The following is a 269,349-nucleotide window of genomic DNA, read 5'->3' on the forward strand; positions in this document are numbered from 1 at the left end:
CACCAGTACCCCCAGGATCGCTATCTTGAAACTCCATGTGTTCCATACAACATCATGGGAATTTTTATTTTATAATCTAAATAGCTGTAAGGATAGAATTTTGGGAATGTAAGGATAGATTTAGAGTTGATTTTTGATTGATATGAAACATAAATAAAATAGGAAATGCGAAAATTGAGTGCATCATAAAAGCAGAAAAAACTTGTTGATAATTTTTCTGGGTGTTGTCTGTCTTGAAGCAAGGTTCCAAACGCAAGCTCAGGAATATGGTTACAAAACTGTTGAATGATAAGGTATGTGTGTAAGTATGTGGACAAGACTGGAGAATGGGTAAAGTGTGAATTTTGATATTTCAGACCAAAAGCAAAATATTCCAAGGGAAAATAGCTGCAATGTTCCGGAGCAAGATAAAAGTATTCAGCAGGAAAATCATGACTTCTGGCTTGCAAACAACACAGAAATTAGACATGACGTGATAACAGCAATGCTCCTAAAATTGTCTAAGAATAGCTGACTGGACATGTTCATAACATTCATCGCTGGAGCATTGAGTCATCTTGTTTACAGTTATGAGCCAGTTTGTTACAGTTATGAGTGGCATTTATATTCCCACTTCATAGGAAGTACACAAAAACTAAACTTTGAAATATTGCAGAGAAGCCTTTATAAAATCAAACTCCTCAAGACCTTGAATAACTGTAATTTGACAACTGTCAGAAGTACTTCACTGCAGTCAAACATAATTCAATGCTGTGTAATTTAGCAGGTTTGTTGATACCCCCCACTCCCAGCAATCACACGCACAGTCATGTCACATCACATCTCTTGATACCTGCTACACTGACAAGCACAAAGACCACCTGCACTAGTGCCCTCAGTGGAGGGATCATACAGGCATTCTTCAGAAAATGATGTACAAAGGCTATGGTAGTGTGAAGGCTTAGTAATAGAAGCCCCACAACCTGACCACTTGATTACATGTGAGTTTCACATATCACTCACATCTTCAGATTCCTTAACTGTCATCATTTAGAGATCTGCTGGAAATGTTAGTTGTTTCATGTATAACATAAAACACTTACAATTTATGTGATGAATCACACACACAATTTAATGATAGATTGGACATTAGATCACTTTCTGTTTATAGGAAAGATGATTGGATTTTAACTTTTCATCTACATCAGTATAAAAAATTTCTGTCACAGCAAAGCACACCTTCAGCAGAAATCAATATTAGTTAAAGGATAATACTTCCACCTATCAAAAGAGTGTGTGGTTCTTGTGGTACAGTTAGTTGAGAATGTATTGAATTTGAATTGAATTGAAACATCAATGTTAATAAAATAATAATACTGTCATAAGTTCATAGGCTTTTACAGCCAGTGTCATCCTGAATAAAATAAGTTCAGACATCAAACTCTGACCCCTGGCATTTGTCTATTTCCATCAAGGACCTCACTTTCATTGCATTGGCTAGTGAGATATATACTGATAATAGTAGGCTTTTCGTGTGTCTTTAACAGGTAACAAACTGTAAACGGCTGGTAGTTTACCATAGGCAGTGGTTGAAACAAAAATCATGTTTGAAAACCTTTGTAGTTGAGTGATGTACCATTCTCAAGACTTACAGACATTTGAAAGGCACATCATCAATGAATTTGTGGTTGTGTAAATGAGCTGTTTTCAGTTAACTGCAGGGAATGCTCTGCTATAAAAAGCTGTGTCAGACTCCTAAAAGAATCTTCTTCGTCATGTCTATACTTGTATGCAGTTTATAATAAACTGAATCATTTGGTTTCATAACTGTAGTGATTACTCTGAGTCAGTGACAGGAAGTGATGAGATTCTGTCAGCGCTACGCACAAGTTTCTCTCGTCATCATCAGCAGCATCTAAGTGGTACATTCTCGCATCATCATGTCCAAAGAGAAAGATGAGATTAGGAACCTGTTGAGAGTAGGGTTTCAGTGGACACACAGGAACAGATAATGATTGTATCTCAAGGTCACTGATAAGGACTTCCAGTGTCAGGTTACACACTTGTGTTTGTTATGTTCAAGGTTGCCCCCACTCCCTTCTCCCTCAAGAATCAGTGGCAATTGATCAAGGTCATTCAGGGGAACCCCGTCCTACCCACACACCTTAGGCACTTGTGTGAGTTATATTCAATGTCACCTAGGGGAACCACTGCACAACATATGCACCTTAAGCAGTTGTGTGAGGCAGATTCCAGGTCATGACATTAACTCAATACGGGTCGTGTAATATAAAATTGATGGGAAACCCCTTGGCCAATGGGAGCACATTAAAATTGCAGAAAACCCATCCCTTTCCCCCATGTGCCAACTAGAGTCAAGTTCCACTTCCCCTTTATCAACTTTTATAACTAGTTCAATTGTGTAGGCCTCGTCATTTGAGCTCTGTGTATCACAGGAAGCGGTTCAATTTTGATATACCGGTTGATCAAAAAGTCAGTATAAATTTGAAACTGAATAAATCACGGAATAATGTAGATATAGAGGTACAAATTGACACACATGCTTGGAATGACATGACATGGGGTTTTATTAGAACCAAAAAACTACAAAAGTTCAAAAAATGTCCTACAGATGGCGCTTCATCTGATCAGAATAGCAATAATTAGTATAACAAAGTAAGACAAAGCAAAGATGATGTTCTTTACAGGAAATGCTCAATATGTCCACCATCATTCCTCAACAATAGCTGTAGTCAAGGAATAATGTTGTGAACAGCACTGTAAAGCATGTCCGGAGTTATGGTGAGGCACTGGCGTCGGATGTTGTCTTGCAGCATCCCTAGAGATGTCAGTCGATCATGATACACTTGCGACTTCAGGTAACCCCAAAGCCAATAATCGCACGGACTGAGGTCTGGGGACCTGGGAGGCCAAGCATGACGAAAGTGGCGTCTGAGCACACGATCTTCACCAAACGACGTGCGCAAGAGATCTTTCACACGTCTAGCAATATGGGGTGGTTTTTATAAAACCCCATGTCATTCCAAGCATGTGTATCAATTTTTACCTCTCTATCTACATTATTCCCTGGTTTATTAAGTTTTCAAATTTATACTGACTTTTTGATCACCTGGTAAATAAATTACTATTAACAATAATTTTGTAATGAAAGGATTTGCATACAATAACAGTGTTATAACACATTGACTAATGGATTATTATTAACAATTTCTTTTTCCAATAAAATTCTTACAGTAATTGTTTGTTGTTTATTAATCATTTTTATGATTTTATTTACAAATGCATTGTGATTTTTTTTCAGATGATATATATATATACATTAGTTTATATACAGATCTATTATTTACATTTTTTTCTGATGACTTATGACTATCAGGTACATTTATTTACACTTACATTAGTACAGAGAAGAACAACTTAAATACTACATTTCTAATTTTTGTTTGTATAGACACTTGTTGCACTTTTATGTAATATTTACATTGTCTTTCTGATCTTTCTATAGACAGTCTTTATGTATTTAATCATTTCTTTCTGATCATTTTTCTATAAACATTATATATAATGAAAATGCCTATTGACTTCTGTCTCGGGTTCTTCGGCCAACATTCATCTGATGATTTTACTGACGTTTCGCCAGCACGAATGGCTGGCATTGTTAAAGCTTCACCTTCCATTGCCGGTGGTGAGCCGGCTCGCCAACGCCTGAGGGCTTCTCCGCAGTCATTTCCGGTGCGGTTCTCCTCTTGCTACCTGCAACGGTCGTTCGCTGTAGTACAGGAAGCCAGGATTGGTTTACCTTAAGGCTTTCTTCTTTCTGTTGAAGCTATTCGCTTGTTTTCTTTTTTTATTTCTACAGCTTCTCTGAACAATTGAGTGTGATAGTGCTTCTCTACAGCCAGAATTTCCATGTCGGCTAATTTTATTATGTGCTCGGTCTCAGTCAGTGCGTGCTCTGCCATGGCCAATTTCTCCACCTGCCCCAACATGCAATGTCGCTTATGTGCTTAGACCCTGGTGCAGATTGATCATCCAGTCACTCTGACATAAGCTTTTCCGCGTGTGCACGGTATGTGGTATATTCCCGACATTGCAAGTGGGTACATTTTCTCCTTTGCCGATCTAAGACACTCCTTGATCTTCCTTGTCGGTTTGAAAATCGTCTACGCTGTGTTCGCGTAATATACGGCCGATTCTGTCCATCACTCTGTGAATGTATGCCAGAAAGGCCGTACCCGACATTTCTTTTTCTGATTTCTTACTTCACCGAGTGCTTGGCTCTGTTATTTGTAGAGTACCCATTGCTCCTCATAACATTTTCCAGGTGTTGCATTTCATGCCTGCGGTGCTGTGGCTCACATATTCGTCCTGCTCGCATTACGAGCATATTAATCATTCCTCTTTTCTAGCTTGGGAGGTGGTTTGACAGTTTGTGCAGGTATTGCTCCATGTGTGTCGGTTTTCTATACACGCTGTGTCCCAGGTTTCGCCATCCCTTGTGACCAGCACATCTAGAAATGGCATTTTTTGTGCTTTTCTACTTCCACGGTAAATTTTATGTTGGCATGTAGGCTGTTCAAGTGTATTAAGGAGTCACCGAGCTGTTCTTCACCACGGCCCCACACAACGAAAGTGTCATCAATGTATCTGTACCACACCTTAGGTTTGCAAGTTGCCAAGTCCAGTACCTGTGCTTCGATATGTACCGTGAAGAAGTTGGCCACCACTGGACTAAGAGGACTACCTATGGTGACACCTTCCAGCTGTTTGTAGAAATTGCCATTCCACGTGAAATAGCTCATGGTGAGAGATGCATGGAAGAGCTTTGTGATGTCTTGCAGGAAAATGGAACTGATGTGCTCCAGAGCGTCACAGAGTGGCCCTTTTGTAAACAAAGAAACAACATCAAAGCTGACAAGCTTCAGTTTCTTCAGCTTCTCAATGAAATGTCCTGAGTCCTTTATGTATGTGTCGGTCTTCCCCGTGTGTGGCTGGAGCAGAGAGGCCAAGTGTTTTGCCAGTATATACATCGGTGAGCCATGAGCGCTAATAGTCAGTCTTAGTGGAATGTTGTTCTTATGGATCTTAGGTAATCCATAGAGCTGAGGTGGTAGGGCTTCTGTGTTATGCAAGTTTCTCTGTATGTCCGCCAGCAGAGAAGACACCTTGATTAACCAATTCGTATTCCATGTTATATACTGTGTCGGATCTGCGCTTAGTTCTCAGTATGTCATGGGATCTAATAGGTATTGGATCTTTTGCTCATAATCTTTGGTCTTCATTACGACAGTCGCATTCCCCTTATTGACCGTAGAGGAAGTGTCTGTTATTTCAAAAGGGAGGGAATTTCGCTATCATCCCGAGAACTATACCTATGGAGGACATCATTGCTAACACCGAAGCTGCCATTTGGAACCTTCCTTGTGAAAGGGCAGAGGAAATACACTCTGAAACACCCAGGATACTGTGCCGAGCAAACCCACCAGCTTGCAACCTGAAGAAAGAAGAGGTACAAGCCACTAAGAATCTTAACGCTGACAAGAGTATGTTGGTACTGCCTGCCTGTCATCATGATGTGACAGCCTTTCAGCTTCAGTGCAGTACCTACCTCATGGCCTTGTGATTAAAAGACTACCTCGCACACCATATTTGGAGTTGTGCCAATGCCCTTGTGTAGGCATCCCTTGTAATTCCCTATTGTGAGAGTCTTTAAAGCTGCATGATGCACACCATTAGCCCACATCTGGGTAGTATTTGCATCTATGCAGTATGCCTATATTTTCAATTTGAACCCCACAAAGCCCACAATCTGTGATCCATTACTCATTTTGTGGTGCTATTCCAAAAGGATTATCAGCCTCATAACTAGACATGTCAAATTCTTCATGATTGTACCTATTTATTTACTATGGATCACAGCCTTTCACCCAGCTGTTTGGTGTTTGTATCTACGTACTCCTTCAACAAGTTCCTACTCCAACCTGAAACATTGCCAGATGCTTTTTAGTGCAGAATTTAACAGTGGTTATTCCCTAGCACTGTCGACAGGTTCAAGATGAAACTATTTCACAAGACTAGATGCTCTGGACACAGCAGAAATTCGCTGTGAGTGTTATGTAAATGGCAGGAACAGACCAGTTCTACCCCCAGAACATATCCCTCAAAAGCAACTGCAGCCACATCATTGATCGTGTCCTTCAATCTGACAATTGCCTCCTCAGACAAACACTGGAATCCTCCAAATGGTAGAGTAGTAAAGAATGTTACTAAAATTATCAGGTGGCCTGTTCTCCTCCTCACTCCTCCTCACTCACCTTGGCACACTTGTGCCACTGGCGAAGTGCCCCACAATTCTTGTGTTTGAAGAAGCATCAGTCAACAGTTCGTTGCTGACATGTGTTCTTCTTAACATTGTGTCCCGTGAAATCTCTCTGACAGTAAAATAGAAGGCAGGATCCAGAGTGTATGTGCCCAGGCATACATTCCAAAATTTCTTGAAAATGTCAGTGAACAAGTGTTTGTGTATAATCTAGCATATTGTCCTAAATCAGGGATGCTAAACTCCTGCTAAAAATTCATGGCATACTCATACTCTACATCCATTATAGCAGTGTCTGTTAGTTTACTGGAGAATGTTGTTTCATTGAATCTCTCCATCGAATTCAGGTACTTGTATGGAAATACCCTTTTCTTTGTCACAAGCTGTAGCTTTACATCATTAAGATATGTGGCTCTGATGATAAGAATATCCTCCTGATGCACTGTCTCAGCAAGTTTCTGAAGAGATGTGTGCATGAAACCTAGTGAACCCAGGAAGTGGAATGTTATTCGTAGTGTGATTCTCTTGGAAAATGAAATTTACTTTTCAGTGGTACAAGGGATTTCACTGACCATACCACCCTTCAAACCAGAATCACCCAAGTGCTGAATGAGAAAGTGGACATAATTTATGCTCAAACTGTGAAACAAGACTGGTATGTGCCATGGCAGATGGTACTTCAAGTTGCATGTGCTGTAAGCTGCACCACAGAACTTCCCTGTTCGATGACAGTGGTCTCTACATGAAGTTTCCACTTCTCTATCCAATGGCAGCCCACAAGTATGACAATGAATTCCGTGCTTATGAGTAACTTTTAGGATACTCATTAACGCTAAACGAATTGAGACATCTGTGACAAAAATGCTGATATTTCAACAACTGGGAGGAAAGTTGGCGAGACATGTTTTTGATCCTCATGAGTATTTCTTCTTGCCCTCAAGGATAGAAACTGATCTACTTGTTTGGAGCACTGACACTCTAATTTTGAAAAGTGGAGTAGTCCAACTACCTTATGCTTGACCTTTTTGTACTGCACAGTGTGCTCAGGGTCATCTTCTGGCTTGCAGTCATCAAAATCAAGGCTATAAACATGAACTGAATAGTCTGGATTCTGCCTCTTGAATTGTGGTAGGTCCTAGAGTTTTATGAGGAGTGAAATGTCTTGGAAATTTCAATGCTTGTGTACATCAGATGTTTGGTATATATCCATATGATGTGTATTTTTAAGGCAATTTTTATCGCTAGCCAGACACAACTATTCGAAACAATATGCAACCCTCTCACTAAAATTCTGTAAATTAATGCATGCCTCTTAAGCAGCAAAATATTTCAGAAGAGGATGAGACTGAACCCCCCCCCCCTCCACCCAGTAAGTGGATCAAATGCATATGAGTATATGTTGAGATGGAGTATACATCTGAGTATCTTACCAAATGCTCTTTCTTGCTTCTTGCAAAAATAGTCTTGATAAAAGTTCCTTACCAATTTCCAATTGATTGTCCCACAATAACACACCTTTAGCCCCCCATATTTGGATTATGCTCTTTTTCCTCAACGACATCACTGCCTCTTCTGGGGGTGTGTGGTTTCGTAGTACACAACTGCTTTGCACTTAATTGTGGGATACCATGGATCATTGACGAATCAGGGAAACTCCCTTTCCAGGATGGTTTTGTAAGCATTAAGGAAAGTGGCAGGATCTCAGTAGCCCATATTTGTTATGCAAGATAGTAAGATCCTGTCTCCAAATGTACCAGCAGCCACAGAGTAGTCCTGTGTTGTCCCAGAACTTACTTGGTGATCTGTAGCAGAATGTGTGGGGGTACTGCTACTGCTACACTCAGCACAATGTTGTGGTGATGATCAATGACAACCTTCATGAGATGGTCCAGGGTGTGGGGAGCATGGCAAAGGAGACTTTGTTGTTATGGTCCCAATGACAAACCAACCTGGGGTGAACGCATCTTTATAGAATGGCTGGAATGCTGTAATGCAACACATCTGGCCACAGGTATGTCATCATTGTTGGTGGGTTGGGCTGTGACACATCCACCCATGGTGCATCATCATTATCTTAAATGGAGTGAGCTGCAACATGCCCAGCTGAAGGTGGGTCAGCATTGATTATGAGCCAGGCTGCGACACATTTGGCCATGGATGGACTGTTGTCAGTGGGTCAGTGATTGAGGCAGGTGGAAGCCTACATCCACATGCCTCATCCATATCATCTGCAAAGAGAGAAAAAATGTTGCTAAGTATCATGCATAATTGAGAAAAGATGCATGCAGTCATCTATAGTACTTCTATTTATGCTCAAAATTAGCAGTGTCCAAATCATCCATGGGACATTCATCACATCATTAATGGCCACTATCTCTCATAAGAGCCGATCCAACTCTGTCTACAGTTCGACACTCCCTTGGCTCATGGCAAAATTTTCATCAAGTGCACCTACAAAATTTACGTTAGCAATGCATGCATGCAAGTGTGTAAAAAATCATTATTGCAGATGAAGAATAAAAAGAACTACTACTCATGTACACAGCTGGAAAATAAAGTTAGTACACCTGAAAAGATGACGTCACTTTTGATCTGATTGTGGCAAGTCACCTGGGGGATAGTAAATATACTGATAATGATTTCAATATCATATGCCAACAGATAAAGTAGTACCATGGCTACCAGAGCGCCATCTGTGTCTACCTTTTAATAGATACTGCTCACAGCCTGAAGGCTCTGTGTGGTGCAAACATGTGAAGCAAGCATGCAATGATGCCTCGGAAACACAGTCGTGCTTCCTACAGCCATCTGAGTGAGTCTGAAAGTGATCAACTTGTAGCCTTCCAAGTGGCACGATGATCCTCCCAGAGACTTGCCATGTTGCATTATTTGTGCAAAGATGCTGGTATCAGTTGTCACATGAACATTCACAAACATGTAGAAGAGGTATCGACATCCACGCAGCTCAGATCTCCGCCAGGATCATTGTACTGTAATGGCAGCAGTGGCAGATCATGCAGCGAGCACAGCACAGGTAAGAGAGTTTGTGAGCCCAGACATGTCAACACATAATGTTGTGAACTGGTTATGAGCAGTGGGACTATGGGCACACACACCTCTAGCCTGTCTGCCACTACTGACATGCACAGCTCGACTGGTGCCATCAGAAGATCACTTGGAAGATGGAGTGGCTTACCATAGTCTTCAGCAATGAAAGCAGATTCTGGCTGCATGCAAGTGATGGCCATTTACTCATACTGTGCAGACCTGGTGAGTGCTGTCTCGTACAGTGCATCCACCCAAGACACACTGGCCCCATCCCAGGTCTTATGACCTGGGGTGCTATAAGCTACAACTCTAGTTCACCTTTGGTGATCTGCAGGGGATGTTAACCAGTGCTCGATATGTGCAGAATGTTGTTAGACCTGTTCTTTTGCTGTTCTCGCAACAGGAAGGTGATGTGCTGTCCCAACAGGACAATACTGACACAAACACTGCCCATCAAACTCAACATGCTTTGCAAGAAATGCTACAGCTTCATGGTCAGCACAACATCCAAACCCGTCTCCAACTGAACACTTGTGGGATACGATGGGACAGGAAGTGATGCATGCAACTCATTAATCGACAACTCTTACAGAACTGCATGAACAAATTGAGCAGATGTGGAATAACATATCCCCAGACAGTATTCATTATCTGTACGATTGACTGGATGACAGTCAGTGCCCGCATTGCCAGCCATGGAGGCTACACCACATACTAACTAGAGTGTTTCAGCTTTGGCCGATACCTGATACTTCAGAACTGTTTGTGCTATTGATCCGTAGAAGCAATCATTTCGTGTACTCCATATGCACTGTTGCAACAGTAAATCTTGAGTGAATTGGAAACCTGGCAGTGTATTTGCTTCTCAGTGACTGGAGTCATCCCCCATGAGCTCACAGCAGAGAGAGACATTGGCTCAAATGTGGGGATCTTTATCTTTATTATCTGAACATCATCCTCCGAATCAGTTTCAATAACTGACTGCGGGGTTAATTTCTTGTTGTTGCACTCAGAAGGAGTGGTGTGCAGACATGTGTTATATCACCTTCAAAGTCACACATGGGCTGCAGCACATCCAGTGATGAACATTCTTCCAATGCTTCCTGGGGTTCCCTGTTAATGGTTGAAGATGGACCCACATATGAGAGAGATGGCCACCACTGGCCACCATGAAGTTGCTATCTGCAGAGCACTATCTATGCTGCTGTTGGACAATATCACTGGCCAACTGGGCAGACAAGGTGACTGCTGCTCTGTGCTGGCTTGCAGAGCTGTACACTGGCCATGGCATTTCAGCGCTGTGCACTGACAGTGACATGCTGCCGTGTAGTTACACATGTGTGTATATAAAAGGAATTGTGATGTAGACGTCACAGTCATGACAAAAGTCCACTTTGTGGATGATGTGTGTGCTCTGTTCATGTATTAAATGATACATTATTTACCATGTACAGGCAGCATATAATGAATACTCACCTAAACCCTGTGAGACAGTCATGAATAAATAAAAAATACAGAATTTTAGAAAAAAGACAGTGTAATTTATTGATAACCCAAGTATTTGTACTTTCTGAAGCAAATATACAATTACTAATGTGCCCTCAATACTTTGTCCTGAGTCTCTGAATAACTGGGTAGTTATGATGTCAAGGTTCCTTATTGACACACTTGTGAAAATGTCCCCAAGCCACAATATTTTTTCAGAGCCTGTGATGTAAACTGTTCGGTTGTTATGATCTTCGCAATCTGTTCTCATCCCATCATTTTCTGTGGTGATAGCTTGTAAACCAAGCAGTTGTCCATCAAATCTTGGCGCACTGTACTGAACTATACTAATGGTCTGGGTGAAGCGATGGTAGTGCATAATTTCATCAGTACACATCCAGTAAGGGTAAATGCAAGGAATAGAACGTCTTTAAACACAAACTGTCTACACACATAGTAAAAGCCCTGCACTTTTGTGATGATGTTCACATTTTGAGGCACTATCAAGAAATGCCTCTAGCCTAAGCAGCACTGCCACATTTATATTAATCACTATACAATTCCTATTAGAGGTAAATAATTATTTATGTGATCTCAAAACAATAATGTGTATGCTGCAGCACTTTGTAGTTGTCAAGTTGATGGAATCCTTATTCATATTCCCTCTCCTGCCCATCTGCAGGACCAGAATAAGGATTCAAGGCATTTCTAGTTGAACAGATGTCTTCATTGACCAGCTACATCTGGATGTTATCAGCAGAACTGGATACTCGTAAAGTTCCCACAAACTGAAACTTAATGGCAGAATTTAGCTCATGTAAAAATTTCAGATTGTCTTTGTATGACACAGATATGTGCAATTGTTTCCACTCCAAGTTATCCAAAACAATTTTATTTTCAAGTTTTTGCACTTCATGAATGTACACATTATTATATGTAGCATTTCAAAAGAGAACCAGTTCTTGTTTGGCATTCATAGCAATGTGCTTATTATCCTCAAAGAACCACATAAACATTTTGAGAGGCACACACATACTAAAATGATTACTTATGAGTCTGTCAATGGATCAGCCTGTGTTTTACAGAGCAGTCAGGCCTGAATCTAATGTGTATGTATGTAAGTGTTGAGTGTTGATGTGATTCTAATGTTTCTTGTGCAGTGGACTTCAGTCTCATTAACTATGTATCATATTTCTTGAAACAGGAAAGCAAACACATTACTTTTAACTCACGATTCTGCTAGAGCACTTCCATCATTATTCATAAATATGGCTTCTAAGGATAGGAAAAAGTTGCTCATAATTGTTCAATCATCTTGATCATGAATCAGAACTCTCATTTTGTCATTATTATTGAATGTTGATGAAAGAAAAGTTTTATGGAAGGTATACTGCTGGTGAGTGATTTGTTCATCATCCTGAACTGGAGTTATTACACTTGTGATAAAGCAAGCTGAGATATTTTTACTTCCCCTCTTGTTTTGTCATCTGCCTACTTAAATTCAGGTTTTCATTATTGAACTAATTACCATTAACATACATGAGTATAATCTGTATTTTTATAATAGAGAAAGGTTGGCCCACTGTTATAAAGTAAATAACACTAGATCTAATTTTGTGCCTAGTTTTATGTATGTAATTGATTTACCAATTTATTTGGACTATTCCTGGTTAGTATCTTTCATTATAGGGTGAAATAGGTAATTGTTTCGTAACTTAAATTGGTCTCCTTCTACGATTTTTACCCTCCACGTTGCCCTCCAATACTAAATTGGTGATCCCTTGATGTCTCAGAACATGTCCTACCTAAATATAAATTTTCTATTAATTATAAACATTTGGAAGACAAAATACTAGTAATCTTAAAGTATCTGTTTGGCTCTGTTCGAAAATATGTTAGCAAAACCAGCCCTTCATTAATTCCAAAGTAATTAACAGTTTTGTTAAAAGTATTGTTTACACAACAATATATGTTAATTTCATCATTTAAAAAAAATCATTCGGCCCAAACCTTGCTGTATAAAAAACTGTTAAAAAGGAACGAATTTTTTTATGTATTCAGTTAATGTAATGAGTTAAGTTTTAATGGTAATTTCTTATAATTTAACTTTGAGCAATGTGTAGTTTCAGCACCTATTATTGTGAAGGTATATAAGGGCCTGATTTTTGGTCAGGAGTCAGTCAGCCCACGGCCGAGTTTCAGAGAAGGAACCTGTGTTGGTTGGAACGACAACAATGCATCAACTTACCCGTGAAATAAATGTTACACCAATAGGTCGTGTGTTAAAGCAAAGACAGTGTCTGCTCCACACATACCGATACCTTGTTATTCTTCAAGAACTGTGAACACTGTGGTTAGGTTTTTACTGCTCATAGATATTCAACAGTAAACTATTGTAGCAGTATGTGGATGTTCACCTGCAAACTATTAATGAGGCTTATGGAAAGTTACATACATATAACTGTATAATATTGGGGGTAAACTGCTGTGAAACCCAACTGTGCCCCTGTCAGCTACATAGTTTACAGTAGACAGTAGTTGCACTTGTTGTTGTTGTGGTCTTCAGTCCTGAGACTGGTTTGATGCAACCCTCCATGCCACCCTATCCTGTGCAAGCTTCTTCATCTCCCAGTACCTACTGCAGCCTACATCCTTCTGAATCTGCTTAGTGTATTCATCTCTTGGTCTCCTTCTACGATTTTTACCCTCCACGTGGCCCTCCAATACTAAATTGGTGATGCCTCGATGTCTCAGAACATGTCCTACCAACCGATCCCTTCTTCTAGTCAAGTTGTGCCACAAGCTCCTCTTCTCCCCAATTCTATTCAATACCTCCTAATTAGTTATGTGATCTACCCATCTAATCTTCAGCATTCTCCTGTAGCACCACATTTTGAAAGCTTCTATTCTCTTCTTGTCTAAGCTATTTATCATCCACGTTTCACTTCCATACGTGGCTACACTCCATACAAATACTTTCAGAAACAACTGCCTGACATTTAAATCTATACTCGATGTTAACAAATTTCTCTTCTTCAGAAACTACTTACAGCCCATAATTTTTCAGCCAGTACGTTGACACCGAGGACAATCAACAAAGAAATAAACCAGGGCGATCAATGTCACACACTGTCCAGTCACATTAATGCAACCAAGTGTCAAAACCCTGAATAACCATCTATGGCAGTGCAGAATGCTGGAAGATGTGCCAGAAGAGTGTCAGTGAGCTTCTGGAAGGCAGTAACAGGGCTGTGGAGCCATGTCAACCCCAATGCCCTGACCAGCTGCACTAGGTTCCTCAGTTTAGGAGCCATGGCATGAACAGCCTTATCGAGTTGATCCCACAGATTCTCCATTGGATTTAAATCTAGTGAGTTTGGTAGGCAGGGGTGTATGGAAATTGATCCTGATGCTCTTTGAACCACCCACATACACTGCGAGTCTTGTGACACATTGTATTGTCCTGCTGGTAGATGCCATAAAGTCAAGAAAAAACAAACTGCATGTAGGGGTGGACATGGTCCCCAAGGATTGATACATACTTGTGTTGACCCATTGTGCCTTCGTGAATGACAAAATACCCAAGGAATGCCATGAAAACATTCCCCAGATCATAATGCTCCCTCCACCAGCTTGGACCTTTGACTTCAAACGTTTCACACCATCCACGCCAACGGCCATCTGTCTAATGGAGCATAAAACGTGATTCATCTTGCAAAGGCCATCTGTAACCATTCACTGGATATCCAGTTGTGGCACTGGCATTCAAACTCCAGCGTTTTTCGCCAATGAACACCAGTCAGCAGGGGTGCATGAACCAGCACCTTTTGTGAAGGCCCAAACGCAGCAACGTTCACTGAGCAGCTATTGGGGAGGTAGCCCCTTGGTTCATCTGAGTGGTTAGTTGCTCAACAGTTACACATCTATTTGCCCATACACATCTTCACAGCCATCATACATGCCTGTCGTCTGTGGTCTGTTAGCACCACAGTTGCCTAAACACCAGTTTTGGAGTGCCATTTTGCCATGCACAATATACTTTAACCAGGGTAACAGGCAAATAGTTTACAGACTGAGCCTTTTGGAAATGCTTCCACCCTTGGCCTGAAAGCCAGTGATCATGCCCTTTTGGGCATCAGATAAATTGCTCCATTTCTGCATTACGACAAGGACTTGACCGTCTTCCACATCCCACTACATGCTTTATATACCTTCCACTGCTAATGCCACCACTGCTGTCTGTGACTGGTTGTTGCATGTTGATGTCAAACACAGGCAGTAGTCACATCAGCGTGAGTGGACTGTGTATACTGAGTGCGGTGGCATCATTGTGAGGTTTTAGTCCTTTCAAAATGAGCAGCTCATAATTCTGACTTGCTACTTTTTTTCTTTCCATTGCAGAGTGGAATACTGACTGGTGTTGCAGTAGCCACCAGAAAGATCGCGGGAGGCGCACATCGGCACGGCGCGTCACGGACAGTAGTTGCCGCAAGTAAAGTCCCGTCCACCAGAGGGCAAGTGAAAATTCAGCCACGACCTCTGCCGGCAGAACAACAACAACCCAGGCAGCACGGGCCGTGCCCAGTCAGTTCACATCGGGCATGACTATCAGACGGTTCCCGGTCTACACTATCTGAAGTGCGACGGAAACGTGAATCGTGTTACTACAGGTGTGAGTTTGTTTTACACTTTATGCCCATAGTGCTGCTTCAAATGAAAGTATACCTTGATTTTCTCTCATTGAAAATCAACTAGATTCCTGTCCTGGTCAACAGTGTGAACAGTCCATGCAACGTATACTGGGCTGCTCAGCATCTCATCAAGTTTATATCCTGCTCACATTATAGGGAAGAACCTGCAGATAGTACGTATTAATTGGCTGTTGAGGTGTGAATTCATTGAGATATTACAATTAACACAGATCATGCTAACAGGTAAAATTTCCCTTAGTTGGGCCAACTCATAAATTAATAATTATTAACCAATGATCGACACTAAGAAAAATCAAGTATTGATCCTACTGAGCCTTCTTGGCTGAAGTCTATTATCTGTTTTGTAATTTTTATCTCTCTTTTAACATATCAATGTTGGCACATAAGTCAAATACTTATACAGATCATTTTATAATTGAATCTCAATGACATATGAGCCAGGATGAATCTCCAGAACTTTGCAACCTCTTAGATGAAGCTTATTGTCTGCTTGGTGATGTTTGGAATGCCGATCAGTGCAATAATTGATTCATCTTTGTTTGCATCTATTGTGGGAAGTAATCTGCACTTGATACAGAGGAGCACTCTCTTAAAGTAAGAGTGTATGATATCACATCTGCTCCTCAGCTGACATGATGATGTGCTTGCTGTTTGTTTTTATGCATCCTTCATGAGAAACATTAGACATAAATGACCACAGAGGTACAAATCAAAGCCTTGGTAGTGTCGAAAGTTGTAAAACACATGGTTGTTGACAAAGTAATAGTGCAATTCTATGCAGCCCAGTGCATCCCTGATCCTCCTGCAAAGTCCAAATTTATGATCCCACATTCCTCGCATTTCAAAGCATCTTTGGCAACATGTTCCGCATAAACACAGCCCAAAATCTTGGAGTTTCTTAAGTTAAGCAGATCTGTATTGGTAAGGAGTCTGTCCAGTAGTATAGTTACGGGAATCTTTTTTAATAAACAGTCGTTCTTACCCCCACACAGTCGCCACTCCCATCATACACTGGTGCTGCTCTGCTGCTCGCAGTGTGGTTTCAGTTGCCTGAGACTGCAGTCGTGTGTGTTTGCGCGAACACGAGTGTGTGTGTGTGTGTGTGTGTGTGTGTGTGTGTGTGTGTGTGTGTGTGTGTGGTCATCTATTGTTGACGAAGACCAATGGCTGAAAGCTTTAATTGTGAGAATCTTTTTGTTGTGCCTATCTGCGACTCACCATCTCCGCTATATGTTGAGTAGCAACTTTCCTTTTTGTAATATTGCAACTTCTTTCTTGTATAGTTTTAAATAGAGTCCTTTAGGAATGGCAACACCCTCCATCACCCTACTATGTCTTTTAAATTCCTTCAGTTACTTTGAGGATTTTGTGCAATCTTTACTGTTTGGGCTATGGCAGTGGCTCCTCCTGCTAATGATCCAACTGCTGATAGCCCCACTAATGGTAGAATTAGAAACAGGATAATTCTACCAGATATCTTACATATTGACAGAACCGTAGGCATTTTACCATGGCTTCTCCCTCTTACTGCTTTCTTCTTCTTCTTCTTCATCTTCTTCTTCTTCAAGATGCTTTTTGCCACTACCAACACTGATTGGAGGCAGATTTCAAAACAACCCTTGGGTTTCTTCCTTGGTGTATGATGAGCTGCATTCATAGTTTGTTTTAAATTTATTCCATCACCCAGTATAAGTTTGTTACACATTCCTTCAACAACTGTGAATGTTGCTGTAAATTGTGCTATGCCTACATCCCTTCTTCAACATATTCCCTTGATTGGCCAAAATTCAATATGGAGCATGACATCCTGCCAGTTCTTGATTTGCGGTATATGGTAAATCACGCTCCTTGCAGGCTTTGTCAAGTAGATCAACCCCTTATTGCCACATGCAAGACACTTTTTTAGTTTTGTTCTAGGTTCACAGAGGTTGTGGTCAGGGATATACAGTTTAAATGACAGTTCATCAAGAATACCATCAATACTTCTGACACACCTACTAGCACTCATGTTATGCTACTGCACTGTCTGAGGTTTGCACACCATGTTATACATCATATTGCTAGCATTCACTCAACTGTTTTGAGATGATCGAAATCTGAGCCATTTCACTAAGGCCTTGATCCCACTATGCCTTGTGAAACACTGTATGAGAAACGCGTCCAGTTCTCAACTTTCCTGTACGTCCTTTGTTTATTTCTTCATCTTCAATGTCCTTTGGGATATAAGTTCTCTGTACTTTGCACATTGTAAATATCTCCAATGATCAGTTCAAAAGATACAACTTCTGAAACATAAGTTTTCATTTTGAAATATGCACCAAATCACCTACATTGAATTGCTGCTTGTGTTGGATCCACCATCTTAATACATTTGTATTTAAAAGCTCATTGTCATGTACATCAATTGGTTTCATTTTAATTGTGTGATGTCCAACTCAGTTATACTCACCAATAACTTGTGGGAGAATGTCTAGCCATTTGTATGAACCACAAAGATTAAATTGCATCCTCTTACAAGTTTTTGTGGTTCTGGTCAGATGCTCCATAATACTCGCTTTCATGTGGGAGAATGTTGAGTATTGGTTTATTCCTTATCGTACCCTTACCCACCATACAGCAAGACCTTCAGAGCTGGTTATCCAAATTTATGTACACACCAGTACCTCTAATACCCAGTAGCAAGTCCTCTTGCATTGATGCATGCCTGTATTCGTCATGGCATACTATCCACAAGTTCATCAAGGCATTGTTGGTTCAGATTGCCTCACTCCTCAATGGCGATTCGGTGTAGATCCCTCAGAGTGGTTGGTGGGTCATATCATCCATAAGCAGCCCTTTTCAATCTATCCTAGGTATGTTCGATAGGGTTCATATCTGGAGAACATGCTGGCCACTCTAATCGAGCAATGTTGTTACCCTGAAGGAAGTCATTAACAAGATGTGCAAGACGGGGGCGAGAATAGTCGTCCATGAAGACGAATGCCTCGTCAATATGCTGCTGATATGGTTCTACTGTCGGTCGGAGGATGGCATTCACATATTGTACAGCCGTTACGGCACCTCCCATGACCACCAGCAGCATACGTAAGCCCCACATAATGCCACCCCAAAACAGCAGGGAACCTCCACCTTGCTGCACTCACTGGACACTGTGTCTAAGGCGTTCAGCCTGACCGGGTTGCCTCCAAACATGTCTCTGACAATTGTATGGTTGAAGACATATACGACACTCATTGCTAAAGAGAAAGAGATGCCAATCCTGAGGGATCCATTCGGCATGTTGTTGGGGGCCCATCTGTACGCACTACATGGTGTTGTGGTTGCAAAGATGGTCCCCGCCATGGACTTCGGGAGTGAAGTTGTGCTCCATGCAGCCTGTTGCGCACAGTTTGAGTCATAACACGATGTCCTATGGCTGCACGAAAAGCATTATTCAAATGGTAGTGTTTCCGTCAGGGTTCCTCTGAGCCATAATCTGTAGGTAGCAGTCATCCACTCCAGTAGTAGTCCTGGGGCATGTCATTGACAGTTCATGTCGCTCTGTATCTCCTCCATGTCCGAACAACATCACTTTGGTTCATTCCAAGACGCCTGGACACTTCCCTTGTTGAGAGCCCTTCCTGGCACAAAGTAACAATGCAGATGCAATCAAACCACGATACTGACCATCCAGGCATGGTTGAAATACAGACAACATGAGCTGTGTACCTCCTTCCTGGTGGAATGACTGGATCTGATCAGCTGTCAGACCTCCTCTGTCTAATAGGTGCTGGTGATACATGGTTGTTTACATCTTTGGGCCGGTTTAGTGACATCTCTGAACAGTCAAAGGGACTGTGTCTGTGATACAGTATCCACAGTCAACGTCTATCTTCAGGATTTCGGGAACTGGGGTGATGAAAAACTTTTTTTGATGTGTGTTTCTATGATCACTAATATATATTTGAAATTTTTATCTGATTGTGAGTATTCTCTCATATCCAAGAGGTCGGCCTGCCATAAATCATTGAAACCACTTATTATTACTCACCGCACGGGAATTTTTTGCAAGCAGACCTGTGGAGTTCATTGACTACCACCTCCATAATTGTCATTCAATAATGAGTTTTTCTTGAAGCTCTGAAATGATTGATATTATTTCTTCCATGTGAACTGCATTCGCTTTGGTGGCTCATGTTTTAGTAGTTGTAGTCATTCCATGATTTTGCTGGGATATTGTAATATATATACTCCAGAGTTAATGAGTTCAGCATTTTATGCAGATGGTCAATATCTTCACATTCACTATATACTGGCCTAATAATGTTAATGTATTTTCCACTGTTTGTGCTTTTTAATTGTTGTCTCACCTGTAGGCATTAGTCATACATAATAGTTCAGCATATGATCTCTTCCCTTTCGGCAAATGTTTTTTGTGGTTTGAAGCTTTTGGGGATATTAGTTACACTGAACCAGCTATCTGCTCAAACTTCTTGTTTCCAATGTGTATTGTGTCCTTCATTAAACATTTAGGTAGCTTCCCCAACATACATGGTTGATTTCAACTGACACTTTATGTTGTGTCTCATTCACCAGTACTGTGATGGTTGATGAAATCAGTGTTATATATCCTTCTTCTTCTTCTTCTCCTTTCACTGCCATCCACTGCCATGTGTGAGAACTTTTTAATACTTTCTGTTATAAGTCGAAATGTTTCAGACAGAGATTGTTCACACTCCAGATGTTCCAGTTTTAATAGTCATAGCTTGTGATGAACAGCTATCTGTGTCTCTATGACTTTGTATTTTGTCAACATTCTGTTGCATACTGATAGCACTTCAAAATATTACACACCTTATACAATCTTATAGACAGTTTTATCAACCCTGTCAACATTTCCATTTACCTTGACTAACTTCACAAGGGTTTGATTGCCTTCTTCTTGAGCTTTTCATTCTGTGATATTTACAGGAGGAGATTTTTTTTATCTCTTCTAACGCTTTTTCAATTTCATGGACGCTTACAGTTACCGTAGGAACCTCGTTGATCTTTGCATTTACCGCCTTGATATATGACTGTATTCTGTCATGCACCTGCTGCATCTGAAATAGCTGCTGGTTTGATAATTCTATTCAATTCCATTAACCTTGTGTTGATTGCTTACTCACTTTGTTGGATTCTGCCATTCAGCTGGGATTTGCCTTTTACAGCTGCTGCCTTTACACCACTTTCCAATTTCATTAATCTTGCACTGATTGTCTCAATTTTTTCTATCAACATAGAAACTTGTGTTTTTCCTTTTGTGTCGTCCCACTGGAATGAGTGTGCTGCATGCATGCAAATCTATAGCCTACAATATACTGACTGACAGAGTTACAAATTGGTATCTTACTTTGTATGCAGGATCTCCTCAAAGTTTCATCCATGTTGGCCATATTCAGTTTCCTCATTTTATCAGTAACCAGAAAGGCATGTTTTGAGTTATTCCAGGAATCCCCACATATGGTACCAAATTCATTGAATGACATGTTGGTTTCTACATGTGTTTGGTAAATATGCTTTAACTTCAGATTGTCCTGTTTAAAAGCAATTATAAGGTTTTCATTATCCCTGACCAACTGCTTCAGAATCCTTGAATAAAAACATTGACTTTCATATCACAGCCAAAGAAGAAATATTTCCAGATTGCATCCTGGTTTTCCACTGGGATATACTCAAATATGGATACACTTATTTCAGGGTATATAAACAGACTTAAATAAGATCACAGTTCTGTGCCTACAGGTGCAAAAAAATGGTTCAAATGGCTCTGAGCACTATGGGACTTAACATCTGAGGTCATCAGTCCCCTAGAACTTAGAACTACATAAACCTAACTAACCTAAGGACATCACACACAGATCCATGCCCGAAGCAGGATTCGAACCTGCGACCATAGCAGTCTCATGGTTCCGGAATGAAGTGCCTAGAACCACACGGCCACCGCGGCCGGCCTTACAGGTGCACAATGGCCTATACCTTTCTACTGTCATACAAGCAAAACTTAGTCATACAATTTAGTGATGATTTCTTCCAATGGGCATAGGATTTGGTGAGAATACTCCAACAGTTTACTCATCAGTGTATCGCAGAACTGGTGGATGTATGATTACCACCTTAGCCAACACTCTATAGCAGAAGTGACCAACCTATTAGCTTACCTGAGCCACAGTGCATTTTTGGGTTGCACTTAATAGACTGAACACTGACAATAACTGCTATAAAAAAAGGCATGGACCAATGAAAGAATAGCATCATATGGTGGGAGTTTCAAATTGAAAATATTCAATTTATCATAACTTTATATAAACAGCAATTTATGGTGTGATAGATGCTCACTTCTTGGGCCACACTGACACTTGTTTGGGCCTTATGCGGCCCACAGGCCACAGGTTGGACACCCCTGCTCTACATCTTACTTTATAGCATAACTTGTGTACATTACATAGTTAAATGTCTGTTCCTACAGAGTTATGCACTCTCTGCTGTTAAATATTTTATCTGTTCCAGGGAAGTCTCGTGCTGTGGTCGTATGAGCTCTCAGCATTACTGATGGAGAGTGAACGTTCCCATAGAATAAAGCAGAAATTTGCACTGACGCATCACATAGTCAAACATGTTTATCTGTGGATAATATTACCTCATCATCACTAAATCAAGGATTTTCAAATACAACTACAAGATAGAACTCCCAGTGTGATATACCAGCACAATGTGTTAACAGCTGGTGTTGTTTAAATTACAGCTTACTTTATAGTGTAACTTTTGTACATTATATTGTTAAACACCTGTTCCTGCAGAGTTATGCACTCTCTCCTGTAAAATATTTTAACAGCATGAGGCTGCTTCACCTCATCTACTATGCATCGTGACATTTTCACCCATTGCCGGTTCTCTCACGACTGGGTAGGCTATTTATCTATTGCTGTTAATAAACATTATTTGCAGCAGTGCATGCAACTTTTTTAAAAAGTTATTATCATAGTATAAAAGATGAATACACTGGACCCTCCTGTCTGTCCATCACAGAATAAACATGGTTACTATCCTTTGTAGAGCAGGTGCTTTTTGTTAACTTCTGTGAGGGCAGCGAGTATATATTGCAAGTTATATCTGCTAATTCACCACCCATTGCCTCACTATTAATGGATAACAGCGACTGCACAGCTTTGGTGTGTTCCACGAAGTCAACTTAACCAGACTTTCTGTTATTCCTGAATATTTTACGTGCTTCTGCTGAAGGGCTATGGTTTCAAAGTGGATGATGACCGTGTTACTATTATGTTCATGTGTCTGAAATCAAGAAACATTTCTAAAGTGATTTTGAATATTTACAGAAAATTTACTGAGAATTATCACAGTTTGAAATCTGCAGGCTGTCTTTTGTTTCCTATGTAGCTTATACCTTTGTTATGTGATATTTCACACAGATTTAACTTGCTGCCTCATGTATTTAAAAATGACATGCTTCTTTCTATGTACGAGTCTTGCTTTAAGCATTAATACGTTAATTTATGATGCCAGATTAAACTGGACTATGTTAATTGTGTAAAGGGAAAGAAATGATGTTTTTACTCATTATTTTTTTTTAAATATGTATAGATACAGTGGCTTGGAAAGGGTTAGGAGGAACCCACTAAGTCACAGTGTCTACATCTTTTCACATACTCTTATTTCATACTTTAATGAGGCAGAGGCAACTGAGTGTTGCTCCGCCCCTCCATTACTGAGCTATGTGCTTATGGGCAGTGGCTGTTTATCAAGCCCTCTAATAAGCTGTAAGCCTTTGGCTACCTCTCTCAACAAGCGCTCATATCATACACTCATCCACATGTTCATTGAGATCGGACACATTGGTAGGAGCAGCATCAATGGAGGTGGCAGCATTGGAACTGTCAGGGGTGGCACTGTGGGGGTGACAGCAGTTAAATTCAGCTTGTACTGCATTCAGCCCAATAGGCAGCATTTTATAAGCAGGAATTCCTTCTGTGACCCCAGTCTCTACAGGCTTGTCAGGTTCTACACCTACACACTTTGGTACATGGGGAATACAATCATTGATACACTCTTATAATTGATACATAGTTGCACTGATTTTGCTCAAATAGTCAACAAACTCACAGTATGTCCCAATTACATACAGATTGCAGCAACACATTCTACCTGTGGTGATCGATAATGTGCAATACAGATCACTTGAATGTTTTAAATATATGCTTGTGTCCCTTGAGGTTAATTCTGGCATTTGCTTGCCATACATATGAATTATGGAGACTTTATGGCTTTATGGGGAAGCCAGTGGGCATTCTGGTGAGATCCTCTCCTGGAACTGCAGGTTATGTAGCAAGAGTAAGTTGATAGAAGAGCAGGAGCGTAAGATCTGTGCCCTTCAGGTGCAGTTGAAAAATGCACAGGAGGAGCTAGATAGGATGAGGAGGGAGAAGGGGGTTGGGGAATGGGAGCTGGCTGTTGGCAAGAGATCTGCTAGGAGAAGGAGATTTTCAGATAGTTTTACTATTGGTGTTTGTAATAGATATGACCAACTGTCAGAGTCTAGTGGAGAGGAATCTCTAGTAGCTGTAGATGTAGGAAGTATGCAGCAGACCTCAGCAGTTACGGTGGCTAGGACAGTTGCAAAGTCTAAGAGAAAGAAGAAGGTTCTGCTGTTAGGTAGTTCTCATGGTAGAGGTGTAGGCCAGCAGTTGCAGGAAGTTTTGGGGAGTGAGTACCAGGTCGCCAGCATTGTGAAGCCTAATGCAGGATTGGCTCAGGTGACTTTTAACATAGAGGGGTTACGTAGGGATTTTATTAAAGAGGATCAGGTAGTGATTGTGGGTGGGGCTGGTAGTAGTATTGATAGGGATGGGGAGTATGACATAGATGGTGACCTGGAAAAGATAGCCACTCAGACTGGCAACACGAATGTGCATTTCGTGGGACTGTTTCAGCGTCACGATCGGCCTCATCTTAATACAGCCGTCAGGCGTAATAGCATGAGACTTGGGGGTGCGCTAATGACAGAAGGCATGAGTCAGATTTCAGTGGTGTCGGTGGAGTCTATCAGCAGGACGGGTTTCACTAGACATGGCCTGCACCTCAACAGGTATGGAAAGGGGAGGTTGGCAAAGCTTATAGGTGACAGCATAGGTGGAGGTGGTGGGATCACTCATGGGAAAATTCCGGTAGTTGTGGGTGTTAGAGCTGTACCTTTTTTAGATTGAAGTCAGCTGACAGGTATTCCTGCTTAAGGGAAGTCTCTCTAACAAAGAAACCACTTTCGACAAAGCTTAGGTATCTGATTAATGAGGGAATTAATATATTTCATCAAAACATACAAGACATTAGAGATAAAGTTAGTGAACTGGTTATAGATGTTGACTCTGAAATTATTGGTATATCTGAACACTTCTTAAATAAGGAGATAATTCAGAGGCTTCCTTTACCAGGATACAGGTTGGCTAGCAGCTTTTCTGGGAGCTCTTTGCGGTGTGGGGGAGTAGCCATGTATGTGAAAAACGGTATCCCATTTGAGTCAATTGATGTTTCAAAGTACTGCACTGAAAAGGTGTTTGAATGTTGTGCAGGTGTGGTTAAATTTAGTGGAGCTAAACTTCTTACTGTTGTTATTTATAGATCCCCAGACTCCGATTTCACAACATTTTTGCTAAAGCTAGAGGAGGTTCTTGGTTCACTTTAGAGGAAATACAAAAAGTTAGTTATATGTGGTGACTTCAATATAAATTGTATAAGTGATTGTGCAAGGAAAAGGATGCTGGTAGACCTCCTTAATTCATATAATCTTATGCAAACCGTATTCTTTCCAACGAGAGTGCAAGGGAACAGTAGAACAACCATAGACAATATTTTTGTTCATTCGTCATTACTAGAAGGGCATTCTGTTAGCAAAATGGTGAATGGCCTTTCAGATCATGATGCACAAATTTTAAGTCTAAAAGATTTTTGTGCTGCAACACATGTTAAATATAGTTACCAACTTTTTAGGAAAGCTGATCCAGTTGCTGTAGAGACTTTTGTAAACCTTATCAAGGAACAAGAGTGGCAAGATGTTTATAGTGCTGATACAGTAGACGATAAATATAATGCTTTCCTCAAGACTTTTCTCGTGCTCTTTGAAAGTTGCTTTCCGTTAGAACGTTCAAAACAGGGTACTAGCACAAACAGGCAGCCTGGGTGGCTGACTAAAGGTATAAGAATATCTTGTAGAACAAAGTGGCAATTATATCAAAACATTAGAAACAGTCACAATCTAAATGCAATAGCCGATTACAAACAGTATTGTAAGGTGCTTAAAAAAGTTATTAGGAAGGCAAAAAGTATGTGGTATGCAGATAGAATAGCTAAGTCTCAGGATAAAATTAAAACCATATGGTCAGTCATAAAGGAAGTGGCTGGTCTGCAGAGACAGGTCGAGGATATAGAATCAGTGCGTAGTGGGAATGTCCGTGTTACTGATAAGTCGCATATATGTACAGTATTTAATAATCACTTTCTGAATATAGCAGGTGAACTAAATAGAAACCTAGTCCCAACAGGGAATCATATAGCGCTCGTAGAAAAAAGTGTTCTGAGACTGTTACCTGAAATGCTCCTCCATGATACTGACAAGAGGGAGATTGAGTTAATAATTAAATCACTAAAGACCAAGAACTCTCATGGATATGACGTGGTATCTAGCAGTATACTGAAGTATTGTTCCATGTACGTTAGCACAGTACTTAGCCATATCTGTAACTTTTCCAAAAGGGAGACAGGGATAATGTTGATAATTATAGACCTATTTCTATGCCATCGGTGTTTGCTAAAGTTATCGAGAGGGTTGTATATACAAGGTTACAGCAGCATTTAAATTCACATAATTTGCTGTCAAATGTACAGTTTGGTTTTAGAAATGGCTTAACAACTGAAAATGCTATAGCCTCTTTTCTCTGTGAGGTTTTGGATGGATTAAATAAAAGCTTGTGAACGTTAGGTGTTTTCTTTGATTTAACGAAGGTTTTTGACTGTGTTGACCACAAAATATTACTGCAGAAGTTGGAACATTATGGAGTAAGGGGAGTAGCTTACAATTGGTTCACCTCTTACTTTAAGAACAGATAGCAGAAGGTAATTCTTCGCAATATTGAGAGTGGTAATGATGTTCAGTCCCAGTGGGGCACTGTTAAATGGGGCGTTCCCCAAGGATCGGTGCTGGGGCCACTGCTGTTTCTTATTTATATAAATGATATGCCTTCTAGTATTACAGGTGATTCAAAAATATTTCTGTTTGCTGATGACACCAGCTTGGTAGTGAAGGATCTTGTGTGTAATATTGAAACATTATCAAATAATGTAGTTCATGAAATAAGTTCGTGGCTTGTGGAAAATAATTTGATGCTAAATCACAGTAAGACTCAGTTTTTACAGTTTCTAACTCACAATTCAACAAGAATTGATATTTTAATCAGACAGAATGGGCATGTTATAAGCGAGACGGAACAGTTCAAGTTCCTAGGCGTACGGATAGATAGTAAGCTGTTGTGGAAAGCTCATGTTCAGGATCTTGTTCAGATACTAAATGCCGCTTTATTTACCATTAGAACAGTATCTGAAACAAGTGACATTTCAACACAAAAAGTAGTCTACTTCGCATATTTTCATACGCTTATGTCATATGGTATTATTTTTTGGGGTAATTCTTCTGATTCAAAAAGGGTATTTTTGGCTCAAAAACGGGCTGTTCGAGCTATGTGTGGTGTAAGTTCGAAAACCTCTTGTCGACCCCTATTCAATAGTCTGGGAATTTTGACATTGCCCTCACAGTATATATTTTCTTTAATGTCGTTTGTTGTTAGCAATATTAGTTTATTCCCAAGAGTTAGCAGCTTTCACTCAGTTAATACTAGGCAGAAATCAAATCTGCATGTGGAATGCACTTCCTTGACTTGTGCAGGAAGGAGTGCAGTATTCTGCTGCGTCCATTTTCTATAAGCTACCACAAGAACTCAAAAATCTTAGCAGTAGCCCAAACGCTTTTAAGTCTAAACTGAAGAGTTTCCTCATGGCTCACTCCTTCTACTCTGTCGAGGAGCTCCTGGAAGAGCTAAAAAATTAAGCAAATTCCAGTGTTACATTCTTGATTTTCTTTATTTAAACTAACGACATGTCTCCTGAATATGTTTCTTATATTTCATTTTATCTGTTTCTACAATCTACAACTGAATATGTTTCTTATATTTCATTTTATCTGTTTCTACAATCGTGTTGTAATTTCATGTATTGACTCGTTCCATGACCATGGAGACTTCTCCTTAATGTGGTCCCACAGAACAATAAATAAATAAATAAATAAACACTTATGAATGTCTATAGAAGTATGGGATGGATCATATTCATCCGTCATCTTATTCATTATATATCCCACTATATTACACAGAAATTCCCACTTTGACACTTATTTGCTGTGCATTTTCAACTTCAGCCACCATGTCAAACTCATTATCTAGTGTCAGGCCTACATTAAGGTGTTTAGGTTCACTCACAATCACATTGTAAGTGTTGGCAAACAGTAGTATTCCTGCAGAACTTGCCTGTAGTCGTGGACACTCTGCTGCTGCAGGTACAGTGGTGGCACAGTCTAGTAAAACAACACCAGGTCCAAAAAATCGGAAAGACCACCTGAGGACTGATGCTGTAATGTTGCTGACAATAGTGCAAGTGTGTCCTCAACCGGCAGTTCCATTACTACAGGTGTGAGGATGCATTGCACTTCTGGAATATAATATACTTATTAACAAAAGAATTAAAAGATAATATTATTAGATACTTACTTTCAAATATAATACTCTTCTTCTTCTTATGCCTGGGGATACTGACTGGTTTCTGTGGAAGTTCACCCTTTCACTATGAAGATCAGACCCCAAATGGGGAGGGGGGGAGGGGGGGGGGGGCGCTCGGGTAGCTGGATTCATAATACGAGGGCGAGTCAAATGAAAACCTTAAGTTTGCAATAACAAATCGAAATTTCGCACCATTATCCTGTAAGTTGGTAAGCATGCTACAAACAGTGTGCAGAATGGCCTGTAGGTGGCAGCATAGTGCAGATGCACACATACTGTCGCAGTATCAGTATAAAGATGGCCGCCCCACTTGCGACTTGCACCAAGGAAGAACAGCGTTCTGTTATTCGGGTTTTGCGTAGTGAAGGTGTGAAACCTATTGAAATTCATTGATGAATGAAGGTTCAGTACAGTGATGCATGTTTGTCACAGCAGCAACTCTACAAATGGAGTAGGAAGTTCGCAAATGGTGTGACTTCAGTGGAAGATGCTCCTCGTCCAGATCAGGCACAATGAGTTGACTCCACAGAACACTGCAGCAGTTGAAGCCATAGTGAAGGAAAACTGCCAAGTGACGCTGAATGACATTGCAGCATGTTTACAGATTAGTCATGGGTCAGCACACCACATTGTGCATTATGTGCTCCAGTTTCACAAAGTGTCTGCAAGATGAGTGTCATGGCAGCTGACTGCTGAAATGAGAGAACGACGGGTTCATGCTTTTGACGAACTTCTTCAGCACTTTGAACGAGAAGGTGATGGCTTCCTTGCAAGAATCGTTACTGGGGACAAAACCTGGGTTCACTTCCACCAACCGGAAACGAAGAGAGCGAGCAAGGAATGGCGCTATTCCTCATCACCAAAACCAAAGAAGTTTCGAACAGAACCATCAGCAGGGAAAATGCTGACTCTCTTTTGGGACGAAAAAGACATCATTTTGGAGCATTACATGCCTAGAGGGACCACTGTCACCAGTGCATCATACACTGATCTCCTAAAAAATTGTCTGCGGCCTGCAATCAAATCAAAGTGATGTGGATTTCTGTCAGCAGGTGTCCTTTTGCAACATGACAATGCAAGGCCCCACACTGCCCGTACAACAGTTGCAACAACCACAGACCTGCATTTTGAGTGTCTTCCTCATCCACCATTCTCACCAGACCTTGCCCCAAGTGATTTCCATATGTTTGGACCACTCAAAGATGCAATGGGAGGAAAGATGGTTCTGATGAAGAGGTACGCCACGCGGTGCATGAATGGTTGCGCGGACTACCAAAAGAATTTTTTTCTAAAGGAATTTATGCACTTTGTACCTGCTGGAGGACTTGCATTGAGCATGGGGGAGATTATATTGAAAAGTCATACAGCTTTGTACCACTTCTGCACAATACATAATATTTTAAAAAATATTTAAGGGTTTCATTTGACTCACCCTCGTATAATAATGGAAAGAGGAGGGGAGAAGTATTCATATTGGTACAGCCTCCCACTGATCCAGGTGGGAGAGGAGGGGAGAGGAGCGACAAAGAGAGGAACTGAGGTTTCCCCTAGGTGACTTTGATCATTTGCCGGTGGTTCCCTGCAAGAGGTGAATGGGGTTTGACCTTGAATATAACAAGCAGAAGTGTGGAACCTGATACCAGAAATCCTTATCACTGATCTTGAGAAAAGATCATTACCTGCTTCCATACGACCAGTCGTAACCTACTTGTATGCCTATCAGACAGTCTCGAAAAAAGGGCTTGTGTCGTGCAGAATCACCACAGAACAATTTCACTACAGGTTTGTAGAGACCCAGATGTTGATATATACATGTGTCTATGTCGATAGCATGTTTGACACAGTTCTGTGCTATTGTCATATGGATAAAATACAAAATGTCAAACTAGATTTGTGACTGAGTTGGAGAGCTCCTAGCAAATGGCATGTTGTTCTTAAAATAGATGAAACTTCAGATTTAAAAGTAGTTTCATGTGTTCCTTTATTATTATTATTATTATTATTACAGCCTCTAACATCAGTGCTGTCTAGTGCAGTGTTCATGACAGTGTTGGCTTCTGTCTCAGGGCTCAGTCTGGGCATTCAACGACACAGAAAGCTGCTGTCCAGTTATAAACTGAGGATTGATTAATGCTTTAGCAATACATCTGTGTACGGGCATACTAAGTATGATCCTATGTTGGAGAGACAGCAGATGTCATGTTCCTCAACTTCTGGTCAGTGTTCCACAGTACCATGATGTCAAAAATATGGTTTATCTTGTCAGATTAAATCTTACATGTTTTCAAATTTCAGTATAAACAATAAAGTGGTTCAGCCAATGGCCATCAAGTTACAGTTAACTTAGTGAAAAGAGAACAAGTATATGCTTCTGTACACTAAGTGTTCTCTGTCAAGTAGCTTGGCCTATGTTGAGAGGAAAATGCCTGGTATTATATAGTGCTAATATATGTGCGTCTCTAATAGAGCTGTGCAGAACTGTCTGGGTGATTCTACTTTTAAATATGGATCTAGGGACTGTAAGATTGTGTTATACCATTGTCACAACTACATGTTCAGTGAATAAGTAAGGGGTGAAGGTGTACTTTTGTATTGTTTTGCATGTCCAAAAACACCAGAGAAAGACATCATGACAGTACTATGGTGGGTGAATGTGGGCAGAGACAGGAGCACAATGAACGGGCTGTTCACGGCAGTGGCAGAGGTGGTCAGACATGCATCACAGTATGATGCTTTATATTACTATACATGACAATCAACTGTCCACATTCCTAACTGCTAACACAGTGCTGACTGACCCAGCCCATCAGGCAGAACCAACCTCTCTGTAGCAGTGTGTTGTATCCTCTGTGCAGCAGTCAGGTGCTAGGGTCTGTCGTCAGTTGCCAGTAGCTGTGGACTGCGGCACAGCACAGTGTGGCCTCACCCTGCACAGATGAAGCACCTGGTGGAGCGATGGTGGTGGGACTTGGCAGCAGCGGTGCGGAACCTCTCCTGACACACAGGGACTGTGGACACCTGGCCCGGCACTGTCCAGCAGATAAAAGGCCTCCCCCCTTCACATGGTATTTGTGTAACTCAAGGTGTGAGTGCATCCCTTTCCTATTCCTCTTCTACAACATACAACAGTGACGAGTGTTTCGCAACCACACAGACTGCAACAGTGAACTCTATAGTCACTGGTCTGGTTCTGACAACCAGATGGTTTCACATCATTTTAAACCTAGGGTAAGTGAATTTATCACCATTTTAAATTTTGGAGGAGTGTACCTTTTGAATATTCTTTACCAACACTGGTTGCACTCATTTAAGCATAGTGATAGTGCAAGTAGACTTGATCATAGGAAAAGTCAGATCAAAACTTAAGGTGATAATTGTAAGCTGTGATGTTAGAGAGGTGGCAGAAATTTTTTAAACTTTAAAATCAGTAGATTTGTTTAGACTTTAACATCAGAGAGGGCAATTGTTTAAACTTTGGGCAGTTATGCTAGTAATATTTTTAAAGTTAGTGAAGTGGGCTTTTTTAAAATTGAATTGACTTAAAAAACAATTGAATTGAAACTATGTCTGCAGTAAGTCCACACTGGTTACTACCTGTTAAGCGAATAACATGTTTATGTAGCCAACAGGCTCAGACTGGTATCCTTTGTCTAACAGACAGGGGAGAAATATCTGTTGTCTCATGTGTGACAATACCCTTTGTTCTCAAACTAGTACAGAGAGGAAGGAGGTGACCTTTGAAGACAGTGCCCTTGTCCCACAACCAGAGATTGGCAGGATAAAATCATCTTTTGCCTAACAGGCAGGCTTGGAACTGCAGAGAGAACAAACGTTCTTCATGTGTGAGTGGCATTAGGGGAGAGCCTAGGAAATCTGGCAACAATGCAGGCTGCTCTCGTATTCCAGGTAAGCCAATTTGAATTCTGGTAGGAAAATTCCCATAGTGCAATTCCTGCCAGTTTATACTTAAGGCAACAGCCCCACTTCTAAAGTGACATCATAGGGAAACCCACTAACACAACTGGGCTGTTTTCTAATTTCCCACCAAATTTGGAATTTCCCTCCAGTTTTTTAATTTCCCACCATTTTTTACTTTCCCATCATTATATACATATGGCAATTGGCCTAGATCTGTGGGGCCTGGTGGAAATCTGGCAACAATGCATGACATCATAGGGGGGAGGGAGAAGAAAGGGAGAAATCTGGAAAAAATGCAAAGCCTGTCTGAATTGTCCTAGCCTAATCCTAGTTATGTTAAGCCCACAACTGACATTCATGTTAATGATTAATGAAAACAACCTCATTAATATACTACCCAACCTAATGATATCACATAGCTTTAAATCAGTGTGACTGTAGTGCCAAATGGGGCTGGCCCCACAACACAATGAATTTGAAAGAATAGGAAAAAAACAGCACCTGTCAATCAGTGAGCAGTTATGGTGCACTATTATGGTATTCTTTGTTACAACATGGCCTGGTAACAACAGTTGGATAGTTTCACACAGAGAAGAACCATTGGGAATCTGGAAGAAAGACTAAGTGTGACGAGTGTAGCCTAGAAGTTTGGTATTGCTCACAGCATTATTTCACATGCAAGGGGAGTTTTCCAAACCACAGGCACTCCTTCCCGCAGGACAGAAGGCATTTGACCACAGTCAATTACAGCAGCATATGACCGCTACATTGTGCAGCAGGTGAGGGACTCACATCAAACATTGGGCACAACTGCAACCAGATTTAACAGAACGGCAAGGCACGCTATATCATGCTACACAGTGGCACAGTGATTGCATGGGGTGGTCTCTTTGCTTGACAGCCACTATGTTCTGGTCACTTGTTACCCACACATCAACAGCACCATTTGCATTGGTGCCTAGAGCATAAGTATTGGATCAATGAGGAATGGGGTGGCATTCTCTTCTTGGATGTCAATAGAGCCAGTCTGAATAGTGATACTGGACATACCCTCAAATGTCAAGAGGTGGGTATGCATAATGCACTCAGAAACATTGTTGAACATGATTGTTTTGGTGTTCTGTTGTGGGGGAGGTATAATGCTGCCTGAGCCTGCTGACTTCCAGATCTTTGAACACAGTATACTCACAGGTCAACATTATTGTGACACTGCAGTCCTTCCTCATTTGCATCTCTTCAGTGGCGTATTTGGCCCCGACTTCATTTTTATGGATGACAATGCACGACTGCATCAAACAGTGAAGGTAGTAGAGCCTTTGGAACAAGTTGGTGAATGGATTCACCTGACAGTTACACCGCAACCCTTAAATCATGTGTAGCACATTGTGACATGTTGGGGAAATGTAATGCAACATGTCCACAAGCACCAACGACCATCTGGTGCTTTTCTTCTGCACTGGTGGGGTAATGGAGCACCCAACCACAAAGCTGATCACTTTGGCTACAGTTCTTCTAAACTTTATGGTTTACAATAACATTCGTAAAGAGTGCGCGAGTTTCCAGATGTACAAATAAATGAGGTCCTTGTTTGGGCCTTGAAGGCCCAAGGGATGTCCACCAAACGCCATGTCATCTGCTGCCTTGTGGCACAGTGAATGCAGTATATGGACAGACATTTGGTCAGCACACTGTTGTCACAGCTGTTTTGCAGACTTTCTCGACAGTTCTCATTCAACAGTTCCTGAATTGGCATTGTGAGGCTGAGTTTTGGGGGTCCATGTGTTCAGGTGCGGGGAGATATAATGCTGCATGGACCTGATGACCTCCAAATCTTTGAACACTGTACATTCACAGGTCAACATCATTGTGACACTGTATTCCTTCCTCATTTGTTCTCTTCAGGGGTGCATGCATTTGGACAGGAATCGAACCTGGGTGCTCTGCGTGGCAGCCATCTAAGCTGACCATTTACCTATGGAGACAGAAAAAAGTGCAAATGCCAATGTAAATTCAAATGTCTGTTAAGCGAAATACTGTATTCAGTTTGTACTCCTTCATCCTCTGGTGATTTTGTAAAGCGTTCACAACTTAGAAAAGGTCAGGAATCAACCCAACAAAATGCATCAAGACCCCCTAAGCTGTGGCAGCCTTGCACTCCCCTTTCCCTCTCTTGCTTTCTTATCTGTGAAACAATCACCATGAATTTGTAGCTGAAGAAATCCAGCATGGCCACATAATTAGTATAGCCTGGAGAATCTCTACTCAGCACTCATCTCCAGAATGAATGTGTTACACTGCAGTGGAGTATATTCTTTGAAGAAACATACTGCTAGACTGAAACAAACAAATAAAACTTGTATGCAATGGAAGGCAGACATATTGGTTTGACTCCAAGCCAGACTACACACACACAAAGCTTTGTGCTCGCGTGCACAGATGGGCAAACAGGTGGCGCATTTATAACAGCCGGGCCGTAGCCTACACGACTATACTGCACCGCTGCACCTGAGCACATGCAGGCTGGGGTGGTCACATGCCACATGCACGAGCAGAATGCAGGCAACTGACATGCCTGGCAGGTAGCCTATACTAGCTGCGCCTGACCGAGAGGTGCATAGTAGTGCCCGTGCCCTATGAGCAGTGTTGGAACAGTCTGCATTACACCATACACTCCACTGCAGATTGGCTGAATCATTCAGGCAGTTTCACACTACAGTTTCTGTCATATGGTGAGCTGCTCTGTGCCATGACTACTGTTGACCTTTCTCACATGTTCTGGCTATGTTCCAGATCTAACATTTGGAGACAGACTTGTCAAATTCGGTTGGTGTAAAAACATTTTTATGAAGAGGAAAGTACACCAAATCTGACACTCAAGTTAGTCTTTTAATACGTGTATTTATTACCTTCCATATGAAAAAAAGAAAATGTCTGTTTTTTCATTTTCACGAAGCATTCACTAAAAATATCCAAGTTTTTTTTTAAAATACAAATGATGGGGTAAAGTCTTAGCTCAGTAACAAATGCCTTATTGTATCATTGTTGAGCTTGGTCTTTGTGAATTATTGCATTTGTCAAGCACACACACTTGATTCACAGTGAAAAAGTGTGATGTGTGTACTTCCTGAACTTTACATTACATCAGTAGCATGTCCAATGGCGGGAGGGGCTGTTGGGCTGCAGAACACAACCCGACACCCCCCCCCCCCCCCCCCACCGCCCCCGGGGATATATTTCTGAAAAAAATAGAAAGGATGAGACAATGGATGTTTTAACTGTCAACTGTCAAGCAAGTGTCTTTGTGTGTTAGGTATTTTGATGAGGAGCTGCAACTTAAAATTAGTGACCATCTTTTTGTATTTCATTCTGCTTAATTGTACAACTGCCCAAAATATTTCAAAGACAGTGTTGACAACATTGTAAGATCTGGGCCTTGACATAAAGTGTCTCAAAGACGAGGCCTATGATGGCACTTAGGTTACAAGTGGATGGTTTAAAAGGACACAAGCACACACTGCCGAGCATCTACGTAAAACCATTTATGCACATTGTATGTTGCAGTTTTTAAATCTTGCAATCTCAGAATTTTACAAGGTCCAAGGTATTAGATTTTTTTTTGTCATTGGAAAGACCTAATCAGTTCTTAATGCTGCAAAGAGGCAATACCTTTTATTAAGAAAGATAAAAGAATTTTGGCCCGAGTCACAAAACTTACATTTAAAGAAACAATGCCCCACAAGGTGGATGGAGAGGCATAACTCCATAATGATTTCTGTCAAGCTTCTTGATGCTGTCTGAATATTTGGAGGAAAGCAATCATTGGACTGACCATGATGTGTCAACTGGTGCCAATACATTAATGAGTTCCATTCGGACTGTGAAATTTATGGTTTCTCTCTTTGTGATCAAATTTTTACTTAGTAATGCCATGTTATTAATCAGATACCTGCCAAAAGAAGGTATGAATTTGTATGCTGCAGTAAAACATTTCAAGATTCCTGAAGAACAGTAGCTGTACATAAGAGAAAACTCAATGATCACCTCAAGAAACATTTTTGAAAAGTAAAAATAATATGAGAGAAATGTGAGGTGCCAGTAATTGTTCTGAGTATTAATAAAGGACATGTCATTCATTCCAATATGGATGTTACAAATCCTGAGGCATATTACTGAATTTATATCTCTCTGCTGTTTTTGGAATGCATTATTGGAAAAATTAGAGTGGGTTTTTAGTCCATAAAAATATTCTGGCTTCCTTTGCCTGTTTGCTATCAGTCTCAGGAAACCTCAATGCTTTTGATGTGTTGTCAAAGTTTAATGAGGCTGGTGTTTCCATCAGCACTGAACAATACACCTTGAACATCTGTTGTGGAACATAAGAATGAGTGATTTTACAAACATTGAAGCACCAGTTATGGAAATATTAAATATACGCAAGAATCTGTTCATACATTGGTCTTTAGTAATAGCTGCCGTAACACCTGTCACAACAGGCAACTTAATTAATATACTTGCCGCACCTTCCTTCCACATTCCTAGCCAGCAAGCTGGCTACCTCCCTCCGAGCAACTAGCCAATCACCCCCAGTCCCTCTCCTAGATCCCTGCCTCCCCCTCCTTCATACACCCCACTCGGTACTATCCCCACCACAACCAGTCCATCTGCCAAAAAGTAGCATTGGCACTGTTATTATTTTAGTCCGGTTGGCACCATGTAGGCGCCTAGGCGTGCGTGTGTGTGTGTGTGTGTGTGTGTGTGTGTGTGTGTGTGTCCAGCTTGTCAATGGATAACTCTGAAAGCAGCAAGTTTTATCTTTCATGTGTGCCTATTGACAACTCAACACTTCTGCTTTTTAGGGACTGGTCTCCTTTGATTCATAACTTTTTGTCACTAAACTTTGAAAAAACACACTAAATGCAATTTAAAACGTGTAAGGGGCCTCCTGACAGCATATGCCTAAAAACATGATGACAAACAGATAGAAGAAGTTGATCACGTTGTTAAATTCTCAGGAATACAGTTTGATAATTAATTCAGCTAGAAGGACCATACCAGAGAACTACTTAAGTGCCTAAACAAATCTCTATTGGTAGTGCAGATGTTCCAGGACACAGGTGATAAAAAAATAAAAAAAGCTAGTGTACTATGTTTACTTTCATTCCATAATGTAATATGGTATTATTTTTTGGGATAACTCATCAAGCCAAGCTACAGTTTTCCACACCCAAAAATATGTAATAGGAATTATTGTTGATGTGAACTCAAGAACATCCTGCAGAAGCCTGTTTAGGAAACTTGGGATACTAACTACTGCTTCTCAATTTACTCATACCTTAATGAAATTTGTCATTAAAAGTATATCTATCTATAAGTGGTGCCTGTTCTTTCAGACGTGTCCAAAAGAACAGACACCATATATACAGGGTGTACATAAAGTCTGGGAACACTTTCAATTATTTCTTGCACAAGAACTAAACATTGTACAGATGTCATACATATTGCATTTTGAAGAGAAACACTGAAAGTTTTTTTTTTTACAAACATTTGATATGCAAACCATGAGTGACCCGGCAGACATCAACACGGTAATTGAATTCTTCCCATACCCGTCCCAGCATGGCATCTACTGCGGCAGTCACTTTCCGTATTCTCTACCAGATCTCTGCTACATCACATGGTAGAGGCAGTACATACACTAGATCTTTAATGTGTCCCCACAGAAAAAAGCCACATAGTCGAAGCTGAACAGCTATAACACACTTGTTTTTGTCGAACTCCAACACACAGAAAGCTCGCTCCGCACCTGAACTCGCCATGTTTGCGACTAGCGCTATCGGCAAATTACCAAACCATGCTGTGGCGGTATACATGGGGGGGGGGGGGGGGGGGGGGACCTTTCAGGGTTTCTCTTCTTGAAAGAAAAACCCTTGACTACACCATGTTTTTTCCTTTCCCTGAGAGTTAAGGGACCACCCTCATCCCCCTTACCCTAAGGTATGGGTGCTCTTGGCCTCATTCACACCCTGAAGAGGTTGCTCTGGCAGGCCTTGAAAACTGTGTGACCAGTTGTAGATTGCGGCGAACATTGGAACTAATGATATCTTTCATCTGTGCTACTCAAGTAGCTGACCATGTTTGGAGTGCACACAAGGATTGTTTAGTCCAGATAATGACAACTGTAGGAAACCCGTGACCCAAAGAAACGTCCTCCACGAGTGAGACTATTAAAATGCTAATGATCAACTTCCGAAGAATGCACAACAAAATACCAGAGATTGAAGGACTCCTATAAAGCAGCAGAGCTCACGTAGTACTGGATGCAGAAAGCTGAAACTGACAGTAGTGAGATTTATTGGGTATTTGAAGAACAGACTTATGGGAAATGGAGATGGTGTATTCGCTGCAGAACACAAGAAACTCAAACTCTTAAAGATGAAAACTAAAGTTGTGTACAATATTTGGCATCAATTAGTGCGAATAGTGGGCATAAAAACATAATTTGAGTGTTCCGTTGACTACCAGGCTCACTCTAAAATGTAACTAAAAACTTCAGCTGATTAATACATACTGTATGTTCCCCAATCACACTGTCACTGTTGAAGGAGGCATTAATCATCCAACAGTCAGTTGTGGTAATTAAGAGTTTTCCAAGTATGTCGAGACAGCCTTCAAAACAATAGTTAATGCTTTCTTTGAAAACTGCTTAGAACAAATTACTCAGAAGCCCACTCATGATGGAAATAGGTTTGATGGCAACGAATGGACTTGACCTCTTTGAGGAAGTTCAAACTCATACTGGTATCAATGATCAAGGGGTAGCTGTAACAATATTGATCCATATGTTCAGCAAACAAGATTCAGAGATGGTAGTGGCATATCTCAGTGTGGAAGTTGAAACATTCAGCTCTGGACAGGTGGTTTAAGTTTAAAAGAATAGATAACCATGCATTTGACAGATACTTAGGACCAACTAGGTGGTGGGAGGGACCTCTCTATAGTATACAGACTCTATATGGAAACTTCTACAGAAACAATGACTACTGCATAACAGATATAAAACAAAGCATAAGGCTGGAGAGATGCTGAGTGAAATGGACTTACGGTAGTTGTCAAAAGGGCAAGCGTAAAGCCTTCGATGACTGGCATAGCCGAATCTTATTGAAAAAAATCTCACAAAACTGAAAGATATTTTGGTAATATGTTAGGCTATTAGTTTTTCTATTATTTTATAATTAACATTACCACCATAACACAATAATATTTCATAATATTAAGTCATTTCACTGTAGCAAAATACTGTACACACCTGTGACTACTTCATCTGATGGACCTCTCCCCACACTAGCCCCAGAATACAATAATGTAATGTCACAAATAAATTATATTTATGAAGGTAATGAGGGATTTGCACCTGAACATGCATGCACCCCATGAAACAAATTTGAAATGACAACTGGTTACTGTTTTCTAGTGTTTCACTTCATACTAAATAACAAAAACACCAAACTTGGAAAACAAATTTATTTGTTTAACAGCAGCTTTGGAGATAATAAATTATGAGTTTCACATAAAAGCCACAATAAATCATTTCAGTTGTGATAATTTTTGAAACAACATGCTCAACTTGGTTAAACAGCTTCACGATTACATTATAAATGAAAGAATCCCATATGATAAAAATGAACATGTTCTCACAATTATAAATATGTCTTAAAGGAACTCTGCCCAATGTTGGTATAAAAAAAACATCTGACTTACTCACTACACCTTTTATTTTAATTACTGGTTTCAGTATGGAGTATCAGGTAATCTGTAGTCCTGCAGAGTGCAGTTCATCCAAAACAATGAGGATGCAATAAAAAATTGTAAAACTGAACTTACTGTTTAAAACTCACCCTTTTGGACAAATTATACTTTGAAGCACTATTCTTAGATCTCAGTATCATCTACCACAACATCAAAACTTGTAATCGAAATTAAAAATATACCTAGTGAGTAATCCAGACAGAGCTTTTTTTTTTTTTTTTTTTCATTAAAAACTTTATGTTATGTAAGTATTTTTAGTTGCTACAAGGACTATATCTACTAAAAAATAGATACACAATATATCATATTTTGAACACATTAGCCCAGGAAACATTTCAATAACAACAGATTATTGTTCACAAATACACATACACATGCATGCTATTCGCACGCACACACACACAGTGCATGAGGGGGGGAGGGGGGGGGGGGTTGAGATGGATGGATGGATACATGTGTGTGTGTGTGTTTTTGGAAACAAATATAGGAGCATTATGTATCTATAATTAAAACCTAAGTGTTAAACAGCGTATTAAGAACAGAATCAGAATATAATATTTACATATTATTTCTAAGTAAAAGGGATTTTTGTACAACAATGAAAAATACTGAATGAAACACAAATAATGGAGTGAATAAAAATAAGTATTCATCACACAGAAGCGTTGTTTGTTTCTGTTCAAACCATTGTTCAAGACAATTTTGTATAAATGTCTGCTCAATACTTTCCACTACAGTTAAATCAAAAATACCTGGCATTTTGTAACAGTATTACTTTTGGAGATAATTATCTGATACTCCTGAGACAGTAATTGCATGAGTAAAAACAAATGCATAGGAAATTTGTCTCAACTAATATGACATGTTCAAATATCTTGTGGAGTCCTAAGCATTAAAATTTAACTAAGTTCCCAAGCATCAAAGAGCCAATGTTCAGTAAAACTGCTCCACCATGCTCACAGTAATGATAACAGTAGTAGAAAAACTATCAATTAAAAAACAAGCCATTAAATATTATTTTCCCTAGTAGAAGTAACAAGTTTATTGCCATTTCACAGGATGAAATATTACCCACAAGTAGCGAACTGTTTATATGTCACGCAATTTTAGGAACAACAGAGCACCACCCATCTTAAAGTCACACATTTTGAAGAGCAAATGCACCACATACACTGCTTTTCTCTCTCTCTCTCTCTCTCTCTCATTCATTCTTCATTTCAAATTTTGCTTTCTCAAAGCATTTCAACAGCTGTTACGCATGCAAAACATCTGTAGCATGAATTGACGGATGTAGCTGGCACCAGAATGTACTGATTTTCTGTCAGGGGAGAATGTGCTTATCGGGTAATTAATGCAGTATGTAAGGAGGAAGAATAAGTGAATGAGAGTAGGAGGTTTGTACAGAGAGGTTGCATAAAACTTTGTAGAATTAACTGAAGTGACTCAGAATACTTGCTAGGAGCTCTCTTTAAACTCGTTGTCGGATGAACAAATACAACCCTTATTGGATAATACAATTATTGTACCAAAACACAGCCATTCTGTACAGTGAAGACTGTAATCCTCTCTGACAATTTCAAATCATAGCAAGACGTATGAACAGTCCAAGCAGAAAATGTTTGAGAGATTATTTCATGCACAAAATGTAATGGTTAATTAAAAGCAGTTTGTATAAAGAGCACCAAACAGCATGTACACAACACATTTTGTAGAGCACAAGTGATACTAGAAAGACAAGAACTTTAGGGCATCACTGAATACATTTGTAAATAGGAATGTAATTAAAGGTAGGCAGACATTTTTGTTTAGCAAATGTAACAAGAAACAGATTTCAGATTACCTCCATGGTCAGCAGAAAACATTCATCTCTGAGATTAACAATTTTGAGTATAAATGGACAAAACTGAAGAGTTTACTACATTATGCATAGACATGTATGAGCTGAGTAGAACTGCGAAGGATGAGAAAGACATACTGTGGTTTAATAGCTCTGACAGAGAGCTGTTCCAAAAGCAACAAGAGCTTCATTGCAGATTTAATCATAGCCTAAAGCCACACAGACAAACAAGAGCTGAATGAAGCCAAAAGCAACATTCGGAGAGCCATGTGTGAAGCATTCAGAGAACTTTAAAATAAAATTCTGTCTTCCGATCCAACAGAAAATCCTAAGAAGTTTTGATCTCATGTTCAGTAAATGGATCAAGGCCATCTGTCCAGACACACAGTGGGCGCAACAGCATCATAACAGAGCATGACAGAGAAAAGGCTGAAATACTTAATTACTTTTTTCCAAAATTGGGTCACTTAGGAAGATCAGACTATGATTCCTCCTTTAAATCACTGCATAAATTTCAAAATGTCAGAAACTGAAATAAGTGACTGCATGATAGAAAATCAGCTGAAATCTCTCAACAGAAGAAAGACATCTGGAACTGATGAGATACCTGTGATTGGAAAAATTCCAAATTTTCAAGAAAGGTCGTCAAGCAGATGCACGAAACTGTTGGCAAACATCATTTATGTCGGTAAGTTTTAGAATTTGAAACAAGTTGTATGCCCCTGTATTTATGGAGATCAAAAATCTTCTCTGTAGAAATCAACATGGATTTCCAAACAATGATTGTGTGAAACCCTACTCGTTCACTCTGTTCACAAGATGCAGAAGTCAGTAAATACTGACAACCAGGTTGATGACATGTTCTATGACTTCCAGAAGATGTTTGGTACTGTTCTGCATTGTTGCCTAATAAATAAAATACAAGCATATGGAACATTAGGCCAACTTTCCGATTGGATTGATGAGATCCTAGTAAAGAAAACATTAGCAAACAGAATATGCAGCATATCACTGAAAACAGGGAGAAATCCATGAAAGTAACTTTGGGGGCACCCCAGGAGAGTTACAAGGCCATAATTTTTCACAATATATACAAATGACCAAGTGGATGATGTCAGAAGTTCTGTGGAGCTGTCCATGGGTGATGCTGTTACACTCAGAGAAGTCACAACGATAGAAAATTGTAGTAAAATACAAAAAAACATGCAGACAATTGGCACTTGGTACAGGGATTGTTAGTTGATGGTAAAAACACACAAAAATAATGTATTACAGATAAGCGGACAGAAAGACTCATTTTTGTATGATTGGACAACTTCTGAACATTCAATGGAAGTGAAACAATCCTCAGTAGCTATGAATCATCATCAGTTTATTGTGTACAGAGGAGTAAAGCACATACAGAGGTCCGCATGAAGAAATGCCATTAGAATAGTGGATAATGACGATTAGAGACAAAGTAAACTTTAGGATGCTGTGAGAGAGCAAACATATCTGAACCACACAGCTGTACTATTTGTGCAATTCCTTTCTATCCACTCTTAAAGCTTGGAACAGGGAAAGTCAGCTTGGGGAGTGGTGGAAAAGGGATAACCTCTCACTCATTCAGCCTAACCAATAAGAAGTCGGTACATGGTGACTCAAACATGACATTCACATCCTACATTCTTCCTCCTACTACCCTTCCAAACAAGGCCCCTCCCCCAACACACACACACACACACACACACACACACACACACACACACACACACAGGAGACCAACTGTGAGACATTCTGTATGCTTGTCCTACGACTTGAGTTGAGAAACCTGAATACATATTCAAAAGTTTAGATGTCATCAAGTTTACTAATTGTACTCTCCAGTGTAACTCTTTGCATGAAGTGGTAAGAGATCTAATTTTCCTAAAATTGTTTCTAATATCTTTCTAGATTTTGCACTTTTTTCATCAAAATGTACTCAGTGTTTAGATATGATGTCAGTCTTTAAAATTATGTAATATAAATGTGTGACCATTAAATACTTCAGTTTGCTAAAAAGCAAATTCTATCACTACCAAACACATAAATAACAGTAAAACATCATAATTAATTTTGAATATCCTCTAAATAGTTACTATTACATTCAAGCTGTACACAATCTACATAAAACAAAAACTGCAAAAATCATAATTATGAAAATTACTGGCATGACAAAAAGGTCAACAGAATTATTCTTTTGTAAAATAACTTATTTTTTTAGATCACAATTCTCAGGACCATTATACAAATTCCATTCAGCACATGGTCATATAAAAAGGAAGCATTTTAGTATGAAGAATTATATTCACTCTTTTCTGTTCTGCATTAGCAAAATAAAGCAGAGATTATCTTCTGGCAAGACATGGCTCTCTCTATCACATACACCACACATATAACAAAATTAACAGCTGTATTAGACATCATAATCATACAATCAATAACTTAAATAAATGTTCAAGCACACACAATTACTTGTAAATATCACAGAATGCTGCTGAGATACATGATAAAACATGCTGTCATTCAGTCAATAATTTTCAAAATCTGGCAAGACAGGCAGAAAACCTGTTTTTATTAACAAGATACTATAAATAAAGACTCTGTGTCCAAATACTGGTGTATAACAAGCATTTACAGGAAAAGAATGACCACATATAACTGGTACAATTGCCACAAAATCAGTTTACATCATTTTTAAAAACTTTGCCGTAACGTTTTGTCAGATCCTTCACAAATTCATTTTTCAAGATCTTCAAGCATCTGTAATCAAAAATAAATATTTTAGTTTGAGGAAAATACTTTTTATTTTCAAAAATGATAAAAACTACGATGTAGAGTTCTACATACAAATACATATAGTTAACACAGAGATACAGAAAAATATTCGAGTATAGGAAAAAGATAAGGCTCACCAAAGCAACATATTTAATAATAACAGATGAGATTTAGATAATATGTCATTTAATATAATAACTGACAGAGGAGAATGTATTGGAGTCTTTGACTACTTTGTTACAATAGAGTATGCATTATCTGAATCATATAGGAATCTTTGTGGAAGGTATATCTTCACAGTTGATACTAATTCAACAATTTACTTATCAAAAATTAATTTTCCCCCTAGCTTGTATTTAAAAGTAAATGATGTGTATTGTGTTTCTGCAATTATTTCCAGCACATTATGCCTCAATCTGTAACAGAAGTCCACAATCCCAAACAAATTTTGCATTTGTCTATCGAGGAAAAAAATAAATGTTACTGTACTTTGTCCTGATATCAGAACATTTCAGAACAAAACTGACAATTCAAACTTGTCTCTACTGAGATGGGCAGATACATATTTTTCTTAAAAAATGCTCAGAATGTGAAAACATTTGAGTGAAAGACCCCTGAAATTTTGTAAAAATTTGTAGCAGGAGTCTTTTCTCCATTTCATCAATCTATGGTTCACATATCATATATAACTGTTGTTTCTGAAAGATCTGACATATTTAAAATGTAAACAATTTTCAGACTTCATATTCTTTCACTGAATTGGCTGAAATGTTCATATTATTTTCATTTGTCATCCATGATTCACTTCAAAACAGGTTTTTCTAATTTCCTATTATTATTTTTGCCTGGAAGGAAACTGAGGTGGCCCGATCCCTTAATAATGCACATGAACATTTCATCTCCTCTATCTTGCCTCTATCTATCTTTTTTGTGCATAACTGTTATTTTGAATGTGATTAATTCTTATCAGCAAAGGATTTATATCACTGTCTACATCTACATCTATACTCTGCAAACCACCACGAGGTTCTATACTCTGCAAACCACCATGAGGTGCATGGCAGAGGGTATGTCCTATTGTATCAGTTATTAGAGTATCAGTTATTAGAGTTTCTTCCTGTTCCATTCATGTATGGAAGGCATTCACGTATGACTGTTTGAATGCCTCTGTATGTGCAGTAATTATTCTAATATTATCTTCACAATCCCTATGTGAGCAATATACATGGAGTTGTTGTACATTCCTAGAGTAATCATTTAAAGCTGTTTTTGAGACTTTGTTAACAGACTTTCTCAGGATAGATTATGTCTATCTTCACAAATCCTCCAATTCAGTTCCTTCAGTATCTCTGTGACCCTCTCCCACAAGTTAAACAAACTTGTGACCATTCATGGTGCTCTTCTTCGTACATGTTCAATATCTCGTGTTAGTCCTATCTGGTACGGGTCCCACACACTTGAGCAAGATTCCAGAATCAGTCGCACAAGTGATTTGTAAGCAACCTCCTTTGCAGATTGATTGCACTTCCCAGTATTCTATCAATAAACTGAAGTCTACCACCTGCTTTACACTCGACTGAACCTATGTGATCGATCCATTTCATATCCCAACAAAGTTTTACACCCAGATTTTTGTATGACTTGGCGGATTCCAACAGTGACTCGTAGATTTTATAGTCATAGGATTATATGTTTTTTCATTTTGTGATGTGCATAATTTAACATTTCTGAACATTTAAAGCAATTGCCAATCTTTACACCAAGCTGAAATTTTATCAAGATCTGACTGAATATTTATGCAGCTTCTTTCAGATTTCAGATAGTACTTCACTAAAAATAACTGCATCGTCTGCAAAATGCCTGATTTTACTATTAATCTTGTCTGCAAGATCATTGATATACAAGATGAACAGCAAAGGTCCCGACACAGTTCCCTGGGACACATCCGAAGTTACTTCCACATCTAGTGATGCTTCTCCATCCAAGTTGGGACATCCCCACCAAAAAGTTCTGAACTGCGCCACAAATTTCACTTGACAACCCATATGATCATAATTTTGACAATAAGCATAGGTGTGGTACTGAGTCAAATGCTTTTCAGAAATAAAGGAATACTGCATTTACGTGTTTGCCTTGACGGAAAGCTTTCAGTATTCCATGTGAGAAAGTGTGAGTTGGGTACCACACGATCGATGTTTTCAGAGTCTATGCTGGTTGACATTGAGCAGGTAATTGGGTTCAAGATGCCTCATTAAGTTTGAGCTCAGAGCATGTTGTAAGTTTCTTCAATAAATCAATGTCAAGAATATTGGACGGTAGTTTAGTGGATTACTTCTACTACCCTTCTTGTAGACAGGTGTGACATGTGCCTTTTTCCAAGAATTGGGTATGGTTTTTTGATCGACAGATTTAAGATAGATTATAGTTAGAAGAGGGGCTAACTCAGTCACAAATCAGTGTAGAACCTGACAGGGATTCCACCAGGGCCTGGAGCATTGCTCAGTTGTAATTATTTCAGCTGTTTCTCAACACAGCTGACACTAATACTTAATTTAATTCATCTTCCCAGTGGTACGATGATTAAATTGGGGGGGGGGGGGGGCAATTCTTCTGGGTTTTTCTTTGAAAAGAACATTTGAAAATGGAGTTAGGCATTTCAGCTTTTGCTTTGCTTCCCTCAATTTCAGTTCCTACCTCATTCTCTTGGGACTGGACACTAACTCTGGCGCCATTAACAGCCTTTACATACAACCAGAATTTCTTTGGGTTCTGTGAAAGATCACTTGATAATATTTTGCTACAGTAGTCATTGAAGACATCACACATTGTTCTCTTGATAGCCAAACAGGTTTCATTCAGCATCTCTTAGAACTGTTCTACTGGTTTCATATCTATACAGTGCATTGTCAACTATTCTTTACACTTGAGCCAGAGTTCCTCTGCATGCTTCTGCCAAGTGCTGAAAGTTTCAAGTTCCTCATTGAGATATGACACTACTGATTTTTTATCTGGTTCACTGAACATTTTTTTTTAAATTTTTATTTATTCATACGGCTCACATGCAGTTTAAAATTACAGGTATGTAACATTAGTAATACTATATACAACAGGAATACAAAAATACAAAACTACGTATAAAACTACCTAAATGTAAATATCTAGGTTCATAATCCATACAAGAGCCATATCATCAGCTTTCATGAGGTCACTCCAACTCCCCTTGTAGGAATTCTAGGGGCATTCATCTCTAATGTGCTTATTTGTCTGTTTCAGAGCCCCACAGTCACAAACCGGAGATTCTGTAGCACCCCATTTGTAAAGAGAGTCTGCGCATCATCATCACTGCCCTGTGTGAGCTTTGTTCAATTTTACCTACAGTTTCCCGTCAAGTTCTGTGCCAGCAGTATCACAGTTATACTTTTGGAACCACTCACACTCTTGAGGATTTTCAATAAGTTGACAGCTCTGGTTCCACAGGTCTCTCACCTCAGTATTACTGACATATAGCTTTTCTGCTTGCCGTAAATGTGGGTTTCTTGAACGGAGTCTATCTCATTGTAAACTTGGTATGTCTTCCTGTATGGGTAATTCCACGTTCTCCAGTGCAGCAGCTGTTTAGCAACACCGGGGGCCCAATACTCGGCTACCGAGACCATCGCAATTGATGATGTGCGCAAGGTTTCTGCTGAAGCTCCCCATGTTGTTCCACACAATTTTTGAATAGTATTGTTATGGATTTTTATCTTGGCAGCAGTATTTTCAAGATTTTTTTATATGAATGGGTGCAGTCAAGGGTGACACCAAGGTACTTAGGGTACTTGTTATGGCAAAGAGTGTTTCCATTAAGTTTCACTCTGAGCTCCATGTTAGCTTGCTTGTTTGTCATATGGAATGTACATACTTTAGTTTTACTTGTACTGGGTTTAAGTCACCACTTTCTAAAATAGGCACTCATAACAGCTAGATCTTCTGTGAGAATTGTCTCCGCTCGTCCAAGATCAGTGGTTCTACAAGCAAGGGTGATATTGTCCGCGTAGCAGAATTTTGTTGACCTGGTACTGGAGATGTCGGAGATATATAGGTTGAATAATAGGGGGGTTAAGACGGAGCCCTGTAGTGGACCATTACTTAATTTCCTCTCTTTGCTCACACTTTCTCCCAAGTGAACACGAAAATATCTACTGTTTATCATGGTGTTGATGATAGTTACAGTTTTTTGGTATCAGATTGTTTTTAGTAATTTGTATATCATCCCTTCTCTCCAAACTGTGTCATATGCCGCAGTTAGGTCTACGAACGTGACAGATGTCTTAATATTTTCTTGGAAGTCAGCCTCTATGACAGTTATTAGGGCCAGTACCTGGTTGCAGCAACTTCTCTGTGGCCTGAAACCAACTTGCTCAGCTGGGATGTGTTCCGATTTTCGTAATCATTGTTGCCACAACCACATTATGGTCACTGATACCAGTTTCGATGTGGACGTCCTCAAAGAGATCAGGCCTATTTGTTGCCATTAAGATCCAGTATATTTCCATCATGAGTGGGGTTCCTAAATATCTGTTCTAGATAGTTTTTGGAGAAGGCATTTAGTAAAGTTTCACAGGATGTTGTATCACGCCCACCACTAACAAAACTGTAATTTTCCCACTTAATTGTTGGTTGATTAAAGTCTCCACCAATGGTTACAACATGAATGGGGAATTCACGTACAAATGAACTGAGGTTTTCTCTAAATTTTTCAGTTACATTAGGAGATAAGTCTGATGGGCAATACAAATATCCAATATCGTTTTATTCTTAACCCTGATACTGAGTCTTGCCCACAATCTCACATGCAGCTTCAAATTCTACCTCGGTGGATTTGAGTTTCATGCCTACTGGGGGGTGGGGACACACCTCCGTTTCTCATTTGCCTATCCTTTTAATATACATTTAAAGTTTCCCCAAAAATCTCACTGCTATCATTTTCAGGTTTCTGCACCTACTACCATGTGAGCTTCACTTTTTTTGATGAACGCTTCAAACTATAGCACTTTGTTGCATATGCACCAACAGTTTACCATTAGGACTTAAAGGCAAGGCGTTTCTTTCCCATCTTTCACTGATACTTCTGGGTTTCCTACTGCCATTTATATACACATTCTGTGCTCTGGATTGGGCCTTAATATCAATAGTTCTCCATGCCTCCCAAATCTGCTGAACTCTACCAAGTATCTTTACCTCTTCCTGACAGAGCACATTACTTCCTCAATCAGTTTAAGATTCACCTCAATTTCATTTAATACCATACATAATTAGGAACGCATTTTCAGCTTCTTTTAATATTGCTTTCCCCTAAAGCACTACTTCTACATCCAGTTTTTCATTTCATTTTACAGACTGATTAGATTTAACTAGTGTGCTCTATCCTCTATGGACACATTAATAAGAACCTAGTTTAGACTGTTCAATGACTTGGCACTGAAACAGTGATTGTCTTTTGCTTGCCCCTTGAATTTAAGTAGTCTAGAAGCGTTATGAGCCAGCAGTATGTGCATGACTGGTACAGTGTCATGATCTAACTCACAATTTGAAATGCAAATTGTCAGGGTCCACTTAATTGGTGAATTCATAACAACAGTTGCAGATTTTCTGCAGGTTTCTGGAGTCAGTCTCAAAAAATACCATAAAAACATTTAGAGTTCACGAGAAAACTTCACTTGCTGAACAAAAAGAAAAAGAAAACCACAAGGGAATTTAAGGAGATTGTCACCTTTCAAAAGAACACTGCCCTGAAAATGACTTATGATTTTAATATACATCTACGTCATACGATATCGACGAAAACACAGTGAAAAGAATAGCATAAATAAAATAGTCATAACAGATCTGCTACTGGTACACTTTTTGTTAACCACACGAATTGATATAATAATTTGATTGCTGGAAGGAGCATCCACACTATCAGCCACAGGGAATATGTTATGCGCTCCAATGAATCTGAACTATTCCCTACCATTGGAAATGCCTGTGAATTTGTAACAAAGGGTGGAAAATACAATACACAATACGATTTTCCAGCTTTAAAGCAATATAGAAATTCGGTAGTGATCTTTATGACCACTCTGTGCTTTTCAGTACATCCTATGGTCACAGTGGTAATGTCTACTAAACCATTCTACATTATCACAGCGCACTGCAACGGTGCAGCCACTGATTCGGGTTTCAGATTGAATCTTCCAATATAATGAGAGGTTCCAAGATTAGATTGAACATGAGGATGAAATAACCTCTAGCCCGAACTCATAAATTTCAGATTTGAATGTTATCATTGTAAGTGATTTAAAAAATAAATAAATAAAAAAAAGAAAACGGAAAAGTGCGAGTAGGATTCGCATTCTGAGGGTTCCGTACAAACTTAATTATGTATACAGATAACAATAATATTTGGCTCAATGGTCAGGTGCAAGTCTTTCTATTGGATACCACTTTGACACCTTGTGTGTCCCTAACCTACCCCTACTGGGGAAACTGGACCTACAGTTTAACATGGTACCTGAACCATATGTTGTTTCTGGTATCTCCTCACAGCATTGAGAGATGAAGGCTAGATTAAAATGAAGACTGAAAATTCCATGGTCCAACCAAAATTCAATATTGTGACCTCTCAGTGTTCAGGCACATACTTTACTGCTTTACTGCCAGATCACCTGAGACAACATGGATAGAGATAGTTCATCTATAGGTTTTGATATGTGAGTTTGCGTGTATTAAAATATATGACATGTAAAGCCATATCTTTTGAGTTCACTGACTTTAAAGCTTAAATTATTTACACCACCAAGGGACTGTAGACCTTAGTATTTGATATAAATTTCACCTTGGTAGGTACCTTTATCCATTCATTAGAAAAAGTAGACTTAACTCAGACAAACAGATGGACAACGAAGTGATCCTGTGATGGTTCCCTCTTTATCAATTGTGGTACGGAACCCTAAAAAGGACAATTACAGACCTATTACCTGTCTTCAGAAACTTCAAGGAATTGGCACAATTTCTTTGTGGGAATAGCATTAAATCCCACTGACTACCTCTCATGGCCTGTAAGCTGTGATTCCTATTTTGGATGTCACAGGATCCCTTCTGCTCCCCCATAATTCCATATTTACCTTCTTCTCACAAACATAATAATTTCTGACAAAACAGCATGACTGTCTTCATTGTAACTCATGAGAAGTGTGTGAGAAATTGGAAATGTGCCAGTTTCTGCTCATGCAGCTTTTTGGAATCCAAAGAGCTGACACTATCCAGAATCCTAAGACATTTAGAATGATTGACGGAGCACTTCTGTAACTAATTTTAAGTTTCTGATCGACTTCATGCACTATTAACAGAAAATCACCCTCAACAAATTCACAGATAAACTCAACATTCTGCACTGTATTATTGATGTGGAAAAGACACAAGTAGGCCATTTTTTAAAATGTATTCTCATTCTTTCTTGAGCTCTTTAAGCAATGCTGCATGCAGAGCCATGAATGAATTCCTTTCCTGTGCTGTCTGGAAAAATGCTGATGAATTTCAGCAGCATCAATATTCTCATTCCCATTTATAATGATGTTTGTGGAACAGCTGATTACACCTCAGTCAGTCTTGCTCTTCTCAGCAACTACTGAACTCAGAAAGAATAAAGCATCCAAATGTCAGGTTCTCCTTCTGACTTTATTCCTCTCATAGTTGTAGAAATTGAAACATATAATTTAAAAAGGCTCATTTATATTCACTCCAAACTTATAAATATGACCAATGACTAACTCAAATAACTGACACTCTGGACATGGCACCTGCAGCTAATCTATTGAGGCTCAGTGACAGCAGTACAAGTACTCGGTTCACAATCAATCATACACAGGCCAATATTTGGAATCTATAATCGGTCTCCTCATTTGCTGAAATGATTTTAACAGGTCTCACAATAGTTGCTAAGATACTGGGTGTTAGAATCCACATAGCATCTGTTTTACAGGCCCCTTTACTGTACGCCACCATATCTGTTGTATGTCTGATACATTAATAAGATGCCATAAGGATGCGATAAAGTGGCCTCCAAGTCAATAATCTTCACAATGCAGAATAACAATATTTCCTGGAGCTAAAAGTAGTGAAGGTGTAAGGCAGAGTTTTAGTATCATTAACTGACATACAACTGATGTTCATATAATTTATAGTTAAAGTGTAGGATGCTGCAGACTAACTCCAGAAACTTAGTCTACAATAAGGAATATGGTAGTTCGCACATATGAGGAACAATTGAACACAAACAGGATGTAAACCATAGCAGTTTCCAAAGAAGAAATCCCAAGATCAACGTGTATTGCATGACATACAAGGTGTTTCATTTACAATGCAATGGGATTTCAGCAGTTTGTATGGATTTTCACCACACAGTTCCTTCACCAGCTCTGCATGGATTTTCACCACACAGTTCCTTCACCAGCTGCCACACAACAGCTCTGTCTTCCCTGAGTTAAGCATAAACTACAACACAATGAGATTAAATTAAGCTTACCTTTATTTACAGCAGGTGTTCAAAATGAATTCTGACACCTTCTGAACAGATTGTGGCATCGATGGCATTGTGTATCTTAGGAAATCTTTGTGTGAAGGTGTGGTGTCACCGCCAGACACCACACTTGCTAGGTGGTAGCCTTTAAATCGGCCGCGGTCCGTTAGTATATGTCGGACCCGCGTGTCGCCACTGTCACTGATTGCAGACCGAGCGCCACCACACGGCAGGTCTAGAGAGACGTTCTAGCACTCGCCCCAGTTGTACAGCCGACGTTCATAGCAATGGTTCACTGACAAATTACGCTCTCATTTGCCGAGACGATAGTTAGCATAGCCTTCAGCTACGTCATTTGCTACGACCTAGCAAGGCGCCATTACCAGTGTATATTGAAATCGAAATTATGTACAGTCAAGAGAGATGTACACCGATTGTGGATTAAAGTTAAGTATTCTACCAGTACCTCCTGTTTTGCTAGTCTTATTTCTCTGACCTGTTCCAGACCTCACGCCAGTCTGCGTGTAATTAAACGCGTGCATTTCGGCCTCCTCTAGCAACACGGTGTTGGCTCTTCTGCCAACACATCAGAAGGCAAGCTCGATTTCTATATATAACTCTGAACTCTGTTCTTGCTTACAAAGAGACCACACACCAATCAGGTTTTTTGCTGTTTTTTTTATATTTATGGCACGTGGACACACACACACACACACACACACACACACACACACACACACACACACACACACACAGGTTGGTCCATTGATCGTGACTGGGCCAAATATCTCACGAAAGAAGCATCAAACGAAAAACAAAATTGGTCTAGCTTGAAGGTGGAAACCAGATGGCGCTATGGTTGGCCCACTAGATGGCGCTGCCATAGGTCAAACGGATCTCAACTGCGTTTTTTCAAAATAGGAACTGCCATTTTTTATTACATATTCGTGTAGTACGTAAAGAAATATGAATGTTTTAGTTGGACCACTTTTTTCGCTTTGTGATAGATGGCGCTGTAATAGTCACAAACGTGTAAGTACATGGTACCACGTAACATTCCGCCAGCGTGGACGGTATTTGTTTCGCGGTACAAAACCTGTGTTAAAATGGACCATTTACCAATTGCGGAAAAGGTCGATATTGTGTTGACGTATGGCTATTGTGATTAAAATGCCCAACGGGCATGTGCTATGTATGCTGCTCGGTATCCTGGACGACATCATCCAAGTGTCTGGACCGTTTGCCGGATAGTTACGTTATTTAAGGAAACAGGAAGGGTTCAGCCACATGTGAAACATCAACCACGACCTGCAACAAGTGATGATGCCCAAGTAGGTGTTTTAGCTGCTGTTGCAGCTAATCCGCACATCAGTAGCAGATAAAATGGATGAGAATTGGAAATCTCAAAAACGTCGGTGTTGAGAATACTACATCAACATCAACTGCTCCCGTACCATATTTCTATGCACCAGGAATTGCACGGTGACGACTTTGAACGTCGTGTACAGTTCTGCAACAGGGCACAAGATAAATTATGGGATGATGACAGATTTTTTGCACGCGTTCTATTTAGCGACAAAGCATCATTCACCAACAGCGGTAAGGTAAACCGGCATAATTTGTGAATTTTAAAATTTTCCCAGCGAATTGACTGTTCAAACAAATTTCAGGCTTGCAGCCGGTCATCGTTCAATACTTCGCACGATATTTCAACTCGGCACCTGCCAGTCATCTTCAGGTGAGCCGTCGCAGACTGGCGAAAACGTCGTCCGTTCCGCAATATATAGCTTACTGTAATTATTCTGCGCATGCATTGAAAACTTGATAGTTGAACCACACTGCCCGCCGGCAGCACCCTCGCTGGTGGAATAGCGGTACTCAGTCTCCCTCTGCGTTGCTGCTTGCCACGGTGGTCGACACAATCTGTCGTCTTCGATTTGAGCAAATCGTGGAGATGATGGGATTCCATGCACTGTCCAGCTGGTAGCCGCTGTCATAGTTTAACAGATTTTCCGCCAGTCGTATTTCTACGGATTCTTTAATAATGGAGTCCCAGAAAGACGTTGCTGTGGACAAAATCATTGTTTTCTCATATTCCATTGAATGTCCAGTAGAAATACAATGTTCAGCAATAGCGGACTTGCTTGGCTGCAAAAGGCGGGTGTAACGTTGATGTTCAGTGCAGCGTTCTTTCACGGTGTGTGTGGTTTGACCTATGTAAGCCATACCACATTGGCACGGTATCTTGTAAATTCCGGCCTTTCGTAGTAACAGATTGTCCTTAACTGATCCCACAAGGTCCGCAATCTTCGATGGTGGGTGGAAAACCACTTTTACCTGAAATTTTCAGAGGATTCTTGCTATTTTAAACGAAGTGTTGCCAATGAAAGGAAGAAAAGCTAAAGATTGTTCCGGCATGTTCTCCTCTTTATTCACTTCCTGCTTCTTAGTTTTAACTGTTAGTGCCCTGTTAATCTGCCGGACGAAATACCCATTTTTGCTGAATACTGTCTTTAGATGGGCGGGTTCTTGAGATAAGCTATCTAGATCTGAGACAGTATGAGCTCTATGAACAAGTGTTTTAAGCAAACTCATGGTTTGCGATGGGTGATGGCAACTCGATGCTTGCAGGTACAAATCAGTATGAGTGGGTTTCCGGTAAACTGAATGCCCTAGAGAACCATCATTCTTCCTTCGAACCAGGACATCCTCAACTCCATTCATAGCAACATCCTGTTCACCATGGAAATAGAGAAAGATGGTTGTTTGCCTTCCTTGGATGTCCTGGTTATTAAAGAATCCGTAGAAATACGACTGGCAGAAAATCTGTTAAACCGTGACAGCGGCTACCAGCTGGACAGTGCATGGAATCCCATCATCTCCACAATTTGCTCAAATCGAAGACGACAGATTGCGTCGACCACCATGGCAAACAGCAACGCAGAGGGCGACTGAGTACCGCTATTCCACCAGCGAGGGCGCTGCCAGTGGGCAGTGTGGTTCAACTATCAAGTTTTCGACGCATGCGCAGAATAGTTACAGTACGCTATATATTGCAGAACGGACGACGTTTTCGCCAGTCTGCGACGGCTCACCTGAAGATGACTGGCAGGTGCCGAGTTGAAATATCGTGCGAAGTATTGAACGACGACCGGAAGCCCGAAATTTGTTTGAACCGGCATAATATGCAATATTGGGCAGCGGAAAATCCACGATGACTGCGACAAGTGGAACATCAGCAGCCTTGGTGGGTTAATGTATGCTGCGGCATTATGGAAGGAAGGATAATTGGCCCCCATTATATCGATGGCAATCTAAATGATGCAATTTATGCTGATTTCCTACATAATGTTCTACCGATGTTACTACAAGATGTTTCACCGCGTGACAGAATGGCGATGTACTTCCAACATGATGGATGTCTGGCACATAGCCCGCATATGGTTGAAGCGGTACTGAATAGCATATTTCATGACAGGTGGATTGGTCGTCGAAGCACCATACCATGGCTCGCACGTTCACCATATCTGACATCCCTGGATTTCTTTCTGTGGCGGAAGTTGAAGGATATTTGACATCGTGATCCACCGACAACGCCCGACAACATGCGTTAGTGCATAGTCAATGCATGTGCGAACATTACGGAAGGCGAACTACTCGCTGTAGAGAGGAATGTCGTTACATGTATTGCCAAATGCATTGGGGTTGACGGGCATCATTTTGAGCATTTATTGCATTAATATGGTATTTACAGGTAATCACACTGTGACAGCATGCATTCTCAGAAATGATAAGTTCACAAAGGTACATGTATCACATTGGAACAACCGTAATAAAATGTTCAAACATACCTACGTTCTGTATTTTAATTTAATAAAACTACCTGTTACCAACTGTTCGTCTAAAATTGTGAGCCATATGTTTGCGACTATTACAGCGCCATCTATCACAAAGCAAAAAAAGTGGTCCAACTAAAAAATTCATATTTCTTTACATACTACACGAATATGTAATAAAAAATGGGGGTTCCTATTTTTTAAAAAATGCAGTTGATATCGGTTTGACCTATGGCAGCACCATCTAACCATAGCGCCATCTTGTTTCCCCCTTCAAGCTAGACAAGTTTCATCTTTGTAGTTTTTTCGTTTGACACTTATTTCACGAGATATTTGGCCCGGTCACAATCAACGGACCACCCTTTATATATACGCATGCGAATTTATTAAACAAAGGTGTATATTTATTAGCATTTCCATGATGTTTAAAATACGTAAAGAAGAAAAAAACATTCATAACACTCAAGACTGGTAATTGTTGGTTAAAGTCATGTCTCGGTCATTATTTTTTTGTTTTTCTACATTCAGTTCAACAGCCTACATCACCTAAATATAAAATTTATGAAGTACTTGGAAAGTGTGAAGCATGGTGGCAACAAGCTTTGTTAACAATTCAGCGGCAGAACAAACAAAACTTCAGCTAGAGCCAGTGACAACAGAACCAAGAATATGCTGGATAAGAGGTACAGTGTTCTTTTTTTAACGGACATCATCATCATCAGTTATCTGCTATATTAGCAGGTCCTTTGCCTCTCCATTTTCTGCGATCCATTGCTTCCTTCTTAAGGCTGCTGTATGTTGTACCGTCCATCATGTCATCTAGTATCTGGAATCTCTTCCTTCCTCGCTTCCTTTTCCCTTTTACATAACCTTCTAAAACTGTTTTTATCAGTCCAGCATTCTTTCTTAACATATGGCCAATCCAATTTCTTTTTCTTCTCTTTATTACATCTAGTACGGACAGCTATGACAGAAACCTGGCGAGAACTTTACAAGACAATAACAAAGACTTCCAAGCAATGGGATTAGTAAAACCTGGTGTAAGCACGAAAAACATTACCGATATTAACCTGCAGGGCAAATGAGAGAAGAAAATGAATATGTTGTGTGCATAACCAACGACATCGCAAGAAACGAGGCACAAAATTGTGTATAAAGCCTGAAAAACTTCTTAGAAGTTAATAAATCTTGCAACACAATAATTACAACACTACCTCAAAGGTAGGTGTGTTAATAAGGAGATTCGAAAAATGGACATTAAAATGAAACAATTGTGTGCTTCGTTTGGAAAAAGGAGAGTAGCTGATATAGGTAAATTGGACAGATGCCTTCACACCAAAGATGGGTTGCATCTAAATTTCGATGGCAAAAACTTTTGTGTGACAAAATAAGCAAAACTATCACAGAAAAAGGTGACTTAAACAAAATTCTAAACATGAGAGGTATTAGGAATGCTTTTTTAGAATAATTGGTAGCATATAACAACATCCAAGCAGCCCTGAACAAGTAAATGCAAATTAATTTATGTAATGTCGCTGATACTTCTAGTAGCTTAAACTTAAACAATGCATTAGTGTCTAGTGGTAACTGCAGTGAAGCACTTCACTTAGGTAGCTGTGCTTCTTTAAAAGAATCGACAATACAAACACAATTAAATGCCTAACAGTGTTCCACCAAAACATTCAGTGTATCAAATACAAAGCGCAGCAGCTTGAATTCTAGTTGCGAACCCTAAACAGCTCTGTTATATGCATCACTGAGCACTGGTGCAAGGAAAGTGAAATTCCCTATGTAACTTTACCCTCACATAAACTATATTTTCTTATCGTAGAGTTTCAATTAAAGGGGGAGGGTCATGCATTTATTATTAAGAATGAACTCCAATATAAGGTAAGAAGTGACATTGTCTCCCTTGGTGAAGAAAAACACTTTGAAGTGTCAGCAGTAGAACTATGATCTCAAAATGTTTGTAAAAAACTTCTCATATTATGTGTATATCATTCTCCTAGTGGTGATTTTGACATATTCTGTGCAAAACTCATAAAGGGTCTAGAACAGCTTTGGAATGACATCACTAGTCAGCTGTGCAACAAGGATAACAACACACTCAGCATCTACTATTGATCTTATAGCCACTGAAATTGGCACAGAAAACTGACTTAGTACTCAAAAATCCGGGAGTTTCAGATCATCTTTGTCAAACTGCACAAATAAATGTTTCTATGGGAAAAGCGATTAAGCTACATGCATATAAAAGAATCTACACCAAATCAGCCATTCAAAATTTTACTGCACAGTTAAGTCGCGAAACCTGCCAGCAAAAAGTTCTGTCATTTTATGTCACTGTTTAAGCTCAAATTTGAAGAATTGTTTCCCAAAGTCCTACTTCCGGTTGGAGCACAGAGCAAAATGAAATGGATTACCAGTCGGATTTACAAAAGCTTCCCAAACCTTCAGACAACTCAGCTCTTTAAAGAATACATGTCTGACCCTTGGTTTTTTAAGCTATTACAAAAACTACAAGAAATATACAGAAAGGAACTTCAGGCAGCTAAAAAGTCAGCTAATGACAAACTGATAAAAAATGCAAATAACAAAAGTAAAGCTGCTTGGACTTCAGTTAAATGTGAGACTGGAAATCAAACAAAGGAGGCACTCAAACACTAAAAATCAAGAAATCAGGCAATACAATCAGTGATCAAAAAGAGCTGGCTAACTTCATAAACTCATACTTCACCAGTATTGCAAAAGACCTGCAGAGCAAATTTCCAAAAAGATCGGATATTCCAGTGCAAAATTACATCAAAAAACAATGGTTCTGCTCCCCAATACCGAGAGAGAAGTAAGTAGTACCATAAAACAATTAAAAAACAAATCCTCAACAGGACTGGACGAATTCCTTGTTTGTGTGTTAAAAGAGTGCATAGACAGCATTAAAGTCCCCTTAACTAACATCATTAACCAGTCTTTTAAGACTGGCTGCTTCCTAGACTACCTGAAACTAGCTAAAATCATACCTCTTCACAAAAAAGGTCATGTTGAAAACATAGAAAATTACAGGCCAATTGCTTTACTTCCAGTATTTTCCAAAATAGTGGAGACTTTAATGAAAAACTGACTAATGAGCTACTTAAATAAATATAATCTTCTGTACAAGGAACAGCATGGCTTCAGACCAGGTAGAAGCACTGAAACCGCAATAGCTCAGTTTACAAAAATTGTTCTTGAATCAATAGACAAGGGCAGTTATGTAGCTGGAATTTTCCTAGATCTATCAAAGGCCTTTGATACTGTTAATCAAAGGCCTTTGATACTGTTGATCACGACATTCTTCTACATAAGTTGGAGTCTCTGGGAGTCAGCGGATGGAAAATGAATGGTTCCAATTGTACCTAAATAACAGAGTGCAGAGAGTAGAAATTTCACATAGCACATCCAAATATCACTTATATGACCCACAGTATGTTAATATAGGATTCCCACAGTATTGTTCTTGATTTATATTAATGATTTTCCACAATGAGTGGAGCATGCAGAAAAAGTACTTTTCGCTGATGACGTAATATACTGATTACTAGCAAGACACATGACCTGCTATTGGAGAAAGCCAATGAAGCACTAGTAGATGTTTACAAATGGTCTACAACGAACAGAGTAACTCTCAGTATTAAGAAAACAAACAGCATGCACATTAGAATAAACAAGAAGCACAAGTCCATAAATTTAAAACTACACAACACTTCAGTAACAGATGAAACGAACATTAAACTCTTAGGACTGCACATCAACAGTCAGCTAAAATGGAATGAACACATCATGATTATTTCAAAGAGGGTCTACACAGCATGCTACGCACTTAAATAGTTCTTGCATCAGTATGCAGTGACATCTGTGTAAGGTCAGCTTACTTTGGTTAAGTGAATGCCATTGTTAGCTACGAAATAATCTTTTGGGGAAATAGTAGCCAGAATCTACAAACAGTTTTCAGATTACAAAATAGAGCTGTAAGAATAATGACAAAATGCAATAAATGGGCACATTGCAAAGAAGTATTTAAAAACATGGCCATTCTGACTGTTCGTTGTGAGTTTATTTGTCAGACCATAATGTATATCAGAAAAAAATCTTGACAATTATAGCTTGAATAACACTATTCATGATGATAACAAAAGGTTGAATCATTGCCTCCATTTAGGTAGAAAAAATATGCTAAAAGCTCAGAACAGTCTTGATTATCTAGGTGTGATAATCTGTAATAAGCTGCCATAGAATATAAAAGAAATTAGCAGTATGTATTCTTTAAAAAAAAACCATAAAATTGTTTATGCACTAGCATTGTTTCTACACTTTCGATGAATATCAAATGAAAACCAAAGAATTGTTGGGAACACCAAACATAAGCTATACCTGACATCATATTTTTTTTCAGTCATGTATTATGTATTTATGTCTGCTAGTTCCATATCAACACACCTAGTATATTTATTTAAACAATATAAATTATCTTTTTTCATTTATTTAATATGTATGCATGTCAGTTCTACATCAAAATACCTATGCTTGTTAAACAATGTAAATGGCATTTGTTAAGAAAATATTTAGACTTCATACCATACTTCGTACATTCACTGATGACAACCATACAATGTATATTTTCTAAGAATGGATAAATAAATAAACAATCGAAAATCCAGGATGGAATGTAACAATATTTAGAAAAGGGAAGTTACCAGCCACCATATACCAGAGATGCTGAGTCGCAGATAGGTACAACAAAAAGACTTGTCACAAATAAAGCTTTCGGCTAGGGCATTTGTCAAAAATAGGCAAAACACACACACACACACACACACACACACACACACACACACACACAGGTGCACGCAAACACAACTCACACATACATGACTGTAGTCTCAGGCAACTCACGCCACACTGCGAGCAACAGCACCAGTGCATGATGGGATTGGCAACTGGGTGGGGGTAAGGAGAAGACTGTGGGGAGAGGGGGAGGGATAGTGACGTGCTGCAGGTTAGACGAAAGGAAAACGAGAGGTGGGGAGGGAAAGCTCCCACTTGCACAATTCAGAAATTCTAGTGTTGGTGGGAAGGATCCATAAGGCACAGGATTTGAAGCAGTCATTGAAATGAAGGATGTCATGTTTGGCAGCATGTTCACCAGCAGGGTGGTCCACTTTTTTATTGGCCACAGTGTGTCAGTGACCATTCAAGTGGACAGACAGGTTGTTGGTTGTCATGCCCACATAGAATACAGAACAGTGGTTGCAGCTTAACTTGTGGATCACTGACTGGTTTCAAAGGTAGCCCTGCCTTTTGATGGTATAGTTGAGGTTTGTGGTGGGACTGGAGTAGGTGGTGGTGGTGGTGGTGGTGGTGGTAGGAGGATGTATGGGACAGGTCTTGCATCTAGATCTATTACAGGGGTGTGAGTCATGAGGTAAGGGGTTGGGAGCAGGTGTTGTGTAGGGATGGACTAGTATATTGTGTTGGTTTGGTGGACAGTGAAATACCACTGTTGGAGGGGTGGGAAGGATAGTGGGCAGGCCATTTCTCACTTCAGGGCATGACGAGAGGTAGTCAAAATCCTGGCAGAGAATGTAATTCAGTTGCTCTAGTCTTGTGTAGTACTGAGTTATGAGGAGACTGCTCCTCTGTGGCTGGACAGTGGGAGTTTGGGAGGTGGTGGGAGACTGGAACATTAAGGCATGGAAAATACATTTTTTGTAGAGGGTTGGGAGGATAACTACAGTCTGTGAAGGCTTCAGTGAGATCCCTCAGTATATTTCGAGAGCGACAGATTGTCACTGCAGGGGTGACGACCACTGGCGGCTAGGCTGTGTGGAAGGGACTTCTTGGTATGGAATGGGTGGCAGCTGTTGAAGTCGAGGTATTGCTGGTGGTTAGGTTTGATGTGGATGGAGGTATTGATGTAGCCATCTTTGAGGTGGAGGTCAACATCTAGGACAGTGGATTGTTGGGTTGGTAGTACCAGATGAAGCAAATGGGGGAAAAGAAGTTGAGGTTCTGGAGAAATGTGGACAGGGTGTCCTCACCCTCATCCTGGATTGCAAATATGTCATCAGTGAACCTGAGCCAGGTGAGGCATTTAGGATTCTGGGTGTTTAGGAAGGATACTTCTAGATGGCCCATGAATAGGTTGGCATAGGATGGTTCCATGCGGGTGCCAAAAGCCATACCCCAGATTTGTTTGTAGGTAATGCCTTCAAAGGAGAAGTAATTGTGGGTTAGGATATAGTTGGTCATGGCGACTAGGAAGGAGGTTCTCAGTTTGGAATCTGTTAGGCAATGAGAAAGATAGTGTTCAATAGCAGTAAGGCCATGGGCATTAGGGATGTTAATGTAAAGGGAGGTGGTATCAATAGTGATGAGCAGGGCACAGTGTGGTAAAGAGACAAGAACTGTGCAGAACTGGTGGAGGAAATGGTTGGTACCTTTTATATAGGGGGGTAGGTTCCGGGTAATAGTTTGAAGGTGTTGGTCTAAGAGAGCAGAGATTCTCTCAGTGGGGGCACTGATCACAATGGGGCGTACTGGGTAGTTGGGTTTATGGACTTCAGGAAGCATGTAGAAGGCTGTAGTGCGGAGAGTGGTAGGGGTGAGCAGAGAGATGTACTCCGGAGAGAGCTTCTGGGATGGGCCTAAGGATTTGATGAGTGATTTAAATTATGTAGGTATTTTAATTAAATGAGAAAAAGAATGAAGAAAATAATGACAGAAACAAGAGTATCAACCATTATCAATTTTCTTCATCTTTATGTATTTTATAATTCCTGAAATGCTTTTAGAATGTGCACCTTTGTTCGAAAAGTTGCATTGGCCAGGAATCGAGCCCAGCCCACCCACGTGGCAGGCAATCATTCTATTGCAGAGCCATGTGGCCCATCCAGATATTTTCCTAACTTTCATGAATTAAAAATGCTCAAAAAACTTCAAAGTCAATTTTCTCAAGAATTTTTAGAGTTGCATAGAACTGCTTTGGAAATTGATATTTGAATTCTGAACTTCACGTACCATAGCCATAGATATATAAAAAATTACAAAAATTTGATTACCGTGTAGTCTCCTTGTTCTACACATGCGTGCACAAACACACGCACGCACGCACGCAAACACACACACACACACACACACACACACACACACACACACACACACAGAAAAGAAAAAAAAAAGAATTCTTTCTTTGATCCTTCATGTATATCATAGAGAACGGAAAAAAACTCATAACAACAAAAGGAATAAAATGTATGCTCGATCAGGACACACGACACAACATAAGCAGCCGCTTGAGGCACCGAGCTGAGAGGGGTGCCAGGCTGACAGGGGACCCAGAGGTCCCCCTAGTGCAGAATTTGTACACATGGTGTATCAGAATTAATAATGAAAACAAAAAATCTCCATGGCCATTACATTTTAATTTACCTTTAAAATAATGGCAACTAATGTATGACGGAGGAATGGAAGGGGGCTGTGCCAAATGACACATCACTTGTGTGGAGTAATGGAAGTGAGGGGGGTCAGAGGCACAACAACAAATTATATGTCACTTTTGTGGAAAAATGTTCTCACTGGCCCTGCAACTGCCACTGATACGCCAACTGCCAATCAGCCAGAGTGTCATGTGGAGATGGAGCCTACCTATGGGAGTTAGTGGTTCCTACGGTAAAAGAAACAGTCAATGCAGCTACAAACAATGTTCAAAAAATCATTTATTGAATTATTCTCACTAAGTTTAGTTCTCCAACTACGCAACACAACACCAGGGTTACAAATACAAAAAGAAAACTGCATCATTCATTGTCTTTCTTCAGTACATGAACATACTGTTAAATTCAAAGAATATTAACTTTCTGTCATGTATAGTATTCTCGGTAATGAGAGCAGGTATGACGTATGAAATTAATCACATTGCTTATTCACTTTCTTTCTTATAAAATTTCGCTAATTAAGCACATTATAAATGCCAAATATCTTAACAGAAATACAAAGATGACATAAAAGTGCACCAACAACAGATACGGTTTTATCCAAATACAGCTTATCTCCATCTGCTAAAGAGATACAATGTAGTAGTCAGGCAATAACTTTTTATTTCGTAGAGCTCGAACACCAAAAAATCTAAGTCAATACAAAAATACTAATAAAATTCAAAGAGTAAAGCAAATTGCCCCTGTGCTCATTGCCACAGAATAATGCTGCATTTCACTGTGCATTCATAGATGTTGTTCTTCTGGTGGCTCCCACACAATCCCCCCCACCTCCCCACCAGTAGATTGGAGCTTCAGGAATGTAGTTGTCTCTGGACAGTGGATAGGAAAAGTCTGGTCATATGCTCACACACCATTTGCAGTACATATGGCAATTCAGTCTGTCGATCACCGGTTTGATGGGTGAAGAATTCTGCGGGCAGTCTTAAGGATTCACCATAAACCAATTCTGCTGTGGATGCTCCTAAATCTGCTTTTAATGCTGTATAAACACCCAACAAAATCGGTGAGAAAGCTACAACCAAAACTGCAGGCGGCACATTAAAGCAGTTTTTAACGTTCTATGCCAGTGTTCCACCATTCCGTTGCTTGTTGGTTGGTAAGTCGTGGTATGATGATGGTGGAAACTGCAGAGGTTGCCCAATTCTGAGAACAGCATTGATATGAACTGCCACTCCTAGTCTGTGGTGACATGTAAAGGGCAGGCGAAATATGCGAACCACGATGAAAGAAATGCCCGTGCCACCGTTTCCGCAGAAATGTCCAATAATGAAACCGCCTCTGCCCATCTGGTGAAGCGGTCCACTGCAGTGAGGAGGTAGCAATATCCTTCCGATGGCATAGATGTCCAGGGGCACGTGTGAAATGTCGCATCATAAGTGGCAAGTCTCCTACCACTTTGTGCACAAGTTGTCTAAATTGTCACAGTGAGCAGACATCCTTGTTCCTACTGAAGGCGAAAGTAATCAGCTTGTGGCTGGAAATGTCTGACAGCTTCATAAATTGCCTGCAATTCCCTGTCGTAAGTGCTCCATTTAACTTGTCATGATGTAAGCTTACAGGAGAAGAAGACCAGGGCCTGCCAGTGGCCTTCGACGTGCTGGTGTAGAGCAGCGCCAATGGCTTGCTGGCTATCATCCACAACAATTGCCTGTTGCACCTGAGGAACCGGGCGTGCAAACATGATTGCCTGATGTATACACGCCTCGGTCTTTTCAAAAGCTATCAACATATCTGGTGTCCACTACAAAGATCGCTTGTCTACTGCGTACTTGCTGGCTAGTGCTGACGTCGAAGTTGCCTAGATGGCTGCCACATTATGCAGATGTTGTTCGTGGAAATTAACTGCTCCAAGGAACCAGCGTAGTTGGTGATAAACGATGGGGTGAGCCATCTCTTCAATAATGGCAAGTTTATCTCGCAGTGGGCTGATGATGGTTGCTGCTGTCACTGAGTATTCCAAGAATGGTACCTGATGTCATTGAAATAAACACTTTGATTCATTAACTGAAATGCCGTATGCATCAATGCAATGGTAAACAGTCTTTAGATACAGTTCGAGCAATTTCTTGGACGCCGAAAAGACCAGGTTATCATCGAGGTTTGCGAAGCAGCACGCTAAACCTCTTAGTACTTCGTCAACACACCGCTGCCAAGTTTGTGCCACATTTTTCAAATCAAATGGCATATGGAGGTATTCGAATGAGCCAAATGCTGTCAGGACAGCCGTCTTCGGTATATCAGCAAGTGCTACCGGTATCTGGTGATATGCTTTCTGGGAATCAATGACACTAATATCTGGTATTTGATAGTGATCAGGAATAGTATGGGTATCAAGTGCTCAGCAGTCTCCACATGATCTCCAGGTCCCGCCTTACTTCTCTATTAGAAGAAGTGGTGATGACTGCGAGCTGTCAGATCCATGGACGACTCCCAAGGGCAAGAGTTCTTTGAATTCTGCCTTCGCTGTGGCGAAATGATCAGGAGGTAATAATCAGTGCAGGCACTGAGACACTAGTTGACCAGGTGTAGTCATGATGTGATGGACCATGTTGTGCTTAACTGACTGTGCGCACTGCACAGATTCACTGTTTGCTACATGTGGCGTGACTCCCTGTCTGTCATCAAAGGTAGTCAGAGAACCTCGTCCAAGGATGCCTTCAATGCTCTGCTTATCCCAGCGGATGCTCAATGAACCAATATCTACTTCAACTGCATAATGAAACAAGAAATCCTGACCCCATATTGCCTTTGATACGTCAGCAATCACGAACATCCATGGTAAACAATCTTGAAAACCGATGTCTATGTCTATCTGGCATTTTCCATAAGCCATTATTGAAGTCTGGTTTGCTACTGTGACCTTTGATTGAGATGGAGGAAGCTTCACAGTGCAACTACTAACAGGCAATGCATTGACATTTGAGACTGAGTCGATTAGATAAACGCGGCTGGATTTAGCGTCTGTGACAAAAAAGTCGGTGGGACAGTGAGGGTAAAGAAGAAAGGTTACTCACCAGTAGTTTCCTGTCAATGCTCTCACCTTGCAGTGGTAGGTGCTGTGCTGGTGCTAGAATTTGCAACCGGCGGCACCTATCGCTGATTGCTGTCACCATTTGGGTGACTGCATGGCTAAGTGCACCGCGTCATCTTGTTTCTGAAGCAACAGTGGTACCAGCAGATACTTTCCTTAGACAGGTTGCCATCTTCCTTGCTCTTCTTGTAGGTGGCTGCTTTGCCTCCCAGCAACGTCAATATCTGTCGCCGCAAGTCATCAATGTGATTTCGTAGCTCGTCCAGTTGTTGAGTAACGTCCGTTTGTTGGCATCACTGTATAGCTGTAGCTTCCTGAACATCTGTACTGCTGCATTCGAACATCACAGATGACATATGCCCTGCATCTAATGAGGTTTAGACCCTGACGGCCAATGAGAGCAACAATAAAATATCGCGTGCGTCAGAAAGCATCACAGCTGTTCTAACTGCCTCTGGCATACATGTTGCAGTATCATATCTGGCGACTTGGTGTCGCCAACTATTCGGTGTTGTCAACTAAGCTTCACACGTGCCGCCAAAATTCCAAAGGTGACTTATCTCCTCTCTTTTCACCATGTAGTGCTTGTTGGATACGTTGTTCCACTGGCCGGCATAGCCGCTCAAGGAGTAACTGTTTAAAATGCATATACTTCTGTGTGGTGGGTGGGTTGCTGTTTTATTGCTAATGCACTAACAGTGCTCATAAATTTGGTATCTTCGGTTACAATGCCATGGTGCTAGAAAGTCAGATCGAACATTGCAAGCCATACTTCCAGTTCATCAGGAATGAACTTTGGCGGACGTATCTTCATATTGTTAGTGTTATCCACCAAATCGATGTCCCTTGATGCAGAAGAAAAGTTCAACACAGCATTTTCCCCGTTTTCAATGTCGGTTCAGAAATCTTTCATGTGCTACAAAAAAGAGTCACGGCGATCCGTAGCACTCTGTGTGTCACGCGGATGCGCCGACTCTGTGATAGACAATACTGAACAGTGCTGCGTTTGCTCATCTAAAACAGAAATCAATATACAGGGTCACCACTTTAGCCAAGTACAGCTTATCTCCTTCTGCTAAAGAGATACAATGTAGTAGCCAGGCAATAACTTTTTATTACCGAAAGCTCAAATACAAAAAAACTGAAAAATTTAAGTCAATACTAATAAAAATCTAAGCGTAAAGCAAATTGTCCATGCACTTGTCGCCACAGAGTAATGCTGCGTTTCATTGTACATTCACAGATATTCTTCTGGCCACTTCCACACAGTGATAACTCAGTTGTCTCGTCTTCAGTGTTGGACTTCAGTAACAAATAATGAATTTTTCTGCAGTGAGATCAAAAAGTTTCAATGTGCATCAAACTGACTGGCTTTTGGCATGTTACACTATTTCATCAGTCTTTTCTTTAGCATGCAGGTATTACACCTTTTCCTCTTGACACCAATTAATTTTTTCTTCACACTTTCATCTTCTGTTTCTTCTTCACACATTAATATAAAATTTTTTAGCCCTTGATCAAGATGTATATCAATTTCGGAAGTGTCCAAACTTCTTCAAACCGAATGAAGCAAAACTAACAATGACATAGTTATTTACAGAATGCTTTTCTTCTAACAAAATTTGCTTTGTTGCCAAAATAAATTACTTTTGCAATGACAAAACAGTTCACCAGTAAATGGCTGGATGCCAGTGTCCAATGGGCACTTCTTCAATGATTCCACTCATATTAATCATTGCAATAAAATGTAATCATGGGTCAACAGCACAAATTTCTTGCAACATTTTATGAAGTGGTTATCTTATCCATAAAGTCACCTCCACCTTTGCTGCGAATGTGTAATGTTACAATGGGTGGTTTCTGTCCGCTTCTGTTCATTTACTGTATCAGCATCTATTGAATTATTCTCGTGCAACTTGATGCCACGATCACACACTTCCCTTCTTAAGAACAACAGAAACGAGCACAGCCTTTCATAAAGCCAAAAAGTGGATGGTGGACAGCCCTTCCTTTACAAAAAAAGTTGTCATCAATCTGCAGGCTGGACTGAACACTACAGTGCTTTACTATACATGGTGCTGTTGGAGATGGCATGCCATTGCCTTCCTCCAACATTTTAACTGATTTACCCAATCGGTTATAGAGGGACCTATAGTTTGATGTGATACTGAACTACAGTCTGACTCTGCATTTTACACACCTGAATTCTAGAGGAATGTGAAACTTATTTTTCTTCAATATTGGTGAACCAGTTGTCTGTCATTAAGTTTAAAACTTGCTAACAAACAGTTCATAGAGTCACAAACAACATTCAAAGGTTAACTGGCATGGCAACCAATTCTATATTTCCAAATCACACAGGTGAAACACCTGGGAAGGCATGCGAGCCTATATCTTGATGCCACATTTACTTGGTTTGCTGGCTTTATATTGGCTAAAATGGCAGCTTCAGTGAAATACCATTTTCTCGTCTCCTGTAACATTTTTTCTGAGACCATAGTACTTGTAACAGTTCTGCATAAAGACAGAAAAATTTTACCGAGCTGCTGCTATCTTTGCTAATTGTCTCCTATCATCAGAAGTCACATGATTGCCACATCTAAGGCATTGGATGGCGAATTTGAAATCTTTTAAGCTCACTATGAGCCAAAACTTTTCAATACCATAATACCATCCACATTCAGTTCCCCAAAGATCTTCTCTAAGCTTTGTCCATCACTTTTGTTAATACCAGCTAAAAATTAGAAACTGATCAAGGTTTTCAGTTCAGTAAAATTTGTTGGTCTTATGTGTTCCTTATGCTGAAATGAAGCTCTGACTCTCAATACACTCATTTGTATACAGAACTATAATGGACAAAAGTAGTCATCTTTGAAGCAATTCCAGCATTCCAAAAGCATTCTTGCTGCTCTGCCGAACCTACAGGTCCATGTAATTTTCGAATAATATTTTGAGCCCTGAAACATACTCTTTGCAATGGTGGAACTTTATTTTTTGATTTTACACATTTACTTCAGTGATTTATCCACCACTGAAAAAACTTTGCAAAATATATTTTTCACGATATGTATCTGTATTGTGTGTTATCTCCATGGAATTCCCCAATGGAACTCTCTTAAAGTCACCTCCACCATCAGGACCAACCAGAAATTACAAGCAGTCATGCTGCACATGTATAAATAAATATCTGCCAGAGCTTGCACCAACCATCCAAGACATTATGATGCTCCCACCCTGCCAAAATCAACTCAGTCCCTGCTCTAATGCATGTCACCCTGCTGCTGCTAATCTCTTCGAACACAGAGAAGTCCAAGTGTATCTCAGAGATCACCTTCCCAACCCCAAGAACCTACTCATAGACCAAGCCACTTCTCATATTACGCAGCAAGTCACAAGCAGACAATTTGTTAGTACTTCCTGACGGAATGATTTTGCTTCTCTTTAGAATAACCACATGATAGGGACATGATTATTAGATATACTAAATAGCAGCTTATAATAAGCAATCTTTATTTAAGACTGATTGTTTCGGCTTTACTGCCATTTCCAAGTACCTGCAATTACAGTTTTTGTGAGAACAGGTAAGGGTGCCAATGTCATTCATATTAAAGCAGCTGTCTTGTACTCGCATGTAGATTGACGAGACGTCCATATTACATCATCAGTAGACTGTTTTGTAAATGTCACTGCTTTAATAAGATCGTAAATGATGTCAAGATGTTGAAAATAAAATGTTAATTATGATGTGACAGCAGTTTGACAGTTCCACTCTTACGACGCTATATGTTTACAAAGATTGTGAAGATGAACAGTGATTTTCTTTTATCAACTAAAGTTTGTTAAGATTGTCTTTCGTTATTGCATATGTTACTTTTGATTCATTCATTTTCGTATTCTAAGAGTTCAATCAAATTTTTAAGGTAGTACTTGTGTCTAAAGTCTGTATGTTCGTTAACATTTTTTGTTGTATTTTCTCATGTACATATAGATTTATAATTCCTCAAGAATGTTCATTGTAAAACCTTTTTTGTATTATGTGCAGGATCCATAGTGCATTTTCAATTGTATCAGTAATGTGATTCTGATTTTTGAAGTGTAGAAAGAAGTTTGGCCAATGTAAAAGCTCTATTACAGCTGCCACATGTGATTTTATATATGCCTGGGTTATCAATTTCGATGTTCTGGTGGTGGCAGAACGTAATTTTATTGAAAGGATGTTATTGGTTCAAAAGGCAGTTGAATATTTGTGGTTTTAAAAAGCACATTAATTCTGTGGAGATTCTACCAAGATAGACTGCTGCTATGTATCTTATTTTCTGTGTTTGGTGATGTTTCTCAAGTTAGGCATATCTCACATGTATCGTGTTCTGCTTTGGTGTTTTACATTTGTAATATAATTTTGTGATTATGTTGGGGTAAAAATCATTTGTATAGGCTATATAACCAAGTGTGTTAAGTTCTTTTTGAATTGCTCGCTTTTCTAATGGTAGGGTATTTAATCCATTAATCACTGAATAGAAAAATGCTAGTTTACGAGCCGTTGGATGACAGGAATTGGCATTTGGGTCATTCCATGTCAATTCAACACAATAAAGTAACATTTTCAGCCTGACCATCTCAGGTTTCTTTCAAATTTGGTGCATTCAATGACCCAGATAAGATGTGGAAAAATACCAATTTGCGAGTGTGTGTTACAACTGTGAAGAGAGTTATAGGTCTGTAAAGTTTGGCATTAGTGCGAAATTTACATGCGTCTGTCGCAACATGAATGACTGTAATTCTGATCCTAATTCAGTTACAACAATGAAAATTGTACCATTGGAAAGATAATAAATAGACCTTTATGTTGATATGCTACATGGCAAGTTTCTGAGAATTTTCATACTAAAGGTCATTGACCTTGACATTTGACCTTGAATATCTCTAAACATCCCATCTTCAATTTTTTAAAATACATTTAATTGCTCCAGTATGTTACTATAAATATGGTAAATATCAAGATGGCACACCAAAGGCACCATGTATGAAAAATTATTTTGTCAGCATCAATACATTACCAAAATTAAGATGGTAGCACACATATATGAAATACAAATTATGATAAAGTACAATCCATAAGTAATATTGTACAAAAATATGGTTTACTTTATTATAGTGGTACTATGAATTATTTACATTACATTATTTACATTACAGTTATAATGAAAAGGCAATGAAAAGTTATTAAATCTCTCCTCACAATTCTCCAGCTATACTGTTAATGTTCACCAGATCTGATGCAGGGAGATTCTATGTCCTTCCAGTTTGTGTCACTGGACTAACTCTTGTGATAATGTCACATTTTCTGATGACACAAGTGTCTGGTTTGGCAGGAAACACAAATGATGGAGATGGTCCATGTGGATGCAAGAAGTTAACCTTTACTTCATATATTTCTTCACATATTTGTTAGACGTATGCAACCCACCAATGACTGTCATACATACAGGCAACAAATCCATGTATATTTGTTAACAGTATTTCATTTACCATAACAATTACTGACTCTTCTCTACTCACTAAAGAAGCAGAATATGTCTTTGTCTTTACTAAATCTTTGTTAACAGGTATTACACGGTAGCTGGAATCGTCATTGTATTTTTGAAATGTTGTTTCAGCTTGGCCGTATCTTCATCATGATGGGAAACCAATCTATAATGGAAGATACATGAAGGAATATTTTCCTTGCATCACTCAAACAACTGTCATTATGTCAAAACATTATTTTCGTAAGGTCACTTGAGGCTGACAAGTCTTGCTAATCGCTTTACAGTCCCTGCTACACCATCACAAGGTACTTTACCATGAGCTGTAGCAGAAAAATGCCATTCTGCTGTAACATCAAAATCTTCTTAATGGTAGGACAGATTCATAAAGTTTTTTCTGCTTTGTATTGGGCAGCATATCCTTCCGAAAGGTAATAAATGTGCTTTGGATTTGAAAACTGACATTTTAAGAAAATGATGAAATTTGTCTGGAAAGAATAAACACACACTGTATCATGCTGATGGCAGTCAGATATTGCCGCGTATGATACATGTCGTATTTCATTAGTGCTTGAGTCTCTGTAGTAAGCTATAAATGGGTGAATTGTAGCCTGTGAATTATTCCAGTGGAAGTAATTTTCTGCAAAGTCACAAGGAACAAGAAACTCGTTTACTTTGAGACCTTCTTTAGTAATTCTACAGAAATGTGACTGCTGCTGGGAGATAAATGAATGCAGTACGAGGTATTGTAACCTTGATGCAGGCACCTTAATGAAATCATCTGTTGGCTTTGTTATACCCTCTACAACTTCCCTGCCTCCTCTAGAACTACCCTGCCTGTAGTTAACCAACACTTATATGCAATTTCGTCAATGCAGTTCTTACCAAACAGACCATACAGATAATCAGTTAGTCTTGTCAAGCGTAGACAATAGGGACATGAACCTAAGAAACATGCTGGTAGGATTACACATAACAAATGCTACACAGTGCTTTTATGATGGTAATGTGTACTCTTCACTCTTTGTTCGTGCTTTAAGTTTACAACCTTCAATCATTAACTTGAAAAACACAAGTAAACAGCATGGTTTCCACTGGCATTGGCAAGAACACAGTGCTTTGGCCACAACTCACAAAATTTGGAGAATCCAATATTTATATCTAGGTATTTATCTTTGAAATATGCATACAGCTCCTTAAGGTTGTGCAACACTAGCTCCTTCTGTTTATGTACTGTAATTCTATTTTCTTTCACAAAGTCTTTTCTTCCCGGCATCATATGGCTCACATCATGATCACAGTAAAAATCAAGCACACACTGAACAGTTTTCTCACACAATGTCTTCCCTGGCTTTGGATTTGGTGTCACTAATGTACCATGTTCTGCTACTAACTGTTTTGCTCTCCGTACCGTGTAATCTGAAGCAGAAAATTCTTTCATAGTTTTCCTTATACTCCAACTCTTTGGAATTACAGTTAGAATTTGTGTTTTGTCGCACATACGGCCTGAATTGTGAAACTTATCTTTCAGCTGGCTGATAATTTCACTTTCTTCATTTTCACTGTCTTCTTTTTCCAGTTGTGTCACATAAATATGCTCCAACATGGAGGCTATTTCTTTCAGTTTTTGCTTTGGGTTCCTTTTCTCACCCTGAAGCCTCTTTTTCTTCGCAGGAGATTCACCTAAATACTAAAGGCTACTATTTAAAGCATCGAGTGCCAGATCTGATGCTACTTCATCTTCACTTAAATCTTCTCTGGAAGTGCCTGGCACAACTGAGGGCAAGATCTGCAGTGATTGTTGGGTTTTGCAATATTTTTTTTTCTACATTTACTGAAAAATTTTTCCACCTAACAATACATTAGGATATTTGTTTGTCACCCACTCTTGAACATTCCTTAAATTCTTCTGCACTCTTGCATGACCTTCTTCCCTAAATGGATTGCAACAATATAATTTTGGCTTGAAATACATTTTTTACTATTACTTTATGGCACATTTACACTGCACTTTGTTAAACAAGCCACAGCCACAAAACATGCAAAACAAAATTTGCATAATATATAGAGATCAGTGGATTAATCGTGACTAGTTGAAATAAGAGTCTCTCTGACTGGCTGTTCACTGAAACAGGCTAATGTTGACTGGTTGAAATAAAAATCTCTCTGATTGGCTGTTCACTAATACAGGCTAATGTTGATTGGTTGAAATAAAAGTGTCTCTCATTGGCTGTTCATAGCTAGAAATATTAAAGAACTGGTCTGAATAAAAGAAACTGTTACTGGCTGGTGTTATAGAAAAAACTGGATGCATAGCTGCTTACTGCATGTTGATGGTGTACTTAAGTTGACAAAATAATTTTTTGTGCATGATTCCTTTGGTGGGCCATCTTGATATGTATCATACGTAATTCTGGAGCAATTAAATTTTTTTTTCAAAAAAATTAAAGATGGGGTGTTTTAAGATATTCAAGGTCAAAAGTCAAGATCAATGACCTTTAGTATGAAAAGTCTCAGAAACCTGCCATGTGGCATATCAATGTAAAGGTGTATTTGTTAGCTTTCCAATGGTACCATTTTTATTGCTGTAACTGAATTAGAACCAGAATTACAGTCATTTATGTTGTGACATATGCATGTAAATTTAACACAGATTCCAAACTTTCCATACCTGTAACTTTCTTCACTGTTGTAAAACACATCTGCAAATTAGTATTTTTCCATCTCTTATCTGGGTCATTGAATGCATCAAATTTGAAAGAAATCCGAGAGGGTCAGGTTGTGAGGTGCACTGAGTTGACATGGGATAACCCATTTATTATATTGTCAGAAGTTGTATTCTTCCTATAGCTATCAAATGTGTGGCAATTATTATTTTTGCCAATTGTGAGGTCTCGATGTCTTGTCTTTCTCAGTTTCCATAGTGAATTTAATTTCAGGGTGCAGTTGGTTGAGCTTTTGGTGGATAGTTTCAATATCTGTGTGGCTGGCATCTACCAACATGAGGGTATCATCTACATATCTAACATAGTACACAATTTATATAAAAGACAAAGATGCTGTAACTTACCAAACGAGAAAGTGCTGGTATGTTGATAGACACAATAAAAAATACATAAACACACACACTAACATTCAAGCTTTCGCAACCCAAGGTTACTTCATCGGAAAAGGGGGAAGGAGAGGGAAAGACGAAAGGATGAGGGTTTTAAGGGAGAGGGTAAGGAGTCATTCCAACCCCGGGAGCGGAAAGACTTACCTGAAGGGGAAAAAAGGACACTTACACACTCGCACACACACACATATCCATCCACACATATACAGACACAGGCAGACATACGTAAATGCAAAGAGGTTGGGCAGAGATGTCAGTCGAGGCGGAAGTACAGAGGCAAAGATGTTGTTGAATGACAGGTGAGGTACGAGGGGCGGCAACTTGAAATTAGCGGAGGTTGAGGCCTGATGGGTAATGGTAAGAGAGAATAATTGAAGGGCAAGTTCCCATCTCCAGAGTTCTGATGGGTTGGTGACAGTGGGAAGTATCCAGGTAACCTGGACGGGGTAACACTGTGCCAAGATGTGCTGGCCGTGCACCAAGGCATGTTTAGCCACAGGGTGATCCTCATTACCAACAAACACTGTCTGCCTGTGTCCGTTCATGCGAATGGACAGTTTGTTGCTGGTCATTCCCACATAGAAGGCTTCACAGTGTAGGCAGGTCAGTTGGTAAATCACGTGGGTGCTTTCACACGTGGCTCTGCCTTTGATCGTGTACACCTTCCGGGTTACAGGACTGGAGTAGGTGGTGGTGGGAAGGTGCATGGGACAGGTTTTACACTGGGGGCAGTTACAAGGGTAGGAGCCAGTGGGTAGGGAAGGTGGTTTGGGGATTTCATACGGATGAACCAAGAGGTTACGAAGGTTAGGTGGATGGCGGAAAGACACTCTTGGTGGAGTGGGGAGGATTTCATGAAGGATGGATCTCATTTCAGGGCAGGATTTGAGGAAGTCATATCCCTGCTGGAGAGCCACATTCAGAGTCTGATCCAGTCCCAGAAAGTATCCTGTCACAAGTGGGGCACTTTTGGGTTTCTTCTGAGGGAGGTTCTGGGTTTGAGGGGATGAGGAAGTGGCTCTAGCTATTTGCTTCTGCACCAGGTCGAGTGGGTAGTTGTGGGATGCGAAAGCTGTTTTCAGGTTATTGGTGTTCAGGGGTTCAGGACTGGAGCAGATTCGTTAGCCATGAATACCTAAGCTGTAGGGAAGGGACCGTTTGATATGGAATGGGTGGCAGCTATCATAATAGAGGTACTGTGGCTTGTTAGTGGGTTCGATGTGGACGGATGTGTGAAGCTGGCCATAGGACAGATGGAAGTCAATGTTGAGGAAAGTGGCATGGCATTTGGTGTAGGACCAGGTGAATTTGATGGAACCAAAGGAGTTGAGGTTGGAGAGGAAATTCTGGAGTTCTTCTTCACTGTGAGTCCAGATCATGAAGATTTCATAAATAAATCTGTACCAAACTTTGGGTTGGCAGGCCTGGGTAACCAAGAAGGCTTCCTCTAAGCGACCCATAAACAGATTGGCGTACGCCCAGAACTTCCCACAGAAGAACCCCGAAAGTGCCCCACTTGTGACAGGATACTTTCTGGGACTGTATCAGACTCTGAATGTGGCTCTCCAGCAGGGATACGACTTCCTCAAATCCTGCCCTGAAATGAGATCCATCCTTCATGAAATCCTCCCCTCTCCACCAAAAGTGTCTTTCCGCCGTCCACCTAACCTTCGTAACCTCTTGGTTCATCCGTATGAAATCCCCAAACCACCTTCCCTACCCTCTGGCTCCTATCCTTGTAACCAACCCTGGTGTAAAACCTGTCCAATGCACCCTCCCACCACCACCTACTCCAGTCCTGTAACCCGGAAGGTGTACATGATCAAAGGCAGAGCCACGTGTGAAAGCACCCACGTGATTTACCAACTGATATGCCTACACTGTGAAGCCTTCTATGTGGGAATGACCAGCAACAAACTGTCCATTCGCATGAACGGACACAGGCAGACAGTGTTTGTTGGTAATGAGGATCACCCTGTGGCTAAACATGCCTTGGTGCACGGCCAGCACATCTTGGCACAGTGTTAGACCGTCCGGGTTATCTGGATACTTCCCATTGACACCAACCTATCAGAACTCCGGAGATGGAAACTTGACCTTCAATATATTCTCTCTTCCCGTTACCCATCAGGTCTCAACCTCCGCTAATTTCAAGTTGCCGCCCCTCGTACCTCACCTGTCATTCAACAACATCTTTGCCTCTATACTTCCGCCTCGACTGACATCTCTGCTCAACCTCTTTGCATTTACATATGTCTGCCTGTGTCTGTATATGTGTGTGTGTGTGTGTGTGTGTATGTGTGTGTGTGTGTGTGTGTGTGTGTGTGTGCGTGCGCGCGCGCGCGCGCATGTTTAAGTGTCCCTTTTTCACCCTTCAGGTAAGTCTTTCCGCTCCCGGGATTGGAATGACTCCTTACCCTCTCCCTTAAAACCCTCATCCTTTCGTCTTTCCTTCTCCTTCCCTCTTTCCCAATGAAGCAACCTTGGGTTATGAAAGCTTGAATATTTGTGTGTGTGTTTGTGTGTTTTTTATTGTGTCTATCAACGTACCAGCACTTTCTCGTTTGGTAAGTTACAGCATCTTTGTTTTTTATACATATATTTTTCCAATGTGGTATGTTTCCCTCTATTATATTCATAGTACACAATTTGATTGAGAGTAGGCCAATCGGAGTTAAAGAATTTCTCTTCCAGAGAATTTAGGAAAATATCGGCTAATGTGCCTGCTACACTGTTACCCATGGCTACTCCATCTGATTGGGTATAAATTTTGTTGTTAAATTCAAAATAGTTTTGTGTTAATGCTATCTGCAAAAGATTTATAATTTCAAGTGTTCTAGCCATAGATATTTTTATATTGTTACACGTTATATTTTATTATTTGGATAGTTTCCTGTACTGGCACACTGGTGTATAAATTAGTGAGATCAAATGAAATAAATTTACCAGTAGATGGTATCAGTATGTCTTTTATATCTCTTGCCAGAGTATGCACATTTTTCACTGTGTACTTTTTGTTGAAAGTATGAAATTTTGTTATTAGTGTGTTTAGTTTTTTTGTACTTGAGGACAATATTATGGAAATGGAAGAGGATGTAGATGAAGATGAAATGGGAGATACGATACTGCGTGAAGAGTTTGACAGAGCACTGAAAGACCTGAGTCGAAACAAGGCCCCGGGGGTAGACAACATTCCATTGGAACCACTGACGGCCTTGGGAGAGCCAGTCCTGACAAAACTCTACCATCTGGTGAGCAAGATGTAAGAAACAGGCGAAATACCCTCAGACTTCAAGAAGAATATAATAATTCCAATCCCAAAGAAAGCAGGTGTTGACAGACGTGAAAATTACCGAACAATCAGTTTAATAAGCCACAGCTGCAAAATACTAACACGAATTCTTTACAGACAAATGGAAAAACTGGTAGAAGCCGACCTCGGGGAAGATCAGTTTGGATTCCGTAGAAACACTGGAACACGTGAGGCAATACTGACCTTACGACTTATCTTAGAAGAAAGATTAAGGAAAGGCAAACCTACGTTTCTAGCATTTGTATACTTAGAGAAAGCTTTTGACAATGTTGACTGGAATACTCTCTTTCAAATTCTAAAGGTGGCAAGGGTAAAGCACAGGGAGCGAAAGGCTATTTACAATTTGTTCAGAAACCAGATGGCAGTTATAAGAGTCGAGGGACATGAAAGGGAAGCAGTGGTTGGGAAGGGAGTAAGACAGGGTTGTAGCCTCTCCCCAATGTTATTCAATCTGTATATTGAGCAAGCAGTAAAGGAAACAAAAGAAAAATTCGGAGTAGGTATTAAAATCCATGGAGAAGAAATAAAAACTTTGAGGTTCGCCGATGACATTGTAATTCTGTCAGAGACAGCAAAGGACTTGGAAGAGCAGTTGAATGGAATGGACAGTGTCTTGAAAGGAGGATATAAGATGAACATCAAGAAAAGCAAAACGAGGATAATGGAATGTAGTCGAATTAAGTCGGGTGATGCTGAGGGAATTAGATTAGGAAATGAGACACTTAAAGTAGTAAAGGAGTTTTGCTATTTGGGGAGCAAAATAACTGATGATGGTTGAAGTAGAGAGGATATAAAATGTAGACTGGCAATGGCAAGAAAAGCGTTTCTGAAGAAGAGAAATTTGTTAACATCAAGTATAGATTTAAGTGTCAGGATGTCATTTATGAAAGTATTTGTATGGAGCGTAGCCATGTATGGAAGTGAAACATGGACGATAAATAGTTTGGACAAGAAGAGAATAGAAGCTTTCGAAATGTGGTGCTACAGAAGAACGCTGAAGATTAGATGGGTAGATCACATAACTAATGAGGAAGTATTGAATAGGATTGGGGAGAAGAGAAATTTGTGGCACAACTTGACCAGAAGAAGGGATCGGTTGGTAGGACATGTTCTGAGGCATCAAGGGATCACCAATTTAGTATTGGAGGGCAGCGTGGAGGGTAAAAATCATAGAGGGAGACCAAGAGATGAATACACTAAGCAGATTCAGAAGGATGTAGGTTGCAGTAGGTACTGGGAGATGAAGAGGCTTGCACAGGATCGAGCAGCATGGAGAGCTGCATCAAACCAGTCTCAGGACTGAAGACCACAACAACAACAGTGTTTTTGTTATCAAATATGATGGGCGATTTATGCAATTAATTATGTGCTGAATTGGAACTGTTGGTTTATGTGTCTTTGCTTGGGATCTTAATTTAGACACAAGTATTACCTTAAAAACTCTACTGAACTTTTAGAACATGAAAATGGATACATCGAAAGTAATATATGCAATAACCAAATACATTCATAACAAATTTTAGTTCATAAAATAATATTGCTGTTCATCTGCACAATCTTTGTAAACATACAGCATCGTAAGAGTGGAACTGTCAAACTGCTGTCACGTCGTAATTAACATTTTATTTTCAACATCTTGACAGCATTTACAATCTTATTAAAGCAGTGACATTTACAAAACAGTCCAATAATGACATAATATGAACATCTTATCAATCTAGACATGAGTACAAGACAGCTACTTTAATATGAATGACACTGGCCAAAACTGTAGTTGCAGGTACTTGGAAATGATGATACAGTCAAAACAGTCAGTCTTAAATAAAGATTACTTATTATACGCAGCTATTTAGTATATCTACTCTAATAATCATGTCATTATGACACACGTATTATGCTGCTGGCCCTAAAGAAGGCATAAAAAAATAAATAACCACATGCCTTGTCCCTAGTAGTCTCCACCGAAGACAGAGCAGCTATTTGATGTTGCCAGTTTGTTTCAACTATTTGACGTCGCCAGTTTGTTTCAGCTATTTGACGTTGTCAGTTTGTTTGATATTTGTGTCTGCTGTGTATGGCTGTTCTCTGAGAAATAATACACACATCAAAAAAAGTTTTGCATCACCCCAGTTCCCAGAACTCCTGCAGACAGACATTGACTGTCGATATTGTATAGCAGACACAGTCCCTTTGACTGTTCAGAGATGTCACTAAACCCACCCAAAGATGTAAACAACCATGCACGAGCAGTGCCTATTAGATGGACGGGGTCTGACAGCCAATCAGTTCCAGTTATTCCACCAGGAAGGAGGTACACGGCTTGTGTTGTCTGTAGTTCAATCATGCCTAGACAGTCAATACTGTGGTTCGATCGTGTCTGGATTGTTACTCTGTGCCAGGAAGGGCTCTTAACAATGGGTGTCCAGGTGTTTCCAAGTGAATCAAAGCGATGTTGTTCGGACATGGAGGAGATACAGAGAGACAGGAAATGTCGATGACATGCCTTGCTCAGGCCGTCCAAGAGCTACTACTGCAGTTGATGACCGCTACCTACGGATTATGGCTTAGAGGAACCCTGACAGCACACCACCATGTTGAATAATGCTTTTCGTGCAGCCACAGGATGTCGTGTTATGACTCAAACCGTGCGCATTAGGCTACATGATGTGCAACTTCACTCCCAACGTATATGACGAGATACATCTTTGCGACCACGCCACCATGCAGCGCGGTACAGATGGGCCTGACAACATGCCGAATTGACCGCTCAGAGTTGGCATCACACTCTCTTCACTGGTGAGTGTCGCATATGCCTTCAACCAGATAATCATCCGAGACGTGTTTGGAGGCAACCCGGTCAAGCTGAACGTCTTAGACACACTGTCCAGCAAGTGCAGCATACATTACTTTTTAATATAGCTATGTAATGCTTAGTGTATTTTCTGTTGCGGGTTGAGTGCAACATTTGTGTACCGGTTACTGAAGGAAATGCCATTCAATAATAGTAGCAATTTTGAGCATACCAGAATCCTGCACACTACACAGTTATGATGAAAGTTCACACTTTTAACAATGTATACAAAATATAAAACCTACAATAACAAAATTAGAGTGTTCCAATTACTTTTGGACTGTAAGTCTCATGAATTTCTAGTGGTACTCACTTTCTGTATTGAGACGAACTTCTGAACTTAGCTATGTCAAAGCTTGGTGCATGTGGCATATGAACAATGAATGCATTTGGAAGTACTACAAATTCAAATCCTTGTGCTTCAAGTTCCATTATGTGGGATACTTTGTTCCATCCAAATCCCACAAACCTGGTATCATACTCAGGTATATCTTTACGAACAACTATATAGGGTTCAAAGTCTGGCTCCCACTGCACCTACAATCAAAGGAATAACGATTATTAAACTGATTATGTATGCACGTGTACATGCATGCATGCACACACACACACACACACACACACACATACACACACACACACACACACACACACACACATGCACATGTGCAGGCCTTCCTCTCTCTCTCTCTCTCTCTCTCTCTCTCTCACACACACACACACACACACACACACACACACACACACACCATGTGCATGTGTGTGTGTGTGTGTGTGTGTGTGTGTGTGTGTGTGTGTGTGTGTGTGTGTGTGTGTGTGTGAGAGAGAGAGAGAGAGAGAGAGAGAGAGAGAGAGAGAGACTGGCTGTTTTCATGTCACAGACATGGCACGAATATAGAGTTCAGAATGTCTTATTTCTATGGAATTACCAGTGTCACATGCAAATCATGTTTACCAAGAAGAATGTAAAAAGCAGTGATATATATCTTTTCTTATACGGGATGCAATGACTGTGCAGAAACCAGAAACAGAGTCTCACAGTGTTCAATTTTCAATCAACTCGCATTCATAATAAATGAATGACTTTCCAAGCATCCAGCACAGTTGCTACATTTTTCAGATGATATTAGAGTATAAGTGTTACAATTAATCCTGTTATGTAAGACAATTACAGAATAAATAGCATAAGTGCTTTTCCAAAGAGTTAAGAAGTGGTTTTCTCCAAACTGATAGTCCCTTAATTTTGTAAAAACACACAACATTAATTTCTGTACAATAAAAGAATGACACCAAAAATTTATGTAGCACATGAATACGAGTCAGTGAATAGGTTAGAATGCTCCAAATTTATTTGTGTACACATCATAGTAGAAATTTTAACAAGCTGAAACTTACATCAGCTTCACAAACAACTATGTTAAGCGACTTTTGATCTACACATAACTGTAAGCATTTGAAACAAATTAACCAATATATAAACATTCTTTGCATATTACAACTTTTAATGCCTTATAGCACAATTTTCTGGAGTAGCTCATCACATAGGAGGACAGCATTGATTACACAAATAAGAGTAGTGGGCATCACACCACAGTGGTGGCATCCAATGTCACTGTGGAAGCTGAATACTTGGTGCAACATTGCCATTGACCCCTGTGGCTCTATTACCTACAGGATGCTTGTCATAAGCAGAGCCTTCTGGTAAGACCATGCCAGAATCCAGTGTATATACCAGTCTGAGTCAGTTGTGATGCAATCTGTGGAATGTGCAACAAATGTACTATTGGTTGGCTAACATGTTTATGACTATTTGTTATAGGTGGAACTTTTGATACAGAATGGACTGGACTTTGCTTTGAAATTCAGACTTAATATAGCATGCACTGTTTCTGAGGAGCATCCTGTATGCATCTCTTGTCACAAATACACCACAGTTGTTGGAGGTGTAGATGACCCTCTACAAAATAAGCAACAGCTCAGGAACTATGATGCGTGCAAATCAGGGCTTGAACATTTTTGTATTTAGGTGAGAGTGCGAGTTTTCAACCACTGAACACTTAAAACATATACTAACACAAACTGCAAAAGACTGTCAGGAGTTAATGGCAGCTACATTACAGGCACTGCAAACATTAGCGAATATAGCAGGAAAATCTCCTGTGCCAATCATGTTTAGGGCTTTCACGCCATTTAATAAACAATTTGAAGAGTGGTATGCTTATTGCTGCTGAATCCAGTTCAATTTTTCAGTCTGTCAAATTTTTGACTGTGGAAGACAAAAGGCAATGTTCTTATCTGGAAATCCCAAATAGTATCACTAAATACAGAAAATGCACCCATTAACAAACCCCATGGACCCTGAGCTGTCTAGAATATTTTCTTCACTACAAGAACAGCACAAGGATTGAGTCTGAATTGCAATTTCACATGTTTGTATGGGCAGGGATACACAGACTCTACCCAGGGACAGCTCACACTCGAATCAGAAGTGATAAGATAAACCAAGTATCATATTGAGGATATCGGACTCTTCTCTCGTAGAAGTAACGCAAACAGCTTAAGCCTATAAAACAGCTTGCACAGCCAAGGACTTGTTTCCACAGCCCAGGACTTGTTTCCAATGGAAGAAGATATCACAGTACTCACCTCTTGTACCACCTGGGTGAGATGACACACCACTTTGGACAGGGTCCTCACCTAATCAACGGTCTGTATGACTCTGTGAACAACTGTGCCAGTGATAAGAGGGATACAATACGTCAAGAAGACGTTTTGCATGAGGAATGTTCTAGCAGTTCACTTACAAATATGTCCCACCTTGTGATGCAAGTGAGTAACCAATTTACAGACGAAATGACTTCTCAGAATACAGCCCAGGAAATGTATTAAGAAGTGTCCACTGGGAATCACCCTGAGCAGTTACTCTTGCACTCTTTGTATCCTTATTAAGCCAATCGACGTACATAAGGAAAGGGTCCTTTTCTTTTTTTTACCAAAGCTCATTCACTGTCCTTTGTCCTAAAGGAAGCCCTCAAGACAGAGCTGGACAAACTCACTCATGAAACCATGTTAAAATCTATTCCATATAGTCAATGGGCCACCTGGTAAAAGAACGCAAACCCAATGGTGCCTTGAGACTTTGTGGTGATTTTAAAGTAACAATAAATGAACAATATAAAGAGGAGACTTGTCCTCTACTGACCCTCTTTAGAAAAATCATGTCATGGCACTTTACGCAGCAAAACTGTCCTTGTATGGTGTATTTTCAAATCCCCTTGGATGCAGCATCACAAGATTATTTAGTACTAAATATACCATGGGGCCTGTACCATTATTATTGGGTCTCTTACATAATCTCTTCAGCTCATGCCAGTTTCAGCATTTTATGAATTCATTATTATAAGATAAACCCAACTGTGCCACACACTTCAACAACCTTGAGTTTTTGTTGCATAGACTGGAATGCTAACTGCACAAATCTTCTTTCATGCAACCTTCCTTGATCCAATTAGCATTTAAACTGTGAGCAAATGGTCTGGAACTAAAGACAGATCATGCTGCAGCAATTGATAAAATGCAGCTCTCAAGAATATAAAACACTTACAAGTATTTCTGTGTCATGCCAATTATTATGGCCAATTCACTTCAAACACAGCAGAATTCTCTTACCCACCGAATCAGCTACAACACCAAGGTGCATGTTTCAAATGGTCACCTTGCTGTCAACAACCTCTCGATGATTTAAAAGACTGCCTTAAGTGGGCACTGTTTTGAGACATCAGACGCCTGCCTCTAGTAGTAGCAAGTGATGAGGCTTCCTACAGTATCAGCGCAGTCCTATCCCGTATATATTCCAAGTGTTAAGCTCCCTGTTGCATTTGTGTCTAATGCCTTATCCACTTCTCTGTACTGCTATTCTCAAACAGAGTGGGAGGTCTGCCAATGTTCCACCTATCAGGCGCATCAAGTTGCATCTTCCCAATGGTTCATTCTCTGGTCTGATACTGTGGTGCTGCAGAAGTGTATCCATTTAGATTTTGCTGGCCTGTCTTTAAGCCCATGTGGCAGATCATGATTGATTCTTTTCTCATTCCTCTTTTGTGTTCCACATGACTCACGTCATTACTACCACAAGAGTGGATGGGTGGAAAGAGTACACTGAAGTCTACTAAGAGGGGGAGGAACTGTCTGGTGACATGATACAAGAAACTAGAGAATTGAGGTTGATATGGAAGACATAGGGGATTCAGTATTCATCAGAGTTTAACTGAAACTTAGATATCTTGCGGTCAATAAGGCAGAAAGCATAGATATCACAACACAAACTTCTAAAATTATTGTGATCAAATAAGGCAGAAGGCATAGACATTCCACTGAAATTTCCAAATTCATTGAGGGAAGTGGCAATCAAATGACTATTCAGGATGGTCAGCAGAATCTATGAGTCTCGAGATATATCACCAGATTTTGGGAAAGATATCACACACAGTTCTGAAGATGACCAAGGCACATAAGTGTGAAAACTACTGCACAATCAGATTAGTATCTTACACATACAAGTTTCTAACAAAGAAAAATGTACAGAAGAATGGAAAAGAAACTTGAAGATCTGTTAGATGATGATCAGTTTTGGCTTTAGGAAACCTAAATGCAGCAGAGAGGTAGCTCCAATGTTGTGTTAGATAATGGAAACAAGACTTGAGAAAAATCAAAACACATTCATAGAATCTGACAACCTAGAAAAAGCGTGTGACTGTGTAAAATTGTACATGATGTTTGAAATGCTCAGAAAAATAGACGTAAGTGACAAAGAAAGATGGGTAATGTACAAAGGCTACATAGAGACCAGAATCTGAAAAGTCCGGGAACAACTCGAGAACCAGTAGAATCAGGCCAATTGGCAGAGGGCATCACAACAAGTCACCTAAGAGTAAATAGAGGGACAACAAGAAGAAGAAGGCAATGGAGATGGCACAGCAGAATAAAGAAGTCTAGCAAGTAAACCAACATTGAAAACCTAAGACGCAGCAAATTCAGAACCAAGAAAACAATGTGCAGCAAGACCAATATAATATCTGCAGAGCCACTGGCTTTAAAGGGCAGCATAGTCCAGTAACTGTCATTGAATTCAAAACCTTCTGGTGGGCCTTCACACTCGTTGGCTGGAATAACAGGTACCTCCACCTCCCAAAGATGGCTGCATATGGTTAGAAGCAGCCCAGACAATACCTGCAATGGCAAACTGGTGGTATGAGTAGAGTCCTGGCCCAGAAGTCCACAGATGACAGGAAGAAACCGGGACATATGGCAATATGCTGGGGCATGGTGGCATCAACAATGAATATGTGGGTGGTGATGACCAAGAGGTTGGAGGCTGCGCCAAGACCTCCACTTCTATGTTCACATTCATGGGAACCACAAGCAAGATGTACAGGCGTAGGTGAAGGATCAGCAAGGATGGGCATTCCAGGTGCATCTGAGCCACTGACGGTGGTATAGTTGGTAGGTGGGGATGGAGCTCATTGGTATCCAATTCTCCAAGCCAGTTCTGAGGTGCCACCCATGGGTGGCAACCACATAGCTGACATCCATGAGGGTTTCACCCCATATGAACATGTCCATACAGCTGAGCTTGGCAGGTACCACCCAGCATGCTGGATCCAGGGCTCCTTGGGCTGTGGGGCCAGGGATGGAAGAGACTAAGTGGCTGCCACCTATGTAGGAAATCCGCTGGGCTACAGTTGTGGACAGGGATGGTCCAGGATGCTCACAAACATAGTGAATGCATTCATAGTGGTGGATGTGCCCACTGTTCTTAACATGTGCTGTTTAAACATTTGCATCATACGCTCTGCTTTGCCACTGAAGAACAGGTGAAACAGCAGACTAAACAGGTGCTTGATGCCACTGCAGGTGCAGAACTATTTGGAAGCATCACCATGAACTGGGGCCCATTAGCCAACATGATGGTTTCGGAAGTCCTTAAATGGCAAAAGTCTGGATGGGTGTACTGAAAGTGGTGTCCGTGCTGGTGGTCACTATGCTGACCATATACGGGTAGTCACAATAAGCACTCATGACAACAGCCACATAGAGCCCAGAAAGAGCCCAGCAAAGTCCAGGTGAATGCTATTCTAGGGGTGATGGGAGATGGGGGAGGGAGTGAAAGACTGGAGAAGAGAAGTCTGGTTCCAGGACCAAACAGAACAGCTGTGCACCATGGCCTCCAAATCACAGTTAAGTCCTGGCCAGTAGGCCGGTTGCCTTGCACAGGCTTTCAACTGTGGCTTATGCCTACACCCATGATGGAAGAACTGCAAAACTTGAGGATGCAGGGTAGACAGGATGACAATACAGTGAATATCCGCCTCCAAATCAAGCATGAGAATGTTGGAGATGACTTACAAATGGTGAGAGAGCCCAGGTCCGAAGTTCAGGATCGGCAGACTTTGAAAAATATGTGGGCCACCTCTGGAACATGTAGTGCATGACATGCTGGAAGACAGTCAGAGCATGTGATGCCAGAGATGTTGCAGCTGTAATGGGAAACCTGTCCAAGGTGTGCTGCCATTCCACGTCAATGCGGCAACAGATTTCCTGTTTGTCAAACACCAGGTTGGGTCCCAAGGATGGATGAGAGAGGGCACCTGCATTTGTGTAACGTGTTCTGGGCTTGTATTTAATGGTATAGTTGTAGAAGTTGAGAAAAAGTGCCCAATGTTGGAGCCATTGTGCCATCTCCTCTGGAAGCTTTGAGTGAGGCCCAAGAAATGCTGCCAGAAGTTTGTGATCAGTAATAAGGGTAAACTTGATTGTGACTAAGTAAACATGCAACTTATTAATGTCAAAGATAGTCACTGAAGCTTCCTTTTCAATTTGCAAATAGTTCTTTAGAGTGTATGTCAGTGTGTTTGACACAAGGCAGTTGGTTGCTCCTATGTGCCAATGCCACACCAATTCCATATGGAGAAGCATGAGCAGCCAAAACTAGGGGATGTGAGGGAGAAAAGGGCACACAACATGGCACTGAGAGCAGACGGCACTTCAACTGCATGAAAGTGTGCTCACAGGCAGCCAACCATGAAATGCCCTTTCTCTCCAACTGGTTGAGTGGAAGCATAATGTGGGACACTTGTGAAAGGAATTTAGACCAATAATTTACCTTTCCCAAAAATACCTGTAGCTCCTGTTAGTTTTTGGGAAGGAAAAAATAGTCAGTAGCAGAAACATTGTGATCAGTAGGCTGTTTCACTTCTTTATTCAGGTAGTATCCAAAGTATTCCACTTGACTGAAAAAACTGGCTTTTATGTAAGTGGTATTTGAGCCTTGCATCACACAACGCGGTAAAGAAGGTACAAAGGTTGCACAGGGGGTCCTAATGCCTGTGACACTCACATCATCGAGACTGTTGGTACAAGCAGGGATGCACATGGTTTGCTGTTTCAGGTATTTTGGAGGATCGCTGGAGTGGAAGAGATCCCAAAGGCCAAGCGGTTCTATCTGTATAAGACAAAGGTAGCATTGACGACCATAATGTATTGTGATTCCTCATCCAATGGGATCTGCAAATAAACGTTGGAAAGTCTATCTTAGAAAAATATAGCTCCAATAAGCTTCATGAGGAGAGCCTCTTGATGTGGAAAGGGGTAGGTTTCAACTAGTGCCTGGGCATTAATCATTAATTTAAAATCCTCAGATAGCTGGAGATAACCGTTGGGTCAAGCACTCATTTTCAACAGGTTCAATGGCCCCAGCTTCGTGGTGGTGATTGAGTTCTTCACCAAAGGCCGTCCATAAGGAGATAGGAATAGAAAATAGGACATGCCTGGCAGAAACAGAGTACCGCATCTAAACACAATGAGATACAAGTCTGGAAATTTGTGGCACTCTCCAGGCCAGGTGTGAACAAAGGCGCAAAGGCGGCACACAGGTTGTCCAGCTCCTGGAAAAGAACTGTGTCTGAGATGACCTGAACCTTATAAATGATGGAAAAACCTAACAGCAAGAAGGCATTCAAAACCAAAATGTTGCCAGCCAAGTGACTATTTACAACAAACAGAGTTATCAGCTGTGTGACCTTTATATGTGCGGCAGCTATCGAGAACGGACCTCAGAGAGGCAACCAATGTATGAGAGGATGGGGGCCAAAGCAGGGAAAACCAGACGTACTAGTGTCTGGATGTTTATCAAGTAAACAGCAGTCGCCTTTGTCCACCTGAAATCTGACATTCTGGTCTGCAATCCTGAAGTGAGAAACAACTTAATAGTGGAAAGATCGCTCTGGGAAACAACTGCCAGAAGTTCATGCCCTGATGCATGTGGGGAGTGGGGTCCAACTGTCCTGATGGTTTTCGACAGACAGTCCAGAGATGCCCATCTTTCCCATAATGGGCACAGTGCACACCCAGTGATTTGGACAGTGCACTGTGAAGCAGTCAGGACATGACAGGAGGCCCTGCTGCTGACACCTATAGAGTGCGACGGGCCACAGACCCATCTGAAATCAATTGATCAGGATGCCTACATCAGCGAAATTACTTACGATAATTCTGTCCCTGAAGTGGAGGCTGGATCATTATCTGGGGTGGAGCCATAAGATGACCATCTGCTGTCTGTGCAACCTTGAACAAGTGCTTCATTTCCAAAATATCACTCAAGGGAGGATTGTCCACTTGGTGAGTTGGTGTGTGTACTTCCTAGTCGTGAGCAAACTGGACCACCACATCTCGAATCAAAGATTTAGTATATGAAGCCTGGTTCACACAAGTGAAATCACAACAGCGACTCAGTGCTTCGCAATCAGTCACCTGTTCATATTGGAACTGTAAAATAATACTTCAAAAACAAGGAACATGTTTCCTCAACAGTCAGTTCAACAGGATTTGAAAGTGGAGCCAACTGCATGAAAATCGTTTTCAGGTAAAGCTCCAGAAAGGAAGGGCGGCCATTGGAGAGCATTGTAGCGGCACCACCGTTTAAGATGGGAAAAGGTTAGCTTCAGTGCAATATTTCAGAGCACAGAAGTTACAGCCAGATGTCTAGAGTACCTGGCAGAAAGGGTAGTGACATGCTGAAATACATATAGAGGACCTAGTGAGAGGCAGGTGTGTCCTCATAGCAGCACTTGCAGCAGTGACACCAATGCCTGCAGATTTAGTCGCAGTGTCTAGTGGCTGTCGTCAAATTCCAAGCCTTGTGATTGGCCTTCAAATTCACCGGACCAGGATATCGGAGGCAACTCATAAATTAACCACAGATTAACTATTAAAAATAAACAAGCATTTGTGGCTTTATGACACTTGCATAGTTATAAAAGGAGACTTTGACTGTCATGTAGCACCAGTCAGCACTCTGTTACACTTGTCAATGGGTAAGCAGCAAGTGATTTAAATGGACTGTGTTACTTTGTCTAGGGTCAAACCAGTGACCTGCCGTGGACTGGAACAGCCAGGTGCAGACCTGTTGAGTTATTGAGGAAGACATTCAGATGTGACTGATCTGCTGATGCAAAATGTTGATGAATTTGTGGGTGTGAGACATCAGCTCATAGTTTCAAAAATTTCTGAAGATAGGCCTCAGATTTCATAGACAGCTATCTCAGAGACAATAAGATCATAAGTTTTGTGCACATTGGATATCAAAATACCCAATTTTCACAAACCTGAAAAATGTGTTTGGCCTTGATGTCCCTTAAGCAGTAACACAATGAGGAGGAGGAATTTGTAAATAAAATTCATGACTGAAAGAACACATATCACCAATTTATGTAACTGATTTGCCTCGACGGGATATGAATCCACCACCTTCAGTGCAGATACACAATTACGTTCGACTGCTGTGGAGATCTCAAAGTAGCGAGCATGGAGGACACGGACAGGAACTGTGGGTAGGTGGTGATCGGTGGGAGTGCGGGTCAGCCGGGAGGCCGCCGAGATAGTCTGCATAATTGCAATAAACACTGAGTCCAGATGGCACAGTGGTTAATGCATCTGCCTAATAAGCAGGAAATCCCAGGTTTGAGCCCCAGTCCGGCACACATTTTCACTCATCACCGCTGATTCTGCACAAAGTTCTGATGCAACTGAAATCAACAATTTCTTCCCTTTCCTTTCCTTCCCTTTCTTCCCCCTCCACCTTCAATTTACATAATTTATCAACTAATTTACTAATTTTGAATAACCTGTTTCCTTTTGCTGCTGGCAGAGCTGTCACTAAAGTGAAGCATTCTTAAAAGTAACAAAAAACAACCTCTGAATATAATTTTGCTGAAAACTGCAGTGTTCAAGGGTGTTTCCCTGGATCAACAATCACTAATCAATAGCTGTTTCACGCACAACCATACACAGACAAATAGCAAAGTAGTAATAAAGTTCTTTGAAGCCTGTTTAATTCCACTTAAACAACCAAGAATTCACTGATTCTGGCAAATTCGCCTTGGTGTATAAATCAAGTCTACCACTTTCATTTTCTGCAAATTTCATCAGATCTACTGTAGAAATATCACAAAAAAAGGCCAAATGGTTGACTCTTGCCCTAATCCACACACATGTGAAGCGAAATCATCAAATACATATACATCCAGTCAAACCTGATGCTAAACCAAGCGTTTTCGCAAGCATTTTGGACTCACTTTCAGATGCTTCAAATTCTACTTTACAATTCTTTCAAATAGCTGTCACTGCCGCTGCATTGGACAACTCACTCTCACTGTCAGTTCTAGAGAAATTCTCCAAGATTTCTTCCTGTATACAACCACAACAGCTTGCCTCACAAAAACAAATCTTAGTCAACAGCAATAAAATATCACAGCAGCAAATACACATAGAGACTCCAACTGAGCAGGCCAAACATTGAACAGATAGTACATGCTCAGTGTTGAAATAGGGCTCTGCGCATTAACTTGTCCATATCACACAAGTATCCGAGGGACAGCATGTCTAAACACATCTGGGGCACACAGAAGTTTGCTAGGCGGCAGATGTTAACGAGTCTAGAGTACCTGGCAGAAAGGGTAGTGACATGCTGAAATACATATAGAGGACCTAGTGACATGAACAGAAGTGGATATTCACATGTCTAGGATTATCAAAGTGTTAAACATGTGATAGCATCTCCCTTACTCCATCTGTCTCCATAAGATTCCACATCCAAAAAATCCACATTCAACAAGCTGGTAAAATCTAAAGTTTCTTCTTGATACATATATGCAGAATTTTCTCCTCATATCTGTACCCTTAGTTTACGGCAGTTTAGTTTGTTAAAGGGTTCTGCAATACTCTCACTGTTATTTACTCACTGACTTTTACTCTGGTAACTATCTTTTGGAACTTTTCCCCCAATTTTAACCCTCATGTATCCCCTGTTTATCTAGATTGTTTGTAGCTCTGTATTTTGGTGTTCTTTTCTTTTCAGTTTTCTCACAATTTTTAGTATATCTTTTCTAACAGTTTTCATTTCACTCCTTCGGCAGACTTTCAAATAATTTTATGGTCATTTCGTTTAAGATCTGTTCTAATGTTTTTTTCTGATTTTCAGGTAATTCTACAAAATTTTTATCACATTTTTCTCTTTCTGGTTTTCCTACAGCCCTTTTTACTAATTCATTCTGCTCCATTTGTTTCATTCAGAGTCACATTTTTTCTAGAGCATTATCTCTCCTCATAAAGTCCAGACTTTTATTTCTTAACTGCTATTAACAAAATGAAAGTTGAACACAAATGGAAATAACATCTTACTTTATATGGCGTTGTTGCTGTTCTCCACCGAGCATAGTTGGTAGGTGCATGGCCTTTTGTCCAAACATGATATCTGAATGTAAAAAGAGTACCCATATCCAACATGTTCAACAGTTCTGCCTTACTCTTTGGAAATGATATGCGGTAACGCTGTGTTTCAAAGGCTGGCACAACCAAAGCCTGCATTGGAAAGACAATCATTAGGACTGGTTAAGTAAAAATGAGATATCATTTGCATATATTTGTTACATAGTCACCTTCTTCGATGATTCTAAATTCAAAAGCTGAATAGATTTCTTCAAATACTGATAAAGACCAAACATTGGTAAGAAATCAATGTCAGCAAGAAACACATATGGTGTATTCACTTGCTGCAATCCCACATTACGGAGAAAATTAATTGGATAGAAGCTCTGAAACAAAATGTATGAAGAGTGGTTAAAAATATTTCACAGCCTTAAGAAAATACACATGAAGCACAATTAACAATTGGAGTAAATAGATTAAAAATCTGTTAGAATGATCATACTTCAGTATAACAATAAAAATTTGTTGATACTTGAAAATGCGTTTGATACAAAAGTGCAGTCGGCACGGTAAAATGACATCTAAAATCCAAAGAATTCTAATAATGAAAAATCCAGGATGGAATGTAACAATATTATGAAAAATACAGTAGCTATTCACCTTACAGTGGAGATGCTGAGTCACAAACAGGCGCAACAGAGAGACTGTAGGAAAGTGAGCTTTTGGCCAACACATCCTTTGTCGAAAATAGACAATACATGGCCACAGTCTCTAGCTGTTGGACGAAAGCTCACTTTTCAACAGTCCTTTTGTTGTGCCTATCTGCAAGTCAGATTTTCCGCTATATTGTGTTTAAACAATTTGGGATTCTAACAGCATCACGCACACATGTCTATCTATCTGTGATGCATGTCAAGATGAGTATCAGCAACTATCTCATGAACAGCAGCCTCATGTCATGGAACAAAAGCCAGACTAAACTTATATTTACCAAGAGTAAACAAACAAAAACCACAAAATAAGCACTTCCTACAATGGATTAAAATTGTACTGCCCAAGGAGATTAAACTTGCAACTAAAATCCCAATATTTAAGAACTTAGTTAAAGCATAGTTCTTAAACAATATAAGCATTACTTAGAAAAAACAGAGTAGGGAATGGTAAAAAATTAACATTATTTAATTAAAAACAGTTACTCTGGAGAGAACTGTCATAGTTTAGTGATTCTTACTGTAAAATTCTATACCCAGATTCTAACATTTTTCCATTTTCTTGAGTCAAGCTCCTTTTGCCCTTTCCCCAATCAGGTCATGTTTGCTATGCAGGGTACAGCCTCTTAGGCACTAGGTACGCATCTGTAAGTTCAAAACAAACACAAGAATTGTCGGGTGCTATTAATAGTGTTCCATAGATTTTGTGTTTGTTTTGAATACAGTCAGAGAGAGTCCCTTTAGTCAGCCATAGTGCCAGTAGTGCTAGTGTTTGTTTTCAATACAGTCCAGAGACAGGTAGTGCTATTTTCATTGTTTTCTACAAGAAGTGCCTAGCAACCACAGTTTAGTTAATAAACAGCCGCCTTTAGTGAATTAGCAGTCTAGTTAAAGGTTGATTAACTCTCTTCAGTAAATTGATTCCTTAGGATGGATAGGACGTGTGACTGCTGTGTATGGACGCAGGAGGAGCTGGCCACTGTTCGCGAACAGCTGAGCGTGTTGATGGCCGCGGTCAGCCGTCTTCAGGCTGCTGCCTCGAAGTGTAGCGGCAGTGGGGAGTCTGGTGCGTCGCAAGGTACACCCCAGGTGTTACATGATTCATCCACTGTCCCTGCTGTCGAGACATCTTCGCGTGTACTGGGCGCGGTTGGGCCACCCTCTCCCCAAGGGGAGTGGCGGGTTCAGCGGCGTTCGCGGCGCACGAGGCGGAGGGTCAATGTGGAGCCTGGCCGTGTGGCATCGCCCGCTCTGCCTGTGAGTGGACATGTGGCTGCTCCTTCAGCAAGGTCCGAGCAGGCACACGGGGGGACGGGTTTATTAGTTTTTGGGAGCTCCAACGTTAGGCGGGTGAAGGAGCCCCTTAGGGAAATAGCGGGAAGGTCGGGGAAGAAGGCCAGTGTTCACTCTGTCTGCTTGCCAGGGGGTTTCATCCGAGATGTGGAGGAGGCTCTGCCGGCGGCAATAGAGAGCACTGGGTGCACCCGACTGCAAATTGTTGCTCATGTCGGCACCAATGACTCCTGCCGTCTGGGTTCAGAGGTCATCCTCAGTTCGTACAGGCGGTTGGCGGAATTGGTGAAGGCGGAAAGCCTCGTTCGCGGGGTGAAATCAGAGGTAACTATTTGTAGTATCGTTCCCAGAACCGATCGCGGTCCTCTGGTTTGGAGCCGAGTGGAAGGCTTAAACCAGAGGCTCAGACGATTCTGCGGAGATCTGGGGTGCAAATTTCTCGACCTCCGCTATCGGGTAGAGTAATGTAGGGTCCCCCTGAATAGGTCAGGCGTGCACTACACGCCGGAAGTGGCTACAAGGGTAGCGGAGTACGTGTGGAGTGCACATGGGGGTTTTTTAGGTTAGAGAATCCCCTCCCTAGGCCCAACAAGACACCTCCTGAGATGCAGCAAGGTAGGAGTAGGCAAAATGCAACAGCGAATAACAATATTAATGTGCTAATAGTAAACTGCAGGAGCGTCTACAGAAAGGTCCCAGAACTGCTCTCATTAATAAATGGTCACAACGCCCATATAGTACTAGGGACAGAAAGTTGGCTGAAACCAGATGTAAATAGTAATGAAATCCTAACCTCAGATTGGAATGTATATTGCAGAGACAGGCTGGACAGTGAAGGGGGAGGCGTGTTTATAGCGATAAGAAGTGCAATAGTATTGAAGGAAATTGACGGAGATCCGAAATGTGAAATGATTTGGGTGAAGGTCACAGTTAAAGCAGGCTCAGACATGGTAATTGGATGTCTCTATAGGCCCCCTGGCTCAGCAGCTGTTGTGGCTGAGCACCTGAAGGATAATTTGGAAAATATTTTGAGTAGATTTCCCCACCATGTTATAGTTCTGGGTGGAGATTTTAATTTGCCGGATATAGACTGGGAGACTCAGACGTTCATAATGGGTGGCAGGGACAAAGAATCCAGTGAAATTTTTTTAAGTGCTTTATCTGAAACTACCTTGAGCAGTTAAACAGAGAACCGACTCGTGGCGATAACATATTAGACCTTCTGGTGACAAACAGACCCGAACTATTTGAAAAAGTTAACGCAGAACAGGGAATCAGCGATCATAAAGCGGTTACGGCATCGATGATTTCAGCCCTAAATAGGAATATTAAAAAGGGTAGGAAGATTTTTCTGTTTAGAAAAAGTGACAAAAAGCAGATTTCAGAGTACCTGTTGGCTCAACACAAAAGTTTTGTCTCAAGTACAGATAGTGTTGAGGATCAGTGGACAAAGTTCAAAGCCGTCGTACATAATGCGTTAGATGAGTATGTGCCAAGCAAGATTGTAAGAGATGGAAAAGAGCCACCGTGGTACAACAACCGAGTTAGAAAACTGCTGCGGAAGCAAAGGGAACTTCACAGCAAACATAAACATAGCCAAAGCCTTGCAGACAAACAAAAATTACGCGAAGCGAAATGTAGTGTGAGGAGGGCTATGCGAGAGGTGTTCAATGAATTCGAAAGTAAAGTTCTATGTATTGACTTGGCAGAAAATCCTAAGAAATTTTGGTCTTATGTCAAAGCGGTAGGTGGATCAAAACAAAATGTCCAGACACTCTGTGACCAAAATGGTACTGAAACAGAGGATGACAAACTAAAGGCCGAAATACTAAATGTCTTTTTCCAAAGTTGTTTCACAGAGGAAGATTGCACTGTAGTTCCTTCTCTAGATTGTCGCACAGATGACAAAATGGTAGATATCGAAATAGACGACAGAGGGATAGAGAAACAATTAAAATCGCTCAAAAGAGGAAAGGCCTCTGGACCTGATGGGATACCAGTTCAATTTTACACAGAGTACGCGAAGGAACTTGCCCCCCTTCTTGCAGCGGTGTACCGTAGGTCTCTAGAAGAGCGTAGCATTCCAAAGGATTGGAAAAGGGCACAGGTCATCCCCGTTTTCAAGAAGGGACGTCGAGCAGATGTGCAGAACTATAGACCTATATCTCTAACGTCGATCAGTTGTAGAATTTTGGAACACGTATTGTGTTCGAGTATAATGACTTTTCTGGAGACTATAAATCTACTCTGTAGGAATCAGCATGGGTTTCGAAAAAGACGGTCATATGAAACCCAGCTCGCGCTATTCGTCCACGAGACTCAGAGGGCCATAGATACGGGTTCACAGGTAGATGCCGTGTTTCTTGACTTCCGCAAGGCGTTCGATACAGTTCCCCACAGTCGTTTAATGAACAAAGTAAGAGCATATGGACTATCAGCCCAATTGTGTGATTGGATTGAGGAGTTCCTAGATAACAGGACGCAGCATGTCATTCTCAATGGAGAGAAGTCTTCCGAAGTAAGAGTGATTTCAGGTGTGCCGCAGGCGAGTGTCATAGGACCGTTGCTATTCACAATATACATAAATGACCTTGTGGATGACATCGGAAGTTCACTGAGGCTTTTTGCGGATGATGCTGTGGTGTATCGAGAGGTTGTAACAATGGAAAATTGTACTGAAATGCAGGAGGATCTGCAGCGAATTGACGCATGGTGCAGGGAATGGCAATTGAATCTCAATGTAGACAAGTGTAATGTGCTGCGAATACACAGAAAGATAGATCCTTTATCATTTAGCTACAAAATAGCAGGTCAGCAACTGGAAGCAGTTAATACCATAAATTATCTGGGAGTACGCATTAGGAGTGATTTAAAATGGAATGATCATATAATGTTGATCATCGGTAAAGCAGATGCCAGACTGAGATTCATTGGAAGAATCCTAAGGAAATTCAATCCGAAAACAAAGGAAGTAGGTTACAGTACGCTTGTTCACCCACTGCTTGAATACTGCTCAGCAGTGTGGGATCCGTACCAGATAGGGTTGATAGAAGATATAGAGAAGATCCAACGGAGAGCAGCGCGCTTCGTTACAGGATCATTTAGTAATCGCGAAAGTGTTATGGAGATGATAGATAAACTCCAGTGGAAGACTCTGCAGGAGAAACGCTCAGTAGCTTGGTACGGGCTTTTGTCAAAGTTTCGAGAACATACCTTCACCAAAGAGTCAAGCAGTATATTGCTCCCTCCTACGTATATCTCGCGAAGAGACCATGAGGATAAAATCAGAGAGATTAGAGCCCACACAGAGGCATACCGACAATCCTTCTTTCCACGAACAATATGAGAATGGAATAGAAGGGAGAACCGATAGAGGTACTCAAGGTACCCTCCGCCACACACCGTCAGGTGGCTTGCGGAGTATGGATGTAGATGTAGATGTAGATCTTCCCTGCACTAGGAGTTTCAGTTCTTCCACTTGTGGGCTGAACCCACAGTAGTATGACACACATATTAACAGGAAGGTTTCTCTCTGTGTTACCTCCTGCTGACCCTCTGCAGTGGAGAGTTTTCAGTGGAAGGGAGTCAACCAAGGGACTTGCTGGTTACCCGCCCAGGCACTGTGTGCATACTTTCATTAAGGTCATCATCTTATCCACTTGGTCTGACATTTTGGAACTGATCTTTTTGGTCTGTTGTGTTTTGGGGACTGTGATTAGGCTGATTTAACGGAATCACTTTTCTAGTTCACTGTCCGCTATGAGGGTAGGTAAACTTGTTGATTACATCAGCGGCACAGGTTTGCAGCTACATTTACAGCTGCAAGTTGTTGGGCTCTACTCAGCTGTTAATGTTTTATTGCCAACACTTGTCTTTGGTACAAGCTTTTCCAATGCTCTGAACAAATGTGATTTCACAAAAGTAGCACGCTGTTGGTCCTAATGCCCTCTTCACCTCAGAGTAGAAGATGAATTGTGTAATCTTTATCGCCTGCATTTCCTTCTGTTCTTGGAATATCAGACATTCTCTGCTGCAAAGTGGACAGTTTTCAAAGCAACGTCACATACGAGTAGGGCACTGCATCAAGTCCGTGGTTCACGGACATCGAACTGCATCTTTGACATGTAGTCAGACCTTTGCAAAGCACAGCAATGTGACCAGGGCATTAACGCTTAAAGCAGTGCTTAGGGTTAGGTATGTAGGGCATACCTTTAAGGCCGATAAAACTGCTGCAGTGTACTCAGACAACTTTGGTACACTGAACGTAAGAATAAAAGATTGTGCCTTCTCGAACTCACGATTTACTCTTTTCAAAAAATCCTTAACTTTGGCGACGGGGTTACAATACAATAACTTGGCAGTCTGCAGCTCGCCATTGGTAGTCCCCAAATAATTCAGCCTTCAATAACTCATTTACTTGAATACATTTCCTTCTCGAACTCACGATTTACTCTTTTCAAAAAATCCTTAACTTTGGGGACGGGGTTACAATACAATAACTTAGCAGACTGCAGCTCGCCATTGGTAGTTCCCAAATAATTCAGCCTTCAATAACTCATTTACTTGGATACATTTCATTGCCTCAACCAGGAGTGTAAATTTATGCAGTCTCTTAATAGATTGAAGATGCTCTGTAAGCCCCTCTAAATCTTTATTTCTGTACAAGGGAACAAATTTTCAAGCAATAGCAATGAAAAGATTATCTAGCAAAAGATGTGATCAATTACTAATAGTGTTTCTTCTGATATTGGCAGATGTCTCACGTGGACTAGTTGTGAGAGTTCTCTTTGGAGTTTGAATCTTAATACTTACCTTAGGTCAACCCAGACAGCGCTGCAAGTATTTGAAATGAATGTATCCTTTATGGAGAATCCACAAGCATCTAGGACAATAAAGATTCCACCTGGGGTGGCCTCATAAAACTGAGGTATGGCAAGTTCCCCAGAGGTTGCCTGTTGGCAAATGTTTCACCTCAACAGCCACCCACCACATCAGCACATAGCTTGAGGTTGAAGGTATTTTGAAAGAGTTTTGTACCAACCTCGCAATGTGGGCAGTTAAGCCAAGACCACTATTCCGTGTGACACACAACACTACACCATCACACTACATGGTGGTTGCTGAAGCATGGTTAGCGCTTCCAGTGATGCTCACCAGTAACCAGCTCAGGAAGCTGAGCCCAGTTAATGAAGGCTGAGTTTCTGGAGGTGCTTGCCGGGGGGCCTTACTGAATGCCCCAGACATGACAAGCACCATCCCCTGCCAGGGCAGGACCTCTAATACAACAACATGGAAAATCAGTGGAGAACATCAAGAGGTAGGGGTAGGAGATAGGGTGGGTATAGGAGCAGAGAGCAGGGGGGAGGGGGGGGGGGCTGAGGGGAAACAGAATGTGGTTTCACTTGGATAAGAATAGAAAGCTATCAGCTGTGACATTGTTGCAGAAGCTTTCATCAGGAAAACAACATAAAATGTACACGAGTGTAACCAGAGAAGTCTGAATCCTCCTAGTGAGTATATTGCTGCTGCAGTACTACCAAACTAGCCAAAATCTGATAATGGAACTCAGTAACTTATCTCAATAATGCCTGACAAACATACAACCCACAAGACAGCATAAGATAGTATAAACCATGCATTATATAGGGTGATGACATTACATTGGAACTCTGCTGCTTTGTGCCACTGTGCAGATCCAAATGTTTGCTAGTTATTGCTGTATTACTGACTGCACACTTCATGCTGGTAGTGCCAAGTGCCAAGTGCCAAGTGCCAAAGCAAAGATGGCTCCAGCTACAACTGATTCATCAATACAAACACTACAATATATACAACTGAATAGAGATATCATATCATCCACCTCATGCCGTAAGAAATAATCTGCAAACTAGGAGTCACAATACAACTGATAGTTGTACACAAAAGCCTTATTCATGCACCTGGTGCAAAATACTTAATCTCTAGTTAGTAACATACATATTTTCCCTATCATAAAATATCATTACAATACGTCAATTGAGCAAAGAATGCTTCCTGTAGGGTCAACTTTAGCATAGTCACATTGCCAGAGATTTGGTGCACACAGTCTGGCGTAGTGGGCAGTGTCACTTGGCAGCTTGCTGTGGATCACCACTTTGAACCTGATCAACAGGACTTATTTGTTATCAGTTATGAAAGGTTCTTGAAATATCTTTTTGGTATGTATGCGACAGCTCTCTGCTCTCGTGCCTCAGGTACTATTGGTGATAAAAAGGTAGGGTCAAAAGTTTTGGATAGCTCTTTGGCTAGAGACCATTTGTATACCCAACAGAAGGATCATGTCATGGTCACTATCCTATAGTACAGAGTCAAAGTATGAATATTACACACTTCCTCCTGCCTAGGCAAAAGGAGCAAATTTGTTGGTTCTTTTTGCATTTGACATGGTCTACAGTGGGCTTGATGGGACTTATGGTGACATCATTAGTTCATGGGCAGTTCCTCAGAAAACCCAAAAAATGTTTTTCTTTTTTTTTTTTTTTACAATATTTTTGCCATCACCAGAGAACCAAAACCTAGTTGAAGATTCTAAGATGGCCATGGACAGCAGATGCCTGAAATTTTTATGATATATTCTTACAACCCCGGTCTCGAACAACCTTAAAATTTTCTTGATATATTTATCCCTTTCCCAGGTACAGAGATTCAAAGTTACCCTACTCATACATGTAAAATATGCACATAAATATTAAATAAACTGAATCAGGGCAAGTATACCTGTGATAAACCCATGACTTATTTAAACTGAGGAGTATACCTATGAAAGAATAAATCAATTATGCATTTGTGGAAATTCATGGCGAGTTACTGAGCAAAACAGAAAAAAGTGCTTTTCACCATTTTTTTCACTGACAGCAGTGGCCCATACCCCAGTCATGATGCCAAGAGGGCTATGCACAGCAAATGGCTGTAACTTTTACAATATATCCCTAAGATTCCGGTATCAAACAACCCTGAACATTTTCTAACCATCTTATTCCATTTCTGACATACAGAGGTTCAAAGTTACAAGAAATATGCATGTAAAATGCACTGTGAGGCAAAAATTTAGTTTATAAAGTGATACAGCACAGAGAAATACGATGTAAAGTGTCTCCGTTATCATCAGAAGGGTTCTGAGAATCCCATATTGTAGTGCAGAATCACAAGCAAAATTTTCGTCCACATAAAATCTAACGTGAAGAGTAAAATTAGCTTTGCATTATTTCAGTTTCATATAACTAACAAAATTTTACTGATGCATCAAGTTCTTTTTACATGAGTGACATACCTTGCTGTGGCAGGAAAGAGAAGAGATCATCATAAATAGTTAGAGAACAGTGCTAGGAAAGGAGTGAAGGGAGACTGTGATAGTGGAAGAGGATTAAAGAGAAGAAGAAAGTGAAAGATGGGGAGAGCCAGTGATAATGGCGGACAGAGTCTACGACAAATGACAGTGGCAACGAGGAGGAGAGAGAAGGAGGGACAATGAGAAGTGGGAAGGAATGAATGAGATAGCAGCAATAAGAGAGAACAAGAGGAAGACAGTGACAGTGAGAGGAGATAGTATTAAGAGTAGGACAAAAAAAGGCAACTGTGGCTATGAGGCAGGAAACAGTGATAGTTGGAAACCCACAACGAGATAATGACAATGAGTTAGGCTGAACGAGTTAATGAGAATGACCAATTGGGTGTAAATGGGCATGAGAGACTAACAGCATTGGACTAGAGGGTGTGAGCGAGTCGCAGTTAGGGCAATATTTTTATGAAAATTTTTAAATGTGCTGAGAAATGTAGAATGAGACAGCTGGTACCCCACTTTCCAGTCAGAGCCTTTTAATAAAGAGGTGCATTTTTGTCTTTTTCATGCTCCAAAAGGAACATTTTTCAGCTGGTGTCTGTAATGTTTGTACATTCAAGAACATTCAATAAATGAATAAATACCACCAGCATTCTGGAATATTCAGACTTTCTATAAATAGTTCCATTCTATGTCTAGAATGACAGTTTCATTCTGGCTGTACATTGGTGTCAGTAATAAACGTGCCTTCAGTGAGAATTGCTGTATTTCACTGACAATTCTGTGCTCTCAGATTTGGACTTGTTTCTGGATATGACATGATACTGTTTCCTGGAGACACTGGCACCTCCGAAACATCTACATCACCACAGCTCCAATTAGATAACTTAAAAGCCACCACCTGCATGGACAGGAACCAGAATACAAGCAGTACACCATCCCCACAGTCCGTATATTGAGGATACCAATGGATTCCAAGCCAGCAATAAGTCTCATCATGTGCAACATCCATCAGTGTTTTCAGAGACTCTGGCAGGACCTAATGAAATGGTTGAAAGGATACAGCTGAGTCGCTAAATATAACATGTGTAATGATTTGATGTGTTAGACAAATGTGAACGAACTGAAGAAAATATTTGATGATGATCAACACCCCCACTTAGCAGAACAACAATTGAAGAATAGGGTCCAACATCATGGTGAAACAATACCATCTTACAGATAGCATGTTTTGGCCCTTTGTAACAATATGAATATGACACAAACTGATAAATTTCACATCTGATGAAAGGGGTCAAAGCTCTTCTGGTACAGGATGTCATAACAACAGGGGAGTTCACGGCGACAGCATATTGAGCAAATGCAAAAGGAAGGAGCAAGGCGAAAGAGGTATGAGTAACTCCCGAATGTGGTCCCTGTGTCATCTGTGGAAAATCACCAAGACCTCACCTCTCTCATACACCACGCATAATAAAAGAGCTACAGCATTTTACAGCACCAAGAATTTTTGAACCTAACACACAAGAAACAGTGGTAGTGAAATTTGACTGTATACAGTAGGACGTAACAGATAATGTTGAAGAGGTGTATCAACCTTTGACACCAATCTCCACCACCAGACGAATGCGCTGTGAATAATGGACTCAGCCAACTCAGATATCAACCATCATTGTCAAACAACAATCCAGCATCTGACCAACACAGGTAAAACCAATTCCTCTGGAAGGTACAACAATCCACTGGTCAACAGACATTTGGAGTATGGAAAACAACACACCCAGCATGTTTTCACCGTGGACACATTGTACGCTACTGTAGAGAAAGAAGATGACTTTTTGATGACCATTACACAACAAGATGTCAATTCACACCAGTCAACTGCAGATGATTATAGTCAACCTATGGGATGAAGCTCATCACCATACACCCTGAATGAGGTCATCTGCCAACATGCCAGAGATGTTCCCCATCACTGTCCAGAGGCACCAGCCACTTGCCTAGCTACCAATGTCTGGAAAACTAAGTATGACAACCATCTACGTAGGTGAGGCCAGCACAGATAGAAATCCTCCATGGATGATAGTTACCAAATGATGGGAAATCTCACTGACATCATCACTGACAGCCAACCTGTCCAGGCAATGTTGGACTCAATTACACCTTTTTATGTAATCTTGAATGCTTATTGTCACCAGCTGAAGAAGGCTATCTTCTGCAATACAAAAGTAATGGCGATGAAGGTCACAAATAGGAAGTACATCCAGCCAACAGGAACATTAGTCGCAAGAATAACTATCAATGACATAAAACAGACCTTTGAATTTGTCATTTTACCAAAATGTAGTCATTATGTTATTCTCGGATGGGACTTCTTGCATGCATTACAAGCAGTCATAGACTGGAAGATCAGGGTTCCAGACTGATGAAGCTCTATTCCCACAAGCATACATAACAAAGAACACTTTGGGCAGTTGTTTGTCATTCAAGACTTCGTTATCTTGCCGTCATCAACGAGACGAGTTAAGAAAAGTCATCAGTTGAGATGCTCAGCTAAACAGAGGAGCTTTCGTCAATTTCATAAGGTTACTCACGCTCACAAATTAAATCAACATGCCAGAGATAATCATAAGCATTGTAAATGGACAAGGAGTGCTTTGGGTCACTAATTGCCATGAGCACCCACAACTCATTCCCAAAGGTTTGTGTGTTGTAACAGCCAAAACAGTACAAGGACAGCGTAGTCTCATCAGTGAAGAATCGTGCTCTGCTATAATTGTAGGCAATGCAGAGGAAGAAGCTACAACTGAAATGCCAATAGGATCTGGTCTGACTGAGGAGAAATTTCATTGTGTGATAGCCTTTTTGCACCAATTTTCAGACATTTTTAAATGTGGAGTGGATAGGAAACCAGGGAGCTAATAATAATAACAATACGAGGGCTATCCTCAAAGTACATTACGTTTTGGAATTAAAAATAAATAAAGTATTGGAATTTTTTTTATTATACACAGATGAAAGCCACACTTCAATACTACTTTTCTACATAGTTGCCATTTAAATTAAGGCACTTATCGTAGCGATGGACGAGCTTGAAAATTCCTTCATCGTAAAATTTGGCCACCTGCGCCTTCAACCACGTGGTTACCTCTTCTTGAAGCTGTATGTTGTCATCAAAACGCTGCATAGCCAACCACTTCTTCATTGCTGGGAATAAGTGGAAGTCGCTCGGTGGGGACTGTACGGCGGATGAGGAAACAACTCCCACTTAAAAGATTCGAGAACTTCACGAGTGGCATTTGCTGTGTGGGCCCAGGCGTTGTCGTGAATCAGCAAGATCTTTGAGCCAAACTTTCCCCTGCGCTTGTTTTGTATTGCTCTTCTGAGGTTGTGCAGAGTTTGGCAATACCTTTGAGAGTTTACTGTAGTGCCTCTTTCCAGGAAATCCACAAAAATCGTATTTCTACTGGGTTACTGATTAACCACGTGGTTGAAGGCGCAGGCGGCCGAATTTTACGACGAATGAATTTCCAAGCTCGTCCATCGCTACGATAAGTGCCTTAATTTAAATGGCAACTATGTAGAAAAGTAGTATTTAAGTGTGACTTTCATCTGTATATAATAAAAAAAAATTTCCAATACTTTATCTATTTTTAATTCCAAAACGTAATGTACTTTGTGGATAGCCCTCATAATAATAATAATAATAATAATAATAATAATCATAATCATAATAATAATAACAACAATAAACCTGAGAATTCCAGGTGTTAAGAGGAAGATGGTGTCAAGAAGCTCCTGCTAAATTACTGGCAAATGTTGCTGAAAGGGGGGGGGGGGGGGGGGTTTGGAAGTATACCTGATGCGGAAGGGGGGTGGGCAGAAGTATACCAAAATACTGACTTTCCTTTCCTCTCAGTTGAGGTATATTAGCCATAAACAGTTGTTTAACTGCAGTTTTTGAACAATGATAATTTATTTGGAATAACAACATTATGAAAAGGAAAGTTGCTATTCGCCATATAGCAGAGATGCTGAGTCGTAGATAGGCACAACAAAAAGACTGTCACAAATAAAGCTTCAGCCAATAAGGCCTTCGTCAAAACCACAGAGCAGTGTGTTTTCATTGCCTGAGACTGCAGAGAGAGAGTGTGTGTGTGTGTGTGTGTGTGTGTGTGTGTGTGTGGTCTACTTTTGATGAAGGCCTTACTGGCCAAAAGCTTTATTTATGACAGTCATTTTGTTATGCCTATCTGCGGCTCAGCATCTCCGCTATATGGTGAGTAACAAACTTTGTTTTTCATAATATTGTTACATTCCATCCTTGATTTTCCATTGTTTGATTTTGTTTGGAATAATATTAATATAATTAACATACTTCGAAATGTTAAGTATTTTAAAATTTACACAATGGAAATTCCAGGCAGGAATATCAACAATGTAGGAAAAGACAAATTGCTACTTACTGTAAAGAAGACATATTAAGTTGCAGATAGGCGCAATTAAAAGACACTTATATAAAGCTTTTGGACACAGCCTTCATCAACAAAAGAGAAATACACACCATTCATACACACAAGTAAGACCACATCATGCACACATGACCACTAAGTCAAGCATCTCAAACTGGAACGCAATTATAATGTGGGATGCAAGAACCAATCTGGAAGGCAGGAAAGGGGATGGGACAGTGGTGTGCAACACTGTCTGGTGGAGTGTGCAAGGACTAGAATTCCAACAGGCACAGTAACAGGAGGGTGTGAGGTAGGGAGGTGGGATAAAAGGAGTGAAGGAGAGAAGCAGGGAAAGATTTGGTGGTGCATTGGAAGAGGGTGGCAAATAGACAGGGTGGATCATGAGAATGGGGAGGAGATAGTAGAACAGAGGGTTGGAAACTGTTGGGTGAAGGGTGTGGGGACAGTATGTTACCATAGGTTGAGTCTGGGTGGTAAATAGCAGCTCGGGAGCTGCATGCAGCTCTTTGGCCACTCCAGTGCACCTCATTGATGAATCGACTCCGACTTCAGCTCTTGCCAAACTTCATGGCCACAATGAGGTTGAAAACTGACATTATAGAGGCGCATAAGCAGAGTGTTGGTTGTTTTTGCATTGCAGTCATTTTAAATGTTTATTTGATGGAAGACAGTGAAAGAGAAAATCCTATATGCTCAGTTTGTGTACTATGTCATCCAAAATCGCTTGAAGTGTCTATATTCAGCCCAAGCCTCAAAGTTCGGCAGTGACTGTTAATTGCGGACGAATGGGTATTGTTGGTGTTGTGCCACAGGCTGGGCACAGGGAAGGTACACACAATACACGCTAGTCAAGAGAGCCAATTATCACTGTGTTTAGTGATCGGAGCCAGGTGGGTTGGAAAAAAGCACGCAGTTAACAAAAGTATCTACTGGTGTATTAACCTACTTGTATCTTTCAACTAGCTACAAATCTAACAGGTATTTCTGCTGTTAATTTAGTAAGCTATATAACTTTGTCAGAGAGTTTTTATTTTTGGAATATGACTCATATTTTAAGTGCTACATGTAGGTAAATGCTCACTTTATTTGAATGTGAATTACCCACATTACCAGCTTTTTTAAACTCCTACTGTATCAAAGATATGTGTCCTATAATAGAGGATATTATTTTGCCTTTCTTCGTTCTTTTCTTTTTATACATGTAAGCTACATATATATAAAATGAATGGTAAAGTAACAAGTTATTTTGTGCCAGAGACAATGTTTTGATACAAAAAAAAGAAAAGAGATACGCTCTTCAGTTGATTAATTTCTGTATCTTCACCTGCTTATTTCTATAAGAGATAGTGGGCAGACATACGATTAGCTCCGTCATGACAGTATTGCTTAAAAATGTACGTTCCAACTGTATATTAAAAAGTGTTATTATGTATGTATGTAATGCTGTCTCTGGCAGTAGATAATCTCTTTTCCTTCCAATTAATATCCTTTACAGAAAATGTATTTCTACAGAAAAGACGAAAATTTGCATAAAATCATCATTAAAGTGCAAGATAAGTCATCAAATTCTATAAGACTGTGTTAGATAATAATCAGGTTCATTAGTGAATATGCAGATGGATCTATTTTAATTTAAAAGTACCGATACAGACAAAATTTCATTTTTTAAAAACTTTTTTCATGATTTTTTAAATGGAGTCAAAGGAAATGGCGATTGTTGAAAACTCATTACAAAATGCAGTATGCCAAGATGTCAGAAATCTGAGCTTGGCAACAGTTGAAGGTAACGAACTCACAAACTGGTCGATGCCTACCAAAACAACAAGCCTCGCGCCCCAATACCAAAAAATGATGACACTGGTAATATAACTAATCAAGATATGTCACTTTTTTTATGCACAATGGGGCAATTTTTCCAAATACTGAAACAGAAGCGTGCAACAGCAAAAATTCCTTTCATTATTTGCTCACGACATCACGAACGCAAGAACAGGAAATAGTTCCTAAAAGAAATGTAAATACTAGTGAGACACACAATTTGACACAAATCATGCAACTAATAGCAAAAAAGTTTACACAGCAATTCACAAAACATCAATAAAGTATAGGACAACAGTTTACACAGCAGTTCACAAAATCATCAGGAAAATATAGGACAACAGTTTACACAGAAAAATCAGGCATCTAACAATTTCAAGAACAGTATTAGTCAACAGTTCAGTGAGGTGAGCAAAACTATACACACACTGAATTATCAGACGAACTATCCGGGAAGTTGACTGAGCTAGGTAAACAACTAAAACAAGAAATAACTACCAACATATCCCACAATATAAATACATTAATGGAAAAAGTATCATCTGTAGATGATAAACAGCAACAACTTGCAGGTGAGTTACAAAACCTTAGTGAAGCATATTCTCAAATTCAGGAGACACAATCCCAAGTGGATGCATTGGTAAAAAATGTGAAGAATCCAAGTCAGTGAGCTGCAAGACATATGCAAAAATTTACCTACAGAAGTAAAAAGGTTAGAGTGAAAATTTGCCAAAAAACAGAGAGATAAGTTATGTGCAGATTTAACGGAAATAACTGAAAAAGCTGAAGCCAGGATGCTGGGTAAGGGCAGCACACTTGCTGAAAAGGTAGTGTCGGAGTGCAAAATTTATGTAGATATTGTAAAGAAGCTCTAAAAGAGAAAGAAAGTCAGCTTCTAGCTAAAATAGATTTAGGTTTAAAGGAAGCAGAGGAAAGTTTACAAGGCAACATTATTAAAACTACTGACATTCCAAAACAACGTTTGACAGAAAACAAACCCATGTTTTTAGAGAGGTTAAGCCAGCAGCTGTACCTGTCAAGTAAGCGCAATTGCCATGTGCTACACCACAAGTGAACAAAAACATGCCTGTCACTGACAGCTCGGTGTTGTTTGTCAACATTACTTGCAGATGAGGGATTACTTAGACATCAACAATTTCTGGTATTTACCTCTGAAGGGAAAAGAACAAACCCCCTAATCTTTATCAGAGCATTTCGAAATGTTTTACCTCATACCTGGACCGAAGCCCAGAAAATTAGATTCGCTGTTGGATACACACAGGGTGACGTTCTGCTATGGGCTACAGACATGGCAGAACATTGCCATTACAATGAACAGTTTGAAAGAGCATTTCTGGATAAATAATGGTCTGAGGGCATACAAGAGAGGCTCAGACATGAAGTATTCAACGTAGCTCCATTCAATAGTAAACATGGAAGCTTAAGGGGCTATTCTGAAGAATGTTTGAATAAAAGCAGATACTGGACAAACCCAATGTCTCAAGTAGACTTGCTGAAGATTTTAAAGAGCCATCTTCCTGCCCATATTAGGGAACAACTCATTACCATTCCGGAACATGACATTGAATACTTTCTATCTTTACTAGACTCAATAGATTTGATATACAAAGGGAGGCCAGTACAACGCTAATCTGTTAATATGCAGATAGTGCCACAGGGATTTATGTAAACAATGGATTCATAGTACAACAGAGATTTATGGACCAACAAGTAAACAATGGATTCGTAGTACAACAGAGATTTATGGACCAACAAGTAAACAATGGATTCGTAGTACAACATGGATGGCAACCTTACCCCACACAGACCCATGGTAACAGTAACAGTAATCACAACGGCAATGGACTAAGCCGTAAATTCAAGGGCAGATATAAAAGAAAGGAGCAAAAATTTAACAAAAACAACTACAACAGACAAGTAGCATATGATCAGCCCGTACAATATGTACAGGCACAAGCTACCAGCAATAATCAGCCGATTGATTGGCAAACACAACAATACCAGACAGACAAATAACCCACAGACAGCAGGATTCTGCCAGAAAAATAACGCACATATGCTGAATAACGTGCAAAGGCAAAGAGAATTTCAGTCAAGAGCCTCATAGGATACTAATTGGCGTAATCCATATAGTGGAAGTTACACCTAACCCAGAGACCGATGCCACCACAATGCTGGAAAACTTGAACTGGTCATGGTAGGCCACCGATCTGTGACCTTGGAGGAGAGTGGGGGCAGGAGCTTCAAATTTCAAGTATTACCATTCTTTAGTAAGGTAACAGTATACATGGATGACCCTTTAGTCGATACACCCACTTGGATAGAGCACTTAAGATTAACTGAACAAGTATTGAGTGCTTTTCTGAATATGGAGTAACAGGAAATCTCAAGGAATCTAATTTCAGACAAGAAAAGGTAAAATTTTTAGGACACATAATCTCTTCGAAAGGCATACTGCCAGATCCTAAAAAACTTGATGCCATTAGGAACTGCCTGGTTCCTCAAAACAAGAGACAATTAAAGGCACACTTAGGCCTAGAACTTCATACCTAACCAACTTATGAACAGTGATGCTTCACTCAATCGTCTCCAGAAAAACAGACCTTGGTTATAGGACAAGCAAAGTTAAACTGATTTTGAGAACATCAAGCAAGTCTTATTAAATGCTACCAGACATGAAGGAGCATTTGTGTTTATGCACTGACACATCTTCTCAAGGTCTTGGTGCATGCCTTTTTCAAATGGTAGAAGAATAGGAAAATTTCATCCCTGAAGTAATTAGCTTTGCCAACTGCACCTTATCCAAAGCTGAACATTCATATTCAGTTAGGGAGTTGGAAGTTTAGGTGTAATTTGGTCCTTTAAAACGTTTGAATATTTCCTTTGGGGTAAACACACGAAAGTGTACTGTGACTATCTGTCCCCATCGATTTTGTTAACTTGTAAATTACTACACCGGCAGATAGCCAGGAGGTGTATGTACCTTCAAGAATTCGGTTTTGAAATAGTATACATAAATGGAAACCAAAACAAAATAGCCAATGCTCTTTCTTGATAACCACAAGGCTTAGAGGAATTCAACAATCTTTTACAGCAGGAAGGTGGAATAAGAGCTATGTTGTTAGAAGACAAAACACTCCAACCATACTATGTCCACAGGTGTAAACACATGGAGCAATTACAGTAGGAAGACAAATGCTGGAGTAAGGTATGAGCGAAACTTATGCTAAACTGTGATGAAAAGTTAGAAAGGTTTTTCACTATTCACAAAGGTGTTCTGTTCCATATGGATCATCCTGAATAAGAACAATGGTGCCTGTGTTTGCCACAGGAATATGCGGATGATTTTATCTTATACACACACAATACTTGAGGCCATTATGGCAGTGCAACATGCACTGACAAAATAGGTAAATATTGTTATTTCCCCAAACTTAGACAAAGAGTACTACAGGTAGTAAGAAAGTGTGTTGTTTTCCAGAAAGCAAAACATTCCAACATCTCCAAATATATAGAATTACATCCCACTGTGACTTAAAAAAACAAACACCCTCTCAAAAGGTATCGTTAGATGTGGCTGGACCCTATCCCAGAGGTAAGGGGGGAGTAAAATTTTTCACCAAGTACGTAAAACTGTATCCTGTACAGAACATTACAGCCAGTTCAATTATAAGATGAATCAAAGAGGATTATTTTGCAAGAGTAGGAAAACCAGAAGTCATGTTAACAGATAATACCTCATATTTTGTTGGATGTAAATGGAAAGTGTTTGTAGATTCCAATCAAATCAAACATATTTTAGTATCCAAATTTCATCCGGAATTGTTAACAGATAATACCTCATATTTTGTTGGATGTAAATGGAAAGTGTTTGTAGATTCCAATCAAATCAAACATATTTTAGTATCCAAATTTCATCCCGAAGCATCCCCCATAGAAAGGGTGTTTAAGGAATCCAACAGGTTTGTGAGGACCTATATACCTCATAAACATACCAAGTGGATGAATATGTCACTCCCTTCCTACAGGTTGTAGACAACCTCCCCATAGATCAACTGGATTTATACCAAGTGAGATGATATTGAACAGCAAACAAGTACACGAGTGGGAAAAACCTTTGCCCAAGATACCGATACTGGAATTATCACTAGATAATAAAATACGACAAGCAGTAATCAACCTTGAAACCTGGGCTAAATATAGGAAAGGAATTTATGACAGAAAGCTGAAATGTACAAAACAATTTTATAGAGGACAAAAAGTGTTACTTAGAACACATCCCAAATACACAAAAATTGGAAAACTGAACCATAAGTGGCAACTACTTTGCACCGGACCATACATAATTACTAAAATCCCCTACCTGGGAGCATAAAGATTGGTACATATGAACGAGGGTAAAGACAAGGGCCTTCACCCACACAAAGAATTGAGAATGTTTATATTGAAGAACAGCTGTGTACCCTCTAAGTTGTATACATGTATACTGATATTAGATTTAGGATGCTGGAAAATTACATTCCATAACTTATGTTGTCAGGTGATAAGGAAAATTTTTGTTTGTGTTTTTTCTTAAATGTCAAATCTGTAAATGATCAGATGAGTGGATGTAATGAGGAAGAATTTTACTTTTATTTGTCTAGCGATGACGATACTTTAAATACAACGCTTCGCCTTGCACATGGCCCAGCTGTAAAAAAATAAATGAACTTGTGAAATGCACAGTAGCGCACAATGCAATACACAACTCGCCGCAACATAAGTGGTATCGGAGTGGTGCAGCAGCGCATGCGCTCTTGGGAGCAAGCTAGTCAACAAACTGCAAGTGTGTGTGCGCCAGACAGACACAGCTAGGAGTATTGGAGCACTCAAAACCAACGAACCCTAAGAGCTACAGCCTGCAGTAGCATTTGTAAAGCCTATTGCATAAACAAGGATACACAAAATTATGGGAGGGTCTATACTACAACTACGACTATATATACAATACACACATACAAAGATAAGTTAGGGGATTTTATACACGGAAAGGGATCCTAAACTATGAGATATTTACTTAAGTTACGATATACATTATATCTATATATGTACAATATTTACAAATTTAAGTATTGAAAGTACATGCACTAATTATATTTGATGGGCCAGAAAAGTCTTGTTGCAGGTAAACAAGTGATTATAGTGTAAGTGGCAAACTGAATAAAAGGTTGCACCCTTTATCTTTCAGATTTATAAATGAATACATAGTTGAATATATGAAAAAGGTATTAGTAGCCATCGAGCCTCTATACACTTGTCTATGAAGATTTAGTTTTAAGTTTTTCTTCCCGGGCACGATGCATCGACACGTCCTAAAGTGAAGAAAGATAAATGCTTGTCAAGTGTTAGGTACCATATAAAAATAAGAAATGACTGCACCGCAAGATAAATATAGTTATAAGTTTAAGATACATATGAATGTGATAGCATGAAAGTATGTGAAGAGGAAAACAGTTGCAGTATGTCACATATCACGATGCTGAACTAAGGTTGAATGCTTCCAAATAATCAAGGGGTCAAAACCAAACTACTGTGAGCGTTGACTACCCATGAAAGCGTCAAACATTTGATTTGATTTACACTGAAATTTTTATGCATGTTTGTTTCTTATGTAAACACTGTTTTACGCTCATCGTACGTAACATGTCATATTGATGATACAACACCATATAGCACAGCATATGAAATGGTTATCCTTTATAAAACCGACATAACAAGTAAATACTGAGCTGCATTTTTAAACACTGAATAAGTATCTGATACAATTGGTATTGTCAGATTTGAGTTGTGTTTATAAACAACAACATATTTTGTATTTAGTTAAGTCTAGTAACAAGACGTAACTGAGCACATAAATATCTTTCTGTAGAATTTCCTCAACCTTGTAGTGTGTAAATCCTTCCTGGAGAATTCTAGAGAAGTGAGGCCATGCGTAGTTATCTGACCGGTGCGTAGTACCTATTGTAAAGACTATTGTTTACTTCTTTAATTCTTTGGAATTAATAAGTATGCTCCAACAAGAAGTCACTAAAGCAGCAAGAGACTTACCTTGTCAACGGATGTCAGATGTATGGCTGGTGTCTCCACTGAATAAGTGAGAGCGACGAGATGAAATAAATTCCTCGGACAGCTGATATGGAAACCAGTTGTCACCACATCACTGATTTCACAAAGAATCACACCGCCGAACCGACTGTAAACGCACGACACTCTGGGCCTCGTATTGGACATGTGAGCGTGAACTGGGATGACAACGAACGTTGTACAGCACGTGCACACTTCGCATGCTAAACACTGGGCAGATACTGACTGGCAACAGTGGGACTGTGCGGATACAGCAAGCACTTTGTTAGGAGAGAAAACTTATGTATTAAAAGAAGCTGACATGCCCATATAAATTGGTAACCATACAGGATAACTCCAATGGCCGAAAATAAAGGCTATGCCCATACTGGCCAGGGTTATCAACTCCCAAGAACGGAAATTATCTGAGACACTGTGCACCTCAGTATGACATCAGTCATCAGTGCACAGTGGGGGGGCAGGGGGGGGGGCTAATGGACCATTTTTTTTCTTTGTTCTTTTCTTTCTACACGTGTAAGCTGGGCAATTGTATTGGGCCATATATATTTTTTTTTTTTACTTTCTTTGTTCTTTTCTTTTTATATGTGCCAGTATTGTTTAAAAATGTGCATTCCAACTGTATATTAAAAAGTGTTACAAAAACTATTAGGAAGGCAAGTTTATATATATATATATATATATATATATATATATATATATATTATATGAGGTGACTTACCGAACAAAAGCGCTGGCAGGTCGATAGACACACAAACAAACACAAACACACACACAAAATTCAAGCTTTCGCAACAAACTGTTGCGAAAGCTTGAATTTTGTGTGTGTGTTTGTGTTTGTTTGTGTGTCTATCGACCTGCCAGCGCTTTTGTTCGGTAAGTCACCTCATCTTTGTTTTTACATATAATTTTTCCCACGTGGAATGTTTCCTTCCATTATATATATATATATATATATATATATATTCAATATAATAGAGGGAAACATTCCACGTGGGAAAAATTATATATAAAAACAAAGATGAGGTGACTTACCGAACGAAAGCGCTGGCAGGTCGATAGACACACAAACAAACACAAACATACACACAAAATTCAAGCTTTCGCAACAAACTGTTGCCTCATCAGGAAAGAGGGAAGGAGAGGGAAAGGTGAAAGGATGTGGGTTTTAAGGGAGAGGGTAAGGAGTCATTCCAATCCCGGGAGTGGAAAGACTTACCTTAGGGGGAAAAAAGGACGGGTATACACTCGCGCGCGCACACACACACACACACACACACACACACACACACACACACACACACACACACACACACATCCATCCACACATATACAGACACAAGCAGACATATTTAAAGCATATATATATATTTGCGTCAATAACACCCGTCTGTTCGTCATTGCGCCCCAAGAATTCTGCATCATGAGATTCGAAGCAGAGGAATTTATGTGAGAAGTGGAGGGGCGATCCTGTGTTAGCATTGTCATAAGCAGCACTACACACAATGGAATTAATGTGAAGAAGTACATAAATTTAAATGATGAACATAGATCTTAAATGTACTGACATTGAAGGTCTATTGATATTAGTACCAATTAAAGTTCACCCAGGATGTGTGTACCTTCCAATTTATTTCAATTATTCTTTACAATCAATTTTTTTAATTATTCAAGCAGAAATTATTAATCAGTTTCCATTATTTCATCCCCCACTCATATGACACTATTCAGTTCTCAGGAGTAGTGTACAAAATTTATTTCTTATATCTTGACATTTTCTGAGCTGGGATCACTTTGGGGCTCTTTTGGATATGTCAAAGTGAAACAATCCCTTTTCTAATAAAAACTTCTCATATTGTAATAATCATGAAAGATCACAGTCTCCCATGCCACAACTTTTCCCATGTTGTTGTTATTGTTGTGGTCTTCAGTCCTGAGACTGGTTTGATGCAGCTCGCCATGCTACCCTATCCTGTGCAAGCTTCTTCATCTCCCAGTACCTACTGCAACCTACATCCTTCTGAATCTGCTTAGTGTATTCATCTCTTGGTCTCCCTCTACGATTTTTACCCTCCACGCTGCCCTCCAATACTAAATTGGTGAGCCCTTGATGCCTCAGAACATGTCCTACCAACCGATCCCTTCTTCTGGTCAAGTTGTGCCACAAACTTCTCTTCTCCCCAATCCTATTCAATACTTCCTCATTAGTTATGTGATCTACCCATCTAATCTTCAGCATTCTTCTGTAGCACCACATTTCGAAAGCTTCTATTCTCTTCTTGTCCAAACTATTTATCGTCCATGTTTCACTTCCATACATGGCTACACTCCATACGAATACTTTCAGAAATGACTTCCTGACACTTAAATCAATACTGGATGTTAACAAATTTCTCTTCTTCAGAAACGCTTTCCTTGCCATTGCCAGCCTACATTTTATATCCTCTCTACTTCGACCATCATCAGTTATTTTGCTCCCCAAATAGCAAAACTCCTTTACTACTTTAAGTGCCTCATTTCCTAATCTAATTCCCTCAGCATCACCCGACTTAATTAGACTACATTCCATTATCCTTGTTTTGCTTTTGTTGATGTTCATCTTATATCCTCCTTTCAAGACACTGTCCATTCCATTCAACTGCTCCTCCAAGTCCTTTGCTGTCTCTGACAGAATTACAATGTCATCGGCGAACCTCAAAGTTTTTATTTCTTCTCCATGAATTTTAATACCTACTCCGAATTTTTCTTTTGTTTCCTTTACTGCTTGCTCAATATACAGATTGAACAACATCAGGGAGAGGCTACAACCCTGTCTTACTCCCTTCCCAACCACTGCTTCCCTTTCATGTCCCTCGACTCTTATAACTGCCATCTGGTTTCTGTACAAATTGTAAATAGCCTTTCGCTCCCTGTATTTTACCCCTGCCACCTTTAGAATTTGAAAGAGAGTATTCCAGTCAACATTGTCAAAAGCTTTCTCTAAGTCTACAAATGCTAGAAACGTAGGTTTGCCTTTCCTTAATCTTTCTTCTAAGATAAGTCGTAAGGTCAGTATTGCCTCACGTGTTCCAGTGTTTCTACGGAATCCAAACTGATCTTCCCCGAGGTTGGCTTCTACTAGTTTTTCCATTCGTCTGTAAAGAATTCGTGTTAGTATTTTGCAGCTGTGACTTATTAAGCTGATAGTTCGGTAATTTTCACATCTGTCAACACCTGCTTTCTTTGGGATTGGAATTATTATATTCTTCTTGAAGTCTGAGGGTATTTCGCCTGTTTCATACATCTTGCTCACCAGATGGTAGAGTTTTGTCAGGACTGGCTCTCCCACGGCCGTCAGTAGTTCCAATGGAATATTGTCTACTCCGGGTGCCTTGTTTCGACTCAGGTCTTTCAGTGCTCTGTCAAACTCTTCACGCAGTATCATATCTCCCATTTCATCTTCATCTACATCCTCCTCCATTTCCATAATATTGTCCTCAAGTACATCGCCCTTGTATAGACCCTCTATGTACTCCTTCCACCTTTCTGCTTTCCCTTCTTTGCTTAGAACTGGGTTTCCATCTGAGCTCTTGATATTCATACAAGTCGTTCTCTTATCTCCAAAGGTCTCTTTAATTTTCCTGTAGGCGGTATCTATCTTACCCCTAGTGAGATAGGCCTCTACATCCTTACATTTGTCCTCTAGCCATCCCTGCTTAGCCATTTTGCACTTCCTGTCGATCTCATTTTTGAGACGTTTGTATTCCTTTTTGCCTGTTTCACTTACTGCATTTTTATATTTTCTCCTTTCATCAATTAAATTCAATATTTCTTCTGTTACCCAAGGATTTCTACTAGCCCTCGTCTTTTTACCTACTTGATCCTGTGCTGCCTTCACTACTTCATCCCTCAAAGCTACCCATTCTTCTTCTACTGTATTTATTTCCCCCATTCCTGTCAATTGCTCCCTTATGCTCTCCCTGAATCTCTGTACAACCTCTGGTTCTTTTAGTTTATCCAGGTCCCATCTCCTTAAATTCCCACCTTTTTGCAGTTTCTTCAGTTTTAATCTACAGGTCATAACCAATAGATTGTGGTCAGAGTCCACATCTGCCCCTGGAAATGTCTTACAATTTAAAACCTGGTTCCTAAATCTCTGTCTTACCATTATATAATCTATCTGATACCTTTTAGTATCTCCAGGGTTCTTCCATGTATACAACCTTCTTTCATGATTCTTAAACCAAGTGTTAGTTATGATTATGTTGTGCTCTGTGCAAAATTCTACCAGGCGGCTTCCTCTTTCATTTCTGTCCCCCAATCCATATTCACCTACTATGTTTCCTTCTCTCCCTTTTCCTACACTCGAATTCCAGTCACCCATGACTATTAAATTTTCGTCTCCCTTCACAATCTGAATAATTTCTTTTATTTCATCATACATTTCTTCAATTTCTTCGTCATCTGCAGAGCTAGTTGGCATATAAACTTGTACTACTGTAGTAGGCGTGGGCTTCGTATCTATCTTGGCCACAATAATGAGTTCACTATGCTGTTTGTAGTAGCTAACCCGCACTCCTATTTTTTTATTCATTATTAAACCTACTCCTGCATTACCCATATTTGATTTTGTGTTTATAACCCTGTAGTCACCTGACCAGAAGTCTTGTTCCTCCTGCCACCGAACTTCACTAATTCCCACTATATCTAACTTCAACCTATCCATTTCCCTTTTTAAATTTTCTAACCTACCTGCCCGATTAAGGGATCTGACATTCCACGCTCCGATCCGTAGAACGCCAGTTTTCTTTCTCCTGATAACGACATCCTCTTGAGTAGTCCCCGCCCGGAGATCCGAATGGGGGACTATTTTACCTCCGGAATATTTTACCCAAGAGGACGCCATCATCATGTAATCATACAGTAAAGCTGCATGCCCTCGGGAAAAATTACGGCTGTAGTTTCCCCTTGCTTTCAGCCGTTCGCAGTACCAGCACAGCAAGGCCGTTTTGGTTATTGTTACAAGGCCAGATCAGTCAATCATCCAGACTGTTGCCCTTGCAACTACTGAAAAGGCTGCTGCCCCTCTTCAGGAACCACACGTTTGTCTGGCCTCTCAACAGATACCCCTCCGTTGTGGTTGCACCTACGGTACGGCTATCTGTATCGCTGAGGCACGCAAGCCTCCCCACCAACGGCAAGGTCCATGGTTCATGGGGGGGGACTTTTCCCATATCACAACTTTTTGTCAATGATTCATGCAGTCATTGTCTTCCCTATTATGGAGCATGATGTAGAACTCTCTGGCTGTACATAGCAATGCATGCGTTCAAAAGCTGGATAACATATTTTGACTAGCAAAACAAAACTATAATGACACGCTACCTGTTGCACATGACTAGCATACGGTTGCACTGAGCCAGTTACTAAGTGTTAGTGATTTCAGTGGTCAGCAGTCCACATTTTATATTCACACACCTCATGTCAGTAAACAAGCTGGCTTTAAAATGGTAAAAGGACCAAGGAAAAAAAGAAAGAAAAAGAATATAATTTTTCTCCATTCTCACATTTTGTGTCACAGAAAGCATTACGAAAATTACCAAGTTCATGTTAAATTTAATGAATGGATCAGGCTATATTTAATGACACAGTCCATCTGTTAACAAGCAAACTCAGCTTGTACATAGTGTTGCTCCATGTTTCAGATGCCCGTGTGTGTATTGGTTGTGCATCTTTCAAAACAATGGCAAAAATCCACAGTGATCCCACCTGAATTGGCCATTGTTAAGGTGACTAGTTTCATGCAATGACTATTCCACAATCGCTGTTTCGCCTGAGGACACTATTGATTGTTGATGCTCCTTGTTGTTTGTTTGTAAGTAATCATGAACAGTATATTCACACATAGTGAAAATGGATCCCTACTCTATAAGAGGAGATGCACAGCAAATAACACATTAAACTATATAAGCTATTAATGTTAAGTTTCCACAGGAAAGTACAGAGAAACAAAATGTAGCTGTATGGTCTAATAACTGGCATGCATGAGTGTACACCACAAATCTCTCAGCCATTTCCTGCAACATTTTAAGAAATTGTTACAATCTAGTGCTTCTGGTTTTATTAAAATGATAAAATTCTTCTTATGTGCCACCTCTTAGCCATGGCTACAAAGAAGAAGAAACGAAGAAAAACAGAAGATGAAAATTGTGAATTTAAAATTGAATGGACTGATAAATTTGCCTTCAAACAAAACTAACATGGTCTTCCACAACCTGTCTCATTTGTCAAGAAAAACTGGCACATAACAAGAAATCAAATTTGGAGAGGCACTTACAACCAAACATCCATTATTTGGAAGTAAATATCTTCCTGATGATGTAAGAAAGAAAGCTGTTCAGGAATTTCAAATGAATAAAAAAAATCAAGTTTGATATTTAATCACTGGACGCAATCTTCCAGCAACACTAACCTTGCAAGCTTTGTCATAAGTCAAAAAATTGGTAAGAGAGGAAAACCACACACTGACAGCGAATACATAAGAAGTTGTTTTGTAAGTGCATACTACGAGTTACACTGTGATTTTAAGAACAAAGAAGAGATTCTTACAAAAATTAAGGAGCTACCACTGCCTGCTAACACAGAGGAAGGCAGAAAAGTCAGAATATCTTCAAAAATACTATTGATTAACTAACTGAAGACCAGAAATTGGTTTCATCCTTATCTATAGCTGTTGACAAATAAAAATCAGCCGTGATATACTTGTTTATCATTGCATTATTCATCAAATCGCTCTGATCACTATGGGACATAACATCTGAGGTCATCAGTCCCCTAGAACTTAGAACTAGTTAAACCTAACTAACTTAAGGACATCACACATATCCATGCCTGAGGCAGGATTCGAACCTGCAACCGTAGCAGTCGCGCGGTTCCGGACTACAGCACCTAGAACCGCATGGCCACCGCGGCCGGCATTATTCATCAAGAAGTGCTTTTGTGTCCAGAGAGACCCAGAAGAAACTGGCAGTGTTATGGACCTAGTTAATATGATGGTCAACACAATAATGACTTAAGATCTTTATCATTGACAATTAAAGGAATTTCTTATTGAAATGGAGAGTGAATATGCAGATGATCTGCTTTATAACAAGGTACATGGCTTACAAGAGGGTACATTAAATAGCATTTCACTTCCTTATTACTGTAAATTAAAGTATTTCTCCCAGAAAAGAGAACTGACTATCCTGAATTAACACAAGAGTGTGGGATCCAAAAATTCTGTTTTATGATAACATTACAGCTCCTCTAAATAAGCTGAATCATAAACTATGAGAGAATGGAAAAAGTCTTTTCGATGTTAGAAGACATAACTTCGTCGAAAATAAATAGTCTCTTTTAACACAAGATTTGGAGAGAGGAACATTAATTCATTTCCCAAGTCTGCTGAAACATCATTAAGAAAATAACTTGGTAATTGACATTTCCTTTTTCAAGAGACCAACATGAGGGAGGTTTCCTATAGTGATTTCAAGAATTCAGAAAAAGCATAGAGTCTTTAGCCTTTATAAAAAATCCACTCAATGCTAACATAACAAAACTAAATTTATGTCCCTTTGATATTGAAACTGGCACTTTTGAAATGCAATCACTAGAGCTAAAAAACAAGAAATTATGGAGCTCCAAATCTGAGCATCTTAATGCTGATTTGGAACAGTTAAGAGAGAAAAAAAATGTGATCTTAGTTCACAGCACAAACATTCTGCTTGGAAAGAACTAGAAAAGGAAGACAAGGTAATTTTAACACCTGGTAAAGTATTCCAGACTCATTCCATCACTTTAAAAAAAAATAGCATTTGCTATTCTGTCACTTTTCGGCTTCATATTTACACGTGAACAATCTTTTTTAAGCATGAAACTCATAAAAAGTATACTGAGAAATTGCCTTATTAACGAGAACCTAGAACCCTGCCTGGAGTCAAAAATAAAAACATGCAAAGCCAACCTAGTCAAACTTTCCAAAGGAATGTAAGGCCACTGTTCCCATTAAATATGCACTGACACATATTGTTTGTCAATAAATAGGGTTATTATTAATTGAGGTCTCTATATTTATTTGCTGTTAGTACTACTGACTGACTCTCAAAAGCAAAGCTCTAGAGAATAAGTGCAGTTCTCAGAAATTTTTTAATCACAATACTACTGGAATTTGGCTCTTTTGATAAATGAGTTTGCTGACTACTGGACTAGGATGCTGTGGAGGTTGGGTGGGTGCTGGAACACCAATTTAGGAGGGGTGGGAAGTATCCCAGGTAGGATTTCCCTCATTTCAGGGCAAAATGATCGGTGATCAAAGCCCTTGTGGAGGACGTGGTTCAGTTGTTCTAGTCCAGGAGTAGTACTGGTTGATGAAGGGGACACCCCTTTGTGACTGGTTCTTGGAGGTAGTGGGAGGATTGGGGGGTATGATAGGAAATGGCACGGGAGATCTGTTTGCAGACTAGGTCTGGGGGATAGTGCCAGTCTGTGAAGGCCTTGGTGGAACCCTCAGCATACTGAGCAAGTCAGTTATTTTCATTGCAGATACACCGGCCCTGGCTGGCCAGGCTGTATGGGAGGGATTTTTTTATGTGAAAGGGATGGCAGCTGTCAAAATGCAGATACTGTTTGTGGTTGGTAGGTTTAATGCAGACAGAGTTGCGGATGGAGCCATCAGCGAGGAGGAAGTCAACATCTAGGAAGATGGCACACTGGTTTGAGGAGGACCACGTGAAGTGGATGGGAGAGAAGGTGTTGAAGTTGTGAAGAAATGAAGATAGGATGTCCTAGCCCTTAGTCAAGATCGTGAAGTTAAGATCGTGAAGTTATCATCAATGAACCTGAACCAGACTAGGGATTTGGCATTTTGGGAGGCTATGAAGGTCTCCTCTAGATGGCCCATAAAAAGGTTGGCATAGGAGAGTGCCTATGGCTATGCTGCAAATTTGTTTGTATGCCTACCCTTCAAAGGAGAAGTAGTTGTGGGTTAGGATAAAGTTAGTAGGATGTATGAGGAATGAAGCAGTGGGTTTGGAGTCTGAAGGACATTGTAAAAGGTAGGCTTCAACAGTGGTAAGACCATAGGTATGAGGAATGTCGGTGCACAGGGAGGCGGGGTCAGCAGTGACGAGCAGAGATCCAGGAAGTAAAGGGGTGTGGATGGTGGAGAGTCTACATCTACACGGATACTCTGCAAATCACATTTAAGTGCCTGGCAGAGGGTTCATCAAATCACCTTCACAATTTTCTATTATTCCAATCTCATATAGCGTGCAGGAAGAACGAAGACCTATATCTTTCCGTGTGAACCCAGATTTCCCTTATTTTATCATGGTGATTGTTTCTGCCTATGTAGGTCAACGTCAGCAAAATACATTTGCATTCAGAGGAGAAAGTTGGTGATTGGAATTTCATGAGAAGATTCCTTCACAACGATGAAGGAAGTGGTTGATGTCTTTGATGTGGGAGGCTCGATTACAGGCAATTGGTTGGAGGTATTGGTGAGTGATGGCTCAAATTCTTTCAGTGGGGGCACAATAACCAGCCACAATGGAGTGTCCAGGATTGTAGAGTTTGTGGATTTTGGGGAGCATATGGCAGGTGGGGGTGCAGGGTGTCATACGGGAGAGGAAGGGAATGGATTCAGGGGAGAGGTTCTGGGAAGAGCCAGAGGCTTTAAGCAGGGATTGGAGGTTGTGTTGGACTTCTAGGATGGAGTCACTCTGGCAGCCAATTTTTTTATCAGACCTTTTACGTTTTTGGAGTCGGCTTGTTTACTGATAGAGGTGTGTGCATATAAAATGTGGACTGCTGACCACTGAACTCACTACTGTGTAGTAACTGACTCACTGCAACCATATGCTAGTCATGCATGACAGGTAGCATGTCTTTATAGTTTTCTTTTGTTTGTGAAGATTATTATCCAGCTTGTGAAGACATACACTGTTATGTGCAGCTGGAGAGTTTTACATCATGCTCTGTAGTAGATGGTTGGTTGGTTTGTGGAGGTTAAAGGGACCAGACTGCTATGGTCATCGGTCCCTTTTTCCAAAAAACTAAAATCACCCACAGAGAATAAAAAATGACCAACAGAAAAGATGGCAGACGACACAGGACAAGAAAGACTCAAGACAGAGATCAGACAAAACAAATTAAAATCACACAGAGTGTGACGGTGGTTGGCCGACCATAGAGAAAAAAAGGAAAAGCCAACCACCAAGAAACATATTAAAAACTCAGTCTAAAACCGTAGGCCAAAGGCCAGAATCAACACAAAAGAACATAACAAACACTCAGATTAAATGATAAAAAAACCCTGCCTGAATAAAATGCAAAACTAAGCCTGCCACGGCAGTGTCATCAGTTAAAAGGGCAGGGAGTGTATCAGGCAGCACAAACGTCTGCCTGAGCATAGTTAAAAGTGGACAGGCCAACAAGATGTGGACCACCATCAAAGCTGACCCGCATCGACAGAGAAGCGGGTCCTCATGCCGCAGTAAATGGCTGTGTGTCAAGCGGGTGTGGCCAATGCGGAGCCGACAAAGGACTACTGAGTTCCTGCGAGTGGCTCGCAAGGATGACTGCCACACAGTCATCGTCTCCTTGATAGGACAGAGTTTGTTTGGCGTGGTCAGGTTGCGCCATTCAGTGTCGCAAAGCTCGAAAATTTTGCGGCGGAAAATCGCTCGCAAATCAAGTGCTGGGAGGCCAATTGCCAGAGATGGTTTACTGGTGGCCTCTTTCGCCAGCTGGTCAACATATTCATTGCCGGGTATCCCAACATGGCCTGGGGTCCACACAAAGACCACAGAGTGGCTGCAACGGGCAATAGTATACAGGAACTCCTGGATAGCCATCACCAGACGAGAATGAGGGAAAGACTGGTCGATAGCTCGTAAACCGCTCAGGGAGTCGCTACAGATAACGAAGGACTCGCTGAGCAGGAGCGGATATACTCTAGGGCACGAAAGATGGCGACCAGCTCAGCAGTGAAAACACTGCAGCCAGCCGGCAATGAACGTTGTTCATGGTGGTCCCCTAGAGTTAGAGCATAACCAACCCGACCAGCAACCATTAAACCGTCAGTGTAAACAACGCCAGAGCCCTGATACGTGGCTAGGATGGAATAAAAGCGGCGGACGAAGGCCTCTGGAGGGACTGAGTCCTTCGGGCCCTGTGCAAATTCGAGCCGAAGGCAAGGGCGGGGCACACACCATGGGGGTGTACGCAGAGGGGCCCGGAAAGGAGTCGGAAGAGGGAAAACCCCAAGCCCGGAGAGAAGATCTCTGGCGCGAACCGCGATCGTACAACCCGACCAGGGCCGATGATCTGGGAGATGGACGACTGACGGCGGGAACAGGAGATGATAATTAGGATGCCCGGGCAAGCTACAAACAAGCGGCCAATAAATGTTGGCGCCGTAACCACACTGGAAGGACACCTGCCTCCACAAGTATACTGTCCACAGGGCTGGTCCGGAAAGCACCAGTGGCAAGTCGGATCCCGCTGTGAAGGATTGGGTCCAGCACCCACAAAGCAGAAGGGGATGCTGAACCATAAGCCAGGCTCCCATAATCCAGACGGGACAGGATTAATGCCTGGTAGAGCTGTACGAGGGTAGATCGGTCGGCGCCCCACCTGGTGTGGCTCAAGCATCGCAGAGCATTTAGATGCCGCCAACACATCTGTTTAAGTTGCCGAATATGAGGCAGCCAAGTCAACAGGGCATCAAAAACCACTCACAAAAACCTATGTGTCTCCACCACAGCAAGAAGTTCACCGGCAAGATAACGCCGCGGCTCCGGGTGGACACAGCGGCGCCGGCAGAAATGCATAACGCAGGTCTTGGCTGCCGAAAACTGGAAGCCATGCACTACAACCCAATCCTGCGCCTTGCGGATAGCGTCCTGCAGCTGACATTCAGCAGCTGCAATGCCAATAGAGCTATAGTAAAGGCAGAAGTTGTCAGCATACAAGGATGCTGAGACAGACGTTCCCACCGCCGCAGCGAGCCCATTAATTGCTATTAAAAACAGGCAGACACTTAAAACAGATCCCTGTGGCACCCCGTTCTCCTGAACTCGGGAGGAACTATGGGAGGCCAGATAGAAAATTTCGGATGAAAATCGACAGTGGACCCCGAAGACCCCAACCATGAAGCGTAGAGAGGATGTGATGACGCCATGTCGTAACGTATGCCTTCCACATGTCTAAAAAGACAGCGACCAAGTGCTGACGGCAGACAAAGGCTTTACAGATGGCTGACTCCAGGCTCACCAGATCGTCGGCGGCAGAGCGGCCTTTACACAACACCCTGAGACGGAGCCAGAAGGCCCCGAGACTCGAGTACCCAACTCAACCACCAGCTCACTATCCGTTCAAGCAACTTGCAAAGAACATTGGTGAGGCTAATGGGGCGGTAGCTGTCCAGTTCCAAAGGGTTCTTGCCAGGTTTCAAAATGGGGATAACAATGCTTTCCAGCCATTGCGACGGAAACTCACCCTCGGCCCAAATACGGTTGTAAAGGTCGAGGGGGCGTCACTGGCCGTCCACTGAAAGGTGTTTCAGCATCTGACAGTGGATGCAATCTGACCCAGGAGCTGTATCAGGGCAAGCAGCTAGGGCACTGTGAAATTCCCACTCACTGAATGGAACTTTGTAGCATTCAGCATGGTGGGTGCGAAATGAAAGGCTCCGACCTTCCATCCACTCTTTAATGGAGTGGAAGGCCAGTGGGTACTTTGCAGAAGCGGAACTCAGAGCAAAATGCTCTGCCAAGTGGTTTGCAATTAAGTCGGAGTCAGTACAAACTGCTCCATTCAGTGAGAGTGCAGGGATGCTGACAGGGCTCCGATAGCCATAGAGGCATCTAATCTTGGCCCAGACCTGCGATGGAGAGACATGGAGGCCAATGGTGGACACGTACCACTCCCAGCACTCCTGCTTGCGTTGGTGGATAAGGCGGCAGGCCCGCGCACGCAGCCGTTTGAAGGCGATGAGGTATTCTATGGAGGGATGTCACTTGTGACACTGGAGTTCCCGCCGGCGATCTTTAATCGCTTCAGCAATCTCAGGCGACCACCAAGGCACAGTCCTCCGTCGGGGGGACCCAGAAGTACGGGGAATGGCAGATTCTGCAGCAGTAACGACACTGGTGGTGACTGAGTGAACCACCGTATCAATGGCTTCATTAGAAACAGGGTCAATAGTGGCAGTGGAGGAAAACAGGTCCCAGTCAGCCTTATTCATAGCCCATCTGCAAGGGCGCCCAGAAGAGTGACACTGTGGCAGTGACAGAAAGATCGGAAAGTGGTCACCACCACACAGGTCATCATGCACTCTCCATTGGACAGAAGGTAAGAGGCTAGGGCTGCAGATCGAAAGGTCGATGGCGGAGTACGTGCCGTGTGCCACACTGAAATGTGTGGAGGCACCATCATTTAAAATCGGAAGGTCTAGCTGTGTCAATACTTTCTCAACGGTGGCGCCTCGACCTGTTGCCACTGACCCACTCCACAGAGGGTTATGGGCATTGAAGTCGCCCAGTAACAGGAAAGGCGGCGGCAGTTGCGCTAACAGCACAGCCAGGACTTGCTGTGGGACATTATCATCCGGTGGAAGATAAAGACTGCAGACGGTAACAGCCTGTGGCGTCCACACCTGAACAGCGACAGCCTCTAAAGGTGTTTGCAGAGGGACAGACTCGCTGTGAAGAGAGTGAAGAACATAGATGCAGACGCCACCAGATACCCTTTCATAAGCAGCCCGGTTCCTATAATAACCCCGATAGCCATGGAAGGCGGTGGTTCACATTGCTGGAAACCAAGTTTCTTGTAGAGCAATACATAGGAAAGGGTGAAGGCTGATAAGTTGTCGGAGCTCAGCTAGATGGTGGAAGAAACCGGTGCAGTTACACTGGAAGATGATATTGTCCATGGCTGAGAAAGGCGTGAAGGGACTGGGGGGGGGGGGGGCAGATTACGCCTCCTGGGCCCCTGCTGCCACTGATTCACTACCTGTGCAACAGCTACCCATCGCGTCTGAGGGACTGGCAAGATCCAGGTCCTCAGCAGACGCCAGAATCTCCACCTCATCCTCAGACGCAGAGTTGGAAGGTTGCGGTGGGACAGGTGCCACCACAATGTCAGGATGCTTGGGAGCCTGACGACGACTGTGAGGTCCTACGACCAGCGACCGGTGGCTGCTTCAGAAATTTGCGGGTGTCTGCTTTGGCACTGGGCAAAGCCTGGGGTGGGAGGGCGCCAAGGGACCCCTTCCTGGCGACAGTAGCCAAAGAAGTCTGACTCTTCTCCGGGTGGGAAGTGTGAATGAATGTCCCCAATGGTTGGGGTGGTGTTGCTCCTGAAATAGATGGAGCAGGAGCAACAGGGAGTGAAGTGCCCCCACAATCAAGGGGCCGGTGAATTCCGACAAAGCTGAGAGCCAACTGTATGTGAGGACACGGTAGAGGATCGAACCGGTGTTGCAGCAGCGGCATAGGTTGATGTCATTGGCACAGGATGTAGCCACTCAAATTTCCGCCTTGCCTCGGTGTAGGTCAGGCGGTCAGGGTCTTATATTCCATTATCTTCCTTTCTTTCTGGAATGTCCTACAGTCCGGTAAGCAGGGGGAATGGTGTTCTCCACAGTTAACACAGACAGGAGGTCGGGCACATGGAGTATTGGGATGAGAAGGACGTCCACAATCTCGACACGTGATGCCGGAAGTACAGCGGGGTGACATGTGCCCGAACTTCCAGCATTTAAAAGACCACATCGAAGGAGGGATATATGGCTTCACATCACAAAGGCAAACCATCACCTTAACCTTTTCGGGTAAGACATCACCCTCGAAGGCCAAGATGAAGGCACAGGTGGCTACCTGATTATCCCTTGGACCCCGATGGACGCGTCGGACGAAGTGATCACCTCGTTGTACTAGGTTGGCGTGTAGTTCATCATAGGACTGCAGAAGAAGATCCCTGTGGAATATAATACCCTGGACCATGTTGAGACTCTTATGGGGTGTGATGCTAACTGAAACATCCCCCAACTTGTCACAAGCGAGCAACCTCCGTGACTGGGCAGAGGATGCTGTTTTGATGAGCACTGAACCAGAGCGCATTTTTGGCAAGCCCTCCACCTCCCCGAACTTGTCCTCTAAATGCTCCACAAAAAACTGGGGCTTGGTCGACATAAATGATTCAGCCTTCAACGCGCGTACACACGAGGTACCGGGGTGAATAATCTCCACTGCCTTCTTTAGCCATACATTCCTCCCATGGAGTGGCCAGGGAGGGAAATGATCTTGGTTCGTATTTCTTGCTGTTGACGTTAGACCTCAATCGCTTAGAGACTGCTGGTGGAGGCCCACCAGCGAGAGATGATGTACCACACTTCATTGCGGTTCAACTGTCCTGATGCCACCCACTCTGACCAGGGGCTCTCCCCACAGGCGCCACCCAGCCACAGCAAAGACCACCTGGCAGGATGGCCTTAGCCGGGAGTCCCGATGCCCCAGAGGGATAGGCATCTACTCATCGGCATATGTGGGGAGGTATCCGCTCAGGCATCAGCAGTGCGATCCCTGTGTAGTCAGGGGGCTACCACCAAGAGGGTACATGACGACCCCACCACAATGGACTGGCTACCGTGCTGGTTGTCGGGTGTCGAATATCCATTAATAAAGGGAGCAAAGATGGAAGTGCACAATGGAGGGAATGTAGGCTACCCGGAACACACTGCAGCCGATGTGGCCGGAAGCTCAGTGTAAGTCCAACTCCATGACAATAACGAATATGCCAGATCTTAGGGCAAGATGGATATAGAATGCACCACGTAAGGCATCCTTCCCCAAATGGTACGCACTAACGGAAAATTTTGAAATGGAGTAGTCAAATCCCTTAGGGGACCATTACATTAAAGGCCGAAACAGTTGAGACTCCTTTTAGTCGCCTCTTACGACAGGCAGGAATACTGCGGGCCTATTCTTACCCCCAAACCCGCAGGGGGATCTGTAGTAGAAATGACACCAGTTGCATGAATCTTTGATGAAAAGTTGTGACATGGAGACTGTGGCATCTTTTGTGTTTATTACAGTATGAGAGGTTTTTATTAAAAAAGGGGTTGTTGCGCTTTGGTAGATTTGAATACCGTGAAAGAAAGCTAGCTTTTAGGAACGTCTCAGAAGTCTTTCCTCAATTCAAAAAATTAAATCATTTTTAACATATACGTAAGAGCCACAAAATGATCCCAGACCACTCAATGTCAAGAAAATATTATATATTACTCCTGAGGATATGTATCTTTGATACAGCAAGTCATATTCCAAAAATAAAAACTCTATGACAAAGTTATATAGCTTACTAAATTAATAGCAGAAATAACTGTAAAATTTGTAGCTAGCTGAAAGATACAAGTAGCTTAACACACGGTGCAGATATTTTCGTTGACCGTGTGCTTTCTTCCGATCCCCCTGGCTCCGACCACTAAACACACTGATAACTGGCTCCGTTGTCTAGCACGTGTCATGTGTACCTTCCCTGTGCCCAGCCTGTGGTACAACACCAACAATATCCATTTGTCGACAATTTACAATCAGTACCAAACTTTGAGTACTGGTCTGAATTAAGGCACTTCAAGTGCTTTTGGATTAGGCATTATGCAAACTGAGCATATAGGATTTTCTCTTTCACTGTATTCTATCAAATAAACATTTAAAATGACTGCTATGCAAAAACGACCAACACTCTGCATATGTGCCTCTATAACGTCAGTTTTCAACCTCATTGTGGCCATGAAGTTCAGCAAGAGCTGAAGTCTGAGTTGATTTATCAATGAGGCACAGTGGAGTGGCCAAAGAGCTGCATGCAGCTCCCGAGCTGCTATTTACTGACCACTGTCCCAGCTCTGCTGCAATCATTGCACAGCTTTTTATAGTGGTATGAATACCAACCAGCTGCCCACCAGGATGAATGGCCACTGCCAAACTGTGGCCAAGAGCAAAGTAGACCATCCTATGGCACAACGTGCAGCTGAACACAGCATACTTGATTTCAACAGCTGCTTCACTATCCGAGCCATCTGGATCCTTTCCTCCACCACCAGCTTTTCTGAACTGTGCAGGTGGAAGCTATCCTTACAACACAGTCTCTGCTCTCGTAATTATCCCAGCCTCAACCTACAGTAACATACTGTCCCCCACACCCTTCACCCAACAGTTTCCAACCCCCTCTGTTCTATTATCTCATCCCCATTCTCATGATCCGCCCTGTCTATTTGCCACCCTCTTCCAACGCACCCCCCCAGTCTTTCCCTGCTTCTCTCCTTTTATCCCACCTCCCTGCTTCACGCCCTCCTGATACTGTGCCTGTTGGAATTCTAGTCCCTGCAAACTCCACCAGAAGCGTTCGTCTCTCTCCCCAACCACACACCACTATCCCATCCCCTTACCCATCCCCCAGATTGGTGCTTGCATCCCACATGATATTTGATTTGACTTTTTATTGGTCCAGTTTTATCATATAGCACAAATTGTACAATTGATATTGGACAGGTCAAAGATAAGTTACAATAATACATAGTACTAGCAATTAAAATTAGGTACCTACTACAATTAATTTTGTTACTTATTCAGAAATTCTCTGACAGAATAGAAACAGTGCTTTATTAGAAATTCCTTTAGTTTAGCTTTAAATATTGGATGAGTAGTATTTTTTATTTCCTCTGGTATCTTATCGTGTAGTATTACACCAATGTTAATTATGCTCCTCTGATAGGTGGTTGTTCTGTGATATTTTTGATGTATATTTGATTCCCTTCTGGTACTATAGTTGTCTACACTTTTGTTCTGTAGCAGCTTGCCTGTTTTCAGGAGGTAGTCCCTAGTGAACAAGATAGTTTCACAAATGAATAAACTTGGAACATTTAGGACACCAAGCTCAGTAAAATGGTATTTACAGGACTCCATCTTTTTAAGGCCACAAATTATTCTTAAAGCTCTTTGTTGCATTCTAAAAACCTTTACACTGTGAGTTGAGTATCCCCAGAAAATGATCCCATATCTGATTAGTGAGTGGAACTGTGCATAGTATGCCTGCAGCACTGTTGTTTTGCTTGTTGTAGCCTTCAAAATTCTTAGGCCATAACACACAGATGATAGTTTTCTACACAAGTTATTTATATGTGTGTCCCATAGTTGCATGCCAGCCCGAGATGCTGGAGTTGGTGGTTGTGTGTGCCTCAGGTGTGCTTGCTTGTGTGTATGAATGGTGTGTGTTTCTCTTTTGCTGATGAAAACTGTGGCCAAAAGCTTTATGTAAGTGTCTTTTAATTGTGCCTGTCTGCAACTTAACATGTTTTCTTTACAGTAAGAATTTAAAATTTGTGACCTATAAAACTAAATTAAATTAATTTTCAATGTTTGGTTAAAAACACAAAACTCCCTGAGATCTTACAAAATTCCTTAAATTTCTTGAGATTTCCCTGTCTCCCCCCCCCCCCCCCCCCCCTCCCAATGTGAAATGTAATTCCCAGTGAATTAAAGGTTTTCCAGAAGAATCACCATCCTGAAAACAGACCCCATGGTAAAACATGGTATTGACACTGGCAATCATCCATCATTCAACACTCATACAGAGTGTCAACAACTGAATGACAGATAATGTGGGAGAAAGTGGAGAAGATGGCTGCAAGATGACATTACTGAACCTCAAGAGAGTCCTTGATTCTCTCCGATGGCCCTTGTGATGAAGAAGGAGGATGGTACATGACATTTCTGCATTGATTACCGATGACTAAATGAAATCTTGAAGAAAGATCTCTCTCCATTGCTGCGCAATGATGACAGCTGAGACTGCCTGAAAGGAGAAAATTATTTCTCGACTATGGGCATGCATACAGTCTATTAGCAAATCCAGGATAATGAATCTCAGCAGCAAAAGACCGCCTTCAAAACTCCTGATGGCCTGTATGATTCATGCCATTTGAACTATGTAATACTCCACTCACCTTCACAAGTATGATAGACTGCTTCAACACTTTAAATGGATGATGTGTCTTTGCTACATGGATGACAGTGCCAATTTCTGAAGACATTTGAAGGGCATCTAAGCTGCTTCACAGCTGTGTTGAAGTTTAGACAACAGATGTCAGCCTGAATCTAAAAAAGTAACTCTTTACTTCACAAGAAATGAACATCTTGGGGCATCCATTCCAATTCACAGAAAAAAAAAGCAGTCAGACTTTGTAACTCCTCAGCACATCTTTGATGTAATGAATTGTCGTGGAATGTGCTCATACTACCAGCAATTCATAAAGGACTTCTAAATTAAGGCATTTCCTCTGCAACAATTACTGCAGCGATATGTAAAATCTTCCTGGAACGGGATGCAAGACAGGTCTATACACATCCTTTAGGAGGTACTAACATCTTCTCCATTTCTAGCATTCTATGATGAGGAAGCCAAAACAGAACTTCACACAGACAGTAGCAGTTATGGGGTAGGTGCAGTTCTAGCGGAAATTCATGAAGGTACTGAAATGTTGATAAATTATGCTTCCAGAGTATTTTCCAAGTACTACTCTACAACCAAGAAAGAGTGTCTTGAAGCTGTTTGGCTTATAATAAGTTACGGCCATATTCATTTGGCAAACTATTCACTGTTGTGACAGACTACCATTCTCTATGTTGACTGGTTAACCAAAAGGATGTGTTGGGTCAACTGGTGGGATAGACACAGAGGCTTCAGGACTATGACATCACAGTGATATAAAATAGCAGACACAAACACATGGATGCTGACTGCCTTCCAAGCAAATGATACAGCATTGTGGATGAAATCTCAGTCATCGCTGCATTAACAGGGTGTATATGACCCGGGACAACCAGGAGATCCGGGAAAAACCCGGGAATTTTTTCATCCGGGAGAAAACCGGGAAAAACCCGGGAATTGTTTAGAATTCCGAGAATTGTCCATTGTTTTAGTTTTCAGTTAAATTTTTGTGAGTTTGACTGGTAAGAACAAATACTCTAACTAAGGATGTTACTGTATCCTGCTAGTGCAGAATGATTCTGCAGCAACAAAACATGAACATGAGAAAAAAAAACTAAAATAAAACTTAAGTTGCCAAGGAAATGCGCCATATACAACAAGAAAGCAGTGCTCATACAAGCGTCTGCCAACAGCAAAGTGTGTCAAAGGCTTTAGGAAGACTGCAATGCTTCATATCAACAAACTGCCTCCGATGAGCGTGACGTGATAACTGTTTAACTATATAGGACGGTAGTATCTGTTCCCGAAAGAACAGTTACCGTGGATGACCATGCAGCTTTGCTAGAAATGAAATGATAATTAAATGGACACCCTAGCTGCAAACAGGCGTTGATGTACTTCATTGGGGACATGTTGAAAATGTGTGCCCCGACCGGGACTCGAACCCGGGATCTCCTGCTTACATGGCAGACGCTCTATCCATCTGAGCCACCGTGGGCACAGAGGATAGCGCGTCTGCAGGGACTTATCCCTTGCACGCTCCCCGTGAGATCCACATTCCCAACATGTCCACACCACTACATTCGTAGTGCGGCTAATAGATGTTTGCCCATCATACTCATTACTCGTGGGAGATTAATCTACCAAGTCCCGTACGAGTTCGGGCATAGCGTGTGCGTTCGCACAAGAAGGTCAATGGCTGGGAAGCCATATTTTAACTATATATGACGGTAGTATCTGTTCCCGAAAGAACAGTTACCGTGATGACCATGCAGCTTTGCTATTAGGCACACTACGAATGTAGTGGTGTGGACATGTTGGGAATGTGAATCTCACGGGGAGCGTGCAAGGGATAAGTCCCTGCAGACGCGCTATCCTCTGTGCCCACGGTGGCTCAGATGGATAGAGCGTCTGCCATGTAAGCAGGAGATCCCGGGTTCGAGTCCCAGTCAGGGCACACATTTTCAACATGTCCCCAATGAAGTACATCAACGCCTGTTTGCAGGTAGGGTGTCCATTTAATTATCATTTCATTTCTAGCAAAGCTGCATGGTCATCCACGGTAACTGTTCTTTCGGGAACAGATACTACCATCATATATAGTTAAAATACGGCTTCCCGGCCACTGACCTTCTTGTGCGAACGCACACACTATGCCCGAACTCGTACGGGACTTGGTAGATTAATCTGCCACGAGTAATGAGTATGATGGGCAAACATCTATTAGGCGCACTACGAATGTAGTGGTGTGGACATGTTGGGAATGTGGATCTCACGGGGAGCGTGCAAGGGATAAGTCCCTGCAGACGCGCTACCCTCTGTGCCCACGGTGGCTCAGATAGATAGTCTGCCATGTAAGCAGGAGATCCCGGGTTCGAGGCCCGGTCGGGGCACACATTTTCAACATGTCCCCAATGAAGTACATCAACGCCTGTTTGCAGCTAGAGTGACCATTTAATTATCATTTCATAACTGTTTAAATTAGATTCGTTTGAGCAGTTGCAGGCAGGCTCTTGCGCACGCGCAGTTGAATCGCGTATGAGTAGTATCTTCTAGCGCTTCTGGTTACAGAAGCTGGGCTGGGCGCCACTACTTAATATTGCCCCGGTTCGGAAATATTGTAGATCCGGGGCTAATGCACAGAGCAGTCTGAGTTGTGGTGGGGAGATGGGTCGTCTCCACGTGACCTGTGTTTACGTTCAGTGATTTTGTTGTTTCCTCTTCGTATGCTGCTCTCACGTTAAATGAGAACAAACCAGATTTTTGTGTATTTTGTTAAAATACGTTCGCATAGTTACGGATGGCCAAAATATGTTATTAGTTTCAGATATTATCTCCACCTTTCTGACAGTCAAGCATTAATTGCCTTGCGGAACAATGAAGTTATTCTTGCTGGTTTGCTAAAGAGATTTGGCTTTCAGTAATTATTTCTGCTGAGGCAGTCAATTTATTTGAAACGAAGTATTTAATTTCACACTATTGGCTAGTTTCAACTGTTCGCTGCATTTCAAGTGCACGTATGGCATTATGCCATAATAAAGAACCAAATATGAGATAGTAAGGTACCGGTACTCCAAGAAAATGTACATATGAGTGTGTATTTTAAGCCGAATTATGCATTTTAGTATGGTTCCCGAAATTCCGATGCTTTTGAAGTTTCCTCTGATGTCTTGTTTATTTTATGACATAATGTAAAATCTTTTAATGTTTTACACGTACAAACGTATATATGGGCTTCCTGCGTCATCGTAGCTGCGCAAGCGCGGGTGGCGTCTGTTATCTGGCGCTCTCTTGCAACTGCTGAAACGAAGCTATTTCTAACAGGTTGCGGCAAAATATTGCGAATGGTGGTTTGAAAAGCGTTACATTCAAAGCAAATTTACTTTGGCGCAAGATGAACTATGTGCGAGAATGTACGATGAATTTCTTAAATCACAAAGCGTTTGACTCTGATTTAAAAATCAACTCTTTGAGGACGACCATTTAGAAGAATTTTGAGCCCAGAAGATCAGAAATTTACGTTGTTATCAAAAATTTTACTGGCACATTTGTGTGATGTATCTTAAAGTGTAACACGCGCAAAAAAGATCAACATTATATGTGGAAGCTTAACTTTTCTTCCAGCTTATTAATCTTCGAGACCAGTATTATATGTGAATGCTACGTATATTAATTTAAACCATGAACTTTTCTTATTTGTGTGTTCGCACTACTTAAGAGTGATCTTGATATTGGCTGACTATATCACATGCCCTACGCTGTCATCAGCTGGCGAGATCACGTGACATGAGCTATGACTGGCTTACAGAAGCCAATCATAATCTCGGACTGAGCGAGGTGGCGCAGTGGTTAGACACTGGACTCGCATTCGGGAGGACGATGGCTCGATCCCGCGTCCGACCATCCTGATTTAAGTTTTCCATGATTTCCCTAAATTGCTCCAGGAAAATGCCAGGATGGTTCCTTTCAAAGGGCACGGCCAACTTCCTTCCAGGTCCTTCCCTAATCCGATGAGACCGATGACCTCGCTGTCTGGTCTCCTTTCCCAAAACAACCAACCAACCATAATCTCGATTTCAATGCTTCAGAAAGCGACATGCGTTGTTTGGCGGAATTCAAATTTATACCTTCGTAATTCGAAAATATGCAGCGTACATCTTGCTGTACATCAAAGGTCTTTCAAAACGTGTGCCGCCCCCCCCCCCCCCCCCGAGTCTCTATTTCTAAAGTGCCAGGAAATTCTACATCAGTACATAAAACCATAAACGTTCAAAGGATTGATGAGTTTTACAGTGCTGAGGAAGAGTATACTGTCACTTAACACGGAAAAAGTGCATTTTCACCTGGGAGAAAGTGTATTTTTAACCAGGAAATCCAGGAATTTAATTTTCCTTGTCCACGTATACACCCTGATTAAATGACACTGCTGCTTTACAGGAGGGAGATCTAGTACTACTGAAAAACACAGATGCCTTGAAGGAGGAGGGACCGAACAAAGGAGAATTCCAATTAATAAACAGAGAATTGTATAAGAGGAACTATGGTCCAGTGCGGCAGAAATGGTTGCTCATCATCCTAGCTCATCTATGGCCAGCTATCCTGAAGTATTTCCACAATGCTCTAACATCTGGTCACCCAGAATTCTTGAGACTCTGGACAGGATCTGTCACAGGCTATACTGGCCAGTTCTCTACCAAGCTATTAGACACACTACATGAGTCACTATAAGAACGATGGCAACATAGGAACATGCCACAATTACCTCTGGAGCATCTAGTACTAATCTCACCATCAGCAGCACCATTCCATCAAACTGGCATCAGCCTCTTGAGGATTTTCCCAGAGCCGACAAAAGGGAATCAATAGATAGTAGTTTGCACTGACTATCTCAGTCGCTATGCAGTCAACAAAGCTGCGCCAACTGCCAAAGCTCTCGAAATTGCAAGTTCCTTGAAGAAAACATTATTTTTAAGTACGGAGACTCTGTGTGGTGATCTCTGATCATGGAAAAGTTTTCCAATAAAAACTAATGTAATTTGACATTGCGACATCATCCACAGGATGGCAACTGCCTTCCTTCCATAGATGATGGCCTAACAGAATGCTTTAGTAAGACAAAGGCCAATACCCACTTGACATGTGTTGATTTCAAACAGAGAGATTGAGATACAATGCTGCCCATCATGACATTCACATACATTACAGTGAAACAAGACACTACAGGCTTGGCAGTGTTCTTTCTGCCACAAGGCCAAAATGACAATGGGTACACTGTCTCCATTTCAACCACATGGTACTCTGGGTAACTACGTGACACACCTCATCACCAGGACCAAAGGAGGAAGGCAGCTGGCTCACATACAGACACTATGCACACAGAAGAAAGATCGAGAACTCTATAACATCAAACACCAGCCAGTGAAATACAGCCCGGACAACTTAGAATGGGTTTTTATGCCTTTGTCGAAAAAGGGACAGTCAGAAAAGTTGCTAAAGTGATATTTTGGGCTGTACCATAACCATATCACTTGTTGGACATCACATATGAAGTCAAGGATTATGACCTCTCATCAAAAAGATATGCCATACAGAAGACCAATGTCAAGATCTAGATATAAGGTGCTGTAGTTGGTCCCAGAAAGAACTACTGAAACAGTGGGTCACTGGTTTTACAGGAGATGAAGCACTGCCACACTTCTGATTTCAATGTGACGATATTATCTAGGGAAGTATGGTAACTTCTCAATCCAAATATGACAGCAAGATTCCATAATGTTAGGTAGCACTTTAAAAGGTGGTTTACACATTTTCTGTGAGAGTAATGTTGCATTATTCATGGGAGTTTAGACAAACATCTCACAGTTTCACGCTGGAGTCAATGATTACTGTGCTCCATGAATTTGGCCATGGGTCCATATTCCATTAAAAGTTTTAAGGATGACTCTTCCCTGGGAACTTAATTGTGGATGCATGTCACAGTGGATGTTACTAAGCCCTGTTATTGTGTGTCACACAGTCCCATGATCAGACCAATGTCTGTTGACCTTGAGCATGCATAGCTGTTTTATTGCTATGTACACCTGTCATTTTATTCAGTTACTGTAGCTCATATGTGAAATAAATTTCATTCATTTATAATGAATAATTCACAAAGCTGCAATCTTCACAAATACAGGTACATAAAAGAATAAAAACATATAAGTTTCTATAATCTCTGTGTATTTCACAGTGGACATCATTATTAGTCATAGGAAATTCAATTTAAACACAACGTAGAATCTAAAATATTAAAAAAAAAAACAATAATGCCAAAACATTGAACTAGCATTATAAAAACAAAAAATACAAATTCACTTACACCTTCCTTATAGACGATGTGGTACCCAATGTTTTTCCTCCCATTTAGTATCTCTGAGCTGAGAGCATAGCTGAGAAACTGTTGGGCTTCTGCATCTGACATGTACAGTGTAAGACTAATAGGACCTGAAAAATAAACAATGTGCTGTTTTCTCTAACTCTGACTTTTTATACATCTGATCTGTAGGAAAAGTGTAATACAGGAATAAATTTTCTACACTCACCAACACAAATACCTAAAATGACAAACAAAAAACCCAATACTTTATATAGAGTAAATGGTATCTGGATTTTTGTAAGAAGTACAACCTTAAACAATGCAAAATTCAGGATAGAATATAACGATATCATGAAAAGAAAGTTGCTACTCACCGTATAGTGGAGATGCTGAGTCGCAGATAGGCACAACAAAAATACTGTCACAAATCAAGCTTTCGGACAGTAAAGCATTCATCAGAAATAGACAAGACGCGCACAGACACACACTCATGCAAACACAACTCACACACACAACTGCAATCTCAGGCAACTGAAGCCACACTATCAGATGGCAGTGTGGCTTCAGCTGCCTGTGACTGCAGTCATGTGAGTGGGTTGCAATCTGCGACTCAGCATCTCCACTATAAAGTGAGTGGCAACTTTCTTTTTCATAATATGTCACAAACTTAAATCTTTCTACAGTAAATTTACAATTCTCCAATGCCCTGAATAATCCTGTTTAGTTTTCACCCTGTTCTAAAAGAATGTAAAAATGCGCAATCATTGCCAGTATTCTTATAAACCATATATTTCTAAAGACCATTTATTCACGATGAAATAAAATGTAACCTGGACTGCTGGAATGTGACAAAATCAATACATCCTGTTTTCCAATGGCATCACAATTCAAAAATATGTTTCCCTTACAACAGTGAGAATCCTACAGTATGCTACTTAAAAAGATAATGAGTTGTGTACAAGGTTCATTGCCTTTCTTTCACAATTAAACAATTATCTGCTAAGGGCTCATTAGACAGATTAAACAAATTCAAGTACCATCACAATAAATCTGGATTGTAAAGAATGTATTCTAGAGGTTTCTAGGCAGTGTATTATATCACAAGTTTAGGCAATGATACATGGCATTACAAATCAACTAGATCATCATCTATTAAATTATTTGTCAACATCCATTGTTCACATTTATTAATTGTAGGCATTATTTGATCATTTGCTTTCTATATTAATAAAAATATATTACATAATAGAACATACATGAATTTAGAGTATTTTCTCTGAGGGAACTTTGAAGGTTAAGGCATGTTTCAGTACTGACAGTTTATTTTTTTGCCGGTGTCTCATGCTCTCTCATTCAAATCTATAGGGGGTAGTGTGCAATGTGGCAGAAAAGATCTTCTTCCAGCATCCCCAAAACACAATAATAAAACTAAATCTCATTTGAAAATTTCTATCTGAGTACTTTTTTTCCAAGGACAGGATAACAGGTCATTTGAAAGTGTGGCAGGCAGAGAATGCCTTTTCGTTGCTATCTGCAGCTGCAAATGATCACAAGGCAGCACAAGTCATTTGCCCTACCTCAGGTGATGTCTCTCGGCTATCGAGGTCTTCATATTCACAGGGGGCGGGGGGAGGGGGGGGGGGGGAATTATTAGTTGTTGGGAAGTCCAGTGTTACGATAAGTGTGTGATGGAGGTCCTTATGGATTAAAGGTGGTGAAGAAGAGGAGAAGAAATCCAGCATGCACTCTTATGTTCATACCAAGAAGAGGAAGGGGCAGGCGAGGGTGGGATAGAGATGAGAGTCATCCCAGACTCTTTGGGATGAAACGAAGAATACAGGGTGCATGCAACTGCAGGTGGGTGGCTTACCATTGGTACCAATGATGTATGTCACTTCACATCAGAAGAGATTAACTCTGGTTTCCAGTATCTACCTGAACTAGTACAATCAGCTAGTCTTACTTGCGTGATGAAGATGGAGTTCACAATGCCACTCTGGTCCGAGCCACTGCAGATGGCGGTCTTGTGTGCATGAGATACATGCTTGCCTGTGTAGCAGCACCATCATTTAAGATAGGAAAAAGTTAGATTCCGTGCAATATTTCTGAGCGCACAAGTTACAGCCAGGCGCAGGTCTGTTGACAGTAAGTTACGCTTACCAGTTTGCGAAGTACAATGGAGGCCACAGGGCCGTAGAACCGCTGAAAAGACTAAACACAGAGGTTTGCATGGCGCAAGTGTATAAATAGATGCCAGTTTTCTAACAAGGGGGATTCAAGTGTGGCAGCTGTCCTGGATGGTGGGGCATGTCACACCACCAGCTACACGCAGCAGCAGATGTGGCGCCAGCATTCCAGTCCACGGCGGGTCGCTGGTTCAACCCTCTGAGGCCAATAAGGGGTCCGTAGCCAGCCAGCGGCAGATCACTCAATGGCACGCTACTGCTGGCAGTCTCGTTGGCTCCCAACACATGCCGTAGGCATCCCGGGGTGAGGGCTGCAGATTTAGCTGTCGGATCGCATGCACTTGTTGTCGCCCACGATCTTAACCATGACAGCAAAGAAGCACGCATTTGGACGCCCTGCGGCTCCCAGGGAGCAGTACTGTGGCAACGGGGACTAAGGCCGCCGAGTCAGCTGCCGGTGCATCCTGACTTCGTCAAAATTCCGCGGCTGTACATGGCCGGCACGCCACAGCACATTGCACAGGTCACTGAAGTAGCCCTTCTGTGCCAAGCTGTTTTGCAAACAGCAAAGTGGTGTCCTCGGCATTGCGAGACCCTGTGATGTAGACAGAGAGGAACGCGGCACTGTAGCTGGGAATAATAAAACACTCTAAGATCACGGCCAAGTTTTAATACGGTGCATCCTGACAGTTTCCATCCACGTCCAACATTCCTCCACCGCACGCCGACATCTACATTTGGCAGTGACGGCTACATTTGGTATCAGAATAGCGAGCGTCGTCTGTACAGTATGACGTTCGAGCCCACTGCCTGCATTACAGTCACAAAATGTGGTGAGTGTTGACCAATTTTTCTTTTTGTGTGTTGGGGGTTTTCTTTCTTTGAATTGTCAGAGTAAATGTACGTGTATTTGGGGCAGTAAGATTTTTTTTTTTTCTTTCGTGGCATTTAATTACTATTGTATTGGGTTGAGTATGATGTTTTATTTATCTCCTCCTAAAACATAAGATGAGATACTGAGCTGTAAGAAGTCAGTTTATTTTTGTAGTTAAATGTTTTGTTTCTGTGGGATTTTATAGGTTGAAATGGGACTAACTGGGAATAAAAGCAACACAATGGCAGAGTCAAGAACACAAGGTGTGTCGGAACCAGAAGGGGTACGGATTTTGATGGAAAAGGTAGCACAATTAACAGTGGACAATACGCAGTTGAAAAGTGTATTAACATGTAGGAGTGAATAGGAAACCTCATCTGATCAGTCATTGTTGCCTGGGGTGCCACAGCAGGAGACTGATCCAGCTGCCGCAAGTTCGATTATTCCGTTTTCTGGCAACTGGCAAAGCATCTGTGGATGTGCGTTCGTTTGTGGAGGACTTGGAAACTTCAGCTGTGAGGAATGGTTGGTCTGACGAACAGTTATTACATGTAGCCAAGATTAGATTAACGAGTGAAGCGAAGACGTATGTAAGGTGTTCTCAGGCCTTGAGGAAGGCAGAGCAGTTCAAGCAGTTGAAGGGGGGGGGGGGGGGGAGGGGGCTTTTCCAGAGGCACAAGAAACAGAATAGCATTTGGTTCTTTAGGGAGAGGTTGAGTACAATGAGGAAGAGACAGGGTGAGACGGTCGAGAAATTTGCGGACAGAATAAGAGAAATTAACGAGTATACTTACGAGTTCGGTCAGAGCGATGAAGCAAATGGTGTTATGTTGCAGGAGGCCGAGCAAAGGGCACTTGATGTATTTTTGAGGGGGTTACCGGCGCATATGGCACGGAAAGTGTACGAAGGGACTCTAAAGATTTTTATTCGGTCGTTCAGCTGGCAATCCAATGTGAGAAAATAGACGTGGCAACGGGGGGTATTGGATAGACAAGCAGTGTTTACAGCGGGAATAAAATGTTACGAGTGTGTTTGTATGGGACATGTGCAGGGGCAATGCACCCAGTTACAGAGGAATAGAGGAAGGGGTGGAAATCAACGGCGTAGAGGATGGAGAAGTGGAGTTAGTAGAGGTGGACAATTGTTAAATGGCAGAGGGGGCCCAAGACCCACCTAAGGGAGCTCCCGTTTTATTTCAGTGCTACAAATATGTATGCAGAAGTGGAATGTTCAGTGGTAGGATCCATAGGAACTAAAAAGTTCAAGATTTTGTTGGACACAGGAGTGCAAGTGTCAGTGGCTACTAAGAGTTTAATGGGACAAAGGAAGTTAGACCCACCACATTATAGGTTGAGTGGAGTGAGGGATAAGGAGGTTACACCTTTGGGGTCAGTGACAGTTGACTATCTCATAGGGGACGTCCAATTTGATGCATGCTTGGAAGTAGTATCACAGGTAAGTGAGGACATGATTCTAGGAGAAGATTTCTTGCATCAACATCATGCCAAAATTGACCTTGGACAGCAAACTGTGGAACTTGGTGGAATGTTATTTCAACTAGGGGAAACTGTTGTCGATGCAGAGCTGTCGCGAGGGGCGTTCAAAGTAATGAGTAAACCAACTGAACTGTGTACATTAGCATTAAGGCTTAATTAGAATTAGTGCGTGTCTAGTGGCACCAAGACGTCACTTTTGGTACGTGTAGAGTCAAATCTACCTGTGGGTTTTAGGTTGTTTTGTGAAAGGTAGTATTGTACGCATGCAAGAGGGAAACGACGGGTGAGTAGTCCCTGTGAACGTGGATAATTTTATTGCTGTACATGCGAATTAGGGAAAAAAAGTTTTAGTAGCCAATTTGGATGTAACAGATGGCGAGGACTGGCGTTCGAGAGGTGGGTGTAGCAATCAACCACTAACTGCCCATAGAAATGCATTACGTAACAAAGTTAAGCATTTGAAAGGAGAAGAAAAAGAGCATATGGAAGAATTGTTGTGGGAATTTCAGTATTTTTTTTCCGCAAGGGCCGTTACCAGCAACTGCGTCAGCTTAACATCAGATACCGACAGGGAACTAAGCACCTGTTTACCATAAACCATACAGAATACTGAGGCATTATCAGCTGATTGTGGAGGATTTCATTGATCAGCAACGTGCAGACGGTATTATAGAGCATAGTAATAGTTGCTAGGGAGCGGGCGTTGTTGTTGTGCCTAAAAAATCTATGGACAGAACTAAGAAATAGAGGTTCTGTTGTGACTAGCAATACCTCAATAATACGACAGTAATGGACACATACTCCATTCCAAACATATCGGAGACTTTTCCCGTATTTTTCTACAATGGATTTGACTAGTCGTTATCAGGTGACTCCAGAGGATCATCCAAAAACTGCTTTCTCTACTCCTGGAGGTCATTACCAGTACATCAGGATGCCATTCAGTTTGAAAAATGCTCCCACAACATTTCAGAGATTGCTAGACAGTGTGTTGAGGAGTATGAAACCACGGCAGTGTCTTTTGTATTTGGATAACATTATAGTGTTTTCAAGTAGTATGGATCAGCATAGACAGCAGTTAAGGGAAGTCTTTGTGAGGTTAAGAGCAGCTCCTTTGACACTGAGCCTGGAGAAGTGTCATTTTGCATTGGAAGGAGTGAAATATTTAGGTCATATCATCAGTAAAGACAGGGTGCAAACAGATCCGAGGTTGGTACAGGCTGTAAGGGATTTTCAGGAGCCGAAAACAGTTAAGGAAGCGCAATCATTTGTCGGAATTTGCAATTTCTATCGAAAGTTCATGAAGGGTTTTGCAGATTTAGCACAGCCATTGACGCAATTGTTATGGAACGGTGTGAAATTTGAGTGGACAGAGGAGTATCAGCAAGCATTTGAAAAACTGAAAGAAGTGTTAACATCAAGTCCGGTTCTTGTGTTTCCAGATTTTGAAAAAGAATTTATTCTAGCATGTGATGCATTGAATCAAGCATTAGGGTATGTTCTTAGGCAGGAAATTAATGGGAAAAAACATCTTGTAGCCTACGCATCTAGGCAGGGCAGTTGAATGCAGCAGAGAGGAATTACTCAACAACAGAGAGGGAGATGCTAAGTGTAATCTAAGGAATCACATATTTTAAATGTTATATATATGGGAGAATATTTTGGGTAGTGACAGATCATGCTGGTTGTTTGGGTTGAAGGATCCGTCCACGAGACTCGTTAGGTGGGCTGTGAGGCTTAGTGAATTTGACTACAAGGTGGTGCACAAGCCTGGGAAGAAGCATGGTAATGCAGATGCACTGAGTAGAAAGGTGGCGAAAATAGATGAAACTGAGAGATGAGGTTTTAAAAGAAACACATGATTAAGTGCTATCTGGTCATGGTGGGAGTAGAGCGACGAATAGGAGTGTGGCAGAGAGATACTGGTGGAGGGTTAGGAAAGTAGATGTGGATCAGTATGTCAAGAATTGTATACCATGTGTCCACAGAGCAGATTTTAGTCTGAAACAGTTGCAGCTACATCGATTGCTGGAATCGACATGTCCATTTTCTATGTTGGGAATTGATGTCTTAGGACCTTTCAGTCGAACACCATCGGGGAAAAGATTCGTTCTGACAATAATACACCATTTATCGAGGTATATGGAGATGGTGGCTATGCCAAATCAACAGGCAGCAATGGTCGCACAAGCGTTAATAAAGAACTGCATTTTTAAGTTTGGTGTACCGGAGACCATAATTACTAAGGGACTAACATAACGTCGGATTTAATGAAGGAACTGTGTAAATTGTTGAATGTAGAGAAGTTGAGGACGAGCGTGTTGCATCCACAGGTGAATGGAAGGACAGAATGGTGGGTACACAGACCAATCGGGAAGATGCTGAGTTTTTATGTGCTTTCTCATCACAGTCAGAGGGATGAGTATTTGATGCATATTGTATGCACATACAATGCGAAAGTCCACACGTCAATTCGTGAGGACAATTTGGGATGTTTGGGAATGGGTACAAAAGGTGAATACAAAGGCTTTGGAAAGGCAGGAAGATGCAGTGAAGTGGAAAGGAAGTTTACCGCAGTATGGAGTAGGGCAATGGGTAATGCTGTCCAAGCCCTATATGCCAAAAGGGAAAATGAAGAAGTTTGTCATGAGGTATCAAGGGCCATACCGAGTAGTTGAAACCACATCCCCCGTTAATGTTAAGCTTCAGCTGCCAACTAGAACAACGATAATACACATTGGGCGGTTGCGGCCATTTAAGGGTTGTCCGGATGTGATTCCAGGCATGTCACAAGAAGGGAAGAGGAAGAAAGAGAGAGTGGAGAGAGGTGTTAAGGGCAGGGAAAACCAGGAAGATAGAGTGCAGCATGCTGTACTGTATGCTTTGCAATCCCGAAAGTGGTAGAGTATTTGCAGTTTTTTGTTTTCTTGTTATGTATCATTGGGTTTGCGTACATTAATTAGGCATTGTATTTTCATACGTTGTATGTGTTTTCGAGTATTGTGGGCCTGCGAGGGACAGCAGTCTTTTTGAAGATGCAGTGATGGCGATCCCTGTCCTCAGGTCACTGAAAAGGGGAGCATTGAACACATTTGTAGAAGTAAAACCTGAGGAAGACTTGCTGATCTCGGCAGTTAACAGCCGGTACGCCAGGATGACAAGGGAGTAATTACGAAGCTGCCATACAGTACGTCCAGCCAGGGTGATAAGCACCAATCCGGACACATGCACGGTGCAGTTAGTTTTAGCCAAGAGGGAAAAAATAGACTGTCCAAGGGACATCATGGAGCCAAAATTGAGCTTGCAACATGTCAGAATGCATTGGATCTTCTCCACCTATGAAAAATTAATAGTAGTAGCACGCTGTTTTGCGCAGGAGGTATTTTCTGAAGCAAAATGTATAGAGCTCGAGGAGAGCAGAATGTTAATAAATGGAACTGCGTTTAACATAATAGGACCAACCTTCCATCTGCCAGCGTCAATTTCAGGAGTCACACAACTGAATGTTACATAGCCACAGCTGTACTAGCCAGAAGCAACTTTAGAGTTTTTGCCAAGGCAGAATCTGACCTTGTTAAATCAAACTCTGGAGTCAGTTCTGTTGGAATCCATTAACCAGTTCATTTCAGAACAAGAGGGGCACATACCAGCCGAGCAGCTTGTGCAGCATGTCGCTCAATATAGGGAAAGGCAACAACAAGCAACTATTGTTCTGAGCACCTCTGTGCCAAGTGCCATTATAGCCTCAACTCTGTTGTGTGTTGTTTTCATTCTGATCAGGTGGACAGCCAGTTCCAAGAGGGAACCAACAGTAGTTCAAATCCCAGTGGATTGGATACCGAGGGCGTAAGACGGGTAGGTATGGGTTTGATTGAGCATTAAGTGGAGTGGTCATCCTGTAAGGAATTTTTATGTTTTGTCTCATGTCATGTATTTTAAGAGGACTAGACCACATCTAAGTTTTCTAATAGTAGTAGTAAATATGTCATAAGTACGTGTCAACCCAAACAAGTTTAAGAGTAGTTAGAGGTCAACCCGGGGAATGGGTCTTTCCGAAGGGGGGAATAATGTAGCAGTACCACCATTTAAGATAGGAAAAAGTTAGATTCAGTGCAATATTTCTGAGCACACAAGTTACAGCCAGACGCGGGCCTGTTGACAGTAAATTATGCTTACCAGCAGTTGTGAAGTAGAATGGAGGCCACAGGGCCACAGAACCGCCGAAAAGAGTAAACGCAGAGGTTTGCATGGCGCAAGTTACAGACAGAAGGGGCCCACTGGCCTGCCTAGGTGTTATGAGTATATGACTGTGAGTGGCGCATTAGCAAAACAGAGGTGCACAACTGCGTATAAATAGGTGCCAGTTTTCTAACGAGGGGGATTCAAGTGCGGCAACTCTCCTGGACGGCGAGGCATGTCACACCACCAGCTACATGCAGCAGCAGATGGGGCACCAGCATTCCAGTCCACAGTGGGTCGCTGGTTCGACCCTCTGAGGCCAATGTGGGGTCTATAGCCAGCAAGCGCCAGGCCACTGGACGGCCCACTACTGTGGGCAGTCTTGTTGGCTTCCAACACATGCCAGAGGCATCCTGAGGCAAGGGCCTCAGATTTGGATGTCGGATTGCAGGCACTTGTTGTTGCCCGTGATCTTAACCATGACAGCGAAGAAGCGCAAATCCGGCCGCCCTGCAGCTCCCAGCGAGCAGCACTGAGGCAACGGGGATGAAAGCCACTGAGTCAGTTGCCAGTGCATACTGACATCGGCAAAATTCCGCAGCTGTAGACGGCCGGCACATGGCAGTACATTGCTCAGGTTGCTGAGGTAGCCCTTCCGTGCCAAGCTGTTTTGCAGAGAGTGAAATGGCGTCCTCGGTATCGTGGGACCCTGTGATGTAGACAGAGAGGAATGCAGCACTGTAGCTGGGAATAATAAAAGACTTGAAGATCACGGCCGAGTTTTAATACAGCGCATCCTGACAGTTTCCATCCACATCCAACATTCCTCCACCGCATGCCAACATCTACATTTGGCAGTGATGGCTACACCTGAGTGAACAAATGCGTGTGTTTCCTCTTGTGACAAGGCCTATAGCCAAAAGCTGATGTGTCAGTGTCTTTTAGCGGTGCCTGTCTTCAACTTAACATGTCATCTTTGTGGCAAGTAGCAACCTATCTATTTCCTTATATTGTTTTATTCCAACCTGGAACAACCTATGTGGAAATTATAAAACAGTTGGCTCCTATAAAAACACTTATTGTTAGCCATTATTACATAAAGGATAGATTACTACTCACCATATAGCAGAGATGCTGAGTCGCAGATAGGCACAACAAAAGGCTGTCAAAGCTTTCAGTCAAAAAGGCCTTCATCACAATCAGAAAAAATGTGCGCAGGCGCGCGCGCGCGTGAACACACACACACACACATTTGTGTGTGTGTGTGTGTGTGTGTGTGTGTGTGTGTGTGTGTGTGTGGGTGGGTGTTGCCTGATTCTGATGAAGTTCTTTGCGACCATAAACTTACTTGTTTGACAGTTTCTTTGTGTTGCCTGTCTGCAACTAAGCATCTCCACTATATGGTGAATAATAACCTATCCTTCTCAGAATATTGTCATTATCCCAGCCTGAATTTTCCATTGCTTTTTGTTAGCCAACATACATAAATGGTCTTTGCCCAATAGTCCGAGGGGTTTACTTAAGAATGCTGCTTCCAATAGAAATGTGTTGGCAGAACCAGCAAGAGGAAGAACTGGCAATTTAAGTTCCTGATACCTCAGCAAAATAGCAAGCAAATAACATCTAAACAAATTTTATTAGGTGACTATTTTCTTATCTCTTGGAACTGAACAAAGAATTTCTTTGATATATCAACTATTTATTTTATTGACCACATGTCTTGCACGCATCATAAAGTAATCTTCCACTTCCGTCTCTTCCCTCATACATCTGTTAGTCTTCCTGTAACTCCCAATATGCATATCTCCATTGTTCTCTAATGAACCGTCAATTGTTGAATTGCTTTCATATTAAAACCTCATGTCTCATTGCCTCCAGTCAAAACCGGTAACACACTGGTGTAAAGTTTTTGTTCCAGAAACTCAGTTTTGTAAACTCAATTTAGTTTAGCAGCCACACTCTAGGCCAATTTACTCTTATGTTTATTTTTATTTTACTATTTTATATAAAATATGCCTAACTCTATCCTCTGACAACAGCTGACATTTGCATATGTGACCAACATGCCCATACATAAGTTTAATCAACTTTGGCTATACTCTTTTCTCAGCTTGTCAGGCCATCCCACGCCTATCTTCAGAATGAATTTTCTACTCTGCACCAGAGTGTGTGCTGATATGAAACTTCAACACACACATTAAAACTGTGTGCTGTACCAAGATTCGAACTTAGGACCTTTAACTTTCGCAGGCAAGTGCTCACTGAAATGTCCCAAGTTCAGGTCTCGGTCCGGCACACAGTTTTAATCTGCCAGGAAGTTTTCTACTCATATCTCCATTCTGGCTTGACCACAGAACTCATTAGTTCCTTATTTTAATAAAAATAAAATAAATGTCACCACCACATCACTTCTGGATTAAAGTAACAACATTGATCATACATTTACAAGGCTGATGAAAAGGTGTACCACCGGCCAATTAATCACAGATTATTGTAATGACAGACCATCATAGCTCAAATAAACAATTTCAGAAGATATATTTTTGAACACCAATGCTGATACAACTGCAACTATCACTCAGCTGGAAAACTATTTCTACTACTAGTAGTAGCAGAAACTGTTGCAGATTTCTGTACAAAGGCTGATTTGAAGCATCTCTATATGCTGGTCTATCCTGTAGAAGTCTCTTCAATTCTGCATAGCTGCTGCATCCTAAATCCATTTGAAATTACTAACTGTATTCATGCCTTCTGGTTTCCCTCTCAATCTTGGTTTAGAAAATGATCTATCAACATATCACTTCTTTTAATTGCATCACACCATAAAGTTAGTTTCTCTTCAATTTTATTCAGCAACTTTTCATTAATAATGCACTGCTCCTAACTGATATTGTATTGATATCTCTAAACTCACCAGACCAAAAACCTAATTCTTGCTACGGCACTTCATAATTACATCTAGTGTAAACTTATACACTTCTCTTTTCATACTCTCTAACACGCCAACACAGTTAAGGGCTCTAACATTCCACACTTCCATCCATAGACTATAAGAATTTCTTCTGATGACAATACCTAGCCACTTCCCTCCTCCTCCCCCTGCCCCCCAATGACAACCAAATATGCAGTACCAAGTGGGCATTACTTTACCTCTATAATATTTTGTCCAAAAGAATGCCATCGTTGTAAAAAATGTGTGCTAGACTTGGATGTCCTCAGGAATCACAATGGCTGTTGTTCTCCACTGATTTCAGCCATGCTTCTGTGCCAAAATAACAAGAACATATTGCCTAATGTTACAAGACCATACCTCAGGCTAACATATACATTGTTGACCTTCTAACTACTGTTGCCTCTTTTGAAGAACTATATGTTGGCAAGACCTCTCCACAGACAACCAATGTTGAACCTACAGTTCAGCTATCCGTATTCTTAAGGCACCTACACAGATAATATCCTCAATCTAAGTCCCTGACCCCACGACATAGGCTAGTGCATTATTACACTGTTCCTTGCTGAGTTACAAATTCTCACACACTCATACAGTCATTGCATGTCCTCTCATACATCTGCACTCATACCTGGTTGACAGCAGATCCTGCTCCAGAATTACAAATTTAACCATGACACAGACACACATGTCCAATTAAGCATCCATATTTGTAAACACCAAATTGTCGTATCACAATCATTATATACACTACTGATCATTAAAATTACTACACCAAGAAGAAATGCAGATGATAAACGGTTATTCATTGGACAAATATATTATACTAGAACTGACATGTGATTACATTTTCACGCAATTTGGGTGCATAGATCCTGAGACATCAGTACCTAGAACAACCACCTCTGGCCGTAATAACGGTTTTGATACGCCTGGGCATTGAGTCAAACAGAGCTTGGATGGCGTGTACAGGTACAGCTGCCCATGCAGCTTCAACACGATACCACAGTTCATCAAGAGTAGTGACTGGCGTATTGTGACAAGCTAGTTGCTCGGCCACCATCGAGAGAGAGATCTGGAGAATGTGCTGACCAGGGCAGCAGTTGAACATTTTCTGTATCCAGAAAGGCCCATACAGGACCTGCAACATGTGATAGTGCATTATCCTGCTGAAATGTAGGGTTTCGCAGGGATAGAATGAAGGGGAGAGCCAAGGGTCATAACACATCTGAAATGTAACGTCCACTGTCAAAGTGCCGTCAATGCAAACAAGAGGTGACCGAAACGTGTAACCAATGGCACCCCATACCATCATGCCGGGTGATACGCCAGTACGGCGATGATGAATACACACTTCCAATGTGTGTTCACCGCGATGTCGCCAAACACGGATGCGACCATCATGATGCTGTAAACAGAACCTGGATTCATCCGAAAAAATGACGTTTTGCCATTCGTGCACCCAGGTTTGTCGTCGAGTATACCATCGCAGGCACTCCTGTCTGTGATGCAGCGTCAAGGGTAATCACAGCCATGGTCTCCGAGCTGATAGTCCATGCTGCTGCAAACGTCGTCGAACTGTTTGTGCAGATGGTTGTTGTCTTGCAAACGTCCCCATCTGTTAACTCAGGGATCGAGACGTGGCTGTATGATCCGTTACAGCCATGCAGATAAGATGCCTGTCATCTCGACTGATAGTGATACGAGGCCATTGGGATCGAGCACGGCGTTCCGTATTACCCTCTGACCCCACAGATTCCATATTCTGCTAACAGTCATTGGATCTTGACCAACGCGAGCAGCAATGTCGCGATATGATAAACCGCATTCGTGATAGGCTACAATCCGACCTTTATCAAAGTCGGAAACGTGATGGTACGCATTTCTCCTCCTTACACAAGGCATCACAACAATGTTTCACCAGGCAACACTGGTCAACTGCTGTTTGTGTATGAGAAATCGATTGGAAAGTTTCCTCATGTCAGCACGTTGCAGGTGTCGCCACCAGCGCCAACCTTGTGCGAATGCTCTGAAAAGCTAATCATTTGCATATCACAGAATCTTCTTCCTGTCTGTTAAATTTCACGTCTGTAGCATATCATCTTCATGGTGTAGCAATTTTAATGGCCAGTAGTGTATGTTTTAGCTCTCCTCTCAAAAGGTTGATGTCAGCAATAAAAAATTTAAGAATTATAAACCTGCCTTGTCGAACATTTTAATTGGGTCTTTATTCAAGCATATTCTGGCATTAAGTAACTACTGTCAGTAGGCTATTATTTACAAAAAAATGCAAAACAAGAAGACAAACAGTAAGAATGTTACATGTTTGTATATAAAACAAATAATAATGTTTTGCATCAAAGATCTATAATTTGTAGCTGGGTCAAACAATGCAAGAAAGCCTAAATTGTGTTGATTGATTATCTAATGAGTATCCCCATAGCTTGTTCATGATGCGAAATCCATTTATGGAACTGTTATATGTGCCAGCTTGAATAAACAGTGTTGCTATTCGGTTCACTTAAGCGCCTTTAGGACTCTTGTCTATTGTTGCAAATAACGCTGTTTGGATAGAAGAGCTTAATTCCTGAACAAAAAGTTGATTAAACATTTTACAGACTTTTCCAGAAATCTGTTTTGAGCTTCCTCAAAATGTTAATAAGTGAGATACCAATTCTGGACAGAAACTCAACTATTTGTTGTTCTACTAACAAAGTATGAAAAAACTGTAAGGGGACAGACTGAAAACATGATAATTTCTCCATCCAATCATAATGCGAACAACTAAATTCAATGTCATTTGTATTCAACTCCACCTTGAGTATGTAGCTCATTATGTAATTCAATGTTACCTTCCCAGTGCTTGCACAGTGCCTCAACCATCTGAAGACGATCCATGGACAATTGTGCTACGAGTGTCACATCACAACCATCAGTAGAGGGCTCATATTCATAATCCAAAAAGTAGAGATGGGTTCTGAGGCTATTGACTCGTGCACGGCGGAATTCGTAACACGGGTCTTCTTCGTTGAGCTGTTATAGTAACAAAGGAGTTGTCAATAGTAAAGTTTAAAAAGAAGAAAAAAAAAGAAAAAAAAAGGAAAAAAAACAAAGATTTTTAACAGCAATGTGACTTCGCTTGCCTTGCTGAGTTCTCTTTCTTTCAAAGAGGGCTTGGTATTGTTGCAACCAAAAAGTTCTCTCCTTAGTAGATTACCATCATATTCCAAAAATGTTAGGTACAAGTTTCGAAAAAACTCAACGTGCTTGTTTTTTACTTTTAATTTTTTTGGAGAATTCCAGTGTATTACCTGAAAAAAAGAATTTGCTTCTGCCAGGAATGCATAATTCAAAAACAGCATCATAATATGCTATTGTGCAAATATTACAAATACATTTAAAAAATATGTGCAACCATAGTGCCATTTTATAGCAATGGAACACATACAATGACTTTAAGAAGTTTCAAAATTTCAGTAATGTCAATTTTACATTTTAAAATTAGAAAGTGATTTATTAAAAAGAAATCTACCATAATTATATACCAGATTTAATTACCAAATATATACATCCTCAATTAGATTGCTAACAGGACAAATGAAATTTTAAGAGACTGTGTTAATTAACTTCATTTTCTCTGACCTGCTTATACAATTTATCTAACAAATGAGTTCTCACTTAATCAATGAAGAAATTTAAAAATCCTGTAAATCTTCCATTGTGCCTAAAATGATGAAATATTCATCACAAAAAAGCACTTATGTATGTGTCGACTGCTTGGGTGTCAAGCTGAGAGAGGTGCCCACATGCAACATTTGCGTACAGGAGGTTCCATAATTAGCAGCAGAAACTGACACAGTTGAAAGTATATGATAATATGATCAAAAATGATCCAGTAAATACGAGCCCACAAACAAGCCGCTAGGAGACAGTTGTGAATGTGTAGTTACGAGCCACCACCGACTTCAGCATTAAATACCACCCTAGGTAACATAAATGTATTTGAAATGTGAACTTTCTGATCAAATTCCATTTACGAGGGCACAAATTTCAATCAAGACCTATCTTAACCAAAAAGGCAATACTGCAGATGAGAAAAATAAAACTGACTGGGAAGATGTGTGTAAGACTGTCACGGAATTGACCCCTGTTAATGAACAGGGGAATTGCCTATCACAGAAAATGCTGGAAATCATAATATTCATGCACTAACAGTTGCTGTCACATCTCTTCAAATGCTCATCTCTGAAACACTGTGTAAGAGTACTTCACTATGTCATTATGTTTGAGTGAGTGAGATGTGCAAACATGTTTAGTGACCAGTTGAATGCAATATAAAATGGTGTTCTCAATAAAACAGTGGGTATTCATTGTCAACTGTTACGTGAAGCGCAATTCATGGAAAATTTGTGCGCAATGGTTTGCACAAGAGTTTCAGTCTGGAAGAGTTTTGGCAAAACCTCCCAAAGTCAGCAATGCAAAACTTACTGGCAAAATGGCATGAAACAGCCTCTATGGTAAATTAAAACCATAACTATCAAAAAAGAGTTCGAACAACAGAAATCCGGTGTCAGTCTCAATGTAATTATTTTACAACCCAGTTTTATTTTGCCCACACTATACTTTAAAAGTTACAATGTGTGTCCCATGTCTTGTCCTCACATGGCTATCCTCACAGAATATCTCTCTTTCTTATTGCACATATACAAATGTGACTATGCTCATCAGCGTTCGGCTGCTATTGTGGCATATTTTCTGAACTTTACCTAATTTCTGGTGAGTTCTTCACATGTAACATACAGCTTAGACAACTAAACATTATCTTATGTTTAACGTGTCAATATAAAATTAGACATTTTTTTCCTGTCCCACTTCTTCTGATAGAAAGTGACATAATTTGTAAATTATAGAATTATAAATTTCCTTTATTAAACTAAAAACGACCACAAGGATTTTGTGTTTTATAATCAGCATGTTTTTACTGAAATAGAACAATTCAACGGGTCTAGTTCTTTCTGTTTCCACTGAATACATTTAAAGATCTCAGGAATTACTGTAAATGGAAATTGTTTTTTCTATTAATATTTAGCACTGCAATAACATTAAGAAATGTATTTCTGTTTAAAGAAAAATATCTACATAGTAATTATTTTAAAAGAAAAAAAAAGCCATTTCCACAATCAACAGATTTAGATTTATTTTTAAATGACCTACTAATAACCCATGGGTGGGCAAACTCCAAAGGGTGGAGGCACCAAATGACCTGTCACTTAGGTAGAAAATGTTCTGGAATAGGCCCTGGGTGGTGAACATACACAATTTTCAGTAATTCTGTGCAACAAATATCAAAGGGCCAACTAAAACATCACAAGGAGAATTCATATGAGATAATTGTAAGATCACAATATGACAAAATGATTGGCTAATATTTACATACAATAGGCAAAATACTAGCACTTCAGGTAGACATAACACTACAAAAAAGACACAACACCTCACTTTTGGAACAATTAATTCTGACCACAGGGTGGAAAAACGCATAGGTTGGGAAAGAATTAGGAGGATAGGCAGACCACTCAGATCCCAGCTGGAAGGGACAACAGGCAGCTCCCTCTCTAACAGGTTTCCCAGTGACCTGCCTTTCCTTTCCAACCTTCCCAGCCCTAACCCTCTTTCCTATTTGAGGAACTAATAGTTCCACAAGCTTGGAATAGTTTTACTGCTTTTAAATGTGACTATTAGCAGTATTGGTATTTCACCTCTGGACTGTATGTACAGGCCAGCCTTTAGAACTAAAATATTCAGATATGACATGATTCCTCTACATTCAATCACTATGGCTTAAGGCAAGTAAAGAGCAGAAATGGAAAATGTTCTAAGTGCCTGCCCCCCCCCCCCCCCCCCCTTTTTTTTTTTTTTTTTTTTTACAAAGCTGTTGGAGTTATCAGTACTCTGTTGTATGTACCCAGATTTGATCCACATGACAAACGGAAAAAGTCTTTCAGGCATACATTACTAAGTGGTGAATGGTCTTTGTGTCAAGCTGTGCTTCCCCCTGGAGTCCCAAAATCTAAAAATGTGAGAAACTGGTTTTGTTGGCTATGGTTCAGCTAGTTAAAAACTTGATGCTGTATTTTATTATCACAGACAAAACAGTGCCACAATGTTAATGGAATTTGGAATAAAAACTTTCTTCTTGTTTATATTGTCAAAAACTGTCATTTTTGAGATTCTAGCCATATACTTCCCCATGAACCATGGACCGTGCCGTTGGTGGAGAGGCTTGCGTGCCTCTGCGATACAGATAGCTATACCCTAAGTGCAACCACAATGGAGGGGTATCTGTTTAGAGGCCAGACAAACGTGTGGTTCCTGAAGAGGGGCAGCAGCCTTTTCAGTAGTTGCAGTGGCAACAGTCTGGATGATTGACTGACCTGGCCTTGCAACATTAACCAAAAACGGCCTTGCTGTGCCGGTACTGTGAACGGCTGAAAGCAAGGGGAAACTACAGCTGTAATTTTTTCCCGAGGGCATGCAGCTTTACTGTATGGATAAATTGATGATGGCGTCCTCTTGGGTAAAATATTCCAGAGGTAAAATAGTCCCCCATTCGGATCTCCAGGCGGGGACTACTCAAGAGGACGTCGTTATCAGGAAAAAGAAAACTGGCATTCTACGGATCAGAGTGTGGAATGTCAGATCCCTTAATCGGGCAGGTAGATTAGAAAATTTAAAAAGGGAAATGGATAGGTTAAAGTTAGATATAGTGGGAATCAGCGAAGTTCGGTGGCAGAGGAACAAGACTTTTGGTCAGGTGAATACAGGGTTATAAACACAAAATCAAATAGGGGTAATGCAGGAGTCGGTTTAATAATGAATAGGAAAATAGGAGTGCGGATAAGCTACTACAAAACAGCATAGTGAACGCATTATTGGGCCAAGATAGACACAAAGACCACGCTACTACAGTAGTACAAGTTTATATGCCAACTAGCTCTGCAGATGATGAAGAAATTGAAGAAATGTATGATGAGATAAAAGAAATTATTCAGGTAGTGAAGGGAGACGAAAATTTAACAGTCATGGGTGACTGGAATTCGAGAGTAGGAAAAGGGAGAGAAGGAAACATAGTAGGTGAATATGGGTTGGGGCTAAGAAATGAAAGAGGAAGCCGCCTGGTAGAGTTTTGCACAGAGCATAACTTAATCATAGCTAACACTTGGTTCAAGAATCATGAAAGAAGGTTAGAAGAATCCTGGAGATACTAGAAGGTATCAGACAGATTATATAATGGTAAGACAGAGAGATTTAGGAACCAGGTTTTAAATTGTAAGACATTTCCAGGGGCAGATGTGGACTCTGACCACAATCTATTGGTTATGAACTATAGATCAAAACTGAACAAACTGCAATAAGGTGGGAATTTAAGGAGATGGGACCTGGATAAAGTGAAAGAACCAGAGGTTGTATAGAGTTTCAGGGAGAGCATAAGGGAACAATTGACAGGAATGGGGGAAAGAAGTATAGTAGAAGAAGAATGGGTAGCTCTGAGGGATGAAGTAGTGAAGGCAGCAGAGGATCAAGTAGGTAAAAAGATGAGGGCTAGTAGAACTCCTTGGGTAACAGAAGAAATATTGAACTTAATTGACGAAAGGAGAAAATATAAAAATGCAGTAAATGAAGCAGGCAAAAAGGAATACAGGCGTCTCAAAAATAAGATCGACAGGAAGTGCAAAATGGCTAAGCAGGGATGGCTAGAGAACAAATGTACGGACGTAGAGGCTTATCTCACTAGGGGTAAGATAGTTACTGCCTACAGGAAAATTAACGAGACCTTTGGAGAAAAGAGAACCACTTGTATGAATATCAAGAGCTCAGATGGAAACCCAGTTCTAAGCAAAGAAGTGAAAGCAGAAAGGTGGTAGGAGTATATAGAGGGTCTATACAAGGGCGATGTACTTGAGGACAATATTATGGAAACGGAAGAGGATGTAGATGAAGATGAAATGGGAGATACGATACTGCGTGTTTGACAGCGCACTGAAAGGGCTGAGTCGAAACAAGGCCCCGGGAGTAGACAACATTCCATTAGAACTACTGATGGCTTTGGGAGAGCCAGTCCTGACAAAACTCTACCATCTGGTGAGCAAGATGTATGAAACAGGCGAAATGCCCTCAGACTTCAAGAAGAATATAATAATTCCAATCCCAAAGAAAGCAGTTGTTGACAGATGTGAAAATTACCGAACTATCAGTTTAATAAGTCATAGCTGCAAAATACTAGCGTGAATTCTTTACAGACGAATGGAAAAACTGGTAGAAGCCGACCTCAGGGAAGATCAGTTTGGATTCCGTAGAAATATTGGAACACGTGAGGCAATACTGACCTTACGACTTATCTTAGAAGAAAGATTAAGGAAAGGCAAACCTACTTTTCTAGCATTTGTAGACTTAGAGAAAGCTTTTGACTATGTTCACTGGAATACTCTCTTTCAAATTCTAAAGGTGGCAGGGGTAAAATACAGGGAGCGAAAGGCTATTTACAATTTGTACAGAAACCAGATGGCCGTTATAAGAGTCGAGGGGAATGAAATGGAAGCAGTGGTTGGGAAGGGAGTGAGACAGGGATGTAGCCTCTCCCCGAAGTTATTCAAACCGTATATTGAGCAAGCAGTAAAGGAAACAAAAGAAAAATTCGGAGTAGGTATTAAAATCAATGGAGAAGAAATAAAAACTTTGAAGTTCGCCGATGACATTGTAATTCTATCAGAGGCAGCAAAGGACTTGGAAGAGCAGTTGAACGGAATGGACAGTGTCTTGAAAGGAAAATATAAGATGAACATCAACAAAAGCAAAATGAGGATAATGGAATGTAGTTGAATTAAGTCAGGTGATGCTGAGGGAATTAGATTAGGAAATGAGACACTTAAAGTAGTAAAGGAGTTTTGCTATTTGGGGAGCAAAATAACTGATAATGGTCGAAGCAGAGTGGATATAAAATGTAGACTGGCAATGGCAAGGAAAGCGCTTCTGAAGAAGAGAAATCTGTTAACATCGAGTATAGATTTAAGTGTCAGGAAGTCGTTTCTGAAAGTAGTTTTATGTAGTGTAGCCATGTATGGAAGTGAAACATGGACGATAAATAGTTTGGACAAGACAAGAACAGAAGCTTTTGAAATGTGGTGCTACAGAAGAATGCTGAAGATTAGATGGGTAGATCACATAACTAATGAGGAAGTATTGAATAGGATTGGGGAGAAGAGGAGTTTGTGGCACAACTTGACAAAAAGAAGGGACCGGTTAGTAGGACATGTTCTGAGGCATCAAGGGATCACCAATTTAGCATTGGAGGGCAGTGTGGAGGGTAAAAATCGTAGAGGGAGACCAAGAGATGAAATCACTAAGCACATCCAGAAGGATGTGGATTGCAGTAAGTACTGGGAGATGAAGAAGCTTGCACAGGATCGAGTAGCATGGAGAGCTGCATCAAACCAGTCTCAGGACTGAAGACCACAACAACAACAACAACAACAACAACCGTATACAAGTTGATTCTTGCAAATACGAAAACAGTAACCAGCTACTGTTTAATAATGCAATTTATTTACACGAATAGTGCCGTTACCATTTAGAACCGACAGGATCAGCTTGAGTAGTCACATTGTTGTTTACATTAGTTGTTGATAAAAAAAGCCAACAATTAATACAATATAAAACAAGAACTAAATATAAACCCATTGGTTTGAAACCATTAACAGTGCTATTTTTGCAAATAAACATCACTGTTAACAGTAGTTAGTTGCTGTTTGCTTCTTTGCAAGAATAAACTAGTAAAAAATTTCTTTTCGGCACTCAGAACCAGTCATTTTTCTGATACGGCTTTTAAAACATTTTTAATAAAGTATTTATTTCTGAATTTGTCTCATTATTTTTTGTCGGCATAATTCCATCCGAACAAAGACACACTGTTTTTTTCATTCTCCTGGCAAATATTAGGTTTTTACTCAAATGTACAACTTTCAATTTTGACAGCAATATTGTATGAAGTGTCTTCAAACTGTGCTCTCTTTAGTGGTCAACTCGTTTAAGTCTTAGCTAACACAACTTAAAAGCTCAGAGCTCGTTCCCAACTGGAACGACAGTTTTCTTTTTATTGTTTTCTTCCTCTTGCATTTAGTTGATTTCATTTCATGTAGTACTTAGTGTATACGTACAAAAGAAGTAGAGTGTTTGTACAGATTAAGATGTAGGTCCTCCTACAACTAGGCACGTGAACCATTTTTCGGGTTGGAGGAAGATGAGGGCATACAAGCACCATGCTTTGCAAATCACCACTGGTATTCAAAGCAGTCTTCAGGTTGTTGATGACACCCCCCACCTCCCTCCAAAAAAAGAAAAAAAAAAGTCAATTCACTTTCCTTACTTTCCACCGCCTTTCTTTTTGTCTGTTTTCATGTGGGCGACACATACAATGGAAGGAAGGAAGGTTAAATACCTTAACATACTTCTGTATGACAGATTATACATCATACTTAGCTTTCAGTGGTTTCACTTTGTTTGATGTTAGTTTATTCACTGCACTCAAAGAAACATTTCTTTCACAATTTAACAGATAGACTCCTACTTTCAGTCTTGGCTATTTGTCATCTCCCTTAATTAAACACGATTATTTATCATCTATTGCCATCCGTTCCACTCAATGTTCGACTAACCTCGAATGGGTAGCACAAAAACATGTACAGGGTTATTACAAATGATTGAAGCGATTTCACAGCTCTACAATAACTTTATTATTTGAGATATTTTCACAATGCTTTGCACACACATACAAAAACTCAAAAAGTTTTTTTAGGCATTCACAAATGTTCGATGTGTGCCCCTTTAGTGATTCGGCAGACATCAAGCTGATAATCAAGTTCCTCCCACACTCGGCGCAGCATGTCCCCATCAATGAGTTCGAAAGCATTGTTGATGCGAGCTCGCAGTTCTGGCACGTTTCTTGGTGGAGGAGGTTTAAACACTGAATCTTTCGCATCACTATGCGTGAAACTTGCCCGCACGCGTTCAACCGTTTCTTCGCTCACTGCAGGCCGACCCGTTGATTTCCCCTTACAGAGGCATCCAGAAGCTTTAAACTGCGCATACCATCGCCGAATGGAGTTAGCAGTTGGTGGATCTTTGTTGAACTTCGTCCTGAAGTGTCATTGCACTGTTATGACTGACTGATGTGAGTGCATTTCAAGCACGACATACACTTTCTCAGCTCCTGTCGCCATTTTGTCTCACTGCGCTCTCGAGCGCTCTGGCGGCAGAAACCTGAAGTGCGGCTTCAGCCGAACAAAACTTTATGAGTTTTTCTACGTATCTGTAGTGTGTCCGTGACCATATGTCAATGAATGGAGCTACAGTGAATTTATGAAATCGCTTCAATCATTTGTAATAGCCCTGTATACATAGTAAACGACATCAACTACAAATAAAGACTTAAAACATATCCAACAGCTTCTGAAAAAATGTGCTTTGACAGGCCCGTATACTGGTCCTAGTTTGTCAATGGAAGAAAAACAGGAAGGCAGGATATAGTTTAACTAGCACACGAATGACAAATGTAATGCAACTATCACGTCCGTTCCCTCAGTGTCAAAAAAGCTTGGAGTAAAGGTCTAATGTGAAGAGCAGTGTAACTCAGGAGAAAGTTTGAAGATTATTTCGTGCCTGTTACATAGGGAAGAGGTGTGAATATTCACAGGAAGGACGCATTTGCTAGTCTTTTTAGGTGTGACCTACAGTTCGAACACTATACATTATTTCACATCCCACCTTTTGTGCTTGTATGCTTCTCTCATCTCACATGTATAAAATATTTGCAGGTGTTTGTTCAACCAATGTAACAGCATTTCCCAATTGTTGTTTTTTTGTGTCTATTGTTGGTTCTTTCATAACAATTATAGTTTTATCAGGATCTTCATGGATATGGGTATGTGTGTGTGTGTGGGGGGGGGGGGGGGGGGGGGGGAGGAAAGAGGGAGGAGAGGAGGGTTGCAGGAGAGCGTGAGGGGGGGATAATGTGATGATACAAACCTTCAGGTCAGTGACTTCTGTGTAGCACAGTTCACTTCGAGTATTATCACTGAGTTGTACATTCCACTGACAAGGTAAATTATACACCAGATATGGATGTTGCTTTATTATTGCATTGAATATGTCCTGGTCTGCAAGGCTTGTGGCAAGCATGGTAATAAGATCCTTCTCAGCAATGAGGCGCCACAAGTGGCCCCATCCCAGTTCACGCAAGCGTTGCAATTGCAGAAGTATCACTCCTGTGTTATACCTGATGACAGAAAGTCGTGTGAATGGAAGTCAAGATTTTGCAGGCTCATTTTTACTTATTAATACAATAATTGATGTCTTATTAACGATGACTTGCAGAACGCATGAACAACCTGTTTTAACAGAAAGTACCAAGTTTTGGGTAACAAATAAATAAAGAGAGGTTTAAAAGGAAGAATTGTACTCATGCATCTTAAATCTGTTCTGAAGAATAACAAAAGTTTGACAACTTAAGCAATTGCATTTACATTTTATGTGTCTGTCTGACAATCAGCACTTCCTTTTAAAGGTGGAATGTGATACGCTCTCTCATTATTAAACAATGTATTCAAAATAGGATCAAAGGAACAACGTTTGGTGTGTTTCATTTACAGCGCTGATTTACATCTTGATCTCTTATGTGGAGTGCACACTGGTGTGATATGATAACTGTCACAGGATAAATGTGATTTGTAATTATGTAATTATCTTAGGATATCTTTGGTCTTTTCTATACAATATGATGGATAGCTGTAGATTTTTCTCGGTAAGTTTTAATTGTGAGCTTGTTGAATGATGATGCTGTGGTGGTTACAGTACTGGTATTTAAATACAAAGAGAGAGAAAAGAAAATATTGGGTACATCCACATAATTTGATTCATGTGAAGTACAATTCAACATTTGTTTCATCAGAACTGTCTTAAAATGAAACTAGGTTTCAACAATTTTATGAAAGAAGCCCAGAAATTGATTGTGCAAAACTACTCATTACACTAAGATAAGTCACTGCAATAAAATTAAAATTCATTAGAAGCTTATAGTACTCATCATTCAGTAAGGAGGAAAACTGCAGTGAAAATGTAACTATGCTTTAAGAAACTGAGAGATTTGTGAATACCATGCAATTTGATCATTCAAAGTATTAGTTGGAAAAGGATCAAAGTTGATATCCAACTGGTTACGTCCATACTCAAAGAAAATGGAGCACTCAAAATTTCTCTATCAATCTCATCTGGCAATTCAGTTAGTAAATAGGTTCTGTTGCCGGTAAAAATATTCATGTGGAATGGTTTGGCAATGCAGAATCCAGTTATCTCAATTACAGTGGTTACTTTTCAATTGTTCTCATCGCTGTGGCCAATGCACGTGGAATTTTTACTGCTATTCATGTTTTGGACTACAGAATAAATAGTAATGATGCAGTATTTTGTTCATCAATAATTTGTCAATTTTTAAAACAAGTTAAACTGTTTGTCTCAAATATAACAACTTTGCCAGGTAATATAGTGAACACCCAGTTTCCACATGATTGTTTCTGACAAAGCTTTCCCTCTACTTCCATACTAAATACAACCTTATCCAAAAATGGTGTTAAGCAAAACGAAACAAATACACAGTTATTGCCTTTCTAGAGAAGGAAAAATGTAAAATGTGCTTTTGGAACTTTGTGATTAAATTTTATGTGCATGAGTGACTAATATCTTGCAAACAGAAATGTGCAGCGAAAATAGTAAAGGCAGCATGTTTCCCACATAGTTTTATTCACATTCATGGAGGAAAATTTTATGATTTAAATTATTTCAATATTTCCTGTTGTGCATGTGCTCAATAACACCACTTTTCCACAAGCTATATGCTTGCAAGATAAATAAACTATTTTCTAAATTCTGAATTAGCAACCCCTATACAATGGCAATATGCATACTGAAATAGGCAATTATATAGCTTGATACTAAGTAACAGAGTTAATTATAACACCCTTCTTATCAGTGTCTTTTAATTCCACTGCTATCTTCTTCCATGCCAGTCCTGTGATGTTATTTTTACTGTGCAATTCCACAAAAACAGATTTATTCGCACAATGTTGATGATTAAGTTAAAAAACATATTTTTCTTTGTGTTTGTCATCTTGATGCCACAGAACATAATCTGAACTAATCAGTGAGAAAACAGCATATTGCGTCTCTTGATATCGAACTGAAAGAGAGATGTCGAGATGTCACTATCACAGCTGTGTACCTGTTTTGCACCTAAAGTGCATTTAAAAGCACAAAAGTTGTGTCTATCATATACGATAATTGTCATATTGCTCCAGTATGCACACCGCCTTATACCTCCAGCAGAATAATAATACGTCGAAAGTCTATAGTGTGATTATGTTGCACCACAGTTTGGAATCCACATTAAACTGTATGTCCCCCTATAACTAGGGACAGGAAAATATAGTTTTATTTTGTGGCTGATTTCGGTGTTATTATTTGTCAGTTTGGTGTCATTTGATTAACTACAATGAAACTGATAACACAATGGAAACTGCCATTAAGGCAGACTGAATTGGCAAAGCAAGTAGTGAGCAAGGAGTAAGTGGAGGGGGTCCAAAAAGAGGAGCATAGGTCCAAGGAGCTTTAAACAAATAATAAATACAGAGAAATAATATGATGCAAATATGTGAAGGATATCCTCTCCAAAAACCTACCCTCATCACAAAAGTAGCATTCCATCATCAACCCAATCTATGCCGTAACCTTGTTCATGCCTATACCACTGCACTCTCAGTCCCTCGCCCCACTGGTCATTTCATATGGACAAACCTGGCATAAGACCTGTATCATACATCCGTCTTGTTTTGCAGTCCAGTCTCAAGCATTTACTATCACGCCGAAAGAAGAACCACATTTGAAACCTTCCACATTATATTAACATGTGTAGCAATTAATTAGCAGCATTCTATGTCGGTACAACACTTAACCAACTGACTACGTACACATACAGCCATCAACAATATGTACCTGCACATGTGAGCAACAAGTTGTGAAATGCACTGCACACCATAGCAACAATGACTTGAATAGCTGCCTCAAAATGTATGCCATCTGTGTCTCATCAACTCCTCTGAACTGCACAACTGGTAACAGTCCTTACAGCATGTTGTTGTTGTTGTTGTTGTTGTTGTTGTGGTCTTCAGCCCAGAGACTGGTTTGATGCAGTTCTCCATGCTACTCTATCCTGTGCAAGGTTCTTCACCTCCCAGTACCTACTGCAACCTACACCTTCTGAATCTGTTTACAGCATATCCTCCACAATTTTACAGCTCCTTGGCCCTAGTAGGTCCCCATACTCAATGGCTCATTCTGACTGCCTTGATCTTACTTTTTCCTCTTCTGTCTTTTTCCATGGAAATAGAGAAACTTGTCCGACTTTTCAATATCTATAAATATTTGCTGTCTGAAACTGGATCTGTTTATGTTATTGATAATACATTTGATAATATGATACTCACAGCTCTGCATGTCATTTGCTTTGAAATGCCCATTTCTCTACTCATGTCACATATCCAGGCTGTTGCATTGTATTTAGAATCTCTGTTTCAGGATGATAGAAATCACTGAAAGTCAATTAATTGTCAGCACTTGCTTTGATGCTAGGGTTTCACTGAATTTATGCACAACTCAATAATCTTTTTCGTTAATTGGGAAAAGTAGCTTCTTAACAGGTGCTTTCATAAGTGTTTATTGATTTTGTATGTTTCAGTTGCTAATAATGATCCAAAGTCTATAGTGTGATTATGTTGCACCACAGTTTGGAATCCACATTAAACTGTATGTCCCCCTATAACTAGGGACAGGAAAATACAGTTTTATTTTGTGGCTGATTTCGGTGTTACTATTTGTCAGTTTGGTGTCATTTTTTGCCAATTTCAGTGTTATTTTGTCAATTTTTATCAATTATGGTATTTTTTTAATTTGGTAATATTCTTTGAAATTTTTTTAATACTTTTTGACAATTTTTTTCCAATTTTGGTGCTATTTTTTAATATCTTTCTCCCAATTTTGGTGTTATTTTTTGCCAATTTTGGAGTTATTTCTTTGCCAATTTTGGTTTCTTTTGCCAATTCTTGTATTAGCTTTTGTTTACTTATTTTTGAAGTTCAAAATAGTTCAAATGGCTCTGAGCACTATGGGACTTAACAGCTGTGGTCATCAGTCCCCTAGAACTTAGAACTACTTAAACCTAACTAACCTAAGGACATCACACACATCCATGCCCGAGGCAGGATTCGAACCTGCGACTGTAGCAATCGCGCGGTTCCGGACTGCGCGCCTAGAACCGCGAGACCACCGCGGCCGGCATTTTTTTTAAGTAGTTCATTACTTTTTGTCTAATTTGATTGATTTTTGGTGTTTCATTGAAAATGAAAAATATCTATGAATTGCATCGCATTTATTAACATCACAGATCATGTTTATTGAAATTACTGTCCAAAAGGAATCATTTATATTAAACCCATTTAATGTAACTGATTAGAGGAAAAATAAATCAGCAGTCACACATCACAAAACAATTTTTCAAAAGAAGCATTTTCATAAATTCAAATTTTTCTTCTGAACCATGCTACCATTATGTCAACATTGCGTGGGAAAAGCCAACTGTATTCTACACTTGCCTTCAGCATACTGTGAGGTATTTCATCTTCTGCATTTCCTGCTGGTGTGGAAAGTTGCTTATCCACTAAATTACAGAAAAAGTGTGTGTGTGTTTAGAATATGTACATGACAGTGGCTGACATTCCAGGTACACTTAATGACCTCTTTGCTATGTCAATATTAACAGAATTCATAATTACCACCCCATTGTTGAAACAAGAACCTAAGGCCATAAATACAGAGTTGTATGGACCTATGGCCATAAGAGCCTAATCTGAAGGTGCTGTTGAGTGTATTTCAGATGATTCCTTCACCTCTGCCTGAAGTATTCGTCCTGTCATGTTCTTCAAGTCTTTTAATTTGGAATAGACATACTAGTTTTATTCAGTGACAGCACATTTCCAGATATTTTTGCGAATCAAAGTAATACAAAAAATGGTACAGCTTGGAAAGAACACTAATGTGATGTGTCAATTAAATAGCATACTTTTGTATAAGTAGTTTGCATGTACATGTAAATAAAAAAGTGCCAAATATGGTACTTCAGCTTCACAAACATATAAATCAACATGGTGCCTGCTCAGTTTGCTTCTCTCAGCAAACCACAGAACAGAGCATATGACGCAATGCAAAAGTGTTTCTAGCGATATGAAGGAACACTGAGAATGGTTTTTTCAGGTATACATTCAATATTATTTTTATCTATTTCGTGAATGCAGTTTGCAATGATGGCCTGATCTGTTGCACAGACTGATGTTTAGGTTATGATGATAAATTGGTTCAAGTTGATGAATTAGAATCAGTCAGTCATACTACTTGTGCAGCACTATTTAAATTCTTCCATTTGCTGTATGTGACAAATGTGATGTTTGCGTGATGTCATGTATTGTGTGCTGTGACTGTCTGATAAAAGCAAACTAAGGACACATCATGTTGATTTGTATGTTTGTTAAACTAAAGTGTTGTGTTTGGTGGTTTCATGTTTATACATGTGTGTTATGAAAGTTTGCAGTTTAATTAATGCACCACATTAAAGATCTCTTCAAAACATATCTTTTTTGTACAATTTGTTATGCAAAAATGTTGGGAAAGGTGAAATTGGCAATTAAAACTGTCACTGGAATGGAGTTTGTCGGAAGTAGGGTATTCTCTTTTGAAATCACATAATACATAATAGCCTGTTACTTGGAAAATTTTAAGATTATACACAAACCTCAGGCTTAAGGAAAAAAGCAGTTGCAATCCAATTTCAACATTCAATAACTCTCAGCTAGGAATATTTGTGATTTGCCATCTTCAAAATCATGATTTTTTTGTATGGGATAATGCCAAAGTTCACATTTTGTAGAAAGTAACAACTTTGCATTACTTCAGTTTATTTTTGCATCATTGTTTTTATGAACTTGTCCTATCCCTACCTACGACTTGACCAGGGTAAGTCAGTTCACAGGTTGGGGGAAGGCAATGGCCATCAACCTCTAACAGGACCATGACTAGTAAAACAATGAGGTGTTCTAATAAGAATTCAGACTGATGACAGATTTACCTTTCTGTCCTGTCTTCTGAGATCTTAAAGTCCATGGGAAAGATATCATAATTAAATTACTAAATTTCATTATATTCAACACTAAACTCTACACAGACCTATTTTAATTTGTAAGCACTATGGTGGTGTTACATATTTCCCCAGAGCACTAAATCCAGTGGTTGGGCTTATGTTATTGGTTAGGAATTATATAAATTGTGGATAATCGTTGTTGTGTATAGGAAAGAGTCTCCAAGTTTGACCAATTAGGGTGTGGTAGTCAGAGGGATGACAAAGAGCTTAAGGTTTAGATCCATTGCCACATTTCTTGTTATCAGATCAAGAATATCACACTGGTTGTTACCAGCATCTAAAATTTGTGTTGCATCTTCAAAACACTACATCATAGATCATACATTAATTTCTTTTCTTTGATTCCCAACATCAAATATCAGGCTTGATTGTAATGTAATCAATATCTCTCTCTCTCTCTCTCTCTCTCTCTCTCTCTCTCTCTCTCTCACTCTCTCTCACCCCCCTCCCTTCCCCCTTGATGTATGAGAACTTCATTTTTCTTTATCAACAACTGATAACACATATGAAAGTGGAGCCACACAGGCTGTGGATATCACTGTATGGAGTTCACTGCTCTGCGAAAGGCACCAGTAAGCACAAGTGGCAGTAAAGAACACAAACTACAACTGTTAAGGAAGTTAAATTCTTCATTTGCATGGCCATATTGTCCATAGTCACTTTGCAATTCCTGAGAGTATTTAAATTCCATTGTTAGAACTACAAGAAAATGCGTGTTTTTCTCATCAGATGTGTTTTGCTTTATTGAGGTAAAACATCATCACTGGTCTGTAATTGAGGATATTTACACTTTGGTTTGTTTTTAAGATCAAAAAATAGTTCATTAACAATTTGTTGGTTTTTACTTAACAGTGATTTCCACTTGATGACCTGGCAGAGAATCTACACAATATCTTTCTTTCCTGCTGGTATTCCTCCACCTGGGAACACAAGAAAAAGTTCCAGGATGCAAGACTCGCTTTCAAGGCGCCATGTTGGGCCTTTGTTCTGTAAGCCAGTCTAGTTTAATTGGAAAACAAAAGTTTGGCACCTTCAACAGTTCTTTTCCGGAAAATATCAACAGAGATATATAAAAGGCATGCCTTATGCTATCACGTCTTTGGTGTCTTTCTTCACTAAACACTGATACTAGTTGTCTAACCTTTTGTTGCTCTGTAGATCTATAATTTCTTATGTTTTACACAGTGCATCTTTTGTACACCACTGTTTAATGTTTATTTTTATACTTGTAAGTGTACCAACATAAGACTGCCATTAATTTGTCTTTGATCTATACTTTTTTTAGTTAATTAGATGTGTGTTATTCTATTTAATTGTGATGCTGTGTATTTATACACTGTGTAAGAGTAATGAAGGATTAATGATGGAGTGGTCGTGGTCCCCCCCCCCCCCCCTCAGGTGGGTAAGGAAGAAACAAAGATGAGTGCACATAAGTGCTTAGCAGTGTGATGGAGAGTGAGTTGGAGGAAAAGAGAGAAACAGACTCATGCAAAAACAGACCTCAACATAAAATGTCAACCAAAGGCACACAAAGAAAATTACCCTGTCCATCTGACAGTGAATTTCAGAGCAACTGCCACATACCTATTGGCAAAACAAGTGCAGTCACAGATTACCCAGTACCTGCTCACTGGAAAATGGTAGAACAATAAGAAATACCTCTCAGCTAGTAGAAAATATGAGAGACATTAAAACCTTGGCACAGCAACACAGCTCTCCTTTGATGTAGAAAGAATGTAAAGTGGTATCCCTGTTAACGAAATCATAAAACTAATTGTAAAAAACTGAAAAGACAAGACCAGCAATTTCCGGAACACACAGATAAGACAATAAAATTGTTGAAGTGTGTAACACAACAAAATTATTTCAAATTCAATCAAGAATAATACATACGCGAAGAAGGTTTACCCATGGGTTCACCTATTTCAGGAACATTTGTTTATGTTAAGGGTCAGTTGCCACTCCCTGCACCAAGTGCCTACCCGCTGCAGATCTTCCCGCATTTTGCTACAATTTTCTAATGCTGCAACTTCTCTGTATACTACAGCATCATCCGCGAAAAGCCGCATGGAACTTCCGACACTATCTACTAGGTCATTTATATATATTGCTTTTCACAATGGTCCCATAACACTCCCCTGTGGCACGCCAGAGGTAACTTTAACGTCTGTAGACATCTCTCCATTGAGAACAACATGCTGTGTTCTGTTTGCTAAAAACTCTTCAATCCAGCCACACAGCTGGTCTGATATTCCATAGGCTCTTACTTTGTTTATCAGCGACAGTGCGGAACTGTATTGAACACCTTCCGGAAGTCAAGGAAAATAGCATCTACCTGGGAGCTTGTATCTAATATTTTCTGGGTCTCATGAACAAATAAAGCGAGTTGTCTCTCACACGATCACGAGAAGGAACTGCAGTGCGGTCTTCCTCTGTGAAACAACTTTGGAAAAAGGTGTTTAGTATTTCGGCTTTACGCATGTCATCCTCTGTTTCAATGCCATCATCATCCTGGAGTGTCTGGATATGCTGCTTCGAGCCACTTACTGATTTAACGTAAGACCAGAACTTCCTAGGATTTTCTGTCAAGTTGGTACATAGAATTTTACTTTCGAATTCACTGAACGCTTCACGCATAGCCCTCCTTACGCTAACTCTGACATCGTTTAGCTCCTGTTTGTCTGAGAGGTTTTGGCTGCATTTAAACTTGGAGTGAAGCTCTCTTTGCTTTCACAGTAGTTTCCTAACTTTGCTGTTGAACCACGGTGGGTTTTTCCCGTCCCTCACAGTTTTACTCGGCACGTACCTGTCTAAAACACATTTTACGATTGCCTTGAACTTTTTCCATAAACACTCAACATTGTCAGTGTCAGAACAGAAATTTTCTGTTTTGATCTGTTAGGTAGTCTGAAATCTGCTAAACAGATAAACCTTCCTCCCTTTTTTTATAATCCTATCAACAACTTCTATCTTGTGTGTATCTTTCCATGTTTTCTAGTAGCTTGTAACATAATTGTGTGTGTGTGTGTGTGTGTGTGTGTGTGTGTGTGTGTGTGTGTGTGGAAGAACCCTGGCGCCTCTACTCCAAAAACCTAAGCCACGTCTCTCTCTCTCCCTGTCTGTGTGTGTGTGTGTGTGTGTGTGTGTGTGTGTGTGTGTGTGTGAGTGAGTGTTTTTGTGAGAAGTTGGTTGCTTGTTCTTGTCTCTGCTATTTTCTACTGTCACATTTTTGTTTATTCATTTTTTGTGCAGCACTTCATCATTCGCATGTGAAGTTCATGCTTGAATCAGCCACTAGAGGACACCCAGCCTGCTAATATGATAGCAGTTGCATGTACAGCTTGTCAGTTGCATCCCCTGTTAGAACTAATGCCAACATAGGCTGGAGCCTAAGGCTCCACCGCCCACTAGTGTATTGCTAATTGTATTGCACCTTGTCTTTCGTACGGTGTACTGTTCAAGTAATAAATTAGTGTTCTTCAGTTAGAACAGTGGGTTTATCAGCCTTCATGAGCAACCTCAACTGCAATGATGGAAGCTGAAGAAATTTGGTGGTAAGTTCCTATGGGACCAAACTGCTGAGGTCATCGGTCCCTAGGCTTACACACTACTTAATCTAACTTAATGCTAAGGACAAACCTATGCCCAAAGGAGGACTTGAACCTCTGACAGGTGGGAGCCGTGCAAACCATGACAAGGTCCCAAGCGGCGCTGAAGAAATGATTAAAATTTGTGCCATTGCCGGGAATTGAACCCGGGTCTCCTTGCTTACTGGGCACATATGCTAGCCATCACACCACCACACCATAGCATAACTGCATGGACTACCCCAGTCCACTGCCCTCCCTAACAAAAACTTAATTTTATACATACAAAATTACAGCAGAAAAATAGTTTTGTTTTCTAGAAAAGACCCACTATTTCTGGATGGCAACCAGCGTACTCCAGCCACCACTAATTGTCACATTTCTCAGCATACACATAACAAAAAGTAAGAGCATAAAGAGAACACTAGTCAACAGCAGACACCTCGGTATTCATTTTATTTGCATCAAAAACTCGACTGTCAATTACCATACCATATAACTTGTATTGCACTGAAAAAGTACTAACAGAAGACCCCTACAATACTAAATACTGTACCTAGAAATGAGAATTGAGTGAGGAATGAATTGGATGAACACATGTAATTTTCAGGCGTTTGTGATCATTAATGCAAAAAGAGTATCCTGTGACCTATTCTCTGCTGATAGAGTAGTTAAATTCATAGTGCTGAACTAATGTACCATCACTTACTACATTTCCTAGCTTCTTCAGGCTAAAGCTTTTGGTAACAGGTGTTTTTTACAAATAAAGGATTTAACCCACTTTCAATAAGAAGCTCAATCCAATTTCTCCTGATGTTTCCAGCATTTCAACATTACACCTCCTATTCAGTGGTAGATTATTTAATCTACCACTTGACTGAAATGATAGTAAAATAAGTAATATTTAGGAACTATTAATCTTCTGATGAAGTTGAATGTGAGTTATGACTGACAAAATACCACAGAAAGTGATGACCGCAAAAAAAGTCTGAATGCACACAAAGTAATCGGTGTTAAATTAATTCATATCATCAAACTATTTAAAAGTTTGTATGAAAGCATTTGAAAACACAATGTAGTACATAAACAAAATTGTGTAAGAATGAAGAGGAGGGGGAGTAGGAGGATGGTGTAAGGTTGTAAGTAAAAAGATATGCATGATTTAGTAATTGTTAGTTTCTACACAAAAAAAGGAAATCTTATCCATAATATAAATCATTGCAGTACTTCAAAAATATCTTCAAGATATTTCAGTCTTTGTCTACTGAACGTTACATATAAGATGTCTGAAAAATTATGAGTTTTAAATGCTAAACTTTACATTAATAGACCAAATGGCAGAAAAAAACAAAGGGTGGGCTACTAGCATAAATTTCTTCATTATGTGTGTCAAACATTAATTTCAAATGGTAATTTGAAATATAAACTAATGGTGCATACCCTCTGCCTAATGCTGGCCAAGGGCGGTGTTTCTTCCAGAGTTTACCAAGGTACCAATCACTCTGATTTTCTACCAGTCCAATAGCCTAGAACCGGTTAAATTCATAATTTTAAACACAAGTTAAATAACACTCTATTTTTATAAACACACATATATGTTTTTGTGGGGTAGGGTGATAGATTCACCTGCTTGGGATCTAGTTTGGAGAAGATTTTCCAGAGCTCAGCTATGTCAGTTGCAAATGTTACATCCGTGTCCAGCACAATTGCTTTCTGTAATGTGTCAGGTAGAACTTTCGGTAGTGTTAATTTCAAAAGTCCATATACTCCTGAATAATGTTTGTTTGGTATCCATGAAACATCCGGAACAACATTATCTGCCAAATAGAAACTCACTTCGGCTGCATAAAAAGAAAGAAAAAGATGTTTTTAATAATCAAGCTGAAAACTAACATGTCTAGGTTAATATCTTTCTTGTTACATTCTATGTATTCACTTTCTTATGAAAGAGATAAAAGCAAAATAGATATGTTGGCATAGTGAAAGAGCCACACCGTACATAATATCACTGTAAGATAAAAATGACACAAAAATTCAGGTGACATACTTCTAGTAAATGAAGAAAGCTTCAAACTCTCTATATTTCTTGAGAATGCTTTGGCAGCGGATCCCTAGGTCTTTCATAATTTCAGTTTTTTAGGGGGGGGAATTCTTATGGGTTTACATTAAAGCTTCAGAAGCTCATACAGTTACTATTATCTAGACCAGGTGGAGTCACTTAATCTACAAAATCCTTGTGTGCACCCCATACACATTCAACTACCAGGGTAGCAGCATCTGACATGTAGTGCACCCCTGAGACTTTAAGGGAGACCACAGAGTTCTCAGTCCTATGGTTCAAGAGTACGGTTTCACAGTGTAGTTTGCCACAGTACCTTTAAAGTTTCTGGTTACAGCCTTCTGCTGCTCTGAGAACCTGGAAGCCACAAGCTGCTCTAAGCATAATGCTACAGATATTTAGCTTCACTAAAATCCCATAAATAAAGCTAGCTTTTTCAACCATCCCTGACAGTTACTAGAACTGTCCAGGTATGACCTGGGAGCTCAGCTGACAAGACTTTTTTCATTCCGATGAGGATCACAATCCGCAGCTGGTTGCACCCTGTTTCCTGCAATGTCTCCAGAACAGCCACTTCATTACATTAAACAGGGCTGCAGAGTTCCACTGTTAACTAGACGTATAAGGAGAAGAGGTAAACACCCTAAGGCAGCTAACCCATAACCACAGCTACACAGATAACAAATAGCAGGGCCAGTGGTATTCAACAAACCACAGTGTGTGAAAGACCACTGTAATGCTGTAGGAGAGGTACAAGTTGTCATGTACACTAGGAGAGGTACAAGTTGTCATGTACACTAGGAAGGAAAAGTACACTCATATTCTTATGTTTTACAATGATAAGAATTTTATAGCTAGTGTTGCACAAGCAGAAACCCAAGGGTTTTTGATAACATTTGTTACTACTTATAGGTCTCCACACACTAATTCAAAACTATTCATGAAACAACTTGATGCTCTAATTCATCTTTCACCTTCTAAACTAAATGGATAATACTATGTAAAGAGTTTAATTTATATTTTCAAGGGCATACTTTCTCTAGAGCCACACTAGGCTCCCCTCCAATTTCATCTCCGCTAACATAATTTGCAATCAGGGTTATAGGAATCATCAGTACTGCTACTGACAACATTTTCATACATAAATACTGGGACTGCATGATGATAATGTAAACTCTATAGTTAATGTTTAGCAGATCGTGATGCTCCATTTGTGATGTTTAATATCATGGTGCACAACCTAAACAGTAAGAGATGAGAGCACAAGATAATAAATGAAAAACAAATTGCTGAATTCAAAAATTATCTGTGAAGTAAAGACTGGAAAAAAAATCACCTCATGAATGAGAACTATAAAGTACTAGCAACCCGTCCTGGCTTTATGTGGGTAGCACTAAGTATCTATGGATGCACAACAAGTATCCACTAGCACAACTTCAGTAGGATGCAACCTCTGCTATGCAACAATTGTACAAAGCACACTGTGCCATGGAACAATGGTATGAAGCACACTCTACCATGTAACATTGCCACGAAGCACCCTCCACCACACAACACTGATACTAAACAGCCTCTGACACACAACTCTGGCACAGTGCCAGGTTACGCCAGATATCATGATTCCAACGAGTTCACCATTCACCGTTATATGCCAATGACATTTTCACAGCAATGAGGGACTTTCATTCATCATTACATGAGACGTTTATAATTTATATACTTTAACCTTCCTCAGAAACCACCCTATTGGTGAAACCAGTATCAAAATACCTGAGATTACCATGAACATACAAACATCACCATGGCAGGTGATATCAATTTATATACACAGTGCATCCCAGCTCCATCAGGACTGCGGCTATGAAAAATACATCAGGGATTATGTTCACAAAATCTCTGTATTTATTCAAAATAGTCTCCTCCTGAATTAAAACAAAGCTGACATCATTTTAAAAGTGCTTTGAAACAGTCACTGTAGTCCTTTTTTGGAGTTTCATTAATACTGCAGTACAGTTTTCTTGGATGTCCTTAATTGATTCACAACAGTGTCCTTTCACTGTCAGCTTCAATTTGGGAAATAACCATGAGTCAACTGGGCCAAATCTGGTGAACACATTGGGTGATCCAGGACTATGATACATTTGCTGGCCAAAAACTTATGCACAGTCTTCACTTTGTGGGCTGGGCTTTCATTATGGAAGAGGAGCCAGAAACCATCCACAAATGCTGAATGTCTCAAAAACCTTGATGTTGCCTCATTGCCATTTCCTGACGAATGTCAGACGTACTGTTTCATTCGTAGCCAAGATGGCTGCTGCAGCAATTCTAGTGGTTTGACTTTCTACAGAGCTGTTTCTGAAACTTCATGGGTCGTTAACACCTCACCAAAGGGTAGCATTGCAGTTTAGAACTTAACACAAGCAGTCCTAACAAAACTGGGACACACCATATACATTGGATAGATAGATAAATAGGTAGATAAAGACAGAAGATGGATAAAGATAGACAGAAGAAGACGTATAGGTAGTTTAACATAACCATAACCATATTTGACACAGCACTGAAAAACTTAAGTCGAAACCAAGCATCTCAAGTACAAACATTCCCTCCGAATTACTGAGATCTTTGGGAAAACAAATAACAACACAACCACTCCATCTACTATAGAAGATATACAAGATTGGTGAAACTACCAAAGATTTCATGAAGAGGTTAATAACCCTAGTTCCAAAGAAGGCAGTTTTTGACAGATTATTAACACAAATTGCTTACAGAAAGAGCCAATTTGGGTGGTGGGGATCAACTTGGGTTCCAGATAAATTTAAAACCACACAAGGTAATACTGAGCTTTGTGTGTTGTCTGACATTGACATGTTGAAGGAGAGGTGCTCCATGTGTGGACAAACTCTTTGAATTCAAAACTCGATTACAGCATGCTGTTTTTCAAGCATCGAGATAGTTACGACAAACCCTGCATTGTGGCATGCTACCATTTGGAGCCCTCTAGCAACACAGGGCTACAAATATGTAGACACGAAGAATGATGATATAGAAAGTTAGTAAAGTTTGTTTTATTTAAAACACTTTAAAGAGTTTTCAAATACAGCATCGGGAAGCATTACTTTTTAGTATGTCTTCTTAAATTGAGATGTGAATCTAAAATGATTTGTTCCACACTATTACGATTTATCATCCAAGTGATCTCCAGCATACAAAACTAACTAACTAACATTGTCAGATTGCATTTGAGCCCACCACCAGGCTTTATGGTAAGGGGTGCCATTAGGTACACAACTCTGTTACCTCTGGTAAGCAAGGCCATTAAATAGGGTAGTAGTCATTACATTTCTGATATGTTAACACCAATAGCTGTGCACTGTCTTTGAAGTCCCCTTGAAAGCATGCCCATGCTGTCCTGACCTACCTCAATTCAGAGGGTGTTTGACTGTTACCCTGGCCATCATTGTCTGCTTTCCCATCCACTGAAAAATCTGGTCTCGTGTTGCTGAGAGACTGACACCCCCCACTCATTGACCCCTCTGATTAGTGAACTCTGGCAGTGCTTTGAAGCAGTGTGGAATAACGTACCCGTATCTGTCATTCAAGTCCATTTTAACTCATGGCTCAACCAGATTAAAGACACTGACGCTAGAGCAGATGAAATAACATTGTTGTCTTATGTCTTGCAGTCCAGAAGCTCATTGTAGATAGGATTAGCTTGGTTGTTTCTTACTACTGAAACAAGGAAATGATCAGACACTATTTGCATTTGCTCGTCAAATTCCAAGGGCCAACATTTCAATGAGTCCTTCAAGGTCAAATGAGAGAAGCTCCCACTGAAGAGCTAACTTGTACAATAAACTGCCCCAGGACAAAAAATACTCATGATGGTGGCCTCTGTCCATGAATTTTATGTTGCAGTGTGCTGAAAAGGTGTGTGAGGCTTGCCATGTCTACGCATTGCCATAGTTAATTACGTAAATGATGTTCATAAATCAGTACAGCTAACATGTAAACATATTTGAGATTAACTCTTAGATTAGATGATGAGGCAGTAAAAGAATCAAAATAAATATATGGAATAATTATCACTATGAGGCTTGATGGGTAATAGGGAAAAATCAGGCAGATACTGTAAGCAACAGTGTAGTGAAACTATGTCTCAGAAAGGACATGATGGTTTTGACAGTGGCAGCAAGCGTATAGAAAGTGAATAACTTGTGAGTAGTGTTTTCTGGCTGCAAGAAGACCCACTGAGTAGGATTCAACTGCCAAAAATGTGAAAAATGTGTAGAGGTTGGAGTGTTGTGGGGGGGGGGGGGGGTAAATGTGCCAATTTTTACCTTTCAAATATTTTTTGATGTCACCATTCTTAAAGTTGCTGCAGCAATGGACCTGCTATGCAGTACCACTAGACCACACCATGTGACTTCTTCACCTTTTACATTGGCGCAGGTGGTGGAAAAAGAGCTCCGTTCTATTTGAGATGACACAGTTTTGCGACAACTCTTCTGCATTGTAATCACAATGTCCCCTATGTACAATCACTTTTACAATCACGCGTGAATAGAGCTCTCATCAATTGGTAACTCACAGTAGATCATAACATGTATTAATGTACTGCTTTGACACTTGAGAGAGCCCAGGAGTGACAAATGACGGTTCTCATTTATTTTTCAAGCATTCTTGCACTTACATTATCGCCAGCATCTATTTCCTGCACGACTTCCAACACACTGCCAAGCTGTGATGCTGTGGGTTGGTTGGTTTGGAGGAAGAGACCAAACAGCGAGGTCATCGGTCTCATCGGATTAGGGAAGGACGGAGAAGGAAGTCGGCCGTGCCCTTTCAAAGGAACCATCCCGGCATTTGCCTGGAGTGATTTAGGGAAATCACGGAAAACCTAAATCAGGATGGCCGGAGGCGGGATTGAACCGTCGTCCTCCTGAATGCGAGTCCAGTGTGCTAGCCACTGCGCCACCTCGCTCGGTGATGCTGTGGGCCTCCACATGATGTGGAGATACGCATTTGAGGTTGCACCTTATCGGTACACTGAGATGGCTTTGCATCAATCTGCATATACAGTAAACCAGAGCATGCACAATGATATGTCCCACACTTACGAACTACCTAAACCCCGTTTTTCGTTTCCACAAACACCTCTTGTCAGCCTAAGTGGTTAGAAGTTGAACATGTCATTCTGCAGAATCACCTTGCTACATTGCAAGGTTCACTGCCAAGGCAATCTGTCAAGAGCATGGGTACTATAATCTGTGCAGCTTTCCTTAAAACTTCTAGTTTTTTCCATAATTTTGATTTGTAAGGATTCTAGGAGAATGAGCACCGGCCAAAGAGGCAACGTATGAGTATTGCTCCATTACATGGTTGTATATAATTGTAGAATGTTGTGTCATAACTTTTTCTGAAGTCACAGGTTCAAAGATTTACAACTGATGGCTTGCTCAACTGAATAAATTTTTGTCTGCTTTTTCACATTGTGATGCATTTATTTTCTGTGTTTTGCAGTCAACAGTGTTGTTTTAAAACACCTTCTGAATTTCAAAATGATCTATCTCGCAGTCACGGGTTGTCAGAGGGCACCCATGTGCATTTGTGCATGTTTGTATAGCAAACCCGGGTGCTGAGGATTTCCAAGCTGTATCTGTTCCAAGGTTAATTAACCAGATGCTGTGACAAGTCACTCTCCTGGAAAGGATGAAACACAGTTGTCACCTCAGTTACTAGGCTTCATATCTACACTTGCCCTGTTTATTTTCTCTAACGATAGGTTAAAGGAAGGCAAACAATATGTTTCTAGAATTAGTAGATTTAGAGAAAGCCTTTGACAATGTTGACTGGAGTACACACTCTGAAATTCTGAAGGTAGCAGCGATAAAATACAGAAAACAAAAGGTTTCTACAACTTGCACAGAAAACAGACTGTAGTTGTAAGAGTTGAGAGGCACGAAAGGGATGTAGTAGATGAAAAGGGAGGGAGACAGGGTCATAGCCTATCCCAAGTGTTATGCAGACTGTACAGTGTGCAAGTTGTGAAGCAAACTATGGAGAATTTTAGAAAGGGAATTAAAGTTCAAGGAGAAATATAAAAACCTTTGAGTGATGACATTGTAATTCTATCACAAGTGGCAAAGGACTTTGAAGAGCATGTATAGCGCCTTGAAAAGAGGGTATAATGAGAACGCCAAAAAAAGTAAAATAAAGTTAATGAATAGTACTCAAATTAAATTGGGCGATGCTGAGGAAATTAAATTATGAAATGAGGCACTAAACGTAGTTCACTGTTTGAGCAGAAAAATAATTGGTTATGCTAAAATATAGAAGATATAAAATGCAGAGACTCTGGTCATGTTTGATGTTAGACTGGAAAAATGCAAATCCATGTTTATAGTATTTGTTGATTTGGGAAAAGTATTACACAATACTAAGTGAACACACTCTCAGAAATTCTGAAGATTACAGGGACAAAATGCAGAGAAATTTGGAAAGAGAATTAAAGTTTAGAGAGAAGAAATAAAAAAAAAATTTAAGGTTTTCCAATGACAATGCAATTCTCTCACACACAGCACATGACTTGGCAATCAGTTGAACATAATGGACAGTGTCTGAAGATGAGGTTATAAGATGAACATCAATAAAAGTAAAACAAGGATAATAGAATGTAGTGAAATAAATTATCAAGTGAGACACTGAAACTAGTAGATAGGTTTTGCTGCCTGGGGTGGGGGGTGGGGGGGTGGGCAAAATAATCCTGGCAATACCAAAATAGAGGAGATATACAATCCAAACTGGCAATAAAAAGGAAAAAGTTCAGAAAAAGATAAGTATGTTAGTACCCAATATAAATTTTAAAAATTTAAGTGTCAGGAAGTATTTTTTGAAAGCAGTTCCCTGGAGTGTAGCCTTGTAAGCGAAACATGAATTACAAACAATACAGAAAAGAAGGGAACACAAATTTTGAAAATTTGGTGCTACAGAAAAATTCTGAAAATTAAACGGAGAAGTACTAAATCAAATCAGGGAGAAAAGAAATTTAGGGCACAAGGGATCTGTCAGTAGGGCACATTCTGAGGCACAAAAGGTTACTACAAGGGGCATTCAATAAGTAATACACCACACTTTTTTTTCTTGGCCAGTTTCAATTGGAAAAAAACTGTGGAATTCGTTGTGGGACATCATGGAATATCCCCACTTCAGCACCTATTGTTCCAGAAATTCCAATAGGTGGCGGCAATATACACAGCCTTCAAAATAGTGTCTGTTAACGGAAGTGTGTTCCAAGCAGAGAGCTGTCATTGGGTTTCTTTTGACAGAAAACCAGAGCATCATACATATTCAGTGCTTGCAGAATGTCTACAGAGACCTGGCAGAGAACAAAAGCATGGTGTGTTATTGGACAAGGCATCTGCCTTCATCGCAACAAGGTCGCGCAAAATGTCCAATCTCCCATGTGCCGTTCGGATGCACAAAGCTGTTTGAACATGTGGACACTCTTATTCGAGATAATCAGTGGATCACAATCAAATATCTCACTACAAAACTGGACATATCTGTTAGTGATCACACACTCATCCACCAGTTGAGGTACTCAAGGTGTATGCCAATGGGGATCCTCGCCACCAAACCTTCAGACTTCTATCTGTTTGGCCCAATGAAGGATGCACTCTGAGGGAAGCAGTACATGGATGATGGGTAGCAAGATGTTGGATCTGACATCAACGAATAGAGTGGCACCATGCGGGCATTAATGCCACAGCATTGAATGGAGATTATTTGAACAATAGGGTTTTGCCGCCAAAAGAGTGGGGAATAATATGGTCCATTGGAATTCTGAATAATACCAACCTGCTTTAAGAAAAAAATGTGTGCCATTTGTAATTTGGTAACAGAGGAAATGTGGAAGGTAAATAAAGAATGCAACAATAACATAACCAAAGGACAATACAGAAAACATTCTCAGTAACAAAAAATCTGGTTTTCAAATTGACTGTCGGCTGAACAGTCTACATTCACCTCGGCAGATGAAATTTGAAACCAATAAATTAGAAACTGTTGCCTTGTGACTTAGCTTTGTACATATAGTTAGTGTTAGTTGTTTCTTCAAACAATTTTAAGTGTGATCTGTTTAATCACTTCAATATAATTTTTGCCTAATTATTACAAACAGTAGAAAAATGACTTCCTTTGCTAATTTTGTGGAGGATTTTGACTTTGTACAATATTACAGGATAATCAACACATGTAGTGGATCATGTTTTTACCATAACTGCATGGCAGAAAACAGTGTACCCCAGTTTCATGTTCATCACACAGTAATAAACACACTTGGTTTTGAGCAATCAGTTATGGGTTACTACAGGGTTTTGTTTTGAGTTACTAGCTGTTTATAGCAAATTTTCATTCATCCAAAGCAATTATATTTAAGGATTTCTCAGAATATTTCTTACAATGATGTTCATGAACTGACAAAGCTTTCTTATGGAGAAACCATAAAATTATAATCTATAATTACAAAGAGAGACCCATAATACTGTCACAACATAACCACAATCAAGTATAAATCCAAGAGCAGAGTCATCAATGAAGTACAACACTAGCACTGAAAGCAAATTTATTACGGACTTCAACATACAGACAGAACAGAACTGCTTTCTGCACAAAGAATGCTGCTGTTCATACATGCTAGAACATTCCAGAAAATGTAAAAATTACCTTCGTAAGAAACTTTGGATACCTTCTAGAAATAATAAATACTAAATAACAAATATTGACTAGCAACTGGATATGAACTGGTGACCCACAGCACATCAGCCAGCAAGTCCAACTACTGCTTGGAGTAGTATTGTTCATGTAAAGCTCACTTCCAACTTTCCAATTGCAATATCCTATTCAAATTTTTCATACAAAATTCATTATCTAATTACCAGTAAAACACAAAAAAAATTAACTGTGCTAGCACTAATGAATCAAGACACAGATGATTACTATTTTTAACATAAAACTTATTCCATTTAGATATGACAATACAATCCGTCAGCACACACTACACTCAAATCCTATTCATCTCCAACTCTTGAGTTCAATAACTGCTTTTTTCACACTTTTTCTAAAATTCATATTTATAAATGAAGGACACCTGATCTAAAGTATATGCATGCCAAGCTGACAGTTTTTTCCTCCCCCCCCCCCCCCCTCCTTACATCAAATTTTTCCAATTATTTCTGAAATTATCAAACTTTATTGAAGACATATAATACCTCTATCACCTTTTCAGAAGGAACTATTCACTAATTGTCCTTCATCATTTCAACCAGCAGCTTATTACCTAATGGAACTTCTGTGTCAAATTGTGATTACTAATTATTTCACAAATTCACAGATTTATAATATAAATATTTAGAAGTAAAATATAAGTACCTTGTGGGACACTCCATGTATAGAACAGCGTCTGCAAAATCACCTGTGCAACTGAGTCTGCTATTAAGTGAAAGTGTAGTGGATTTTTACTGTAGAACAATATAGACTTTATTAATGTCACAACCGATCGACTGGAATTGTATCCAGCGCAAACAATGGCAACATGTATGACTTCACATTTTGGCACATCAGCCTCCTGTGAAGGAAGAATACAATGAAAGTTATTATCAATTATTTCAGCAGTTCCCAGATTCATATTACCTTTACTACTATATAAAGACAAGTCACTGTTTAATTTTGTTACCAAAAATCCTGAAAAGAACTTGGTCAATTTATCTCAAATTTTTACACAATACTCTTACAAACATTCAGATTGATACTAGCTACATATTTTTAATAAACATAATATAAATGTAGCTTATATGGAGAAAACATTGTTATCAAATATATCTCATAAAGTTCTTGACTGATTTATTTCAAATTTTTACACAATACAAAAATGAATTTTGAACAGGCACAGGTTATACATCAATTTAATATACACATATAAACTGATTTGTCAGAACAATATGTTCAGGCAGATCAGTACAGCAATAGCAGTGTCACATGGTTAGGAAAGATTGCTAGTTAGACACACATGCAGTGCATGAAGTATCAGTGAGCCTGCTGTACGTGTGCAGAATGGGGAAGGAGCATGCTCTATCTGAGTTTGAAAAACAGCAGATTGTGATGACCCAGAGGCTCGGCACGAGCATTTCAGAAACTGCACAATTTGTTGGGTGTTCGTGAAATCTTGGCCAGGTGTAGTGGGCTTGAGCGGCCAAACCTCATTACAGATGTCGGACATTGTAGGCTGAGCAAACTGGTAAAACAGGACAGGTGACAAACTGTGGTGGAATTAACATCAGTCTTTAATGCTGGGCAAAGTAAAAGTGTATCTGAACACACATTGTGCCGAACACGCTTGACGATGGGGCTCTGCAGCCAACAACACATTACATAGTCTCATGAATCCTGACGCTTTCTTCTTCATCATCATCCTGATGGGAGATCACGAATCTGTAATTTTTCAGATCCTTGACACCCGAACTGCAGAACAGAAAGCAGGTGGCAGCAGCTCCATTATGCTCTGGGGAACATTCACATGAGCATCCATGTCTTCAGTGGACCTCTAGCAACGCTCCACGACAGCCAAGGAATATCATACACTAGTTGCAGACCACGTACATTCCTTCATGACTATCACGTTTCCCAACGGCAGTGGCCTTTTTCAACAAGATAATGCTCCACATCACAAGGCCAGGAGAGGGCTGGAGTGGTTTAAGGAACACAGTGGCGAGCTCCAGTTGATGCACTGGCCTGCCAACTCACCAAGTCTGAACCTGATCGAATACATCTGGGATGTGACTGCACATGGCATCAGTGCTCATCGCCCCCCTCCTCAGAATTGATGGGAATTAGATGACGTGTGTGTGTAAATGTGGTGCCAACTGCCTCCAGCCCAATCTACCAAGGCCTCAATGCTTAAACACCATGAAGCATTCCAGAATGAGATTTTCACTCTGCAGCGGAGTGTGCGCTGATATGAAACTAAAACTGTGTGTCCGACCGAGACTCGAACTCGGGACCTTTGCCTTTCGCGGGCAAGTGCTCTACCAATTGAGCTACCGAAGCACGACTCACGCCCGGTACTCACAGCTTTACTTCTGCCAGTACCTCGTCTCCTACCTTCCAAACTTTACAAAAGCTCTCCTGCGACCCTTGCAGAACTTGCCCGCGAAAGGCAAAGGTCCCGAGTTCAAGTCTCGGTCGGGCACACAGTTTTAATCTGCCAGGACGTTTCACCATGAAGCATTGCTGCTGTTATCTGTGCCAAAGGTGGGCAGACTGGCTATTAAATCTATTAAATGTTCTGGCTGATCAGGTTTGTGTAATGATTAAATGGAAAACACGGTTAGCAAAATTCTCAAAAAGTTCTTTACTGATTTACTTCAAATTTTTACACGATACTCTCATGAATACTCAGATGGACATAGGTTATATACTCTTTAAATATATTCAATATATAAACATATATGCAGTGTTTAAAGAAGAAGCATTGTTACGAAAAATCTAGATAAGTACTTGTTGATTAACTTCAAATTATTACACACTACTCTAACGAACATTGAGAATGACATAGGCTATTTATTTTTTGAATATTTATAATATATAAATGTTATGTAACGTTTTTGTTGTTGTTGTGGTCTTCAGTCCAGAGACTGGTTTGCTGCAGCTCTCCATGCTACTCTACCCTGTGCAAGCCTCTTCATCTCTGAATAACAACTGCAACCTACATCATTCTGAATCTGCTTAGTGTATTGATCTTCTTATCTCCCTCTACGATTTTTACCCTCCATGCGTCCCTCCAGTACTGAATTGGTGATCCCTTGACACCTCAGAATGAGTCCTACCAACTGATACCTTCTTCTAGTCAAGTTGTGCCACAAATTCCTCTTCTCCCCAATTCTATTCAGTACCTCCTCATTAGTTACATGATCTTCTTCAACATTCTTCTGTAGCACCACACTGCAAAAGCTTCTATTCTCTTCTTGTTTAAACTATTTATCGCCCATATTTCACTTCCGTGCATGGCTACACTCCATATAAATACTTTCAGAAAAGACTTCCTGACATTTAAATCTATACTCAATGTTAACAAATTTCTCTTCTTCAGAAATGCTTAGCTTGCCATTGCCACTCTACATTTATCCTCTCCCCTTGAACCATCATCAGATTTTGCTCCCCAAATAGCAAAACTCATCTACTACTTTAAGTGTCTCATTTCCTACTCTATTTCCCTCAACATCGCCTGATTTAATTCGACTACATTCCATTATCTTTGTTTTCCTTTTGTTGATGTTCATCTTATATCCTCCTTACAAGACACTGTCCATTCCGTTCAGCTGCTCTTCCAGGTCCTTTGCTGTTTCTGACAGAATTACAATGTCATCGGCAAACCTCAAAGCTTTTATTTCTTCTCCACAGATTTTAATTCCTACTCAAAATTTTTCTCTTGTTTCCTGTACCACTTGCTCAATATTCAGACTGAACAACATCGGAGATAGGCTACACTCCTACCTCACTCCCTTCTCAATCACTGCTTCCCTTTCATGCCTCTCGACTCTTATAACTGCCATCTGGTTTCTGTACAAATTGTAAACAGCCTCTTGCTCCCTGTATTTTACCACAGCCACCTTCAGAATTTCAAAGAGTGTATTCAAGTCAACTTAATCAAAAGCTTTCTCTAAGTCTACAAATGCTAGAAACGTAGATTTGCCTTTCCTTAAGCTATCTTCTACAACAAGTCATAGCGTCAGTATTGCCTCGCTTGTTACAACGTTTCTACGGAATCCAAACTGATCTTCCCCGAGGTCAGCTTCTACCAGTTTTTCCATTCGTCTGTAAAGAATTGGTGTTAGTATTTTGCAACTGTGAATTATTAAACTGACAGTTTGGTAATTTTCACACTTGTCAACACCTGCTTTCTTTGAGTTTGGAATTATTATATTCTTCTTGAAGCCTGAGTGTATTTCACCTGTCTCATACAACTTGCGCACCAGGTGGAACTGTTTTGTCATGGCTGGTTCTCCCAAGGATGACAGTAGTTCTAATGGAATGTTGTCTACTCCCAGAGCCTTGTTTCAACTTAAGTATTTCTGTGCTCTGTCATGTTCTTCACACAGTATTGTATTTCCCACTTACCTTCATCTACATCCTCTCCCATTTCCTTAATATTGCCCTCAAGTGCATTGTCCTTGTATATACCCTCTACATACCCCTTTCACCTTTCTGCTTTCCCTTCTTTGCTTAGGACTGGTTTCCATCTGAGCTCTTGATATGCATGCAGGTGGTTCTCTTTTCTCCAAAACTCTCTTTAATTTTCTTGTAGGCAGTATCTTTCTTACCCTTAGTGACATATGCTTCTACATCCTTACATTTGCCCTCTAGCTATCCCTGCGCAGCTATTTTGCACTTCCTGTTGATCTCATTTTTGAGATGTTTGTATTCCTTTTCGCCTGCTTCATTTACTGCATTTTTACATTTCCTCCTTTCATCAATTCAAGGCAATATCTCTTCTGTTACCCAAGGATTTCTACTAGCCCTCATCTTTTTACCTACCTAATCCTCTGCTGCCTTCACTATTTCATCTCCAAAGCTACACATTCTTCTTCCACTGTATTTCTTTCCTCTGTTCTGGTCAAACGTTTTCTAATGCTCTCTCTGGAACTCTCTACAACCTCTGGTTCTTTCAGTTTATCCAAGTCTCATCTCCTTAAATTCCTACCTTTTTGCAGTTTCCTCAGTTTTAATCTACAGTTCATAACCAATAAATGGTGGTCAGAGTCCACATCTGCTCCTAATAAATGAAGGGAAACATTACAAAAAATCCTGAAAGTGATTGATTTACTTCAACTTTTTACATAATACTACTATAATCAGATGTTTTTGAGTAGGGTCCGCCTTTCGCAAAACACTATTTTGTTTTTGTCCCAGACATGTTTCACTGCAGTTGCATCATCATCAGTGGTTCTTATCACATGGTGCGGTTTTCCTGCTGTATTACATTTCTACAGTGTTTGTTTATCTTTACAGTTTGTCACCTGCGAGGTTTCTTTTTTCATCATCTTCTTCATTGCCAAGTTCAGTGTTTTGAGTTGTCACTGTCACTGTCACTGTCTATCAGCTGTGATAACAAGATTATATGAACGCCTTCCTTTAACCTATCGTTAGAGAAAAGAAACAGGACAAATGTTGATATGAGGTTTCATCCTTTCCAGGAAAGCGACTTGTCACACCATCTGGTTAATCAACTTTGGAATATACAACTTGGAAATCTTCAGCATACAGTTTTCCTATACAAACATCCACAAAGGCATATGTGTGCCCTCTGACAACCCTGACTACCAGTTTAGATCATTTTGAAATTCAGAAGTTGTTGTAAAACAACACTGTTGACTGCAAAACACAGAAAATAAATGCATCACAATGTGAAAAAGCAGACAAAAATTTATTCAGTTGAGTAAACCATCAGTTGTAAATCTTTGAACCTGTGACTTCAGAAAAAGTTATGACACAACATTCTACAATTATATACAACCATGTAATGGAGCAACACTCATACGTTGCCTCTTTGGCCGGTGCTCATTCTCCTAGAATCCTTACAAATCAAAATTATGGAAAAAACTAGAAGTTGTGCATGCTCTAGATTGCTGTATGTGCAGATTGATGCAAAAGAAGCCATCTCAATGTACCAACAAGGCACGACAGCAAATGTGTATCTCCACATCATGTGGAGGCCCACAGCATCACAGCTTGGCAGTGTATTGGAAGTCATGCAGGAAATAGATGCTGGCGATAATGTAAGTGCAAGAATGCATGAAAAATAAATGAGAACTGTCATTTGTCACTCCTGGGATCTCTCAAGTGTCAAAGCAGTACATTAATACATTTTATGATCTACTGTGAGTTACCAATTGATGATAGCTCTATATCACCCATGATTGTAAAAGGGATTGTACATAGGGGACATTGTGATTACAATGCAGAAGAGTTGTCGAAAAACTGTGTCTTCTCAAATAGAACGGAGCTCTTTTTCCACCACCTGCACCAATGTAAAAGGTGAAGAAGTCACATGGTGTGGTCTAGTGGTACTGCATAGCAGGTCCATTGCAGCAATAACTTTAAGAATGGTGACAGCAAAATAGATTTGAAAGGTAAAAATTGGCACATTTAACTATTGCATGACAGCTCGTAGATGAAGTGGGACACATCGTAACCCAAAACCAGCCACCCCCCCCCCCCCCCCCCACAACACTCCAACCTCTACACATTTTTGGCAGTTGTATCCTACTCAGTGGGTCTTCCTGCAGCCAGAAAAACCAATACCTGAGGTCACATTGAAAGAACCAATAAAACTTCATTCTATCAAACTCTTTCAGAAAATCTACACTGAAATTCCCACAAACAATAATTTGCTTCCCTCTGTCGGACAAATGGCACAACAAAGAACCCATGTTTTTCAGAAATAGCTGAAAATTTCCAAATGGCAACCTGTATCAGCTCTAATTATAAAATTACCATTATTTAGTTTAAGCTCAGAGGCACATTGTTCTACATAAAATTTTTTGTTCATTAATGTTTCACACTATGATAAATTTTAAGATGTATGGCAACTTCTACTCTCTCCATTGTGTTTCTACTTACATGTGCTGAAAGCTTATATCCACCTACATTACTTTTTCCACATCTGTGATGATATGATGTTCAGAGAGGCATAGAACATCTATTCCATCCTCAGTTTTTACATCTTCTAAACAAACAAGCTCCTCATGTATACTTACTTTTTTTACTTTACATGTGGCAAGGGCCTTATCGAGCATACACCTGCTCTATGAGCCTCTTCCATTTCTGCCTGTCCAATGCGCTGTTTGTCCAGTTGCTGTTGCTGTTCATCCTAGTTGTTTCCTCACAAATGTTATCCTGCAATCTGATTCTGGGTCTCCTTCTTCCTCTCTTTCCATCTATTGTTCTGCTGAATGCCATTCTAGGTAGTCTTTTCTCTGTCATTCTTGCTATATGGCCTGCCCAATTCAACCTTCTCCTCTTGAGCGGAAATCTATTTCTATATCTGTTCTGTTGTTATTACTAAAAAGACTTCCTAGGTACTTGAAGTGGTCAACAGTCTTGAAATTGAATCCATCTACAGTCAGAGGTGCATCTTTTCTCATTTTCTTACTTATGGGCAGGTAGTCTGTCTTTTCTTCATTAACATGTAATCCTGTTTTCTCAGCAATTTTGTAGTAGTTTTGCATCATTCTGATCAATTCTCTTTTGGAACTACTTATTAGTGTTACATCATCTGCATAGGCAAGTCTTGTAATGTTCACATACTGTAGCTGGATCCCTTGTGGACTGGTTTTAGAAAATTCTCTATCGAGCTTCACTAGGACAAGGTTAAATAAAATAGGTGAAATGGCATCCCCTTGTCTCAGTCCAATGTCCACCTTAAAATCGTCAGTTTCTCCTACCAGTGTCTTTATGTGATATAAAGTTTCATCTATACACATTTTAATTAATCTGATTAATTTTGATGGTATTTTAAATTAATTCATTATATTTAGGAGTGTCTGTCGGTGTATGCTATCATAGGCCTTTTTAAAAACTACGAATAATATGTGGACATCTACACTGAATTCCCACGCCTTCTCAGTTACTTGTCTTAGGGTGAACAAGTGATCTAATGTGGATCTGTTTCTGCAGAAACCGCATTGGTAGTCCCCAATCAGTTCTTCTGTTATTGGTATCAGCCTGTTTAATAGGCAGCTTGATAAGATTTTGTAGGTGACATTCAGTAAGGCAATTCCTCTGTAGTTATCACAAACAAGTGTATCATTCTTCTTAAATATGGGGCACACAATTGCAGTTTTCCAATCTGCAAGAATGGTTTCTGTCTCCCAAATTGTTTCTATTAACGCCTGTATTTCTAATTCCAGTTGTGGGCCTCCATTCTTTAATAACTCAGCGTGTATTTTGTCCTCGCCACAAGCCTTGTTATTCTTTAATTTCTTTATTGCTTGCTGTATTTCATTCACTGATGGTGTGGTAACTGTATCAGCTGTATCAATTGTATCAGGTTCTTCCAATTTAAAGTAAGAGTGTGGGGCATTGCAGTTGAGAAGTTGTGAAAAGTATGTCTTCCACCTTTTTTGTAAGTCAATATTTTTTGTTGGTCAATATTTTCCCATACTGATCCTTTATAAGCTGTTCCCTTTCATTGAATTTACCAAAGGATTTTTTTTTTTATATTTTGATACATCTGCCTTTTCCTGTGATGTTGGAAATCATCCTCTGCTTCTCTGATCATATTGTTATAGTATTCCCTTTTCTCTTGTCTTAGGGTTCTTTGCATTTCTTAGCAGAGTTTATAGTATCTTTCCTTCAATGTCATATTGTCCCTTTCTTTAATCCATGCATTCCTCGCATTTCTCCTTTTGAGCACTTTTTCATGACACTTTGTGTTAAACAAAATTTTATTAGGTCATTTTCTTTCACCTATGATTTTGGAAGCTGCTTCTTGAATACAGCCCTTCAGCTGTCTCCATCTGCTTTCGACATTCTGTGGTTCTGCATTGGTCAGTCTCGGTTTTGTTAGATTGCTTTTAATATCTATTGTAAAATTTTCTTTTATATCTACTTTCGCCAGGTTTCCTATGTTGTAGTTTGTAATTTCTTCTCTATTTCTATATTTCATCTATACTATCACTCATTAATTTCAATACACCCAATAAATGACATCTAGTTCTCTGTAGATAAGGTCTAATATCATGGGTACGGTTGAAGAAGCAAAGGAATAGTACAACAGTTGCACGCATGTCATGATTTTTGTTTGTGATCATCAAGATACAATAGTATCCAAGAAACAATGTTGTGTACATAAATGTTATGCACCTATCTGATATGTTAGTTTACCTATCTGCCGACAGATGCCGCACTTGGTGCACTGTGTTGTTCCCTGTAGTGATGCAAGCATTGCTACAATACATAACATGTTGTTCCTGCACGTCAGTTCCTTTGTGGCACTGACATGTGCACATCGCTAGTATGGCTCCACGAGTGGAGATATCTATAGATAACATGCTGCAATTGTAGCACTTAGCCAAGCAGGTTTATCTATTCGCAAAATTGCGATACAGTGCAGTGTGTCTATAGGGGGAGTGCAATACACCTTTCATCACCAGAAGACAACAGGTAGCAATAAGGACATGCCACGACCAGGCTGACCTCATAAAACAACTAAAAGTGATGATAGATATATCAGAATTACCAGTAAGAGAAATAGATTTAAAACAGCGCCCCAAATTCGTGCAGAATTGGTAGAAATGCACACGACAACAATATCTGTTGCAACAGTAAAAAGGTGACCGACTGAAGCCGGCTTGAAAGGATGGGTCACAGCAACAAAACCCCTTCTGAGGCCCTTAAATAAACAGAAGAGACTTGAATGGGCTAGAAAACATCATAATTGGATATCGGAAGATTTTATTCACAGATAAATTGAAGTTTGAGAGTTTTGGATCCAGAAGGAGAATATTTGTTCGCCAACTTGTAGGGGAAAGGGTAGCTCAGCAGTGTGTTCTACCTAAGTTAAACACAGTGGAGGTTCTATTATGGTTTGGGGATGGTTTCCGAGATAGAGTCGGTGACATTGTGAAAATAGAAGGATATATGGATCAGAAGCAGTACCATCGTATACTTCAGTATCGTGCAATACGAAGTGGGTTGTGCTTAATAGGGAAAGGGTTCACATTACAACAGGCTAATGACCTAAAACATCGGCCAGCATGCTGTACGAACTACACTGCATCAAAGGGGAAAAAAAAAAAAAGTACTAAATAATTTGGTATGGCCGTCCCAAAGCCGCGATTGTAATCCCATTGAAATGGTCTGGGATGAAGTGGACAGAATTATCAGAGAAGTTAATACATCCAGCAAGGAACATCTCTGGAATATTGTTAAGGATGTGTGGAATCATACAGATTCATGATACCTACAAAAACTTATTGACCGCAGGCCTTGAGTTTATGAGGCAGTCATTAAATCCACAGGAGGATACTTTGATGAAAGTACAATATAATGAATGTGATTGTGTTATATATGTGGAAGTTAATATAATAATATTTTGTGAGAAATAACATTTGATTTGTGTTGCAGATCTTAAATATCAGGGTGTATTGAAATTAATGAGTGGTAGTGTATATTTTTTTTAATCCCCTGATATTCTGATGCGATATACTAACATTATTTTTCACTTTACATTTATGAGAATATTGTGATACTTTGACATCTCTAGCATGTGCCTGTCTGAGCTTCTCATTAAGCTTAATTTCATTCAGACTTGAATCATTGGACACTGATCTTAGCCTCAAAAAGAGGTACTCCAATCACACTGTGTGAAAGAAGGAACCAAGCCAACACTTGTAAGATTCATTGCAGGTGCTATTTTTATCAGATCACACTCATTATTGTAGCCCTAATCCCTAATGATAGTGTTTCCTGCTTCACCCACTATCACAACATGATTCCGTTTTCAAAAACCCTTACACAATGATCCTAAATCATGTATCTCATGGCTAAGACGTGCACTGGGCTTGAAAAAACTTGTGACCTGGTACCTGTCTAATAATTTTTTCTGGCAAGATCTGGCCCACATCTCTTCCACAGTGGGCTTTCTACTTTTTTCTGAAACAGCTGGTTCCCTGGTGAAAGTCTGATGAGTATTAACTACACTTACATCTACTTGAGACTCTTCCTTAGTTAACTGAAGTAGCAAGGCAAATCTGCTGTTTGTGCAAATGATGAAATTGCCAGATACTGTTCTCTGTCTGAGGCCCCGTTCTTTGCTACTATTTCCAGTTCAGCCTTAAAGCCTCTAATCTTCCCTCCCAGTTCAGCAATTTTTCTACTCCTTGAACATACTTTGCAGTGCCACAGAAGAGACCCGTTTACTTCCCCAATTCCCATGCCACTACATTCCCCCAATGTAACCATCTGTCGCAACAGCTGCATAGAATCCAGTAACTAACTTTCCTACGGCAGCTCAAATGCTTCTCATTCATGGTTGTTTATAATCTTTTTACAAAATGTATCTCGACAATAACATTAATATCCTATTAACTATAAATCACAAGAGTCGCTAAAGTTACGTGGAACACTAATATATGAGGTCTGTTCGAAAAATTCTGGAACATTCATAATTTCATGTAATTGGTTTGTCAGAGTGAAATGCTGTTGGCATCCCTGCACATGACAGTGATTAATATGTGACTGCCAGAAGTGTCATTGTAGTATGTCTCTTATTTATGTTCCGTACCGTATTGAGTAGAATACTGTGCCACACAGTTTGCAAATTTTGAAATGGCAGAGTAAGAGGAGAAGCATGTCTACATTAAATTTTGCACGAAACTCAAGAAAACCTTTACAGAGACACACCAAATGATGCAGAAAGCCTACGATGATGAGTGCTAAAGCCCTACTCGGTGTTACGGATGGTTCACACGATTTAAAAATAGCCAGATGGAAGTTAAAGACGATCCTCATTCTGAACGCCCTTCGACGTCTACCAATGACATTATGACAGGAAGGTCAATGAAACTGTGCATGCCAATGGGAGATGTCCAAGAGATTGCAGCGAGAGAATTCATGGACCTCGCATCACAATAACGCACCCACACATTCATCCCTGTAATTGTGTAACTACTGCACAAAAAATGAAATCGCTGAGTTACCTAATGCTCCATACTCTGGAGACATCTATATCTAAATCTACTTTGATGCTCTGTAAATCACAATTCAGTGCCTGGCAGAGGGTTCATCGAACCACCTTCACAATTCTGTATTATTCCAATTGTGTATAGCGCGCAGAAAGAACAAACACCTCTATCTTTCTGTGCAAGCTTTGATTTCCCTTATGTTATTATCATGATCATTTCTCCCTATGTAGGTTGGCTTTTTTTTTTTTTGTGGTTTTAGGGCGCACAACTTCAATGGTCATTAGCGCCCAGACTACGTTAAGAACGCACCGCGAGGCACAAGTTTAAAACAACAACTAAAAGGGAAAACACGATAAAAGACAGACTGACAGGCATAGGATTAAAAAACAGCATAATCAAATGTCCTTAGAGAGGTTTGTCAAATTGATAAAACGAAGAACGCGAGCAGCTGCTCGTGGGTCATCCGCTAAAATGGCATCTAGAGTACATGGCAGGCCAAGATCAAGACGCAGTGTGTTAAAATCCGGACAGGACGTTAAAATGTGGCGGACCGTCAGCAATTGCCCACATGGGCAGAACGGCGCCGGCGCAGCCATCAGCAGATGGCGATGGCTGAACCGGCAGTGTCCAATGCGTAACCGGGCCAAAACAACCTCCTCCCGCCGAGAAGGGCGGGAGGAGGACATCCAAGCCGCGGGAAGAGGTTTCAAGGCCCGAAGCTTGTTGTCCGTAAGTGCGGCCCAATCAGCATGCCACGGCGATAAAATGCGCCGACAAATTACCCTGCTACAATCCGACGAAGGGACACAACAAGAAGCTGTCCGAGGCTGGAGGACCGCAGCCTTGGCCGCGGCATCTGCAGCTTCGTTCCCAGGGATACCGACATGGCCAGGAACCCACATAAAGCTAACCGGAGAACCGACGTCCACCAGCTGCTGAAGAGAGCGTTGGATCCGGTGCACGAAAGGGTGAACCGGATACGGATCACTGAGGCTCTGGATGGCGCTCAGGGAATCGGAGCAGATGACATAAGCAGAATGTTGGTGGCGGCAGATGTAAAGAACAGCCTGGTAGAAGGCAAAGAGCTCAGCTGTGAAGACCGAACAATGGCCATGGAGCCGGTATTTGAAACTTTGTGCCCCGACAATAAAGGAACACCCGACCCCGTCATTGGTCTTTGAGCCATCTGTATAAATGAAGGTCATATTAATGAACTTTGAACGAAGTTCGAAAAATTGGGAGTGGTAGACCGAACCGGGGGTAACCTCTTTTGGGAGCGAGCTGAGGTCAAGGTGAACGCGAACCTGAGCCTGGAGCCAAGGTGGCGTGTGACTCTCGCCCACTCGAAAGGTTGCAGGGAGTGAAAAATTAAGGTGTTGAAGGAGGCGACGAAAGCGAACTCCAGGGGGTAGCAGGGCAGAGACATACAACCCGTATTGACGGTCGAGAGAGTCGTCAAAAAAGGAACGATAAGACGGGTGGTCGGGCATTGACAGTAGCCAACAGGCATACCGACAAAGCAGTATATCGCGCCGATAGGTGAGTGGCAATTCGCCAGCGTCAGCATGAAGACTCTCTACGGGACTAGTATAAAACGCTCCGATCGCAAGTCGTAAACCCCAATGTTGTATGGAGTTGAGGCGGCGTAAGATGGATGGCCGTGCAGAGGAGTATACGAAGCTCCCATAATCCAGCTTGGAGCGGACGACCGACCGATATAGACGAAGTAGGACGGTTCGATCCGCTCCCCACGACATACCACTGAGAACACGGAGGACATTTAAAGAACGGGTACAACGGGCAGCCAAATATGACACGTGGAGACCAGCTAAGTTTCCTGTCAAATGTAAGACCTAAAAATTTTGTTGTCTCCACAAATGGGAGAGCAACGGGACCGAGTCGTAAGGACGGTGGGAGAAACTCTTTGTAGCGCCATAAGTTAATACAGACCGTCAGAAAAACGGAAGCCATTGGCGACACTCCAGGAGTAAAGACGGTCAAGAGAATGCTGAAGACAGCGCTCCAGGACACGTGTACGCTGCGCGCTGCAATAGATGGTAAAATCGTCCACGAAAAGGGAGCCTGATACATCAGCTGGGAGGCAATCCATTATTGGATTGATCGCTATGGCGAAGAGAGCGACGCTCAAAACTGAGCCCTGTGGCACCCCATTCTCCTGGTGAAAGGTGTCTGACAGGACAGAACCCACACGTACCCTGAACTGTCGATCCATTAAAAAACTTCCGCAAGAAGTTATTCATAATGAAGGTCGACAAGGTAACCAGATGGTCAACAGCAGAGCGGTGCCTACGAAATCCACATTGTACATTGGTAAGTAGGCGTCGAGACTCGAGCAGCAAAACCAAACGAGAGTTAACCATTCGCTCCATCACTTTACAGACACAGCTGGTAAGTGAGATGGGTCGAAAACTGGAAGGCAAGTGCTTGTCCTTCCCCGGTTTAGGAATCGGGACAACAATAGACTCGCGCCAGCATGCGGGAACATGTCTCTCAGTCCAGATGCGATTGTAAGTACGAAGAAGAAAACCTTTACCCGCAGGAGAAAGGTGCTTCAGCATCTGAATATGAATAGAATCGGGCCCTGGAGCGGAGGACCGTGACCGGGCAAGTGCGTTTTCGAGTTCCCGCATGGTGAATGGGGCATTATAACTTTCACGATTCGAGGAGCGGAAATTAGGTGGCCTAGCCTCCTCTGCCTGTTTGCGGGGGAGGAAGGCAGGGTGGTAATGAGCGGAGCTCGAAACCTCTGCGAAAAAGCAGCCGATGGCATTGGAGACATCCTCCGGGGCCACAAGGACGTCATTCGCGACCATCAAGCCAGAAACTGGTGAGTGGACCTTAGTGCCAAATAGCCGGCGCAGGCTACCCCAGACAACAGAAGAAGGAGTAAAACTGTTGAAGGTGCTTGTGAAAGCAGCCCAGCTGGCTTTCTTGCTTTCTTTAATAATACGACGACACTGTGCACGTAATCGTTTATAAGTGATACAATTCGCCACTGTAGGGTGGCGTTTAATGGTGCGTAAAGCACGTCGACGAGCACGTAAAGCGTCTCTACATGCTGCGGTCCACCAGGGGACCGGTACGCGAGGTGGAGAAGAAGTAGGGTGAGGGATGGAATATTCAGCAGCAGTGAGAATGACTTCCGTGAGGTGTGTGACCTGACGATCGCAGCTTGTGAAGGTTTGATCCTGAAAGGTCGCCCTGGAAGAGAAGAGCCCCCAGTCTGCTTTGGAGATGTTCCAACTAGATGAGCACGGGGAGGGGGTATGCTGCAGGAGATGGATAACACAAGGGAAGTGGTCGCTCGAATATGTATCAGAAAGTGCATACCACTCAAACCGGTGTGCAAGTTGGGTAGGACATATAGAGAGGTCTAAATGGGAATAGGTGTGAGATGTGTCCGAAAGAAAAGTAGGGGCGCCAGTATTGAGGCAGACAAGATTGAGCTGGTTGAAAAGGTCTGCTAACAGGGAGCCCCTCGGGCAGGATGCCGGAGAGCCCCAAAGGGGATGGTGGGCATTGAAGTCTCCAGTTAACAAAAATGGGGCAGGTAGCTGAGCAATAAGCTGCATCATGTCTGCCCTGGTAACGGCAGATGACGATGGAGTGTAGACGGTACAAATGGAAAATGTAAAAGTGGGGAGAGTAATGCGGATGGCAACTGCCTGCAGGCCGGTGTGCAATGTGATGGGATCGTAGTAAATACCATCCCGGACCAGCAACATAACCCCTCCATGAGCCGGAATACCTACCACATGGGGTGGGTCAAAACGCACAGAGGTGTAGTGTGCCAAGGCAATTTGATCGCATGGGCGTAGCTTCGTTTCCTGGAGGGCTATGACGAGCGGACGGTGCAAGTGGAGCAGCAACTTCAAGTCCTCTCGGTTGGAGCGAATGCTGCGAATATTCCAGTGAATAAGTGCCATCGTAAGAAGAAAAGGAAGATGAAAGAAGGGGTCACCTCGATGGCCGCTGAGGGCCCGGCTTCGAGCGAGCACTGCCGCCGCTATCAGTAGGCGGACAGTCATCGTCCATTGGGTCTATAGGTTCATCGGCCATCTTGGTAAGATGGCCGGGAGGGGGAGCTTCCTCCGCCGGTGAACAGCCAGATGTTCGGCTACCAGCGGTGCGGCCAGGCGAAACGGATGACGGCCTGGGGCGGCAACCGCTGGGTGGCGCAGGAGAAGAAATGTGCCGTGGCGGAGAAGGAGAACTGTGCTTCCTACGAGCCTTCTTGGAAGGTCGTTTGGTGGAAGTACCGGTCAAAGGCTGGGAGGTCGAAGTACGTAGGAAGTCTGCACAGGACGGTTCCTTCTTGAAGGCCCATGCATCTGGCTTCTGGGTCTTCGTCTTAGCAGAAGCTGATGAAGGGGCTGGTGTCTGTGGGGTGATGGGAGGAAGAGGAGACGTCGACCGCGCGATCGTAGCACTGGCCGAACGGACGACCGTGGTGCTGAAGGTCAGATCGCATGTTGGGTTGCCACCTCCCTGGTAGTCCGAGGAGAGGCGAGGACAGTAATGTATTTCCCCGCTGGGAGCAGCGTGGGCTTCCTACTAGCCAATAGCTTGCGAGCAGCCGAGGTGGACACTTTCTCTTTGACCCGAATTTCTTGGATACAGCGTTCTTCCTTATAGACGGGACAGTCGCGGCAGGATGCGGCATGGTCACCCTGACAGTTCACACAACGAGGAGACGGAGGTGGACAGTCACCCTCATGGGCATCCCTGCCACAAGTGACACATTTAGCCACATTGGAACAAGACTGTCGAGTGTGATTGAAACGCTGACACTGGTAGCAGCACGTAGGTGTCGGGACATAGGGGCAAACAGAAATAACCTCGTAGCCCGCCTTGATGCGCGATGGCAGCTTAACACTATCAAAGGTCAAGAAAAGTGTCCGGGTCGGTACAAGGTCATTGTTGACCTTTTTCATGACCCTATGGACAGCCGTCACGCCCTGCTCAGCGAGGAAAGATTGAATCTCCTCGTCAGTCAATCCGTCGAGGGAGCTAGTATAGACCACACCACGAGACGAATTCAAAGTTCGGTGAGCCTCCACCCAGACAGGGAACGTCTACAGGAGTGTGGCCCGAAGTAGTTTTTGTGCCTGAAAGGCGCTCTCAGTTTCTAGTAATAAGGTACCGTTACGCAACCTGGTACAAGATTTGACAGATCCGGCTATGGCATCTACGCCCTTCTGGATAACGAAAGGGTTGACAGAGGAAAAATCCTTTCCGTCCTCAGAGCGAGAAACGACGAGGAACTGTGGGGCAGGCGGTAGTACTTTTGTCACTGGTGGCTGGCCAAGTTTCCGTTTTTGGGCAGAAGTCGAGAGAGATGGAGTGAAATCCATTGTGGAGGAATCCCCCATGATTGCCAGTGTCTCCGATGGCGGGCTCCTTCCTTGTGGGGACCCTCTCAGAGGGCACTCCCGCCTTAGGTGAATGTTTACACCTCAGGTCACAGCTCCCGAGAAACAGACGGAGGGACCAATCGGCATAGTCAGAAGGTATCAGCTCAGGCAATCGCCCCTCCCTGGGCCTGGCCTTTACCAGGGGGTACGTGCGTGCCTTACATGTCTACCCAGGGCGGGGAATTACGCGTTACCCCATCACCGGCTACGCATGTGAACGCGTGAGTCGGCCTTCAGGCGCGCACAGGGAGGAAGGAGGAAGAGGAAAAAGAAGAGAGAGAGAGAGGGAGAGAAAGGACAGACTGTCTCAAACGCCGAGGCGGAGACCAGAGAAGGCAAGGAGAAGAAGGCAATGAGAAGGCAAGGAGAAGAAGGCAAGGAGAAGAAGACAAGGGAAAGAGTAAGGAAGACAGTGAGGTGGAGAAGAGCAAAGAAAGGAACCAACCAAAAGAAGGAAGAAACGAAAAGTGAAAAAGCAAAATGACCGCAAATAGAGGTCGTGGAACCGACCGTCTCCGGACGCAGGTGCTAACTACCCCCTTGAGGGGGAGGGACTCCTTTTAGTCACCTCTTACGACAGGCAGGAATACCTCGGGTCTATTCTAATCCCCGGACCTGCAGGGGGGATGTAGGTTGGGATCAATAAAACATTTTCACATTCAGAGGAAAAAGTTGTTAATCGAAATTTTCTGCGAAGATTCTGCCAGAATGAAAAACACCTTTATTTTAATGGTGTCCATCCCAAATCCTGTACAACATCCGTGACACTCTCTCCTCTATTTCACAATAATATAAAATGTGCTGCTCTTCTTTGGACTTTATCGATGTACTCCGTTAATCCTATCTGGTAAGGATAGCAGTACTCCAAAAGAGGACAGACAAGCGTAGCGTGGTTTGCCTTCCCCAAAACGTTTCCTTTGTGTTCTTCCAATTTAAATTGTTTGTAACTGCAATTCCTAGGTATTTAGTTGAATTTATGGTGTTTAGATTAGACTGATTTGTTGTGTAACTGAAGTTTCGCGGATCCTTTTAGCACTCATGTGGATGACCTCACACTTTTCATTATTTATGATCAATTGCCAGTTTTTGCACCATTTAGATATCTTTTTTGGCCCCTGTGGACTTTTTTGTTTCCAAAGTTGAAAACACCATTGAAAGGATGAAGATTAGCAATGATAGATGAACAGAACTCACATGTGTATACTATTAGTATAGTAATGTAGTACACTTAAAATAACGTTACAAATCACAACTTGTATACCTAAGATCGTGTATAAGCATGTGGACTGTACATGTTTTGATTAAGAAATAAAAGACAGAACTTTAATCCCATGAGTATGGCACTACTAAATATATGTGTAACAAAAACAACCTACATTCTTCACTTAATGCTTACCTAAACATCCACATTTGAATAAAACCTACGTACACAGAAACTGACCCTTCAGATTTTTTTTTCTTTTGATAAATACATTGAAGTGAGTGAAACCTTCAAAATAAAACAAAATAAGCTCTAATTAATGTCCTTGCAGTGTAATAATAATTTAATTGACAGTTATTACAGAATTAACTACTCAATATCCAAGCATGTGTGCAATCTGCACCAGGGCTGTCAACTAATGCCTAAGTGCTGATAATTTACCACACATGTGAGTTAGTAATCCCTACCAACAACCTTTCACACAAATTCCAACAACAGAAATTCTACAGAACAGAAGGAGTCATCAAGGAGAAACTTTTTCAGTTTATTTTCATATTTTACTTTGCTGTCTGACATTTTGTATCACTGGGTAAATGACCAAAGTTTTGGTTGCAGCATTATGCACCCCTTTTTGTGCTAAGGATAACCTTAATGTGGTGTAATGAATGTCATTTTTTCTCCAGGTTTTGTTACGTTTGTGGTTGGTTTCACCTGCATACAGGTACATCACATATAATGCGCACACCTAGTTACCCATCTCCACCTACCTACCTACCTACCTACCTACCTCCCTCCCTCCCTCCCTCCCTCCCTCCCTCCCTCCCTATCTCTCTCTCTCTCTCTCTCTCTCTCTCTCTCTCTCTCTCTCTCTCTCTCCCCCCCCCCCTCCTCACCCCTTCTCTGTACATTTCCTCTTGACCCCTCTCTCCTTATCCAACCCCCTACGCTCTCCATCTCTTCCTATATCCATCTCAACCTTATCCCAAGCATGCCCATCCACACATGTAGCCTAACAAAAGAGTTCAATAAAATGGACTGGCACTACTCTCACAACATGCCTCTTGTGAAGCACAGTTTACATAAGCACTTAGAAACCCTTTTCGTCCCATGATGTGTATGCTGCCATGCAAAGCAGACTAACACTACTACAACACAGCACACCTGTTGTGCCCAGCACCTACACATTGGGGGCTCGAAAATTATTTATTGCCCCTAAGGTGTAGGTTGTTCCGCAAAACAGGTTGATATCATTCCCACACAACACACTTGTCATGTAGGGCAGCCCATACAGCAGGGGCTTAAAAAACATGCACGTCTGTATCTCCGTAAATATTAGATCTTGAGCATTACAAATCCCCCACCGATGCTTGTCCTCATGACGCATGGAGTGTGTGCCAGATCTGGCTCACTTTGGCCCACTTTTACAACACACACACACACACACACACACACACACAGAGAGAGAGAGAGAGAGAGAGAGAGAGAGAGAGAGAGAGAGAGAGAGAGAGAGAGAGAGAGCAGATATTTGCAATTTCGTTTTTGGAATGGGTGGATGGAGGGATGGAGTCAGCCCAAACAAATACAACTCACCACATTTCATGCAATGCCCTGTTCCATGGGAAAGCGTCTGTTTGGTTTCCATTACAAACAAAATGATTTTTAAAGTTGAATTTTACATGCACACTCAATAGCGCAGACCCAAATAAGGCTAGTGCAGTATTTGTTTCATAAAAATATATTAACAGGGGAAGTAGAACTGGAAGAATAATCTGCACTTCAGCAGTGAGGGAGTAGCACTCTCACAAGGTGGTAGCAGGCATCACAGGCCAAGGTGGTACTGTCACTGCTGGAGAACTGGTTATCCTATCAAATGGTCATGTAAAATTACAATTTAAAAATAATTTTGTTTGTAATGGGAAACAAACTGACACCTTCCGTTAACACTAAGTGTCACATGAAACATGTGTTGATTAGTATTTGTTTGGTGTGTCTCCAACTGCACACCTTAACAACAAAATTGCAAATATCTGCCCAAACAGCAGAGAAAATACTCTTGATCCTCTTAGGAGAGACACCCTGTATATATAATCATTGTTCCTTTTGAACTGTGGTGAATTATTTACAACAAAGCTCAAGAGGGGATAAAGACACTGTGAAGCAGTAGTCAAAATGCATAACTACTTAAACAGGTGTCAACAGGATGACAGTGGGTGAGTACCACATATTTTTCTTCGAGCATGTTTTCGAGTAATAAATGCTCTCTTAGAGGTACGCCAAAACATTATTTAATATGTTATTCTACTCAGAGCTACTGCACACAGATATATGCACTGTTCTGTATGCTGAACGATGACTCGTCAAAAAATAACGTGGTGTCACTCCTGTGTTACTGTATTGACTGTAGCCATTCCAGACATTAACAGGAAAACATTAGAAGTAAATGTACTGAACTGTCATTGTCCCATAAGGAGATGGGTATAATATTGTGCCGTGCGCTCAGTGATTATTGCTCTAGACATGTGGTTATTACTGCTGATTAGAATTTCCCCTTTCAACTGGACAACCATAATAGTAGTTTCAGCATGACCTACCCATATTTGGGATCAGTCCCACATTTGAAATCACTGTTGTTGGTCACATATAGTCAGTAACTAGTTCTGATCCTAGTTATATGGCACACACAAGTCAGCAGCTGAAGCATGTAGTAATTGGCCATGACGACATTCTAACACCATTCGGCAACAGGATTCCTTTAATGTTTATAAGTTATCAATGTTGAGTTCTATTTGGGTCATATGTGGGGCAAAACATTTTAAAGACCCAAATGGACAACACACAGAATACACTTCTTTATTCTAGCAAGACATTGGAACTACAAAACATTTTGGAGTGCAAATCTCCCTACATGCTGATGCATACCACACTTTTATATATGTTCTATCTTAAAAGTACCAGTAACAAATACAGAACACGATATTAACTATTCCTTTTGTGTGCATACATTCTATGACTACCTTCGTATCGCTCCTCTGAAACTTATTATGAACCACAAACTCTTCTGACAATTTTTGGGCCTGGGCACTGTATTCCTGAAAGCATAACACAACTACAATGTTGGGCATTGCTAATGAGTAACTGTATCAGAGGCATTAATTTTAGGCTGATGTCCTGCCACATCAATCTAAATGCCTTTTAGTTGCGCCCAATGGAAATTTTGACACCAGAACAAAAGTCTGTTGTCAGCAAGAATATATTTATTTTATTTTTAGTTACTGATTCATTAACCTTGCCAAGATTAGGACCGCCAAGCCTTCTCTTACATCTAACCAGACATACTACAAATTTTACATTATATTCATAATGATACATACAATATAAAAATAATTACATTTGATATAGGACACAACACTTGTAAGAAATAACCTCTTGGAGCTCTAAGGGATCTTACATGAAATGCTGAATGCACTGCAGATGCAACAGCATATCAGACAACTGTACTGTGTCCTACGTATACAAAAGAATGAGAGATGGTTAATCTCTCAACTTAAGGCCATATCAACCACACCTCAAACAGCAAAGGCAGAGCATAGTCAGCTCCAGCTAAAGAGATCGGGTAATCTTCCTCACAATATTCAAACACAGATCTCAGACCTCCTTCCAAGACCTTGGCCAAATAAACTGCAAAGAGATATACACTATGTGATTAAAAGTATCCGGACATCCCACAAAACATATGTTTTTCATCTCCCAGCGTGTGTAGTGCCAAAAATAAAATTTGGTGGCAGTGGTGTTATGGTGTGGTCGTGTTTTCCATGGAGGGAGCTTGCACCCCTTGTTGTTTTGTGTGGCACTATCATAGCACAGGCTTACATTGATGTTTTAAGAACCTACCTGCTTTCCACTGTTGAAGAGCAATTCGAGGATGGTGACTGCATCTTTCAACATGATCAAGCACCTGTTCATAATGCAAAGGGTGGAGTGGTTACACAACAGTAACATTCCGGCAATGGACTGATCTGCACAGAGTCCTGACCTGAATCCTATAGAACACCTTTGGGATGTTTTATAACGCCGTCTTCGTGCCAGGCCTCAATGACTGACATCGATTCCTCTCCTCAGTGCAGTATTGTGTGAAGAATGGGCTGCCATTCCCCAAGAAATCTTCCAGCACCTGATTGAACGTATGCCTGCCGAGAGTGGAAGCTGTCGTCAAGGCTCGGGGTGGGCCAACACCATACTGAATTCCAGCATTACCGATGGAGGGTGCCACGAACTTGTAAGTCATTTTCAGCCAGTTGTCCGGATACTTTTGATCACATAGTGTATATTATCAAGTACTTTTGTCACAATATCTACCCAAAGGAAGAGTCAAGGCAATATAGCACACAAATGCAAGCTGAGGCCAGGACTCCTCTGCCTGTGCTTGAAGCACTAGAAACTGCTTTGTCCAACTAAGTACACATTCAGAACACAGATTCCAGGGCTCATTCAGGTATGACTGCTACTCCAAATGGATACCCAAGCTCTGTCCTCAAGCTCCAAGACCGTGTAAACAGCATTTGGGCTAATATGGTGGCACATCAAGCAGATGTAGCCCTTGGTATCTCTGCATCTAGATGGTTTCACCCATAATGACATGGATATCAGGTTGAGAGTTGTAAATCACATGAAGTACTCGTATTGCCCCATCACCAACACCACCTTTCATTCTGGGTGTCTTCACTCGTGTCTGGAATACGAGATGGCAGAGCCACCATCTGTAGAAGCTCTGATCTGCAGAAGAAGCCACACCACTGTTAAGAGAGGTGGCAAGTAAGATGGCAGGTGCATGATGTGTTCTACACAGAGAGAGATGCAGAATACTTATGGCATTGCCAGTGAACTCTCTATCTCTGTCCCCACAGCACACATTCCAGTCCTTGTCGTCATGCATGCAGGTGTTAATTGCCACCTCAGACCACTGTTTCTGCTCTGACTCATCATAGAAAAATTTATATGCTTAGAAAATTATTGCTGTTGCTTGTTGGTGTTACAGGCTCACTTGTCATGTTTGCTTGATGTCAGCCCTAATTAATGTTACGACGACTACACAGTTTCACCATAACTAAGTTAACATGAAAATTGACTCAAATTGTTCTATGTGCACCCTGAACCACACACTGCCCGCCAATACAGCACAGTGATGCTATTGGCTGGTCCCTTTCACAGCGCACTCTCCCCGCCTCAGCACAACACTGTAATATCGGCAGGGAAACACCACCATTAGGCATCATTAACTTACCAGTACCACAGCCCACAATGATGCCAGGGACACTGCAACCATATCTAATACTTTTGGCAGGTCTGGAAAAGGGTGAGGTGGGTTATGGGACTAAAGTTGAGTAGGCACATGAAGATCCATGACAGCTAGCAGTGCTGTTGGCAGTTTTCAACTGAGAAGGCCAAACAGCTGGAGGTGAAAACAAAAGCCATCTACAGAACTGTCAGAACACTGAGACACTGCCAAGTTCACAGTATCACATTACATGATTGGTTGAGTCACGCTGTGAAGCTGTTACGCTCAGCCCACTTCAGCTGACGGGTATCTTGTTAACACTGAACCAACAATAGTTGTTATGCCTACCGTTAATGGGTCGTGAGCCTGAAGTACTGTAGAGATCAATCGTGTTACATTCTCCATATTTATGACATGTACTGTCCCCTGGGCACATATCTTGAGCAAAGAATGATACTCCAAGTCTATATGATACCACTTTTTCCTCCCGATTCAAGTGAGTTTTTTCTTACCATACATTTCCACTAATTAGATGTCATGCCACTACACAAAGATTTCTTTAAGGGTTAACAACATGATAAATTTAATCTTATACTCCAAAATACTATGTCCTTAATTAGTACCCAGCAAAAGTAGTTATTCTTGCCAAAACAGGAACTTTTAAAAGCCAATGAACTTAACTGAACTTAGGTCAAGAAAACACTTCAAAAACATGACTGAAAAGTGAAGTCAGATGAAAAATAATTTTTAAGAGAACAAATTGTAGGTTTTTTCCCAAATTTTTTCTGGTACAACAGGCTGCATTGCAACATCTCAGAATCAAAGATAATGCAAGGGCAACCAGCTGCACAATAAACAAATTAAGTCATTCTTTTCTGTGATTATATGAAATCCACTATCTATTTATGATTCCATAAAAAAATCAACATTACTAATGGTGTTAACAAGGACACACTGCACTTTGTGTACCTCACAATAAAAACTTATAGCACAAAAAAAACTTTTAAAACATAAAGGTTCTTTTAAAAATATTATTACACTGATCCGACAACACTTGTACACACATGAGTATCAGATACTGTTACATTAAAGTCATACGGGCCCAAAATTATGATCAGGTTATGATACATGTTCTCTTGCTGTCAAAGCTATTTTTAAGTAGTCAGAAATGAATGAAAAGAAAACTACAGTCTGATATGGCTAGTCCCTGTGCAGCCAGTGAAAAGCCCTCACCAAGCATTCACCATCACCTGATTCACCATAAACATTGAACCACACTGGATTTGCTGAGATTTTGTTACACTGCACCATTCCTTTTTTTTTAAGGGCACAAAAAACCAGGATCATACATGCCCATGTCAGAACTGTAGAACACAAAGACAAAGAGAGGAGTTAAAAATGACTACACGTTAATCCTAATTGACGGAAGAGAAGACAGCTAAAAACAGGGACTTGGAGAAAGGCCTATAAAATATGCCATAGGAAACAGAGGCCCTGAACTAAAAATTAAATGGCCTTCGCCATATTGCTACAACGGATAAAAAGTAAAATGCGATCGACAGCCCATGCGTCATTCGCTAAAACAGCTAATAACTGAGATGGCAAACACAAATGAGAATGTAAGTGGTTGTGAAAAAGGCATTCCTTCAGCAAAAGACGGACCATCAAAGGTTGAGTGCAATGAATACAAAACGGTGGGGGAGCAGGGGAACACCACTTAACAAATGGTGATGGATAAAAAGACAGTGCCTGATACGCAACCTTGCTACAGTGGCAAGAGGGTCGAGAGGAGGTCATCCAAGCCGCTGGAAGAGGCTTAATAACCAGGAGCTGGTTTCCGTAAAGGGGGGAGCAGTGGTGATACCAAAGTGACACTGCCTGCTGACGGACAGCAATACAGAGATCATAGGAGGGTATGTAAGAACTAGCGGGTTGAGGTACGAGGGACTGCAGCCTTGGCAGCAGCCTAGTTCCCTGTCAGACTGACATGACCAGGAACCCACATAAACAGCACACTGGCTCCATCAAGAGTGAGCAAGCGACAGCTATCCTGCATCCGTTGCACTAAGGATGGACGGTCTACAGCACACAGAGGCTTTGAAGGACACTGAGAGATTCGGAGCAGATAATGCAATTGTAAAGCCTGTGTCGCCAGATGTATTGTATGGCCTGATACAGGGCAAAGAGCACTGCTGCAAATACTGAGCAGTGTTCCGGAAGCCACTAATGAAAAATGTAGGTGCCAATAATGAAGGCACACCTGACACCACTGTCAGTCTGAGATCCATCAGTGTACAAAAAGGTACTATTGCAAAATTCCATACAAGGCTGGAGTAGTGTCCTTAGGAAGTAAATTAAGGCCAAGTTGAACACAGGCCGCCGCACAAAGCCAAGTTGGTGAATGGTTTACACCCACCAGGAAAGTTGCAGGTATCATGCAGGTAAGCTGACAGAGCAAGAGCCAAAAGCGAACTCCAGGAGATAACAGAGAAGAGGGAAGTCCCTCATACTGGCGACCAAAGGAGTCATTGAAAAAGGAGGCATAGGATGGGTGGCCATGCAAGGCACACAAACAGCATGCCTATCTGCTGAGGAGAAAGTCACAGCGGTAGGACAGTGGTAGTTCGACAGCTTCTGCATACATACTCTCAACGGACTAGTGTAAAAGGCACCAGTAGCCAAACGGATGCCACGATGATGGATAGTACTGAGATGGCGTAAAGGGACGGACATGCAGATGCATAACCAAAACACCCATAGTCTAGTTTTGAACAGCCAACCATTCCCTGTGGTATTCATAGTTTTCTTAACGGTTGAACATTGTTTAACTAATAAATCTTTAAATCTTTTGATGCAGATTTGTGGGCTGTAAACTTAAAATGGCTTTCATTGTTTTGTGATTTTTGTGTTATATATACCGTTAAAATTTAAATTTCTGGAAAGAGATATTTCCCTGTTTCTAAAAGTATGTAGCCTATACTTTGAACTATTCAACACAACCATAAAAGAATGAGGAAAACTAAATTGCATTTAGTTACAAATAAGCAATTATTCCACGAGTACAACTAATGTTAGCATAATTCATAATATATCAAACATACTGTAATTATCTTAAAGAAAATGCATATAAAGCAAAGTGGGTTTCACAGCATACTACTCTGTTTACATATAGTTATCTGCTAATTTTTTGTTGACTTGGAGGCTCAAGTCTGACAGTACCCCCTCCTCCTCTTTTCTTGTAGTGTCAAACAGCCAAGTTATCCCAAGACGTCATGTCTTCAATTATGAAACTGATATGTAGTGTACATCTGGGTTGGGTAGCAGGGAACAATGGTTGTGTAAGAGACTGGTCTGTAGCACACTCCCAAGGTGTGGGTGTGGCATTGACAAACTTCACTCTACATTCAACATATAACAACCCTTCATCAATTATGAAAACTGAAAAGCAGTGACCTATCATAACTCTTGCTAAGTTGGTTGCAAATGCGACTATACGCTCAACTGAAATCACTGTGTACTTAATTATATTTTCATTTGTGTGTGTACTAGTATCTAACTGCAATTAGCCTTTTCAAGTTTAAAAGAGAGGCATCATCTTATGCGTACCTGAGTAGGGCAGTTCCGACCGTTGACAGGAGAGTGGTGTGTTGGAGTGCTGTTGGTGGCACTACTGCCATGCATAGCAGCCACAAGATGGCTCTGTGATATACTCAACTGTCGTCGCAGTAGTTGGTTTTGCTCTTCCATCTCACGCACACGTCCAGCCAATCGAGCCTCTCGGCCCGTAAATCCAAGCATGTTGCTGCTAGTATCCACTGATAAAACAGAATGCTTCATTAAGTGAATCGTTCCACAAGGAACTTGAGGAAACAAGAAGAGAAGGACAGCAAAAAGAATGTGAGAAGAGAGTTTTCTTCATTCAGTGTTAGCCTTGACTGAATTTGTAAAATAATTCCAACTGTGAAAGAGATAGCAATCATTACTTCATTCCTTCGCACCACATCCTTGGGTTCAGGAAGCTTGTTTCATGTAGAAAAATGAACTTGCAACAATCATTTCATCACTCAACTTCCCTGTAAATATTTTAGAGTAAAATATTGAGCTCAGTTGAAACTGGGCATCAGTTTTGATCTACATCATAATAGCATTGTAGCATGTGACATCAGATTATTGAAACAATCCAAGCTGACACTCATCATAGTGGCTGATGGGACTGGCTGGAAACGCAGGTTATTGTAGCTGACTAACCCTGCATGATAGCCAAAGGTCTACATTATGTTGGAAGGATGCAGTTTAGTCAAGAGTTGGCAAAGCCAACAAATGTGGTGTTATGAGAATAACTAATTCTCTTACAACATGTGCTTTATACACTTAAGATTTTAATGACTGGTTTAAGTCCGCCACTTTGACGATATGGATCAAAACATGTAGATGGCATCGACAGATTCAACATATCCAAATATTTCTTGGAACTAACTGTTTATTTTGCCTACGTACATACTAGACTACAGTGTGGTGCTATTTCCTGTGGTAATATATCTCCAGTGTGTGGGTTCTCATGTCGCAATGAAGAATTTTATTCATCGTAGAAAGAAGCCATTCCGTAGCTTATTCTTTGCGATAAAAATGCAAAAAAGGATTATTTCAGCGCTCTAAACTATTTATAAAGAACAAATGCTTGTATTTGTTAATAAATAAATTGATCAAATTGCCCATCTCTGCCAGAGAAATGAAGATATTCAAATCAGAAAACATGGTAAGAAACAAATTCAAACACAAGATATTATGGCTACAATATCAATGAAGCCACAGATGAAGTCAGTCAACTCATATAAAGACCCGAGTGTAACAGTCTATGGAGATACGAAATGGAATAATCACACAGGCACAACATAGGTAAAGCAGATTGTAGACATCAGTTCACCGGTAGAATACTGAGAAAATGCAATTAGTCTACAAAGAGGATGCTTATGAAATACTTGTGTGACTCATCTTATATTGCCTAAGTTTCAAAGGTACCAAATATGAAGAACAGGGGACACTGAACATTTTAAAAATGAGGGTATCACAAAAGGTCACATGTTTGTCTGACTCATGGTGGAAAGTCATGAATTAGCAGATGCCTGAAGACCATTGCCAAGTATCCAACAAATGATTACTTATGAAATCTCAAGGAGCAGTATTCAGTAAGAAATCTGGGAATATATTTATGTATCACTCTTACAGAGATAGTAAGGGTAAGATCAGTCCATTAGTGCACATGAACGCACCCAAGCAATGATTTAACTGAGCTCCATATACAAATGGAACAGGAAGAAACCCTAATACATGGTATACAGGGGAGTATCCCCTCCCATGCACTTCACTGTGTTATGCATTGTACATATGTAGAAACTTAGTTTTTGTCTGAAAGGCAAAAGCCACTATGGGAACAGATATATTTCAGGTTGTCACAGAAAATTAAACTGATGGATACTTAAACATGGTTCAGCACTACATGTAATTGAACAAATTTTATGATAGGAATGGTTCTACAACATGAACATGTCCTTCACATAACAAGAATTCCATGTTTTTCCGAACAACAGTAAGTAACTGCTCAATAATTCTATCACATTGATTTACTGGACCTATAATTAGTAATATGTTTCTTTATGCAAATTTTTGCTGCAGAATTGTCACTACCAACACCTGATGTCTAAGATTACTAAATGCAGGAGGAAAAAAAATCAAGTTACTTTCAAAAAGAAATGCTATTCTCCAGTAGTATAACATCTATCCCCAAATAAACGGTAGTCAGCCTGGTACCTACTGCCCACCTTTCATGGTGGGCAGTAGGGATTCTAAAAATATATTTATTAGGTTTTCATAACATTTTGACAAAGTACAATGTTACATAACTGCTATTATACAGTTTGAGTTGCTATAATTTTGTTTATAAATTTTGTACGGTAAAGTTACTTCCCTACTTTTACAAATCACCACTACTAAGAAACCAGTCAAGGATTAGAAAATTTTATTAGTAACAGATATACAAAAGTGGGTGGTAGGTAAAAAAGGTTGACCACCTCTGGTTTAAATTTATTGTAAATTGGGCTACATGACTACATAGTTTCTGTTTTTTCAGACATGTCCAAAAGAACAGACACCAGGTGGAATCCACTTACGTGACATTTATTATGTAAACTGAAGGTGAAGGGGTGGAGAAACATAAAGAGAAGGAATTACTGGTGTCAGCTGCATTGCGACTTTATGCAGAATCCGGGTCTAGTGTAGCAGGGGATACAACCCGTCGGCTTTGGACAATGACGTCACAAGTCGCCAGAGAGCAGTTTACCATTTACGCTTTTGCTGTTATGTTTCAGTTTCGTTTTTTTTACTGATTGCTTAATAAAGTGGATCTGTTTATTCTATCTCGTGAGATTTTTTTTTTTTTTTAAAGCCAGAAAACACTTATCAGCTACTGAAGAGAGCTACAACACTAAGAAGAATCGCTTCTCGTTTGGCGACTTGTGACGTCATTGTCCAAAGCCAACGGGTTGTATCCCCTGCTACACTAGTCCCCAGAATCCATGGCAACAAGTGAAAATGTGTGAAGATTTGAGCTTGGGATCTCCTGCTTACTAGGCAGCTGCATTACCCACTGCACTATCTGGACACAGTGTTTACTGCAATTGTACAGACTATCTCGGTGCACCTCCTGACTAACCCACTTTTCCACTTAGTGCCAGCTATCCAGTCCCCATCAATGTCCTCCATGCAGGCTACTTTGAGATTCCCACAGGACGCCGAATTTGTACATCCACAATGAAGGTGGTGGATTCATGGTCAATCAATTATATGAGTGTGTGATGTCTCCATGTGGTGTCACCTAGCACTCTTATAATTGATTTGCCTCGGTGGGCAATGAATCCACCAGCTTCAGTGTAGATGCAAAATTAAGTTTGGCCTCCTGCGGGAATTTCATAGTAGCCCAAATGCAGGACAGGGGTGGAAACTGTGGATAGGTTGAGCTAGGTGGGAATGTGGGTTGTCTGGGAGTTGTGTCGAGATAGCCCTGTGTAACTGCAATAAACACTGTGTCTGGATGGCACAGTGCTTAACTCAACTGCCTTGTACACACGTGATACCCTATTCGAATCTTGGTCCAGCACACATTTTCACTTGTTGCCGCTCATTCCAATGCAGCCAACATCTGTAATTCCTTCCTTTTCCTTTATCCCCCCTCTACCTTCACTTTACATAATCAAACACACAGTATCAGTGACTGGATTATTTATGGGGGCATATCTGAGCTGGGCATTAACAAGAATTAACTTCATTGACGCAATAACTGCACAGTTCTGAGAAATGATAAATTCTTGAACCATTCATGGCAACACACTACAGAGAACCCTAATGCTAACAATCTGAGCTTTAACTACAGAGTTATTTAATAATTTGAAAGAATTAGTCATACAGTAGTGGGTCTATATTAATTCACATAAATGAAAAAAAAATTAGGCCTACTGAGTTTCATCCTGTCACGGAGATTCTGGAGTCGGATCGTACTAGCTCACAGTCTATGCAGAAAACAAACACTTATAAAAACGCAAGAGTTCTCAGTGACATTATGCCAAACACAATGTTATTACCACAAATAAACTTGAGAAACGTACCATGATGATCGAAGTAAACGTAGTAGAGGACCAGACACGCAACAAGACCACCAAGTAGAAAGCTGCTCAACCAATGTCTAACCACGGAACAAGGAAAGGCATTTCGACGTCTTCGGCGAGCAATCCTGATTAATATGCAATCCTTCCTGCCCCGCTATCGCCCCTCTAAAGCACAAAGCATTAATTGACAGAAAACGAGTACGCGGCAACTAATGCACTACCAACAAGTAGCCTACATAAACACAAACAATGCCACCGTCGTAATTACCTGTCTGACGCGTTATCAAATTGAATGCGAACTACCTGCTGTTCGCTGTGTACTTCTCGCACCACCCTGAACACATAAGGTGTTCACACACATAATTTTCTAATATATGCACTGTATGTAATAACTACAGTTCACGCCTGAAACCTGGACTTTGTGAATTTTCTGCCAGAACAGCTCGTCACTACTGCCAAATGCGCAATTAAATAAGATAGTTTCCTTATTTACTCGTACTCCTCATGAAGCCAACGCAATTTCTCCGAGATCGGATAAACATCAAAATCACAACACAACGCCGTATATCCACAGAAGTAAACATCTAACCAAAGTCATTCACAATCACGTATGTCACACACCACCAATTCCGTGGTGTCTACTTGTGTTCATGTGGAGTACATACCTTTTAAAGATTGGAACTACTGTCAACTGGTCCGAACCGATGCACGAGTGCCTATTATTGCCCAGGGCATGATTCTATTTAATATACTCCGATAATTTAAAGGAAGGACCTCGTCACAAATCGTATCACATTGCTATCAAAAAAGTACTTGCAAAACGCAGACAGAAATCATGAGGTGCTTCTACACACATACAGCAGGAACCTGAAACTCTTCTTGGGTGTCTGCTTTTTCTTTGTTACGTTCCTCTGTCTTTTCCTATTAAGCTGTTCAGCTATTCAGTTGGCCTACCCGTCAAAGCGAGGCACGGTTGTAACCCAGAAAACCCTCACTCTGTGCTGAACAGCAGGCAGAGTTGCTCGTATAAAATGTTAATTTTTCAGAAGCGTAGAGTAAGAATATGGCGTAAAGCTAATAAGCGATCATCTTGCAGAAGCCTCTGCAAGGACCTAGGGGTGCTTAACTCACCTGCCAATACATGTACTTCCTTACGAGACTTGAGGTGAAGACAGAATTTAGTATGCATCCAGGAATTTACAACCGCAATACTAGAAGTGGAAATACTTTTCATATCGACTATGCATGTCTTCCTAGGCACAGAATGGAATTTTTATTCTGATGCAACAGTCCATAACAGGTTGTCAATAGACATCAGACAGGAATTTGAAAATTCTCAAATACTGAAGAAACACACCCAGTTAGCCACACCTACAGTCTATGATCATACTTGGACTCAGGAATGTAAATTCCATGTATGTCTATTATTTGTATTATACAGATCCGAAATTTTTCAGTGTATAGAAAGCTAACAGTGCTCTGCATAGTGTGACGTGAACAATTTGTTTAAAGTTTGAGATTAAACCAGCTACTGTGCAGTATAGAATGAGGAGAAGTGTAATTTTTTTATATTATGCCTTAGCTGTTTAACTTCTTACATCCATTGATAATTACCATAGTTAACAGTTTGAGTGGATTAGCGCTAGTCACAATTTGTTGTTAGGACACTTTATAGGGGTAGCCAGCAGTGGTTGATCTGTTTATGTGCAAATTGACTTGTTCCACATTCCTGGAGCCTCTCCTTCACTTTGGAATTTACGGAACACTGCATATGATTGAGAGTGACTTGTTGCAGATCTGAAGTGCAAAGATCGGGTTGCTAGTGCTTAATCACTTCGAGGATTCCATATTCTTCCCTGTAACACACCTACAGATATGTGATCTCAGCATCACTACATACACAACACAGTATTTTAACGACATAGAGAGCAACAGTCCCATACAGAAACGCCATAATAAGGCGACAGAAATCGTGAGGTGAATTTATACATGACTTGTGTGTTTCATCTTAGTATATTTCTTAAGTGTAGATAACCCCATACTGAATACGACGAACAATTGATATTAAAGATAAACAGATTTGTTTGACCCACACATGTGAGCATCACTGAAATACTGGAAAATTGAACTGGGAGGTGTTTGAAGATAGCTGCCAAGTATTTCTCGACAGAGGACTTCAGCTAGAAGCACGTGGGTGGCGCCCGAGCTGAGTCTGACATTGCTTCCACTTACTTGTGTCTCCTTCCCTGTCGGCATCCCTTGGCCAACTTTTGCTTTTTCGACCCCAACGGTATTAGGTTTCAAGGCCCGAGGGTGTCTTTCCAATTTTCTTATTCCTACTTCTAACCCAACTCCTGAGAGGAGCCCACCCCTTAAGAAAAGCCAGCAATCCTGAAAGCTGTGAGAGTAACACCGCAGGTTGGACGGGAGGCCAGCACCCTCTCTTCGTAAAAAATTAAACATGCTTTCAAGACTACAAGTAAGCCTCGGAACTTTACTGACAAAAATACACGATGTCAATGGCAAAGAAACAGTATACGATTTGGAATGTGGAATGTAAGGAGTCTGTACAAGGCAGGAGCTGCAATCAGTGTTGTCAAAGAAATTCAGAGGTACGAACTAGACCTCGTTGCACTGCAAGAAATCCGGTGGGAGGATGCTGGCAGCATTGATGTTGGAAACTGTACTATTCTGTATGGAGCCTGTGAACGAGGTCATCTGTTAGCCACTGGTTTCTGCGTCAGTAAGACTTGGGCCACTAATGTTTCAGAGTTCGTTTCAGTCAACCCAAGAATATCTGTTCTAACAATGGACGTAAAGCATATTAAGGCGACTTTTGCGAACTGTCATGCTCCCACAGAGGAGAGCGAAAGTGAAGTGAAAGACGAGTTCTATGCACAGCTAGGGGCAGTGATGAACGCTATACCAAATGGACACCTGAGGATCCTCCTTGGTGATATGAGTGCCAAGGTTGGGAAAGAACAAATATTCCAAGACGCAACAGGAAGGCACAGTCTACACAACGCAAGCAATAACAATAGGGTTAGGTTCATCAGCTTCGCTACATCATCAGGGTTGTTCACCTCCAGCACAAACTTCCAGCGGAAAAACATACATAAAGGAACCTGGGTGTCACCAGACGGGAAAAATATATATCAAATAGACCATGTTGCCATTGATCTCAGAGCCAAGAGATGGGTGTTAGACCTTAAGACAGTGCAGGGTGCTGAAGGTGGGAGTGATCATTTCCTGGTCAGAGGCCTTTTAAACATACAGTGTAAAGGAAGAACGGGGCCTAAGTTAAAAAGAGTGGAAAGGTACCATGTGTAGAAACTAAAAGATGAAGCAACGAAGACCGGATACCAGTTGCAACTTAGTAACTGCTTTGAAGCACTCAGTGAAATGGACGCGAATCAGGACCTTCAACTAATGTGGGAAAACATCCAAAGCTCAGTTAGGCATACAGAAAAGGAAACACTCATGGGAAACACCGTGGGCAAGAAGATCTGGTTTGGAAAGAAATGTACAGGTGCCCTGGAAAGGAGGACGGAAGCCAGGAGCAAGTGGCTGAAGGGGACAAATCTGGAACAGGGCAAAGCACAATTTGAGGTCCAAAAGACTACATAAACAACTCTGAGAAGAGCAAAGAGGAAATACATATGGGATATCATCACTGAAGCAGAAACAGACTTCAGAGGACAAAAGACTAGGGAAATGTTTCTGAAGGTGAAGTACCTCTGCAAAGGTCACCAGGCCAAGCAGAAATTTGTCAAAGATTCCCATGATAAGATCCTGACGAACGATAGGGACATAACTGAGAGATGGAAAGAGTACTTTCGACAGCTGCTACCCTAACTGCAGTTTGATTTCCAGTACCGAATTACAGCCAATGCAGACTATCTCGCACCTACCCTGGATGAGATAAAAACCAGAATCAGACACCTTAAGCAGAATAAGAGTCCAGGTGAAGATGGAATACAGGCTGAAATGATCCTGGCAGGAGGAGAGAAACTTGCAGAAAAAATACACCGACAGATACAGGCAATATGGACCAAAGAAGAACTACCAGGAGAATGGAAAACAGCTCTGACTTGTCAAATACACAAGAAGGTCGACAAACTGAAATGTGACAACTATCGAGGAATCGCCCTGCTTAACGTCTGCTATAAGATCCTGTCCAATTGCCTCATACATAGAACTCAGCCAGTAGCAGAATCAGTGATTGTGGAGTACCAAGGAGGTTTCTGGCCACGACAGTCAAGAGTAGATCACATCTTCAGTCTCCAGCAGCTCTCTCAGAAACTGGATGAATATCGTAAAGATTTGCATATTTTATTCGTTGATTTTAAGAAGGCCTATGATTGCATACATCGCAAGAGCCTGCTCAACTGTTGAACGGAGTTTGGTATGGCAGAGGAATCTGATAAAGATCAGTCTGAACGAAACACGTGCAAAGGTGAAGATGGGAAATCGGGTAACTGAGGAACTTGAAATTGTGACAGTACTCAGTCAAGGAGATGGGTTGTCCCCTATCCTGTTCAACTTTACCCTCGAGAAGATCGTACACAAGACCTTCCAAGAGAACGAAGGGATTGAAATCGAAGGAAAGAGACTGGCATACTTAGCCTATGCAGGTGACACCTGTTTACTCTCTAGGTCGGAAGAGGAGTTGGAGCAAATGACCAAAGCACTAAAAGAGGCTGCCAGCAAATTTGGGCTAAAAATAGATGAAGCCAAGACAGAGTACCTCATTATGACGTGTGGTCATTGTCAGACTGTGGGTCATCTACAATCACTGCAGGTTGGGGACCAGTCCTACAAGAGAGTGCATGAATTCAAAGACCTAGGGGCACTTTTCACTGGGAACTCGTCATGTGAAGCAGAGATCAATGCCAGAATACAAACAGGAAACCGATCTTACCATAGCCTAGCACAACTGCTGCGGTCCAGATATCTCTCCAGACAGTTGAAGATTCGACTGTACAAAACCCTGATCCAGCCTGTTGTTCTATATGGCTGTGAGACATGGAGTATACGGAAACAGGACTTCCATAAGCTCCTTGTTTTTGAGAGAAAAGTGCTTTGGAAGATCTTTGGTCTGGTTCTGGATGCAGATACGGGGGAATGGAGGATCAGATACAACCAAGAGCTTGAGGGACTATACCAGCAGCCCAGCATAGCAGGAACTGTAAAAACCAAATGAATGCAGTGGGCCAGCCATTTGGCACGGATGGAAGATCACAGATGGCCTCAGAAACTCCTGGATTTCACACCTACAGGAAAGAGACCGCCAGGGAGACCCAAGAAGCGTTGGAGGGATGGACTCCATGAAGATTTAAACCAAGTGTCAATAGATGTGGACGGATGGCGGATAGCAGCAATGGACAAAATACAGTGGGGGAGGAGACTTGTAGATGCGTGCGGTCCACTGGGCCTGATCACGTCGTCGTCGTCGTCGTAGTAGTAGTAGTAGTAGTACTTATAAAGTGTAGAAAACCAGCACTTAGTGAAGCATCTAGAGATAGTATTCAGATCTCCTCGGTATCGTTTCTGTAGTGGCAGCAAAGACAAGAGTAAATTAAATACGACGGTCACAGAGACTACTAAGGAGTTATTCTTGTTGTAAGGATACCATAATCGATATTCTTGCCAATGAAATACCTAGCAGCTGGCCAGCCTTAGCATCTAGAACTTCCTGCAGTCTACCGCCTTTGCGGAGGACAGGGCATTGTCATGTCACAACAACAATGTGAGTTAGTAGCGAGCGCCTGAAAGCAGTAGTGGGGCACACTTGGACAGGGCTATATGTAGTGAATGGGCTGTGAATCAGAAATAAGCGAAGTTGGATTATACACTGTTTAATAGCGCATCAAGGGAAATATTTCGTCGGAATAGGAATTTCGAATCGCCACTGCCTGTTTTTTGAGTGCATGATCTTTAAAATCTGCCAGTAGCATCAAAGTGAATGAATGTGATATAGTTAGATGTGGTTTTCATTGTTGAAGACGAACAAATTAAAATCAGAGACGTCATCTCTTATTCAGAGGAATCTCACCACATTTTATGATTGACTTTGTAGTAAATAACTAACAAATCCGATAGTGCTTCGCAGTTGCTGAATAGGGCCTATGCAAGGGAGTCAGATATATGCACTGATCTTCTTCTTCCTCTCTCTGTCCATCTCCTCATCCTCTGCCTTTCTTTGTTGATCTCCTCCTCCTGTCAATCTATGTGTCCATCACCTCTACCACCCTCTCCCCATCCATCTCCTCCTCACTTACCTCCCTCCACCTCTTCTCCTGTTTCTCTGTCCATCACTCTTTCCTTCCCCCATCTCAATTTCCTCGCCCCCTAACTGCCCATCTATTCCCGCCTCTCTCTCTAACCTTAAACCTTTTTTTGTTGTTATTGTCAATGAAGCCTTGATGAGAATGGAAGCCATTTAAAATCAACCAGTAAATTGGTAGGGATCACTGGTGTAAGGGGTATGTGAGACCTCTCTTGCTAATGGATCTGTGAAGATAACAGCTTTAATCACCCTCTTTAGTATAGTTTTAGTCCGGAATTGGGTAGGATTACAAAGTTTTGGATAATATAGCTTCCATAATAGTGTTATAATCATAAGGACAGAAGCCATAAATAAAATATTCCTACTTTCTGTTAAAACCGATTGTGAAAAAGAAAACAAAACAGAAAATAGTTGTGTATACATTGTTGTTAAAAAATATACATAAGTCACATTAGTTTTAAATGCTTTGCTATCATAATTAAAACTGCCTGTGAGAAAGAAAACGAAATACAATTTCACAGCACAGAATTTTCTTTCTTGCAACCAGCTGTAATAGAAAACTTTTACATTGTTGTCTGAAAAAGTTTATAGCCTATGTTAACTAGAGTATTTGAAGAATTTTTGAGAGTTTTGCTGACAACTTTTCCCTTCTTTTTGTATTACAAATATATTTAAAAATATATAATCTATATTTGTCCAAATGCTTATGTCATGGAATATGTGAATTAGATTGGTTAAGGACTTTTCTAGTTTGTTGCCAGCAATGATTCCCCATTATACAGATCCTATATATTTATTAGAAAAATGGGTAGGATATGTCTGCCTGAATGTTTGTAATAGTATCATGTAAAAATTTGAAGTAAAGTGGTCAGGAACTTCTCAAGATTCTTGCTAACAACCTTTCCCCTTTACATGCTCTCTCTCTCTCTCTCTCTCTCTCTCTCTCTCTCTCTCTCTCTTGGTGTATATACATGTATATTATCTAGCACCACATTTCGAAAACTTCTATTCTCATTTTGTGTAAACTATTTATCATCCATGTTTCACTTCCATACATGGCTACACTCCATACAAATACTTCCTGACATGTAATCTACACTTGATGTTAACACTTTCCTTGCCAAAGCCAGTCTACATTTTATATATTCTCTACTTCGACTATCATCAGTTATTTTGCTGCTCAAATAGAAAATCTCATCTAGTACTTTAAGTGTCTCATTTCCCTAAGCACCACTTTATTTAATTCGACTACATTCCTTATCCTCATTTTGCTTTTGTTGACATTCATTTTATATCCTCCTTTCAAGACACTGTCTATTCCGTTCAGCTGCTCTTCCAGGACATTTGCTGTCTCTGACAGAATTACAATGTCATCGCCGAGCCTCAGAGCTTTTATTTCCTCCCCAAGGATTTTAATTCCTATTCCAAAATTTTCTTTTGTTTCTTTTACTGCTTGCTCAATATACAAATTATCTAACATTGCGGACAGGCAACAACACTGTCTCACTCACTTTTCAACCACTGCTTCCCTTTCATGCCCCTCAACTCTTATAACTGCCATATGGTTTCAGTACAAATTGCAAATAGCCTTTTGCTCCCTGTAGTTTACCCCTGCCACCTTCAGAATTTGAAAGAGAGTATTGCAGTCAACATTGTCAAAAGCTTTCTCTAAGTCTACTCATGCTTGAAACATAGGTTCGCCTTTGCTTAAACTATCTTCTAAGATAAGTCGTAGGGTCAGTATTGCTTTGTGTGTTCCAACATTTCTATGGAATCCAAACTGATCTTCCCTGAGGTCGGCATCTACCAATTTTTCCATTTGTCTGTAAAGAATTCGTGTCAGTATATTCACCCATGACTTATTATACTGATAGTTCAGTAATTTTCGCACCTGTCAACACCTGCTTTCTTTGGGATTGGAATTATTATATTCTTCTTGAAGTCTGAGGGTATTTCGCCTGTCTCGTACACCTTGATCACCAGATGAAATTGTTTTGTCATGGCTGGCCCTCCCAAGACTATCAATAGTTCTAATGGAATGATGTCTAGTCCCAGGTGCTTGTTTCAAATTATGTCTTTCAATGGTCCACGAAATTCTTCATGCACTATCATATCTCCCATTTCATCTTCATCTACATCCTCTTCCATTTCCATAATATTGCGCTCAAGTATATCGCCCGTGTATAGACCCTCTATATACTCCTTCCACCTTTCTGCATTCCCTTCTTTGCTTAGGACTGGTTTTCCATCTGAGTTCTTGATATTCATACAGGTGGTTCTCTTTTCTCTAAAGGCCTCTTTATTTTCCCTGTAGGCAGTATCTATCTTATCCCTACATGCTTCTACATCCTTACATTTCCTCTAGCTATTCCTGCTTAGCCATTTTGCACTTCCTGTCGATCTTATTTTTGATTCATTTATATTCCCTTCCGCCTGCTTTATTTAGTGCATTTTTTATATTTTCTCCTTTTATCAGTTAAATCCATTATCTCTTCTGTTCCCCAAGGATTTCTACTAGCTCTCGTTTTTTAACCTATTTGATCCCCTGATTCCTTCACTATTTCATCTCTCAAAGTATCCATTCTTCTGCTACTGTATTCCATTCCCCTGTTCTCGTCGATTGTTCCCTAATGCTCTCTCTGGAACTCTCTACAACCTCCGGTTCTGTCAGTTTATTCAGGTCCCATCTCTTTAAATTCCTACCTTTTTGCAGTTTCTTCAGCTTTAATCTACAGTTCATAACCATTAGATTGTGATCAAAGTCCACATCTGCTCGTGGAAATGTCTTACAATTTAAAAACTGGTTCCTAAATCTCTGTCTTACCATTATACAGGGTGCTCCATTGATAGTGACCAGGCCAAATATCTCACGAATTATGCGTCAATTGAAAAAACTACAAAGAACGAAACTCATCTAGCATGAAGGAGGAAACCAGATGGCGCTAGATAGTGCTTCCATAGGTCAAACGGATATCAAGTGCGTTATTTTAAATAGGAACCCCCATTTTATTACATATTCGTGTAGTACGTAAAGAAATATAAATGTATTAGTTGGACCACTTTTTTCACTTTGTGATAGATGGCGTGTAATAGTCAAAAACGCATAAGAACGTGGTATCACGTAACATCCCGCCAGTGCGGACGGTATTTGCTTCGTGATACATTACCCGTGTTAAAATGGACCGTTTACCAATTGCAGAAAAGGTCGATATCGTGTTTATGTATGGCTATCGTGATCAAAATGCCCAACGGGCGTGTGCTACGTATGCTGCTCGGTATCCTGGACGACATCATCCAAGTGTCCGGGCCGATCGCCGAACAGTTACGTTATTTAAGGAAACAGGAAGTGTTCAGCCACATGTGAAACGTCAACCACGACCTGCAACAAATGATGATGTCCAAGTAGGTGTTTTAGCTGCTGTCGTGGCTAATCCGCGCGTCAATGGCGGACAAACTGCGCGAGAATCGGGAATCTCAAAAACGTGGATACTGAGAATGCTACATCAACACCGATTGCACCCGTACCATATTTCTCTGCACCAGGAATTGAATGGTGACGACTTTGAACGTCGTATACAATTCTGCCACTGGGCACAAGAGAAATTACGGGACGATGACAGATTCTTTGCACGCATTCTATTTAGCGACGAAGCGTCATTCACCAACAGCGGTAACGTAAACCGGCATAGTATGCACTATTGGGCAACGGAAAATCCACGATGGCTGCGACAAGTGGAACATCAGCAACCTTGGAGAGTTAATGTATGGTGCGGCATTGTGGGAGGAAAGATAATTGGCCCTCATTTTATCGATGGCAATCTAAATGGTGCAATGTATGCTGATTTCCTACGTAATGTTCTACCGATGTTACAACAAGATGTTTCACTGCATGACAATAGCGATATACTTCCTACTTTATGGATGTCCGGAACATAGCTCGCGTGCGATTGAAGCGGTATTAAATAGCATATTTCATGACAGGTGGATTGGTAGTCGAAGTACCATACGATGGCCCGCACGTTCACCGGATCTGACGTCCCCGGATTTCTTTCTGTGGGGAAAGTTGAAGGATATTTGCCATCGTGATCCACCGACAACGCCTGACAACATGCGTCAGTGCATAGTCAATGCATGTGCGAACATTACAGAAGGCGAACTACTCGCTGTTGAGAGGAATGTCGTTATACGTATTGCCAAATGCATTGGGGTTGACAGACATCATTTTGAGCATTTATTGCATTAATGTGGTATTTACAGGTAGTCACGCTGTAACAGCATGCCTTCTCAGAAATGATAAGTTGACAAAGGTACATGTATCACATTGGAACAACCGAAATAAAATTTTCAAACGTACCTACGTTCTGTATTTTAATTTAAAAAACCTACCTGTTACCAACTGTTCGTCTAAAATTGTGAGCCATATGTTTGTGACTATTACAGCGCCATCTATTACAAAGCAAAAAAAGTGGTCCAACTAAAACATTCATATTTCTTTACGTACTACACGAATATGTAATAAAAAGTAGGAGTTCCTATTTAAAAAACGCAGTTGATATCCGTTTGATCTATGGCAGCGCCATCTAGCGGGCTAACCATAGGGCCATCTGGTTTCCCTCTTCAAGCTAGACAACTTTCGTTCTTTGTAGTTTGTTCGTTTGATGCTTATTTCGTGAGATGTTTGGCCCAGTCACGATCAATGGACTACCCTGTATAATCTGTCTGAAACTTTCTAGATTCTCCAGGTCTCTTCCAGGTATACAGCCTTCTTTCATTATCCTTAAACCAAGTTTTAGCTATGATTAAGTTGCACTCTGTGCAAAGTTCTACCAGGCGGCTTCCTCTTTCATTCCTTACCCCCAGTCCATATTCACCTACTACTTTTCCTTCTCTTCTTTTTCCTACAGTCCAATTCCAGTCCTCCCTGACTATTAATTTTTTGTCTCCCTTACCTATCTGAATAATTTCTTTCATTGCATCATACATTTCTTCAAAGTCTACATCATCTGCAGAACTAGTTGGCATTTTAACTTGTACCTCTGTTGTAGCCATGGGCGTTGTGTCTATCTTGGCTACAATAATATGTTCTCTATGCTGTTCATAGTAGCTTATTAGTGTTCTTATTTTTTTTATTTTTTACTAAAACATACTCCTGCATTACCCATATTTCATCTGATCAGAAGTCTTGCTCCTCCTACCACTGAACTTCACTAATTCCCACTATATCTTATTTTAACCTATCCATCTCCATTTTTAAATTTTCTAGCCTAAGTACAGGAAGAATGGTCATATAAATGGAAATGGAAATCAACGTTTGGCGTCATTGGCATGGAGGGCCCTTGTGGGACAGGTCCGGCTACGTTGCTGCTGGTCTTATCACATTGGACGCCACATTGGGCAACCTGCGCGCCAGATGGCCATGAAATGATGATGAAGACAGCACAACACCCAGTACCTGAGCAGAGAAAATCCCCAATCCATCCGGGAATCGAACCTGGCCCTGTAGGACGGCAATCCGTCACGCTGAGCAATCAGCTATTGGGGTGGACACCATATAAATGAAGTGGCGCAAATAACAATCTCAAATATCCCACAGTGTGTGCCTGGGGAGGGGGGGGGGGGGGGAGGGAGGGAGCGTTTGAAAGGTGCCCCATATTTCTGAGGGATAGAAACTGACTTAAGCAGTTTATTGAATAATGTACTCTTTTATTCACTTTAGCCATGATGGAAACACATTAAGGAGGAGCAAACAGAAGTTTACCAGCAAACATTCTGTACCCTTTCTTGTTTAATGTTAACAAGAATACTACAGTTCGTGGCAGCTAGTATTGTATGCGGTACATGGATTCCACCATTGCTATTGAAAGGTATGTTCTGAGATTCGATCAGGATAGAGCCAGTGAAAAATGTCGATAGTTCCCAACCGCAAGGTTGGACGAGTAGCACATCTTCGAGTAGTAAGATCTTTGACAGCTAACAGAGCGGGGTGCACGCGGTAAAAGTTTGAGTGGTGAGGAGAATCAGGAGATGCGCAGAGACAGCATATGTGTTTCGAGTTGGAGCTACATGCCTGCAGGAGGCAGCCGGGTCGTGACAGCATCAAAGTAAGAATTGGCACTATGCACATAATAAGCTAGGAAGTTCTGGTCTTACGTTAAATCAATAAGTGGCTCGAAACAGCATATCCAGACACTACGGGATGATGATGGCATTGAAACAGAGGATGACACGCATAAAGCTGAAATACTAAACACCTTTTTCCAAAGCTGTTTCACAGAGGAAGACCGCACTGCAGTTCCTTCTCTAAATCCTTTATTGTATGATTATATGATAGCGGAACAAACACTGGTAGCAGTTACTTCTGTAAAATATCTGGGAGTATGCGTGCAGAACGATTTGAAGTGGAATGATCATATAAAATTAATTGTTGGTAAGGCAGGTACCAGGTTGAGATTCATTGGGATAGTGCTTAGAAAATGTAGTCCATCAACAAAGGAGGTGGCTTACAAAACACTCGTTCGACCTATACTTGAGTATTGCTCATCAGTGTGGGATCCGTACCAGATCGGTCTGACGGAGGAGATAGAGAAGATCCAAAGAAGAGCGGCGCGTTTCGTCACAGGGTTATTTGGTAACCGTGATAGCGTTACGGAGATGTTTAATAAACTCAAGTGGCAGACTCTGCAAGAGAGGCGCTCTGCATCGCGGTGTAGCTTGCTCGCCAGGTTTCGAGAGGGTGCGTTTCTGGATGAGGTATCGAATATATTGCTTCCCCCTACTTATACCTCCCGAGGAGATCACGAATGTAAAATTAGAGAGATTAGAGCGCGCACGGAGGCTTTCAGACAGTCGTTCTTCCCGCGAACCATACGCGACGAACAGGAAAGGGAGGTAATGACAGTGGCACGTAAAGTGCACTCCGCCACACACCGTTGGGTGGCTTGCGGAGTATAAATGTAGATGTAGATGTAGATGTAGATTGAGCGGAACTCGGCACATACCTGGGGAAACTAGAAAGAATAATTAATAAAATAGGATTTCTTTGGTTAAATAATGTCTAAAAGCTAGATAGAAATCCTATTGTTGATGCAATAAGCGTTTTGTGAAACTTTCTCGTAAATCCACGCTATAGAAGTTTTTTTTAGTTTTTCACATGTGCCTTAAAAGTTTGAACAATAAATATTTTTTAGATAGAATTAGAGTTTCATCTCGCACCTTATGTCGTTCTCCCATCCTGTGCTTCCATTGAACCAAAAGGTACATTAAAGTAAAGTTACCGTGAGTAAAGCTAATAATTTAATTTATCAAAGTAAAATAATCTATATTCCATTGCACAGTTGGCAAATTATTCAGATCAGGACACAATTTTTATTAAGTAACGAACAGGGCCAAAATGAGTAAAGTTATCTAGAATGACAATTTTATGCCATTGCACTACAGCTGAGTTGAATATATGTTTTATTATCGGCTAAATGGGAAGGAGTGCACGAGCTAAGTCCACAGACGCAATCAGATGCAGGTTGGTGACTTTCATTTATTTTTACCACTAAACTTTCATGCAGTCAGATGTGTATTTTGAGTATTAATTTTCCAACAATATTTTCATGCAGTCAGATAAAGTTCAGTTCAGTTAAATATGCAGTCAGATGCAAGTTTTTTTTAAAGACTAAAGCAGTCACATGCAGTTTCTGTCAAGTTTAAATAGAAAAGTTTTATTAAAACACTTTCACTATGTACATCAGTTATCTATGTAGTGCAGATTATTTTCTCTTCTTCTGAGCTGTGCATGCATTAACGTAAAACATATTGCTGGTTTTGCTTAGATGGGTTGCTCTTAAACGTTTGCATTAACTTAATACCACAATGTCTAGAAATATGTGATACTTAAGTGATGCTCAAAAGAGAAAATTGAAAATCTGCCAAGACGAAGAAGTTAAAAAGACAATGAAGAAAGAAACAATCTACCAGTGATCAGTTACTCACCCAGAACGAATATGTAAGAAAAATTAATAATGAAAGTGAAACTGGAGAAAAGCCTAATGATTTAAATTTTGAAAGGGTGAGTCAATACAATTGCAAAAACGAAGTATTTAAAGATTCTGACAGTTTGCAAGTTCGTTGAGGACACAACACCAGCTCTAAAAACGAATTGATTGTAAATTCTGGTGCTGCACAATTTGAAAACGGACCACCAGCAATAAACCACGATTAACTGCCAAAAGACTGCTCTTCGCAATTCCATGATAACCAGCAATATGCACTTATTATCACTGATAGTGAATTATCCAAAAGTATATTGAACTGAGAAACAAAACTAAAAATTATAAATAGCGGGCCTTGCAAGCTTCAGGGACATTGCCATAAAGATACTAAGATGAAAAGATCATTTAGCTGCGATTATTATAATAAGTATACTAAAAGAGGTCAGAAAAATGAATGATTTTGGCTACGCTATACCTTCTATTTTAACCCTTTGACTGATGAAGGCGCGCCACCTGCTTGGTGCACTGAGGCCGTGTGGCCTGCACTGCATGCCTGTCTCTCGGAGCCGCCGCTGGGGGCAGATTGGCCTGCGCTATTCAATCTGCCCTGTGCTGAATATTTCTCGGCTGAATATGACTCACGCAGAGCCAATGTGAATTTTTGGCGACTTGGAGCTGTAATATCTCGGAAACATTTTTTGTAAAGAAATGAAATTTGGCTATCTTGTACAACTATATGCGTTCTCTTAAGGACAATAATGAAAAGAATTTTACGAGCCATATTGAGCCAGAAAATTGTAGAAAAATCGGCCAAAAAAAAAGGCGTCCGAAAAAATTTCGAAGTTTGGCTTCTTGCATCCCCTGAACTAATGCTATTGTGAAACTTGCAATGGAATAACCTAACAACACAGGGTTCTTAAATATAAAGTTTCATTTCTATAGCGCTTTTCAGTACTGAATGAATTAAGAACAAAGTTGAAGATTTTGTAAAAACGTCAAAAATGCGGTATTTCCGTTCCGGTTTTGCTAAAAGCTATGCTCCATTAAACATACCAAGCTGTATAACTGGAATGAAAGTTTGGCGTGAAAATCAGGCCAGAAAACAATGTAAACTTCGGGTTAGCATGTCTAGTTGTGTGAACGCATGATGAAAATGAAATTTAGAATGCAAGAGATTGGCTTCGGTGGCAGCAGGGACAAGACTTTTGATCAGGTGAATACAGAGCTATAAATACAAAATCAAATATGGGTAATGCAGGAGTAGGTTTAATAATGAATAGGAAAATATGAATGCGGGTAAGCTACTACAAACAGCATAGTGAACGCATTATTGTGGCCAAGATAGATACGAAGCCCACGCCTACCACAGTAGTACAAGTTTATATGCCAACTAGCTCCGCAGATGATGAAGAGATTGATGAACTGTATGATGAGATAAAAGAAATTATTCAGATAGTGAAGGGAGACGAAAATTTAATAGTCATGGGTGACTGGAACTCGACAGTAGGAAAAGGAAGAGAAGGAAACGTAGTAAGTGAATATGGAATGGGGTAAGGAATGAAAGAGGAAACCACCTGGTAGAATTTTGCACAGAGCATAACTTAATCATAGCAAACACTTGGTTCTAGGATCATGAAAGAAGGTTGTATACGTGGGAGAAACCTGGAGATACTAGAAGGTATCAGATAGATTATATAATGGTAGGACAGAGATATAGGAACCAGGTTTTAAACTGTAAGACATTTCCAGGGCCAGATGTGGACTCTGACCACAATCTATTGGTTATGAACTGTAGATTAAAACTGAAGAAACTGCAAAAGGTGGGAATTTGAGGAGATGGGACCTGGATAAACTGACTAAACCAGAGGTTGTACAGCGTTTCAGGGAGAGCATAAGGGAACAATTGACAAGAATGGGGGAAAGAAATACACTAGAAGAAGAATGAGTAGCTTTGAGGGATGAAGTAGTGAAGGCAGCGGAGGGTCAAGTAGGTAGTAAGACGAAGCCTAGTAGAACTCCTTGGCTAACAGAAGAAATATTGAATTTAATTGGTGAAAGGAGAAAATACAAAAATGCAGTAAATAAAGCAGGCAAAAAGGAATACAAACGTCTCGAAAATGAGATCCACAGGAAGTGCAAAATGGCTAAGCAGGGATGGCTAGAGGACAAATGTAAGGATGTAGAGGCGCATATCACTAGGGGTAAGATAGATACTGCCTACAGGAAAATTAAAGATATCTTTGGAGAAAAGAGAACGCTGTGCATGAATATCAAGACCTCAGATTCAAACCCAGTACTAAGCAAAGAAGGGAAAGCAGAAAGGTGGAAGGAGTATATAGAGGGTCTATACAAGGGCGATGTTCTTGAGGACAATATTATAGAAATGGAAGAGAATGTAGATGAAGATGAAATAGGAGGTATGATACTGAGTGAAGAGTTTGACAGAGCACTGAAAGACCTGAGTCGAAACAAGGCCCCAGGAGTAAACAACATTCCTTTAGAGCCACTGACGGCCTTGGGAGAGTCAGTCTTGACAAAACTCTAGCATCTGGTGAGCAAGATGTATGAGGCAGGCGAAATACCCTCAGACTTCAAGAAGAATATAATAATTCCAATCCCAAAGAAAGCAGCAGTTGACAGATGTGAAAATTACTGAACTATCAGTTTAATAAGCCGTGGCTGCAAAGTACTAACACGAATTCTTTACAGACGAATGGAAAAACTGGTAGAAACGGACCTCAGGGAAGATCAGTTTGGATTCTGTAGAAATATTGGATCACGTGAGGCAATACTGACCCTACGACTTACCTTATAAAATAGATTAAGGAAAGACAAACCTACAGTTCTAGCATTTGTAGACTTAGAGAGAGCTTTTGACAATGTTGACTGGAATACTCTCTTTCAAATTCTGAGGGTGGCATATTGGAACACGTGAGGCAAAACTGACCCTACGACTTACCTTAGAAAATAGATTAAGGAAAGACAAACCCACGTTTCTAGCATTTGTAGATTTATAGTAGCTTTTGACAATGTTGGCTGGTATACTCTCTTTCAAAGGGAGCGAAAGGCTGTTTACAATTTGTACAGAAACCAGATGGCAGTTATAAGAGTTGAGGGACATGAAAGGGAAGCAGTGGCTGGGAAGGGAGTGAGACAGGATTGTAGCCTATCCCTGATATTATTCAATCTGTATGTTGAGTAAGCAGTAAAGGAAACAAAAGAAAAATTCGGTGTAGGAATTAAAATCCATGGAGGAAAATAAAAACTTTGAGGTTCACTGATGACATTGTAATTCTGTTCAAATGTTTCAAATGGCTCTGAGCACTATGCGACTTAACTTCTGAGGTCATCAGTCGCCTAGAACTTAGAACTAATTAAACCTAACTAACCTACGGACATCACACACATCCATGCCCGAGGCAGGATTCGAACCTGCCACCGTAGCGGTCACGCGGTTCCAGACTGAAGCGCCTCTAACCGCACGGCCACAACGGCTGGCCTGTAATTCTGTCAGAGATAGCAAAGAGAGCAGTTGTATGGAATGGACAGTGTCTTGAAAGGAGGATATAAGATGAACATCAACAAAAGCAAACCCCAGGATAATGGAATGTAGCCGAATTATGTCGGGTGCTGCTGAGTGAATTAGATTAGGAGATGAGACACTTAAATTTGTAAAGGAGTTTTGATGTTTGGGGAGCAAAATAACTGATGATGGTCGAAGTAGAGAGGATATAAAATGTAGACTGGTAATGGCAAGGAAAGCGTTTCTGAAGAAGAGAAATTTGTTAACATCGAGTATAGATTTAAGTGTCAGGAAGTCGTTTCTGAAAGTATTTGTATGTAGTGTAGCCATGTATGGAAGTGAAATATTTACGATAAATAGTTTAGTCAAGAAGAGAATAGAAGCTTTCGAAATGTGGTGCTACAGAAGAATGCTGAAGATTAGATGGGTAGATCACATAACTAATGAGGAGCTATTGAATAGATTTGGTGAGAAGAGAAATTTGTGGCACAACTTGACTAGAAGAAGGGATCGGCTGGTAGTACATATTCTGAGGCATCAAGGGATCAGCAATTTGCTATTGGAGGGCAGCGTGGAGGGTAAAAATCATAGATGTAGACCAAGAGACGAATACACTAAACAGATTCAGAAGGATGTAGGTTGCAGTAGGTACTAGGAGATGAAGAAATTTGCACAGGATAGAGTAGCATGGAGAGCAGCATCAAACTAGTCTCTGGACTGAAGACCACAACAACAACAGATTGACTGCACAACGATAAGGAGTAAAAATTTTTATTCCCTTACTATTTTCCAATAATCTACAAATTAGTCACAAAGTTTTTGTTTTTATGAAAAGATGAACGCAGGGTGTATTCGATATATCTTTTTCAAATACTATTTTCTATTAATGTTTCAAAGCCAGTCTTATTCGAACAACAAATTTTAAGCCCCCGAACCCTCCCCAGAACAATGACTTTAATTTTCAATATTGGCTGACAACAGAAGAGAAGTAGCAAGAAAAATCACAGTGAGAAAAGTGTTTTAACTTTGTCATGTTGTTTCTCGTTGATCAAAGGCGTTTAAATCTGTTATAGAAAACATATTTCATATAAGTAGATCGAGTGTGATCTACATTTGTACTACTAAGGATAAAAGAATATAACTGTCCATGTTACTTGTTAATAATTTAAATGTATCATATGCATATTAATGTATGGGTCTTATACTGGCGCAATGTACTAGGTGTAATTACATTTGCCACAGTACAGATATTGCGCCATCTCAATCACCAAGTCCGTTCACCTGCCAGTAAACTGCTACATATGAAGACGTCAGGCTTCGGTTGAATAATTTTACACCTGTTGCATCTATTTCCCATCCTTCTTTTCGATCCAGTCTTTGGACCGGCACTGGCGAAGTTAAAAATAGATTTATATTTTGTTTTTTTTTTTACATCTTTGCCTTTTTTAGTTATTCATTCAGAAGCGTCAATAAATTTTCTCAGAATTAGTTCCCAATGATTAGTAATGCTTCTTTGTATGATAAGTCTCAACGCAGGGTGCAACGCATAATGGAACGTTGCAAGTTTTGAGTTGGTATCTAGTTGCCCAGCGCACTTTCTGTTTCGTGCAAACCACGTATCTGCGCATTAGCGTACTTTTCTGCGAATGTTCACTTACGATAACAGCCAGAAAATGTCTCCCTGTGAATCGCAGAGGATTCTCGTCATCGTAGCGCCTTCCCCTACCAGATTTTCTCCGTTCTGTAGCAAATTTTTCTACTATCTCCCTTACGAGAGATAGGTGAAACTCTGCGAGTGCCATTTTTCGCCCTGCCACCGACCGGTGGAGAGAAAGAGCATTTAGAATAAACAAATCCAGAGTGTGAGAAAAATGTTTCTTATACCATTTCACAATCTTAAGCACTAATTCCACTGAACTCAGTAACATGTCACAATAGTCAACTGCACCCATACTCGTATTGTAATCTACAATACATTGCGGTTTCTTTATTTTTTCGCCAGTATTTCTGTCAGTCTTCTCTGTTTCAATCATCTGTGTTGAATGACTTGTGGTCAACATGTACACCTCTCTCTTATCGCACCACTTGACAGCAAGGACACCTCTCTCTTATCGCACCACTTGACAGCAAGGACCTTGTCAGTGGACCTAAACTCATTTTCTCCTCGTTTTAATTTCTTCTGCAGTTTTGGCATGTTGCGCCTGTTCTTACGAACAGTGCCACATGTGCATGTTCCATGGTTGTGAAACCCAAGGAGTACCAGTTGTCGACATACAGAATATGACCCTGTTCCAATATGGACCCGTAAGAGTTGCCGCTACGTTGCCACTTTTTCCCAATTTGTGGAACCCAATTTCTGTTGTTGCTCCTGTATATACAATAAAATCTAAAATATACCCACTCTGACAGCCACACAGTACAAATGTCTTTATTCCGAATCTACTTCGCTTGGTTGGAATAAATTGCTTAAAAGATAATCGTCCTTTGAACAGCAAGAGACTTTCATGTAAACAAAACTTATGATGTGGGCGAAATAAATTACGATACGTTGTACGAACTTTGTCAACAATCGTCCTAATTTTAAATAGACTGTCGCCTCCAGTACTCGCAGAGTTATCACTGAAGTGTAACATTCTCAGAAGTACACAGAAACGGTCTCGGGACATAATTTCGCTGAAAACTGGTGTGTTCAAAAGTGTATCTCTGGACCATTAATCACTTAATTTTAACTTCTTAACTTGCGCCATTAGAAGTCAAACAGCAACAAAACAATACATTTCCTCAAATCCAGTGTCTTTCCACTTTGACAGTCGAGCATTTAAAAAGAATTTCTTAATGGCAACTCCTTCTACTCATTAGATGAATTTTTGGATATAGTAAGTGTGTAATTTCCCAACCTCCACAAAAAAAAAAAGGAAAATATTGAGTCTCATGTAATATTTTGTCTAACGTAAACTCTTGTATAGACGTCTTTTATTAACCTGACACGTTCCACATCATTACGAAGTGTCGTATTCATGATCTATGGAACAAGTACTAATCTAATCTAATCTAGAATTCACAGATTCTGTAGAATTTTCTCTGGTGTAAGCGTAAAAACGATTTGTTTCGTCTGCAATAAATTGCAACAGTTCTTGAGACATAAATATCACAAAGAATGAAAGAATGCTTGGGTCAGTATCTAATTGACATTTGTGTCATGAACTCGAGTCATCGAAATAATGATTTAACGGCTGGAAATCTGTTTCGTTCCAGTCAAATGTGTCACTTAAGCACGCTCTTTTCTGAACCGATTCACTGTCACTTTCTGATTCCTCGAATTCAGAGGAACTGCTGACTGTAATTCTTGCTCTCCCCTCTGATGTAAAGGGCTGAGGACTAAGGCTGTTGAAGACTCATCACTGTTAGCAACGTCAGATAATTCACACTCACTGTCACTCTTAGTGAGCATATCCAGGATTTCTTTATCTGTGCAATCACGGCGACGTGACATTTCTCAAGTAGAAAACAATGAAACTGACGAAAATACGGGAATCCAAGTCGAATTCTGCAAAGAGCGAACACAGCAACAAAGATATATGCACTCTCGAATTACACAGTCAACCACTGAACAGGTACTAGAAGATCAGGGCGGAAAGACAGCTCTGCGTGTATACGCGTCCATAGCGCTCAGGTAGCTGTGACTCTGCGCGCCTAACTGCCAAGGCCACGTGTATACACGTCAGGCGCGCCAGGGGAATGGCGAGGTATGACGGGTTGACACGTCCGCAGCAGTCAAAGGGTTAAATTCAACATACTGTGTAGTGTTGCTGGCTATGCAGAGATGGAGAAAATACATTGCAAGATGGACAAATTAATAACTGGTAAGGTATAAGCAGGAAAATAAAAATACATACAACTTTTGCGTGTAGCATTTATAGCGCATGGAAAAGTTGCAAAACTACACAGTCCAGTCACATTAAAGTGATGTCCACCTACATTCAGTGTCAACATACACTCACAAACGCAGGTGGCAACACTTGCATTGGAAGGTATATAAAGCATATTTGGGGGGACGTGGCAAACAGTACATCACTGTCGTAATGTGGATGCAGAGCAATTTATCTGACTTCCAGAAGGACATGATTATTGGCTTTCAGGGCAAGGATGGAAGCAAATCAAAAACGGCAAAGTTTGGAAATTGTTGTCATGCTGCTGTGTTTAATGAACACCATGCATGGCAAAATGGCGTTATCTAAAATCGCACCAAGGCAAATGTGAAACAACACTGGCCATAGATGAAAAGGGTGAACGATGGCTGTGAAGATTTGTGTGTATGAGCGAACAAACGTACAACTGTCGAGCAACTGACCACCCAGATATGAACCATGGGGGGGGGGGGGGGGAGTACCAACAGTGTCTCCTCAATGACTGTTGAGCAAAAGTTGCTGCATATGAGTCTTCAAGGAAGGTGCCTGGTTAACGCATCCACACTGATTGCTGCTCATTGCCGATGAAGGCTGGAACTGGCATGCCAATACCAGCAACAAGTGGCAAGAGGTAGACTTTAAAGATGAATCAGGTTTTACACTCCATCACAGATGGCCATTGTCGTGTGCATCATGAAATGTCTTAGAGTTAACACCTAGCAAACGGGATGGAGCACTATGATCTGGGGGATGTTTATGTGACATTCCCTGGATGATCTCGTCATTCTGGGAGGCACAGTGGATCAACACATGTATGCATCTAGCCTTGGAGACCATATCCTCTCTATATCCAGTTTCGTTTTCATTAGCACGATGACATCTGCTAGAAAGACATTGCATTCACATGCCATATGACTCACAGTAGACATGCTTGGTTTGAAGAACGCCAGGATGAGTTTGTCATGCTCACCTGACCACCGAGTTCCCTGGGTTTAAATCCAATCAAGAATCTGTGCAACCACCTCGATCAGCCGAGCAACCTAGAGCAGCTGGCTACATCATTGGAGTAGGCATGATTCCACATTTCTGTTGGTGCTTCCAGAATCTCGCTGACTCTTCCCTTCCCCAGTGATTGTTGAAGTTAAATTGTTATGGCTGATTAATATGTAGTTACTTGAATGAAAACTTTTGGGTGAAAGAAGTCACTTCTCAAATATTTTTACACAATTATCTCCCACTCTTCCAGGTATAAAATAAATTACTCTGCCTGGAACAAAATCTCTGTGGCTCTGCAGAATTCCAGTGATTGTCGACTCTGAAAATTCTTAAAATGGTCAGAGGTACAATTGTTTGTTGAGGCGAAACCATCTTAGGTGCTATGATGCACTCACCCTGCAGCATGGGGATCAATGTCCAAGTTGTGTATCAATGTCGATAAAGTCCAGAATTTAATCTCTTAAAATAAGCACAAACGACTGTGGTGCAGCTCTACTGACTTTCTAGGATACAAAGTTCCTTACAAGTTAGGATGCACCAAATAATGTTCCAAGCCGCAAACAAGGGATAAGTTAAAATAAGCAGAGAACTGAACATATCTTTTCCAGTCATGAAATTATAATTTTCCACAAACGATTTTCCTAGTTATATTCCAGTATGCATCGTCCCCTTGTACAAGATGAAACATTATCATAATTCATAAATCTACATTCTGTATTCAAAATGGCAGCATACAACAATGCCAGTAATTACAATTCCACTGTGATCCCACTGCACATAATGCACATAATGTTCCACTTTCTACCCACAGAGTTTGTATATGATCAGTCAGAGATAATCTATCTTTGCAGTCATAATGAGTCTTTCAGCATTATAAATCACTTGCTCGGTTTTAAATAAACATTTGTGCTATCTGAAAAACGTTCTACTTCAACTCTCTTCCTGCATGTCTTGCAGTGGTCTGTGCTGCGAAAGGTGGTTGTTCAGACTTTTGACAGGTGGTCACTCTAATGTGACTGGACAGCGCACTAACGCACTTTTCAATGAAAGGCATGATCAAATGGCAGCTATACTTTCTGAAATACTGGATGAAGCAAGGACACTATATCAAACAGCTTCCCACAGCCATCATATTTCTGAAATAGGGGACAGAATGCCAATTTCTTAAATACAATGGACTTCCTTTCCACATGCTATCCTGTTCTGAGGGTACATTTTTCAAATGAAAAAACTGAAATAAAATAGCTCAGCTAAACTAGTTGAGCCCATAATTTCAAAGGAAGATGATACAACTGTTAAATGATTGCATTTATGAGCAGATTACTGGTGAAATTAAATGACAAAAATATGGTTCAATTAGATCTGAGCACTATGGGACGTAACATCTGAGGTCATCAGTTCCCTAGAGCTTAGAACTAGTTAAACCTAACTAACCTAAGGACATCACACACATCCATGACCGAGGCAGGATTTGAACATTCGACCGTACCGGTCGCGTGGTTCCAGACCGAAGCGCCTAGAACTGCTCGGCCACACCGGCTGGAAATTAAATGACAGCTGTTCTTGTCACTTATTGTAGTCACAACTCATGATCTATCAAGAAGGGATCAATTTAGAGATGTTGTAAGGTATCTGCAACTGAATTTAATCAAACCAGACGGAAAGAAGTTTCCAATAAAGGAATAAGTTATAGGATTGCATGAGGTAAGGGGTCCATGATGCTGACAGTTATGAAAAAGAGATAATAACCGATTTAGAGTAGATGAAAATACAACTGCATAAGTGGAGAGGTCAAGGATACGATGGTTCCACATCTATGGTGTCAAGAATTAAAAAATGTGTCCCAAATGCTAACTTTATTAATTGTTTAACACCTAATTTAAATTTAGTACTAAATGAGTCCGTCATGAGTACAGTGGAACTGAAAGAGTTTTATGAGATAATAAAATGCATATATATTTTCCTTAGTGTTTCTGTAGTTCGGCAGCAAGAAGTAAATGAAACAGTAGCAACTGACAGATGTGTTGCTACGACTCTGAGGCAACTGCTCCTATCTAGATGGTCTTCCAGGTTTGATTCATTCTTATTAATCAAACACAGTCTAATACAAATTTTGCAGTGTCCCTCCAATGTCATTCTAAAGAGTAATATGAATGCAGAGGGGGAAGAAGCTTCTAATTTAATAAAAATATGGAAACTTCTGATTTAGTCCTGACTCTAGCATTTGAAAGCAAGATTTTGGAAAACAAGGTTACTTTCCAAACAACCGCAGTCTCCTAATGCTGCTACAAATAATATCTCTCAACTCCTTCAAGCTGCACGAAACAATATAGTCACTCTAAGTAACAATTTTGAAATTGTTGTATAAGAAGCGAAAGTTTGAAACAGTAATCCTAATAAGAACTCAAAACATACCCATAATTTGAAAAAAAATTGATGAGCTTTCTGTAGATCATAGAATTGTGGGAATACTAAAGCCTTTTCAAGTCATAGTTTTTAATGCTTCTGTTGATATTTTAATCCAATAATTACACAGATCTTTTAGGAGCCCACAGAATTTAATGATTATTTTTCTTTCTTAAATCCTGTTCATCATCTTACCTTAGAAAATTAAGATATTGGAAAAGAATAGAAAAGCAATGTGGAAAAGTGCAAAACATAATTAATCACAAATCTTTCACATGAGCTTGTTTGTTGTTGTTTTAGTGGTCTTCAGTCCAGAGACTGGTTTGATGCAGCTCTCCATGCTGCTCTACCCTGTGTAAGCTTCTTCATCTCCCAGTTGCTACTGCAACCTACATCCTTCTGAATCTGTTTAATGTATTGGTCTCCCTCTACGATTTTTACCCTCCACGCTGCCCTCCAATACTAAATTGGTGATCCCTTGATGCCTCAGAACATGTTCTACCAACCAGTCCCTTCTTCTAGTCAAGTTGTGCCACAAACTCCTCTGCTGGCCGGTGTGGCGTGCGGGTCTTGGCACTTCAGTCTGGAACCACGCTGCTGCTACCGTCACAGGTTTGAATCCTGCCTCAGGCATGGATGTGTGTGATGTCCTTAGGTTAAATACCTACTCTGACGAATTTTTCTCTTTTTCCTTTACTAGTTGCTCAATGTTCAGATTGAACAACATTGGAGATAGGCTACACTCCTATCTCACTCCCATCTCAATCACTGCTTCCCTTTCATGCCTCTCGACTCTTATAACTGCCATCTGGTTTCTGCACAAATTGTAAATAGCCTGTTACTGCATGTATTTTGCCACTGCCACCTTCAGAATTTCAAAGAGAGTATTCCAGTCAACTTTATCAAATGCTTTCTCTAAGTCTACAAATGCTGGAAACGTAGATTTGCCTTTCCTTAACCTATCTTCTATAACAAGTCATAGGGTCAGTATTGCCTCGCTTGTTACAACGTTTCTAAGGAATCCAAACTGTTCTTCACCGAGGTCGGCTTCTACCAGTTTTTCCATTCGTCTGTAAAGAATTCGTGTTAGTGTTTTGCAACTGTGGCTTATTAAACCGACATTTAGTTAGTTTTCACACTTGTCAACACCTGCTTTCTTTGGGTTTGGAATTCATCTACATCTACATCCACACTCCGCAAGCCACCAGACGGTGTGTGGCAGAGGGTACCGTGAGTACCTCTATAGGTTCTCCCTTCTATTCCAGTCTCGTATTGTTCATAGAAAGAAAGGTTGTGGGTATGCCTCTGTGTGGGCTCTAATCTCTCTGATTTTATACTCATGATCTCTTCACCAGACATACGTGGGAGGGAGCAATATACTGCTTGACTCCTCGGTGAAGGTATATTCTCGAAACTTCAACAAAAGCCTGTACCGAGCTACCGAGCGTCTCTCTTGCAGAGTCTTCCACTGGAGTTTATCTGTCATCTCTGTAACGTTTTCGCGATTGCTAAATGATCCTGCAATGAAGCGCGCTGCTCTCTGTCGTATCTTCTCTCTCTCTTCTATCAACTCTATCTGGTACAAACCCCACACCGGTGAGCAGTATTCGAGCAGTGGGCGAACAAGTGTACTGTAACGTACTTCCTTTGTTTTCGGACTACATTTCCTTAGTATTCTTCCAATCAATCTAAGTCTGGCATCTGCTTTACCGACGATCATTCCATTTTAAATCACTCCTAATGCGTACTCCCAGATAATTTATGGCATTAACTGCTTCCAGTTGCTGACCTGCTATATTGTAGCTAAATGATAAGGGATCTTTCTTTCTATGTATTCGCAGCACATTACACTTGTCTACATTGAGATTCAATTGCCATTCCCTGCACCATGCGTCAATTCGCTGCAGATACTCCTGCATTGCAGTACAATTTTCCATTGTTACAACCTCTCGGTATACCACAGCATCATCCGCAAAAAGCCTCAGTGAACTTCCGATGTCATCCACAATGTCATTTATGAATATTGTGAATAGCAACGGTCCTACGACACTCCCCTGCGGCCCCCCTGAAATCACTCTTACTTTGGAAGACTTCTCTCCATTGAGAATGACATGCTGCTTTCTGTTATCTAGGAACTCTTCAATCCATTCACACAATTAGTCTGATAGTCCATATGCTCTTACTTTGTTCATTAAGCGACTGTGGGGAACTGTATCGAACGCCTTGCGGAAATCAAGAAACACGTCATCTACCTGTGAACCCGTGTCTATGGCCCTCTGAGTCTCGTGGACGTATTCTTCTTGAAGTCTGAGCGTATTTCACTTGTCTCATACAACTTGCTCACCAGGTGGAACAGTTTTCTCATGGCTGGTTCTCCCAAGGCTGACAGTAGTTCTAATGGAATGTTGTCTACTCCTGGAGCCTTGTTTTGACTTAGGTATTTCAGTGCTCTGTCATATTCTTCACACAGTATCGTATTTCCCACTTACCTTCATCTACATCCTCTTCCATTTCCTTAATATTGCCCTCAAGTGCATTGCCCTTGTATAGACCCTCTACATACCCCTTTCACCTTCCTGCTTTCCCTTCTTTGCATAGGACTGGTTTTCCATCTGAGCTCTTGATATGCATACAAGTGGTTCTCTTTTCTTCAAAGGTCTCTTTAATTTTCCTATAGGCTGTATCTATCTTACCCCTAGTGAGATAAGCCTCTACATCCTTACATTTGTCCTCTCACCATCCCTGCTTAGCCATTTTGCACTTCCTGTCGATCTCATTTTTGAGACGTTTGTATTCCTTTTTGCCTGCTTCATGTACTGCATTTTTATATTTTCTCCTTTCATCAATTAAATTCAATAGTTCATCTGTTACCCAAGGATTTCTACCAGCCCTCGTCTTTTTACCTACTTGATCCTCTGCTGCCTTTACTACTTCATCCCTCAGAGCTACCCATTCTTCTTCTACTGTATTTCTTTCCCCCATTCCTGTCATTTGTTCCCCTATGCTCTCCCTGAAACTCTCTACAGCCTCTGGTTCTGTCAGTTTATCCAGGTCCCATCTTCTCAAATTCTCACCTTTTTGCAGTTTCATAACCAATAGATTGTGGTCAGAGTACACATCTGCCTCTGGAAATGTCTTACAATTTTAAACCTGGTTCCCAAATCTCTGTCTGACCATTATAGAATCTATCTGAAACCTGTCGGTATCTCCAGGCTTCTTCCATGTATACAACCTTCTTTTACGATCTTGAACCAAGTGTTAGCTATAATTAAGTTATGCTCTGTGCAAAATTGTACCAGGCGGCTTCTTCTTTCATTTCTTACCCCCAATCCATATTCACCTACTATGTTTCCTTCTCATCCTTTTCCTACTCTCGAATTCCAGTCACCCATGACTATTAAATTTTCGGCCCCCTAAGCAGAGAAGGGAAAGGAGAAAAGTGAAAGGAGTATATACAGGGTCTATACAAAGAGGATGTAGATGAAGATGGAATGGGAAATATGATACTGCGTGAAGAGTTTGACAGAGCACTGAAAGCCTGAGTCGAAACAAGGCCCCAGGAGTAAACAACATTCCTTTAGAGCCACTGACGGCCTTGGGAGAGTCAGTCTTGACAAAACTCTACCATCTGGTGAGCAAGATGTATGAGGCAGGCGAAATACCCTCAGACTTCAAGAAGAATATAATAATTCCAATGCCAAAGAAAGTAGGTGTTGACAGATGTGAAAATTACCGAACTATCAGTGTAATAAGTCACAGCTGCAAAATACTAACACGAATTCTTTCAAGATAAATGGAAAAACTGGTAGAAGCCGACCTTGGGGAAGATCAGTTTGGATTCCGTAGAAATATTGGAACACATGAGGCAATACTGACCTTACGACTTAACTTAGAAGAAAGATTAAGGAAAGGCAAGCCTACGTTTCTAGCATTTGTGGACTTAGAGATCGCTTTTGACAATGTTGACTGGACTACTCTCTTTCAAGTTCTAAAGGTGGCAGGGGTAAAATACAGGGAGCAAAGGCTATTTACAATTTGTACAGAAACTAGATGGCAGTTATAAGAGTCGAGGGACATGAAAGGGAAGCAGTGGTTGGGAAGGGAGTGAGACAGGGTTGTAGCCTATCTCCAATGTTGTAGAATTAGTAGAATTATTTGTATTTTCTCCATCCAGATCCTACGAGCTAAATTAAATTGCCGACTTCGTGTCTGGACGCATTGTTATATGTACTACATTGTCTTCCTTTTCTTACAAGTTTATTGGATACTACCAACAGGATACATTTAAGTAGAATTACTGGATTGTATATCGGCACTTGATATTACGTTCCATTTTCTGATACAAGGTAAAGCACCACATCTTTACATCAGCAATCTTGCCCAAGTGCTTTGTATTATCGTAGCTTGCTTGGTAGAGTTATCACAATTTTCCGTTTCTGTAGCCATGATTTTAAGCTACGTCACGGTTTCCACAATTATTTTCATTATTCATACAGTGCAACAATACAGTTTTATCAGTTCACATTTTGGCTTAGTTTAGTTCTGTGCGACGTAGTATGGCGTGCAGCAATTAGTGTTCAAAATTCCACCATTACTTGTGACAATTATTTTGTTGTTCAGACATTGTCGCACAGCGAGATGAATTATTACGTTTATTCTGATTACACATATGAGTTTAAGTTTTTATTGTGTCATACATTACGTTTGGCATGGTATTGACGAGAAAACAATTAGGAAAGATGGAGGACCATACATTGGAAACACAGACGCGATCCGACACTGACATCCCATTAAATAATGAAAGTGACGTTACAGTTGACTTGAATACTAACGAGCGACATGTTATTGACTATTCGGGTGACATAAATTTAGAAAATAGACCGTCCACCAGTAATATGCCTAAATCTAGTTCCGAACCCATTTTGGTGTCTGACGTCATGACTAACTCCGTGGCGGGGGCGGACAATTGCACATTGAAAAACACATGATGACTGACAACAAAAATCATATGGAACCCATTCAGAATCAGATGACACAACATAAACAGGACATCGACACACGTATCGATCAACAGATGATGTCTATACGCGCCTCTTTGAAAACAGCTCATTTCGAGATGAAAACACGACATGATGAAATTAAATCAGTTTTAGCTGCACTTAAAACGTCAAACGACACTTTGTATGTTGAGGAGAGAAGTAATAGACTGACTGGACAAGTGTCCAACTGCAACGCGAAATTTTCAGAGCTTGCATTACAACACGATAACACAAAGATGTGACAGATATCCAAGCACAAGAACGCAATCTCAGTAAAACATGCGTGTCTGTAGTCATTCAGATTAAATCTCATTCGGCAGTGCATGATGGTATAAAAACGCGTATTGCCGATGTCGAAAACAAGGTTGACACAATTGACAAACACCTTCTGATAAAGTAAGACTACACACTGAGAACCACTGCTGATGCATCAGCAGAGAATTTCACAGTTGGTCAGAGCAAAAATACAAATACTTTGACGAGTGCTTACAAGAAAAATTTCCAGCTGTTGTCCTCGACACAGTAGCGGAATTTATAAATAACAACAAACACGTAATCAGTCAAGCAGCGCATCGAAACAGTTTGACAATTAAGTAGAAACAGCGTGCAATGACGGTAACAGCAACGAAAAACACGCAGTTTGGCAGTGAATACAAGTACATTTATGACGCATACACACCGCACATAACATACTCATAACAACAACAGTACACACGTCGACATGGCACAGTGCATTGCAGTCGTGATAATTATCAACATTTTCCTTGCCATTCGCCTGTTGAACCTTACAGTAATCATTCAGAAACTAAACATTACTATAATACCATGATTACTACAATGTCATTTTTCTTAAAGCCTTCAGAAATGCATTTCCTCGTACCACGAATGACCGTAAGAGGATATCTTATGTTGTCGGCTATAGCCAAGGCGTTGCAGCTGTATGGGTATATAATGAAGCAAGCAGATGCGTCACATACGAACAATTTGAGAGAGCCTTTCTATCTACATTTTTGTCGCAATCTGTAGGGGAACGACTTCGTAGGCAGATTGTGGATCCTGAACCATTCAATCCTAAGCAAGGCAATATGCGCTGGTGTTTTGAGAAATATTTAAATATGGGACATTTCCTTGAGAGCCAGTTGCAACGTGCGATATCTTCCGTGCGTTGAACGCAAGACTGCTGTTTTATAACAAAGAAAAACTTCCGCACATCCCTGACAACGACGCAGAGTATTTTCTCACGGTGCTAGATTATGATGATATTCTTTACGAGGACCAGCGTTCCGTACAACAAAACAATTGCTACAATGTTTACACCAGAGCCATGCAAAATACGCGGGCTAGTCAACCCAATACCAGCGAGCAGGCTGCTGTCAGACACTCAAGCCAACAGAGTCAACCGCTTCACATTGCAAATGTATATACACAACAGAATCAACATGCTCAACACAGCACAAACAGCAATTATAACACTGCTTATTCTACTGGCGGCAATCCAAATAAGAGATGGCGTAACAACAACTACTACAATGGTAATAATAATTATCAGAATGGTAAGAAAAATTTGAAGCGAAACAAAAATAACTATCAATCCCCACGAAACCAGCAACAGAGCTGGAGAAACAACAACTACACAGCTCAGTATCAAAACACTGCAACATCACCTCAGCAATACAATAATACAGGTCAGTCGCAATTGCTGCTGCCACAAATGCAAACTCAAAACTGGAATGCATCTACGAGCCTGCAGGTGAGTCAAAACATGCAAACTCAATGACTGCCACAGTTTGGAGACTGGAATAAACAATACCCTTATCTAAATATTATCGAAGTAACTAGTGATACTCCACCTCTGTCTGTGCCTGCACCCATTACAAATGTGATTCTGTGAAACTAAAAACAGTCACTACTGTGCTCCAGGTCGAGGCTGTGGAATATTTGAGGGGCGACTTCAATTTAAATTTATTATTTGACGTACCCACTTTGCAACAGCACAATGTCATGTACCTGACAATTGTACACAGCAACCATTATCATTCATAAGTTATAATAACGACGAAAACGTGTCTGATGAACTGTTACAAGAGCACATCAATGAAATTGTTTTGGCTTCAGCTACTGGTGTTGTGGGTGGTATTCCCACTACTATTATTCTCGATACAGGAGCTGCTCTTAGTGTCTTGTCCAATAATTTTTACAAGAAAATGTGTGAGTTCGAACTCGTATCAGAGTACTCTGTCCAGAGCTGTAAAATTTTAACTGCCATAGGCAATAAGTCTTTTAGGTTTAAGAAACAGGTATTTATGACTTGTCAAGGCAGGTAATGGTATCGTGCAATGGCCATTCATCATCGTACAAAACCTGGTCACTAATTGTATTTTAGGTTTAGGCATACTGTGTGAGAAGGACAGCACTATTGACTTCTCCCAATGTAAATGTATTCTTAAAGATAAAGGCAGTAAAATTTCAATTGACCTGGATACCAGGACTCTGAAGTAAGATAAATATTGTACAAGGTACAAGATTCAGTTAATACAGAACACTGGTGATGCTGACAAACAGACACAGACACCTGATGCCAAGTTTGAGGACTTGAAAGCTTTAATTAGCAATAAGTTATCAGAAACCAAGCTGTCACACATGATGAATCTACTGAACTTTACGACATTATGCCCAAGTATGTACAAGTATTTAGCAAATGACCAGGTGTGATCAACACATATGTGTATAAAATAGAAGTGAAGCCTCACCAGATTTTCTTCCACAAACCTATAATGTGTCGCTATCCCAAAGACTTGCTGTGTTGCATGAGTTGAAACAAATGTTAGTGTAGAAAATCATCAAACATTCCACATCACTTTACTGCAGCCCTTTACTTGTTGTAAAGAAACCCAACAGGAATATCAGAGGTGTTTTGAATGCTCCTGCACTTATGAGATTTTTTTACCTGTTTCTACAAAACCTGAGAATTTAGAGGAGCAACTCCAGAAATTTTTAGATTTTAAGTATTTTTCCTCAATAGATCTGACCAAGTCGTTCTGGTAAGTCGCAATCACACCAGATTCTAGAAAGTATGCTCTCTTTACATTTGGTGGGCCAAACTATAAATTTTGTGTCCGTCCCTTCAGTCTGAACGTCAGTTCAGGTGTGTTTATCCCCACATTGGATACTGTACTAGGTGATGCATTGGTTGAATCAGTTACTCACTACATTGATAACCTGCTTATAGCCAGTAAGACTTGGTCTGAACACATTGATACTTTGCAAAAGATTCTGCATACATTCACACAAGCTGGAGTGCCAACTAATCTCAAAAAGTCGAAATTTGCTTGCAGTGAAATTAAGTAACTTTGACAAATTTTTAACGCTCAAGATATACGACCTGACAGCGGAGTAAGTTAGACACAATCAGGAATTTTCATAGTCCACAGACTAGAAAACAATTGAAATCTTTCCTTGGAATTTGCTCTTTCTTTCAACGATTTTTACCACACCAACTTTTAAACAGCAAACATCTACGGAGCCTACTCAAAAAGAATCAGATATGGATATGGTCTGACCAGTGTCAGAAAGACTTTGATAGTATTAAGCATGCTTTGGTTAATGCAAACTTTTTGCATCACCATGATTTTAATTTAGATTTTTGTATGACATGTGACGCCTCATCCTATAGTTTAGGCTGTTTGTTTCTAGTTGCAAAGAATGGAGAACAAGAACATGTGAAAATTATTGGACTATATGCTCACCGTGATCTTAGGGTATACCACGCTCAACAGTTAACACGTCTATGGATCAAGCTTAAGTTATACACAACTATTTAATACATGTACCTCACAGTACTTCTACAGAGAAGCTACATAGTATAAGAGTTTTATTTCAGCTGTTCCTGTCAGCAGCAGAGGAACAAAGAAGAGATTCATCTTCTCTGAATACTTGCAGCAGCAACTTACAATTTTAAAGCAAATTTTATATTAACTTTTATACACTTGTGAAGAGTTTTCAGCCTACGAGGTTGACTATCTGCACTGTCAGTCTTCGACTACTAACGACTGACCGATGTGAATACTTAATCATTCTACATCCTTACATTTTCACCTTCAAACTGATTGGATACACATTTCACCACTGGACACACACACAGTTATGCGTAACTATGGCCTTGCTTACAATGCACACTTACACCTGTGTTGCGAGTATTTTTTGTGTTTGGCGTTAGTTCATTGCTTTTGTTGTTTGCTAATTTGTAGTTGTGCACTTGGTCTTGTGGCTTGTATGGGATGTCGTGCCTAATCCCCCTCTATTTCAGGTGACATCATTTGCAAAAGCAAAACATAGATCTAAACTTGTAATGACTGTAAATACTGTAAATATTGTAAACTTATGTAAAGCTATATGAAAAATATTTCTATGTGACCAATCACACTTTTTTGAAGACAAGAGAAATATATTTCTACACTACTGGCCATTAAAATTGCTACGCCAAGAAGAAATGCAGATGATAAACGGGTATTCATTGGATGATGATGATGATGATGATGTTTGGTTTGTGGGGCGCTCAACTGCGTGGTTATCAGCGCCCGTACAATTATCCAATCTTTGCTCAGTCCAATTTCGCCACTTTCCTGGATGATGATGAAATGATGAGGACAACACAAACACCCAGTCATCTCGAGGCAGGTGAAAATCCCTGACCCCGCCGGGAATCGAACCCGGGACCCGTATTCATTGGACAAATATATTATACTAGAACTGACGTGTGATTATATTTTCACGCAAATTGGGTGCATAGATCCAGAGAAATCAGTACCCAGAACGAACACATCTGGCTGTAATAACGGCCGATACGCCTGGGCACTGAGTCAAACAGAGTTTGGATGGCGTGTCCAGGTACAGCTGCCCATGCAGCTTCAACACGATACCACAGTTCATCAAGAGTAGTGACTGGCGTATTGTGACGAACCAGTTGCTAGGCCACCGTTGACCAGACGTTTTCAATTGGCGAGATATCTGGAGAATGTGCTGGCCAGGGCAGCAGTCGAATATTTTCTGTATCCAGAAAGGCCCGTACAGGACTTGCAACATGCGGTCATGCATTATCCTGCTGAAATGTAGGGTTTCGCAGGGATCGAATGAAGGGTAGAGCCACGGGTCGTAATACATCTGAAATGTAAAGGCCACTGTTCAAAGTGCCGTCAATGCGAACAAGAGGTGACCGAGATGTGTAGCCAATGGCACCCCATACCATCACAACGGGTGATACGCCAGTATGGCAATGACAAATACACGCTTCCAATGTGCGTTCACCGCGATGTCGCCAAACACGGATGCGGCCATCATGATGCTGTGAACAGAACCTCGATTCATCCGAAAAAATGACGTTTTGCCATTCAAGCACCCAGGTTCGTCGTTGAGTACACCATCGCAAGCGCTCCTCTCTGTGATGCAGCATCAAGGGTAACTGCAGCCATGGTCTCCGAGCTGATAGTCCATGCTGCTGCAAACGTCGTCTTACTGTTCGTGCAGATGGTTGTCGTCTTGCAAACGTCCCCATCCGTTGACTCAGGATGGAGACGTGGCTGCACGATCCGTTACAGCCATGCAGATAAGATGCCTGTCATTTCGACTGCTAGTGATACGAGGCCGTTGGGATCCAGCACGGCGTTCCGTATTACCCTCCTGAGCCCACCGATTCCATATTCTGCTAACAGTCATTGGATCTCGACCAACGCGACCAGCAATGTCGCGATACGATAAACCGCAATCGCGATAGGCTACAATCCGACCTTTATCAAAGTCGGAAACGTGATGGTACGCATTTCTCCTCCTTATACAAGGCATCACAACAACGTTTCACCAGGCAACGCCGGTCAACTGCTGTTTGTGTATGAGAAATCGGATGGAAACTTTCCTCATGCCAGCACGTTGTAGGTGTCGCCACTGGCGCCAACCTTGTGTGAATCCTCTGAAAAGCTAATCATTTCCATATCACAGCATCTTATTCCTGTCGGATAAATTTCGCGTCTGTAGCACCTCATCTTCGTGGTGTAGCAATTTTAATGGCCAGTAGTGCATATATGTAAAGCCAATATGTAATATGTTTGTCTGTATTTGTAGCTATGTAAAAACCTATATGTAACATTTTTCTATGAATTTATCTGTATTTATGTAAAGCTAAATGATATTTACTCACTTGTATATGTTATATGTAACCTTCCATCTGTCCATATACGAAAAGTTATGAGACTTGCATCAGGAACTAATTATGGATATTTACTATAAGTCTCTGAACTTGTAACTACGAGGAAACTGGTGTGCAAAACTGCATGGTTGAGAAAGATTATATTGCAATGTGTATAGACGTGATGAACTGTTTATGTTTGAAATTTGTTTATAAACTCTTGAAAATCATCTTCCAAAGATGACAGTTGCCCTGAAAAAGCAGTTGAGGACTGCCCACACAGGTTGAGAACACATGACTTGAATTGACTTAACATGCTGTGATGTGACGGGCAGTGTGAATACAGCTTGATATGACGGTTCTCTATGTGATGGTGCCATGAGGGCAGAGTGAATTGCTCTATGTCTGGGAAAACCAGAGCGACAGATCTCGAACCTGTTGGTAGAGGGACAAAACAGTACAATACCTTCTCTCGCAGACTCTTTGTGTCAGACAGTTTTTCAAGTTGCAGTTTCCTGATAGACATGGGTTTGGATCCTTGCTTGTACCAAGTCAACATGTTACGTATTGGAAGACAACCAAATCCACTGCAGTTTCCTGCTGCAAACAAGTCAGCAATTCAGACATTGAGGGAGAAACTCTGCAACTAAACACTGGACTTGGCAAGAAACAGCAACGGAAATTTATTGTAGCAGATGTATCGTAGCCAGTAACAGAAGCAGAATTCGTAGATATTTTCAGTTTGCTGCCAGACATCAAGGAAGGTTCTTTAATTCTTTAATAACATTTCAGGTGATTTCGCTAAAGGCACTCAGGCATCTCGCCTGGCAAGACAGTTACAGGAATTATCAGCTAATAACTTTTTTCACGCAACTGCTTCAATAGTTTCCGTGAATCACTATGCTACTTGGTAACAAGAAGAAAGCTTTGAAACCCAACACGAGACATTTTATACGGAGTGCTCCAGGAACACCAGTTATTTGCATACTTGCAGAAACTACCATGAAACCACCAGGCAGTAGTCAAACAAGAATTTTACAAGTAACCATGTGATGGTATAACTCGACCCTTGGACAACCCTTGGGCATTCCGATTGCATTTGGCCACCAAGGAAGATAAAACGTGAAGACCATGTGGTACCCAGTGTCGTTAGCACATTCGTTTTTTAGAGTGGTGGGATGTGCAGGAGTTTATATGCAGAGCCTGGTAGCAGCAGAAGACATAGCCAAGACTGCCATGATTACCCCTTTTGGTCTTTTTGAAAATGTTTACACGTTATACAGAGTTGCCAAAATTTTCTGATGAAGTTTTGTACAGGGTTCCCACCGTTTTGCTTACATTTAAGATATACTCATTTTTTCTAAAACAGTTAGCGAATACACAGAGCACAGCGCCTCAGTGACTATGGCATAACTGTCAATAACAGGAAATGTATGCTAGGTCAAAAAAGCAGCTTATTTGGGGTATTTGATTACAGTGTCAGGAATTTCTCCATCACTGGAAAAGGTGCAGGCTGGACAATGAGAGCCAGATGCTACTATGTACAAAGAATTACGAAGATTCTTGCAAATGGAAAATTATTACCACGTATGCTTACAAAGAAAAGCAGAATTGCAGGAACCTCCCACAGCAGCACGCACAAGCATCAAAACCAAAGGTAAGGACAGCATTGTTTGATCATGAGAAATACCACAGGCTTTCGAGGCAGTGAAAGAAAGTGTAGATAACACACCCTGTTTCCTCAGATCCTTTGGCTATCGTGGTAAATGCAAGTCAAACGGTCAATATGCACAGCTTCGTAACAATTCGTTGCCGCGCGGGATTAGCCGAGCGGTCTCGGGCGCTGCAGTCATGGACTGTGCGGCTGGTCCTGGCAGAGGTTCGAGTCCTCCCTCGAGCATGGGTGTGTGTGTTTGTCCTTAGGATAATTTAGGTTAAGTAGTGTGTAAGCTTAGGAACTGATGACCTTAGCAGTTAAGTCCCATAAGATTTCACACACATTTGAACATTTTTGAACAATTCGTTGAATCTGATTGGCAACCTCTTCCATTTTTTCAGACAATTTGCTTGCTCAGCAAAAAAAGAAAAAGAAAAGAAAGAAAGGGAGGGGGAGTGCATAGGACAGAGAATTGCTGGAAATTTTCGAAGCCATCACTGGAGGCTAAAAATTTCACCATATTTACCGGCAATATTCACGACTGATATATGGCACCTATCGAGGGCAGAAAAATTAGCTGCAGATTATTTTAAATGTATAAACAATGCATCACTTAGCGTTAATTTTAATGTGTTAGTGACTGCACCAAGGCAATGGCACACTATACGCCTGAGTTCCTCTCAGGTGAGGAGACTAGCCTTCAACAAGTGCAAATGTGGTTGCCTAATTCAAATCTGAAAATGTAGCACGACATCTCTACAGGAAGACTCCGCGCTTTTGTACCGGAAAGCTACTGCAGGCAAACGTTTTGTAACGTTCATAATGTGAATATCCAGATGTCAAAAACGTGGAACGTCTAAGGCAGAGCATTTTATGTGGCCCAGTTGAAACAAAATCTTTAAAAGATGCCACAGGTATGTTTGGCTCGCCAAAGGAGAAAAAGGGACATCATGTCCACACTCCCCCACTGGTGACATTCTCAACGTTATGAGAGATTTGTGCATTGGCTTGATGGAGCCACTATTTTCATCAGAAGCATTCCATTACCTCTTTACATTTATTGATCGATTTACAGGTTGGGCAGAGGCCATACCTATTTTGGCTGAAACAATGACAATGTCCTTTCTGAGCACATGGACAGCATATGTTTGTTGCCTTATACATTTAACGACAGATATAGGCAGACAAAGTGAGTCAATCCTGTTCCAACATGCTGCCAATATGGGATGAACCACCATCAAACTATCAGTTGTCACCAATCGATGTGGCCGAGCGGTTCTAGGCACTTCAGTCTGGAAACGCGCTGCTGCTACTGTTGCAGGTTCGAATCCTGCCTTGGGCCCGGATGTGTGTGATGTACTTAGGTTAGTTAGGTTTAAGTAGTTCTAAGTCTAGGGGACTAATGTCCTCAGATGTTAAGTCCCCTAGTGCTTCGAGCCATTTGATTTGAACTTGCGATTTTCGTGTTTTGAGCTGGTTTGGACTTATAGAAATCTCGTACCATGATGGACTCTACCTCAGACTGTATAGTGCTGATTTGTCATTTTGCAGCTGTTGATACTTTGTATAATTTCGTCAAGTATCTGGACTGACTTGTGTTTACTGTGATTAGTGTTGACAGAAGTACAGAACATTTTTGGACTATGAACATGTACAGTGTTATTGGTTTTATTTTAAATTTATTGTTAACTTTAATCACTATATGGAGTGTGAGGCATTGTAGATCCCATCATCAACAGTGAATAGATTCATGACTAGTCTGCTGTTTAGTTTGTGAAGTTAAATACTCCGTTAATTTTGAAATATAGCCTCTGGTTAATGAACATTATTTTTCATGCACCACCTATCAACAACATAATAATTATTTATTTTGATTTTTCATCAGTGACAATTAACTATATTCTTAAAGAAAATGTCAGATATGGTAACATGATCCCCTAGGACAACAGCAATGAACCAAAGACATTATCATCCATAAAATCATACTGCCACAATCTGGGGTTCACTAAAAATTTAGTGTATAAGGCTACTAGACTGTAAGCTTAGGTTGGATGGGTGCAGGCCATGTGTGAAGTTTAATCAAAGAGGACTATTAGTTTCGTTGTTGCCTTCAGAAACATGTGAACATGCTGCAATGGCAGTAGCAGCACAAAGCACTGGTCTGCACAACAGCACAGAACGGTTCACACATACACAGAGGGTCACCAAGACATTGCAGTGGCGGCCAAACAACCTTGCAGATGTCACCAGCAGGGAAGCAGTGAGAGGCAACGGTTTCCACAGCAGCACAGCACAGCCATGAACAAGTAGAGAGGTAGAGGGTTTGAGTATACTACAACTGTGGCTGTGCAATGCTCACAGTCATCGCCACTGGAGCAGCAGGTGGTGATTGCAGACACAAGTTAATTGCATGCAGTTGATTGCATGCAGCATCTGTGCCCTGCAATATCTTTACATATTTATAGCGATTGCTGAGGATACTAAGCAATCACACAGTGAGTGTTGCAATGATGTAGGGAGGGAGCTTGGGGGTCAGAGGAGGCCTGTGTGGGAAGCAGGTATTCAGTCACCATGGGTGTGTATAATGGAGCAACTGCTAGTGCTTAGAAAAGATTTCAGTAGTCAGTACGAACAGCTGAGAAAATATTTCAGTGATCAGATCACTCGTTTTTAAAGGGTCAGACAGTCAGGTTGAAAAGAAACTGACAAGAATGCAGAAGTATTTGAGGGACAGGATGGATGCTGTGCAGATGGGGCATGAGAACAGAGTGAAAGAGATACGATCTGCACTAAAAGTAATTTCAAGAAGCATAGCTCATGTACTGTTGTGCCACACAGAGATGAGAGCTGCATACTGCAAATTATAAGTTGCTGGACGAGATCTTGGAGGAGGACATCATATCTATAAAATCTCCACTGAGTTATACAGTAATGAGCCAAGGGTGGCAGAGGGGGTGGGGCTGTAGCTATACGTTTTGTGATGAGCACAAAATTAAATACTACCGAAATTTAAATGAGTACCTCATAGCGGACTCCTTACGATACTGTAAAAATCGTTTCATCAAAAGGATAACCTATAAAACGAAGATTAAGTTCATCAAGTGGCAGTTTCAGAGCAGTGCATAGATATGGGTGAACCATGTACTGCATTGTTTTGTGACTGTGCCAAGTTTGAAGTGCCTCTCTAAAACAATACTGAGAAATAGCGAAACAGCCGCAGTTGCTGGTCATGCTACAGTAATAGTTGTGGAAGTACGAAGGAGTCCTGCGGGATGGCCTGCAGAGACTGGTGCATTCAGACAAACAGTTAGGTATGCTGACACAGATATCTACTCTGAAGAGGCACTTACCATATTACCATATTACCTGCAGTGGGACTTAGTTCGTAGTCCCACTGATTTGACAGACGATTTTCTCGATTTGGTGGAGCACGTGGACAACTCTGTGTGCTACCAAAACAAGGAAAGTGGCTATCAGAAGCATAACAGAAACATCAATCTCGGAGAGAGGAACTGGCAGTTAGTACGAAATTCAGAGAGAGAATAGGTTTCTTGTGAGACTTGAATAATTACTAATAACATTCCGGTAGTCACAGAACTCAGTTGAGTAACAGAAGCATGGATAATGACACGCATAGCGGCAGTGGGAGAAGAGTAATAGCCAATCAAGACAGCAGTCAGGAAACTAAATTTTCTTCCAAGGTCTTAGGACTGAGCAGCACGAATTTCGCTAAGAATAAGACCAGAGATGGGTTAAGAAGAATGGGTAGGAGTGACAGTTATTATGCAGGAAAAGAGGCACGAGCATTTACTATTGAGGCTGTATTGGACATTGTAGAATTGTGGGGAGAATGGAGGCAGCATAATCGTGACGGTAACAGGAAACAGAGACAAATTAATCAAGTTAAAAGCCAGCTTAATTAATGAACCAAGACAGGTTCTTGCAGCAAGGAACAGGAACCACAGAAAGAGAAAAGTGTCTGACAGTCGCATCATTGGCACAAACAACAGATTTTCCTTTCTACCTCAGTCATCTAAGCAAGAGGCTCAAGTAAGTCTAAGCATGGTCAGCTTTCAACAGACTTTCACTAGGAAACCAACTGTTTCAGAAAAGTAGAAAGCTGGTGTTAGGTAGCAGCTATGGAAGAGTCGTAGGCTGATCTTGCAGAAAAGTTAGGTGACCAGTACCAGGTCACAAGTAGTTTCAAACCCAGTGTAAGTCTTAGCCAAGTGATAGAGGTTGTAGGATCACTGTGCATGGGTTTTACAAAGCAGGATCATGTTGTGGTTGTGGGTGTTTTGGGAAACAGTATTGACAGGGCCACAATATTGAGTGTGACCAGGTAAAAATAGCATCTGCAACAAACCATATAAATATTAACTTGGTTCCTGGTTTCATGAATTATCATCAGCTTCAAATGAACAGTTCTCTCAGAAGGGCCAATATGGAGCTAGATCAGCTGCTTCAGGCAGCTACTTTGTCAGGCATGGGTTTGGTCCCTGTTGATGGTATTGGTAGGGGGGACTTCACAAGACATGAGCAGCATCTAAATAGGAAAGGGAAGGGTAAATTCGCTGGGATGATAGCAAAATCTGTAGGGTGGGGGCCTTGAAACTCACGGGAGTACTTCTTTTTTAAGCTAAGATCAGTGTCCAATCATTCAACACTGATTGAAATTAAGTTTAATGAGAAGCTCATACAGGCAGATACTAGAGATGTTAAAATATCACAAGACTCTCATAACAGTAGAGTGAAAAACAATGTTAGTATATCACAAGATTCTCATGAAAGCACAGTGAAAAATAATGTTAGTATATTGCATAAGAATATTAGGGGATTAAAAAAGAATCAGATAACCTTCTTGTTTGTTTAGAAGATTTAGAAACTGAGGATAGAATATAAGTAATATGCCTGTCTGAACATCATATAGTCACAGGAATTAAGACGATAAATGTAGGTGGCTATGCGCTTTCAGCACATGTAATTAGAGACACAATGGAGAGAGGATTAGTTGGCATATATGTTAAAATTTGTCATAGCGTCAAAAATTTGGAAACTAAAAAAAATGTGTGTAGAGCTCCATATAGAGGCAAGCGCATGTGAGCCTAAACTAAATAATGGTACTTTTATAATTGTAGCTGTGTATAGGTCCCCATTGGGAAATTTTCAGCTAGTTTTGAAAAACTTGGATTCTTGGTTGTGCTATCTGTCAGACTGAAGGAAGCAGATATTTTGTGGGCGATTCAATGTATATATTCTGAAAGAGTCTGATAGAAAGTTTGACCTTGAAGTATTACCTGGTTCTTTCAGTTTGACGTCAGTTATTGATTTTGCTACTAGGGTAGTACAGGAAAGCAGCACACTGATAGATAAGGTTTTTGTAGATCAAGATGAATTTATTCAAATAAAAACTTTCCCTGTTAACGATGGTCTGTCTGATCATGACACACAGCTAGTTACAGCATATGACATAGCTCCATACAGTAATGTAAAACAGTCCTCCAAAATAGTGCATTCAATTAACTATTTAACAACTGAACATTGTGGTTCATGGTGTGGGTTCCTGTAGTCATGTCCTAGTTCATGAACCATGGGCAACGTATGAGTGGCCAAGTAAGTGGTCCCGACAGTCAGGATACCAGTTACTTTGGAATAAGGCTGGGGATCTGGGACATATTCTGAGTCGTGGCCACCTTTGTGCTCATACAGCAAAGACTACCAAATCCACTGGTTAGTCCCTCAGCTGTTAGGGGTAAAACCCAATGGGACTCGGGGCAAGTAAGGCTAGCAACCTGCTTCCCTGGTACTTTAAATATGATGCTGGCAACAATCAGAGCAAAATGCCTCGGACCTTTGGAGCTGACGCAGTCCCACCTCCAACTGACAAACCAGGGACTCCTAAGATACGACTTGGCAAACAAATGGTAATGAGATGGGGAGCTATTAATATCAATGGGGGCTACTCTGGGAAGAAGGTAGAGCTGGCAGAGGCTGCAAGTAAGATGGGGCTGGACGTTTTAGCTGTTAGTGACATTCGGGTAAGGGGTGAGAAAGAAGAGGAAGTGGGAGATACAAGGTCTACCTGTCAGCAGTCAAAGCAGGAATAGCACAATGGGGTGTAGGGCTTTACATCAGAAAAGATATGGAACCCAGCGTAGTTGCAATAAGGTATGTAAACGAACGACTGATGTGGATAGATTTGACAGTGTCAAGCAAGAAAATTAGGATTGTGTCAGTATATTCGCATTGTGAAGGGACAGATCAAGATAAGATGGATAGTTTTTTATGAGGCACTCAGTGATGTAGTTGTTAGAGTAAAGGACAAGGACAGTGTTCTGCTCATGGGTGATTTTAACGCCAGGATTGGAAATCGAACAAAAGGGTATGAAAAGGTTATGGGTAAATTTGGAGAGGATACGGAGGCCAACAGGAACGGGAAACAACTCTTGGATTTCTGTGCCAGTATGGGGTCAGTAATCACAAACTCCTTTTTTTAAACATAAGAACATTCACCGGTATACTTGGGAAGGCAGGGGAACCAGATCTGTCATTGACTATATAATAACAGATTAGGAATTCAGGAAGGCTGCGAGGGACACACGTGTATTCAGGGGATACTTCGATGACACTGATCATTATTTAATCTGCAGTGAAATTGGGATTGTGAGGCCGAAAGTGCAGGAGGTCAGGTCCAAATGTAGGAGGATAAGAGTGGAGAAGCTTCAGGATAAGGAAATCAGGGACAAGTACATAAAAGCGATCTCAGAAAGGTACCTGATAGTTGAACGTAGTCAATTACATTCACTGGAAAAGGAATGAACAAGGTACAAGGACGCAGTACTAGAAGTGGCTAAAGAATGTCTTGGAACAGTAGTGTGTAAAAGTAGGATGAAGCAAACAGCTTGGTGGAATGACACAGTCAAGGCAGCCTGTAAAAGGAAAAAGAAGGCATATAAAAAATAGCTACATACTAGAACTCAGGTAGACAGAGAAAGTTAAGAAGAAATCTTGGGAAGACTTTGGGAACAGGTTGGAGACTATGGGTCAAGCTGCTGGAAAACCATTCTGGAGTGTAATTAGCGGTCTTTGAAAGAGAGGTAAGAAGGAAATGACAAGTATTTTGGACAGGTCAGGAAAACTGCTGGTGAATCCTGTGGATGCCTTGGGCAGATGGAGGGAATATTATGAAGAGTTGCTCAATGTAGGTGAAAATACGATCAGTAATGTCTCAGATTTCGAGGTAGAATGGGATAGGAATTATGATGGAAATAGGATCACATTTGAGGAAGTGGAGAAAATGGTCAATAGATTGCAGTGCAATAAAGGAGCTGAGGTGGATGAAATTAAGTCGGAATTCATCAAATACAGTGGAATGTCAGATCTTAAATGGCTACACAGGATAATTGAATTGGCCTGGGAGTCAGGACAGGTTCCATCAGACTGGACAAAAGCAGTAATCACACCAATCTTTAAACATGGAAACAGAAAAGATTGTAACAACTACAGAGGTATCTCTTTAATCAGCATTGTGGGTAAAATCTTCTCAGGTATTGTTGAAAGGAAAGTGCGAGTATTAGTTGAGGACCAATTGGATGAAAATCAGTGTGGGTTTAGGCCTCTTAGAGGTTGTCAGGGGCAGATTATTAGCTTACAGCAAATTATGGAGAAATGTTATGAGTGGAACAGGGAATTGTATCTATGCTTCATAGATCTAGAAAAGGCATATGACCGGGTTCCTAGGAGGAAGTTATTGTCTGTTCTACGAGATTATGGAATAGGAGGCAAACTTTTGCAAGCAATTAAAGGTCTTTACATGGGTAGTCAGGCAGCAGTTAAAGTTGACAGTAAATTGAGTTCATGGTTCAGAGTAGTTTCAGGGGTAAGACAAGGCTGCAACCTGTCTCCACTGTTGTTCATATTATTTATGGATCATATGTTGAAAACAATAGACTGGCTGGGTGAGATTAAGATATGTGTACATTAAATAAGCAGTCTTGCATATGCAGATGACTTAGTTGTGATGGCAGATTCGATTGAAAGTTTGCAAAGTGATATTTCAGAGCTAGATCAGAAATGTAAGGACTATGGTATGAAGATTAGCATCTCCAAAACGAAAGTAGTGTCAGTGGGAAAGAAATATAAACGGATTGAGTGCCAAATACGAGGAAAAAAGTTAGAACAGGTGGACGGTTTCAAGCACTTAGGATGCATATTCTCACAGGATGGCAACATAGTGAAAGAACTGGAAGCGAGGTGTAGCAAAGCTAATGCAGTGAGCACTCAGCTACGATCTACTCTCTTCTGCAAGAAGGAAGTCAGTACCAAGACTAAGTTATCTGTGCACCGTTCAATCTTTCGTACAACTTTGTTGTATGGGAGCGAAAGCTGGGTGGATTCAGGTTACCTTATCAACAAGGTTGAGGTTACGGATATGAAAGTAGCTAGGATTATTGCAGGTACTAGTAGATGGGAACAATGGCAGGAGGGTGTCCACAATGAGGAAATCAAAGAAAAACTGGGAATGAACTCTATAGATGTAGCAGTCGGGGCGAACAGGCTTAGATGGTGGGGTCATGTTACACGTATGGGAGAAGCAAGGTTACCCAAGAGACTCATGGGTTCAACAGTAGAGGGTAGGAGGAGTCGGGGCAGACCAAGGAGAAGTTACCTGGATTCAGTTAAGAATGATTTTGAAGTAATAGGTTTAACATCAGAAGAGGCACCAATGTTAGCACTGAATAGGGGATCATGGAGGACTTTTATAAGGGGGTTATGCTCCAGACTGAACGCTGAAAGGCATAATCAGTCTTAAATGATGATGATGAAGATGACGACAACTGAACATTTTAGGATTATCTGCAAAAGCAATAAAGTCATGTGTAAAACACAGAAAATTTATGATTAAGTAATTAAAATAGGCAATTAAACATATAAAATTTGCCATCTAAATGTTGTACATGGTGTATTTACGTTTGAAAATACATATCATTTATTACTAGGTCTTTGTCGCTCACCAGTCATGACTGGACAGACTACGCCAAAGTTAGAATCAAGTGATTTACAATATAATGACTTACAGAATAACATCTAAACTTTATAACGGTAATGTATATATATTAAGTCATATTCACTGAGTCCATTCACTTTCTTCACAGTCAAAGAATTCTTGGAGCGAGTATAGTGGGAATTGTTTTAGGCCTTCAGCAGTTTGTTTCTGGAAGTTGTCCAGCAACAGGCTCTGCAGTGCAACAGGTAGTTTGTTCAACATCCTCACAGCAATCACCAGAAAACTGTCTCTTGTTTTGAATAGTCGACAGGTTGGTAGATTTATGTCTTCTTTGCTGTGAGTATTATGTTTATGGATGTTATGCGTCTTGCTATAGGTGTCTAGGTTTTCCCTTATGTGGATGAGGCATAATAATGCGTAGTGGCTATAAAAAGTCATTATTACCTATGTTCTGAATAATAATCTGCAGTGTTCCACGCTGCTGCTTGATTGAGTTGACTCTCACTGACTAATTAAGAGTGTAAACAAACATGTGGATAGCTCACTCAGTTCTTCTTGGTGAACAGTTTTACATCACAGATCGATCTCTCTTGTAATTAAATTATTTCAGTTGTTGTTAAATATGTAGTGAAAAGAAGAATGAGATTTTCACTCTGCAGCAGAGTGTGCGCTGATATGAAACTTTTTGGAAGATTAAAACTGTGTTCCAGGCCGAGACTCAGACTCGGGACCTTTGCCTTTTGCGAGCAAGTGCTGTACCCATATCAGTGTACACTCTGCTGCATAATGGAAATCTCATTCTGAGGCTGCGGCTAAGACATGTATCTACAATATATTTTCTTCCAGGAGTGCTTGTTCTGCTAAGTTCACAGGAGAGCTTCTGTGAAGATTGGAAGGTGGAAGACGAGGTACTGGCGGGAGTAAAGCTGTGGGGATGGGGCGGGACTCATGCTTGGGTAGCTCAGATGGTGGAGCACTTGTCCACAAAAGGCAAAGGTCGTGAGTTCGAGTCTCAGTCCGGCACACAGTTTTAATCTGCCAGGAAGTTTCATGCAGTGAAAAGTCTGTTACAGGTACCTTCTCACCTCTGTGATTAATAACAAATATCATCAGCATTAGCATATATCAGCTGAATGGACTCTGCATGGTCTCGAAATTGGTGTATGTCACTCCAACATAAGTTTGATGCCTTCTTCACCGTGTGTCCAAATATGTAAAACACTATCTAGTCTGTGTTTGAGTTGTAGTGCATGCATGGCGACATGTCTTGACCCATCCAAATTTGCCAGAACCGCATGGACTGAGTGGCTGCTACCTGTCCCAGGCCCCATGCCTGCCACCAAACATCAAAAGAGTGGCACATTGGCCAAGCCATCACGATGAAGCACTCTGACGGACTGCTGCACTCAACCAAATCAAACCACCTCTGATTTCTTCCTCTATGTCATGTAACACATTTCCTTCGTCATTTAAACTTTGGAATTCCACTGATTTGAAGAAACCGGTGAGATCACTTATGTAGATGGCCCTTTATAAAAATAACTTGAGTTGGGGCAGCAAATCTTGGTGGTGGTCAGGTGCACTTGGCTGGCCTTGGGTCTATAGCTCGCAGTGCTTTCTGGTGGCAGACAGGAAAAGCTTAAGCAGTCTTCTGTGTACTGTATACATGGTTTGGATGTTGTGAGTTTCTTTATGATAATATAGCTATGGTTTAAAAAATGGAAAATATATAGCTGAAGTTTGTACTCTGCAAAATATCTCAGTAATAAAAGCTTATATCGCCAAATTGTCCAAGACAAAGGCATGATAATCAAATTTTGTCGATTTATCTGGTAATAAATATGCAACCAGTTGCTGTAAAAAAAGCGACTGTTTGCATATTTATTACCTGATAAACCGCCAGTTTAAATCACAGTCGCAGTTCGTCATCCACAATGAATATACTGAAATCAAAATCTTCGTAAAAATTAATGACACCTATGGCTGCAAGTTTTTTCTTTACTTTAGGAGAGTGAAAATGAGCTAAGAAGCTAAAGAATACAAATGATTACAACAGATTAGGCTACATTTCGAGATCATTCATCCTTACTTTTAATCTTAAATGTCGCAAACCTCACTATCCCAGAAAATTATAGAAAGAACGCTGTTGCCACAACATTCTTCTAATTTCATCCTAAACAGTAGGCTTCTCTTATGTGCAACTTATACCAAATTTCATCAAAATCGAAACTAATGAAACAGAAAAAAATATTTATTTGATCAATCTGATATAGAATGTTTCATTTCCTGTATTTGCAATTTAAAAAGTTCATTACTGAGGTGTTTATAAGTTTACAACTTATATCAAAGGAAAATATTGTTACCTACTTTGTCATGATTTTCATCATAAAAAATGTGCTTTGACAATTTGCTTTACTGTTTTAACTCATTTTCATTAGGAGTGACAATTTTCGTTTGCTTTTTATTTATCAGCAAAAACGCTAATGACAATCAGACAGCACAAGCAGTTTTTATTCAAAACTCACACTGCTGTATGTTACTAAAGTAATCTTAATAATCAGTGATCCTGAATTACTGCGACAGGGTTTGCATCTTACTGGCCACTTCATACGAAAGTTGTTTAGCAAGAAAACTTCCTACTGAGACTTTGCACTATAAAACAGTGAGTTGAATTTTTAAAATACGGTATTTCATACACTGGCAAAAACTACATAAACACTGGTATTGTTTAGATCTTGCGCTAATAACAGATTCATTAATCTAACTAGCTTGTGTCACAATGTCAGTCAGTTTCCGATTGTCTGCTCCAATGAAATACTTAAAAAATACTTCTGTAACTCCAGGACCGTGAAACATGTTTACAAGTCCTTGTGTTACTGACAGATTCAGCCCGCTGAAAGAAATGATTGATAAAAATACAAAGCTACTCATAAACTGCTGTGATTGGATCCGAACTTCTCGATAGAACTACATCAAGTTGCGCCACTTAAAGATCAAATTTAGCTGCAGGTTAATGAAAGGATCCAGTGTCCGTGACGTTTGTGCAGCCTTTGGCGATAAATGCAATATTCAGGCCAATCTATCTGCATAGTCCTCTGCAGTCAGAAACATATATATTATTAGTCAGTTAGGATAGTAAGAACTTGAATAATTCTTTCTTGAAAGATTACTCTTAACTTGGGGAGAACTTAACCATGCTTTTAGCTGTGGGATATATTTTCGAGGAATTTTTTGTGAACTCCTTCTTTACCGTAAACTTTAGGTCCTAGAAATGCATAAGCGGCCTAGACATTTTGACACATTTTGATACGAAGACTGTGACAATGTACAGGAGATTAAAAACTTCAGTAATTAACATACAGGTTTGAATTCGCCCGAAATGAATCAAACAGCTCCTTGTCCTAAAAGTGAACTAAGCTTTTACTGTCTGCCACCAGGAAGCGCTACGAGTTGCAAACCCGAAGTCCAGCAGAGCGCAACCGATCGGCACCAGGGTTTGCTACACCGGAATACAAGTGTAAATATATTCCAAAGTTGTCGCTTGCTTTTACAAAGATATTTACTTGCCCGCAGCCGTGGTGCCGCTTGGTAGCCAATAGTGATGGGCTAAACTGCGATTTTCCGATATCAGTGATTTCTGTGAATGTTACTTTTCAGTATCTGTTATTCTTAACTGTGATGAGTCGCAGTTAAGGAACATAGGTCGTGTATCCCTCCGCCACTGCTATTTCTGCGATTTCTCCTACTTCCGCGATTTCTGCTACTTTTACGATTTCTGTGACTTCTGCGATTTACCACCGTATGAAAAAGTTACATCTGTCAACACAGAAAATTGTATCTCAACAAACCTGTCATTGGCAAGTATGTTTTACGTTTTTTCTTCCGTTGGATTTAATTTTGTATTAAAGAAACAACTGTGAAAATATTAATAGTGTAATTAATAAGTAAGTAGCCGTACAGTACCGTAATAGTTCGTATTCAGAAAATGAATTCTAACATATTGTTATGTTCACAGGTACCTGAACTACATTTCAGTCACTCAGTAAAGTGATAATTCAAAATATCATTGTCAACAGATCTGAATAAATTGCCACTGCGTCTTTAGACCGTTTTCGTCAGACGAGAGGTTAGTTTCTAAGCGTTTCGATGGACTTAATTACTTCAGTGAGATCGTTCTTGCAAATGTGATATTCATTATAGCAAATGTTAGCAATCTACTCTGTCAATTATATTGCTAGTAATTAATGACAGCCAAAATTGTTTAATAATCCTTGTGTTTTTGCAGACACAGTTCTGACTCTGATTACTGGTTGCTGTACGTATCTATCCACATCAAGGCTGTTGAGAGAGACTCGTGAAGATTCAAGACAGCTCTTAGAGGATTTGCAGTTTAAAAGTGAAATAAGTGTGTGAATGATTAAACTGTGTTTTATTGAAGTTGTGCAGTTTTAAAGGAATAATAAATGTCAAATACAGTGAGTGAATAATAAAAATAAAAAGAATAAAAATCTCATTTTCCACATGTTTAAGCCGTCCTATACCCATAATTTTCCGCCACTTACTTATTGGTAAACACTTGTTGGAGAGTGACATGCCCCCCCCCCCCCCCCCCCCCCTTTCTCCACAATCTTGGTGTGACACTCACCTGTAACATATCCCGAAGTCTACAATATGCATTTTGAGGCTGTTGATATGAAAGTGGGAAGTACAGATCTTCCAGTTAAATCAGGAATAGCTTAAGTGCATTACTTGAAAGTAACACAGGAAAAGCTTACATATGTAGGTGGTAGTAGTGTCGGCAAAAAGTTCTTGTGTGTGAAGTTGCCATGTAGAACACCAGGTGTAAAACTTTTCTCCCGAGTCTTGAACTGTGTCGGAACAAAAGTGAGGCATTCATATGACTGTTTTCATTTCTCTACACTTATACAGATGTCTGAGTTCTGCTGTGTTAACATTGCAAAGTCCT

The 269,349-nt window shown here is 40.7% G+C and overlaps 1 protein-coding gene and 1 non-coding gene across 3 annotated transcripts; both read right to left on the bottom strand.

The window, feature by feature from the left end:
- Positions 1 to 40,325: 40,325 nt before the first annotated feature.
- On the bottom strand, positions 40,326 to 217,962 carry LOC124622009 (LARGE xylosyl- and glucuronyltransferase 1-like). 2 transcript variants are annotated; one of them, XM_047147560.1, is made up of 14 exons: positions 217,670 to 217,962; positions 217,402 to 217,566; positions 213,350 to 213,558; positions 186,521 to 186,716; positions 176,653 to 176,867; positions 176,467 to 176,552; positions 165,169 to 165,418; positions 156,231 to 156,398; positions 155,940 to 156,120; positions 141,405 to 141,529; positions 94,514 to 94,669; positions 94,257 to 94,436; positions 82,834 to 83,057; positions 40,326 to 44,760 (listed from the first exon to the last, which is right to left on the bottom strand). In XM_047147560.1, the coding sequence occupies exons 3-14, from the start codon at positions 213,539 to 213,541 to the stop codon at positions 44,679 to 44,681; spliced, it is 2,055 nt and encodes a 684-aa protein (XP_047003516.1). In that variant the 5' UTR covers positions 213,542 to 213,558; positions 217,402 to 217,566; positions 217,670 to 217,962; the 3' UTR covers positions 40,326 to 44,678. The 2 variants fall into 2 exon arrangements, with proteins under 2 accessions (XP_047003516.1, XP_047003517.1); XM_047147561.1 differs by having other exon boundaries at positions 217,402 to 217,962.
- Positions 136,471 to 136,545, bottom strand: Trnat-ugu. The gene has a single exon. It is a non-coding gene; the product is annotated as a tRNA-Thr (tRNA).
- Positions 217,963 to 269,349: the final 51,387 nt, after the last annotated feature.

This window comes from Schistocerca americana, chromosome 7 (assembly GCF_021461395.2).
Source record: "Schistocerca americana isolate TAMUIC-IGC-003095 chromosome 7, iqSchAmer2.1, whole genome shotgun sequence".
Lineage (NCBI taxonomy): Eukaryota > Metazoa > Arthropoda > Insecta > Orthoptera > Acrididae > Schistocerca > Schistocerca americana.

Bases quoted from the DNA above. Each gene is read 5' to 3' on its own strand.
- LOC124622009 (XM_047147560.1), bottom strand. From the start codon at position 213,541: ATGCTTGGATTTACGGGCCGAGAGGCTCGATTGGCTGGACGTGTGCGT. The intron at 186,717-213,349 runs GTACGCATAAGA...CTTCCTTCACAG, and splicing joins GTCGGAACTGCCCTACTCAG to GAGGCTGATGTGCCAAAATG. The intron at 165,419-176,466 runs GTATGCACCATT...TTCTGTCATCAG, and splicing joins TGGCCAGCATTAGGCAGAGG to GTATAACACAGGAGTGATAC.